Source organism: Lates calcarifer, linkage group LG4 (assembly GCF_001640805.2).
Source record: "Lates calcarifer isolate ASB-BC8 linkage group LG4, TLL_Latcal_v3, whole genome shotgun sequence".
NCBI lineage: Eukaryota > Metazoa > Chordata > Actinopteri > Centropomidae > Lates > Lates calcarifer.
Window position 1 is genome coordinate 6,666,160 of NC_066836.1, and position 262,644 is coordinate 6,928,803.

At 39.5% G+C, this 262,644-nt stretch overlaps 5 protein-coding genes across 9 annotated transcripts; 3 read left to right on the forward strand and 2 right to left on the reverse strand.

Moving 5' to 3' along the window:
* Positions 1–662: 662 nt before the first annotated feature.
* Positions 663–12,895, reverse strand: LOC108884216 (noelin-3). The gene is made up of 7 exons (XM_018677975.2): positions 12,799–12,895; positions 12,047–12,333; positions 8,886–9,029; positions 7,439–7,594; positions 5,893–6,112; positions 4,784–4,890; positions 663–2,421 (listed from the first exon to the last, which is right to left on the reverse strand). The coding sequence occupies exons 2-7, from the start codon at positions 12,113–12,115 to the stop codon at positions 1,744–1,746; spliced, it is 1,374 nt and encodes a 457-aa protein (XP_018533491.1). The 5' UTR covers positions 12,116–12,333; positions 12,799–12,895; the 3' UTR covers positions 663–1,743.
* A 5,503-nt stretch (positions 12,896–18,398) lies between these two features.
* Positions 18,399–108,045, reverse strand: LOC108884211 (collagen alpha-1(XI) chain). 4 transcript variants are annotated; one of them, XM_018677957.2, is made up of 69 exons: positions 107,947–108,045; positions 106,638–106,734; positions 106,073–106,166; positions 93,124–93,288; positions 89,782–89,995; positions 87,972–88,134; positions 78,607–78,735; positions 74,601–74,690; positions 74,075–74,173; positions 71,665–71,967; positions 70,432–70,497; positions 69,308–69,349; positions 68,851–68,913; positions 66,084–66,158; positions 65,536–65,619; positions 64,106–64,162; positions 63,502–63,555; positions 63,242–63,295; positions 62,783–62,836; positions 62,624–62,677; positions 61,803–61,856; positions 61,670–61,714; positions 60,840–60,893; positions 60,694–60,738; positions 59,051–59,104; positions 57,873–57,917; positions 57,407–57,460; positions 57,253–57,297; positions 56,488–56,541; positions 56,339–56,383; positions 55,329–55,382; positions 55,098–55,205; positions 53,822–53,875; positions 51,355–51,408; positions 49,902–49,946; positions 49,502–49,555; positions 48,830–48,874; positions 48,397–48,450; positions 48,195–48,248; positions 47,295–47,348; positions 47,000–47,107; positions 46,023–46,112; positions 43,306–43,359; positions 40,409–40,516; positions 40,160–40,267; positions 39,741–39,794; positions 39,267–39,320; positions 35,607–35,714; positions 32,819–32,872; positions 31,914–31,967; positions 31,732–31,785; positions 31,489–31,542; positions 30,020–30,127; positions 29,767–29,820; positions 29,446–29,499; positions 28,919–28,972; positions 26,761–26,814; positions 24,877–24,984; positions 24,573–24,626; positions 24,114–24,167; positions 23,379–23,486; positions 23,046–23,099; positions 22,919–22,954; positions 22,754–22,807; positions 22,381–22,639; positions 21,591–21,703; positions 21,336–21,404; positions 20,757–20,990; positions 18,399–20,115 (listed from the first exon to the last, which is right to left on the reverse strand). In XM_018677957.2, exons 3-69 carry the CDS (start codon positions 106,080–106,082, stop codon positions 19,969–19,971), a joined length of 5,361 nt encoding a protein of 1,786 aa, XP_018533473.1. In that variant the 5' UTR covers positions 106,083–106,166; positions 106,638–106,734; positions 107,947–108,045; the 3' UTR covers positions 18,399–19,968. The 4 variants fall into 4 exon arrangements, with proteins under 4 accessions (XP_018533473.1, XP_018533472.1, XP_018533471.1 ...); XM_018677956.2 differs by lacking the exons at positions 106,073–106,166; positions 106,638–106,734; positions 107,947–108,045 and adding an exon at positions 98,994–99,415 and having other exon boundaries at positions 18,399–19,836; positions 19,931–20,115; XM_018677955.2 differs by lacking the exons at positions 106,073–106,166; positions 106,638–106,734; positions 107,947–108,045 and adding exons at positions 98,994–99,123; positions 99,232–99,414.
* A 1,005-nt stretch (positions 108,046–109,050) lies between these two features.
* On the forward strand, positions 109,051–126,024 carry LOC108884213 (alpha-amylase). Of its 2 annotated transcripts, none has more exons than XM_018677968.2 (9): positions 109,051–109,127; positions 122,327–122,473; positions 122,741–122,938; positions 123,765–123,995; positions 124,410–124,543; positions 124,738–124,960; positions 125,056–125,177; positions 125,289–125,414; positions 125,791–126,024. In XM_018677968.2, the coding sequence occupies exons 1-9, from the start codon at positions 109,119–109,121 to the stop codon at positions 125,978–125,980; spliced, it is 1,380 nt and encodes a 459-aa protein (XP_018533484.1). In that variant the 5' UTR covers positions 109,051–109,118; the 3' UTR covers positions 125,981–126,024. The 2 variants fall into 2 exon arrangements, with proteins under 2 accessions (XP_018533484.1, XP_018533479.1); XM_018677963.2 differs by lacking the exon at positions 109,051–109,127 and adding an exon at positions 121,937–122,151.
* A 2,309-nt stretch (positions 126,025–128,333) lies between these two features.
* Positions 128,334–133,281, forward strand: LOC108884212 (alpha-amylase). The gene is made up of 9 exons (XM_018677959.2): positions 128,334–128,537; positions 129,557–129,703; positions 130,119–130,316; positions 130,583–130,813; positions 131,609–131,742; positions 132,051–132,273; positions 132,365–132,486; positions 132,727–132,852; positions 133,047–133,281. Exons 1-9 carry the CDS (start codon positions 128,370–128,372, stop codon positions 133,234–133,236), a joined length of 1,539 nt encoding a protein of 512 aa, XP_018533475.2. The 5' UTR covers positions 128,334–128,369; the 3' UTR covers positions 133,237–133,281.
* Positions 133,282–196,134: 62,853 nt separating this feature from the next.
* LOC108884215 (netrin-G1) lies at positions 196,135–252,953 on the forward strand. Its single transcript, XM_018677969.2, has 7 exons — positions 196,135–196,752; positions 201,330–201,982; positions 222,473–223,116; positions 239,251–239,423; positions 242,984–243,010; positions 244,328–244,372; positions 250,174–252,953. Exons 2-7 carry the CDS (start codon positions 201,737–201,739, stop codon positions 250,410–250,412), a joined length of 1,374 nt encoding a protein of 457 aa, XP_018533485.1. The 5' UTR covers positions 196,135–196,752; positions 201,330–201,736; the 3' UTR covers positions 250,413–252,953.
* The last annotated feature ends 9,691 nt before the right edge of the window (positions 252,954–262,644 follow it).

Here is a 262,644-nt window from a genome sequence, read left to right on the forward strand (position 1 = left end):
TTAAGCAAAAACTGTATTTTGCATAACTGCACCAGATCACAAATATTAAGACACAAACCTATGAGTCTGTTTTGTTCACAGTTGCTTAGTGCTTAGTCAGTTTCACATGTTGTGATAGGATAGGATAGATAGATAGATAGATAGATAGATAGATAGATAGATAGATAGATAGATAGATAGATAGATAGATAGATAGATAGATAGATATCAAAGTTGTTTTCTCACTTTCTATTGGTTATTGCATTATGTGATGCATGAATGTTTATTTCTGGTTACAAACCAAAGCATGAAGCATTTAAGAGCTGTCATCAGGTACAAAGCATCAAGGGTGCCTTCCTTTACCATGGGTAAGTAGGAAATAAACAACCATCTTTTGATGTGATAAGAGCTCTGATAAAAAGTTGCAGTGATGTAAAATGGATAATATAGTGCTGGAAATAAGAGAGAAAAATTAAGTCACTTCTTTTAGAGGACAATGAAGTAGCTCTTTTGGCAGAGAAGCATTATTAGCACTTACATTTATAGTTTAAAGTGACGTCACATTAAATTGCAGTGAAGCGTTACCTCACTCCTGACGAGTTTCCTTGAGGTCGCAGAAGAGCCTCCTGAACAAATTAACCAATCATCAATTATCCTGAGAATACAAATACACAGAACACTGCTTTAATGAAAACAATACTTTTATTTTGGTTAATGTATAACTTCTTATTTACACAAACAAATGCTTATTAAAGTTATCTACCGCGGTCTGTATAAATGGATCTTCACTATCACTATCACTAGCTAGGGAGGAGAATGGGATGTTGTGCAAATACAAAATACACAGATATACAGTTACAGTAAAAATGCTATTGGGATAGCCAACATTCATGCACGAGAGCTGTTTTCCTTGGGCTTACAGAACGTACTGCACTGAATAAGGCATACAAACTGTTGCTGAAGTTACAAAAAAGCTAATATCTCAAAGTACTAAGTTAAAGGAAACCAGATTTGCTGTTTGCTGCAGTACTTTGACTTAGTACTTGCAGATATCCTATGACCTGGATGACTGAGAATCTTCATAGACACAAAAAAAGCCAAGTACAATAACTATACAGGTGCATTATGGTTCACCACATTTCTTATTGTCTTGTACAAGGTCAAGTGCAAAAAAAACATCTGAAAGGAAAAGTACAAAGGCAAATTGAAAGCTAAGTGGAGGTAGTGAAAGGCAGGAATAAATTAACAGATGATGAATAAATGGCAGGAAAGAATGGAAATAAAAACGAACAATTAATGAACACTGTCAAAATATGAATAAATTAGGGGCCATGAATAAATGCAATACTGAGTGAGAAAACCATTATAAATATGAGGCCTTCATTTCTGAAAAGCTTTCATTTTGGAGAGAAAAGGAAACTGGAGAAATCACTGGTAGTTCATTGTTCAGTATTTCTGAACCTTGCTGAGTAAAAGTGCCATTTAGTCCAAAATGTTTTACCTGCAGTATGTCCCATGATGCTGCAAATTTGTTTTAATTTGTGCTGTCATTTATTTTTTTTAGAGAAAGTGCCACATTCCTACATGGAGAATATTGTCAATCAACTTTTCATATACCTGGATGTCATTAAATAAATGTGCATAAAATGCACAAAGCTTAGCAGGGGAATGACATAAATAAGCAAAATTTGTCATCAGAACATTCAGGTGAAACCATCCACTTTTTCTCATAACTTCCTTCATGTATACGCTATGTTTCTCCACTTAAGAGTCGTCCTCAGTTTTAATGATGTGGAAAAGTGTAACATTGAACAGGACCTGGTGGCCGTTGTTCCAGCCATAGAGGGTACGGTCCCTGGCGTTGTAGTCCAGCATAGACATGTGGAAGTACTGGTTATGAAAGGGAATGTCTGTATACTCATAAGTGGAGGTTTTAGTGGAATAAGCGTAGTACACCTTGGCGCCGGTAAGGTGGGAGTTAGTGATGTAGAGTGTCCCGCAGATCATAAAAGTCTCACCGGCGTTCCTCTTTGAGTATTCTGTGTTCCATGTGTTGAGGATTTGGAGCGTGTCGGGGTTCAGCTGGCTGATGACGATGTTCCCGGCATTCTGGTTGGTCGCATACACAGCCCACAGGCCCAGCTCATCCGCCATCAGGTCGATGTCTGAAAAGCCCCCCCAGGTGTAGGGGTACACGTTATGGAAGCCTGCCAACTCCAGAGCCCTCTGTGTGACCACGCGGCCCGTCTCAAAGCTGTACCTCACTATGATGTTGCTCTGCATCTTGTTGTAGTACAGAGAGCCATTGTACACCACGTGGTTGGTTCCAGCCCATTTGAAAGGAAGGTTGTATGTTCTTGACTCAACCCCTGCCACAAAATCAGCGACAGATTTATACTCTTTTACTATCTTGTTGTTGGTGTAGCTGTCCATGTACCAGACCTGGGGACAAATGAATACAGACAGAAACCAACCCTGTGATTTTCAGTTACAAGAAACTCCAGGTGGTTGGTCTGAGGTGGCTGTGAATTTACAAGAATCTCTAACATCATTTCTCATTATTCTTATTATGATCTGTATATTATATTTTATTTATACATATATATATATATATACACATACATATATATATATATATATATATATATATATATATATATATATATATATATATATATATATATATATATATATATATATATATATACACATATATATATATATATATATATATATATATATATATATATATATATATATATATATACACATATATATATATATATATATATATATATATATATACACATATATATATATATATATATATATATATATATATATATATATATACACATATATATATATATATATATATACACATATACACATATATATATATATATACACACATATATATATATATATATATATACACACATATATATATATATATATATATATATATATATATATATATATATATATATATATATATATATATAAATATAAATATATAAAAAGGGGATGTACAGTATAACCACCCAGAGACCAGCATTTTAGATTCATAATCTACAGCATCCAAATGGGATGAAGAAGGATTTGGTATTTTAGGGCTTTTCAAGTTACTTAATAAAAATTAGTTTTGTTGTTTTTTCCATTAATTAGTAGATTTTCCAAATATTTCCTACACATTGTTTGACCATCAGAGAGCAGCGTTTTGATGAGATGATCTGTACCATGACACAAGATTAATGGGTTATCCAGCCATCTTCAGGCTTGACTCAGGTTTTCCAGTAACATGAACCTGGCTCACTTTAAAGTGGGCTAGATTGCCATGGGGACCTATACTGCACAGCTAACCTGCATAGGAGCAGAGAATCAAATCAAAACCCGCCAACAGCCTGACTACTGACCAGTCAGATCACTGAAAACAGAATAAGGATTCCTACAGGAGCCTAACATGGACAAAAGAGTACAGTAAGGTGACAAGTAAGACAGAGCAATAGATATTCTTATAGATCAGTAGAATCGTTCTGCTGTTCCAGGCTTTTTATTTGTTGATGTGGTTTTTGAACAAAACCTTTAACTAACAAACACAGGGTGAGTTTGGCACAAAATACAAAATGATTATAGTTGCATTTTATTGGCACAAAGATTACCATCAGAGAACAGTAAGGACAGTGCTGATACTTTTACAGTTGTATTCCATCAGTGCAGCTCAGAATAACACAAGGAAACATTGTGATGATAACTGGAAATAAAAACAATGCCCTCTGTTGTTTTTAGCAGAAAAATAATCCACAGGCTGTTACGTATTTCCTGTGATTATATACAGAACTCATCAGACATGAGCTGCTTTTTTCCTCCTCCTCCTCCTCCTCTCCTCTGTTTTGGCAGCAGACACATCGTCTGTAACTTTTTCATGTGCATGAAGAAGGTGACTGGTAGAGTTAGACAGCACACATGGATGTAAAGAAAAGACCTTTCAAAACATTCAAAAATGTATTAGAAAAAGAAAATGGAAAAGTTGTGTGAGAAGCCTTTACGTAGTCAGGCATATTGTATGTGATGTTATGCCTGACTTAATAAAGGCCTTTTCTTTTCTGTGGCTTGTTCTTTCAACTTCTGGAACAATGTATTCCTGGAATTACTGCTTGTGAAACTGTCACTTGGCCTCTGCTGTATAATATTAAAAAGAATTGGCTTTGCTTTATGGGGAATGCATTTGACGAGTTTGTTAGGCGTTAAGAATTTATGCAGTTTAGTTTGATGAGTAACACAGAATGCACTGCAAACAAAATGTTTTTATTTACAAGAGAACTCCACAGAGCAATGCTCCGCTCATGTCTGTGACTCTAGTCTGCGACTTTTTGTTTGTTAGGTTTTCTTAAGGAACAGTATTTGTGTGCTTTTATTTTGAAACTGCTTTGAACTCTTTGCAGCATCCTTCAAAGCCTGATCGTTAATGTGTCTCAGTCACATTAGTTAAGTTCCAGGTATCTTGTGGTGTACATATTGGCTTTTACCTATTCTGTAAAACATTATGATGAAGGCTCTGTGCCAAGCAGTAAACAAAGTGCAGACTCTTTGTGTTGTTTTCCACATTCAGTTAAAAGACTCCAACCATCTGACTGCTTCACATACATAAAAGGTCCAACAAGTGACATCAGATTTTATGTTTGAGCTCAGCATCTCTCTTCCCCCTGAACAACAGGAGGGAAGCTGTTGTATGTAAATTATTAAACTACTCAGCGTCTTCAGAAAATTGTGAAATCAAGAAAAGAGTTTTGACTGGACTCACCCGGTTGTTTTTGGGAGACGCCAGTGGGTCGGTCATCCAGGCTCCAAATCTGGTCCCCGATGTTTTCACTGTCAGTGGCCCAGTGATCTTCATTAGCTTGCCACATGCTGCGAACACATCACACAGCTGTGGTCACATACAGCACAAACCTCTCCCGCTCCACATGATAAAACTAGAGTCAATGTTATGATGTTAACACTGGAATAAATCTCACAGTGCTGGAATGCTTAAATCTGGTGGTGGCTCATTTTCAATAGAAAAAAAGAGTTTTGGTTCTGGATGTTCAGTGTGTGCAGCATCTGTGCACTGCCACATGCTTTCTCTGCTGTTATAGAAACACGAGAATGACCAGAGAAACCGCCACAAAACAACAACTTGTGAAACTGGTTCTCATGTGTCAAAGCTGGGTGAAAATCTATCCAACATGGTTTAATATTTGAAGCACTTGATTCATCTTGCCAGACACTTTAATTGTGCCAAATGACACTGGGCTATCACTTGCACGTAAGTTTGCAAGTGGCCTATTAAGTATTTAACTGCTATTTTACCTAATCAATCAAAAGCCCGAACACAATGAATGCTTAAGTAATCCTCTCGAGCTCAGACAGATTTCCAGCCACGTCCCATTAGCATTCACATGTTAGTGATTTACGCTGACACTCTGACTGGCCCCATCAATGCCGATAACCTGGCAGTTGGCAAATTGGACCTTTGGTTATGCCAACCTTTATCAGAGGGGAAGCTGCTCTGGACACAGAATTGATCTTATTAGCTGAGTTCAACCTCAGTGGATGAAGCAAAGAAACCACAGCTGCCCAGTGCCCAACTGCAAAAGGCAAAGAAGGAACCAGAGGGAGTCAGAAAGAAAGTTTCATGATGTGACCACCATTTACCTTCAGCTTGGAAACATATTACTTGGCTCTGTAAATAGAGGTTTTCTCAAACTACTATCATTAATATTGCCTCTAGTAGCACTTCTGCTTTGCCCCTTGTTCTGTATTCAAAACACTATTCTGCTGGCAGCTGCAAGACATGTGCCTATGATCCCTTTGCCATTGGCTAATCTAGGGCCACCATGCACAGATGCGATCTTTCAGCAATGGACTTACTGAGTTTGCTCATGCAGTTGCGCAGACGATTTTCCAGGTTTAGGACCCTCTGTTGCAATTCCTCATAGTCATAGGCTCCCATCTCCTCCTGGATGCCCATCAACACACCAGACAGGTTTCTGATCTCTTCTTTGAACTGGGAGATGAGCTTGGCGTCAGTCTTGTACTGCTCCAAGACCGGGATCAGCGGCTGCAGGGACTCCATCTTTCCCTTTAGCTCCTAAAAAAACAAAAAACAAAACACTGCTGCAAAAATACCTGTCTTAACAAATCTCTCAATCTGGCAGAACAATTCAGTTTGTTTTCAATGAAGCAGTCTCAGGATTTATGGTAATAGGACCAACATCTTTAACTGAGGCAGACTATAGCATTTAGGAAAACTGAAGCATACAATCTCCTCCCCTTTGGCACTTGTTTTCGCTTGTGTCAGAAAATTACATTTATAGGACTCAGTGTCTACAGAGATGGACAGATAAATGCCAAATGTATAGATACTGTGAGACCAGCATATTATTATTATTACTTATTGTACTGATAAGAATAAAATATTGTTTTGTACAAATGCAGACTCTTTGTCCACTTTGTACGAACTGTCACAAAAAATATTTGAGGGAAAACAGCACAATGTGGTTTTCTTGCATGTTAATCTTAAAAAAATACTTACCATAGTATTTACAGGAAAAAATGTCCATATCAAAAGTTTCTTAAGAAAGAACAGACAGTGCCCTAATGAAAGAGGAAGTAGGGAGAAGCTCGACTAAGAACCAAGCAAATTTCACTGATGGATGTTAATGGCAATAATTATTGTTGTAAGTGCTCTTACAACAATTATTATATGTTATTATTCTGTAAAGGCAAGGACAATTATAGAATGAATGTCAAATTATGCAGAAGTCCTTTCTCCTCTGTGAAAACACATTCAGAATTCTTCACAATGAAAATTATTAGCATTCTCTTTGTATGAAATCCAAATCAAAATTTCTTGACTTGTCCATCCCTATCAACTTTTAGAACATATTGCTGGCAGAGAACTGCACTTCTTGCAATTATAGTTTTATTGAGGAATACATTAACCTTTTAGCACCCACCTGTATTTTTATAAATAATAACTTGATATTCATGGATGTTACTTTTCTTACTTTGAGCAGTTTTTAGCCATTCTGGCAGCAGAGGTCTAGAGATGACCATGTTGGTGTGTCAGCCCAGCACTTCGTATCCAGACTGCTGTAAAAAAGTATTCCTAATCTTTGTAAGGGTTAAACAAATCAATAATGAATATACTTCATGTGAACCAGGATCTGTTGTCACTCTCACTGATATTGAGTCTTCAGTATCTATGTTGGATCCTGTCTCTGCATCCTGTCGAGCTCTTAAGACAACCTTGTCCTTGGCTGGGTTGGCTGGGCAGTGGTAGACCTGTATTGATCTTATCAGGAATGAAAGTTTATCAGTTCAGATGCTTGTCATGTATCTTCAGAAGAGATCCTTTCCCTTAACTTTCTTGTGATGTTTCTCACAAGCTCAAACATCAAACAAAAAAATATACCTGAAAGTTTTTGTTGACGAGCGTCTTCCTGTCCGATTCGATCTGTCGGAACTTTGACCGCAGTCCTTTGATCTGGCTCTCCATTCTCATGATATACTGAAAGTCCCTCTGCGTCCGCAGGTTCAGCACCTCGATTGACTGCGACATGTTCTGCACCTTTTGAAAAGAATGAAAGAGTGCAGCATTGATTTTTCAGTCCAGCACGAGATTAAAATGTCCTCCGTGTTCAGCCGTTCGCTAGCCTGCCATGCTCCAACTTCCCAAGGAATGAATCAACATTTTGACCTCCAACGTGATTGTCTTTTAACCATCCATGTGTGAGCTGAATAGAGTTTTGAATTAATCTTACATGGGATGCTACGTGGCAATTTTCTTGCTCTGTTTTCTCTCAGCATTTAAACATGGATTTCATCTTTCAGCTAAAATATATAACAAACTGCCTGTTGTTTTAACTACCATGGATAAACTCTTGAATTTGCTGGGTTTGATAAGATGTTTCAGAGAGTTTATCTGACACAGAAACCTTACATTCTCTCTCTCAGGTTTAACAAACACTCACTGGGTTTATAGGGCATCTGAATAAGATGGGATTTCATCTCTTCTCTCTTTGACTTGTTGTAACCAACCAACATTATTGGAGCACATCACTAGCAAAGTGGCACAACACTCACATATTGTGTTCTGCATACTTTTCTGGCTCTGGTAGAGGGATCCTGAAATGGCCTCACTGAAACCCCGAGGCAGCTTAGTACATTAGTGTCAAAGGCCACAATGAATGACAGAACACCCTTTGGCAGACAACATTAAAATGTAGGCTAGAGCAACATTGCCTTATATGGCACACTAATTGGGGAAAGTGACTTCAGTGCCGTGCTGTTTGCTTGTAGATAATGCATTAAAATCACCGTCGTGGTGGGAAAAAGAAAAACATTTGGAATTAAATTTGATGTTTCTACTTCAATTCCCAAAGTTGGCTGCTGTGTTCAGAGCTAATTTTATGAAATCAATTTAAAATGCATGCTTTTATTTAGAGTAATACAGAAATAACATTCCTAACCAAATGTGTAGAGCCACTCCAAACCTCAGCAATAGCCTTGAATGGTTTGTTGCAAAAAGAAAAAAAAAAAAGAAAAAAGAAGTTAAGGTGAGATGGAGAGCGTTCTCATCTTCACAAGCAGCCATTCAGCTGATGTCATCCATGTAATATATGCAGAAGTGGAAAACAGGGTTATGGACCTGGCTGGTGCAATCTCTCTGAGGATTAGGGCAACAAAGAAGCATGAATAATGATAGAAATCGATGTGATATGTCTATATGAATTCAGGTGTGCCGTTGCTTACAGTAAATGTGCGGGTGAGTGTGAGAGAGAGAGAGAGAGTGTGTGTGTGTGTGTGTGTGTGTGTGTTGTCACATAAACAGAAATGTGTGTGGCTGTGTGCTAACACACCTTCTCCAGGAGTTGGCGGAGCTGTCTGCCTTTGGCATCTCTGGAGCACAAATTCTGTTCAGGTGCCACCACTGTGCAGATACAACGCCCATCTGCATCCTGAGCTGAGCTGTACACCTGCCACCCCTCCTTTGGCCTGATGGTCTGCATACAGAAACACAGGCACAGCCGTAAATACGCAACACACACATCTACAGAGACACACACAAAAATAAATTCAACTCTGATGATATCACCATCATGAAATTGCGGCGCACAGCTGTTATGGTTTTCTTATTTTTCCCTCATGAGTCGTCCATTCTTCTGCCTTATGCCCCCAAAGCTTTGACATCAACCAATTCTACTGACTTATAAAAAGTCTGGGCTTTGAAAGAACAAAGTGCTTTTGCTGTAAGATATTCCTCTACTCACAGTATATGGTCTCCAGTGAATTTTCTCTTCAACAATAAATAGTGTTTCCTGGCCTTGATGAATAACCCAAGTGTTGAAATTCTTCTGTTTCTCCTCACTATGCCTTCCAATGTTTAAACTGAAAGTCCTGCTGGGAGACATAGATAAACCTGATTTGTGGGAGCTTTTCCCATTCTTTATTATGTTCAATATGCTCCACAGCTCTACAGCATAAAGCCTACAGAACATAAAGTTATGCATCATAAGCCGATGCAGCAAATTTTAGTGCAACACCATCAACCACTGTCAGAGTGTACACAGTAAAAACTAGTTTTGCTCCAAATATTGATCAAAGTGTCCTGAAGTGCTGGAAAAGTTGATACCTATCAGACACACACAGAATAAGTATTTGAACAATACTACTGTTTACTGTCAGCCTGGGAAATTAACACAAGTCCTCCAGCCAAATTCTGGCAACCTTTTGACTGTGGATGGTAAATTTGTCGGCGCTACCAGCCTCTTTGGCAGACAACCAGCTAACATTTGGATTTTGTTCTGAGTTCTACAACTCAAACTCTAGGGAGCATAACATGCGAAACATGTGAACTTTGGCATCCAACAAGCTTTGAAGCTGGTGGACAGAAAATTGAGGTGCCCTGTTCATAGAGCAGGCGTTCCTTTCCTTTTCCCATTCATCCTTGCCTGTCAGCCTGAGCAGTTTAAAGAGCGTTTGGAATCAGCCATGAAAGATCATGTCCCCTCTGAGCAAGCAAAGACGTCACACCAGAGGAGAAAGAGCAGGCTTTGACTCATCATTCCCACCTGCAGAGAGGCTGCTTTTTGCAGGAAAAATGTAAAGCTATTAGTTTATTTTGCAATATTGTATTTTAAGAATGAAATGGTTGCCCAAACTATTTCTTGGAATTTGGTAATACAGAATTTACTTTATTGCTATGTTGGTTTTAACACTTACATCCTGACTCCTCTGAATCTTGTGTTCACTTTGACATGTTATCTAGAGAGCACATCTCTTATGTGGTCGTTATCAGATTGTCAGAAAATTTTCTCAGGTTATTATCAAAGCACTGCAGCCTTGAGCTCTGTCCATCTTCCTATTGGCTTGTAAAATTTGATGATCTATGAATTAAAGCTTATTCTTCTGATGCCATGATGCAAAGCAGGTTCTGATACGATTATTTGATAAAAGCAATGAAAGTAGAATATAATAATCTCACCTTTACAATTTAATCCTATAGTGTGTCTCTTCTGTGAACTCCACTGCTCAGTGTGCATTACATGAAGAATAAAACCACAGTGAGATGCAGCAGAGGAAAAAGTGATACTGAGCTGAAATATCTGGAGGTCATGTGTGGTACATTGTAGTGTATGAAATTATTAGGGAGACTAGATGGCTTGGTGCACCATAGCTGTAGCTGAAATCAGCCTCTCTCTCATGGCTTCATAGCTGAATGGGATAAAAGAGGGAGGGAGAAAAAAAACATCCCCTCCTTTCCTTACTTTGCTTTGAAAGGCTCCTAAAAAGAAACCAGTTTCACTAATCTGTTAAAACGCTCTTTCTCCTCTGTCTCTTGAGTGACGCACATCCTCTCCCCCTCTTCTCACTTGCACATTTCCTCATATTAAAATGAATCTGTAGCTCAGCCAAGCCAGATGCACTCTCCAGCTAAGCTTTTTTTTTGGGTGAGGAACTCTGCACAAAGAGTTTTTCTGTCATTAAATAATTCAGACAGCTGGCTCCTCTTTTGTTTAGGGCATTCATTTAGACTTTTCTGACAGATCTGAAAACAGTTTTTGAGTACCGACTCCTGCCCGTAAACATTTCCTGCTTTTTTCTCGAACAAATCAACAACATTAATTCCGCACACCACTCTCAATCACGGAAAGGTGATACTATGTGAGGACACCGCTTTGCAATCAAGACACTGGCACAGGGGATTGTACTCTGCATGGGTGGGATGAACCTAATCGACCATTGTTCTTGTCCAAATGGCTTGGTGATCTGCAAGCTGCTCCTCCTAATTTGTGATAATGCTCCCAAATGCATCCCTGTTTTGGAAGCTTAAACTGGCAAGATACATTGCCTATGAAACATTACATTTTAAAAAGCATACAAGGTAGCATGAAAAAGAAAAATGCATCAGAAATTTATCAATAATTTCAGTTAAAGTCAGTTTTACGGAGTGTGAAAGAGAATTTGCCCATATCAAGATGTTTAGAGTTGCTTCTTCCTCTGCCTGGGAGGGGATTTGGATATAATCCACAGCAGCATGTTTTCTTTTTTTTTCCTTTTTTACAATGACTGAACTCTCCCTTAGAAGGGAGTTATATGCCTGGCAATACTCCAGGATCAATATCAGTGCTATGTGGTTGATGTAGGCAATAAACATGAGTGCTGGGTGGATGCCTCTTCCTCCACCACCACTTTTAATTCAGCATGTTTTCTTATTTCTGATTAATTTTTCACATATTTAGTGTCAATTATTGGTTGCATTGGAGTATATATTGGCTATGGTGACAACAGCAAAGAATCAGCCAGATAAGCAATAATGGCAGGAAACTGAAATGACTCATTCTGTGTTTTGGGGCATTCACCAGCCTTTGTGCAATGCTCCACCCTGATTAATTACATCCCCAATGACCTGAACTTTACAGCACTGATATTAAATGTCAGATCAAGCTGGTGGTTAAAGTTAAGTCTGTGCCTTTTTTTTGGAGAGAAAATATAAAGGCAGTGTTAAGGGGGAACTCACCACTGAAGGGCAGTATCCGAACAGCAGCAGGAACAGCAGCGGGTTCAGCACCACGCACAGCGACCACATTCTGCCGGCTGCTTCGCAACGCTTCCCTCCTCCGCCTCCTCCGCCGCGACAGGGAACACAAAAATTTTCACGCAAGTTTCTGCCCCTGGGCTCGCACCGCCACGTCCACTACGCGCTGGTAAAAACCGTGGGTTCCTGGGGAGGAGGGGGGCACATCCATCCACTCGTCCCCGTTACGCATGCCATGTGGGCAGCGGGGAGAAACCGAAACCTCGTCACTGCAAGGAGGAAAAAAGTTTGTGGGCATGCATGCGGCGAAAATCCGAGCTGCGTTAGGGACCCTTCTTCACGGATATGACATCATCCAGATGCCTCTCTTGACTTTTAATGAGTGCAGCCTGTAATGTGTATTATGTGGAACCACCGGCAGCTGTGCGGCGACAAAAGTTGCAGCTGGCTGTATTCACCAGATAATGAGAAGGTAGAGGCGTCAGATCAGAGATGCTGCTGCTGCGTTTTTGTGCGCGAGTGCACGCGCATAACAAGAGAGACAGAGCGCGAGAGGACACTATGATAGTGCAAACTATAACCTTCCCTCTTTACTTTATTTTACAGACGATGAATGAACAAGATTTAGAAAAGTGCTGATTAATTTTAGAGAACTACTTTTATGTTTTAACGCGAACGGTAAACGTTAAAGGGTAAATTCACCCAAAAATACAAAACATTTTTTCCCAGCTTACCTCAGGTGGTATGTATGGAAGCCCATCTATGCCAAGAAAAAAACAGAGAAAAGGTTAGGCAAGATGGAATAAGCCAAAGTAGTAGGTTAGACTCACTAGACTTCAATATTTGAAGTCCAGCCCAAAGAGCAACAGCTAAAGCTCCTATTGGCTCTTTGTCTGGCCAATCAGAGAGAGAGAGTTTTGGGTTCTGCTCTCTTGGATTGAACGTAATTAAATATCAAGGTCTGGTCACACCAAAATTCATTTTCCATTGACATGTCATCACTTTTGAAGTTGATAAATCCAGTGGTAATGGAGCAACATTTACATTCATGTGGAGTCACCAAACCATCTGGCAAATATAAGTGGAATATTCCCTTTCTTTTAGCTCAGTTTTTGGTCTCTACCAACTCTTTAGTAAAACATCTAGCTTTTTAGTTGCTAAATGCTCCACAGTAATGCTCCACTAGTCTCCAAATGCGTCTGTCGGCTGCTGGCTTGGTGCTAAGCAGGTAGTGTACAGTGGGTTTTTTATAGCTATTTTGCTTAACAATGAAGACATTTGCCAAACCAAGGGGGTTAAAATTGGTTAAAGCCACTTAAAAAGACTTATTTTATGAGCCCTTTCATTTTTGTCATTTCGAACATTTAACCTATTTCTTTCATGGGCATTAAAATTCATTTCAAATTTTCTTTCTTTTCCTGGCATAAATGAGGCAATCCAAAGACCTTGCTGTTGGCAGTTTTGATGGGAACATCTTTCTATCAGAAGAAATGGTCCATAATGAAAACTATTCACAGCAACGTCTGGAAAAGTTTAAATGTTGTGACAGCTACAAACAAAATCCTGTTTACGTCCACTGTATTTGTATAGCGGCAGTCTGAAATCTCAAAATCTTGACAAGCAAAAAAAAAACATGACTACATACAATGTGCAGTAAGTGGAGAAAAAAAAGTTAATTTATATTTTGAGTGAACTGACTGACTCCTGATTTCCAAGACCAGAGGAATTAAAAATCTGTCATATTACTGAAATAAATGACACAGCTTTCTGTGGCACAGTGCTTTTATAATGTTCCTCCCAGGCCAAATCCATTAGTCACATACTTACATATGACACAATGTTTTCAGTGCGTAAAATAATTGAAATGAGGTATTAAATAATGTGTGGAGTGCACATTATGCATACAAATAGGGCTCATTGTTTGTGCAGGGGTAAGATACAGCAGTTTATTTGGCTTTTTTGTCCTAACATAAACCTTCATACATTGACTTTGCTATTTTGAAGTAAGACTGGAAATGTTTTAAAAAAAGAAAGTGCTTCAGGCAACCTTTGTTTGTCAGTTATCTAATTTCTCTTTAACAATTCTCCCACAGTTGTTCAAGAACATTTTCTGCAATATTTGAAGAAGTGACTTTGATAATATTACACAACCATTTGGGGGTTCATATTTCATAATAATGATATGACCCAGTTTATGAAAACACTTTCATACCTCATGAACTAAGAACTAAAGGTCTTAACAACATTCCTCATTAGTTTTGTTTAAAGAAAAACGTTTAACATTATATTTCATTGTTCATTTTTCTAACTAACAACAAAAACCTTTATTGGTTGAGATTCCCCCCTTTTACTGAATGAAAACAGGAAATATAATGTTGCTAATAGGGCTCTGGAGTAGGTTAGTCATTTTTGTGTTGCAACTTGAGCCCCGTTTTTAAAAAATATTTGTTTACATTTGGCAAAGGATACCATTAAAAGTACGCCAAATTAACTATTAAATGCTCCTGTTTGCAGTGTATCTATGAAAGCTCTATCGGAGTATTACTGTGATACTGAAGAAAATCTAAAAATGTGATGATTCTCAGGCAAGTTCCAGAATCTACGGAGCATGTTTGAGTTGGCAGAGTTACCACTCAGAGAGGGTGTACAAGGTTCGACGCAAATTGGACATATTGGTTGTTAAGGGGTTTTAAAGTACCTTAACCTGTCTCCATGAGCTATGTGTCACATCCCCTGCTGCTGATGGCATTGAGAAGCAGGACAAATCAACATGTGAAATACAATAACTTACCCTGCAACATGTCACCCCACGCGGTGAAGGCCTCACGTCTCTCCCTCGGTCTCATCTTACAGTCCCTTGACCTGCTGGGGAGCCACAACTCACAGTTTGAAAACCTCTGGGTAGATAGTAATGTTTATCTCAACTCTAATATGGCTGGAGAATTCTTCACCTTAACAGTTCTTGACTTGGATCTCAGCCATGGCTTCTGTACTTGAATTGGTATTCAGACTTCCCCCTAGAGGCTATTCACAGGCTTCAGCCACAGCCAGAGTAATGTCCTTGACAGCAGGAGTCACCTTCACCCTAGTAGGAAGCCATCCACTTTGATATGCCAATCACCCCCTTTTTTCTGTCAGGTTAGGTGGGTTGGGGCGCACACGGTTTCACAGATCAGGTGGGTGGGTGCGGTGGTCAGCTTTTAAGCTTTTTCTGGGCTCTCCAGGCAATGCTAATGTAACAACAAGAATAAACTGGGGACCTGAGAACCAGAGGTGTCTCAAGGCTCTCCTTGGATCAGCAGTCAGCAGCAGGTTAGGGTGAGGTGATGGGCTGGGCAATGGAGCACAGTACTGTTGGAGTGTTTCCCAGTGAAACTGCTTGAATGGGGAATACTTGAAGTCAAGGAGTGTCTTTGAAAGGAGGAGACAGAAGTTTCTTGGCGGACTCCAGCAAAGGGTTTTTGTAAGCCGTGACCTGCATTCCTGATGAGCTTCTCTCCAGCAATAACGGTGGCTCCTGCTTGCTTTGTGGCTCATTCCAGTTCAAATTGGTTATGACACATGATGAGCCCAGGGTATCTTTTGCAGTTCAAATCCACTTGCTACAAGAATGACTGAAGTAGAAGAAAAAAATCAATAGACTAGTGAAAAATGTTAATGCTGTAAACACAGCAGATTTACTGTGTCTGTAGGAATTCTGCCTTTCAAGAAAATATCAAAAGAGAGAACAGGCAATTATCTTGCTACAAAAGAGACACCAGTCAATACGAGCTGTTTCTAGTGTTCCTCTCCAAAAAGCTGATAATTACATTGTGTTGGCTATTTCAAACAAGTCATCATTATCTTCCTTTATCCAGGAAAGTGTACACTTGTTCTTTTTGCTCTTTTGCTTCAGTCACAAACTTCTACACCCATTATCTTTCCAGTACAACAGAAGTTTCTACTCTTGGTCACTAGCCAGTTTTGCTGCTAGCAAAGAAACAAATAGAAAAGGTTTTTGTCTTTGTTTGTTTTTGTGTGGTTGGGAGGGCTCTTTTGGAGATTTCTCAAATTTAAAACCACCCAATTAAGGAGAATCAGAGACTTGAATTGTTCAATGTGATTGTCTGTCTGTTCATGTTAGTCCTCAGACAGATTGGAAACCTTCCAGGGCCTTTCTCGTCCTCTGGCTTAATTCAGGCTGTGATACCGTCCAGCTCTTCATGACCTGGGAGAGGATTAAAATGGGTAGAGAAAATGTGTAAGAATAGTGGAGGGTGAATTTAACACTTCCACACAATAGGCAAAAAAACAAAACAAAACAAAACTCCTCTCCTCTTTTCTCCTTTCTTAGGAAACCGCCTCTCATCAGATGTGACTGTAGCCCACGGTAGCCCTGGAGATTTGACAAAATTTCTTTGGACACATTGACCAAAGTGGGCGTCCGAACAGATCGGCTGTGACTAGCTGGGTTTAGGCCTATGTTTGGAGAGGATAAGTTAGTAAGCAAGCAGCCCCTTACCCCAACAACATCCTCTCATTGGACTGCAGTCTTATTTTCCTTTGCTTGTTTGGACTCCGCAACCATTTTCAGCAAAACATGTTGTTCTGCCTTCAAAGATGAAAAACAGGTGGCTTAGTATTGATTTGAAGATGAGGAGAAAAATGATGACTGGCCATCAGCCCGCGCAAAATTCTCAGGCACACAAACTTAATGATTACTCATCACCATATGTGTTTTCACTGACCAAACATGATGACAGCATTCTGGTTTAAGAAGTACACAGAGACTGCTACTAACAGATGTAATGACTCATGCAGCAGAATGAAAACAGTTTTACAACTCAAATCTTGTATTATATCAAAAAGTGAAATTCCAACCAGGGCTGACTTGAAAGCAGCAGACTCACTAAGTAAAGTTTGTTATTGAAGATGTGTAAAATGGTGGCGTAGCACTGAATAAAATGTCATGAACATGGTTTAAACTTTATGTACTCGTCATACTTCTTTAAAAAAAAAAAAAAAAAGACTCACTGCTTTAAGGATCTTTGTCCTGACAACTTGACATTAGGCAAGGGTACATAAATATTTAATGGTGGGTGACGGTGTGTTGTTGCTTTTGATGCTGTAATAACAGTTTATTAGAGTATAAAGTCTGCCATTGCTCGTTTTATGTGCTTGGCAAGACAGGGAAGCGTGTCAAGTGACATTTTTAATCAAACAGTGGTCAGAAACATTTAGAAATTGTGTGGACACAAAGCTGTTTGTGTTGTCAGCATTGTGTCACTGTTGTCATAGATGTGTCGAAAGCCAAAAGCCTCCGCAGCTAGAAAAATAACTGGCAAGGATAAAAAAAAAAAAAGATAGGCTATTTTGAGTATTTGCCTCTCAAATCCAAACATTTAATGATGAGATCAGGTTTATATTTGCATCTTTGTTGTGATGTAACCCTAACTGAACATGTAGCTTTTAAAGATAAAGCCCTTCACATGTCTTATTGCTTTCAGCACTGCTGCAGGAAAACATGCACAGGAGACACAGACGATTTTTTGTTGTTGTTAGTGCTTTCAATGTGATGGAAAGTCATATTTACTTTTCTGTTGCGCATATTTAGTAGAATCTGATGGTTTGCATGCTTCACTATCATAAGCGTGATCTGTTCCTTCATACTGAGTGCTGCCACTTCTAAAATGACAAACTCAGTGGGAAGAAAAGATAATCACTGTCAATTTGCATTTGCCAGAGACACTTTAGCACAGACAAACACGCTGCAAGCTATTATTATGTCAATGTAATGTAGATTATGTAGTAAAATTACACTTTTTTTCACTGTAAAGACTGGAAAATGTACACACACCATCTCTGCTGTGTGTACTTTACCTGGATAAATGTTACTGAGCTGAACTCTGAAATGACACAGCTTGTTGTTTGATAGAAACTGACTGGTGCTGTCTCAGAAAAGTGAAAGGTTTGGTGGTCATCGTGCTTTGAATTGAACTAAGTGTTGACAGGGTTGTTCACACTCACAGGCTGCACAGAAAGATTTTGAATTGAGTCACTCAAAAACCTTAACAGAATATCAACAACGACTGATAATTGACCTGGAAAATGGCAGGAGTAGCACTTTGGAGTCAGTTTGTCTGAGATGTGGTTTGACTGAAATCAGTGGTGCAATTAGGAAGCTTAAAACAGCCTGGGGAGTGTTGCTGTCATGCAGTGTTAGCACATAAAATTTCAGAGTACATGCATTGTATGACCACCTTTCATCATATTTCAGCTTCGTACTTTGCTTCTATTAATGTAATTCCCTTGCTATTACAGGATAATCTGTAAGTGAATGCAAACCATTGCAATGTGCATTTGGCAAAGCACCAAACATTTATTTCAGTTGTACATAGGTTGTAAACATACTGTAATTACACAGGTTTGAAAGCGGCTCTGAAGTCTATGCTATCATAGCTGTAAGCTAAGGAGGTGGAGATGCAAACAGATCTTGATCAAAGTCAAATCTGAGTCAGAGAAAGAAACTGGAGGAGATCACAGCACCTGGGCTCAGCAGAATCAATCAAACAAGCCCAAACACTTGGAACCACTAATCCTCCTAATCTTAAATTATCATGGCGAAGGAAGGTAATATGTAAAAGGCAGCGCAGAATCACAAAAAGAGCACTAATCATATCGGCACTCAAATAGCCAACAATACAGACATTCAACCCGACATTTTTCAGAATCCAGTTTTAATATTTTTGAATGAACAAGTCAAGGCACATGAAAACATTTTGTTCATTGTTACAAAGAAGAAAATCAACAGGGTTTTTTTTTCTGTGAATTAATAATAATAATAATAATAAAAAAACAACTGGATGAATTTAACTACACAATAATCTTCTCTTTGTAAGTTAGCCACCACAAATAATGTCCAAACTTGATTGTGTTGTCAAGATATAAACATGGTCGAGGAGCCAAATATGTCCACATTTTTAAAAGAAACTGAGGTATAACATCTAGGTGAATAAAGTCTGTCTGGAAGAATAAGCCCTTTCTTACAATATTTATATTACTATCTCATCTTATTATGGCTTAATTTCCCAATGGACATACCAATTGGTATGATATGAAAAAAAGACAAAATGCTTTTTGAGTTAAGTGTCGTGTTCCAGTTTGTTTGTTCTCAAAAAAGTCAAATACTGAAAGTTGTATTATTTACAAAAGGATTATTTTATACTTACAAATTGTAGCTTTTGTCAGATTATGTCATGAATGTTTCCAAAGACATAATATTTCTCATCAAATTTGTTCTTAGCAATCATCAAATATATTTATAGGATTTATTTCTAATGTAGTTAACCAAATATTTATTTAAACTTTAAGAGCTGGGGCACATGCAAGTTTTTAGAGTGGATTCGGAAAGGAACAATATTGTACAAAATAATAATAATAATTACAGTTTTATCAAAAAGCACTTTTTGTAGCACCTTGAGTGTTTTGTGATTCTGCACAAAAGCACATCTGTGGTTGTATTCAGAGCAGCACCTGGAGCATCCAGAGAGGGAGGTGTGGTGGGAGGGGGAAGGACAAGGGAGGATGGGGCTTGGGGTGAGTGGATCCTCTCTCTGTTGCTGAAAGTGCGCCACTGTCCGCCACGGCATCAAATGTCCTTTTCCTGATGTCACTCCCATTACTAAGTTAAAGTCATGTGATTCTGGCCCTACAAGGGCGAGGAGTAGTTTCCCCTGGCCAGCGCTTTCATGACAGGGCCTGGGGGCACCCTTCTTCTCCGGGCTTGAGTGGATCTTCTCGGCAACAAAAGAAAACACAGGTTTTTTGCTTCACGGGGAGAGAAGGTTAAAGGTTGTCAGATCTCAGCGTGTGGGTGTTAATATGTACCCTCTGACCCTGTCCTTCAGCGGGGAGTAGGGGTGTGTCTAGCCGAGGAAACAGACGGGGCCGACCTCGAAGCCAAACCTCTGGTTGGAGTCCCCAAAGTCATTCAGCATGACGTCAATGATGGGCAACTGGTCGATGCGGGGAGTGTTGATCTCCATCACTGTCTTTGAATAGCCCTGCTTCACCTGCAAATGTGAAGGGCAAATGAGTCAACAGGTATTTAGAAAAGTGGTCCAGGTATGTTTCTTACTGTGTTTTATAATCAGTCAGAAAAATATCATCATCAACACTATGACCTTGAGAGAGCAGGTACAGAAAACAGATGGATGGAGACAGGACACAGTTTGTGTTTGTCCTAAAGGAGTAGAGTACTGATTGCATTGTTATTACCTATTAGTGCTGAAGTATTTAGTTAACTGATTAATTAATTAACCAACAATAATTCATATACAATCACAATTTCATATACAACTGATAAAGAGTCAAAAACTGAAACATATTCATTAATGTCATAAAAAAAACTAAGATGCAGCAAATATTCACATTTCAGAAACTGGAAACAGTTTCCTGGTTAATCATCTGATCATTTAATCTCTACTTTACATGTTAATTACAAACCATTAAACACAATAAATTAAAGACGATCAGCCTGTGTGAAATGCCAATCCAAAATCACATTCTACATTTGATCCCTCGATTCTTCGGGTCTTTACCTGTATAAACATTTTCAGTCTCCAGTCTACATATTTGTGAGGATTAATAGGATTTGATGGGATATAGAAAAAAAGTTTAATTGCAAACTGGAAGTTAGAAAATGAGTGTTTACCGAGCAGCCGTCCATCAGTGGCTTAATGAAGGGATTATTGTCGTAAGACATCTCCTCATCATTGGAGCCCAGGAAGCGCAGCGCCTTGTCATAGTTGTCAGCCTTGGCGTCGTACCAGGCCACAGACTGATGGCAAATGTAGGTGAAGTTCTGCCGTGCTGAGGAGCTCAGCAGCTTCAGGAAGGTCATCTGCACTGTGTTGATGGTGTTTTCTGCCACATCAACGTAGTTCAACTAAGGACGGAGAGGTGGAGAGAGAGATAAGGAAAAGTGGAAAGAGGTGAACAGAAAGGTAGAGAAAGCACAGGGCAAGTAAATAAAAGGATGCAATGAGGAAAGGTTGAAAGAAACATAGGAGTGAAGAAAGGAGGAAATTAAGAAATGGAAGGATGAAAGGGATAAGGGAAGGAGATGTATGATGGAGGAAGGCAGGGTGGGGAAGGGAGAGTTTGGTGGGAAAGAGTGCACTGTAAATGAGACAAAGTGATAAAGCAGCAGAATGGAAAAACTTATCTAAAATGGATGAGAATGTCTACTGGGAGGTAATAGAAAATAAGAAGCCGCAGGGGGTTGACTCACAATTTTGCCACGTTTAAATTCACTGAACCATGAACCTGGAGACTCCTTGGGCCAGTTGGATATTCTAACCTGTAATAAACAACAAATAAATCATTACATTTATGACACTTAGCAGAGCTTTTTAAACACTTTGGAGAATTCAGAGAGCAGATCAGATGATTTGCCACGTTTTCAAAATGGTAAATAAAAAAATGCCAGATTTACTTGCTTTTACCATAAAATACCATGCATGATTCAACACTCCCTATTACTTACTCCTGTGGATTTCTTATCTGGGTGAATGCACGTTTCTCCACCTGCTGTGAAATTACAGAACACTTTGATGGAGTCTCCTATGCAGCCCTGGTTTGGATCAATCCAGTATTCACCTGAGAGAGAAACACAGTCATGTGACACAGACAGAGGCAGAGGCATGAAGCACAGCTTTGCCCTTCTGTTTAGACTACTGCTGTTATTTAATGTTCACACATCATCCTTGAGAAGATTGCTTAACAGTCTCAAAATACACTGATGAATTAAGCATACCAGATTTCACTAGGGAGAAAGTCAACAGGGAGATTAAAAATGTTATTTATTCCCACCAAGGCTGTAACTGTGGTTTAGAGCTGTTTAGTCGATTAATCCAATACCAAACATTTTAAGGTTACCAGTTTTAAAATGTGAGAACTGGTTTCTTGATCTTACATTATAGTAAATTGAATATTTTGACAGGGCAGAGGCAAAGCCCTGGATACAAAAAGTACTTTAAATTACTTGCTGCTTGCTGTGAGCTCATGGTAACTGAAGGTCACTCTGATGAGTATATCAACATTTTTATCAACTCCTCATTCTCTGAATTTTGGCAGCTGGGCAGTAAGAGGACACACTTTAGAGAAATATATTTTAGGGGATGGGGTGGATTACATCCTTGTAAATAACACTGAAATCATGCTCTTGGTTCCACCTGGTGCAAAGTGTATAATAAATGTTGCTACCTATACTGTATGTTTACCATTTATTACCAGTACAAATGTAGACCAAATTCTCTAAGACATCTCCATCTTACCATCTGGGAAGTCAGGCTGGCTGAGGTGCAGGTCGTTGCAGGTCCTGGCAGGATTGTCTTGGGTGCCCATGGGGAACTTCATGCGCTCTATGTCCTGTTTGAGGTTGTTGAGGGATCCAAAGACATCCTCCATTCCCTCCATACCCACCCCATCCACGCCGTAGTCTGTCAATGCCTCGTCTCCCTGCATCTCAGCCTGCCGCCTGGTCTTTCTGGAACCTTGGATGGGCAGTGGCTGGATGACATCACCAGGTGGACCCTGACACACAAAGGTTAAAGGTTGATTGTTCATTGAGTAAAGTAACACTTAGAGAATAGTATAGTGTGTATAACCATAATGTCTGTCTTTTAAGACATTGAACAGGTAACTTACAGGAGGTCCAGGTGGTCCAATCAGTCCAGGGTCTCCCTTCTGTCCGGCTGAACCCTGACAAAAAACAAGATATCATTGATATAATAACAAAGGAATTCTTTCTTATAAAATGCATATTGTCAGATAAATGGCATCTAAACACAGAAATGAATGGAAATTACTTACAGATGATCCCTTGGATCCCTTCTGTCCTTGAGGGCCCTGTTGACAAAGCAGTATTCATATATGAACAACATCTCTGATGTAACAGAGTGCAAAAATACATGTTTGTTTGACAAGAAGTGGAACTTACAGAAATACCAGGGGGACCAGGAGGACCAAGAGGACCTTGGGGACCACCAAGACCCTTAAAACAGATAACAGATGACAATCAGAATACAGCAAATGGATATACAATTTTTTTTTTTCAATATTTACTGTATATATAGTACATAACAATATGGCAAATTGATGTTTCAAATTCAAAGTCATATATGTTGTTACTGAATGCTGATAAACCCAGCTCTCTTTATAGTTTTCTATGACTACATATGTTTTTAACATTGGTGGGCTTCTCTATCCTCTAACTCTAGGACCATGTGTTACTTATATATATAAGAAAGCACTGACACAGAGACTGACTTACAGCATCACCCTTGCCACCTGCAGTACCCTGAGGTCCAGGCAGACCTCTGTCTCCCTTCTCTCCGGGCTCACCAGGGGGTCCGATCAGACCAATTAAACCTGGATGACCCTGGAGTAGGAAAAGAAGGAGATACAGAACAAAAGGGGAGACAAAAAAAGCACTGAAATAAATTCAAACATCAAAACAATATTTGTACTAATTATCCATTTGACAAGAAGTAAATTTCCTATCTATCTAAGTTTAATTTCTTTTCATTTAGTACCAGCAGATAGTAAACATTGTTTTTTTTAAGTGAAACAAATATGCAAATCCACCTGCAACTTTATGCACAGTGCCTGGCCAGGCAACCTCAGCACTGTCTTATTTCTGCCTGTAAATAATTAGTATGTTTATAGTGATCGTCATATTTAACAATGGTGGTCTGTCTCGGCGCCTGCTGCTGGGCAGAGTTATGGCCATCTGCTTCTGACTACTGCATGCTGGCATTAAACCAATGACCATTACAAAGATGATATTATTGGACTTATACATATTCATTCAATGTATTAAATCACTGTGTGCAAACTCCTCACAGAGCAGAACCTTTCATCATCTCACTAGGAGAGAGTGAACAAAGAGATAGAGGCAACAGGCCTAGATGTTTGCTTACTTTGGGAGCTTCAGATAAAGCGCATGAGCAGATATGAGAAATACACAGTAAGGCAATTTGAGATTAGCATCATAATAATGTCTTGCCTTTTCTCCCTTGGATCCAGAGTCACCTTTCATACCAGGAAGTCCAGGGGGTCCCTATGGAGGGAAAGAATCAGTTTGTCAAGCATAACTGGCAGCGATATGAATTCACATTATTTTACAGTGACAGTCAGCGCAGAACTCTGCATTCATGGTGCTGATTCTGTATCTATCCTGCAGATGTACTGACACAACTGCTGTAAACAATACAAACAATGTTATCAGAACAAAAACTGGTAGACTGTACCAGAGAAAACACTCTCTCTCAGATCAGTCAGAAGTCATGCAATAGCTAAAAAGCCTGTAAACACATTGATTTTTTTAATAAGGTGTGGGCAGGTAATCCTGCAGTATCATACACTGAATACACTTTTTGACTTCTACAATAACTACATCTGTGCAGTGAGTCGATGCTACAGATTTAACAGGTTTTTAGTGGGACAGTGGAAGGAAACGTCTTACAAGAGGTCCAGGAGGGCCATCCTGACCAGAAGCACCAGGGAGTCCTTGCTCACCCTGAAAAAAGGGAATAAATAATTAAAGTATTTGACTAATAACATAAGAATTATTTAAGTACAAGATTTTAGAATACACTGCACTACACATTTCAGTTAATAGCAGATGTTAAAAATAGTAGAATAGTAGCTTAAATACAGATACAGTTAAACTAGTGATGCTTTCCGTTATACTCCATTTAATTGAATTTATTAATTCATTTGCTGAATCAGTGGCATAAATTTTAAACCAAAAACCAAAATCTACTCACAACAGGGCCAGGGATTCCACGTAGACCCTCAGGACCAGGCTTTCCAGGGGGTCCCTGAGGTCCCACAGGTCCAGTTTTTCCAACAGGGCCCTCTGCTCCTGCTTCTCCCTGTTACACAAAAGGACATCAGCAGAAAATCTGAATTACTTTTTTCATGGTCTTACTCAGACACTTCTAGGCACTTCAGTGTTGTGCTTGGAATTTTTTGAGGAGAACTACTTCTCATCATAACACATTGTGTGTAGCCTTCAGGCCTAACAAACACGTTGAAGGCATTTTTATTCTTTCCTCTTGCATGAGATACAAACAAAATGGGGAGCTGCTCTTAAAGACAAGCTCCACAGGGCTACTAGTGGTCAAAAACTCCACTCCATACCTTTAATACAATGCAGTCCTATGGTCCATGTACCAAATGTGTTTGGATAAAAGTCAAATATGTGACAACAGTGATAACATCTTCATCCAACTAAATAATTACAACAATCCTGTATCTGAAAGTCACATTGTTCCATCCTCTTCCATGAAACCTGTGAGTGGAAGGATTCAAGGAGCATTCACGCAGATCAATTGTCTATTGTCTCTGAGCTGGAACAGTGAGTTTTTTATGTATTGAAGTTCCAGAGATGTCATATTGACTAGGATGATAGGAGGAGGGGATTAAATTGTTCTGACAACCAATTAGGCCTGGATTTGACACTCAAGGATCACCACGCAGGCTTTGTCTTGTCTTCCATCAAATCAACTCTAATCCCTTACCTAAATGTGGATAGAATGTGCACCTTGTATACGTGTGTGTGTCTAGATGGAGTAAAGAGATGGAGAAAGACAAAGAACAAAAGAAAGAGCGAGGCTATGTCTGAGATTTGTCAGGTCTTCTGTGTTTCCATTTCTTTGAATCGTTTGATTTAGAGACAAACAATTTCTTTAAGACTTACAAAGATTGTTCCTATTTGATGCTCTTCGACTGTGTAAACACTGGCATGTTATGGATTTTAACAAAGCAATCAAATCTGCTGGTAGCCTCAAGAAACCCCATCACTGCTTCTGTGAGACTAATTCACCAATAAATATACACCTGAGTGGGTGAGTAGAGGAAAGGGTTTAATTGAGTTTTGCTTTGTTCTTTAGGTTATCATCTCGACATCTATCATTACACACATTTCATTCTGTTTTGTTGTGTATTTATATGTATTTTATAACTTGGCAGCCATTTACAAAGGGAAAACAAGAAATGATAACTTTTATAAGCAACTTAATATTAATTGTGAAATTTATCCACTACTGAATACTTAATGTTGAAACGTAAATTTCAATTCTATCAAGGCTCAATTATTGATTAACCTTGGTAGCTGATGTGTGTGAATTTTTCATTTTGGTGCATGAATTTCATCTTTCTAATTTGAACAACTAAATATTTTATTAACATTTCTTGACATGAATTTTTAGACCTGTGATGACCAACGGAATTTCAGCAACTTGGACATAGCTGTTTGAACCCTAAAAAGCATATTCACTCTTTTAGCTTTGGTCTCTACTCACTCCTGTGGGAAATATGTAGTTTCCTTGTGTACTGTACTCTTTCGCTGAGAACAGCTGCCTGGTGTCCATGAACATGCTATAAGAGTGGTGACATCCACAGTACAGTTGTCGGCCAAATAGCCAAACAATGAGCTGAAACTCACTATTAAGCTCTGTTAAGCTGAGTGGAGCTGCAGTTTCAGGCATTAATTCTCTGTAGGTTCATGACTATGAGAGACCCTTTCATATGCTTTATGGCCTTTCATTGTTTCCATATATTTACCCAACCTTGATCCCAATCAGGTCTACACTTCAATAATTGATTGGAATTTGTAAAACTCAAGTTAATATTGGTTGGCGACTTACCTTGGATCCTTTTTCTCCTTGTCTGCCCTCCTGACCTGCTTTTCCAACAGGTCCCTAAAAAGAACAACAATCAAATGTTATTAGAATTTTCTGCATGAATACCTAAAATAAACAAACATACCATTGTAATAAATACACTAATTCACTTTACCCCTTATGGTCAAAGTCTTTTATAGAAACCCATTCAAAAGAACACAAGACAGGGAAATTATCCAGCTGACAAGCAGCAGTTTCATGTGCATACTAACTGCTCAGTTCAACATTCTCTGACCTTGAATCTTTTCAAAGAGAGAAGGTTATGCAGGGCAACACAACATCAGTGAAAGCAAATTGTCCTACATTTCAACCATACTGAACTAAAAGCACGTCAGAGTTTTCACCAAACAGCCTCTGGTCAAAACCCTGTAAGTGGGCTGTCATTTGCCATTAGAAACCATAATCAAATAGACCAAACAAAAGCCACCGGTCTTCAATGTAGGTTATGAGCCCTGGCAACTGTGTATGTGCATTAGCAGATGTGTGTTCAATGTGTGTGTGTGTGTGTGTGTGTGTGCAGGCATGGTTATGTGCACCCGTGCGTGCATGTGCGCTAATGTAGTCAAGCAGCCACATGCATCAATGAACACCAAACCTGAGTCAATTTCGAAGAGATATTGGGAAAGAGATTAACCCAGAATTACCTTGGTGAAGGATGAAAAATCATATCGCAAAATCCATTAATATGGACATGGAACTGGCTTCTAATTTGTTCTGTAGCCTCTGTCACCTGAATACTACCCTTTGGAATACAAATTCTGGGGCTAAAAAGTGCTTACTATACCAGCATCTTTAAAATGTATTATCAACCGTCCGAGCCTGTATTTTAACTGAAGCTACAGAGTTGCATGAAAAACACGCAAACGAAGAATGTCTGATACTTAACAAAGAACACTTTGGCAGTGAAGCCAATGAAGCCACGGAAGACTATATATAAGAATATTTTAATACATTTTATCTCACATAATGCAACAGTATTGACCCAGTGATCGTCTTCTGTTCATCAACCTGCAGGACTATATTGTCACACAGGAGGTGAGGTTATGACAAGCTTATAGGCCCCATCCACAAGATAAAGATGATTTCTGGAGTACAAAAGAAGAAAAAACAAAGTTCTGCTACTCTAATTTGCATTCAGTTTGTTCCTTAGTCTTTTCTTTTTTTATGATCATTTTTGCCTCATTGAGCAATGATTTAAATGAAACCATTTGAGAGGTTTATATGGAAAATGTTTCTTTAGTGGAACTGCTAACAACTCATACACATCTGAGACATGACAAAGGGCCTCAATTAGATACAGGTTTTTTGTAAGGGGAAACAAATACTGGTTGAACCCTTCAATCAATGCATTCTTTTTTCTAAACATATCATAAAAAAAGTAAAACCATAACAAGTAAAGTGAGAGGTAACTACAGCTTTCAAAAATAAGTGAATGTGTTGCAATATCTTGCTCTGAAATGTGATGTAACATGTAATGTAAATACTCAAAGTACAAATATGTACTTAAGTAGAGTGGTTGAGTGAGTGTACTTAGTTACTTCCCACCACTGCTTAGTCATGATCCCAAGTAATAAATCAGTGTTTATCATAATTCTAATTTTATTACATAATGAGCATCATCTCTGCTGAAGTACACAAAATAGAATCAATTCACGTTAAATAGTAATCTCTTTATTCTTTCTTGCCATATTGCACTAGCCTTTCACACAGTACATTAATGGCATGTTTTATTGCCAACTGTAAAACATTACTACAGTAAATGGAAGGTGTCATAAAAATGCTACGCTAGTAAACTGAAATAATATCAGCTCAAGTTTGATGTGACAGAAGGGGCATCGAGTGCCAGAAATTAAAGTGACAAGTTAATTTCCTGACATTAGCAGCAGCGGCAGTCCTACTGCTTTCACATTACTGCCAGTCAAGCTCACAATATGTCATTATTCTCTTACAGGATGATCTCCATCTGCAATTACAGGCTATTCTAGACACTCAGAAATGTTTATCACCCTGCAGTTGGTAATAGGTTTGGAGCCTTTAAGAGCATTGTGAGTCTAAAAATAGAGAAGATCCTGCAAGCTGAACAGAAGTATCATCTCACGCATCATTTTGGAAATGTACTTACCCTTTTGCCAGGAGGTCCTGGTACTCCAGCTTCACCAGATGGACCTGAAGGACCCTAAAATTGAGCAGATAGAACACTTTTCTCTTCACAAAAACTGCAGAGTTTTGTTACATAATGAGACACTGTATCTCTACATTTGTATAAAGTGATACCGATTTTTACAAAATAGATTCTATTAGGTTTTCCTCCAGACTACATAACCATATTGTTTCAATATTTGCTTCACTGTAAGTAGTATGCATTTAGTAGCACTGAATCTAAAATGTGCAATAAACTGAAAAGTGTAAGTTTAATCTCCTTTTTCCCCTACTGCTAACTTTTTCCTAGATTTAGAATTTGTAAGAAAACCCCAAATTAAATGAATAGCTTGTCAAAATGCAGACTCAGACTATTCTGAGTTGTCAGGTTAGTGAGCACATGGGAAATTGTTCTCAGTAGCAGAATATGACTGGCTGATATCTTTAATATGTTTACTTGGCAAGTTTTTTTTTTTTTTTTTTACAGTTTCAGATCATGTAAAGACTTACAGGTTGACCGGCCTCTCCATCATCTCCCTTGTCACCTGGTAAACCATCAAGACCCTAAACAAAAAGCACAAATGAGCCAAACATGGAATGATTCAAACCAATTCAACTCAACTCAAAGACTTCTAATGGGAATCAGAAACTAGAATGAGGAAAACACAATAAAGACATTTTTATTGCTCTTCATTTCACTTCTAATATTACTGGTATTTTTTAATAGTGATACACAAGCATAGTTGATTCAATTCATATTCACTGAAAGATATAATCCCTAAACATGATGCAACAACATTAGATTGATTGAGGGATAAATGTAGCACTTACAGCAGCACCAGGCTCGCCAGGGGGACCAGGGTCTCCTGGGAACCCGACAGGACCCTGCAGACAGATGGAGACACTGAGGAGACTGATCTTGACTCAGATACTTGACATCGTGTCAACAACAGCTCTGGCAGCAGACAGCTTGACTGAGAAATATGACATAGTGATGCTGTCGCTGACAGCTCTAATAATGCATCAGTCATGGCTGTGTCTATGTATGTGTGTGTGTGTGTGTGTGAGTAGAGCTGAGACATACAGGGTTACCCTTGGGACCATCATCTCCAGGGGGTCCGCGGGCACCAGGGGGTCCAGCAGCTCCTGGTGGGCCAGTTTCTCCCTTCTCTCCAGTCTCTCCTCTGGGGCCCTGGGGGAAAATGCATCATAGGCTTGTCACCATGAGGACCACATAAGGACTACACACGCTACTTTGACAACAACATGCGAAATGAGGCACTAGACAATTGTGGTACCAAATCTGTCACTCCAACTGGCATCAAAATATGCACCAAACTGAGTAAGAACTCACAGAATGACTTTAAGAGCTGAGAGAGGAGACTAAAATGAAGCTTTAAGATCATCATCTGCAGTAGAGTTTCATTTTAAAAAACATATTTCAATCCATTCAATGATTACACTAAATAGCCTTATCATTGAAATATCTAGTAATAGTTGTTGGCTATGACTCAGAGCAGCAGCTGAAGCATAATTACAATCCCTGAATCGTTAGTTGGCCCATTAGAGCTGAGCGCTTCTCTAGTCGATGCCAGCATGGCACCTTTCAAATTGACCTCCATGTGATGTACAACATTGGCTCTATCTGTCACTGTAAACAGATGTGCGACGGCAAATGCATACGTCAATACAACCTGATGAACTCAAGACTCGAGGAGGGCGACCGGCCTATGCCCATAACTAAGGTGAGGCCTCTCTGGTGTACACAGCAGATTTCTACTGCTTAGCTTGGATCGATGGTGCTGCTCTGATCTAAGATATTCAACATCGGGAGGCCTACTGTGAATACTTTATCCTAATTTACACCACTAAAAGTAAAAAAAGTAGAGTAGAGTTTGCAGGAAAACGCAATATGCTGCATCATGGAACAGATTTTGTGCTTGTCATGTGGATTGATGCATATGAAGCCTATGTAAGATCCTGTTATATAAGAAAGCAAACTTCGTGTCATTTAACATTATTTTGGGAGATGTCAAACAGTAACATGTTACTGTGAAGACACTGTATACTGTTGTGGTGCTGCAGTAGGACAGAAAAACTGAACAGAAACAGAAAACAGACAGAAAAAAGGATATTCTGACTTTTGCCTGGTACAGGAGGTCAGATTAATGACACCACCAACAGTGGAGGCGTCCAAATGTGGCTGAGCTAATTATCTGCTGAGAAGCCCTCAGATTGCTAGCTTCTCTGCACATTAGCCTACTCAGAATCAGAGGTAAGAAGAACATCCCCCACAGCTGAAGTGTCAAGTAATAAACATAACTTAATTAGCTGCACTCACAGATATTCACAAGCAGACTCTTTAAACAGTCACACTTGTATACAAGAGGAATTTGTACACAAGGGCATACTGCTGGATTGTGTGTCATGCTTTTTGTCACGCATCCTAACTGCTGTTTACACATGTATAGATCCTCAATTCCCTTGTTTTTGAAGATAAAAAATGCTATCAGAGATGAGATGACGAGTACTTAAGCACGATACTGCACTTACTCCGATACCAGGCTCTCCAGGTGATCCTGGGTTTCCAGCCTCTCCAGTTTCTCCCTGTTGTAGCACAGCAAAAACGTAGATTATCACACTTGCCGTGAACAATCCAGATAGTGTTATCAGCTGACTAGTTCAGTGCTTTTGGTTTGTATCCTCAACTTCCATTTCAAACACACAAACATTTTTAAAGTATTTTTAAAGTACAATATAAGTGCATCAAAAATCACCAGTCACATTAGTTCTTACCTTCTCACCAACACCTCCCATTGCACCAATACCACCGGGAGGACCTTGTGCACCCTGGAGATCAATTAGAGTGGCATTAGTTTATTAGATTATCCAAAGAAAATATATGTAAAATTAGAGTTTTGAAATGAGCATGACTAAGACCTTGTCAGAAAGAAACAAAAGATAACAGTTAAACTTACATTGGCACCGCTGGGACCTTGAGGACCTCTGGGGCCAGGAGGACCAGGAGGACCCTGTCGGCAAAAATACAAGTTAATGTATACTCAATGTAGCAAGATGCCAAAAGCTTTCTTTACGTGTTGCAAACTGAGTGTATACTCTAGCTTACAAATAAATCCAAAACAATTACCAGTTGCTATGTTTTTTTTCCAAATGGGTATGAAAATAAAGAACTTTTCTCAGAAAGAGCTGAACAGACATGTCAATCTCAATATAGTCATTTTTCAATGTTGTATCAGAACACAGCAGCAGAAAACACCTGCTGTATACTAGTATATCATTATAGAATTTGCAGTTGTGAATGACAACCTGTTTGTTTCTTGTCAACACATGACATCTTGGCAGTGACTCTATAAGGCCTGAGACAAGAACATACTGCAATACTCAGATATGGCTCAGCGAAGCAAAGTGAATACAGTCAACACAGATGGGGAGAAAAACAGAAATACAGGCTGTTCTGTGTCTGCGCTTGTTGAGCTTGAGTGCTGGTGGGAAGGTATGTCAGAAAATCAAACCCTCATACAATACCTGTGCATCATAAATGTCTGTTCTGATTGACCCCTTCGTGTTATATTGAGAGTACTTTTATTGGAGTCTAACTGAACTGAAAAACAAATAAATGATGGTAGGGAAAACAGACTACCTTGGAACAGAGGATGCAAAGTTTTCACCAGCTGAATTGTTTGTGTCAAAATATCTTCCACAGAATTCAAAAATATCTGCCAAGTGACTGGTGGAGTTGCCAAACTCAGCCACCAGCCAGAACTTCAGAACAATCAGCAGAATTTCCCACCTCACTGGGTTGTACGTGAAAACAATGCGAATTGCTGTAACAGAGGAAACCAACAGAAAAAGCTCCGCTCACCATTGGTCCGACGTCTCCATTCTCTCCCTTCTCACCAGGAGGGCCGGGCAAACCCTAAGAAAAAGACAAATATTCTTCAGAACAAATAAAAAAAGGTCATGTGAGGCAGCACAGACAGACAAAACCATGCATCAGAAAATCCACATACAAGAGTATAAATACATTTTTGCTGCTCATTAACCGGTATTTGCAGATGATATGTATTGAATAGTGGGCTTTAGGATGCAATGTAATGGAGAATGCATTAATACAAGCAGAGCCCCTGAGTGTAAACACACAATTAGTCAAAAAGGACACCTATTGTAATTAAAGGGTATGGGAGGCTTAGGTATAATCAGCCTGTGTAAATTACAGGGTGGGAGCTCCATCCATCTATGTCCATAGGAAAGTGGAAACAAAAGGGACAGTGCAGGCGGTGCATATTATCCAGTTTTTGGATTTAATCATGCTTGACTAAAACAGTTTGAATACAACTTGGGAAGATGTACCTGCAATGAAAATGAAGGAGCTCTCTCATGCTATTATAACTTATTGTCTATCTGCATGACTGCAAGTATTATTTGTTGTGTTAGTTTAACTCCAATGATGGAGCATGCATAATCAATAGGTGGGTGGAAAGCTGCAGTAATGATAAGTTACTGTAAAACCAGAGTGACATGGATATCGATCACTGAGATCACATATGTGTAGTTTCAGCCCATTTTGTTGATTTACTGTACCTGCAATGGCAGAGAAGGATAATTTATTACAGGTTCTGACTGGGACTTTAGTCACAGTGATAAAGCATGAGGGAAATAAAAATGGAAAATAAAGCATCAACCTATTTCATGTATAATGTTTAGATGTGACAGGCTCTTGATCAGTGCTTGTTTGAAAAATATATGAACAAATGAATTAGAAGGCTGTATTTTGAGTAAAATTAACATAGACCATACTGTATGCACACACATAAAAATACACAACTCCTTTTTACAGCTACACATATCCAAAGAAATCAATAAATGTTTACTCATGACTTGGCATTTCCCTCTATTTTCCACATAAGCCTGAGACTATAAGGAGACTCTGGAGTAATCAAATCTGATCTTTACTCTCCTCTACATTCACATCTTTACCTCGTAATCTAAGGAATTCATCGTCTCAGCGAGGACTCCAATATTCCACAGCAAACACAGCCCCAAATGATGGAAGGCTTTCAAACCAAAGCCATTCATTCCCCATAGTCAAAAATCATTAATGCTACAGATAATTGCATTGAAGAGCTGAGCTCGCAGTGGTTGCTGCCATCTATTGAAGGGCAGCTTAGCCAAACATAATTAAAAGAGTGGAGATGGAGTGCATTATGCCCAATTAAAAGCCAATTGGACTTAATAACAATGTTATCTGGCCCTATTGACCAGTGGGGCTTCGCTCTAATTTCATCCTCAGTGAGTCCTTGGATAATTGACTTTGAGATATTTTAAAGTATGCCATTTCTTTATTCATTGCCACCAAAGCAAGTTTCTTCACCTCCAGCTCATTGGCTTCAATGAGCCAGTGCTCTGGCCTTTTGCTCCTCTTCAACTCTGTTGCAGTTTTGAGAGAGATGCAAAGATACAGTGCAACAGTAGCACAACAAAAGTGATCAAACCAGTGAACTGACTCCATAACTCCAAAACAGCAATATTCCCAAAAATTTTTTTAACATTAGCCACCATCAGCTTCACATCATACCTCATCAAGTAAGGTTGTGTCTGCAAAACCCCTGGTGTATTGAAGTGAGGAAGGTCACATTTTATTGTTCATCATATCAACTTTTTACATGTAAGAAGAAGAAGAATTTCCTTTTTCAGTAACAAAAATAGTGCTATACTCTGCATGAATCCAAAAAAATATTTTCTCTGAATCGCTGAACCACTACCATTAAAAAATAAAAATTAGATAAACAGCCACAAATCAATGTGTGTTGAGGTGGAAAATAAAACTGCAGGTCAATTATTGATAAAAGCCCTAAAAAAAAAATCACTGTTTTTCCACAGCCTTTAATATGCACAGTCCATGTTTCGGTTTACAGGGAGTTTTAGTGGCTTGTCAGAGTACACAGGTTGGCAGATGTGTCCATCTGAGTGTCCATATCATCTCTGAACAAAATCCTGACTGCCTAATTGCTTCAGAAGTGCTGCCCCTTTTCTCTAAATCCCCTAGGCAATGAATACTGTGAGTATATTGTATATATATGTCTAATATAAGACATACTTATAAAAGATATATTAATTTATATTATACACTGATTAAAATATCTGATCAAATATGAGCTGCAAAAGCAGCTGGTCTCTTATTTGGCCCTTAGAGCACTGCAGGGGAGCGGTTTACTGCATGATAATGATGCAGTGTGAGAGGAAAAAACCAACAGCAGTCTCCCCTCCACCATTAACGCAGCGGCAAAATGCCAAATGCAAAATGTTAGCAATGGTGATGGATTTTTAGCACTGTCTATGCTAAGGAAAGTCCTTGAGGGTGAAAAAGCATTATTTGCCCAGGAGCAATACAAAGTGTTATTAAGAGCCGAGGCAGCATTAATAAATTATGCTCTGTTTTGATGTAATGTAAATGATGTAAGGAGAGATGAAATGTTGTTGGTTTAGGGGAATGAAAGAGTTCATTCTGCTTTGGCTGACTCAGGGACAGAGGGAAAATAATATGCATATGTACTAGGCTGTGTTCAACGTGACCCGGCAGTCATGTGTTTGGAGAATAACAAAGAGAATAAACATGTGTGTTTGCCTAGAGGACACAGACTTAGACTTACCTGCAGCCCAATGGGTCCTGGTAGACCTGGGAATCCTCTGGGTCCTTCATCTCCTTTCTGGCCAAACATACCCTGCTGTCCTCTCGGTCCAGATTCACCGTCACTACCCTGTGGGAGGTCAAAAACCACAAAATTCAAATATCTTTACTCTGATCCTCAATTAGCTGGAGCTTTAGCAAATACCAGTCCACAAACACTTGTATCCATGTGTTTTTTCTGTTATGGGATTTCTTTGCCCTCTTTATCCTTTTCAAGGTTATGGAGTACATCCAAGCTCATGTGCTAGTGTGGTTCGATGTCTATATTCAAACTGGATGGACAGTTACCTTTCTGCCTTTTCTGAAGGTCATTTTATGGCAATATCATCCATCCATCAATTCTCTATACTCACACGCTCTTGCTCAGGGGCAGGAGCTTGTCTCACCATGAACTATAGACAGGCCAATAGTCCATTTCTCGCAAAGTCATTCATGTGCACTCATTAAGATTTTAGGCTATTTGGAGTTTAGAGTGAACCTGAAATTTCTTTGAGCAGTGGAAACCTATTTGAGGATTCAGAGGAAAATGCACTGACAGATATTTAAACTCAAAAGAGGACATGGGTGAGGCAACAGTCCTTGCCACTGATCCACTGTGTTGTCCGGCTACCTGGGGAAACAGCAGCCATCCTACCAAAGCTTCCCATCTGGGGATGCAGAGTACAGTATGGTATAGCCACAGGGTTATGGCAAACACTGTATATAAAAGATGCTGACTTCATCTGTGAATTCAGAGGTGTACAGGGCTACAGAGGATAGAAAGGGGAGACTACAGGGAGAGAGTGAAGTGCTGACAAACTGGGACTTTTCGGTTCAAACGCATGTCAGCACTTGAAAGTGCTTGAGGAGCTCTCGCTGAGCCCTGGGACATGTAGGCAGCCTCAGGCGCTAGTACTGAATGCAGAACTGTTTAGAAGGAAATGTTAGGTGATTACAGGTAGCATGAGCACAGCTTTGAACTAAAGAGTCAGAGACAAGTTGGACTAAAGTTTAGGGAGAAAAAAGGCACAAATCTGACTCCTCAGGGAGAGTGGAATCAGAAATGTCAGAGATGCCATTATTTTGACTAACTATGTTTTTTTTCTTTTTTTCTTTTTTTTTGAAGCAATCCCTGATGAAATTGGAATTAAGTTTCCAAAACAACATGGAGGACAGCCTGGAACAGCTAACATAACATCTTCAAAATATGAAGCTTGGTTTGCATGGTTTACTTGTTCATGATTAGTGTAATCGTCCAACAAGTATTTATGTGATCATAAGCAGCAAAGCCCCTCATCATCTGTAATTATAATCACCATTAACATCATCAATCACAATAAACCATAAAATAAGTTAAAATAGTTTTCTTCGTCTAAATAGCACCACAGTATTTTGTTTGCAGTTTCAAAACTGAATTTGGAAAAAATCCAACGTATCCCTCATCTGATGGCTAGCAGGTCTAACGCCTACAACTGGGCACTTGTCCATTACTGTCCATAATTCACCCTCGAACTCATATCTTCTAGTCTGTCTTAATTTGATGCATGTGTCCTGGTAAGACAAGCTGAGAACGAACAGTAAAAATATATTTTCCAGTAAAATGCTTTCCTGGAGGCTTTAATCATTATAAGTCAATTTACAATTACTTGTACTAAAACCTGCCAACTGTGGAGGTTTAGCATGTTAGGTTTTAGTGGTAATGCTCATAATTAATGAAAGAGATATGATTCAGCACACCCACTTGTATCATACCTGTGGCTATAAGAGATGCTCAGGCCTGGAGGAATCACACATGTGCTCAGGCAGGCGTAATTTATGAGTCACCTGCAGTGCATCTAACTCAATTTATGTTTAGTTTGTCCATGAAACAAAATGTGTTTCTTCCAGTCAAACGAAATATCGGAAATTATTCTTATACAACATGTGTGTCTTTTTATTAGATACTGAAAAATAAAAACAGTGTTTACCACATCCTAATAAAGATCACTACTGGCCTGCCATAGACTTTCATTCTAACTGCTTGACCTTAGTCGCATCTTGAAGACAGTAGCAGTGGAGAGTGAGCTGTTGTAAACCTCATTAGGCTTTAGCTGAAAAAGGAAACTGGATCATTCATTTTCCCTACAAACACCAACATTTCCCCTAGATTGAAAGGTGAAGTAAATATAGTCAAAATTGATAGCAGCATTAGGACAGATAATGCTGAAACTACACAGCACGAGTCAGGACTCCGTTATGAAAATATGAATACACATGAGCAGACTGACTCACCAGGACAAACAACTGTCAAATAATTTGTTATTCAGCTTGGGTGCGCTACCTGCTCGCGGCAATCCGTCTCACCAGGTCTATTCTAGCCCCCACAGAGCCCTGCAGATGCTGAATTTTTTGCTAGAATGGTTGTTAAGACCTGATAATTTACAGCAATGAGCTGTTAGTTGCCCTGAGGCCATCAGCTATTGTAGAAACAGTACTTATCCTGTTGTGTTAATGAGATGGATGAGTGGAGGATGTTTTGCAGCACACAAGGCAGTATTTTCAGCTAGGTCTGGTGCCATACGAGGAAATATGTGGAAGTGATTGGCAGGTTGGGGTGCTATTGTGGTTTGTGAGACTGTAAATGGTGGGTCATAAGTTTAATCCTATGTAAGAATCACAAAAAAATACAACATCCAAATTCATAATTGCAGTTTAGTTGGGTGCTTGAAAAACTTTCTACTAAAGGACAAGCTGTTAACAACTGTGATGAGAAAACTCTCTGTGGGGTACCCTGATATTAATATGTTGCCTCAAGTAAAAGCCATGATTAAAATGAAATCTGTGTAACATTCCAATGATAAAAGGATGGGGTTTTTTAAATTAAGGGGGACTGCAGCCAGTGGTTTTTGGACTGCAGGGGCAACAGTAAAAAGCAATACTGCTTGCATGATGTATCCCTGACCTGGCTGGAACAGCGCTAAATGTCTGACCATCTGGGGAGTAAAACATTGTTTTTTTTTACCATGTAGTAACAGGGGTCTCTAACTATGCACCATTAAGCCAAGTGTACAAATGTTTCAGTATATCAAAACAGCTAATTTAACTGGTTAACCATCAGCCAGAAGATAAAAATAAAAACCTGTGTATAGTACACACATAGTCTACTGGATAACAGGGTCTAGTCCTGCAGAGACAGACACAATTCTGTCATTTCGCTATTCGATTCTAAGCCTCAACACAACAAGTTAAAAATCTCTACCAACAGGCTTTTAGTCTGTTTCCTGTTTTGAATCATCACCTTATCTGTGTTCATAAGGCTGTGGATCGAAGTAAATATTTCAAAGTTGATTTGCCATTTCATTGTTATGACTCAGAACCCACCAAAGTAATAACAGCAATTACATTTTTAAGGCATCTAAAATGTCGGACACAAAGGATTTAAAAAAATTCAGTACCCGCCAAACACAGGTTGGGAGATGTTTTAAAAGGAGAAGGTGACATTTGGAGGGAATATTGGTGTGCGCTGGTTACCAAGTAGTGGCACTCCTTTCATTTCATGTTTTATTCCTCAATATGACATCCTTTATTAAAAAAGAGGTATGGGTACAGGATAATATTTCATGAGGAGAAAAGTTGACATCATATGGAAGGAAGTGATACTCACAGCTGGGCCAGGAGCTCCAACCACACCCTGAAGACCACTTGGACCTGGTGGACCCTGAAAACATGATGATCAATGAGATAAAGAATTGCATACTGTGCTGTGTATCCTCATGCAGTCTATCTACCTGAGGGGAATGTCATTTCTCTAGGCTTGTGACTAAAACCAAAGTACCAAAATATATATGTATAAGATGAGGACACAACACACTGGTATTTTTTATTATAAATTACACAACCATTTAGGAAACATAATAGCCCTTTGGTTAATATTTTATATGCTGCAGATTGTTTAGGGCATGATAACCTGGGATGAGTCATTGCCACGTAACGTATGTTTAATTTATTCAGTTCATTTGAGAATTTAGCAGAATTCAAGATTAGTGCTCTTTGCTCACTTAGCATGGATTATCATTCAAAACCTGGTGCCTTATATTAAAAATGTTAAAAGTAATAAAGAAAAAAAACCAAGACTCACAAGTTCTCCCTTGTCTCCTTTGCTTCCCTTCTGTCCAGGTCCACCGACTTCTCCCTGTGGTGCAATACAAACAGCAGAGCTCACATCTCTGCCCTCCATCTAAAAAGGCTCTTGCCTCCCATGTTTAGTCAAAGTCCAATATCTTAAAGTGTCACCTTTACCACGACTGAGCAGTAAATATTTCTCAAGAGATTCTAATTTGATTGGCCCTAAAAGACCTTGGGCAGGTGTTTGCAATTGACTGATTCCTGTCTAATCCCACTGGCACTATGATTGACAAAATGATAGATAGATAGATAGATAGATAGATAGACGTGACTGGTATTATGTATGGTAAATATCTGTAAATATCTAATTCTCTGAGGCAGATATTTAAATTAAGGATTCCTAGTATTCCAATATATACAACTTTATTCCACCTTGTCACCGTCCTCTCCAGGGGGACCCTGAGGACCAGCCGGACCAGGAAGACCAACAGGACCTTGAATGCCATCACGGCCAGCAGGACCCATTGGACCTTTCTCTCCCTGAACATAACATTGATAACAGTCATAAGGCAGTGTCACAATACCAGCAATCAAATCATCACTTTGCTAAACTTTAGAGTGAGAGTGCAGAGTTAAGGAAGAAGTATTTCACTGAGTGAAAGTTGGGACAGAAATACTCACAGGAGCTCCCTTTTCTCCAGCTGGGCCAGGTGGTCCTTGGGGGCCATTGCGTCCTGTCAGACCAATGGGACCTCCAGGACCAGCAGCACCTCTCTCTCCAGGAGAACCCTGTCACCACAGAACAAAGACCCATCAGTCACTGCTGCATTATGTGACAGCTAAGTAGAAAAGTCAATTTCCAGCAGAGAAGGTACAGTATGGAGCAGATGAAAGCCACAGGAAGTGTGCTTGGGCTAACTTGAAGCATGAAAAGTCTGACTTCATTAGGAAGGCTGCCTTAATTAAGAAAATGAAATACCTTTCCAGACTACCACTTGTTTTTTTTGGTAAAGTAATTTTGCAACAAGCATACATTAGAATATGTACAATAGAATATGTGTCTTTTTATTTGATTATTAATTACATTAACAATATTCTAATTTGTTGCTTTAAGGAGCAACAGTAATCTAAATTATGATTTAAGAGAAATAAAATCACAAACATCGCAAGCATATTGACCCTGTTGTCAACCTCAAAGCTTCACTCAGATGAGAACTGTGCTGATGAACAAACTCTTAACTAACAGGATTCAGCTGCTTTCCTCTGCCAAGGCCTCATGGAAGATCTTGCCATTTTCTCCCCCACATTAGTGTGTCTCATTACCCTGCTCTTCTCTCTGCCCTCGTGGGTGCTCATCGCTATGGTGGTGGCTCAAATCATATTACATCATAACTGTGACTCCATCTTTGATCAGCAGGTCATTATGGAATCGACCTACCAAGGGAAGGTCTGAAATTGCTGTCAACTAAAACACATGCATTCACACAGGCCAAAGATTCACCCTGATTCACACACACACAGACACACACACACACACATTCAGCTGCTGATGTGAGCTGCCACCTGGCACTTGTATGCCTGGCCCATTTCATGACAGACATTGCCGGTGACACACACACACAGCTCCAAACTGTCAACCCCAGCCTGCCAACCTGCCCGCCAGGACACAGACACAGACATACACACACACACACACACACACACACACACACACACACACACACACATACAGTTACACACAAGTGTCTCTGACTCACATAACTTAAGATTCTTTCTTTCTACTTCCCTCATTCTCATTTTACTCATGTTTTTCCTCCACACATGTGATTCTGTGGCTAGAAATCAAAACCGCAACACAAAAAAAATGCAGACACACAACAAAAGTTAGTCACTCAACTTGTCACATTCATCCTTTCTGCTCTGTTCTCTCTTGGTCTGTCTCTTTCAAACATATACACACGCAAGCCTCTAAAAAGAAGATGAAACTGCAACACACATGCAGCACTCACAGACCTTCCCAAAGCACAACAGCAGCTCAATCTCTGGCAGGAAATCGATGGAGGAAAATATCAGATCTCTTGTGTGCGTGGGCACTGCACATGGGTCTCTTTTTTAAGGAGTTTTTCAAACATTACCAAAACAGTCCATCCACATGTTTTCAGCCAATGGCTCACTTTCAAGCCAATTTAAGACAACCATCTCATTTCACAGTGGAAATGGTTTCACTCTTTCAGAGAAAGCCCCTCTTCTCACTTTCATCATCTTTTCATCCGTGCTGTGCATATCCGCTGTCATCTAATCTGGTGTTGCTCTGTCGCTGGTGAGCAGGGGCAATTATCGGGAGCCTGTGTTTAACGCTTGAACAAAATGTCAGACGGTTCAAAGCTGCCTGTCAGTCAGCTTTCTGTATAGATTCACCGCCAGAGCTCCCGAGGCTGGGCTCAGAGACAAAGGCAGGAAAAATGCGCCCCACTTATTTATGGATTACCCTGCCACTCCTGCTCCTTTTAAGGACCCTAAACTATTTAAGAGTCAGATTTGACATAGTACAGTATATGGATGCAGCTATAGTATCTAAAAAGATGTCCATCAGTGTGATTAAGGGTGGCGCATTGACGCAGCAGATGTGACATAGGTGCCTGTAACCACAGAGAAAACCTTTAAGTGTAGTATGTGATGATCAATAGAGTGCAAAGTTTCTTTGAAAGTAGTCATCACACAAACAGGAAAAAGGGTTTCAATGAGAAACAACCTTCCTCCATCTGTGTCACACCAGTTGCTATAGTAACTACTAAATTTGAGTGGAAAACTTGACAGACCAATCAGGTTACTGTGATAAAACTAGGTGCTGTTCAATTAGGCAATTAAGTAGTGATTAGGCCATGCTTCAAGGCTCTCTTTAATTTCATACCTAAGAATATCTCTTAACTGTTGTAAATACACTATAACTCAAGCAGGATATTGCTTTTATCAAAATGTGGCACACAGATTTATAAACCTCTTATTTTAAACTGCTAAATTTAATCATTAGGCTATAAAAGTAAAATGTTTATTGTCTGCTGAGCAATACAACACTGAAACAAAGACACAAAAGTAAACACCAGCATGAGAGGTGATCTTAAGTTAGAAATATCTGTGACTGTGTTATCATAAACGTGCATATTGTGTGTCTTACACAGCTTCACACATTCGTAGGATAAGATATAAGATCCAAACTGAACTATCCATTTTATGAGAAAAGAAATATAAGTAAAAGTGTATTTTTTCCCCCAATTTAACTAAGTAACTAAACAACGAAAACAAATTTTAAAAAATGACACTTGACATTTAGTACTGCGATATAAATTCATATTGAACAACATATTTTTAATCATGGTGGTGGTGTTGATTTCAATCATATTGTCCTGCTCTACTCTGCCACCCTCTACACTACAGTTTACAGTACATGTGCTGCTGAATCACTGGAGAACAGAGCTGTGCACAGCATGTGCAACTCCATTCTCCAAAAGCACAAGTCACTTTTCACTGCAATCTGTGTGGCAGGAGAGATGAGGTAACCATAGCAACAGGCTACTTACGATGGGGCCAGGGGGACCCTGAGGCCCTTCTCCTCCCTTTAAGCCAGCTGGACCCTGAAAACAGAGGACAGGAGAGGGTTAGATCTCAGTCACTGCAGGCCACCGCTTAGTGCCATTCAAAGAGCAGTAATCACAGCTGTCTAATGGGCCTTTAAATGTTACTAGGTGTGTGTATGTGTGTGCCTGTGTCTCTGTCTATATGTGTATACCTGTGTATGAGCATGTATATGTGGAGGGCTTGTATCCAGAAGGCACACAGTATCAAAAAGAGAGGAAATAATTCTTGCATTTTCCCTTTTGGCATATTACTGATATTGTTGATGATGTGCTTTCTTTGAATTTGCACGCACAATCAGCACATTATTAGCTCCCAAAGTACTGAGGCAGCAGGTCAATAAAGGGTCAGTTCACCCAAATTAAATAGAAAATAGAATAGATTTCTTCTGCCACCTCAATCACATAGCGGTGAGAGAATTTTTGGTTGTGGCGCTCAGAGTGAGGAAAAATTACATTTAAAATACAGCAAAGATTTTCTTGGAACTACTTTCTTCCAAAGAAATTATTCACAATGAGATCTATGGATTATCCACAGAAAAGCAAGCACTGTTTCTGGAAAGAAATTCTGTTGCTGAATTCTATAAATGTAATATTTCAACACTATGAGCACCAACAAATGAAATTCCACTCACCTCCATTGTATTGGGGCTGACAGAAATCTCAGAGATTGCTGACTATTTTCTTGATTAATCAATTAGTTGTTTTGTCTTTAAAGGTCCAGAAATAATGAAAAATGACCATCAAGGTTTCCCAGAACCCAAGGTGATGTTTTTAAATACTTTTTAATGTCTGGCCAATAGTCTAAAAGAGGATATTCAGTTTAATATAATATACAACAAAGACAAGCATTAAATTACATTTTTGGGAAGTTGGAACCAACAAATGTTTGGCTTTTCTGGCATTTTGCTTAAAAAAAAATGACTGAAACAATTCACTGATTTAAAAATAACAAATTGATTAACCGACTAATTGGTTCAGGTCTAGAATGAGAGGTTTTGGGGAAAATTGGGAGAATCAACCCTTTAAAGCAATCCCAGTTGTGCTTAATGAGCTCAGTGGGTGGGAATTCAGCTGCTGGATTTGTCTACCAAATTCAGAAACACTGAACTAATAATAATAATAATAATAATAATAATTTAGTGCCACTGCACAGAGATAATCATTAAGGAAATAGCAAGATTTCAAAACATTTACTTAGGCTGCAGTTCAACTCAACTGGAGAAAAAATGGCTATATGTTAATAAATTATGATGTAACCTAATGTGCAGGCATATTTATATAATTAATGCAAAAGGAGCCATTAAATTAATTTCAAAGGAAATGAAAAAGAGAGGGGATGAAGCCCGTGGTGGGGCACAAGTTCAGGTATAGTCCATCTATCTCTGGACCCCTGTCACCTCCTCCAGATTCCCATCCTTGAATGGCAATGCATGCCTGTGCTGCTGAATCACAGCACCAGGAGGCTGAGACTGCATATGGAAAACACAGTTCACCAGAGGCAGTAAAGACTTTCATTATAATAACTAATTTACAGGCTCCAACAGAGCCAGGGGGTGCAGAAGCTGCCAAGCAGCCTCTCCACCTCCCTGGCTTCCACATTTTACCATGGTGCATTAGAAGGCTGGAAGAATCTTTCTTTGCTGGACACACAAAAAGTTATTTATTGGCTTGTATATCGCTACTGTGCCTTTCCTCAAGACTGAGAGATGGGATGACGAAAGGGTGTGTGTGTCAAAAAAAACAAACAATTTGTGTGTGAGTACCTTCACTGCACTCTCAGCAAACAGAATGAGACAAACTTTTATGTTCTTACTCATACAACAGGTGTACACATTCATGGATGTATGTTTGCGTCTGTGTGTGACTGGATGGGATCACTTTAAGAGAGAGTGGGAGGATGTGTTTGTTTGAGCAGTGTGTGTGTACTTGTGTGTGTGTGCTGCTGTTGTGAAGAGAGAGCCATTCCTCTGCACACATGGGACAAACATAACGGTGGTAATAAGTCTGGGCAGTGCTGTCGTGTGCTCTCTTAATGGTCAGCCTTGGAATGAGTTTCAGCTTCAGTCCCTCAAGCTGATTCTCAGTCAGCCTCTAACAGCCATCCGCTCTCACCTTGAACTTTTTCTCAACCCACCCTACTCCTTTTGAGAATTAATTTGGGATGCTCAGCAGGCTAGGGTGCACGCTCTCAAAGTCGTGGGTCTGAATCAGAATCAGAGGGCTTTGACTCACTCTTCAATTGAAAGCAAAACAGGAATTAAAGAAAAGGCTTGAAACTAGTGCAGCTTTACATGTAGCATTAAATACCTCTAAAATACTAAGTTACTACTACAGCTGACTACAGAAACATTTACTCATTAAAATGATTTGCCAAAGCCACGTTTATATCAAACTGTAACCTACTTGAACCTTGTTGAGATAAATGTGATGTTAATATTGTTTCTGGATTAGTCCTCTCTATGTTAGCCAGTTCTGCACCTTCTAGTCAGGTCCACTGCCAAGCCTGACATTTGGTTTAACAGCAGGTTGTTAGCTTGGTAATTGGAGTCTGGAGCTAAATTCAACCGGGTGTGTGCTCAGGATGGGGGACGCCACACTTCTATGTGCACGTGTGAGCATGTTTGCATGACTATGTTGATGTGTGGGTGTCTGCGTGTTACCATGGCCCCTGGAAGACCTCTTGCCCCCTGAAAGCCTCTCAGGCCAGGAGGTCCTGACTTGCCACCAGGGCCCTGAGGACCTGGATCACCCTAGAGAAGGAGAGACGGAATAATATCCACTTAACTCTCGTCTGATATACTGTCAGGTAATTATTAAACACAGAATTTCTTTAGATGAAAACAATGATGAGAGCCGATTCTACGAGAATGGCAGAGAAAAAACAAAGTAATCGTTAGGCTTGATAAAAGCTGAAATTATACCTTTCTATGTCTGAAAACAGCAAATGATTAAGAAGTAATGGCAAAAAAGAAGAGATGTGGCAATTTTTAACAGACAATCATCAAAGGAATAATTATACACCACAAGTTACCACATGTACTTTTTAATTCTTGGACCACTGTACTTCAGTTTTCCAAAACACTATTGTACCATCATTCTAGACTATAAAACTGCTAAACTAAGACCTCTTGTTAAGCTCTCAAACAAAAAAAGCTAATTTTTAATCTTTTGAAACCATTAATTTTTGCAATTTGCTACAGTGCAAATAACCACTTCAAAATCTTAAGAGCTCAAAAAAGTGTTTTAATAACAAGTTTCTATCTGATGTGAGTTCTTAAAATAACAATGACAAAAATTACATTTCAGTTACCACAAATGCACTGTTCTCAAGAACTTTGTATGGCTTCTGTTGTTATTATGTTGTTTGATCCTCCAAGGCAATATAACATCATGCAGCTCTAGCTATCACATATTTATCTATTGTTCTGCCTGTAAATAATATTGGAATGAATCTGTTATATTAAAATGCAATGGATAGTTCATGTGTTGGGGTTGGAGTTACATCAAACAATAACAGCAACCTTAATACAAAGACAAGAAGCCAAAAACTAGTTTCCACCATAGTTCACTTGGCATAAATACATCTAAATACTCAGCACTGGTGCACTATAGCATGTATAAGCAAAGTATCATTTACCTTTCCACCCTCTTTTCCAGCAGCTCCGGGTAGACCTTGCTCACCAGGTGGACCAGGAGAGCCTGGGTGTCCTCGCTCTCCGCCGGGTCCCACCTCTCCGGTTGGTCCCTGTCAAGGACAACAGAGATACATCAAGGTCAAAGTGCAGTAAATATTTGTATTTCACCTAAAGGAGTATCCTTTTGCAGGATTCAGCTGTTGTTGCATGTAAATTTCAGTGTGTGTCCAACAGCAGACACAGGATAAGCGAGGATGTAGATTCTAACTATGACTGTAAAGTGTGCAGTATATCTACCTGTGGTCCAACCACCCCCCCAGGTCCTGGAGGTCCTGTCTTTCCTTGGAAGCCCTGAAGGGGAAAACAGAAATATTGTTATTGTTGAGTGTACACAGGTAGGGTTATATGTCATGTATTGTCTACTTTGCGCTTTACAGTATGTTAATGGGTCTGAGTTATACAGAAAAACAGTATGAACTACATATGCTGATAGCCAAACCCCATTTTTTTTTTCTTTTTTTGGTATTTACCTTATGAACAAACAACTTTATTTGTACTGTACAGCATTCTCACCCTATTGGCTAGTATTTTGTTTTAAGGATAGAGAATAGCCAAAATATCTTGTTCAGGAGGAATTTATTTGCAGTAAACAGGTCTTTATAGCTCAGCTGAGTTCAGTAAAACTGAACTGAACTGAAAAATGTTCAAAGTAAATGTAAGAATTACTTGCTCTATTACTTAATACTTAATACTTACTCTATTTTAAGTTTTGCACATGTAATTCAAGACAATGTTGCATGGAAAACATGAAAAACTACAACTGTATATTTACTGCTATAGCACCTAAATCTAAAACCAATTAAACAGGATATGACCCCATGTACAGTGAGACACAGATGACTGGTGGAGTTGTGATCAGTGATCAAACACTTAATAATCTTGGTTGAAATCGGTGACCATCAACTCACTAATTCAGCTCAGCTGTACTCCAGTGTCTATTTTCCATTTTGATTTCTGCTTCACTTTCACCCTGAGAACATATTTTGTATGCTAGTTCTCTTCCTCCATGCTTTATCTTTTATAATAACCTATATGAGAGGGCAAAAGGCTGAGTCGGGAGTGAGTGGGTGCTGATACATGATGTTCAGGGTCAAATGGCACGACATGATGCACTCATGGACGAAACTACCCACTCACCGTCTCTCCCCGCTGTCCAGGGTGACCAGGCAGCCCATCTTTTCCTGGTGGGCCCTGGGGTGAAAAAGGTAGACGGTGTATAAAAATCAAGACATCAGGTTGTAAGTGTGCATTAATATTTGAAAAGCTTATGTGAAAAGTGTCAACACAGACTTGTTGTGGATAGTGCTAACTCGCAGACAGTTTGACAGCAGCTACTTACATTGGGTCCTTTGGGTCCAGGGAAGCCGACAGGTCCCTGTGGTCCTTGAGGTCCCTTAAATGAAAAGCAAAATAATGGAGTGAGCAGAGTGAAGAGATGAGAAACCCAACATGACTTTAACTGGTAATTGGAGTTTAATTGGATTTTAGTTGGGAAATTTAGCTTTCTTGCCATAATAATTGAAAAATAATTTTCACTACCTTTTCATTAAAAATGTTTAAGATTTCAGCCACACAAATTAGGTTTAAAATTAGTTAGCTAACGGAATCAGCAGGTGGAGCACAGAGTTTGATTTTGTTGTGACAAATAGCTGTAATTCACTTTGAGTTAGGATTAAAGTATGATGTACCTGATGTACTTTTGCTGTCACTGACTCAGTGCAGGAAACCTCAAAATTTCAAGAGGCACTGATCAAAGAATATCTGATACTAACCCTCTCTCCTGGTGGGCCGGGAGGTCCATCATTGCCTGAGGTACCCTGAGGAAAAAGAACAGGCACAGAGAAACAGTGTCAGCTTTGTCAAAACTGTCAAAGTATGAAGTGTGAATAAAATTTATGCAAAGCACTGACGCTGAAGTCATTACAGAAAGCGTGTTTGCACATTCATATTTCCACAAGATCTGGAATTCAATAATTAGATTTTATATGATTTACATGTTATTTATCTTTGTTTGTTTTATGTGATACAGAGTAATGTCACTGCCCATTTGCAACACACAGATTGAGATTTTTACTGTGTGGTTCCCTGAATGTTTATTTTTGCCAGTGAGCAAATAAATCTGTTCACTGCCCTTGGCTCTATACATAGTATGTATATGTTTATTTGTTTTGCTTGTTTATTTAGATCCCCGTTAGCTGCAGTAACAAAAGTAGCTAATGCATCATTGTAGAAAAAGGCATAACATGTAAAATCCATACACACCATTAGGTTCAACAAAACTAATAACAAATGGAGACAAAATAACAAAATAATTCAGAACCCTGTCTGGCTTAATGGATAGTGTCTGTGAAAATGTTTTGGTCACTTTAACTCTGTAAAGCATTTAGACACTTCATTATCATCAACTCCACTGTTTTAGTCCAAAAAGTGACCCTTGTTCTCACCTTTGCACCTGGTTTTCCTGTTGGTCCTCTTGCACCACGCCCACCACGTGGACCCTAAATACACAGTATATGGTATGAAGCAATGAAGTAATAGTAGGATAAATAAATGATATGCATATGAAAAATGAAATAAATAATTTTCAGTATTTTGTTCTATGTTCGAAAATATACCAAAACAATAAAAACCAAAACAGAAAATAATTGCATAAAGGACAGGTAATCGATGTCTAGTGCCCCTGCCCCTCTCTACAACTCCCCACCCAGCGCATATTGCCTTCAAAAGAAAAAGAAAATAAAGCCAATATACAACTACACAAAGGAAGAGATTTTCATTTGAACAGAATAAATAATTTATGTGGATGGCTCAGGCTGCGTTGGCACAGACAGCTGAATTACCTACCGTTGGGCCACGCTGCCCTCTGGGGCCAGATTTGCCGGCGATTCCCTGAGAAAGAAAAACAAAAGCTTTGATTTGGGACAAAATCGTTCCTTGTACCATCCGCAAATCTACGTACTTTTTAATCTCTTTTCAGAAGTTTGAGCTAAAGCAATGCTATAACAGCAGATACACTCAAACATGAGACAGACATAAATGCTAAAGGGGGGTGAGTCAAAGATAAAATAGAACCATCTGAGCATCTCTGGACAAAAATAAATAATCAAATTGCTGCGGTAAGTGGGTACCCACAGGCACTTGACAGCTTGAACTACCTGTCAGTTCTAGCACGATGGGGCAAGGGGTGTCTGCCTCTCAGTGTCTGTCTGAGAGTGAAGATGAGCTTGTCTCATCAATAATAACCATCCCCACCATTCAACAACCCTCCCTCTCATCACTTCATCTCTAACCCTTTTCAACTGGACCCACTCTACGGTAACATTCACAGAGCTGAGTATAATTGTCAGCCCTCCATCGAGTGCTAAGTCCTGATTACACCACAAGACCAAGTGTATGTAGACACTGCTGTTCTCTTGTTTTTTGTTTTTTTGTTTTTTGTCTGGGGTTGTGTCTCATGGTCTGAGCTTGGCTCTATGGTTTCAGTTAAGGAAAATATTTACACTACAACATACAATGATAGCTTTTGGACAACGGCCTGCTTCCAACTTCGAGGCAACAGTTTTGGCAAAAGCCCACTTCCTGTTTCAAAATGACAAAGTGAGGTAAATAAACACATGGTTTCTCCAATTTGTTGTTGAACCCTAAACCTCAACTCCATTCAGTGCCTCTGGGAAGAACTGGAACAACAGACCTTATCACTTACCAGACCTCAATGATGCAATTGTGGCAGAATGGGAGAAAATCCCTGCAGCCAATTTCCAAAATCTTGTAGAAAGTCTCACCAAAAGAATGGAGACTGTTAAAGCAGCATAATGTTGCCACTGGTTTTGGAATATGAAGTTCAAGAATCACAAATTTGGGTGTCGACATACTTTGTTTGGGTGTTTAAATCAATACTCTGTAGTGCAGTTCATACACAGTTGGGTTATAAAAACAGTGACATACTGTACATCTACTGTACATTCAAAGTGACATTTTAGGGATTTATGAACAAACGTCAGTGCTGAGTCAGTTAATTCCAACAGTACGCTCAGCACACTGTCTACAGGTCACTTATTGAAAAAAGCCTTTAAGTAGATTTCAGATCAATATCTAACTGTAGTTTCTGCTCCTGAGTGAAACCAGCAATTTCTTTGTTACATTATGGGCGCCTTAAACTGCTAAGAGTCATTGACCACGAGGTGTTTCAGTATTCTACACTATCTTCACTTATTTTCCCTTGCTGAATAGGAAAGCCCTCTGTGACCGAGAGTACATGTCTTTAATAGGAGAGAGGATAATGAATTTTGTGGCTCACCCTCGCTCCCTTCTCGCCATTTGCCCCGGGGAATCCAGGGAAGCCATTGGAGCCCTGCAAGACAAGTAAAGAAAAACTGAGTGAGAGAGAAAGGATTGACAGAAAGGGGAATACATTGGAGAGTTGGAGGGTATAAAAAGATATGCCTGCTGTAGTCTCTGTCTGGGACCTGGCAGAATTCCTTTTGCGCTTTACTGACCAAGGCTAATTAAAGGTCCCAACATAAGTGCTGCCTACCAGCCAGCTGATTGTTATCACTGGGTTATTTGGGAGTTGCCATAGATAAATGAGCACCTTCTTTACATGTTTCAAACGAACTCAAAGGGAAAGTCTCCTCCTTGCCATTTAAAACTTTCTGACACACAGACAGACGTGGTTTGTTAGCACAGTTAGGAGGCAAAATAGGAAGTTTAAAAAAGGAAGGGGAAGCAAATAAAGACAAAGGAAGGGGAAACGGCAGTGCCTCTTTGATACCCATCAGCAATTTAGTTATTGGGCTTTTGCAGGCTGTGCCCTCTGATAGTGGTGATGGTGCCAGTCAAACAAATACTAGGAGGGCAATCACTATTGGATGATTAAAAGGACTACCAAGCAGCTTACCAATGCCTCACTTTATTCAACACTAGGTAGGATAAATGCTGTATATGTTCAGCCTATTTAAGCTTAATATTTCTTGGCTCCACAACATGGTCATGTGCATGTCTGGGTGTTTCGCATTTAAAGCATTCTCTGATGCAAAGCACATCTATAGTGCTCATTACTGCTCACATGCATATGTATACAAGGCATAATACTGTGCCGTATAAGCAAGGGCAACACAAAAGGGTGGCGTGGGCAGAATTGCAAGAGGTAAACAGTCTAACTTTGGGGAGACAGCAGGAAGGGAGATCTATGCTGCTTAATTTGTTTTTCACAGAGGTGCAGTTATGGTAAACTCAAAGGAGAGCTGGAACCGGACAAGCCTGACTTGTGCCACAGAGATAAGACAGTCCACTGAAGCTATTGCAAATGGCATCCAGAATTAACGGTGTGGGAAAGCTGTTAACAGAGAGTGATGGGGTGCAGCAGCCAAAAATACAGCCAGTGGAGGGATTCATGCACGGGCTGATCAAAAGGGATAAAGGCTGCAACCGAGCCAGGACTCTGACCCTGAACCTACTCACGAGGACAATGTGATATTTTATAATACTGATGATACTGTGCACTTGATCTTTTAAATACTTTGAATCCATTCAGGAAAAAAGTCCCTAAGGGAGATTTTAAAGTCTATCTTTAAAATCACAGAGGATTTAGTCTGTAAAAGTATTCTCATGATAAGTTACCTCAGACAGTTTCAAACTTTGTTTTAACTTAAATTAAATGCTGGATATCCCCTTTTCTAGAGCAAAAGAAGTAGAAACTGTGGTGCTGCTTATGCCATGCCAAAGTCAGGATGCCTTTATTCTCTCTCTCTCTCTCTCCAAAAAACATCTTTTTGAAGCCCAGAGAGTCTAAAAAGAAGATCTGATCCTGGGCTCCACTGGGAACCTTTGTGGGCAGCCTTTGATTTAAATTATTTATGGATGCAAACAGAAGAGTATCCTTTGTGTTTTTGCTATCTTTGCTACTACTGCATGTTTTTACTACATATTGATTAGACTGATTCCACCATTACTCAATAGAGACATGTCAAGTAATTAAACAAAGTGAATTAACTGATTTCAAACAAATGGATGGAAACAGTATCATCTCAGTTCCTCTGTGTTTCTCCCACTTTGTGTAATTTGTCCAGGTCTCTTATTAATTTGTGTGCCACGTTCAGCTCAGATCCTGCTGACATTAACAGACAGGGCAGGGCACTTGCCTATCTGGATGTTGTGAGAGTAGGTGTATCTGACCCGTCATATCAGTGCCAAGCTGTCAGTGCTGACAGCAGCAGAGAAGAAGCAGCTGCAGCAGCACATCTTGATAGCAGAGCTGTGGCAGGATGGTCAGTGCTACAGTGCAAAGAAGGCCAGGCTGTTAGATAACGTCTGGAGGAGTTTAAGGAGGGAAGACAGCTGATGACTCCGGCATGTGACCATGCAAGTTAAGCCTCTATAGGAGGTGTACAGTGAGAGTACAGTGGGTGTCTGCTTGGGTTTGTGTTTTGTGTGGATCAGGGTTAGTCAGCAAATCAGCAAGTTTCAGAAAGGCATGTGGGAGCAGATTTAGATATGAGTGAATGCTGATGAGCCAGACCTCTACAAAAGACTATAAAGTCACTGAGGGAATCACATACAATACAGTCTAGTTGGCTAACGTAGACATTGTCCTTCAACCCTTCACATTACTATGGTGGCAAACAGCTCCTCTGCTTAACTGCCCTTGACCAAGACACTGAATATCTCCACAGAGCTGGCCCTGATCTCTGGCCTCCAAGTGGATCAGGGGTATACACAACAAGAATTCATCCATATTGAACAGTAAAGAACTGTTCATCACATACCTTGGGGCCTTGTCTTCCAGGGTACCCAGGCAAACCAGGGACTCCAAGTTTTCCCTAAAAAGGAGCAAAGAAAAAACAAAACATTGAAATCTCACTTTGTCACCAGAGACTGCAGTAAAGTTAACAGAAGCATTGCAAAAAGCAATAAATCTATAACCATAAAGTTTTACCTCTGGTGCGGGAATTTTTTTAAATACCATGTTTATGAACGTGACATCATCTGTGCAGAGGCTTTTTGAGCTTTTCACCCAAATGTGAATTCATTTTGGTCCATCTAGCCCATTTCAGATGGTGTATGGTCATTAAGAGTTACACAGAATCTGATGTAACTGTCCTGTGTGCTTTTAAATAAAGGTCAAGTCACATATTTTTATACAGATCTGAATATGAATCCAAAACTTCTCACTCTGGTACTGGTAATTTGTACTCCTATTTTACTGTTGCACTAATTTTAAAGCTGGGGAGCTGGCAAAATGTGAAATTTATTGATGAATAAATTTTAGTAGCCAAAGCAGCATTGAGAAGGGAATTAAATTAAAGTCTGTATTTGCACCAGGTGGGATTAGCTATGGCAAATGTTGATTTCAATTTTAGCAAAATGACTACAATAACTTGCTGATAAGGTTCAGAGCTGCAAGAGAGCTTCCCTGTTTACACGAGTTCTACTTATTTTTCAGCATTTCATATCTACAGTTGCTGATATGACAATTACTCCTGTTAAGAGTCATTACAGTGTTGTTATGTTTAGTTTTCTAAGTTTGTTTACCACATTAGAAAACAGTTCCATGATCAAAACTCTTCAAAGACATCACTTTTGTCTTTACACTCAAATGTGACCTACAAAGATCTTGTTGTAACCTTTAATAATAATTTGTTAGAGTATAAATACTGCTACACTGCAAAGCAAGATACTATGTGGCGAGATCAAAGCTCGCCACAGAGTATCAAAGATGGAGGAATACTGTCAACATAAGCCAATTAAAATGGGATTTTTTGTAGAGATGAAGGGAGGTGGAGAAAATCTAAACTTTCAATGATCAAAACAGCTACAAAACTATAGCAAACAGTTCTCCCCAGATTATTTATATATGTATGTTTTAACCTTATATTGGTCTTTAAAGCACTTTGAACTGCATTTGCAAGAAATTATACTATGCCATTAAACTTGAACTTGAGCTTGGACTCCAGCAGGTCAATAAAACACATCAGTTAATTACGGAAGTAAAGAATATCCCAGAGTTTTATAATTCAGTCTTAGCAGGTATTGATTATTCACCTTTTCTCCAGCTGATCCAATGGGACCAGCTTCTCCGCTAGGTCCCGACTTGCCCTTGGGGCCCTCGGGACCGTCCTCTCCTCTGGGCCCTTGTACACCAACCTCACCCTGGATACAAAAAAACAAATGCGACCAAAGTGATTTTCTTTACTAGCCGAGCATTTTTTCAGATTTTTTTTTTTTTAATGCAGTCTCTAAGCCTCAGTTTTCTCTTTAGAGATGATGTTTCACCTTGTCACCCTTGAGCCCCATGTCTCCTTTGAAGCCAGGGAATCCATCTTCTCCCTAAAGATGAAAGACATAAAAGTATTGCTGTTTACGGCTGAGCATTTTAGCCAGTATCACAGAGACAAAACTTAAACATTTCAGTAAGATAGTTCAAGTCTAACATACTTCATAAAGGAAAAATGCAGAACCATGATTGGTTCATTAAGTGACAAAACAACAGTGACAGTGATAACACTTTAGAAAAGTTTATCTTTGTTTTACACTAATACTGGGAGAAGTCTACAGGCTCCTGAGGACAGATTAATAGTGACATCTAGTGGTGACTTCAATGAAGCATTCACATAGGTAGCTTCTCTGTTTCCATGTGTTGTTATACTGACATCTGGTGGTTCAAATTGAGAATGCAGTTTTCAATCTTTCCAAGGTGCCTCTAGTCGCATTCTCTAAATAATATTCACATACATATATATTGTATTATTATTACAATTTTCTGACATATTTTTATGCATGAAATCACTAAGATAGCAAGTCGCAAAATAATAACGTTGAAATCTTGGGATAGGTAAAATACCTATCCCACAGGACAGAACATAATATGCCAGACAGAAGTATCAAAGCAGAAGTAGCTTTTAACGGCATATTCAGTATTTTTAGGTAATCTCTGAAGAGCTCCAATTTCCTGACAATTGAGTGGAAAATCTGCACTGTGGCACAGAGGTAGCAACAGGCTACATTCAACCACAGCAATCCAAGAAAACAATGGCAACAGATCAATCTCCACTCAAACTGCCCTACAAACAGCCTCATTCCAGCTTAATGTTCCACACTCCATTACAACTCAGTGGTATGATGACTTAACTGCCAGCCTGATGGACCTTTGAGAGTTTTTCCACTTGCTGGATTCAAAAGAGGCTTCATTTGAGTCAGACTTACAACTCTGTTGGGTCCATTTTTAGAGGAATGACATTTGTCAATGATGTTGAAGAAAAAGAGGAGAGTGGAGAGGTGGTTACCTTTTCTCCTTTGCCACCTTTAAGACCTCTGATGCCCTCAGCACCCTGGAGAGAGAGAAAGAGAGAGAAAAGAAGAGTCAAGATGACATTCTGGGAAAGTGGAAATTTATCATGGCAGGGTGGTACTGCATGACTGAGATAGTGCTTACTTTCACACCACGAGGCCCAGGGTAGCCGATGGATCCCATAGGTCCAGGATGACCCTAAAAGGTTGAAAAAACGGTCATGTGACCATGTGTGTGCATCAGCCTTTACTGTAATTTGTCTCTGCTGGATCAGGTAACATTCACTGAAGAATTTTTCTGATTTCCAATTACTTTCCAATGACTTTATTCCACAGAGAACACTAAGAGACACATGGGACATAGTTACAAGTATTAAAAAGACAAAAAACAAATGTAAATGGACAGTGCCATTTGTATTTGTATTTAATATCAAATACTGGACAAAAGCAAAACAAGAACAAAATTATTCAAAAGAATGAAAAGAAAAATGTAACTCAGAATACTAGCTAGACTGAAATCCCAACTTTCAAAAGCAGATATCTCTGTGGAATATATTTTTAATTATTTGCACCATGTATCTGTTATTGATGATCATCATTTCTGATTTGGAAGGCTTTTGAATGCAATACGAGAACAAATATTTTACAGTAAGATCTCTCATTAAATGCAGGCTATAAAAAAACTTGTCTTCTCTTTCTGGGGCAACTTACCCGATGTTATCAAAATTGTGTTGTTATATTAAGTGGCCCTTTTGGCAAACTATAAAGGTTAAACAAATGCTAAATTTAATTATTTGAAAAAAAAAAAAAACTGCCTTACCCAGCATGTGAACTGACACATTAGATAAATCTTTGAGAACAACTGCAATTGTATACTTTGCTGTAAAATCTGAAACTACATAATACTTACAGCTGCTCCTTTCTCGCCTGGAGGACCTTCCTTTCCTGGGTGACCCTGAAAAAGTAAGAGAGATAATTTATCAGCAGATGAACATGTCGTCAGTTGGTATATTATCTGAATGATGTTAAAACAAAGAAAGTCAGGAGTCAGGTGGGTTACTTACAGGGGGGCCATCGGCACCAGGAAGGCCAGCCAAACCTTGTTTACCTTGAGGTCCCTACAAAGAGAGAAAAATAGGTTAGAGGATGGATGGATGGATGGATGGATGGATGGATGGATGGATAGATAGATAGATAGATAGATTATACCATTTTTTACTGAAGTCCTGTGAACTTACTGAAGTTTAAATATTACAAAATACCCACAAAACCACTAAAAGAATATTTTCTGTCACTCAAAATAAGCACATATGCAGGAGGATTCAGTAAAATGTATACAGTGGAGTGGGTGCATGTGTGTGTGTGTTTTTGCTGTCAGTGCTGTGCAGAGGAGCCAGTAAAGGCCTATAGCTCAGACAGCAGTGAATCTGCAGAATCACTTATGAGGTCTTGACTGAAACATTAACTTATCGGGACAGCAGAGCAGTGGTGGGAGGACTGAGGGGAGGACTGGGTTCCCTCTTTACTTACTTTTTCACCAGGAGGCCCAATTGGACCTTGAGGACCGACAAGACCCTGAAAGGCAATGGAAATAGATCTGTTATTAGAACAGAAACATCTATTTAGTTGTTTCCTGCACCAAGGTTAACATGATATTCAGAATAAAGTGAGGAGAAGAGCACCTGTTTTGTCAGTTTGAGAAGGTCTGAGTGCTGTATTTGTAATTTGCTTACTTTGTAATGTATTCACCTTCTCTCCTTTACACGTCCAACCATTGTTATTGTTGGTTGGCTAACTTCATGCTAAATTCAGTTCTATTCATTCAGCTGTGCAAAGGTAGGTTCATTATTTTCTACAGTTCACTTTAAAGTCACACATCTTAAAGAATTCACCCCATGAAGAATAAAAAAGCTAGTAACACTTAAAATAAGAGAGAGCTCTGTTATTTTTCTATGGTCCAATGCCTTCGCTGGAAGGCATCAATCTGCATCTGGCCAGGTATAACTAAAAGGAACAAGTTATTTATTCAACCTGTATACCATCAGGACAGGTTCCTACTAATACTTTCCAAGGGAATGACGCCATCCTGTCCAGGCTGTGAGCGTCAGCAGGACTGAAAATCTTACCTGGCAATGGTCATTTACCCCTGGCTACAATATTGGGTGTACTGTTTTGTATTAAAGATGACTCCAAAATGGAATATTTTTCACTGTGCCACCAACTGGACAATGTAATCGGGTTAAGCGCTATCAAATGAGTCCAATATGTCTCATCTCAGCAGGACAGAAAGGATGTTTTTCTTCTTTGTGGCAGCAGAGAAACAATGTTAGTGAAGTCTTGTAAGGTCTTTGCTCTATTTTGGCTTGAATTTTGTGGAATGCCTTACAGTGTGGCGGCTATTTAAGGAATGAAAGATAGAGAGGAAGAAGAGAGAGGAAGGAGAGTATAATAAAAATATGTCTCTGAACATCTGATTAAGAAAACAGGAGTGTGAGCGATCATGTGAATTTACAGTACTCCACTGCAAAATGGATATGGCAAAGGAGTATGAAAAGGACAGATTTTAGGCAGGGAAGGAGGAAGAGATGAAAAAATGAGGAGATTGAAGAGAGAGTGGGGGACACAGCAAGAGAAGGAGGGAGTGAGCAGACAGGGTTAGAAAAGACAGCTAGATACATAGAGATTAAGAGAAAAGAAAAGCAACTTACATGTGGGCCAGGCATACCCTGTTGCCCAGGAGGCCCTGGCTCTCCTTGAGGACCCTGCACAAAAAGCAGAGGATGCACTTAACATATTTAATTGCTACAACTGATTCCCTTCTATTGATTATATAGCAATATATATTTACATAACCACTAAACATACAAAGCTGCCTAAAAATTGTGTTAATTAAATAAATACAGTGAAAATGAATGGAGTCTTTTGCCATATCTTTTGCTCTAATTTAAAAAATTGTCTTCATGTGAATTAGATTGCAAACATACTTTTTTAACATTAAAACTGTGGCAGTAGGTTAAGTGAAAACTCTGGGTGACCTTGTTTGGATAGAGTTCAAGTTCAACTTTTTATCCATCACACACGCAATGTCATGACAATAGAAGTGAAATGTTTTCCCGCTGTGCTCCCACTGTGCTGGTTGAATTGGCTTTATCCAATCTGTGTCAAGAATGTGAAACAAAAAGGTGGAAATGGTGGGGAGAAATGTGATACACTGGCTCATGAAGCCGAGCTGTCTCTTTTCTGGCCTTAGCCAAAGTCACATTTAGTTCTTATCAAAGCTAGCTCCAAAATCTGGTGAGAATCTAAGTTTGGTGATGAAATACGTTCTCTAAATGCTGTGGGGTTACAGAGCCATCTGGGTATGGATTAAAGCTAATAAGACTAACTGGAAATGGTGGGCTGTTTGGTATCCCCGCTGAGACTTAGTGTGTCACAAACCAAACATACACAAAAACAGATAAGACCCTTGTGAGACAGCCGGCTCCAGCTGTTACAACAAACACTACATACAAATGCTGAACTCAGAGAATTTTAGGTGGCTTGACTGTGATTGTTGGCAGGGCCTTTAGTGCAAAATTCAAAACTGAGCTTAAATGAAGGATCCAAATGTAGTTAGCAAAAACATTTGGGTTCTACTCTCATAAAAGATGTTTTAAAAACATCCATATGTTAGGGGCTTGTGTGAGTACCATGAGGGATATAAACCCTTTGGGTAGCTCTACTACTTTGGATACTTTCAAATATTCTGCTTTGATTTTTAGAGTATGTCGAGATTAGTACCAAGTTTGGAGAAATTAATGAGAAGCATACCAGCTGTCTATTGTTATGTGTCCTTTCAACAGCTGTTTGTTTCTTTGACTCAGTGACTCAGTGACTCAGTGGCCACAGACAATGTGTGTGCTTGTCCAACTGTCTTGACCAATGATGTGTTACCCTCAGTGAAAACATCCCACTGGGACCCTCCAGGAAGCTGAATGCATGATGGGACCATGAGGAGACAGGCTTTTCTACTTCACTCCTGACTAAACTTTAAGTCCCTGTCATCATGGCCGATCCAAGTCAGCAGACTTTGTTTTAAGGTAATGGTCTGAGAAATTTGATGATACCCTCTCTGCTACCATTCACCATCTCTAATCAGCAAATGAGCCATGACCTCCATTCTTATCATGTTACATGGGGGTTAAAGGTCACTGACCTGCAATCTGCCTCAGGCAGGTCAAATGACATACTAATTGTTTAGGTGGTCTTGAAAAATGTGTGCAAAAAAAAAACAACCTCTCTCTCTGACAATCTGACTGTCTACTTTCCTTAGCCAAATATTAAAAATGAGCAAAACATGAATATTTCTCACCATGTTTCCTTTGGGACCAGCTTGCCCATCAAGTCCAGGAAGACCCTGAAGAGAACAGAATTTGAAAACAGAAGTTGTCATTTCTTTAAACTACAACAGAAATTATAGGTAATGTGAGAATTAAGCGATACAGGAGGTGTACTTACACGTTGTCCTGCCGGACCTGGAGACCCTCTTGGGCCAAGCAAACCTCTAGGACCCTGCAATCAAGACAATTACACGTTTAAGAAAATTACATAAACTAATATCTTAACATTTTTCCATTCATGTTAATCTGACTTAAACTGTATTGTATTGAGAAATACAGTAGCAATAAAAAATGGCTAAATATACAGTACATTAGATGCATTGAAAATCCTTCAAGCGATTGACCTGATTCTGTAAAATACTGACCTCATGAGGTCATGAGTGGTAACTGCAGGTGCAATTCAGGGAACGAGAAAGAAAGTTGTTTCTTATCTCAAACTCTGAAGTCGAACACTTGCAATCAGTGCACTTACTGTTCTTTTTCATCTTATGGACACTGTGTGATGAAATACTGTGCAACTATTTCTTTAAAAGGACAACGTTGTTTTGGGTATGACAGGGAGCAAACCATTTTTCATGCAACTCTATGGTCCATTTAGACTGAACTAGGCAGAATATGCCCGTTTCTAACGGGTAATGACAGAACAACACATTTCCCTGTTCTATTTTCTGATCTATTATTCAGAGTCATTCTGTCTTGGCAAGGTCAAGATTACAAACGCAATGGTCCTTGCAGACAGGAATGTCGTTATAGTTGCAAGAGGAGAGGAGGGAGCTATGAGTGTTAAAATAATTGCCAAAATGAATGTAGGGGAAGGAATGAGGGGATGAGGCCTGTGGTAGCAAAGGGAAGGACTAACATGTTAGTCATATTTTTATCATATTTGTCTCTTTGACATGAGCTGCATTTTAACAATCTTGTCTATTATTAGATAATAATTGTACTTACACTCTCTCCAGCCACACCTCTCTGTCCAACCTGGCCATCTTCACCCTTTGGATAGAAAGAAAAATAGTGGTTTATTGAAGAAAAAGGTTTTGAGAAAAAGGTTAAGCTGTGTGGTGACTGAGGTACTACTTACTCTTGGGCCATCCTCTCCTGGAGGTCCTGGAGGACCTGTAGGACCCTGTTCTCCCTGGGGAAAAAAGATCACAGGAAAAGGAATATCAACAAAGAGTGGGAGTGGCAGGGTCAGAGGAGAGTCCACAATCTTGATCCCTGCAGCTGAGAGATTAAAAAGCTCCTAATTTATATATTATATGGGTCAAAAATTCAGAAAACGTACAGAGACGATGCCGAAAAGAGAGCAACAAAAATGGGCAACAAAACTGCCTTTAATCTACAGTAGGCATGGTCACCACAATTGGCATGGACCTATATGGTTTCCACTATTCATAGTGCTCTATAAGCACTGGTCTACCTCTGGTGGCCCTGTAATTACTCAGTATAGGATAAGGCATGAAAGCCTGTCTAGAAATACCCCTCTGTGATCTCCGTCCTCTCTCTTTTGGCTCTCTATGCAGGCACAAATTCCACAAACACCAAACTCAACACTCCCCTTTCGCCTCCAGGCCTGGTTAAAGGCAGCCCAAGTGGTTCTGGAGTCGGTCCCTCCTCTCATAACTGGGTCAAACGCCCTAATGAGTTCCACTGGTTCAGAATTCATATCTGTCAACACTGGAGTGCGCACGAGACGGATGGGAGGTGCCCTTTGAACTACCAATCAGTCCTGATGCTGCTGTAAGGACAGGATACAGCAACAACTATGATCAATGAGGATTTGGGACTAGAAATAAGAGACTGTAGGATTGTATTTTTGGAGACAGATAGGAGTCTTCGATTATGTTCGTCCTCTGACCTTGTTCATTCGCTACACCCAAAAGCTTCTCTCTTCATACTTACTCTATGTCCTTTCTCTCCAGGAAGACCAGGGAGGCCGTCAAAACCTCGGTCACCCTGAAAAAGCACGGTAACAAGCAGTTAGCACTATCAATCAATACGGCAGGTGTCACTTTTTCCAAAAAAAAGTGTATAACAAGCATAATAGGGTGTGTACTTTACCTTGGGCCCTGCCTCTCCTGGCATTCCTCGAGCACCATCAGCTCCATTACGACCCTGGAGAACACGCAAATATCATGTCAGGCTACATGGAAATCACATTAGAAAAATATTCAATTATCTTGAATGGTCGCAGAGGATAAACATGGGGAAGATGCTATCATCCTTCTAACTAGTTCATAGTTAAATAAACATGACTTTATGAATTTACACAACACGCAGAGTTGATTATTGAGTGCAGCTGACTTATTTGAAATAAGGCCATCCTTGAAACTAGACAGACTCTTCTCTTTGGGCATTGTAGCATTGATCCTTGGACTCCTGCCAGCCAGACATATTAGAAATTTGGGAATTTAAACTTATTCCTCTGTTGCAACACAGTTTTGCCTGGAGGAGATGAATCAATAAATGTAATAAAGTTTAAAAACCTCCTGGTTGAGCCAGGATAAAAAGTATTCTTACTCTCTTTCCTGCTTTTCCTAGAGGCCCAGTTGGACCCTGAAGACCTCTGGGTCCCTATGGAGAATAAATATCAAAGTACAGTAGTACAGGATAAAAGTGGAAAAAAGGAAGTTTGTTGTTCAAAGGAAGCAGATAACCAAAATTAAATAATGATTACAACAAGGGTGTATAATTACACATAAAAACAAAGACTTCAATATTATCATTTTAATCAGTCTACAAGTTGTTGCCTTATGTAAAAAAAAAGATACTCTTCTTACCTGTGGTCCAGGATCACCACTGTCACCTTTAAGTCCAGGAGCACCAGGACCTCCCTATCAAACACAGATATATAAATTTTGTAGATGGATATGTCCTCACTGAAGCCAAATATTTTGTCATCCAAACATCCAATATAATCTAGGTTGGACTAGAACCTAATGCAAATCCAAACACACAAAATGTAAGATTTATACTTGGATTGTGAATATACAACAGAGAGACCTTCTGGAGGAGCATCTCTCCATGTGTACAAAATATTTCCTGTATCCAAGAAATACAGGATTGGTGTAACTCTCATGTTGTTTGATGAAGGCACTGGTTGTGTGGAGGACAGACCCAAGACAAGAAGAAATAGCTCAGCTACTATCAGTCCACAAGACTGTGTATGTGAGATTAAATTTTGCTTATCATAAATAATACGTAAATCACAGCAGATAGAGTGTGTGTGATACATGTATATGTGTTAGGAAGTGACAAATACTTAAATACTGCTGAACCCTTCACATGAGGTAGCTCTAATAACCTAATGTGTTTCTCATCAAGTGTAAAATGAATGGATGGTATGCAGATCAGTGGTGTATGTTTGTGTAAAAAGCTACTCACCACTGGACCAGATCTTCCTGTCATGCCCGCTGGCCCTGGAGGACCTCTCATAGCCAGCTGTGGATCAGACACAAACAGCTCATAAACCACTGTTTAGCAAACAGTGCTAACACTCATGGTTTTATACCTGTCTGTGCCAAACAGCATTTCTCCCTCTAACTCTAGGAATTAGAAAATGTATGTTTTGCATTAGAAGTGCAGTTGTGTCTGCATTTTATTAAGTTCTCTTTGCGGTCAGCTTATTAGCATCCAGTAAATTGATCATCAAAGCATCTGTTTATGTTCTGAATGTTCTGATAGATTAAGGCTTTAATTTTAGTTCTTGTTATTCTCAAAACGAAGACCGTCATTTCCATTGTCTTGTTTGTTTATGGAGTTAATCCCATATTACAAAATGAATTTGGTATGGTTGTTGAAATGCTACATTTAGCCCCTGTGATAAAGCAGAAATACTGAAATCGACTCAACATTCATTCATCTAACTGGACAACAAATGGGGTCTGCAAATAAAAAAGAAAACACAATAAAAAGCTTCCTGTTTAGCCTCTGTATAGCATGGAATCTTACAGTGTGCTAACTTTACTTTGATCTTGTTCACAGTTTACCACTCTGGTCTTTGTTCCTGTTCATGGTTGACCACAGTGTGGTACTGCCAAAAAGATGTCTGGAATGTATTTGCAGCCTGATTACCGAATCACTGAATTTGCTAATTCTGAGGAAAGCGATTCATAACCTATCGCAGTAAGACTGAATCGCACGTTAGCATATGTGCATTATGGTAATTTTTTGCAGGTGTAGAGAAAACAAATGAATCCAGAAGCATTAATGAACATTAGCAGGCTGAAAATACCTTGAAAAGACTTCCCTATAGTTCATTTTCAGTGCATTCCTTCCCTTTTTTCCCCATTTTCCGTCCTTGGACCAAACTTTTGGCATAAAAGACAAATATAGAAAAGTGACAAGTGCTTTCTAGACATTACTAAACACCAGCTCTGGCAGTCCTCCAGCTCCATAGAGTGTTGTGAATGTGTGAATATTTAGTGTTTGTGCTACACTTAATGGTCTCCATGTGTTACCACTATAGATCACACCTAGGTTAAAGCCACATATTTCAACCTGTTTTTCAACACTGCTGTGGTTATCAGGACCCCTGAGTGGGTGTGAACATCTGTTGTAGCTTTATATACTACCTAACCTGACACAGGTCCATATTTTGGAATTTAGAAAATTTATAGGATGAGGGGGACTTATGAATAGTGATTCCTCTGTTCAATATTTACTACACCCCAAAGGTCAAAACCTAAATTTTGTGCCTTAACTACACTCAGGCACAGTGAAATAGCAGCTATTGAGAATAAACTAAGACACAGATAGCAAAAATGCCCTCTAAACTCAGTAGGATTCACTGAGGTCACATTTACCATACTCACCCTAGCCTGAGAAAGGATGGCCTGAGCCTGAGCCTCCTGAGCTGTAACCACAGGTCCCTTGTGTGCCTCACCGCCAGCACGGAACTGTCAACCACAAAACAAAAAAAGAAACACAATTAAAATCAAATTGACTTGTCTCTTTTAACAGAGTAAGACTTCTAATAGCCTCCCCTGGTGAGTGTGTTCAAAACTTTGGAGCATTCTGTTAAACCAGTAAAGCTGTCACCATGCCACACACACACACACACACACACACACACACACACACACACACACACACATAAAATACACACAATTATGTGTCACCAAGCCTTTCAGAGCCTCAGTCACTGGTTCCGCTCCATTGCACTGGCTGACATTTACAAGGTAAGTGATTTGTAACCCAAAGAAAATAAGGTTGTGATCCTTTGGCCTACTGGTGATGCTATGAGGTAAACTTACTAAATGAAGTGAGTTCACGGACTGATGCCTGAGATGAAGGGTGCACAGTATGTGAAGGAAATACGACAGACATACTCAGTGGGTATGTGCAGAGTGGCAGGACTTACTGGAAGCATCAGAATGGTACCTGGAGGCCCAGGGACACCGTCTGATCCAGGAATACCAGGACGCCCTGGAGGACCCTGGAGAGTCAGAGGAAGGAGAAAGAGTTGGCATGCCTCATTTTGAATGTGTAATGCAGTATTGTTTAATGCAAAGTATATAAAATCCCTATTAGCCAGAATAATGCCATACAAAAGGACTTTACAGTATTTGTTGCTAACAAACACATCTTTAAAGAACTGAATTCAAATCAGCTATTGTTTTGTTGACTTGCATACCAGCACATGATGTTGCTAGGAACAATTAATTAGATGTGGTTAATAAGCAAGCCATATATTTTCCCATGAGATAACATAATTATTTTCCCACTCCTCTAATCCCCTGGAAGTGCCCTGTAAATTGAAAATAAGAAAAAAAATGATAACAGTACTAACAGACAACAGAAACAACAGTAACAGCACAGAGACTGAACACCTAATCTATACACAGCAAACCCCTTCTGTATCTACAAAAATTATTTCAACGGGAGAGTCCTTTGCTACAGTCTGCACTGTTGTTGCTTATTCCAGACAGATAATGGACTAATCCTACTGAAAAGAATAAGACAGGGAATTCAATCAAAGACAAAGCATGTATTTTTATTAAGCTGGCCTACGGATATTGCCTGCAGGAGAGCACTGATTTTATAACAAGGCTAAAAATCCACAGCCATTGCCCTGTGAGGATATAATGCTCATTAGATTCCAGAAAACAAAATTGTGTGATGGATGAAAAATGGAGAGAGGGTTTTGCTATTTTTAGATGCTTACCACAAGTGGGGAAGAAAAAATGTTTGGCTTATGTGTGGCACCAGATAAATTCTCTTTATGGCGGCTATTTTTGGAAATTTCAGACTTAGCTAAACTTTCATCAGTCTTAAGCTGTAATTTGTTAGCTTGAGGCTGTGATTTGTGAGACTTCAGTCTGCCTCAGCTTAGGTTCAGATGTGCTTTGAGCTTAATGTTAACATTAGCATGTTAAGATGCAAACTTTAGCACTGCCTGGTTACATGCCTACCTGAGCATATTAACATACTAACAACTATAAGCATGGGAAGTTTGAGCTTTTATTAGTATATTTTAGCATTAACCTCTAAGTACAATTAAGGCTGAGGATTTAGGCATTCCTTTTGAAGGGACACTGTCATGATCTTAAGTGTTGGATGGTTTCAAGAATATGTTTGGTGCCAAATGACAACTCTGGAGATTCCCAATGTAATTAGGATGCATCCTCTGGGGACCATGAATGTGTGTACATGGCAATCTATTCAAAAATTGTTTAAATATTTCACTTATAAACTGATTGACAGTCTTGGAACTATGCCACTAGTGTGAATAAACAATACTTAGAAACAAAATGATCACATAAAAGTTGCTCATATTGAATAATGACAGTAAGGGCAAACAGTAAAATTACACAGTGTCTAGATTTTGATTAAATAAAGACAAAAACTTATCATAAATCAGATCAAGGTTAAGAAGTACCCAGTGTTTCCAGTAAACCAGGAACTATTTAGCAGTCTTGTCATGTGCCACAATCTCAGACTGCTGCCTCAAATTGATGCCATGTGTTCCCATCTGCCTTTCCCCAGAGGTGGTAAATACCCTCCATCCATTGCTGCTACAGTAAGCATAGTGGCATCTAGTGTTAATGACGGTCCTAAATGGCTGGGAAAGTGGTATTTCAGTGGAAAGGAGAGAGACGGTGATCATGAGAGAAATGGGCCGATCAAACGTTGAGCCCAGGCGGATACTGCGCAACGGAAAACCACAAGACTACAGAAAACGAGTCACTTTTAATTCCCCTGTCAATCCTCAGCAAGACTGTTTCTCATGGGAGGAAATGAAGGGAGGGGGAGAGACTTTTGGACCAACAAAATATTTTTTGATCACTTAGACCCTGTGGAACAATAAGCCTTTTGTACTGGTGAGGACTGCTGGTCATACTGGAGGAGGAGTGCTGAGGTATTCTGTAGCTGGCAAAGAAAGGGTTAACCTCCAGAGACAGAATAGATCTGCTAAAAGGGTGATGAAAGAGGGGTGCGGGGCAATCACCACATTTGGGAAAAACAAGCTGAGATCCAGCTTTTTGGAGGGGACAAGCACTTATTCTGTGTCATCCAATCAATCACACAAATGAGTGGAATCCCACAGTGCTGGGGAAAAAAGGTTTTGAGAAAGTTTAGGCGTTTACATATTTTACAGTTAACTCCTTGAACCTCTCACGAGTCCCGTAGCATACCAACACAGCTGTTTCTCAGAACTTGTCTTTGTTGGTATATTGATAGTTTATGGGCATCTCATTTCCCTGCACTGCTCCTTACTAATCCCCCCCCAACTGCTGCAGTAGCAAGCTGCGTCCAATTGTATTATTCATTCCATGGCACTGAAACAGTACTTCACAGCTTTCCAATAAAGAGGAAGACAGCAGGATAACAAACTCAGGGGCGATTATATATATGCCGACTTCCATAATTCCACAAGTAAGATGAATGGCTCGAGTTAAAGATAGTATTTCGGTTTTGTGTCAGTTACATGCCTTAAAAACATGTGTTTTGGTTGATGTACAACTTATCTGGAATCTTAATTGATTGGTGCAAATGTGTTTTATTCTTTTTTAGGCAAAATACAGCTGCTGCTTCATTTTCACACTCATGGTGAGGAGAGAATGGGCGACACAAGTTTCTCAAAAACATCTGTAATCAGCTGTGAAATGGGGCCAACCTTCACTCACCCTCTCACCATGATCTCCTGGGGGACCTGGGGGACCCTGCAATCCTGGGGTACCAGGAAGACCCTGTAACCACACACACACACAGACACACATACACTTAGCATATTATATCCCAAACTGCCACTAACCAGCATTCCCACCACAGTCAGTCTGTCCAATACTTCACATGCATAGGCCAATAAAGACAGAGGAAAAGACATGGGTTCAAAAAGAAATATGCCTCAAAATAAAATAGCCCCCATCCCCCCTTCTTTCCCTCTCTCACACTCACACACAGACACACAGACATACACACATACACACATTCATGCGCAAATTCACATTTTGACTGTCTCTCCCAACTCAAGCTTCACTGGCGATCAGGACTGACGCTCTTTCCATAAAGACATTTTTTCCCTCTTTAGCTGTTCTCCATCTGTAGAAGGCAGACAGGAGTGTGGGAGAACGTGATACTCACTGCTTGGCCAGGGGCTCCTTGGGGTCCTTCTATAAGCATCCCCTGAAAAAGGAAAAAGTAGATACAGTAGCATTACAGGGCAGCCTGTAAATACAAAGGCGATGGAGAAGAGGGGAAGAAATTAGAGCCTGTGGGTGTTTTGGGTTTGAGGTTGAGGGGTTTACTTATAGCTACAAACTCAAGATGTTGACAATGCTTCAGCTATCTGATGCTCTGTTCTATAATGCGTGTGGTCAGAGATTTGGATGGGAACCTGTGGTGGCACAGATGGTATGGGAGGAGAGACATCAACTGCAGCTGCTATTTCAGTCAATGTTTAGGTTGCCGTGGTAAATTGTATAGGATAAACTTATGTACTGTGGTATTTTGTGTAGATAGCGGTAGTTTTGTCTGTGGCCGTTAGACCAAAAACAACAGTTCATCAGAAGAGAAGATTCTCTTGGGTGCAAGTGCCCCAGAAAAATAAGCAGGTTCTAAAGCTGAGTTGCATTGAAATGTGAAATAAATTAACATATGGGCGTAAATCAGATATAAAAAAAGATTATTTGGTCAAGGGATAAAAGAAACCATATTCTTCAGAAAGTATGCAGACAATCTGATTCAGGCATTTATAGACATATAAATCACTGTGTGCAACAGTTGGAAAGTCTCAGTTGATATGAAAGCCAGTCAACACAAATTTTGAAATATGCTATTTATTTGAACAATTGTTGGCTGAAATAACAGCCCAACCAAGCAAAAAACAGAAAGATATAGAGTGACAGCTGATAAGCTAGACAGCTAAGATGGCTTAGATGGATAAATATATCATGTAGAAATATAGTGGTAGTAATAAGATAGACTTATGCTAGAAAATTAACTGGTGTAGGATAAACAACTGCATGTAACTGTATGTAGGAAGTCTGTAGGCTTGCTAGCTATTTAGCAACTCACCAACGTCCTGTAGCTGTAACATTAGCAGGCTAAATACTGTATCGTCTGGTAGTTAAGTAGTGAAGTTAACCCTTTGTGAATGTGACTTTCCAATATGTGCATGGTACTGAAAATTAGCCTGGAAAAGGTTGACACTTCCTCTTCATTTGTGAGGTTTGTTTTCAGAATTGACACACGTGTACTGAACTTACTGGCTCAATGACAGCAGGTTCACCCTTCTCTCCTTTTTCTCCCAGGTAACTTTGACCTCCAGTCACCTACATACATAAGACAGACCAGGTGAGCTTTTAACACAGAAACAGGCCAGACATTTATATGTAAAGTCAGAGCACCCACGGTTTGAAAGCCAAAAATGGAAAATGTGAGACCAATGAGCAGCAGATGCCCTGTCTGATGCCCTGGGTGTCTTCTCTTTTATAGAGGTTAGGCTACTTAAAACTCCAACAAAACTGCTAAGAAAAGCTCAGCAAAATGCTGACTGGTGTTCTGCATACTTAGAAGGATTTAGGTAGTTCTCAAAGCAAAAAAGCAGGTTTTTTTCTGCCTGCTGGAAAAATAAACCTCAAGAATAATTTTGCAAGAAGCTATAATTTAGACTTTGGTCTGACTCCTATTTATTAAGCTTCCTAAAAGCCAGGGAGTGCAAAAAAAAAGACCCCAACTGTGCACAAATGCAGAGTTCGTTACCTGACACTATCCATACAATGACTTCACATGAGAAGAATTCACAAACCACCTACAGCAGGGTGTCCAAAAACCACTAGATTGTACGGTTAAGCCTGAAGATGAAACTCTTTTTGAGAAAGTCATGAAGTAGGGCTGTGGTGTCCTGAGATTGTACAGTTGAGAGCACTAATAGAGCAGTTCGGATTAACCAAAAGCAGACAGATCTCAAGCCAACATTCAGAGAGGGACCGTGTCACTTCCTGCCTCTGAGAATCTGGATTCTGAGGCAGGGAAGAGGGCTGGAAGCAAGCCATGATAGATACTGTCTCAGCAGATCTTTCTGTCTGGTTTTGGATATTGATCTGGATGTGATAAAAAAAAAAAAACATTTGCTAAGACTTAGTTTGTCTTCAGGTAATCCAAACAGATCCTTGGTGTGATAAGGGAGAAGCACATCTTGGATAAACAGCAGAGGTCAATGGGGTCAAGAGGTTAGGGAGGGCGTGTCTGTGCTGACAGCTGGGTCGACATCTGTTTATCTCTAAGAAATTTAGATAGACAAGATGTGCATTTGTGCTTGCTGGTGTATTTGTGTTTGGTGAATGTGCACCCAGAATGCTCCAAGCTATAACCCGATACCGTTAGAAACAACAAACAAAAAGGGCACCACAAACACCCCATCAAACAAACACCACCAGCATCTTCTCCATCTTTCCACATTCCTGACCACCACCATTCCTAACCACTCCAGCACTTACACTGCTTTCTCTGAAGTCCGTCTCCGCTGGAACGCCAGGACCAAACTCTTCATATGTTACAGATGTAGGCTTGGCGTCAGTGGGGCCATAATCACCATAATCACCATAGTCATATGGCTTCTCTACAAGCTCTTTGTTGTCATATTCCTTCAGGTCGTACTCCTTAAATTCATACACGTCAGTGGCGGGGTCCGCCTTCTCTTGGGGGTCCACTGGGGCAGCAGTTTCCACAGCTACCGTGGGGTCCGCCCCAACCTGTTCCACACCGGTGATGTAATCATCCACTATTTCACCATCGTAGCTCTGGGATCAATCCAGGCATTGGAAAGAGGGGGCAGGGGTTGTTATGATGAGAGGGAACATGGAGGTTTGGTTAGTGAAATGAAACCATGTGAACAGCTTCAATGATTCACATGTATTTTCATATCATGATTCACAGTCAAAGTATTAGTGTTTAGCACATCGGTTAACTGTACTAAAATTATTGGACACCAACTAGGTCAAACTCCTTTAAGGAATTTTCAACTTAGTTGTGCACACATCCAAGTGTCTAATTTGGGACTGCATCCAAAATTCAACATATGTGAAAAAAACATATGTTATTAACATGAATATCTATAAACACATTTTATATTCTGAATTATTTGTCTCCAAAGCAAGAGAAATGTGAGATGTCCCAAACTACTGACAGATTGATGTTTGAAGAAAATAAACCCACTAAAATATGGGTAAAAAAAAAAAGGTGTATACTATGAAATATATTCATGCTGTAAAATTACAGCTTATCCCAGTGCAAGACGCTTTAGACAGAATCATTAGAGGATACAAACATTCTCTAAGAGTGCTTCCATGTTCTCAACTGGTAATGAATCATGTATCTTTTTGATTTACAGATTTACATACATGGGGTTTTAACTGACTAGTCCATTTCCCTTTATTGCCAACGTGCTAAACACTCTAATTTTATTTATTGTATATTATAAATCTAAAAAGCTAATTCCTCAACTTGGCATCTAATAAACCACAATCCATGGCTAAAGTTAGACTTAAACAGTAATATTTTAAGCAACATACTGTACCATCACAAAATACAGAATCAAGTAGCAGTAATAAAAAGTGACACCCAGTGCAAAATTCCCCACAAAAGGACAATAAAAGTACAAATGCACGCATGGACTTCAGAGCATACCACTCACTAAAAACACAGTGCTGCAAAGCACTTTTATTAAAGGCATCCATCGATAGTACTTTGGTCTTGGGGCAATTTGACCCTATAACATTGTCTAAAAAGTTGTCCAGTGCATCACAGTACTCAGTAATCAGACAAGTGTTTCAACATGGCACAGCATATGCTTAGTTTCCATGATGAGCCCTGGGGCATGTCATTTTAAATGAATCGTATATCTCAAGTTGAGTGAAGTTACGTTATCCACCTCAAGGTACATCACAATGCAATCGTCAGACATTTGGCTGGCGGAGAACACGGCCGTATTGTTTTAGTTTAACCTCCCAAATGTTCCTCATTATGTTGTGTTTTATGTGATGGTTTAGCACAAATTAGGACAAGATCTGCCAAATTCAGGATATGGCAGAAACAATGGAGATGCATCTGTCTACTCATTTTCCATTGGTTACGGATCATTAAATGACAAAGTTTTCCCGCTTTGGTCTTTATCCAGACTGTATTTGATGGAGGCGGTTTCTTGTGGAAATCAAGGAGTAGAGTAAGCTGTTTGATGTTTGTGAGGCCTTGGTGGGTTTCAACCTCCAAGGGCGATCATAAAAATATGTTTTGTTGTTGGTGATGCTCTACAGCTTTATGGAAATTTCAAAAACAATTTCAAACCAGTAAACTAGGAATTTAAAAACAGGAATCTGAATGTTAATTGTCAAGTGAGTGAGTCACGTCACAGAGAATTTTCCACAATAATCAAAAGCATATTCACTTGGGGCAAGTTTGAACCAAGTATATGTGACAGAAACTTTTCTAATTTCATAAAAATCAAGAATATATTTAATTCTTAATTAAAATACCAAATTGCTTATTATTTACAGCTGTTACCACGTTTTCCTAGAAATTGGGTAAATGGTCCGAGATTTGTCATGGTCTTTTATTATATAAGTTTTCCAAATATCTGCTGAAAATCTGCTGACTGTGTTGTATAAATGGGTTGAGTGCAGCAGTCAGGTTCCAAATCTAATCTACATCTTGTGACATTGCAGTTTGGGTGTAAATAACCCTTAATGTCTCTGTGTCTCTACTGACTGCTGCTGAAATAATCAGATAAACAGTTACACTATAAACTGCTGTGACTGTCAATTCAACATTTTACTGCAGCTTAGTAATCAAATTTGTTACATAGCTCATTGACAACAATGAAATATTTAACTGTTCTTTTTTTCAAGTTACCTGTCCTTGTCCTCCAGTCGCAGTGGGGGTTTCTGGCTGACTTCCATCCACCGTGGTATAGTCATACTCACCCGTGTAGTAGTCTCCACCCACAACCGTCTGAAATCAGCAGGAACAGCACAAAGTAAAGCATTACACATTTTATATGGGTAAATTAAACTCGTTATGGTTGTATTTGAGAACTTCTTTTAATGCAATAAAAGAGACAATGAAAGACTTAGAATCAGGGACAAAAGATGGACAAGCTTGGCAGGAAGAGATTATGTGGTTGTATGAAGGGGCTTCAAAAAGTTCGTGGAAAAAGTACATAGCTAAAAATCACATGCAGGGATTTTGATCTCAATGGACCTGTATGTTCTCATACTAACGTGTTATAACATGTTCTAACATGAACCCTTAAATGCATGTTGCAACGCAAAAATAAACATCATAACTTAAACCGTTTTCTCCACAAACTTTTTGAAGCCCCCTTGTATGTGTGTTATTTATGGCAGAAGCCATGAAAACGGTATTAGTCAAGTGTTACCTCAGTCTTGGGTCCTTCTGTTGGGGGAGCATCAGTGGTTAACTCTCCTTCACTGTAGTCATAGAACTCACCATATTCATAGTTAGTGTACTGTAAGGAGAAAAGGATAGGGGCCAATTGGTTAATTAGTGCGATCATGTAAACAAGACAACACAATGTCACTCAGACATGTTGTACATTATTTACATGGCATGTAGTGTTGGCATGCTATTTCTGAAATAACACGGTCAAATGATGAAAATATCACATCCATATCAGAAAACTGAACTTCTTTTTTCATATGGATGACAGCAGCAATCCTTGATTCCCCCACTCCCCACCCCCCGAGCTTCACATGATCCTACTGAGAGATTCATGCCTGTAATGAAACAAACAGCAATTAAGATTCTTGTTTGCTTCCAACAGGATGTTAGAGGGTTAATGTGATGCCAGTGAAAACTTATCAGCCTGTGCTGCTTAATTCTGTATGCCAACAACGGCCCCAGGGTTTCATTAATGGGCCCTTTATAACAGAAAACGCAGGCTCTCCTGACTCATTGCATGTTGGTAAATTATGGGGAGCACAGAGAATACAGTAGCAGGGGGTAAAACCACTGTTGAAAAATCTTGGGGCATTAAAACAGCCTCTGTGAAGACAACATGTGTTTTGTCTGTTACTAATTATTTCAACAGAACATTCCACAGAATTATAATATGGTCTGTTTTGTGCATTATCTCACTGTTTATTTACACTTGAAAAATTATTTCAACCTGATCCACCAGAGAGGAAACATAATAATAAACATTTAATGACAGAAGACTGAAGTGGCTTGTTACTTTGAGGGAGTCATTCAGCATTTTGGGAAATATGCTTAATGTTCTCCCTGAGAGTTAGCTCAGAAGATCTATGCCACTCTCATGTCTTTATGTTAAATATGAATCTGGAGCCAGGAGACAGTCAGCAGAGAGAAAGCAGAGAGAAACAGCTTGCCTAGCTCTGCCCAAAAAAAGACCACTTTCTGAATATGTTATATATTATATTTTGTTTGTTTAATCTGTACCAAAACCGAAGTTAAAAAAAAAACAAAAAAAAAAAACATCAAGCTGTAGTTTTACAGAGCCAGGCTAGCTGTTTCCCCTGTGCTTTCATTTGTTATGCTAAACTAGGCTAATTGTTTCCTGGCTCATACCAATCATACTGACATGAGAGTAGCATCAGTTCCAGGCTAGAAACCAAATCTGTTTTATTTCCATAACTGTCAAACTATTCCTCTAAATCACCAATATCGATGGGCATTTATTGGTGCGCCTCCCAACCCATATAATATCATTTAATTCTGCCATTTAACCACTTTAGCCCTTCAGTTACTCAATTGACTCCCCAGATCTGCTTTTTACATCTAGCTCTCCTAACACTGTCAGAACAGAGGCAAGGTAGATTAAGTTAACAGACCAACCCCCTATATGCAATGCTCTATCAGCGCAGGGATAAATATTAGTCCCTGGACAACTGCTAAGCTCATAAAAATAATACAAGATCCACGGCCTGCTGCAGTGCTGGCCTGGCCTCCATTCAGTGGCTGAGAGAGAGAGCGAGGGGTCATACAAGAGAGAAGCCGTGGCAAGACCAACTAGACTGACTGAAAGGGGAAACAGAGAGAGGGAGAGGGTCTGAGAGAAATATAGAGAAAGATAGAGAATGAAGGAAGGGTTTATAAAGATTTATGGTGCTGAAGTGCTTGGCTGAGCTGAAGGCCTTCACCACAGGCTTGGATGAAGGGCATAAATGCTGAAGTGTGCTCATAAAAAAAAAGCCTCCTCTTCCTTCTCTTGCATCACCCCCTCTTCCTCTTTTAACCCAGCTGCAGACATGTGGCTCATGACTGCAAAAGCGGCATGCCTCAGGTCAAGGAGCATCTTCAGAGGCTAAGGTCAAAGCCACCCTTCATGCTTTTGTAGAATTGTAGAGGTTTGGTTTAAAAAAGAAATCGCTGAAGGACAGAAGTTCAGACCTCAAAGCAAGCAAACACTTTTTTCATTAACAAAACACTCTGACGAGATATGAACTTCTACAACAGTGATTTGTCCTTTGGAGGAAATATCTTTCAGTTGAGCAGGAGGAAATAAATTCTGTAAAATACTGTGTTGGAATGTAGCAAAAACATTCCTATTATAACTGTACAGAACTCGACAATGAAAAAACCAGATTTACAATGTTCTTGACTCTAAACTGCTCCCTACTGTCTATTTAGAATTGACAAGCTCCTTGTCTTGGCGCTGAAGAGTAACTTGATGATGAAGCAATATTTTCCAGGACATGGTACCAACTGTACAGCCAATATTTTCAAATAGAGTACGGGCTCCTGATTTTTTTTTTCTTTAACTAGGGATCTAAAGTCTACTTTTCCAGGTACTGGGAGTCTAGCTGGGGAAGGAAAAGCTTAAATTTCCCTGGGAGTCTGGGCAGAGCCTGCAGAACTCGTTAGTGATATAAATCACGGGGCCACTCCAAAGTGGGCTCAGACTTCGTGGCAGGGAAAAGGGAAAAGTTTCCAGTCTGAGCTCATCAGTTATTTAGTGAAATACTGAAGGAAAATGTCAGCCGACAGAACAGCTTGAACTAGCAAAATAACAAAAAACGAGGATGAAACAAAGAAAAATGAGGCCCTGACACAATGTACTGTATATCAATTAAGAGATTTGGCTGAGAAAGCTGCAAGTGATGGTTTGGAGCCAGCAGCAATAAAATTTAAATTTCAAACTGAGCTCAAACTCAACACCGTATTTTGATATGTCAGCATGTTTCCACCAGTAAAACAGACTAGAGACAGAGACAGATTAGAGTTGACGTAGAGACTCATACCAGCATGTCTGTCAAAGCATTTATGCCTGGAGCAATGTTTGTAAAGATGTTTAAACCCCATTGTAAGATCATGCAATTTGCAGAGAATATTCTTGTAGTCTGGCAAAATGAAAATGCACTGGCTTAAACGAAGGAAAATGTTATCTTCTATTTACTATTAGCTGTCACAGACAATTGTTTATGGGACTCAAATGTTTTCGGAAAAATGTTCAAAATGGGGTTGAGGAAGGAAGGAAACTTGATGAGTTTCACTGCTCTGTCTCAAACAGCACCAACTGCCCAACCCCCAATCCTTACTTTGTGTATCAAAGCACACTTTTTATCCTTCTAACCATACCATGTGTGGATGACCATTAAAAATGATTTGTAATATCACTTTGCCATCACCATAACTGGACCCATAAAAGAGAGACTCCTCTTTCTATAAAGTGGGACTAACAAAACTAAGAGTGTCCAGGAGGTGCATATGAATCAGTGGGGGTTAAAATAACTTGAACAAAAACTGGGAATGGTGGAAATAAGTGTTGATGTTAGTACCTTAGCCTAACTTTCCTGTATTTTCTGAGTGTACATGGGTTAGCCTAGCATGCTAGCTTCCACTTTCACTGTGGAAACAAAGTTAACAGCAACACATCTTACCAAATGTTGAGTGTTAAGTCTTAAATCATCTAACATAACCAATGTTATATGGGTTTGATGCTTCCACAAATATGTCCAAAGACAGAGACATTTTGACATTGAGAAATTCCACTTGAAAAATTAAAAAAATATTTATAGTGGTTTTAGTATTATTAAGTATACTTCCTTACACAAAAAAGTGGCACATTTCAGTGTGACTTTACATCACCCGATTTTTCATTTTGATCTACTTCATTTTCACCTATCCAAGCCTTATGTTTTATTGTCTTACTTCATCTTTTCCTTTCTAAAACTCCAGCTCCCATTAACTCTTTCTCCCTGCCTCCCTCCTTCTTTTCCTCGCTACAACTACTCCTCCCTCCCCTCCTCTCTGAATCCAACTATCTCTGAAACCCTCCCTACTTCCCCCTCTTTCCTCCAGGCTTTCTCTTCCTTCTTCCCTCCCTTTGGACAACCACTCCTCCCTCCTGACTCCTACTCTAAATCCATCCCACAGCATGCCTTATTCTCCCTACAGATACTGACCTCGTCCTCAGGTTCCTGAGCCTGGGGGGTGTCGTGGTGGTTGGGGGTTTCACAGTCAGGGCTGTAGTGTTCACAGTAGTCATAGGCTGCCCTGGGGTCTGCCACTATCAGCAGCTGCTGGATGTCACCCTGGAAGAGGAGAAGAAGAAAGAAAAAAAAATCAGCATGTCAGAGGAAGTCATGTCAACAAATTTCACAGACTAAAGACTCAGGGACTGCAAAGTATTTATCCCCACTGAAAATTCTCATGTCAGAGTTTTCTTTAATCCTAAACATTACTCAACATAAACAAAGGGAGTCCGCTTATGAATTTACAATGCTAAACGTGTATGTTATGACCACCAGCTGTATTTATTTCAACTTGTTTTCTGAAAAAATCACGTTTTTCCAGTTTAGTTTGGCAAGTGGCTCTAATACCCAGGAGCCAGAGCCACTGTTGCAATGGAAGAGAAGCTTGTCAGAGGCATGAATCAGAGTAAAAAAAGACCACTTCGCCATCGCAGTTGGGAACAAAACACCACAGCGTAGTTGTCATTCATCAGTTCATCCAAAATTAATTCAGAATCCATGTCTGTTCACAGGCTTGACTTTTTAATCAAAGAAACAAACAGATGTTTTATGCCCCTCCAAGCCTTGGAAGTGCTCTTCCTGTCAATCAGTGAAAACTGTACGCAAAAAAAAAAAAAAAAAAGGATCGTGACTTTTTCTTCCTGAGCTCTGACGCCCAAAATAACTCCACCTAACTTACCATATTTTCTCTAGACACCACTCACACACTGTCCTTTTTTCATTCATGATTACAAATAGGAACCAAATGTTAAAGTCCATGAAGAATTCACTGATTCCTCATTGCCTGATTGCCCCAGTTTTGCACCAGTGTGGCAATAATGAAATGTGACAATACAACAACAAGGCAGATGTCGAGTACCAGAGGCAGTAGTTTCTTGACTATTAATTACATATAGTTTTATGGAATAAATCAAGGCTTTAGAGGGGGTATGTAAGCTTTTAAAAAAGAGCCATTGTACAGACCACCACTCAGCCATTAGGGACAGCAAGTCCCCTTACACAGCAGATAAATAACTAAAGTCTGTACTTATCTTAGGCCGTCTGTTTTTCATGAGCTTTTGGAAAAGGAAATTAGATCCCCGCTCCCAACCCTTCCATCAGCCAAAGGCTCTTTTTCCATGATCGTCTATGAAGGAATTTCTAAACCTGAAACTGCTATGCCACTGATGTGGGGAATGTTATCTACAGTATACCTATCAACCATATGGGCACCTCAGCTGACCTTTTTTCAGAATCCACCTGGAGTAAGTAACTAAGAGGACAAATAAACAGGGAAAATAACCTAAGTGCTGTGAGAAGGTGAAGGGAGGCCACGATCAGGGTGGCCTCTAAAGAGGAAGCACATACATACAGATTGCATTAAATTACAGGAGGCAACATCTGTACAAGCTTAGACCTCTGGAACACATTAGATATTCACGGCTGCATGACCCCACTATGTGGGACCAGTAAATCTCAACAGGGTATTGAACAACCCAAACAATAACTATAACAACATAAATAAATTTTACATAAAGAATAATGCATGGGTGCTCAGTAAGCTTCATTCTTTCCGCTGTCATTACCTGTGGCATTAATGCTATTATCAATTACATTTGGTTATCACTGACTTGCAGATCCACATTGTCACAAGAAAACACTTACATAATAGATTTTATATGCATGTGTCACTGGATGTGTTCCTTTACCAGTCACCAGTCTGTGAGGTGTTCAGGGTATGAAACCTTTTCAGTTTACAGGATGTTGGAGCATTATGTAGCATGGGTTTCATTACAGAAGAAAAAAAAAGCATCTACTACTAGGTGGTAATAAAATATGGGGGTAAAAATTAAATGTGTTTCAAACAGTAATACCCACAATCAGAACATCTCAACCCTTGTTTCCATCAGGTTTGTAGCTGGGAAGCTATTCAGATGAGAATAAATACTAATAAAAACTAATTTTAAAAGCAAGCAAAGAAGTACCCGACATCGATTGTGTGCAGCAGTGCGTTGCAAACATGTGACTGAAAGGTTGCCAGTATGATCCCCAGACTGCAGAATAAATCTGGGTGGGGAAAGTGAAAACAGTTCTCACCCCTCCCTTGAGCAAGGCATTTAATGCCCAACTGAGGCCAACAAGATCAGACTGCGGTTGTACTGGGCAGCTTCCAGGTGTGAATGTGTGTGACTGAGAGTGGAGCAGGGTGTTTCTGCGAAAGAAAATTTGTGCTTACTGAACCTACGCTCAGTGAAATATAGGGAAATACCCTTCTCACAGAAGTTCATCCTGCACTTTGTGAACCTCTACTACAATGAACAAAAACTACAATGACAAACAGTTAATGACTACACCGCAGCCATGGCATATTGTATGCTCTTTTTATAATTTAGCACAAATGAATCCAAAGTCAAAGCCAGACAGAGAGAGGACAGTTAAAAACCAGACACACTGCATTTGGCAAGACTTCAGTCTACTTCCTCCTGTCTGTGTCTTCCTGTGTCCATGGACAGTAACATTTAATTTTCATTCTTTCTGACTCATTCATTCTTTAGCTTAGTTTATGTGTGCTTTCAGTAATTAAATAAAGTGTACAAAATAACAATGTATTCAGGAAAACAAGAAAATATGCAGGAGAATCCAAAAACATCATACAGGGCTTGTCAGGAGACCACACACACATGGCCCAGTTATAAAGCCAGTCAGTGATTCAATCACCCCATACTCCCCGATCAACTTCCCCCTTAACCCCCCCCCCCCTTTTTACCCTCCGTGTCTGTATCTCGGTGCTTTTGTTGATGTTATTGTCTGGATCGTACTGCACATCTCTTTGGCATCTGTTGAAGTTTCTCCTCAGAATTCCAGGAATGATCTACAGCAATGCCCTGGCTCTGCTCAGAGCTGGCAAAGGCGCAATGCGATAAATCATCCGTCTAGGCTACACTACAATCGATCTATTAATGGGTCTGTGTACAGTGTGCATGTGTGTAAATACAGTGCGCCTCGACACATGTTAACCTTCATCTCACACTGTAACAACAATCATCCAGTGGAAAAAAAGTACATAAAAGGCCAATCCAGGAAGGCTGAGACTGACTGATCAAAGTAAAGGGAGAAGGCTGGGATCATCCCTCCATCTACATTTCACCCGTAGGCAAACCAATTCAAGACGACGCAAGGGGCTGCATTAGGCTTTTTTTTTTTTTTTTAAGGAAAAGAGAATAAACAGAAGAGTGCTGGAAATGAACACACACCACTGATTTTTCCACAAGTGTTCACATTTTACATCTGATTTTATGCTAAGAGATCAAAAACAGCAGACAGACACCACTGGATTCTCCATGTGATAGGTGACCTTGACATCTGCTGTGAAGGGAACCTCTTCCAATGAACATCCCACACCCACAAGGAACAGAAGTCACTTAAGGAAAATAACTGGCAGATGGATGATCACCTAATAGTGGGCGGTATTACAAGTCTTCAACAGACCATGAAATCTGTCCTTGGCGTTATTTTGTTAGCAGGACGTCAAATACCAGCACCCGACTGCCACTCACAGGGACAGTATAAGGGGATAGTGATCAGACAAGAAGCTGACATCTGATTATGAGCACACATTACCTCATCCATGAGCATCAAATACATGACTGACCTCAAAAATCAACACACAACTTTGATTAGATGCAGATAGCTCCTGCTGGCACCGGATCAGAGATGACAGACGGCACAGGGGTTTTCCCATCCCACATTTGTTGGACTGATTTAGAGGCATAAACAAAGACACAGTCTGTGTTTGACTCTACGAAATGAAGACCATGCTTGATTTAGAAACTTAAGCGACATCAGAGTGTCAGTTTCTGGAGGGATACCAACCTTGATCTGAGCTTTTTTTTTTTTTCAGGGCCTGCAGACATTTTGCCCTGATTCAAGCCTTACAGGCTTCCTCTCAGGCTGCACTCAAATCCTGACTCATCCTGCCAAGGTTGGCAAAACCCCATTCATACTCCCACTTTAAGAACAGTTCTTCTAACATGTGATCCTTTGAGTATCTAAAACTTGCAGTGTATTTCATTGACTGGTAGACCTGGTTTTGAGTAGGTAAGTGCTGCCAGGGAGGTAAAATGCAGCAATACTTTTGCCCTTACTTACAAATTCAGGTTATATCTGCACTCCCTTGAATATATTTCCATATTTGCACTTCTGACTAAAATGGACATCTGAAAATCAGGAGAAACCACAAACTAGAACATGCAGTAATGTGTGAGATGCAAAACTATTTGCACAGTATGAGTTCATGTCAGAATTTTATAGCTGCAATTGTTTTCACTTGAATGTGGCCAAATGCATCCAATTTCCACTTGAGCAGAGCTGAAGGATTAATGAGCAATTGTGATAACTGGAAAATAATTTTCCAAGCAAAAATACCAAACATTCTCCCGTTTCAGCTTTTTAAATGTTAGGATTTGCTTTTCTTTGTTTTATCATTGTATATTGAATATTGTTGGGTTTTGAACTGTTTATCAGACAATAGGATATTTGAAGACACCCCACTGTGCTCTGAGAAATTAACTGGCAGATTAATCTACAATGAAAATAAACCCTGTTTGCTGCCTTATGCACAAACTATACATAGTTTTCACTAATGCTGTCAGAGCAACATGTAAGTACATGATTAGATGTTTGAACGGTTACTGTTTGTGGCCAGGTGCAGCAGGTCAGTTTGCCTCAAGGAACAGCTGGGAGATATCAATGGACCCAGAAAACACAGTTGGAAATATGCTCAGAGCAGCTGCAGGCTGACCCAGTAAAACAGAGAAAAAGGGCTCCACAATCACAAATTCTATGTTTGTGTGATCAATTTGTAGTTTACAGACTTGTTGCTGTTTAAGAGAAAGCATCCTTACACAACTCCAACATTTTTTGAAGGCTATAAAGAGTGAAAGTACAAGCTCTCAACAGGGATGAAAAAAATGTTTTTACTACTGCAACTTCACTATGAGATACAAGATGACATTACAGGTGTATATTAATATCCTGCCTTTCTAGAAACAATGTCCTGAGACCTCATTGTGAACAGCTGTCACTGCAACTACTTTCTGCCAAAGAAAAGGTTAAAACAAAACCTTTAATAGTGACACTGTGACACTGAACCTCCTGGGCACCATCAGCCAGATGTGGCCAGCTTAAAGGACACGCAGATTGTGGCTATTCAAACCAACAGTTTTATACAGTAAGTCTCACTCCAGCAGATGTTTTTGCTTTAAAAATATATACTGTACAAATTTATGTTATCTTCTGTAGCCATAACTTACTTCTGTATTTTCTTTATTTTATCCCTTATGCCCAACTCTGCACAAACTTCTACTTTTCCAAACTCTGGGAGGGGAGCACATCTTGAAAGAACAAATAGACAGATGGAATTTCAAAACTGTACAAGGACAACAATTAACCAAGAAGCAGAGAAGAGGAAAAATGTATAATACTCTCCAGATTTCTCCCAGCGTTTTATCAAATGCAGCCTTTGTGGTCAGTGCAGGGATAAAGTTTCTTTTCAAGCACTGGGGGCATACAAATGTCTTGCACCCTTCGAATATTAAAACATTTTGCTTGCCAGTAGCTCACAAAACTGTTGAACTGTTTGAACCATCTGCTTGCTTGTCTGCCCGCCCTTTCTTCACCTCTCTCTCTTTCTTAGTCTGTCTCTTTTCCCTCACTCTGCTTTTTTCCATCAAAAGGTTTTAAGAAGCACCTTGGGTCCATTACGTCCTAGCTGTGTTGAGACCAGTGGGTGGTGGGGGTAACAGAACATGGGACAAGGAGGTCAAACACAGGTACAACTTGACCAACTATGGTTAGTTTACAGAGGGATAAGATACTTAGTAGTCTAATGTTTGTCATTCCAAGACATTTTGAATACATCACATATGCTCATAACGCTCATACAAATTTGGATTAATTACTATATTCCTATTATGCAACCCTAACCAAAATATTTTGTGACGGGTACTGGAGGGTGAAAAGTGACGGAGACAGATGAGAAACAGTCAGAGCATTTCTCTTCCTGCCAACTCAACCATAAACAATGATTCAGTTTAAGGCTTAGAGCCCATCAGAGCCTTGTTAGATTCCTCTGCCAAAGACTCGTCCTGCTTGAGGGACAGCATTTTGGAACCATCCACTGTGTGGTAATGACAGACACATAAACAAACTATCTTTGCCTCGCTCTCCCACTGCCCACGTCACAGGCACACACACATACACACACTTGTATGCATGCATGCACGTACAGGACAACACACACGTAAACACACGTGCGGACATACAGCACAAACAAAGGATCCCACCCAATCCTTTTAAGTCTAGAGAATGGATTTGCATAAAAAGGAGAAGGGGAGATGATTTTACTTCAAATATCTTGTGGCTTTTATTAAAAAGAAGAAAAGAGAGGAAAAAGGGGAAAAAAGGCATTTGGAGGCCCGGTCAGTGAGCATATCTCTTAAACAGCTGTGCAATCTGAGCCAAGACTAAGCACACACTGATCATATTTTCCCCTAGCCTTCACTCTTCCGTGTGCTTCCAGCTTTGACACCTGCTTATGCAATCTACTGCAGTAAGGTAGCCATGTGCTCACGGCTCAAAGCGGTCTTAGTGAGAAAGCTCACAGCCAGTAATTAAACCAGGGAAATGCTCCAAATTTATGAAGCTCTTAGCAATGCTAAACAGCAACAGTTTCTTTATCTCTTAGGTCTTAGATAGATTTTCATAATTGTAAATTCAGTAAAAAACAATCTCCATAAAATGTTCTGCTTCATCAATTTACAAAGTTTACAAATTATTGCAGATAAAAGTTAAAATTTGGAAAAGACTTTGATCTCTATCCCGGACCAATGATAATGATCAAAGGGACATTTTAACCTTACAGTGTTGTTAGCCGAAGATCAAGGATCAACCTGGACCTACTGCATGCAATAATTTTATATCCAAGCAAAAAAAAAAAGAAAAAAAAAAAAGATATGTATCTGTATCTGTGTATCTGTAAAATATTTACTCATAAATACATTCTTCAAACATACAAGACCTTGGGCCTTAGAGGAACTGGTCTAAAAATTCTGATAGCAGAGATATTTCAGATTTTCACAATATGTTTATCAAGATAATACAGCCAGCAGTGCCCCAAAAGTTTCCATAGCCTCTGAGGTATACTGATTGTTGTATACCTATCACAGCTGTAGAATGGATGCCAAAGTATAATCCTATAAGATTCTATATCCTATAACCCTAAACCAAACACATGGCTTGAATCTACTTTGCAAACTTGTTTTTATGTATAGGAATATTCAATCATCAACAAACACGATCACAGCCAGTAAGATTTTTTCCCATTAGCAGTGCAGTTTGCTTATAAGTAGCCAGTTTGCAATCACCAAATCTAAGATTATTAAACCTGAAGTGGAAATAATTACATCTTAAGATATGGCTGCATTTCTAGCTGGGTCCCCACAGCATTGCTATTGTGTGATACACTGATTAAAACCACCTTGCAACGTGCAAAAAGCCTCAACTCTTGGAACAAAAAGGAACCATTTTCTCTTCTCCAGGTTTTTAAGAAGAGAACAAAACAAATTACTCTGTAATCCAACACCATTTAGTCTAATATATGTTCAAACAAAGAGCACTCACAAAAGCCAAATGGCTGGTCTCAAATCAGCATTAAAAATAGAGAGGGCTTGGTGAATGTGCTGGGCTACTTTTATCCTCTCCACTCAACTCTTAATTGCCTTAATTACAATCCCAACTCTAATCACTGTGGCTTTCACTCCTACATTCTTTATTGTTGTTGATGTTAAAAAAAACTATTTATTATGGTTGTGCGTTAGCTCTAGTAAATGTCAGATATACAAAAATATAAAAATCATACTGACTCCTCTAATAATGACCTCTACCTGTCTATATATATAACCTCTATATTAAGCAATGTAATCTGCCTGCCAAAATCCTATTGGTGAAGAAGAGTGGCACCCTGTTCTCAAGTGGCTCCTCTGTGGAAAGTCATCTCTGACCTGGAGGCAAACATTTTGCAGGCTGTACTACTTAGCAAGCATTCCACATGCAGAAAACATCAAAGAGAGGCTATTGTCTTCTGAGCTAGCATTCTGCTCACAATTTCCACTCAGCGCAAAGCTATCTGTGCTAAACCTAGTAACTTAGGCCTTCATTTCATTATTGCCACCTCAGTAATTATACACTGTGCTGTGAATTCTTATTCTCAGTTGTGACACAATTATTAAGGGAATTATAGGAAAAAATAACTCACAATTAGTAGCAAAAGGCATGCATTTTAAATAATACACTGTCCGGAATGAACAACTGAAGCTTATTAGATCTCAGTCTTTCTTTTATTAAGTTAACTATTCAAACAAATCCAACCAATGTTGGAAGGAAAAAAGAGCACTCTGAACAACACACTGTGCAAGTAGCCTTTCCACAGACACTGCCCATGGCTCTTGCCAAGTACACAAAGCCAATATTGTTGTTCTGGCCAATAAAATTCACCATTTACTGTATGCACAAGTTAATGAAAGACCAATAAAATGTCGGCCTTAAAGCATGTGCACTTAAAGTATTAGACACTAAAATTGACAATTTCTCACAATGGTAAATGATATTCATTGAGAGTAAGATTCACAATATGCTTTCAATTACATCCATGCTTTACCAGAATGCATCTAGGTAAGCTTTCCAAACTCCCTCAGTACATAATCACTTCAATCTAGTGGTGAATGTCTGCATTATATTTGTAAAAGACACCTGTGTAAATGATGGAGACATTTTGAAGCAAACTCTTACCACACATTTCAGAAGTGACTTGTACTGCATCTTCCTCAGAAAATAAATGAAAATAATAATAACGATAACATAGCCACTGCATTGGCTGTATTGAAGTATGCTGCACTGATGCAATCTAGACAAGCATTACAGCAATAGTGCAACATTTTGGGAAATATGCTTATTTGCTATGTCTATGCTATGTCTTGCCAAGAGTCAATTGAGAGTTTTGATACTACTCTCATGTCTGTGCATTTTCTAAGGAGCTAGAGCCAGGGGCAATTATCTTAGCGTAGCAAAAAGACTGCCAGGAGACTTAGCTCTTTCTAAAGTTTAAAACTATCTATCCATCTTCTCATATAACTCTTGACAAAACAGCAAATATGCATATTTCCCAAAACGTCAAGGCATTCCTTTAAATCAAGTCACACCATCACCATCACAATGCAGCTATCATTGATTAGGATTAGGATTAAAGATGGCTGCCTTACCTCAAACACCTCCTCATCCAAGATTCTGGTGCCAAAGACAGTAATGCCGTCTGTGTTGATGACGGCCTGGTCGCTTCTGGCAAGTGGCCTGGTCACCTTCTTCTTACAGTCCACAATGATAGTGACACTCTTCTTCTCCACGCTGATAGCCACACGATGCCATCTGTGCAGCACGAAAGCAAAATGAAATATAAAAATCAGAAAACATATTGCTCTTACTCCTTCTATCCTTTAAATGAAGTTGTTACAGTCTGCGGTTAAAGGAATTTTTTGACATTTTGGTAAAGCTACATCCAGCTCTAAAGTTGACTAATTAACACAATATATCTCATGTAAAAACAAGAAACGAGAAACAAATGAGATGTATGGTATTATTTTTGATCTAATGAGTGTTGGCAAGAAGATTTTCTTTTACCTTGAGCCAGGCTAGCTCCCCCCCAGTCTCCAGTCTTTATGGTAGGCTAAGCTAACCGGCTGCTGGCTATAGCTTTAAATTTAGCACAAATGTGGTATCAATCTTTCCATATAATTCTGGGCAAGAGAGCAAGTTAAGTGTATTTTCCAAAATGTCTAACTACCTTTGACTATGTTGGGAAATTTATGTAGATTAAATGATACAGTATGTCAGAGATAATCAAGAGAAAATCCAACAGTGTTACCTCCACCAAGAAACCAAAGGAAAAGAAAGAAAAAATGAAGAAAACTAAATAGTCTATATATGTTATTTACCTAATTAATGTGCATTTCATAGTAATTTACAGTCGCATTTATCTTATCTCCTCTTGTTTCACATGCGTGTGTTTAATTAGCTCCTCTGCAGACACTCACAGCAGAAGAGCAGAGGAGACAGGTGGACAATTCCTAACACTGAACACAATGGAAGTTCCTATAAGCGTTAAATCTCTTCAACTCAAAGATGGCCAGATGTCAACCCAAAATGTCTGAAAGTCAGGCTAAAATATCAGAGTTGTTTTAAATACAGGCAATCTATTGACAGTGGTCCTGCTGCTGGTGGCAGGGAAGTCCTGGCCAGAACTACTCTGTTATTGTTATTATTAACAGCTGTAAATGCTGAAATTTAAAACTTTCAAAATACGTAAACTGCACACTACTGCAAGCTGCACATTTAGCAAAACTGTATCTGAATGTAATGATTGTACTGAATATTTACACTTCTCTTCCCTGACATATTTCATTACAGACAAACAACCACATATGGAATCATTTAAAGGCATTTCTGTTAACATTTGTCCAAATGATTGATGGCAACTTATAACAATTATTTGTAGCAGCATCATTGGACAGCGATTTATGAAGATCCTGCCCATTATTGTGTATCAGTATAGCACTGCTGTAAATAAACTGGAAAAGAAAAGGCTGTCATCAAATTGCTGCCAGCAATTTATCTGCCATTACCGTCTGACTTGTACCATATGGTATTAATGACTGAACAAACATATGATGATAATAAATCCTCAGGGCTGTGTTTCAGTTTACCAGGCTTGAAGAGTTAAGTATGTTCTGAGTGCTTGAGAAAATACGTTAAGCAGATTGATTTTGTTTAGCATAAAATATAACCTATAAATCTAGATAAAGTGCTCGAGATGAACCTCAAAATATGCTGCTTTGTTTCTGGGTCAATTACACAATTGTCACTACAAACTCAAGATTTTAAATTCATCACTAAAAATGTTTTGTTCATCTGGTTACACAATAGAACACACAGAAAAGCAAAAATCCACCCAAAACTACCACCCACATCAGACCTCCAACATGTTCAAGTCCTCTTGAGAACCAGCCAGTCACTTACTTGCTGTCAGCAAGGTTGATGGAGCGGAACAAGGGGTACTCCTCTGGGGCAGGCTTGCCATGCTGGTCCTCATACAGGAACACGGGGGCACGGCCCACCTCCACGCCGAGCTGCTGGATGCCTTGTTTATTGTACACGGACAGCAGGAAGGACTGGAGGCCGGCCTTAGGCTTGATGGTAAACAGGATGGAGAAATCTTCTGGGAAAACTCCCCCTGATGGTGGAACAAGCAGCATGCATGTAGGTTGGTATGTTGGTGAAGACCAACAGATATGTAGTTAAAAAAAATCTGGTGAGGTGCCCATTTTTGTCAGAGGTTTTCCGGCATTGCTCTGCATCAGATTCATACAATTACACACATGGGAATGTCCAAGTAATACCACAGTATTTCTAATTAAATTTAATTAAATAACCCTTATGGGTCAGGAGTGTTTTCCTCCTTCCTAAGGATGCTGCAGAGAATGTTTAGTACCTGCCTTCCTTCTTTAAGTTAAATGAACGGTTCTGGGGGAAATGCATATTCTTTCTGATCGTTAAACCACTATGTGTTGTTTTTACACTTCAGGTTTTGTACAGGTTGTACAAATCAGATATATCATTATTGAGGTTTAGGGGTGGTGTTTGACAGATTTTGTTATCTTTGGATAGAGACATGCTGGTCATTTCCCCCTGTGTCCAGTCTTTGTGCTAAACTAATCGGCTACTGGTGGTTGTTTCATATTCTAACTCTCAGCAAAAAAATTAATGAGCAAATCTCTCAAAATGTCACACTATAAACATTAAACATTGCTTTTTTTGATCTATATAACTTTTTACATCTAATTTACAGAAATTATGAAGCAATGCGGCCTTGAAAGGGGAACTCTGTACTGGTGTATTAAATGTATAGTAGGCGGCGAATGTTCATTTAACCTTATGCCCTATCTGTTACACATCAATCTTCTACTGATGGCATTACAAAGGCAATTGTATTGTAATGACTAAATTGAATAATGGCATGTTTATTAGTTCACTAATTTTCTCTCCTCACATTAAACCCAAACGTCTAGACAACTGGACCTGTAGCAGTGTTTATTAAGGAAGCTGAGAGAGACCTTGGCATGCCCTGAAAGGACTCAACAGTGGTGATGTAGCCACATTAATTTTACAAGGGCTGTAAATACAACAACTCAAACAAATGTCATATTTTTAAAAACCATAATAGCTCGGTTCAATGGCAAAATAACTAATCCTGATCAAATAAAAGTCCAATTATTCTGAGGACATTTTGACACTTTGCTTCCATGGCACCTCCAACGCCTCGCCTCTCAAGCCTAATTATGTTCTTCAAATTTCCGTTACTGAACATGTAAGGTGTGCTGGCAGTTTAAGCCAAAAATCACAGAAACCTACTTTCTAATTCCTTAAACTATTTTGCACTTTCTTTTTGTTCTCTGAAATCCAGCCAAATTCAAAAAGACCAACATATACTGCACAGACTGGGACAATTTATTTAATAGCACTCAGTTTCTAATAAATTTCTATACACTTTCTTGCCAAGTTGGTGTTGAGTAAGTAAGCTACTGGGGGCTCTTTCCATACTTCACCCCAATAGTGAAGAATTAACAAGTCCCCAATGGATGTGAATGTTATCTATTATTATGTATTGTATTCATGCTTAAATGCAAGTGTGATAATTTAACTGGAAAAATGCAAATGGAAAGACTAGAAATTACCAACAGCAAATTTACATCTGTTAAAGGTTCATTGGTTTTCTACAGCCGTTAGTAATGACAAAGGTTAATTTAATAATATTGGATTAGCTGATCAGTAGCAATGCGTGTAGAAAGGAGTATAAGAAAGTAGCAAACCAAATGGTTACAGTCAAATAACTTTTTTGTTTCTCTTAGTGGACTCTTTCCTAATAAAATAAATATGGCTTTATTTCTCACAGCCAGGCTTCAGACTTTGAGTCAGGCCATGAACATTCAATATGAAAACCTTGCTAGATTTCACTACATCAGCCAAATACGCCATACTTGAGGCTGCCAGCAATCAAAATTGAGGAAAGACACTTCATTGACAAGATCGCTCCACAAAACATCAAGAGAAAGATTTCTCTCATTGATTTGCTGTAATAAATTGTGGGTTTCCCCAAAATATCAAGTAACAAAAATCTGGTGTTGCTCTTCTTACTTGAGTCATATGTTTACATGACATTTCATACACCATGTGCTGAGTGACTCTCATCCCCTATGGGCTCTTGGAGCCTACTGACACACCACTGTATACATGGGCGTCTTCTAGAAAATAACTGCTGAACGTCTGCACTGCATTTTAGAAGACAGGTGCTTGTAGTGAAGGGATTCATTAAAGTTATTCATTACATCATTTTTTGCTATTTCATTGTGAAATAGATATTTCATTAAGATGTTTTTTGTTTGCCATTAAGTGGTACAAGACAGTAAAATAAAACCATCAGTTATATTTTCACCCAAGCAATTGTTTGTTTGAGCAGGCATTAAATTTTTACCCATGCATGTGGCATGGCTTAGGGGTGGCACTGTCGGTCAGTTGGTGGGTGAGCTCACCACTTTGGTCTAGACTGAAACCAACTCTTCCACTACTACCCACTACTGGGTGGATCGCCATGAAGTTTTGTACAGATTAATCTCAGGATGAATTGTAATAACTTTTGTGACCTTTTGACTATTCATCTAGCGCCACCCTCAGGTCAAACTTTCACATGTTAAATACTTTGGTTTATGACCTAACACCTGCAAAATATTGGTGTTTTGTTCAGTTTTTTTGCTATTTAGTGAATGATAGCATGCTAAAATGCTAAAATAAGATAAACGATATACCTGCTTGACATCAGCATGTTAACATTATCGTTGTTAGCATGCTAACACTGGCTTTAAGTTTAAAACACTACTGTGCGTAAGTACAGCATCAAAAAGCTGCTGGCATGGCTGTATACTCACAATCTTGTTTAAAGGCTGGGTAATTTATTTCATTGTGAGATTAAGTGTTTCTGTGTAAAAGTTCTTTGTGCAAGGTGTTATGCAAAAACATACCCAATGTCTCACAAAATACAGTAATAGCCCCCATTTCTGAGATTCTTTCATTTCAAAATTTGCTCAAATAGAATTCAGATGTCAGATTTATTTGAAGTTCTCCACCAGGACATGACAGAGGCAATAAAATAAAAATGCTAACTATGTCCTGAACAGCACTAGGCAAGTGATCTTCAAGAACATGCTGCACTCACCAACATTACAACTTTAGCCTCTTTTCATATCTTAGGTGTTCTTTGGGATAAATCCTGGTAAATGTTGGTATCTGTAGGTGGTGAGGGGTTACCTGGGAAGAGCTGTTTGGTTGGAGCACTGATCTGAGCCTGTTTTCCCACTCTGTAAGCTATGTCAGGTTTGGATCCTCTGCGGACTGTGCAGAAGCCTGGTGTTTTGCGTACTCCTTCAGGAGAGCTCTGGAAGTCTAGCACCTTCAGTACATCCACTGGTTCAGCTGTGGAGGGACAACAAAGAATTGATCAAATTTCTTATTAATTATCATACTTGAGCAGCAAAATTGCATAACATGACTCTAAATAAAAATAATGAATACATCAAAAAAATCTAATATAAATAAATGTAACAAGATGATGTAGAGAGAGATTACAGATTACAGAGATTACAGGAGAAAATGCTTTTTATAACAATGAATTATGAGAGTACATGTTATAAAAGCTACATGTAATTTTACAGTATGCTGTAAACATATTTCAGCAGTGAACAGGAAATCTAATAGGACCTGGCATTTTGATGATAAGTCAACATTTAGACCCATTACACCCCTTGCCTGTTCAGGGATTTGTTGGCCAAATCTGTCAGTTCAACCAGTTGTTTGTTTATGAGCTACCTTGGCAGAGGAACGGTGAAAATGTTAGGAACCATTCAGCAGACATAATTGGCCCCCTCCTCACCTCCAATGCTACCCCCACAGCCAAAAGCCACAGCATCTATGGGATGATAAAACTCATTGCTGCTGATCACTGGGTCTTTGGAATAAGGAGAACACAGAGGGGGGCAGATTTACAAGCTTCTTAATGCTACTAGAGTCTTTTCTATCAATGGGCCTGGAACTCAGGGGTGAAACTACTGCACAGCACAGTCATAAACACTGTTTCTCATTTCGTCTCTCTCCAGCAATTGTCAAAAGTTGCCTTAATTCCTGAGACTTTTAATCATTACTCTAAGAGTCTTTCACCAGCCTGCTTTTGTATCTGTTTTTGCTCTTAAACCCCTATCTCCCATTCCCCAGGCACATCATCAGTTATAGAGTGATTATGGGAATCCAAGAAGCCTAATAGGATATGTCTTGAGGCTAGCGTATAAACGGGAGCACTGACGCCCATCACAACATCATTTGTGATTTAATGTATGTCTGTGTGAGGCTGTATTTGCTTAAGAACATACTGTAAGAGTGGGCTATTAATTCAAGGTCATTATGGGTGCTGTGGTGGATTGAAAAGCAAATGAGCAGATAGAATGAGAACCCATATCAAACCCAAACCTTTAAAGCAAGTGTGTAACTTTTGCTGAACACAAGCAACTGTGTGCAAAAGTTACAACTACAGGTTACTGGTAAATGCTCAAATATTACAGCATTACAGTAACACTAGTTGGCAAAAAATTACTAATTTATGTCAGCAGTATACATTTAAAGTTTGCAAACATTAGCTAACATGAGCTTCCATAACTTACTGGCCCTAAGAAACCAAGTATGGCTTGCTTAAGAACTCAACTTTTCATTTGTAAGAGGAAGAATTTTTAATGTTCTCTTTTAAAAGTGACTCAGTCTCATTCTAAATAAGCGGTCATGATAAAACTATGATTAATTACTTCATAGCCATGTTGGTGAGGGGTCTCTAAATTATATATGGTGTTTGTAACTGCTAATGATTTAATGGCATTTAGGAAGAAAGACATATGAAAGACTTTTCTGACCATAAATATTGTGACATATACATTACTGCCTTGTAATTTAATGACATTCACCACATTCAATAACATCTCTGTACTACAGTACTGTTAATACTCTAAAGTAAGAACAAAGATTTTAAAACTGCACATCAATACAGTAGTATGTACTGGCCCAATGAAAAATTTGATTTACAAACTGGCCAGGAATTATTCTACTCAACTAAGAAGAGAAAAAAGCCAACAGAGGTCCAGTGCAGAAAATAAAATGACTTGCAGTTAAATTTCCACTCTAAACCAAACTCAGTGCAACCCAAAGTAGTAAAAACTACTTGTTTAACTGTTACAAAAACCACAGCAACCAATGCTGCCGTGTCCAGACATCACATTACTCATTTGACTTTTGCACTGAGTCAAGAGGCAGGATGTGTCCTCTTCAAAGGCCCAGCAATGATAAACAATGCCTGAATGGTCAGCTGAAAAATCCCACTGAGACGATAAAGCCTTACGGAATGGCAGATAACAGGCTTAATGTGAAATCTCCCCCAGAAAAAAGACTGGATTCATGTGTTTGATAAGGGCAAGAAAACATTGTGGGAAAAGTATTCAAAGGGATCAGACAGAAGCTTTTCTTGAAGTCCACATTGCAGGAAATCTCCCCATCAGCCTTATAATATTCCATTAAACTGCATGACCCAGGAAGAAAATTTGGAAAGTTGGTGAGTGTTGTATTTAAAAGAATATAATGTAAAGGAATAAAGTGTAATAAACCTTTGTCCCCATCAATGAACGAACCATATGTTTTTTCTCTTCATGCAATACTATCACCATACGTTCCTGTAGTTTCTCCTCTCTAAGCATTTTAACAACTATCTAAAATAAAAGCCAGAGAATTTTATCATAAAAATATACAACTGTTTGCATTTTCCGTTTTTGTAAGTCATGTGGCACGTGAAGCCACGAAGTGCTGATTATGTGGTTCCTGTTCGCTTTCAGTGACCTGAAGGGGGTCTGATGGGTGGAGCTACAAGTCCACATGCTGAACCCATTATGGCACTGGCACCACTCCCCTTACCCCCCCTAACTAAAACATACATGAGACTAAACTGAGAAGGCCCCATCCCTGTAGCTACCTCTCCTGTGACCAGAAAAATAACAGTTTGAGTGGTGAATCAAATTCGCTTGATTCAGGCACATGCTCAGGGGTTTTGTTTTCAAGTTTTCCAAGTTGTGCAGATCTGCTCTTTAAGTGAAAGGACTGGATTCATTTATGCTGATATGGATCCAAATCATCTGATGCTACAGTTCATGAATTAAAATTGCTGAGAGTATAAGAATCAAGCAAGCTGTACGTCTGGGAGAAAGCAGAGTGCCTTTTCTTTTGATTTCCACTGAATTCAGTCCCACGGTAACTTTTATCAACTGAGGGAGAGAAGAAGTAAAAAAGGCTTTATGACTGACACTGAGCAAAGAGCAATTTAACAGACACAGGGCTCATTTTGTCCAGAAGAGTACCAGACTGACTACTGACTCAAACACAGACAGAATAAAATACAAATGTGAAGTACCAAACGCCAAGTTTTAAACCTCACACCAAATGCCTCATAAAAAGGAAAATAGTCTGTGGCTCTTCTGAATATTGTCCCAAGTACAGAGCTACTGGTTCTTGAAAAAAAAAAAAAAAAAGAAAGAAAGTTTGGACTAAAGGTCTCTTTGTGAGTTTCAGAATGCCTTTCTGCATTACTGCATACCTCAAGGCCTCATATATTCCAGATGTGCTGAATTGGCCTGAACCCCCCCCCCCCATCCACTCACCCGCCCGCCCACCCACACCCCCGACTCTTCAGCCCCTCTCCCTCCACAGCCATCGCTTCACAGAAGCCCTGAAAAACAGGCAATATCCCAAAACCATTAAAGACCCCAAATGAGTAGGCAGAGCTTTTAAAAGCTTTTCAGTCTCGCAGGAGTTTGAGCCAGCATGCTATAGCCTCAACACATCCTGAAAAAGACTGCCATCCTTTCCACTCTTAAAAAGAAATAAACTATATTCTAATGATAAGGATGAAAACCACAAGAGAGACAAGACAGCTCCTCTGTCGTGCTAAAGGTATCCTAGCAGTTTCAGACTCTCTCCAGTCTTGTCTGAGGGGTAATTTGTCAGTCTGTCTGATTTTTAATGACACATCTTCCTGACTGCTGTCGGGGACTTGTGATATACTATCTGCCATGTTAACAAGCTACCAACATGACACAGGAGAGTGATTTCCCCTGAGGCGCTGAAGCATGTAGTGACACAAGAAAAACCATTAAAATCATTAAAGTGATTTCACCAGCAGACCCTTGCACATTAAAATACAATTTTCATCTGTATAGGCTATAGGCTAAATTTCCAGCACTCTCCATCTCATAACTCATCAGAGCCATGCAGTTTGATGTTTAAGTTTAGACTTGTGATTAACTTTTAAATCTGTGATATTCTGACTTAATGCCTCTGTGGCTCTGTGGTCGTGCAGCAGCATCTTGGGATGTCTTGTCGGTCTTTTTCGTGTCACTGCCATCTACTGAGAGTTGGCAGCATAGGCACCAATTAAAGTACATTGGAAAGCCTGTAAATGTTTGCTAGCACATCATGCAATTATGGTTAGTTTAAATATCAGTCAGAGTGAAGAAAGATGGGCAATGAGCAAGCCATGCCACTGTGGTATTTGCTTTAATGATCTTTTCATTTTTTGGGGCACTCTCAGCAATTTGCCCTCTGATGAATGATTTCTTTATGTATCATAGGACTTCAAAACAATGGATGGTGATGGTTCAAAATGGGGAGGGACTTAAAACAGGAAATGTCTAGACAGGATGCAATACTTTACACCAATGACCAACGACTGTATAGTGCCCTCTAATTCAATTTTTCATAAAGCCATAAAAACAATTTTAAATAACTTCATTTCTGTCACTATTATGGTTCTGATACAAAGAGGAAAGTATTCAAAAGGTTGCATAATAACTGACCTGATGTCAAAACCACAAATATTTAAAAGTAATATCCACCCAAATAGACACACAACTTGGACACACATAGGTTTATCCTGGCTGAAGCTACAGTACAGTATGGATGTCTGTGTGACTTCACAGACAAAGGAAATATAAAAGAAGCAGTTTTTTTTTTTTGGTTTTTTTTTCCATCAACGCCCCTTCTTGGACTCAGAGGGAGCCCAGATAATGTGGAAAGATGGTGATCCTTGAGGCCAGAATATGAATTTCAGTCCCAGAATTCCTCAAGTGTATTATATTCATTTTCAAAATTCATCACAAAACCTACATTTTTCAGTTACACTGTGCTACTGTAAACTGTTAGATTGTGATAACAATGAGATCAAAATGTCTGCCAATTTTCTGCCTTTTGTAAATTTGATTGCATCATTAGGCTCTTACTCGACTGGTGTTTTGGAAAACCTTAATGTACTATCTGTGAGCTTCTAGTTACATCACCAATCGTCGTGCGTCAAAGTTATGCGTAAAACCTTAACATTTCCAGCAGTACTGCCAAGTGATGAAAATACACAAATGACGTTTTTCTGTGATAATCTTAGCTTATGAAATTGTTCGGCAAAGTCTAAATCACTGTGGCCACCAATGAGTGCCATCATTGCTCACTCATCATTTTTACGCGGACCACCGGATTATGTGCGTCAAGAAGAAATCAACATCGTCAGTCCTCTCCCCGCTGACCACACCTGGACAGTAGACTTTACCTACTTAGATACTCAGATACAAGAGACAATCGTATCTCCGTCGGTTTGGCCAAAAATGAATCTTGTATAACAATCAACATGCATTTGGAAACATTGAACGCTTAAGGTGAGTTTTAAGATAATTTATCAACAAACGGTAGACACTCAACTGTGGTCTCCCCTTTAAGTTACCAGCGACTTGGACGCGGGTGTAGTCATATGATATGGGCACGATTTGCTGTCAATCAGCAATAAACTTTAAAAGACGACGACATTCAGCCATGGTCATAGATGCTCCAATATAAAAAAACGAAAACGGGATGTTGGGTAAGGAGGTGTACAAACTAAGTTAAGGTGAGTTTGATTGCCAGCGACTGGCATTAATTGGAATAAAAGTTGTCAGTCAGTCCTCCTCTACTACCACTTATGAACTGTCTGCCTACAGGACGCTCTCGAGTTGTCCGGGATGCCCTGGAGCTGGCACAGTGACTGAGGTGTGCAGCAACATGCAGCTTCTTACCTGCTCTGACATTGGCAGCTTGTAGAATTAAAATTAACGTGACCAATGCGGTTAGCGTTGAATCCCATAGCCACCTTTTCGTTTTCCACCTGGTTGTCCACCTTTGCATCTCCATGGTGAGCGCCCGCAGCTGTACAGAAAACGGGCGACTTTTAATAAAATTCGGTCCCTTCCACAATCCACAAAAAATGTGCTTATACTACAGCGCCATGTGTGAAAGTATAAAGATGCCTCTCACAGCCAGACTGGGCCCTTCAGATCCGCTCCCCCTTAAGCCCAGCTCTCAGACTGATGGTGAAGGGCTTTCATGAAAAAAGCGCAAAACCACTCCGTTCCCTGAGAGTTGCGCACCGTCAGGAGGCTGGACCAACGCCGCGAAGCTGAACCTGAACCGATTGTAAGATACTGACACTGGAAAATCCTCCGTTCATCAAATCACCAGCCGGGAAAGTTGTCTCGGGACCCGCCCCCTGTGCTTTGAAAGAGGTCTGAACCGCATCAAGCGGAGCATCACTACATCCCAGGGAAACCTAATTACAGGACACAGTGCAGTGTCCCAGACAGATACTAGAAACCGACAATCCTAGAAGCACTCCTCTTTATCAAGTAAAGAGTAAAGATTTAGAGGAAAATAACACTGTAAATAAATGAAATTTGACAGTTTTCTCAACTTTTCCAAAAAGTAATAAGTTTATGAAGAATAGGCATTGAGCAGGAGATACAGGAGGACAGACGCTGAACTAAATGCAACAGACTAAATGCAAATTAAGTGGCGGGGTGGAGCTGTTATTTTAGAGGTTTCCTGAAAGCCTAAGAATGTGAAAAGAGAGCCTGAATAACCCCTACATGGGCAGATGGCTAATATAAAAGCATCAGTGGCCAAAATGAAATGTTTTCCAGACTCTAGGAGTTTCCTCAAGGACATCAGGACTCCTGAGGTCTGAAAATAATTAATGGTTAAAGATGACTGGAATAAAGAATGGAAGCACAGGTGGTAGCCATAGAGTTCTCCCCTTGATTTGGTTTTCCATGTGTGACGATGAAAGACGTATTTAACAGTGTGATGGCAGCCATTGTCACACAAACACAAACTACATTTCGGAAAATTTGTAAGTGTTTATGTGTTTTATCGCAAAGCAGAAATTAAAACCATTCACAGGCTGAGCTGATATTCGGTGTATTGAATTAAAGATTTAGCACAGCATTGTGCATTTGTGACTGATTAAATAATAATAGTTTGGATCATGTATACTGTAATAGGGATTAAATATTTAAAAAATGCAGATCAGTGGCTACATGCCTGGACTTCCTTTTAAAATGTAGCCAAATGCTGTTTGTGTGTGTAAGTGTGGGTTTGATTAGTTGATCTAGACTCCAGGCTTTACAAGACTAGCAGTCTGATTTATTAAGACCACAGATTTTATAAGCATTTATTTACTTGGGGACACTTGCTGAGAATTTGCATATTTAGACACATTCACATCTGGTTGTAGCTTTAAAAACCACAGTTTTCTGTGGGGCCACTGCGCAGCTCCTGCTTAGGAGCACTTTGGTGGCAGCCGCTATGTTGAGGGAAGGGTGTCACTCACTTCCTTTCGAAACTAAGATGACTCTTCTACCTGACTGGGGGTGTGAGATGACAATAACTTTGGTAGCTAATGGATCTGTCTGAGCTGGAGTACTGATCAGGATAACCAGACTAAGCTATGCTAGCGGTTCTGTGAGGCTACAAGTAGTCACAAAGGGGCTTTGAGCTAAATACTAATGTCTTATTGCTACTTTCATAGCGACAATGTTAAAATGCAGCTGTATCTGATGGGGATGTCATTAGTTTTGCAGGTATTTGGTCATAAACCAAAGAACTGGGCAAATAAATTGATCTTGGGAAGTTGCTTCACGGAAATTCAGAGGATCGTCAACATTATAACAATTAATCCTATAAGCTACATGAATGTGTGTGCCAAATTTCATGGCAATCCATCTAACACTTGATAGAACCATTTCACTCAAAAGCACAAATGTAAACCTGATGATGGCACAAGAGGAAAAAACAGGAGATCATCTAAGTCATTAAGACACATCAACATCTGTGCAAAATATGGCCTGTTAATGGTGGAACAGGAAAAGTCAGGCAATCACCAAAGTCATTAGGCTTCATCATCTGGAGAGTATAAATGTTTGCACAAAATTTAATAGCAATCCACTGAATAATATTTTGAGATATTCCAGTGTGGGCCAAAGTGAAGAAATGACTGACCAACTGGAATTGCCATATTAGAACAGAGGTAAAAACTTGTGACCAAGACAATCATACAGTATCAATGGGTTAAAAACTGGCTGTTAGTGTTAAAAAAAGTTACATTTTTACCGTCAGCCATACAACAAAATATGAGCAGAAAGATTCACACTTTACAATGTTTCATGGGATCAGATGAGTTCTGTGGCTAATTTTGTGATATTGGACAATCTGTATTGTTTGCATTATTTATCTATGATCTGATTTTATGGTTTTGTGCTTGCTCAGCAGAAGAACTTTCATGAAAGCAGCCTGGCTGTGCATATTGGCTCTCTAGTAGTGGTTGGCTTTTTTTGTCAGTTGTTTGGCAGAAAATGTCAGAACCTCTTGTTCATGTTGCTTCCTGGGACTGTGGCCCAAAATGTTTGGTTTAATTTGACGAGCCCTCCTGGGCTGGCAGAGAGGAAATCTGAACAACCAAAACTAAAGTCCAAAGTTTTTCTTTCAAACATAACTCGGAGAACAGACAAAATGTAGACAGGCATCCAACAACTCCTTATAGATTCTTGTTTCTGGGACAGTCTACAATTTGCAGGAAGGTTTGACTTCAGAGCTGCCCTCTTTGTAGTTGGAAGCATATGATTACAACTGATGCATTTACTGCCAATGTGTACCAAGATGACATTGTATAATTATTCTATAATAAGTCTCTACTCTATGCACGGTTCTGCCCAGAGCAGCTATAAAAACAAAAATGCCTTGAAAATGTTGCCCGTGGCTTTGTTTTTCTATTGGAGGCAGCTTTTAATCTGAGTGCTTTCAAGTTTCAGAATAAAATTCCTCTTGCTGTGTTCCAGAAGACAGTAGACAAGCACATTTCTCTGCAGACTTACATTTGCTTGAGTTCAGGAGTTCTACTTTTACACAGATATTCAGTATTACACTGTAACTGCTGCTCCTGTCCTTCATTAAAATGCTATAAGCTCTATCAAATGCACAACAGACATTTTTTCTGTATTCACTGTGATTTGTGATGCATATGAAATACTACGCAGTGTCCAGGAAACTTCCTCTAACTACATGTACAGCTGCATTTCCTCTTGACACTCAATATGAAATCTCTTGATGACTATGGAAAAACTTATTTTCACTGGCTTCCTCAACATAGCAGTCAGCAATACTTGGGTAAGTAGAAATTCGGTGAGTGCTCAAAGTTACTTCACTTGGGTGACAGGGATCCCTTGAACCCAGGTCTTCTGGTTGAATGATACTTTCCTTCATCAATACGCCTAAAAAGCTGCAGTAAGAACAAAGTCAGAACCAGGTCTTCTGAACTCAAACGTCCTCTACCAGATCACAGGCCGAACCTAACCTCAAGAGCTCCTCGTTCCTATGAATTATCCAGCTAGGAGGCAGAATGTGGCTGGTTGGGGGTGGAGAGGGATGCATACTAGACACTGCAGACCGCATAACCACTGAGTGGAATGTATGTTTGTCTGGGCATGCTTATTATAGGTGCATGTGGTACCCAGACAGCCTCACCTAGTAGGAGATTGTTAGGATGTGGGAAGGTGTGCTTTCACTTTCAAATTTTGTAAGGTCACCAGGTTTTACATTGCAAAGTCATCACTTACTGTACTACATACTGACACAGAGCAGAGAGAGAAAAGAAACAGCTGATGCAACACTGGGGCATTTGCTAATGAACACCAGACACAAACTATATCTGAGGCTGAGGGGAATGCTATTAGTTCTACAGGTGACCTATTAGACAAACTACGATAAATGATATATCACTCATCTTCTTGGAACCATGGATATGTGTGCCAAGTTTCATGGCTATCCATGCAATAGTTGCTGACATATTTCAGTCAGGACTAAACTGATGGACTGACTTTGCCATCCCTAGAGCCACACATGAAATATGGCTAAAAAATAATCAAAAATGTACACTGATTAGGAGATATTACAGTAAATTTGAATGCTATGAACAGCTCAAGAGAGAACTGTATACATTAGATGAAATGATAAACTCAGTGCTGGGAGGACACTCACAGAATAATCTATATAATCAGAGCTAAACTGCTCAATATAAGGTGCAAGTTTTGGACCGCAGGACAGAGGTTGGTCTGTATAGTTACAAATGTAGAGATCAGATATCACTGTGCTCAACTCCCAACTGTACCAGGAGTGACAGAGATGAAAAGAGGCCATCCTACTTTCATGTTTCTTGTCATATCTGTATGATGAATGCCTTTCCTCTCAGCAGTGAACAGAGTGTTATGGCGAGTTAAGTGGAGAGGTCTGTGATAATCTAAACATGCCCCAAGCATCTCGTATTTCATGAGCCAAAGTCTCCCTGAGCCCTGTCTCCAGCCGTCAGCAGTAAAAACTGATAGCAGAGAGGGACTGGCTGACACTGAATGTGGACGCTGACAAACACAGCTAGGCACAGACAAAACTGATCGCTAAGTCATGTCCTGTTATCATACTTGAGGAAACAAATGTCAAACAGGGAAGTTTACTTAGGAACTACTGACTTTGGAGCTTCATCTCTAAACCAGAATGACAATTAAGAGAGATAAAGTCAAAAGACGACTGAAGCGAGACTACAGCAGATGAGAGGAGACAAGAGGAATTGCAGTAAAATAGACAAAAAGAGCACAAACAAAGACAAGGCAGAGAACTTGGCAGATGAAGGCACATGGCTTGTGCACTGAAGATGCTTGAACTCATGAACTTTATTAGATTTAGAGCACTTTGGGGGTTGCTGTTTTCACAGGCCATGAATGTTCCTCATTACTCTTGTTTGTTGTGGTCAAGCATAAATCTCTGTCATCTTTGATGCGCTGCATAAAAAACTTTTATTTAGAGAATTCAGTTTCAGTCTGACATTTGTACAATAGCAGTTGTTTCGAATGAGGAAATTCTCACAAACATTCTTGTGTGTGCAGAGGAATACAAATCTTTGGAGAGAGATGGGATCTGGGAATTAGGCTAAGTTTGAGGAGGTAAACGGTAAATCAGAAAATCTGTTCAATCACCACATGCGAATGTAGCTCAGAAACAGTAAGTGGTCCATAAAGTTGGATTTATCAATTTTCCTTACATCCAATTAAATGACGACATGCAATATAAACAAAAACCATCTATAAAGGTCCTGTTGAGCCCTTGAATCTCTTCCAGCTTATTGTTGGTTTCTATAGTCAATCTAATAGTTCTCAGCAAGTCTGTACAGTTTCAGCCTGACATTTTCAGCAAACTTTGATCAACCAAACAACCAAACTCATAAGTATAAGTCAAAGGAATAACATGAAAACAGCAGCAGGAAAGTGCATTGCACCGTGCAGGTCCTCCTTTGCATGCATGAGATATAAATAAAATTATGATTCACTTCTTAAAACACTGCCTCACTGCACTACTAATAGTCAAAAAATCCACATGATCGCTTTAAGATAAACTTGTAAAACATTTGAAACTGTCCTGTAAGGCTGTTCAAGGCTGGTGAGGATGTTTTAACACTGAGGCAGAAGGTTTTTCTTTCCACTGATTGACCCGACACTCAGATAGGAGTGAGAGTTTATGCTGGAGTTAAAGGCCATTGCTCACAGTTTAGTGACTAAGCAAATGTCTGCTGGCTAACTTTTTATTGCAACAGGTATATTCCTTCTGACATCTTAATGAGTGGGTAGGCAGGCAGGGGTTTCCAGTCATAAAAGCAGTCACTGGGGAGAGTCCTTTTCCAGCTAGCCATCACCCTTTCAAGATAACAGTTTCATACAAATACATATAGGCATATTTATTGAATGCAGCTGCATGCAGAGCTGCATTTTAGTATTTGGCTAATTTTAGTGTGTTTCTTAGCAGCCCTTGTAGCTGTTTGGACACATACTCTTATGAGCACTTAAAGGGGACTCTAACATTACAGGACTCAGTACTGGGAATGAAACCAGTAACAATTTGAGTTCCAGGTGTCTTCTCAAAATCAGCCTGAAAAACCTGCCATGGCTTGTTATGTTTTTTCTCATGAATGGATAGCCATGCTTTTTATTATGTGAATAAATAAGAGGAAAGTATGATTCAAATGAATCAAACCCAGGATATGAACACTACTGAATCATCAGCTAACTTGGCACAATGTGGACTATTTATCAAACAATTGGAGGATTTGATAACCGCAAATCAAGACACAATTTACTTTGCTCCAAATGTGGAGAAACTTTATAGAGGAAAAAGTGAGAATATGATTGACACTGTGTGACTAGTAACTGAGAAATTATTAATAAGAACTTCTGTGTTCAATCATGTATAATCTGTTAACCTGACTTCTTAAATTTACGGTCATTTAGAGATTTTTTTCCAGTGACCCTTCCTCTAGTGCCACTATGAGGTTGGAATTTCTGGCTTTAAGTGAAATTTCTAGACAGTTTTTGGAAGGATTGCCATTGAATCTGGCACTGATGTCGATGATGCAGAGGGGATGAGTCCTAAAGACTCTGGCTATCCCCTGACTTTTCATCTAGCACCACCAGCAAGTTTAAGTTTTCACACTTTCAACAACTCCAAAATGGATTGGCACAACATTTTCTACAGGCAGTCATTGCTCCAACACAATAAATCATAAATCCTGTGATCAGTTTGGAAAATTTGGTTTGTGACCAAATACCTTCAAAACTAATGACATATCCATCAGCCTCAATCGCACTTTGTGTGAACTTATTAGTATACTGTCATTAGTATTTATTTCAAAGTACCACTGTGCCACAAGTGGGGCTGCAGGCTGTTAGTCTCGTTGATTTACTCAATCACAATGGTGATTATACAGTAATTTAATCACACTTACCTCTGCACATGTTGAGGCATGTTGTTTATACTTTTAAGTCTGTAAGTGATGTTGACATCTTTGCTGGGTCACTCCTCAGTTATCCTCAGAGTAACTACATGTTGAAAAGAATAAGGATAAATTAGAGTAGAAAACAATGTGGGGCACAGTAGAAGCCAAAATTTTGAACTGGCATTAAGTATCAAGAATTTAAATCATGACTTGGCTTCCAAATTACACACCCTAGATCACATGTTTTTCTGCTTACTCACATCTAGAAGAGCAGTCCAACTCTAACTGTGTAAGGAAAATGTTGCAGATCTAGGATCAAATTGCTGAAATAATACTTGCACTTTTTACAATTCTGGCTCAAAGCTGTTCCACTCATCTTAGTGTTGCTGTAATCAGTTGACTGGTGTTCATTTAATCTTAGCTTCTTTGAATGTGGTGTGTCATACATGGATATGGCTAATAAAGGCCATCAAATATACTGGCAATAATGATAAAATGCAGTTCAATCCAGGCCAAAAGATTCTGATTTGTTGCACTGGAAGAGATTTGTGGCCAACACACAATGTCGCCATACCTCAAAGCAAAAAGTGGCGAAAATGCAAACCACATTGGCTTAATTCCTTGATTAGGCCTGTGTGTGCTTCCATGGAGGACCAAAGAGACAACTGTGGCTGGAGATATGGAAAAACAGATGAAATAGATTTTAAAGTACTGCACTCATATCACCCACAACACTGAGAATATGAATGGGCCATTTTGTTCCACTTGCAGTAAGACCATGACTGTCTTCTATTGATGGCACTGCAACAATGCATTGCTTGAGAAAAGAACTATTAAATCTGTCCCATGAGTAATTTTGGAAGATATCCGACATCGGACAGTTTCATCGTTGTGGCCAAAAGTTTTTATACATTCCCTCCATCCTCACTGTTAACAGAATTTAAATGGACAGTTAGAGTGGAAAAGGTAAAAGCTGTAGCAGCAGCACAGTAGCTTGCTATTTTCCATGTTCATCACCTCCCACAGTGTATGGATTGGGTGATTTCCAACATGGTGGTTTTGGGTTACAGTAACCACCGGCTGGATGGAGCGTTGTTTCCACGGTGCCTGTAAGCTGCGGTGCCTTTGCGTCCCTCCACAAACTTCTGCAACAAGCCAATCAAAAGCCATCATTCTTCAAGACAGAACTGGGGTGGAAGAGTCATGGAAAACCATATGAGTTTTGCATTAGTGTTTTATGAGTTTAGTTCTTTCTTTGTCATCTGAGCATTGAGCACTTCTGTGTACCAAACTATTAGTTTTCTATGATAAGAATAAATGATCTCCAATGATCTCCCAACTTAATTTAAACTGAAATAACTGATTTTTGGCGTCATGGATGCAGCTGAGTCAAACAACACGTATTTTCACGTTAAACATGGATGCCTATTCACACACCCACGCACAACATTAGCATTTCTTTTATATACCTGTTTGAGTCGAAGATTCAGTCTCCCAGTCTCCTTTTAGCTCTGTTAATATTTATGGATTTTGTAACTCTATTAGTTCACATTGTGTCAAACTGGCACCATTAGAAGTATGCCGAATTTGTTATTGGTAGTTTCTTTTTACGATGTCCCAATGAATGTCCAGACTCATATCAATGAACTACTCTGACAACGAAAAAAACGTCCTGATTTGTACGCAAGTTCTGGTGTTTTAAAGACCGTCTTTTTTCTGTTTTCAAAGCGGATGTATGGACATTTGTACGGAAATAACGGTACGCTCGGAAAGTGCAAGTCATACCGAATCTAAAAATATGTCTGTGTGTTCAGATTTGACTTAAGAAGGAGTGCTAATTTGACGCATATTGCACCAATCACAAACTACTGTTTTTAAAGTACCTTAATTGCCTCCAAGAGCTGCATGTCACATCCACTGCTGCTGCTCCAACGGCTGACAGCGTTGTTAAGCAAACCAAATCTGCGGGCCAGACTACGACAGCTAACTTCCCATTGTTTTTATAACATCTGCATTCACCTGCGCCTTCCACTTAGTTTTGCATCCTGTATGCGGCCCTTTAACTCTTCTGCGCCCCCTTGCGGCAGGCTGTCTCAGTTTTAAAATCTCTGCACCACACCAGCTCCCAATGGAAATACCGGGCTCATAAACGGCTAAAACTAGTGAGTGTTAATCTGCCTGGTGCCGGGCAGGTATTGTATAGTGGATTTGTCAAAGGTTTTCAGTCTTTGCTGAAAACAGTTGTTGTAATCAAGCTGATGCCAGTGGTGAGAGAGAACCAAGACCGTGAGCTTAAAGGTGCTAAAATGCTCTTAAAAAGCTGAGATGAACTGCAGAGTTATGGGTTTGTAATCATGAGTGGGCCCCTTTCACATATAAGGAGTCATGTAATGCAATGATATAAATATAAAAATATTGACATAGCTGCTTTAAAACATTTAATTTGCATCTTTATTTCAACCAGTCTCAGCTGTTGTAACTCCTAAATTCTGCTCTTAATAAGAGAGGTTGGCACCACCCAGAAGTCTTTCTTCTAGGTCCAGCATTTGGCTGTCAAAGAATGCCAAGTCCTGGCTGTAAGGAAAGGAAGCTGTTGGGTGGACTGCAATAACATAAAAGACCATTATGAACATTTCTGAGTGACGTTGATCTATTGCCTTTTCCAGTGGAGTTACTTACACTTCTTTGAGTAAGACTCAAACACGGAGGTGGCAGAGCAGCTGGATTTACATTTGCAGTAACAACTGTCTCTTGGTCTCTGATACCAAACGCCATAACAAGTCACTGACAAGTGATGCTGCTGCAGATCAGTGGAGCCCCTAGCGCTAAACTATCCAAACGTTGAGTGTGTGACTGTGTAGAATGGAGGGGGTGGGAGGGTGCATTTACTCTCATGCACGTGCATGCTTGCTGGCTGCCCATGCACCCGCGTAAAGCCGATAGGGAGAGCAGTGTGTCTGGAATCATTTAAACAGAGTGAGAACACATTCCCGCATGTGGAATCATTCCTCCCAATAGGAGTGTCATTGTTTCCAAAGACAGCCTTGCTTTCACTATGATTCAGGTAGCATTTTTTCCTATATATTTAATTTTTCCTTTTAGCTATACAGGTCTTAACAAAAATACCGGGATGAGATCCAGGAGGAAGTTATGACTGCTGAGATCTGAGAAATCTGATTGATGACCCAGTTTGGTGAGACTAAAGAAGATATTCACAACAGTGTGATATACCTTCTGTGAAGAGCATACAGTGACACTACATTTAGGAATTATTTAAAGAATGAGGATTTGTTATTTCATATATGTTTTTGTCAACAAATCCTATGAATTCCCTGCTCTGTCTGTGACACTCAGTCCAAAGCTCTCTGGTCCCTAATGAAAATGTAAATCTTTAAAAATGGGTTGCAAATATATTGTTTCTTTCTTTTCTTTTTTAACAAAAGGCTCAATGATTGCCTAAACAGATGGTGAACAGCTGAGTAAACAGAGCATTTGTTGTGGACTATTTACAGGATTAATATACATTTAGTCTTCTACTGACTATTTACAGCAGTAGGATGGTGTGTGTGGGGATGACTCAAAATAGCAGTGCTCACAGTAATGTTTAAAGATGGTTCTCATTGTATTTTTGATGGTTTCTGGACAATAGAGTTCTATAGCAGACAATACTAGTTAGTCCAACAAGTCTAGTCAGATCAATCCATTGTTGGTTTTGGTCTTTTTGTGGGATTTGTTCACAATAAGAAAAGGCTATATTGCAAGCCTGATCTTTTTAGGAGGAAATATTTCATCAGGAGTTCTTAGTTAAAGTGTGAAGCATTGAAGCAAAACTATGCATTTTTAACAGCTATATATATTAAATACAGTTTACACCACACTTAGAGTAATTCATAACATGCTTACTTCTTAACCACAGCATAGAGAGAGGTATATATAAGTATATAAGTATATAAGTATCTTAAAAAAAAACATTACTTCAACAGACACCAAATGTATTATTCAGTAGCATTCAAACTTGTTGTTTTGACTGGTACAACACTTTCAACTCAACCAAATTACAGCATAAAATTCAAGAATTAGCTAAGACTGCTCATAGGACAACAATACAGTCACATTAGCTTGTCCTTGGTGAATCCTATGATGGTCTGTCATGTGCAATTAACATTATATTAACTTATTAATTTTCTTTAAACCTCAACTTAATTAAAAGCCCTAAAATAATTGAAACTCAAAGCTACTTTGAAGCCTGACACATTGATTCATCACTTTGTGGCCCTGGATCTTAGAGCCATAGTAAAGGGCCTGTGACTCATACCAGTCAAATGTATGGCTCCCCTTGTGGTGGCACGGGTGGCCAGCCACATAGTTGCCTGTGGTGAAGTCCGCTGCACAGGCAGCACTGGAATAGAAGTTTATTACTGGCCACCAAGTCAAGCCCTGCTCACCAAATTGATACCCTGGAACAAATATAACGTAGAAAATCACATATATGCATAAACTGTGAAGCAAATGCACACCCATGCAGAGCTACACTCACGGATGGAGACGCGCACACACACACGTACACACAAAGTTAAAGGCTATACTTTTAAAGTTCCTGTTTAGGTGTAAGTGGGTGTGAAATGTGGGCACATTGTTCAGTCTCTAAGAAAAGTTGCAGTTGTTCAGTGAGGAGAGAGGCTTAAAATAAGATTTAAGATTGATGGTTCTCCAAAAGATTGAGAGGAATAAGGAAAAGGTCCTTTGTACACACAACAAAAGAGTTAGAAGTGATATGTGCATGAAGGAATCTTCAACTTTTATATTTATTATATGACATAATTCATCCTGGAGAAACTATTTTCTATTTTTCAGGGAGAAAATTCCAGGCTTTCATAGAAAGCTCTTACTCTTTTGACAAATGTGACAAGTGGCAACGTCAGCCGGCGATCATGTCAGTGTAATTGAAGACATGATGTCACATCAATGCCTTATAGCTGCAGCTATGTTACAGAAACCACTGTTACCCACATTCCCCAATACTGAGTGGTTTTGTCAGACAAGCTCCAGATATGTGCTACACACACACTTAATAATGGTCTGGACTTAGGTTTGGCTCCAGACGTTTGGCTGAAGCTCGATCACACTCAATAAAGAACAAATACGAGTGACTGACAGACCACTTTTATTGCACCGTTCAGCACTCGAACAACACAGGAGTTATAGGTCTAAATCTGATTTGTGATAGAGCATCTGCAAAGTTTTGCTCAAGACAGCCTTGAAAACAACTGCAAATGGTGGGCGATGACATGACTTATAAAAATGTTGTATTAAATTTATTTTGTATTTTTGGCTTGATCCTCTGCAGTGTTGATGAGGTTATAATGCTACCAGCATTTATTTTTGCATCTTTGCAGAAGTTGTCATCAAAAGTAAAGGTACTCACACTAGAGGCTTACTGTCCCTGACTGTCCCAAGTTTTTACTTAATATCTTTTTCTGATTGACGTGAAGCTAATTTTAACTACTTTGAATGCAGTTGGACAGGGCTGTCACTGAGGAAACAGAGGTCATGAGGTCATGATACACACAAATTACACATGGAGAGTTTTGAAATACAAAATATAATAAAGGTATTTATATTTCTCCCAGAGCAGTGTGATACAGACTTTGCATTTAAAGAAGATATAAGTGAATGTCTAAATGACTGAATAAAACAAATCTTTTTGGTTAGGGTTAGAGTCAGGGGGTTAAGGTGTCAAGGCTGAGATGTCAAGGGGATTATCAAAATCCTGGCTGTGGCCCTGCAGTTGAATAGTTTCTTGTTAGGCTAAAATTCCTACCTATAAGAGTAGTCTTAGATTTTGCATATAAAATGTTCTTCTGTAAAGGGACTAGTAAAATTGCAATATTTTAGTCTGACATGTTATGGTGTAAAAGCATAATGTGGGAGAAAATGGAAACACCCAAATAAAGTACACTGAAGTGCATTAAAAACAAAAACCTTGCATTATAAAAACTCAACACTCAAAAGATTTGTTGACCAAAGTGCACAATGGCAATATGCACATAGGGACATTCTACTATAATCACTACTGCTCGTTTTTCTTTTCCCTTACCCCCCATATTCCCTGTCCTATATACTTTGGCAACAAATTTCAGATTTATTTCCAAACTGAAATTGAAACTGAAAGAGATAAAGAGGGAGAGATCCCAGGCAAAATCTCTCTCCTCTGTAAGTTTAAAGAGTCAATAAACCTAGTACCCACTTCCAGAGCACAAGATTACTTACTTGCCCTTCCCCCTGGCTTGATGAGGTGAGCTTAATTTGGGATCCAAGGGTTTTTCTAATTGTCAGTTTGTTTGCTGAGCAATTTGGCTCTCATTCAGCAAATCCTTACAGAGACCCCTTGTGTTGGAAACATACAAGTGCACTCACAGGCCCGGTGCTTGGGTGTTTATGATGTGTGATGGCCCTCTGCGACGACGGTGTGTTTTGGGATGAGCAGATAATAGACAGAACATAGATGCACAGGGACAGGTTGGATGGGAGTGAATTTCATTCAGCTGCAAACCCTCACAACTCTGGGGGCTCTAATTTGATTTGGCTCGAAGTGGGTCTTTCCAGAATGCCGTGTGGAAGTCCTCCAAAATTAACTTCCTGGAAATCCTACAGAGCCTCTGTGTCAACATCCATTCTCATACCTAAATGAGAATGGATATAAGTTGGCATCCTGGCCAAGTTTATGGTGGTGCTGTAAAGGTATTTGTCAGGGTGTTATAGAAATATAGAAAGCCATACAGAAAAAAGGAGGGAGGAAGGAAACAGAAGGGAGAGATGGAAGAAAACATGAGGACCAAGAGCAGAGACAGGGTTTCCATTGCCACATTTTAAGATATGAAGACAACATAATCATATAAGTGTTAGAGGTGGTCAAACAGTGCAAGTGAGGAAAACCTACAGTTATTCTTGTTGCGGTGGCTCCCAGCCTGGGGACCCACATAAAGGGGCAAGAGGTAAATTTTAGGGGTCGGCGGATGTGAGATTAGAGGAAAGCAGAAAACATGTCTCAAGAGTTTCCTCTAAACATTGTTTATGTCATTTCAGTTACTGGATAATTTTACTTCTTCAGGACTCAAAAATAGTTTTCAAATAAAACAAGACAAAAATGGCCAATCTCTTATTGAACTGGTCGCAACTGGCAGGCATATGCCGCTGGTGATGAGGGGTTGCAAGATGACATTTGTTTGTTTTAAGGGATCGCAAGGCAAAAAGCTTGGGAAGCGGTACATCTTATTGCACAGGAACATGCGGTCTCTCAAAACGGTCGACTTTTCATGAACTTGTTTGAGAAAAGCGACTATGTTCTCAGATTTGTGATGGCACATTGTTAAGATAGCATTTTTAAGATAGTCTGCTGGGTTTTTAAATGAAAAATTCTCTGTCCATAAAGGGACAGGAAAAATTCAGGAAAGGAAAAAAGGAAAAAAGCATTAAATGTTCACCAAATTTGGAGATACAGTTTTCTTTAGACAGTGAGGAAATTCTGTATGTGTGGAGTCATACTGGATGACAAGAATTTTGGGATATGAACTATTTTGAAGTCAATTTTCATTACTTTTTTTTTTACTGAAAACTATTTCACAAGAAAATACAAAGTACTAGAAATGACAAATATCCATTTGGGTCAGGCCTTATAATTGCTCCTATAAAACTTCAAGAGACCCACTAAAATATCAAAGACCGAAAATTCAGGAGATCTCTCTTTGAAATACAGACAGGTAACAAATTAAAGGAAAAAACAGCATAAATCAGTGTGAAGGAAAAACAATAAAATGTGTTTTAAAAAGGTGTTGTGCCTGTATAATCCACAAGAGCAGCTTCAGTCCTCCTCATCATAGATTCTTCAATTCTCTGAAAGTCTATTAGAGGCATCAACACCATTCTTCCAAAAGATATTCCCTCATTTTGTGTTTTGATGATGGTGAAAGAGAGCACTGTCTGCTACATCACTCCAAAATTCCCTGTAGGTAGGTTAAGAAATGTTGACAGTGAAGGCCATAGCATCTGATTCATGTCATTTTCTGTTATTCTCTCATGGTTGCATGTAAACATGTTTGAATTTTATACATTCATGACTCTTTACAGCATCATTGTACCACTTTCAGGCAAAGGGCTTTCACTTCTTCTCATGAAAAACTGGGTTAAATATTTTACAATATGAAGCAGGGATGAGTTTTATTACTCCACCCCCTTGTCTCCCCCTAGGTTCCTCCCTTTTTCTCTCTCTGTCTCCGTCTCTCTGAGAAAGAGAGCATTGTTTCTTAATTAATACGTCATGCGCTTGGAGCTCACAGGACTAAAGGAGGTGCAATGTATGAAAGATTAATAGCTGAAGATATCCACCATACAGGCCATCAATTAGGAGTTACAAGTACGGAAACTTGAATAATTCCCTGTCGTGTTTTGTGTGAAGTAGAATCTGAGCTGGTAATAGTCACTTTAGAAGACTTTCTGTGAATAAGACATATGCTGAAAGGGTCTTAAGAGGTAAAATAAGGAAATATGAGACAGCTTTATATTGCTAAAGTCTATTTGGTAAGTCTGATTTAGAGTAGAAGCTTTACAATCTATATACAGTATATATATATATATATATATATATATATATATATATATATATATATATATATATATATATATACACACATAATACCATAAATATGTAACTTTCAGCACCGATAGTTCCAGATTGAAATATTTCTATGTCTATGTCCTGAAAGTCAAGCCCTTGTCTCATAAGACAAGTGTGCATGTCTATGCCAGTGCCTTGCACAGAGGTAGTGTTTGGCTACTGTTATGGCAGCAAGTACAGAGAAGCAGCCAGCTGAAGACAGGAACTTGGACAGATCTGGCAAACCTTGGACTACTCAGTTTACGACTGAAAACAAATAAAGCCTGTAGAGAACAAACGGCGGGTGCTCGGTATGTTTATGCAAAAGCTCATTAGTGTGAGATCAGGTCAGGGTTTACAGCCAACCTCTTCCCTCTCCGTGCCAACTATACAACCTGTGATTATTCCTCTTTAAGTATAAGCCTCAGACCTACAGCACTGCGCCTTTGCCTTTAAAGACTTGTTGCTATTTTTTCTTGAGGGAGAGAATAGGAGTGTTTTAAGAGATGATTTCAGTGCTTGAATACTACCTCCTGTGCCACAGACAGACATCTGTCCCACACATTGCTGCAGTTTAGTGAGGATGTTCATCATCTGGTGAGCATTTTGAGGTGCAGCTTGGTTGCCAATTAAAAGCCTTTTATTTCCATTCACCAAAATATTTTATACTATAATTTTATCATACAATGGTGCCTCACATTCATTTTATGTTTCACAAATTCTGGTGTCTGTTGAAATTACCAATCTAAGAAAAACTAGTGATAACCAGCAGAGTAAGAATGGAGTGATAATGGAAGACATGTTTTGGCTGATGTGGCTGGTGAGCTGAGGCAGGACTCCAGCACATGTCTGATAAAAGCGAGGCTGATACTGTGTTATTTGAAAGATGCCTGCCTGCTCTTCCCCCTCACCAAGCCTGCTCTCATCTTCCTCCCTTCTTGCTCTCGAGGAGCAGAGCACTGCAAAACAAAGGAAACTCTCTATATCACAAAGCCAGCAGTGATATCATGGAAAAGGCTGACAGTCAGTCAGGTGTGGGAGAGACTCAAAGGGATTACTGCTGTTCTCTCAAAATTCACAGATTTTTAGCAAAACTGATTTATCTTAAGCTTGCATTCCTATGGAGTTCATACTGTGATTTCCCTTTTAAGTGTTATATAAATAGTTCAGAAAATCAATAATGTGGTTTCATCATAAGTTCTTCACCTAGCTATTAGTTTCTTAGAAATATCATGAACTAGTCGTTGAAGAAAATCACAGAAAATGAGGCAAAGGTGGATTCGAGTTTTTCCCAAGGGCTACAACTGAAGCTCTGCATCCTTCAGTTCCCTGTTATTGTAGAATAAAAGGGAACAAATGTCTAAGGAGAAGAAACTACAAACATTTCAGAAGCAGTCAGTACAGGGGAGCTCGGGAATTTTCCTCACAGTAAAACTGTTGCTCAGCTTATGACCATGAAAGCAAAGCTCTCATTTCCCGCTGACTACTGTGAAAGAGGATCATAAAATTGACTCCATCTGTAATTTTATGGTGAACTTTCCAGTCACAAGCAGCTCAACAGCATTCTTTCTATTAAGTTGAGTAAAATTCACTTGAAGGCATGTAGTGCATAGCATGTCTTAGCAAATTAGGATTTAGTGGATTGCTGTTTCATGTAAGTCTTGATCAGGCAAGATTGGTTACACAGTGATATTATGATGCCATTAAGGTTATCAAGACTACAAATTTATAACAGAAAAGGCTGTGTTCCAAACTGGAGGTGTAGAGTTTGAAAGATGGGAGCATGTATCAGGAAGAGAGTGTTTAACAAAAAGCAGCTGGTTGTATTATAGAAAATGTCTGATCCACTAGCTTTAAAGCTTGACACATAGTATGGAATAAGAAAATCTCTGTATCTCAGTCTGTGCTGCTTCAATTTTGTGCAAGTACAAGTGTAGTGCCTCTTAAAATAATTTGACAAAGACACATAAAAAACAAAAAAAAGTTGATTACAGCCTTTTCAAAGTGTGCAACTTAACTCTCATTCTCTTTGGCAACATTAGTCAGCTGGTCAGTCCACCATTGGTTAAAATGCTGAACTAAGATGCACTTAACAACATGATGATGATGTTAAGTGATGATATACCTGCTGGGTATCTTCAAGTCAGTACTGTCAGTGTAGCATGTTAACATAAGGTTGTGTCTTGCCATATGTGCTGCGGCAAAAGTTGAGCCTTGTTCAACTTTTTTCCAGATGACACTGTGTTGGAAACCGTGTTGTATAGCTGGGCTGGCCTTTCAAGCGAATAAGGAGGCTGCTTTTTTTCATGCAGAGCTAAAATCTGTTTGAACGTGGCCTAAGGTTTGTTCTTGGTTGTTCAGACAAGGTAGAAGACTGGAAGACAACACTTTGGGCTCTAGTAACTTGTGATGGGTACTTGTTATTTTCTTCAATTAATTCAAAATCCAGTAACGTGTAATCCTTATCATACCAGGTCAAGGTTGTCCCAGTAAAAGATTTAAGATTCTCTAACGTGGACAATTTGAAAAACACTGTAATGTATATGGTCAGGATTACAGTCTACACATGTTCCTTTAATGTCTCAATGTGAGAAGCATGTGTCTCTACAAGAACCTGTGTCTCAGGATGGATGAGGAGCATGTGTGTGAGAGAGGAAGAAAGTGTCTACAACTTGTCTAAAAACATCAAGGTGTTTGAGTTTGTGTTGTGTTGAGTGTGTACACTCACATTTGTGTGTGCACGTGTGTCTGACTGTGTGTGTGTGTGTGTGTGTGTGTGTATTAGTTAAGTTTCAGAGTATGAACCTCTCCTGGGGGACTTCCGCTGCTGCTGTTATTCTTTGCAGTGAGATGGAAAGCTTTTCCCAACATCTGCACAACATATCATGATGGCAAAAAAGGAAGATACTGGGCTGAAACTTTCCATTGGAAGAGCCTGTGGATTTCACTTTATAGGAGTTTTTCCTCCGTGGTATGGCTAGCTTTAGTTGAGGAAACCTGAAAAGTTCCCAAAAAGCGACTCATTTGTTGAAAATTTTAAAACCGTAAAGGGAAAAATGTGGTGACACACTTCTTGTCAGAGTAAGAAACACTTGTTAGTACACTTGATGGAATTACTGGGATCATTAAAAAGCCATGCACAGTTAAGGGCAGTAAATTTTTGCAGTACCCAGTGAAGCAACAAATGCTTTACATCAGACCATTACCGGACTGTAAATGTGGTTGGAGTTTTCATTTGACACCTCTTCATCCAATGTAGTGTGGATTTTTATATTTCCGACACCAATGAGTGATGCAGCCTTGCCCTTTCAGTTCTGTCTTAAAAATAACCTCACTTGCCTTGTATCTGCAATATCATTTACACCAGTTAGACCACTTGAACTCTGCACACTGTGTCAGAGCTTTTATCCAGCATGCCATGTGCTATCTGTTTGCCTGCGGCTCTTAAACCTGAGCTGTTGGGCTGAAAGAGCAACCTGAGGTGGAAGCAGACGAGGCACATACAGCTTCTTATCCTTCTCCCATCTCCTTTTTTTTTCTTAATGGTTTTTACCTCACCCCCTTCTTTTTTCCACTTACTCCCTCTGCATTTTCCCTCATTTGCCCTGAACTACAGCAGCACCCCCTTTGCCATCTGATGCATTCTCACTTCTCTTATTTTGCTCATTTGTCTTCAACTTCATCACCTCACACTCACCTCTCATTCTTTTCTCTTCTTCCTTTTCTCTCCTGACCTGCTGACCACATTCCTCCCCTTTTCTTTGTATCTCTCTCTGCCCCCCCCCCCCCCCCCCAATCTTTAGGCAACCCTCCGACCTCCCACTTCCTTATGACTCTTCCACTTTCCCATGACAGAACCAGGGGCAGGAATCAAATGACCAGCTTCTCTCCCTTCACCTGGTCTCTGAGCTTGGGCTGTGAAAGAAAGCTTTGTCCCCCAAACCCTTCATCGCCTCTGGAGGTATGTCCTGTGTTGTCCATACAGGAAAGGACTTTGGTCTGACTGGAATTTTTGGGGCCCATGGGAAAATGTGAGCAAGTTAGGGCCTTAACTCTCCTTTTAAGATCTCTTCCCAAAGAGCATGCTGCATCATAAGCGAAAAAACCTCCTGCCACTGACTCAAAAGAAGCCTTAATGATACAGTATTAACACACAGTTCCTATTATAACCATGAAAGAGCTAAAAATACATATATATTTGACCTGACATTGAAGGGTGAAAATGACAATAATAAACACTTAAACAAAAAAGTTCCAACATATGAGTAAGTTTCACAATAAAATCATCTGACTTTCATCATCCACAACAAAGTAAACCACTGGGAAAAGCATTTACTATGAAATATTTGAGAATAAATCTAGCCTTATTTTCCAGACTTTTGAGACTGAGCAAATATCAATACATAACTGAACAACCATTGTAGTTTTTTTTTTTTTTTTTTTTTTTTTTTTTTTTTTAAATTTCAGGGTTTTGTCAAGCCATTTCATGAAGAGTTAAGAGTTAAGTCTCAAGTGGGACTCAATTTCCAATTCACTAAAATCATATTATTGTATTCCCTTAAATTCCATTTACATTACATACTTCATAATCAACCCAGCTGTATGGATTTTGCTTTTAGTGCTCAGACAAAGATTAGCAGAGGATACCTTTCAGAGTCCTCTTTTGTTTAGACACTTACTACAGCTACAAACAACACCAGAGAACAGTGCTGCTGCTGTGAACAGGACATCACAACCGGAGAACAAAACCTGCACTGTAAAATTTGATCTTTATCCCTTTAGTCCTTATGTGTCAGCACTCACAGTCTGCACCAAGATGAGTTATTAGCGAGTGTTTCCACCACATACGCGTCTGGGCCCTTTCACTTTCACATGCCTGTGACCCACAAACTCACTGGGAGGAGTGATCCGGAACGAAACCCAGTAAGGCAGGTCAGATGTCCATTTGACACACTCTCGGCAGGGGGGACGGGAGGGGCAGGAGCTGGGTCAGACAGTAAGCAGGTGGGATGAGGCATGACGAGGCGTACCAGGCCTTATTTACAAAATCAATACACACAAAACCACAGACAATGTGGCATTAACTGCCCTTTTTTATGCAGAGCACCCTTAGTGTCATAAGTACATTCATTTCCATGTTGTTAGGCATGTGTACTGAAGCCATATGGCTTTGCTGATGAAATATCCTACTTGTTGAGAAATAATGTGGAATACAATCTAATACAATCAATGATACAGAGGATGTTATTTATAAAATTTGTAGTTTATGATTATTCCCTCTCAATTCCACATATTAATAGCTAATTAATAAATGTGTCTATATTATGAACAAAATAATAATATCTACATACATATATAGGCATTTTACTACAATTACTTAAGGAAGAAATCTTGTTATAGAACATGAGGTGAACACAGAATGATGTATGTATATACTGTATATTTTTTAAGTGAAGCAGTTTCTCTCAAGGACCATTGGAGGAGCTATTGTAATATAAAAGCACATCCCACCATAACTGTTATAACATCCCAGGGCTATGACTGACATGACTTTATCACTGCTGTGGAGTTGTGCAGCACATTCAGGAGTAATGTAATTCCACATTTATACAGGATTTAATGAACTAAATGAATTAAATTTGGAATATTTTTCTTTCCTTCTGACCTTATTAAAAAGACCTTAGAAAAGTGTTGGGGGAAAATTTGCAAAACAATTAGTAAAACAATGTTAAGAATGTTTTTTGAGCTGTTAATGACAGAACTAAGCACACAATACTCTGTGCTCACTATATATACATTCATACTCTATGGCATGAATTCAGCTTTAAAAAGAATGAGTTTGAATTTAGTAGTGCAAAATCCACTGTACTGTGTGGTTATAATTTTATTTAAGTAGTAAGTAATTTAAGTCATTTTGAGGATTAACCTTATGTAATACCACAAATTTCTCTTGAGAGCTGACACACTGGTGGCACGACCCTTGTCCCAAATACAGTACCTATAAGTGGAGGGTCAAACTGAAGCCCCTCATGGGAAAAAGCTTGTGTTTTGTCAGGGCTGGTTTAGTTAACTTGTTTTGCATAACATATTTGACCTCTAACCTTTCTCACTCGAGTGTAGCTTATCTGTATTGGTTTTCCTTCGTGCAAAACGGATAGTAACACCGTGAAGTTATACAAGGCATGTTTTGTAACCGCTGCACATCGAACCTTTTTTTTTTGCATGTGATAACATCAGTAATGTAAAATGGACCACTGTTATGGTAATTTAATATAACAAGCCCAACTGATTGTAAGATCTGATAAATACAAAACCTCAGTTTGTTACTGGGAATTTTGGCACATTTTTGTACACACTGTGATTGATACTTGAATAAACCTATTCAGTTTTTGAAATGCCAATGAAACATAATACATTTTAAAATCTTGGAAGGAATCCAAGGTACACTTCAAATTTCTATACAAAAAAATTCAAAATTCAAGAAAAGCACAACACATCGACATGAGATACATAAATAGTATTATTTCCCTCCTGGGCAGAGTTTGTTCCGTTATTCAAAATTTAATTAACTGCCAAATTCAGGACACAGAAAGTCACTTAAGGAGAAGAGTAGATTTAAGCTACTTGTTACAACATTATCTACTTATTGGACTATGTGAACAAATACTAAAACAGGATAAAACTAAACTGTCATGTTCTGAGTGGAAAGAGCTTTAAAGTACAATTTCATGTCCTCATATCAGAATCAGTGCAAGATAAATCTCATTAATCGATGAATGTAGTAATATTGTAATTAAAAAAAAGCCAGATAATACTATTTTTGAGGGCTAGTGTTGCTGCTGAATCCCTGAATTTCATCTTACTGCCACATAGTGAGAGGCAAGTGTGATCCTCTTCAGCAGAAGTTTCAGTTTGTTTTGACCCCCACAGAGACCCTCCCTAACAGATATGTCACTGACATTTAAGAAAATGCATACAAAAGCCTTAGGATATTTTTAGTCTCTTTAAGCCACTTCTTTATTTATTTTTTATAATGGGGCAAAAACACTATGCACACCTCATGCTTCTAAGTTTCTACGTGCCTTGAAGCTATTTTTCCTTGTGCTGGTTTTGAAACAAGGTAGGAAGCCATGAGAAAGAGGCACCTGTTTAACCTCCATGGTGATGTTTCTGAGCCTCTCATTGGTCCATCAGAGGGAGAAAATGTGTATAAATACCAAGGTAAAGCAGCAGGAGAGTGTGGTTTTCTCGCACATCCAGGGAAAGCATGAAGTTGTTGATTCTGGTGGCTCTGTTCGGGCTCAGCCTTGCCCAGCACAACCCTCACACCAAGCATGGAAGGACAGCCATTGTCCACCTGTTTGAGTGGCGCTGGGCCGACATTGCTGCAGAATGTGAGCGCTTCTTGGGTCCTAATGGCTTTGGTGGAGTTCAGGTACGTATGGCTGAACACAGGTGGATAGCTTCTAAGTCAGATGGACTTAGAAGAAAGAGGATATTTCCCCTTTAATAATTCTTAGACTCACTCTGACACTATGATCTTCTGTATACTGACAGCTCCTGCTGTGTAAGTGGTAATTATTTTAATATGTTTCCTCTGTGTTGCTCAGATCTCCCCTCCAAATGAGCACATTGTGATTAACAATCCTTGGAGGCCCTGGTGGCAGAGATACCAGCCAATCAGCTACAACCTGTGCTCCAGATCTGGCAGCGAGAACGAGCTGAGAGACATGATCACCAGATGCAACAATGTTGGGGTAAACTACATTACAACGCTGATATAAATGAATGCCTCTGTCATGAGGAACCATCATTCACAATTTTATTAGAGGCATTTCCTGTAGCTGTTGCAGCTACATTTGAGTTTCTGGACCACCAACATTGCAGCAAACCAACAGTGATCAGTGCTGCTGACATATTCCTCTGACCTGAGAATGCACTTAATGTGTGAAGAAAAGGAGTGAAAATGACAAGGGAGGTGTTGATTAGTTGTGTTGCACTTACAATCCTGTATCTATTCACAGGTCAACATCTATGTGGACGCTGTCATCAACCACATGTGTGGAGCTGGGGGTGGAGAGGGAACCCACTCCTCATGTGGAAGCTGGTTTAGTGCTGGCAGAAAGGACTTCCCCAGTGTCCCATTTACCCACTGGGACTTCAATGACCACAAATGCAGGACTGGAAGTGGCAATATTGAGAACTATGGTGATGCCAATCAGGTAATGAACAGCTAATATTATCTGTTCTAACCGGCTGTTTTGATAAATGTGTATAAGACATTTGCTACGGTGGCTGGCACTAGTTCTGAAAAGACTGAGTATATCTGCATTAATGGCTCATTAGCTGTCTTCCACAGATGAGCCATGAAATTAGCTAGCTTTGTAAAAGTGAAAAAATTGGAAAGATAGATAAACTGAAAATGATAGCGCTGTTGTTCATTTACTTGTGAGAACTGCCACACTACCTATTCCAAGAATACACATCAATACAAAATCAAGTTCTTCAACAGGCTGTAGCCTACATTCCTCAATTACTACAGCTTTCAGCAACAAAACCAGGCATGGCTGACATGACTACTACCAGGCTTAATTCTCTATAGGTTATACAAAAGGCGAAATGATGGTTTATTGTCATCCAAGAAATGTATTACATATGAAAATAAGCACAAACGTAGACTAAATTCTGCTCTGCAGTGGTCAATTGAGCTGTGATGCGTTTGGTGACCTATTATATTGCCAGCAGTGAAGTCACAGCGCTCTCTGGTGGCCAGACTACACAATCACGACACTGGTATAAAAATAACTTACGCACCTATCTTTTACCAATTTATCTGCAAGTAGCTTATATCGATAAAACCAGTCAGCGGATCTATTGGTCAGGCTGTAGTCTGTTCATTTAAATGGTATGGCCAGTTACCATTACACAAATTATGTTATGAAAAGCCTACACACAAATATGCGCATTGAAATAGATCATTATTAGTGTGAAGTGTTATAAATCATGAATGCTATGAACTGTGATGTAAATGGTAATTTACTGCCCCAGGTTCGTGACTGCCGTCTGGTTGGTCTGCTGGACCTTGCCTTGGAGAAAGATTACGTTAGGGGCAAGGTGGCAGGCTTCATGAACAAGCTGATTGACATGGGTGTGGCTGGATTCAGAGTGGATGCCTGCAAGCACATGTGGCCCGGCGACCTGGCTGCTATCTATGGCCGTCTGCACAATCTCAACACCAAATGGTTCCCTGGTGGCTCCAGACCCTTCATCTTCCAGGAGGTACTCCGCACACAGAAGTACCAGTTCTTTTGTCTGTTCATATTTGGCCAACACTAGATGACAAACACGTGCAGATTGGGAAACGACTCCTAATATCTAAAATATGACTATTAGTTTACAACCGCCTGTATATACAGGCAATACTGATGCTATAAGAGGTTGAAGTCAAAGGTGCTCAACTCAAAAATCAAGTAAGCAACCTACAAAAGCAGCCTGTGATCTAAAAAAAATTAATTCGCTTTGTCTTCACTACAAACATGAATATATAACAACAGAAATATGGTTTCTGTTAGTGCTGGATCAAAATTTGTTGTATCATTTTTTGTCTATTCACAAATCACTGATATGGTACAGTTAATATAAACCATTCCTACGTTACATAGATTTATTAATTATGTGCTGTTTTCCCTCTAGGTTATTGATCTTGGTGGTGAGCCCATTACATCTAGAGAGTACTTCCATCTGGGAAGGGTAACTGAGTTCAAATATGGTGCCAGACTGGGAACTATCTTCAGGAAGTGGAACGGCGAGAAGCTGTCTTACACCAAGTATGAGTGTTTCTGCCTAAATCATATTTCAAACTGATATATTAGTAGAGCTTATTTAAACATATCATTGCTACAATCCCATTTGCTGCCTAAATTGCTGGATTGAACAAATTATTACTTGCAAAGGTCTCTAGGGATCATTGACTTGAACTGGTTCCTCCTCCTCATTAGTGAAATTGTATTCTTGTCTCCAGAAACTGGGGAGAGGGTTGGGGTTTCATGCCCAATGGCAATGCTCTCGTCTTCGTTGACAACCACGACAACCAGAGGGGCCATGGTGCTGGTGGTGCGTCCATTGTTACCTTCTGGGACGCCAGGCTCTACAAGATGGCCGTTGGCTACATGCTGGCACACCCTTACGGAGTAACCAGGGTGATGTCTAGCTTCCGCTGGAACCGCCACATTGTGAACGGAAAGGTACATACTTTTCTTAATTAGGGAAAATGATCAAATACAACATATAGAGTGTATTTGGAACATTTTTTGTTAAGCCCATTAAACCATCATTGTAGGATCAGAATGACTGGATGGGCCCTCCAAGCCATGGTGATGGATCCACCAAGTCTGTTCCCATCAACCCTGACCAGACTTGTGGAGATGGATGGGTGTGTGAGCACAGATGGCGTCAGATCAAGTGAGTTCTCAGGAAGCAAGACAGCACATACCATCTGTTGACTTTACGCATGGAATATTATTAACTTCTACATACACAAGATGATTTTAATTTGTCCTATCTCCCCTTTAGGAACATGGTCGCTTTCCGTAATGTGGTCAATGGACAGCCTCACTCCAACTGGTGGGACAACAGGAGCAACCAGGTTGCATTTGGACGTGGTAATCGTGGTTTCATCATCTTCAACAATGATGACTGGTAAGATCTGAGTACTCTAACTGGTACTGACAAAAACTAATCAATCAGTCTAATAATAACCAGATAAAACAAATGTGTTGGACAAGATGCAGATGCATGTCAGCATCTAACAAATTGTTTGGGCTACTAAAATATAACTTACAAACAAACTAACTAGAGCAGTCAGCCATGAGTTACAACAGTGCATTGGAAGAATTTCTGTTATAAAACTGGTACTTGTACTTTTAATATTTCTTTTTTTTGGTTTCTCTATCCATAATCAACATCTTATTAGTTAGCACATTCATTTGTATTCTGTCTCAAATACAACAAAATTATAAAGCAAGATCCTTTTATTGGGTTTTAAAAACAACATGTACCTTGTCTTCCCCCTCAGGGACCTGGATGTGACCCTGAACACTGGCATGCCCGGTGGCACCTACTGTGACGTCATCTCTGGCCAGAAGGAGGGACACAGGTGCACTGGGAAGCAGATCCATGTTGGAGGTGATGGCCGTGCCCACTTCAGGATCAGCAACAGAGACGAGGACCCCTTCGTTGCTATCCATGCCGAATCCAAGCTGTAAATACATCCATGGGCAACTTTAAATAAAAAAAAAAAAAAAATCAACTTGAATGATGCCCTTCTTTTTTTACTTAAGTGTTGGAGTAAGTACAGCAATAAGTAAAGCCCTTTTTAAGGGCAACTTAGTTCAAATACCTTGCCAAACTGGGAACAGTCTTCAGAAAATTGAATGGTGGGTAGCTGGTGTGTCTAAATCATATATCACACTGACGATGCATGATTATACTTTTCCAGTATAGAAGTCACAGTAAGCTCCAGTTCTCATCACATACAGCCAAGGATCAAATCAGTGTCTATCTATCTATCTATCTATCTATCTATCTATCTATCTATCTATCTATCTATCTATCTATCTATCTATCTATCTATCTATCTGTCAATCTGAACGGAAATGTCAGATATCAGAAAGCCTATTTGGCTGCTGAGGATATAATCTGGTGTTTCATCATAAACTGCCCACTGAAAACAATTGTGTTCACCTTAACCTGGGGAGAATCATCTGTGGTTGAAAAGTTTCATTAACCATGTATACAAAAAATTAAAGAAGCTTTGCACAATGTGCATAAACTGTCTGTCCTCATCGGTTCGTGGTTGATACCATTGCACAACCGCACACAGTCACCCCGTGCGTTTACACGACAGAAAGCAGTAGTAGTGGTAGTTTTGGAGCACGATACACTGTATATTGTGTACCGATAGTGCTACATGTATCCATAACAGACAAACTTACTGCTCTCTGTCAGTTCAGTGCCAGCACGTTTCTCTGATGTTCTGACCTTAGACCAGCCTTTACAGCCGGAGCTCGCTGCACTCTGTGCGGTGGTCAGTCTACTGCGCTGTTTGAAAGTGGACAGTGGAAAAAGTGTGGCGTTGGATATTTTGTTTCATCGAAATCTCCCGCTGTAGTTTAAGGCTTAGCCACATGAACACAACCACGAGGGGCGTGGTAGTAAGATAACCAAGCCCCAGCAGACCACCTGCCTCTTAAAGGGACTTACATTAATGCATGTAGATAAATGAATAAAAGAAGCAATGAATGTAATCAAATCATAAAAGCAGTGATTTGGAACTTACTTAAGCAAGACTACTTTTACTCCAAAAAAAAAAAAGGCACATGTACATGCCATGGAGTAAGTATGTATAGCACTACCAGACATTTCTCTCCTGAGTTGGCACACTGGCAGCATGACCCTTAACCCACATTACTAAGCAGCATGTCAGATTGAAGCCCATAAGAGGGAAATGCTTGTGTTTTGTCAGGGCCCGTTTAGTACATGTAAATACTCTATCTGACCTCCAACCTTGCTCTCTTAAGCATATCTGAATATCTGAATGAAAGTGGATAGTAACACTAGGGACTTGGCATATTTTCTAACTGCCAATGCCTTTTGGATAAAATCAGTAACTGTATCTAAAACTCTTGAGATGAAATCAAGAACTATTAAACAGACCTTAAGTTGCCAAGAATATTATTTCCATACATCTGACTGATGCTTGAATGAAAATATCTTTAAAAACAGTAAAACGTATGAATTCAGGATTAATCCAAAGGGGTGTGAAATAAGGACAGCTTGCTATTTTCCTACTGGACACAGCACAGTCATATGACCTCACTATAGCCAGGGTTACTCAACATTTAAGGGCTAACTGCCAAATTCATGTCAAGGAGAGTCACTCCATTACATAAACGCATTTGAATAAATTTCAAACATGTGGAAAAGTAAATGTTGATGTCTGTGCTTAGTTTCCCACAGCCATAACCCACCACAAAATACACACACACATCACATCAAAAAAGAAAAAAGAAAAACTCACACAGAGTTTACCTGCCTCAGCTCTTTATTTGCTTAGCCCAAAATAGACTCTTGTTCCAAATCAAAGCCTTGGATCTGAGAGTCAGTTCAAACTGCCTGTTGCAACATCATTGAACTAAGTGAATAGATACTGAAGCAGGATAAAACTATACAGTCATGTTCTGTCTGAGTGGTAAGAGCATCTTCATATTTGTACCTGTGCAAGATAATATTAATAGATAGAAAAATGATTTTGTTGGCTGGTGTTGTTGCTGAGTAGTTTGTAGTTTGTTTGTTTTGACCTGTACAAAGGATAAAAGTCAGTGAAAAAATTTGTCACCACCATTTCAAACGATGCATTAGAGAGCATTGGGATCTTTGGCACATCTCTCATTTCTCAGTTGTCTACATGCCTTGGAACTATTTTTTCTTCTGCTTGTTTTGGAAGGTAGATGGTAGGAAACCTTGATAAAGAAGCACCTGTTTAATATCCATGTTGATATTTGCCAGCCTCTGATTGGTCCATGAGAGAAAAAATGGAGTATAAATACTAATGGTGACACTGCAGGAGAGTGGTTTTCTCATTCATCCAGGAAAATGAAGTTGTTGATTCTGGTGGCTCTGTTTGGGCTCAGCCTCGCCCAGCACAACCCTCACATCAGGTACGGAAGGACAACCATTGTCCAACTGTTTGAATGGCGCTGGGCCGACATCGCTGCTGAGTGTGAGCGCTTTTTGGGTCCCAATGGCTTTGGTGGAGTTCAGGTATGTGTGGTGTAACATATTCTAGTTCTAAGGAAGGGGGACAATCCCTTCATTTTCTATTTCACAGTAAATCAGTAAACAGTAATCAGGCTGCATGTTGATGATGCACCAGGCAGTTTGCACAAAGATTGCTACAGAGGGCCATAAAAACAAGGGAGTGAAAATTTAATGTGTAGATATAATGTATTGTATACATTAGAGTAATTACCCACCAGCGATTGTGATTTCTTTTAAGAAATATGTATGAAGCAGAGAAGCAAATATTAAGAGGTAACAGGTGATTCCAGCTGGTTTTACACAGAGAAGTTTTTTATTGCTTTTAATTTGTTTTACTTTCTGTATATGAAGAATGGCTCATTTCAAACATAAATTATTTTAATTTGAAAAAATAAAGGACATAAGTCTTGTCTGTTTAAAAAACCTAAAATAAAAATACAAATTACAAACTTTGTCTTATAAGTAGAGTAATAAAGCCTCAGTATCTTCTCCACTTCCACTGAAACTTAATGGGTTACAGGTTGTAAAAGAATGGTAAAAATTGAAGCATTAGAAAGAAGATATTCTTTTTAGGATAAATAAAGCTCCAAAAACTTGATTCTACATTTTCTATAATACACTGCTGTAGCATCTTTTATTAGACCCCACATGAGTCCTAAATGTCTGTACAGGGTGTACCCTGCCTCTTGCCCAATATCAGCTGGGATAGGCTCCAGCCCCCCCATGACCCTTAACGGATAAGTGGAATAGATAATGGGTGGATGGATGGATCAGTCCTAAATGCCCATGACTTTCAAACCCCACATATCCAGTTTGTAGGTACCTCCATAGCCACTGTTTCCACAGGCTGAGTAGTACTTCTCGTGATGATTAAACCAAATATCATGTGTAAGATTGGTGTAGTAGCCTTTTAACAACTGTTGTACGCTCACTATAACCCTAGTTAGCAACGATCTTCCGTCTGCAGACAATTCTTCTGTTAAAACTGATTATTACTGCAATATTTTTCCTGTGTTGCTCAGATCTCCCCTCCAAGTGAGCACATTGTGCTGAACAGTCCCTGGAGGCCCTGGTGGCAGAGATACCAGCCAATCAGCTACAACCTGTGCTCCAGATCTGGCAGTGAGAACGAGCTGAGAAACATGATCACCAGATGCAACAATGTCGGGGTAAACTACATTACAACAGTGATTTAGTGCAACACATTAGGAGCACTGTTCTTCTGCGTTTGACAGTACCTCGTAAATCTATAGCCCTGTACAAGACAACAAATTCTTACCAGATACAGCACAAAAAAGCCCCAAAAAACAAAAGATATCTTTGGATAAAGACCAACAATTAAACAAACTGATGACTCTGCCTTGGAGAACTATCACTCACATGTTTATGTGAGGCATTTAGCTGCTGCTTTGAACCGTCATATGTTTGAGTTCTTGGGCCACCATTACTGCAAACCAACCATCAGTGCTGCTCTGCCTGCTACGAGCTGAGAATGAACTTAAATGTGCAAAGTAAAGGAGACAAGGACAAGGTGACAATAACAAAGGATAGAAGAGAAATACTGATTTGTCATACTCCCAACAGGTCAACATCTATGTGGATGCTGTCATCAACCACATGTGTGGAGCTGGGGGTGGAGAGGGAACCCACTCCTCATGTGGAAGCTGGTTCAATGCAGGCAAAAGGGACTTCCCCAGTGTCCCCTATTCTGCCTGGGACTTCAATGATCACAAATGCAGGACTGGTAGTGGTGACATTGAGAATTATGGTGATGCCTATCAGGTAATGCATGTCACTGATGAACATTGTCAGAACAATGTCATTTTCCTCACTTAACATTTACAATTCACAGTACCTTTTCGCTCCATTCAAGGATCCATAACACACAGTCAGAGGCTCAGCTCTGAATATAAAGACTATGGGCAATCAGCTTAACACTAGCAACAGTTATGAATAAAAACTATGTATTGATGAGGTACATTTGAATGATTATATTAGTAGAAGGAGCTTTGAAACATGTGTAATTCTATGAATATTCACTGTTTCAGGTTCGTGACTGCCGTCTGGTCAGTCTGTTGGACCTCGCCCTGGAGAAAGATTACGTTAGGGGCAAGGTGGCAGAATACATGAACAAGCTGGTTGACATGGGTGTGGCTGGATTCAGAGTGGATGCCTGCAAGCACATGTGGCCTGGCGACCTGGCAGTTGTCTATGGTCGCCTGCGCAACCTCAGCACCAAGTGGTTCCCTGCTGGCTCCAGACCCTTTATCTACCAAGAGGTGTTTTTAGAAACTCAAGTCTATTTTCACACAGGAATGATTTAATATTTCAAAAAGACAGAAGGAAAAAATATCAGCCAGCTTACAACCATCAACTTCCATTACGTACCTATACTGTAGAACTAATATAGACTGCAGGCATATATGTGATGTGTACCTCTAGATTTGATAGTTGTGTGTTTTGCCGGAATAACTTATGAACCAAAAGCCTGGATGAATGTATTTGTCTTGATTTGAACGATGCCAGAAAAATGAATTTGCATTCAATTGCATGATTGGCCAAACCCCAGCTGTAATCTGCATGGAAGCATGTGATTGGAGAAGTACTAACTGCCCACGTGTCCAATATTCATGACTGATAACACAAAGCAGCCGTCAGCAGAGCCGTGGGAAAACAAGCAAAGAAATCAAGATGGCAAACACAAACACAAGCACTCTGGGAGCAGATGTTGATATAAAACAAGTCATTATTAGCTGACAAGCAAATGAGTAGCACATGTGATACAATGTACCCAAACAGCACATGTGATTCAATGCAATAATATAACTAACTTAAAGGTAGTAAACTACAAAAACAGCCTGTGATCTAAAAAATAATAGTGTGCTCTGTCTTCACTAAAAAGATGTGCGTGTTTAACAGCACAAACATGGTTCTCCATACTACAGAACCAAAAAGCTTATTTGTTTCTACCATTTATTGTCAAATCACAAATCACTGATAAGCTACAATAAATATAAACCATTCCTGCATTACACAGCACAGATGAAATTAAATATGCGCTGTTTTACCTCTAGGTTATTGATCTGGGAGGTGAGCCCATCTCATCCAGAGAGTACGTCCATCTGGGAAGGGTAACTGAGTTCAAATATGGTGCCAAACTGGGAACTGTCTTCAGAAGATGGCATGGTGAGAAACTGTGTTACACCAGGTATGCATGTTTCTGCTGATGTGCCTGAAGCATATTTTAAATAGAAATATCAGAAAAGGTTATTTAACCGTGTCATTGCTACAATCCCATTTGCTGCATAAATTGTAGGATTAGACAAATAGGTTATTACTTGCTGAAGTTTCTAGGGACAAAATGTTAAACAGAATTATTCATAAATGATCATTAACTAGAACTGGTGCATTTTAGAGTTTCTGAATGAAATACTTTGGATCTTTTTAATATTTTGTCCAAACTTGGGGGTTTTAGAAGTGAACTCCTCATTATTAAAACTGTATCCTTGTCTCCAGGAATTGGGGAGAGGGTTGGGGTTTCATGGCCGACCGTGATGCTCTTGTCTTCATTGATAACCATGACAACCAGAGGGGCCACGGTGCTGGTGGTGCATCAATTATTTCCTTCTGGGACTCCAGGCTTCACAAGATGGCCGTTGGCTACATGCTGGCCCACCCTTATGGAGTAGCCAGGGTGATGTCTAGCTACCGCTGGGACCGCCACTTTGTGAATGGAAAGGTATGTTAAGTAGGATTAATCTTAAAATGCAATGTAAAGTAGATATCTGGAACATTTTTATTACAACTGTTTATCCATCATTATCTTGTAGGATCAGAATGACTGGGTGGGTCCTCCCAGCCATGCTGACGGATCCACCAAGTCTGTTCCCATCAACCCTGACCAGACTTGTGGAGATGGATGGGTGTGTGAGCACAGATGGCGTCAGATCAAGTGAGTCCTCAGAAAACAACACATCTTGCTACATCAATTTTCACTGGAATTGTCTTTCATTACTTTCTTTTACAAACGAAAACGTCTTTAAAGATAATGATCTGGAAGTGAGACACACAATGGTCTCTAAGGTGAACTTTCTAGTACGTATAATTTTCTTACGTTCAGTTTCATCATATTTTACAGTCATTACAAGAAACCCAGATCAATCAGTGATACTTTTTATCATCTCCCCTTTAGGAACATGGTCATTTTCCGTAACGTGGTTAACGGACAGCCTCACTCCAACTGGTGGGACAACCAGAGCAACCAGGTTGCCTTTGGACGTGGTAATCGTGGCTTCATCGTCTTCAACAATGATGACTGGTAAGGACTATTTACTTAGTATGGAATACTAAATTCACTCCTTCAAATCAAGTAATATTTCACATTAAACACATGATGAGAACTGGAAGCAGATATATGTATATACTTATATACAACACAACAGAAAGTAAAACCACAAAATAAGAAGAAAAGATAGACACACAAAACAACATGTATCTCGTCTTCCCCCTCAGGGACCTGGATGTGACCCTGAACACTGGCATGCCCGGTGGCACCTACTGTGACGTTATCTCTGGCCAGAAGGAAGGAAACAGATGCACTGGGAAGCAGATCCACGTTGGAGGTGATGGTCGTGCCCACTTCAGGATCAGCAACAGAGATGAGGACCCCTTTGTTGCTATCCATGCCGAATCCAAGTTGTAAACACATTCTCCATGATTTTAAATAAATCTTATCTTTCAACATCAATGAAGAATTTGATCTTTTTGCTGTAAAATATTTTTGCCATTGATTTTTTGTTTACTTTAAACTTGCAGATTGATAGAACTGAAAGCCATTTGTTTCTCAACAGATTTTTTAGAAAAGCTGTGGACTGCTAGAATGCTAGATAAGTATTGTAGGTAGTAAGCAAGTTGGACATGCTAACATTTGCAGAATATGTTAGGGCAGACAACCGACTGTTTAATCCATTCCCTCCTTCCTTCATTCAGCCCAGAGTATTGCTTTTATTAGACATTTATTGGACATCCACACATACCACTTCAACATGTGGAGAAGTCTAAAGGTTCGCTGGCCTTCTGTTCTTAGTTAAGGTTGCTAAGCTGTGATTGGACAGTCATGGGGGTGGGATTGATCAACTAGTCAATTGATGCATGAATGACAATTAAATGGTTTAATTATCTTATTGAGGGTTTTTAAAATTTCTCTTCAACAGCTGTTTTCTCAGACAGCTATACAGGCAGTGAGTGTCCAGAACAAAAACTATGACGCCTGCAAATGTCCTTCATTGCTGCATTGTGTATTCTTCTCCTCCACTGGGATGACTCCTTGCCATCACACTGCAGCCACTTCAGTTTCACCTGAGTGCAGCGCTGGCATCCGTCATTAGGGCATCGTAGGGGCCCAGAGGGCCAATGAGCCGAATCTCCATCTTTACTTTCTCCCTCACTCTGCCCATCTTCCTATCCCGTCACCCTTTCTTTCTCCCTGTCTTGACCTTCACCAGCCCACCTACTGAGCCCCCCATCAGCAGCTCTGGACTGGTGACACTGGAGTGCCAGCCACCAGAGGCGAGATAGCAAAGGTGATGCCTGCCAGAATGCTCATCTCATCTCAGTTGTCATGGCAATGTGACCCACAAGTGGGAGAAAACTTGAGTGTTTCTAAGATGCTTCATTGAAAGAGTAAGGACATAACAATGAATGAAAGAGAGTCTTATTTACTCAGTAAGGATGGTGTAAACACTGGCAGGTCACACGGTTTGTTATGTGAATCACAACAGATAGAGGTATAAACTGCTCTGTGTAAATTAAATCGTCCATGTATAGGTTATACTGTAAACCTGCATTCTTCTCACATCTGGAAGTATCTCAGGCACTGCAGTCCTCTGAAATTGAGAATTGCTGTTTAATTTAAAATAGTACATGGCAGGTGATGAATCTTTGTTCACCACATGTGCAAGAGAACAAGTCAAAATGACAGAGAGTGCAGGAGAAGGATGGAAGGAGACCTTAACGCTGGACTAGCCTCAACATATTGCAACTGCTAAATTATTGACCCTCTCTCCATCTTTTGGTCCGGCAGCTGTGAAGGCCTGTACCTTCCGATTAGCTGCAGAGATGTCAGTGTAGCAGAGCAGGGTCTTTGGTCCTGTCATCCTCACTGATGCTTTGTGACATGGCTGTCAACGGTGTCCCCATCCTGTTTCATATTTCATATGGTGCACCAGACCTGCCTGTCACATCATCCAAGGAGAAAGACAGTCATCAACTTAAAGATGAAGCAACTGAGTTTTGGATCTATTCAGCTCTATCTCACATGGCTCCGTGAAAGTCAAAAAAGACAGCGTAGGTGAGGCTCACACTGTGCTCTGATTAAGACAAGGAAGGGAGATTTTTAACATTGTCAGCTAAATTACAGTGTAAATGTATTCCTCTTTGTTTGACCATAGATTCAACAAGAACAAAGTTGGCTTAAGATGGCTTTATTACATTTGAATAATGTTATCTAGGGTGCTGAATCCTAAACTTACAACTTTGTGTGGATGACTTTTGCAGCACTTATGACCACAACCTCTTATAATTCCTTTCAGTAGTTTGGTACCTGGGTAATGTTCAGCTTCTTATCACATGGGGGCAGTATTGAAGCAAGAACTATGAAACATAGGTTTATACCAAACCAGATTAGAAAGGTCTGAGACACTTTACTCTCTGTGAAATTTATTTCATAACTGCTTGAAATTCAATGCAGAATTACTCCAGATGCTAAAAGAATTACCGGCTGATATTTAATTTGAATTAAAATTTGAACTTGAATTATATGTAATGTCAATGACAGTGTAAAAGAGGTTCCCAGTTGATACAGACCCTGCATTAGTATTCATTAATGTAAGCAGTCCATTTTTACCTCTATGATATAAACATCAAATTTGTTTAACTGATCATTCTAGAAAAGTCCTCAGTGCAGAGGGGTATTGATCCCAAGCTCTTGACCGGTCACTGGTCACTGGGAAATCCTGTCAAGCTTCCAGCTTCCTCACCTTAGAGCTGTCAGTTCACATCGCTGTGTAGTGGCACCTTCACCATGACAACATGCTATGGCAACTTGTATATTATACATACAAGTAGGCTGAATATGAGCACTTTGAAAGATAATTTAGAACATTTTGTGAATTCACATTCAACATGTCTAGATGATTGTAGCAGAGAAAAAATGTTTCTAGGTCTGTGTTTGTATATGTATTAGAGTCAGCCACATTTTATTCGCTATCCATAAAGACAATTCTCTAATATTGTTCAGACATACAACAGCAAGTTGTGTGACGCAGAGGGTTCCAGGTGGATTTATTTGATTTCATGACTAAATGTGTCTGTTGCATATTGATAATGTGTATTGTTGATGATTGAAACATGGTATTAACATTGGACATGAATAAGATTAAGATATCCTAATCATTAGGACAAGCACTTCTGAGATATTCTGTTTTCAGAAAGTGAAGGCGGAGGCTTCTCATATAATGTTTTTTAAAACTTAATTTTAGATAGTTTTGGAAACTGATGCCTTTGTATGCATCTTAACGGGATATAATTCCTATTCTTTTTGTGTGTGACAGTTGTCTTAGCTTATTTCTATTGTTTGAATTATATTTATTATTATTTGTAAGGTGTCTCACAGTTAGTCACATATTCATGCATCTTGCATACATTTGCACATGGTTCTGCAAATGGCGTATAACACAAAAACCCAGGCAGGCACAAGGAGAACAGGCAAACTCCACACAGAAAAGCCCTGGGTTTGAACCTTCTTGCTCTCTTTACATACAGTACAGTATAGTCATTATACCAAATTAAATGTGCAATTTACCCGTATTACAGAGAATAGAAAATAGCATGAAATTGCGTTGACATATTAATACATTGGTCTGTGTCACAGTTACCCTTTTCCAACACCTTTGCTGTCCTTGCAGTGAGCTTATTCATACCCCCCACTAACAGATTATACAGCAGCACACAGAGCTACGTGAAGGTTGGCCTTTTGTGTCCTCATACATTTCTCTGCTTAGTCTTTAATGGTATCATTGCCTGGCTAAGTCATCTTTTATGGCTGACACCCCACAGGGTGGCCAATATTTAGTCTGGTGTGTGCATGTGTGTATGTGTGGTCTGTACTCCAGGCATCCTAAATGTAGAGTATGAAAAGCCCCTACTTAGCTCTGAATCTTATACCCAGACTAATATGAAGCTAAAATACCACTATGTGAAACAGGCGCCCTGCAAAACTTTGAAATAATTGAGACAAACTCATTCAGTCGCGGCTCATTTAATATAATGAGCAAAGTGAGCTGTTCAATTTGCATACTGATAAGATGCCTCCATCAGATTACAAACCCCCCTCTCATAGATATTCACCATGGATATTACATTTAATCAGAGCATGGATTTACTTTACAAACACACTCAGAGAAGTGCAAACTAAGGCTTTCAATTAGGCCATTGCCAGGTCTTGATCACCTCAAAGACAAATTGGGCAGTGGGTCAACAGTCTCCTGAGTCATGTTGCCAATAGAAGTGTCTTAACATAGGATGTAACACCAGTCGAAAAGACTGAAAACATAATACACATTTGGTCTTTGAAAATTTGTTCCAAACAGAAATCCTCTCTATTTCAGCAGCATCTATATTTCATGTGTTGGCTTTGGGATCTTATGTGATGACCCCTTTCAGCCGTCACCCTTGTGCTTTCTTTATTGATCTCTGTTATTGCTGTGGAAGTCCCCTGCTGCTTATGTTTGCTCCCTTACATTCTCTCCCCCATTCCAACAGATTTTCAATTGCACAGGTGCTCTGCCTAGATGTTTGTATTGTGCATGGTGGTATAGCTGAGACCAAAACAGTGAGGGCAGCAGCCCTGGCTGGTTTAAATCACATGTTTGTGCAGTGGCTCCAAGCACTGCTGGAGGAATTGGACCAGGGATGCAGCCCACGGCCTGGTTCCAGAGCCTGCAGGCCTGTGGAGCAAGACTTTCTGAAAGGGAGCAGATGGTAACATGAATAGTGCAGCAGGTCCTGTCCACCCCTGCCCATTGCCTTGCGTGCAGCACATTACCTCAACAAACGCTTCTCATAATTGATGTGCTGGAATGGCCCCATCATCACTGGATTTTGCCGAGTGGCAGAATCATCAAGGTCATTACTGCTACTCTGACATACTTACTATACTATAGTGCAGGGTCTGACACTTGACGAAGAGTGTACTTCTTGAAACTACTACTATACACACACTGGATTGATCTGTCTGTGTGTATGTATGCTGTATCTGTAGCACTGGTGTAGGGGATGAAGGTGATAAATTGCATACCTGGCCAAGCCTGTATACAAACTTTAGCTGTAGCAGTTGGATTTTATTTCACATCTCATAAGGGATCCATTTTCATAACACATTTAGTCTTCATATTAGCACATATTTTCATCTTTGAGAGTGATTCAAAAACACTTTTCTCACCTAATTCCCTATCTGTCTACCAGGCGTTGCAGGGGGGAAAGCCCACAGAAACCCTTTAATTATACATGGCAGCCCTGGGCAACACATAACATTAAACTTGTATGGCTTGGTTTAGACAGAGTATGTCAAAATCTCTTTTGTGACCCAGCCAGCCCAGTGCTCTGCCACAGTATTCCCAGTTTAATTTATAAAAACATGAAGTCTAGCAGTTCCAAAGTCATTTGGAGAAGATGAACCTGTTTCTTAAATCAATTCTTATATTTTCTACATCAATATTTAACAGTCAGCCTGATTAACAGTCAGTTTACAACTGTCTGTGCAGCCCACATCCACCACTACTGTATACACTGCATGTGTTCACTGGAAAACAAAAGCTTGATGATTTGAAGAAAATAAAAGCTCAGAGAATGCTGACAGTAACTTAAAGAATGTAAATTATCTGTGTTTTTAGAATATTGAAAGTGGATACCAAATGTTTAACAGTTTTCATTCAGAAAAAAATATTGTAGAGACACCGCACATACCAAACTATTATCCAGATGGCACTGGCTTAAACTGTAAATGTGTGTTGACTGGCATTCCCCAGGTCCAGCCACTACTGATGCCTGATTGGTCTAATAGTAACTTGTACGGCTCCTGTACTTCACAACTTCAGTCCAGACTGAAATATCTCAAAAACTACTGGATTGCTTGCCATGAAATATTCAAGGACTCCAGAGGATAAAGCCAATTGACCTTTGTGATCCCCTTCATTGTCCTCAAACATCACAGGTTACTAGTTTTTAAAAAAAGTCTTGACATTGGATAGACATGTCCAATGCTTTACCACTAAATACCTGCAGAACTAATGACAGCGGTTAGGTATTTCATGCTAAGCCTTCTGCTGAGGTAAGGTAAGACTGTTCTAGCTGTAAGTTCATATTTACTGTGCAGAGGTAGTGGTATCAGTCTTCTCATCTAACTCTCTGCAAGAAAGCACGTTTATTTCCCAGAACATTGTATCTCCTTTTTACTCACAGCCTACTTCACCTTTTGGTTCAATTTGCAAGGTGCAATGTATTGTATCCATTGGTTACCAAATGTCCTCTGTTTACTGTATGCTTTCCATGGAAATTGAATTAGCAAGCTTCCCTGCCAGCCGTGAAAAATATTGCAAATCACAAGTACTTCATTGTAAGTTGCCAATAACTTGTCACTCACAATGCAGCACTCCCAAACAATGACCAAACCATGGGCTGAAGACATGTAAACCCAAGGGAAGATGCCACATTTCCCAGGATTATTCATGAGCGTTTCTGGATTCAAATCTGCATAGACGAGAACAACAACAGGCAACCAGCCTCTCCAAGGTGAAACACAAGTGTTATTTTATTTATGCCCTACCCATCTCCCACCGTGCCCCCACCCCCCCTTTTGTATCCTCTCCCTGGGGAGCCAGGCCGCTGTGCCCCAGAAAGCTGACATGCCCAGGCTGAGGGGAACAGGAGAGATAGGCAGCTTCGTGGTCACCCAGACAGAGCTGGCACTGAACACATGCAGCAGTTCTCCTCCGCTGCACCAACACACACTTTCCCCAAGCACGCGCTTGACCTTCAGAGACAACATAAGGGTTTGGTGGGTGAATACAAAGAGAGAAAAAAGTCAACTTTTTATTTGAGAAATTAATGGCGTGGCAAAAGCCATTTTGAAGTTCAGATATGGTAATAATTATGGCAAGTGAAATGGTCTGAAGTTCAGTTTCTTTTTCTTCTTTAAAAGTGAAGCTAAATAGTATGACATTATAAAATGATTATTATTTTAAATAAATATGTGATAAGTGACAGGTATCCCCCAATTCTCTTTCTGTTAGCTGCCCCCCTTTCTGCTAAAGATTGATTGGCTGAGAGCAAGACTGACATGTCAACGACAGCTGCCCAGCAAACTAGCCCTGTTAGGTCAATGCACTCTGACAGCTAGCTGACACCCCAATTTCCTGATGAGCTGCCTGCTGTGTGCTGTCTTTTAGGGGAAGCTAAAGACATCTTCTCCACCACCCTCCCCGTTCCTCCTGCTTAATTTCTTTCCATCACTTGTCATCTGATTATACAGTTGTTCACTTTGTTGTGTCAGCAGATGGAGAGGGGGTTAATGACTGGGGGCTGAGAGTGCTTTGGTACATCCCCGCTTCACAGGACATGTAACTTCAGAGTGTGTAATGGATTAAAAGAAGAGGGATGGAGAGAGTGGTACATGTATGTGCATGTGTGAAAGCCAACTTGCTTACATATGTGTTTTCTGTATTTTCATTCATTTCATTTTAATTTCCTTCAGAATACTGCAGTTTGTCTAAAATGAAAATGTAAATACATTTGTACCTGTAGAAGAAATGCATTCAAAATTTCTTTTCAAATATACATTTTCAAGTGTATTCAAATATACTTTCAATTATTAGATATTTTTTTATAATGGTAAAACATGTCTGATATATTTTGTGTTTTATGGGTTTGGGGTCAGACTTTTAACAAACATTTAGCCTCATACTGTAACTAATAGTGGATGTAAATACAGTGTATAATGAAATATTCCTCAGGTCCTTTTCCTTCACTATGCTTTCAGGTGCACAGCTACTATATGCAGCAAGCTAAACACATTACCAATAAAGGTTGAAGTCAGCTGTTGGACCTTAGGAATTTTTGCTAAAAACAATAGTGAAACTTTTTTGTAAGAATGAATTAGTGCAGTAACAAGAAAACTAAATTCACAAAAAAAGTATAGACTAGCTGTCAGCTTAGTAACATGGTTCCTGTGGTAGGAAGGATGTTGTATTAGTAACACATTAGCCTCAGGCAACAAGCCCTGTCTCCTAGAAATTATGATTAGCATTATTAAACTGTTTTATGGGTATCTTTGCAGACTCTAATGATTAGTACAAAATATAATCAATAAATTATGATATATTATCATAGATTAAGCTACCTGACAGTATGTAAAATAATTAGAATTTGCTCATCTTTACCAGCTGCAACATTAAAGTGACTTAAATGCACCATTGATTATAATCCAGTAATATAATATAATATATATATCATTTTGACAGGGACCATTCTGCATAATGAGTACTTTTTGTACTTTTGGTACCTTAAGTACATTTTGATGTTAATATTTATTTAAATGCAGGACTTTTACTTGTAATGGAGTAAATTTACATAGTGGTATTGTTACTTTTACTGATCTGTTGAACACTGATTACCTAATCCAAGTAAGGAAGGAAGGAAGACTGTTGAAGATAGATTTAGTGAAAAAAAGAAAAATAGACGTAAAAAAAAAAAAAAAGCTAAACTGGCAGAACTGTCAATTGTGATAGGTTGATTTGCTCTATAGTTTCAGTCAAAAATAAGCAGCAAGTAAGGAGATGTTGTCTGCATGTGTTGCTAGAATTTCCGCCTTAAAAACTCCCACTACAGAATATTGTAACAGACTTAGTAAATGAATTAACCCTGGGATAGCATTCATTCAGTCATTACTGTATGTGGCTCTACTGCCAGGGAATAGAAAACCTTTCACATTTGTGATAAGAAATATTATCCCCTTATCATACATGATATAATGAGTCAGCATAACAGCCTTTTCCACCCCCAGATTTGGATCTGATTATAAACATGCCACCCTGAACAAGCAAACACTTCTGGGCCTTCCTTGTCTTCCCGGGAATAAATTCACTTCATGCTGTATAATGAGAGTCGGTATGGGGTCCATATGGTTACAGCAGGGTTGGGTAGGAATGGAGATAGGGAGACAGGAAGGGGGTAATGCACGTTTTAATGAGATGTGAGTCTCTGTGGCACACCTGCACTCCAGCAATCTGTGAGGATTGCTCACTAGAGCCTAGAGAGGCATAAGACCTGAGTAAAGTGCAACAGAAAAGCCTTAGAGTGCCTAAAATGCGGCACTTACTTAATCAACAACTGTATTAAATGCACTAACCCGGCAGATTTGGACAAGACTCCTGATTTGCAGCACTACAGGATCTTTCCTTTGTTGACAATGAGCAACACAGAATACTAATCAGGTATTACTTCTAATTCTTTTTAGCATGTGTTTGATGGTCATTTGGCTTTCTGTAGGTTGCCATGCAGATTGGATATGGCCCCGAGTGGATTGTGACTCACAGTGTCTGTGACTCAGCCTATGTTATCTCTCTCTGTAGCAGCTCGTTGAGCATTTGCCCGCCACATGGCTGACTCTGAGCGATTCATTTCTGCCATGTGCTTGCAGCTTGGCATAGCTGACTTTGTAGCTTCTGTGTCTCATGACAGTGATGTGATTGTGAGGCTGAGCCAGCGGAGATGATAGCCATATTTCAGGTACTGTAGAAACCTAGCAGAGATGCTGCACGGCACTTCGGATGGAAGTGTAATCTGTAACTCATCTTTGTTCAATCAAAGGGAACAATTTGTCCAGTCAGTAAAGATGAACACATACATGCATACACACACAGCATAGTATTGTATCTGTTATTGTTTTGACCTTAACAGAAAAAGAAAAGGAATAGGATCAAAGTTTCTCTGTGACATGGCCACCAGTGCACAATACAGTTACTGTAGTAGCATTTATTGCCATTCAAAAAAGCTCTGATTTCATATGGCAGTCCAACTGGGCTAAATTATCATGGATTGACTGAAAAATAGCCTCCCAAGGTCAAACTAAGACAAACAGCATGTTATCCTGAGCCAGAGGGGGACTGAGTTGACTGATCTCGCACAAGAAGACCACACCAAGACCACCGGGGGCCTATTAGGGGCTACAGATTGTAGGGGCCTTGTCATGCATTCACTCTATTTATGCCTCTCAGTTGTCTTTTAAATAATGCATCTCTGTTTAAGCAGAGTCCTGCTTTTTTAAACACAGCACCTGGCATGCTTTGGTATTCCGCAGTTTGCTCCCTCCCGGGGCACAGATTTTTATAAGGCTTTGTGAGGGGGCTTTGGTTCGGAGATGTGAGGGGAGAATATGACTGAACTGGGAGCTGCTGCATGACAATGATGTTAGTTGGAGGAATGGTTGGTTTGTATTGTGTAGTCGTTGGAACGCGTAATGCATAATGAAATAGGAGAGGAGAGGATAGAGAAATAAAAGCACTGCAATCTAACAGTCATGATTCAGTGAGGATTTCGATCAGTCTAAATATAGCAAATCAAATTCATTTAAGAATGTTCACATATGCTAGATTTAATGTTTATCAGTATTCTGCAGTTATTAAATTGTTTGTATTGTATCTGTTCACAATAGAAACATGGCATTAATATCTTAGTGTGCTTGAGAATATTTGTACCAGCAGGAGAGTAAGAGCTTGTATATAAGTGTGTGTATGTGTGCATTTCTTCAGAATATGTGTATGTATGTGCGAGATTGTAATTCTTTGCACGTTCATACCCATTTCTTGTTTGTGTGCATTCTAAGTTGGGTATTTCACAACTTGAAGTCTGCTACGTGTTGCAGGTCTGAGTCCAAATGTATGCGGCTAATGAGGCCTCTCAAAGGCCTATTAGAGAAAGTGCTCTGGCCACTCTGATGCGGGTGGTTAGCACTCTTTCCCCAATGGACCTTTGATTCTGACCCAGTTTGTAAGAAAAGCATAATGAGCTGAATGCCACTAGGTTTATTCTCTCATTAGATCTGACCTGTGCTCAACAGTACTCTAGTGTCCTCTGCAATAGAATTCAAATCTCATATATTTGTTCTCTGTTAACTCTGTAACTTCCTAACAGCAGGGGTAATGGGGAATTTGGTGTTGGCATTGTGAGGTTTATTCACCTGAATGTTGTTGGTGTAAGGTGAAAATCCAACTAGGTCACGTTACAGTAAAAATGAAACAGCAGCTACTGTTTATTTTGCAGGAGTGCATTACTTAATAGTGTAAGGGATTACAGTTTGAAAGTTAGTAATTACATCATAGTTACTAATCCCAGTGATTACTTCAACAATTTAGGAGTGAATTTGTTTGCTGTGTTAACAGGAGTTTGATGAAGGGTTGATACCAGTTTCCCCTCTGTGAGCTTAGGGGACAAACTTCTGCAAAACACATCAGTTTGTCACAGGGGTGGTTAGTGACTCCTACAGCTACTCACAAACTAATTATCAGTGCAGGTTTATTTGATAGGTAGGGTTACAGTCACCTTAAATCACATTTTATTAGATTTATGTATAAGTTCAAGATGAGTCACTAAAATATTAGAATGTTTCACAGGATGAGAAAAGAGAGTGGTTTTGATGTAAAACCACTTTTTTTTTTTAACCATAGATTTGGCTTTACCAAGAGATAATGGCACAATTAAGACTATGCTAAACACATATTGCTCGTTTAACATGGGTATGTTATTTAGTGTAGTATTAATATTAGGGGCATTTGCATTAGCAAATCTTTATTTCTTATTTCTTAATAGTAGAGTATGGAGAGCAATTTTAATGGGGAACTGAATTTACATGTCAATTTAATAGAACCAGGAAGTACAATGCAGTCACCAATGCACCAATGCAGACTTGACTGCACCAATGCAGTCATTACTCATCACCCAGTAAGGATCTTGGTCTAGGCTTGGCCAGCACAAACATCTGACAGAAAGCCTGTGTTAGAAGCTGGGTATGTGTAATTTGATAGAAGTTTGGGAATCGTAGGATCCAGGGTTTTTGGAGCTTGGAACACCAAGGATGTAAAAGTAAGGAAGTCTCCACCTCCACCTCAACAACTTTGACGATTCATTTTTTAAATCATTGCAGTACTAAATCTCTGGGATACCACTTTGATCACAGTAATGCACTGTGCCACACGTCTATATGCAGAATATACATCATAATAATTTATGAATTGAAAAACACTCTAAAAAAGGTATTGGAAAGTTTACAGGTGATAAGTGATCAGATGTTATTTGCTGGAAGGTGCTTGTCATAACGTGCACCACTGTGTCAGTAATTCCTATTTGACATTGAAGCAAACAGTGGGGAGTTAATGATTAAAATTCCAGATCTGAAATCCAACATTTCATGATTCCCACAGCATTGGTATGACTGGTTATCAAAAGCATGTCTTCTCAATCACAGAAGGCCGCACAGTGTGGGGGCATCTAACTCCGCAGTGGAACACAAGTCCTGAGACAGGCCTTGAACAGAATTAGAGGTAATTAAATAGGTTCTACAGTCATTTCATTTCACACTGATAGAACCTGATGCACATTTTCACTCAGACTTCATACAAGTGACAGACTGTAGACTCCAGTGGGCACTCAGGTCATCGGGATAAAGTTCAACATCAAATATGGACAAGGTATCCTGCAGGGTCTGTGGCTTTTGGAAACAATCTGGTATGTTGAATCACAAGGTTGATTGTCTAAAACCAAACACAAATATTCACTGTCAAAGGTATTTTGACGTGGTATGTATGACAGGATGGACAGGTTGGCACACATCAGCTGGAGCCAAACTTTTGCAAGATGGGATAATCTGTATGTCTAACCACCCAGTCCCTTTTGTACTCTCTGAAGTTTTCCCCAAACTCAACACCAGCAGATGTCACCAGAAGCAAAAGTGTAGCTGAAAAGTTAGTTAAGGAGAAGAACCTTGTGAATAAAAAAGATGCCTTGACTCATAAATTCTACCTTTAAAAAAAATACACACATTAAAGACCACATATTCATGAGATTTCTAGGTTTTTAGACAGAGTACTTAACACTTATAAAACAGTATACACACACAGGCATATTTGAGAAGAGAATGTGTGCACACACAGCTTCATAATAATGAAATTACATGTCTTAGCTGGAAGCGCAGCTTTGAAATCTGCTCAATACAAAAGCAAACATCAATAACAGAGGTATTAAGAATTTTAATCATGGACTTATTTAACATGGTAATTGCTGGTGACAAAAGCGCAGGACCAAATGATTAAACACTCGATGACAACAGTTCTGCATTCTTTATTTCAGTCTGTCCCCTCACTGTGACTACCTGCAGCTTCACTCCTAGTATTCTGGGGAGGTAGTATCACTGATTTTCAAAGCACCTCTGTCAGACAAATGTTTAGCATATTCAACATCCCAGGATCAATATGTTGTCCGGGAATCTGTCTCTCGCGCTCCACAATTAATTCACTGATGATGACCTCTGGCTTGAGTTTTAGTGAAGCCAACATCATCCGCCTGCTGATGGGACAGAGAGGAACATAAAGCAAATGACCTGTTTTAATACTCCTCATCAAAGCCCACAATAAAGGATCAAATAGGGCAGGAACAACTAGGATCTCTTACAATGACCTTAAAGTAAGATGCTAAACATCGTGTAGGTTGTGACAAAGGTCAGCCTGCTATTGATCTGTTCACAGCAAGTCTCAGCAACATTTCCCTTCATGCTTTGATAGGTGACTATGTAGGCATCTGGGGGGAGTAATAGCATACCACATCACTGCAATAGTATATTAATGTAGTCTATTAAGGGTGGACTGAAGTAATAAATTTGACTGAAGAATAATTCTGCATTTGATAATCTCAATAACAAAATGGACGAAATCAAACTACTGTTTCAAAGCAGCTCTTAAAATTTAGAAATTGATGGATCTCAGAGATGCTAGTGAGGAAATGTATCATGCGTTAATGATTTTATTTCCTGAAAATTGAGTTACATTGAGAATTTGTCTTATTATTTATTATGTGAATTTCATTTATTAAAGTTGTTATCAAGGCTCCTCCATCAGCAGTCAAGATGACACCAAAGACTGTACACCTATCACAATGTCATTATAATATATACACTCATCAGTCACAATATTAAAACCACTAGCTAATATCATGTAAGTCTATCTTGTGCTTCAAAACCTGCTCTGACCGGGCAGGGCATGGACACAGGACCTCTGAGGGTGTCCTGTGGTGTCTGGCACCAGGACATTGGCAGCGGATCCTTTGGGCCCTGTGGCTTCTTACAGTGAATCCCACAGATGCCTGATCGAATTGGGATCTGGGGAATTTGAAGGCCGGGTCAGCGCCTTCGGCTCTTTGTTGTGTCCTGATGGGGGAGGCCACTGCTTGTGGGGAGTGCTGTTGCCATGGACACATACCACCCACCTAAACACTGTCTGGAACAATGTTTAGGTGGGTGGTATGTATTAAAGTAAGGTCAGGATGAATGCCAGGGCCCAAGGTTTCCCAGCAGGACCTTGTATTGTAATGAGATGATCAGTGTTATTCACTTCACCTATCAGTGGTTTTAATGTTGTGGCTGATCAGTGTATATCACAATATGACTGAAACCAATTTACCAATATCAGAGCCCATGACCATGAACTTTTTCTTGCTATTATTTACAACCACATCCTAATCACTACAATATGTTTCTGTATATCTCAAATAAATAAATAAATAAAATTAAAAATAGAAATAATCTGTTTTCCTTTTCAATATTAACATAACATCTGGACTCTTTGTCCATCCCTAAACATTACTGTCATCCCTGCAACTTTGACATCAAAGAAAAGTCTGAGTCACCCACTATTAAACTCCATCATAACAATGTTTGCCAGACACATTCACTAATTTGTTTGTGCTCTATTTGTAATTACAATATTTCCAGCACCAATTTGAAGCACAGCAGTTGAATACTAAGTAGTGACATTATGCATGTTGATGTAAGACTTGTTGCACTTGTTTTAAGCTCTTGCATTATCAAATGAATGATTCATTTATTTTTTCACCTCTGCTTCATTTGTCATTTCATAAAGTTTTTAGCCCCAGCTTTAGGTTTGGATCTGTCACTTTTCTTTCAAAATTCTCTTATATACACAAACAGTTAGTCTGCCACCATCAAAGTGTAGGGAAAATGGATGAATAATCTCTGAGCACATCTCTTTCAATAGAACAAGGGATTGTTTGACATGTCAAACACTCCTTCCTGGGCTCATTTCCTGCCCACAGGTTTTTCAGAAAATCATCAGTTGGCACTATGCTGTGACTAGCTGGCATTTGCTTTAGAGCTGAAATCATGTTGAAAGCCAATTTAGAATAGTTTGTGAGACTTTGTAATTTCTTAATGTTTTGTTCTGACCATAGGCTAGAAAAAGCTATGTTTATGCAGCTGCAGAATGGTTAAAAATGCTTTAATATGTTCATCAGCTAATTTCTAACCCTTTTTTTTTTTTTTTTTTTTTTGGTGCTGAGTAGACAGTATACAATGGGTTTTTGGAGACTATAATTATGTTTTAAGGCCACAACTACAAAACGTTTTTTCCCCCATTAACGCTGGAGAGAAAGACCCGCCAGTAGTAAGCCCACATCACTCACCACCTCTAGTCATCAATGATCCAGGGATTAGCCTCTACTGGTTATCTGAAGTCACTGATGACAAAGATAGAGAGAACTAGGCAGATTAGATGAGAGTGGTATATTTTTGTACTCTCTGATCGGGTGAAGGAAATGATGGATGGACTAATACCTGCCTGCGTCTTCCTCCTCTCCTGGCTCAGGCTTTATTGAGGTCTTTAGATTCACTTATCTGCAGGCCCCCAGGTTATCACTCTCTACTCCTTCAATGACAAGTGCCACCTCAGAGAAGCCCTGCAGACTCTTTTTCCCTAAACAAAAGAATTCACTCTCATGCTTTCTCTGTATTTTGTGATTGTGATGCAGATCAAGCATGAAGTGGATGTTTTGCTCAGTCTCACAAATAACAGATTCATTTTGTTGTTTTAGGGGGAGTAATAATTGATCCTAGTGTAACCTGGTTAACACAGAGTTGATTACACCTTCTACACAGGGATGTTTTGCAAGTAGAAAACTCGCCTCATTTTGTGAGAGCCTGTTGAAAATTCCACTCTTTTGTTCTGACCATATGACTGACAGACACTGGTTTCATTTTTAGTTTTCTTATCTAATTCTGCACATTGGACTGCAACCAAATAAGCAGCAATACCTTTGCATGGGTTTGAACATCTGTGTTTGATGACTGTAAATATTTTGCCAGTTGTCCTTGTTTCCTGCTGCCAGCGCAAACACACAAAGGGTGGAAAGTGAGGTGGCAATTCAGTTCAGTTTGATTTGAGTTTATCCTTTTGACCAGGCTGTATTTGAACAAATGGTGTAATCTCACTGACTGGCATCTGTAAGGGGTGACCCAATACAATTACTGGTGCTTACATTCCAGCTGTACTTCAGCTAGAATTAGTGTTAGATTTTGAGGAGCCTTTGTTTACCCTGTTTTTGTTTACAACATTCTTTTGTTTGAGTTAAAAGACACGCTTTTTGCAAATCTTATCTGCATATCCATGTTAATTTTATGTTAATTTTGCAGGCACAGAAGAAGTAAGTTTGAATATTTTTCAAAAATATTCTTGCACACAAATATCAGATTCCTGGTGTTTTAGTGTCTCTGTTTGTATCAAACAAAACAAAACCCCACAATTTCCTTTGCCATGGTCATGCAGTTCAGTCAGATGGGAGGCACACAGAGGATGCTTATCTACCTCCCCTCCTACTGCCCCGAGGGAAAGTAGCTCCACTTTTCCCCATATGAGTCTGGATGGTGTCATTATCCAGGATCAAGTCCAGATCCCTGCCACCACCACCAGGCATGACTCGATTGAGTATTGACAGCATGGACTGCTGTCTCTCCCTGCCAGTGATAAACCAACTGTTCAGTGCCACCTGGTGATAGATCCATTCAGTAACTAAATATGCCCCAGCATGCCACACTCATACAAACCTTAACACAATACACATTCTCTATTTTCATCTATTTACCCAGTAGAAATACAAACAGTTGTCATTTCGAATAATTAGTGTGGTCGTACAGAGATATTATTTACTGCTGTGTGGGTTGTACAGAATAAATATGAGCACAAATTATAAAACCACAGGTAAGAATTCATACCAAGAAGTGTTACAGCTAAGCCTTCCACTTCAGCACACTTTTACCTCAGGAGTAACATTTATATAAGAAACCATGTCAAGAAGTTGCAGGAAAGTTTGCCAGACAGTTGGCAAGTGTGACACTTTGCAAGGAGAAGACAGGAACACCATGATGTCACCTGGCGCGCTCGCTTCAGATGTCCCGGCTTCTCTGCCTCAGATGGGAAATTGTTTCAAGGGACGCCCCAGGGCTACGGCGCCTCAAAGAACTCCGAGAAGTACCCTTGACCGTCTCAAGAGCACTTCCTCTTCAAAGTGCAGGTGCATTCAAACAAAGAACAATTACCTAGCTGACTGTGCAGCATCTACAGTAATGTCAAAGATCTCTATAGGATTTTTACAGCTGTATATTGACAAATGTGACTTTAAATTTAAAGAGGTAAATGCTTGAAAATCACAAATACAGCATTAAGGTTTTTACAAAACTGAGCTTAACTGTGAATTTTAATACTGTTTTTCTAGTAACATAACACAACAAGGTGTAGCTATTATTTCCATATTATTTCATATCTGAATGTTTAAGTCAGACATATTTTTATTTTTAAGCTGCACTTATGACTACATTAACAATGGATTAAATTACTATGTGTTATGTGAAAAGTTTAAAGGGTACGTGTGAAAAAACATATCTACGTATCTGTGCTGCACAGATGTCCACATTTTCCAGACTCAAATCTAAAGGCAGCGCGTAATAATATCCTTCCTGCTGTTTTTGTTTTATTTGTTTACTAGGACCTCCATTACCTTTAACATACAATAGAGTAAGAAGAAATATCAACTTTTCCTACACAACAAATGCATCACAGTAATGAAAAATAAAGCCACTGATGCAATGCTCAAGGTGGAGAGGGAGGAGTAGGAGGTTACACTTTGTAGTTTACCACAATGTTTGAAAGATATCTAGGTATAAATATACAGTATAAGAGATGAATGTAATGCAAGTCTCATTGAGTAAGTTGATAGTTTTGAGAGTTAGACAACAGTGAAAAATATTTGTCTAAAAGTAAGAGAGAAGTGCTGGATCAGCACTGTCATGCATTTTGAAGATTAAACTCTCAAAGAGGAGGCTTTTTTTAAAAGTATCTGCCAACTTACATCAATGCATTCCCTGAATCCAATCTAGTGCTAGCAGCCATGGTGACAGTCACTGAGCAAGGGAGAAACAATCGGCTTAAACCCAGGGAAGAATGCAGCCTTATTCTGCCAAAATGGATGTGATTCATTTAGCAGAACAGGTGTTAGACAAAACAATTATTACTTAAGGATGTTTTTGACAGTAAATACACATTAAGTAATGATATCCATGTAATTACCATGTGACACTGCTCCTTTAAGCCTTCTTTAAAAACAAATCCCCCCATCTGCAAATTTCAACCTTAAATTCATCATAAGTTGAAGGACAACGGCAGATGAAACATTATCCATCTGTTCTCTGTCCACTTGCACTTCTCCCTCTGCCTCTCTCCTTCCCTCCCCTGGTGAGGCTGAGGCGACCTGCGCATTACAAGTAGAGGGCTGATGATTACATTGTTGGACTGAGAGCGATGCTCATGGTGCTGTAATCCCAGCAGTAATCAATATCTCTGGCCGCTTCCCTGTCCCATTCCTTCTACTGCATGTAAAATATCCCCAAGCAACACTTAGCCCACACTTTAATTATTCTCTCAAAGTCATCAGTGGCTGGAACCAATACTGGTCTCAAGCATACTACAAATGACTCACAGTTTTTGTTTAGGGTCGGTTTACAACGCCAGGGAGTGTGACGATAAATGATAACTGCTGTGGAGGTTTTTATGTTGGAAACATTTAGTGGAAATTAGAAAATCATTGTGCATTAGGAGGAAAACAGGCTTCAATTATGATAAACATGTTTAAGTCCAAATTAAATTAAACAGCATTTGCATTTTTTTCCATTTTTACTTCCGCATAGATATCTGCTCTGTATGTGTCATTGTATGTGCTCTCACCAAATGAAAATGAGTATACGAACTGGAAAGATATATTTTTCTGGTTTCATGCATAGTGTAGTGAGACTGTTGCCAGTTTGGCAGTCACTATGACAATAATTTTTGGCTGCAAAGGGGGGGATCATTTTTTGATTTCAGTTGGACTTTAGAGATATGTCAACTATATGTCCATTGTTTTGTTTTATGTTTTTTTCTTACAGTTGTTGACCATGTTTTATGACCTCAAATGTCTCCTTTTCAGGCCAAAGTCTATAACGACATATCTGTCTTACACAGTAGCCGTTATCCTGTAATATACTCGGGAGATGGTGATGAGTCCAGACCTTTTTTAAGCACAAAACTTAGAAAGTGATGATAGAAGAGCTGGAAGCTAAAATTAGACGACTGCCTGCTACATATTTTATATCTGCTCATCATGTAAAGGCAAAGCTAGTGAGAGGTCAGCAGTCCAGCACCGAGGAAACGTTTCTGCCTCCATGTTCTGCTGTAGTCACTAGGAACGAGGACGAGTTAGCACTTCTGTTCACTTTGCACCTGACTGCCTATATTGAATGAGTTGCTTCTCTTTGTTTTTGTTGTTGCAGTTGTGCCTTTGCATTAAACGAATTAATTATCAGGACCGACTTGTTAAGATAATCTACCACAAAACATTACGCAAGACAGCGTTAGACGAAACTTACAAACGTTGAATATCTTATTGTTTGTTTTATCTATTTTGCCTTCTGTATTGTTATTTTGTTTTGTTTTCCCCATATGCACTCTGTAAGTCATTTCCATGAAAATATTAAGAGAGAAAACCAATTTGTGAGACAGGTGAAAAAAAAGCTATTACTTAAGTTTTTGGCCTCGGTGCCCGAGCTAAACAAAACTTCTTTTCTTCCAGCATTTATTTATGTTGATGCAGCTATTGATCAAGCTCACAAGGAAATTATGTCTCTAGGCTTCAATGCTAGTAGGTGGGCAAGGACATTAATCAGGAAATCAATTGTGCTGTCGATTGGCCTGGCTGTGTTTGGAAAAGGATTGCAATCTGAAGACTCAGTTGGATTGGAGTAAGAAGCTACTTATTCTGCAATTACGCAGCAATATTACAGTTTGTAAGGAATTTGAAGTGTTATCAGTTTAAGTGCTGAAGTGCTTTGTTGCCTAATACTATCTTTCTGCTTAAATCACAGCACTGGACTGGAGAATAATTGGGTATCTGTTAGACAACATTTATTGGCTGTCTGTAGTGTATGGATTCACATTTTTTAAAGGATGGGGCAGGCAATAATCTATATTTTTCTTGTTGTCAACAAATCCCATTTAAAGACCTAAAGTGAGAATGAAATGATCCTACTCACAGGTAGTGTTTGTGTAGCCAAAGCCTGGTATTGCTTATTCTTCTGTGCCATAAACTTTCAGTGTGGCCTAAAAACTTTTAAAAACATACTGGTGAGCCACACTGTTGCACTGGATGACATGTTCCTTGACACCGGAGTTTATTATAAGTCAGTGTCATAAACTGTCCTCCTGCTACAAATACAAACTAGACCGCCAAATGCTGAAAATAATCCTCCATAAATGCTGTTTGGGTAGCATTTGTTGAAAATTACAGTGCCCCGGTTTTAGGAAAATTTTTTTAACTTTTTTAAAAGATGAAACTATATATTCAACTACCCACTTAGCATCTTTAGTGGGGTGAATGGGCTTGGGGTAGAGTGGCACAGACAAGGTAGGAAAGTTGAAAAATACTGAGAGTCAGACTAAGGCCACGTTCCAACCAGCACTAGCCTTGCATGAAAAAACACGAGTCCATTGACACAGTGGAAGTGAAACACAGAAGGCTCCAGAAGCTCAGGTCAACTCAAGTTGAACCTGGCTCAACTTTTGCTGGAAGGCAATGCAACATCATCTGACAAGGCACATGGATGGCCTTTAAAATAAGTGCAAGGACACATTCCTGGTAGGTTACTTTATCTTTTGTTACATGAATCATAAGGTAAAAGAAAAGAGAATATGGCTTTCTCTTTTTTGTTGATAAAACTGACAATAAAATGGCTGTCAGTCACTATTAAAATCTAAGATTTTGACAGTGTAGAAAAATCCCTTCTGTTATAATATGTTATTATCTCATGTAATCAACCAGTGTGCAGTGTTTGGGCATCTGATAAGCCTCAAACTAGTTTTCCCTGTCTCACCAGCACCTGAACCAACATTCCCACACCACTGCAGCTCCTTGCTTTTTTTATGCAGGATTGTTTCACACTACAAATGCAATATTGGCTTTTTCTTTCTTTTTTTTTTTGGACAATGAGATAAATGCAACATAACATATGATTCATTATTTCATTTGTTTGAGTGTCTCTGTTTTATCATGGAACAGCTGACAACCAGAACTTAGAACTTGAACGTAGAACTTGAAGTTCTTTCTTTACTGTATTTATTATTTGCACCATGTATTGCATACATGGCTCAGCAGCCATCTGTATTTTTAGAATGTTATTACTGCAATATAATGCCACAATAACCTCAACATGCACTCGGCAAACATAGTTGCCTTTTCCCCACAGTTATTTGCTTGACAATCAAATATATCCAGTGTAATTTTATGCCACTACCCTTTGTTGCTACAAATTGAGATGTAAGGTGCACCAGTTCAAACATTAACACCACAGCGCATCAACATGCAGACCACATGTGGTTGGAATAATGATCAAGAGAACAACAATGCCACTGTTCTTGGGGTGAGGTTGAGGTTCTTTTTTTTCCTCCCCCCCACCCCCCTCACTATCACAAGGCTCTTTGACATGCTATGAATCACTGGCTCCTCTCATTCCATCTGTCAATCTGTCTCTGTTTCTGTCTTCCCCTGCCTGGTTTTCTCTCTTCCTTTGGACAACTTTAGATATACCGAGTCCTGTTGAGAGCTGCATCTGTCCCTTAGGGCTGGTCATCGGAAAATCATCAAGGTAAACTTAATTTAAAAACTGGACACATTTCAATCCTTAACCATAACATAGGTCTCCCCACTGGGTTACTTGTGACATAGTCAGACATTCCAGTGCTGCCTCTTTTAGGAGCTGCTCAGTGATTTCACAAACTCCTGGCAATCCCACCCCTTGGACACACAAGTTTTTTGCTATTTGCACACCTTCTCACTTCCTAGCTTTGAAAATGTCCTTGTTGGGGTGGAGTGTGCACAATGAAAGGAACCTGCAGAAACAAGTTTGATTGCACCAAATCTGTCAGGGAGGATCATTATCTCTAGAAAGTTTCCCACAGTGAGCAGCTGGGAAATTGTCAAAAACCATCTTGTTGTGGATGCAAATGAACCCCTTTGAACTCCACTTTATGTATGTAGGTGTTTATGGCTGTCAATCACCATTAAGATTTTGAGAGTCTAGCAAATAGTGCACCAATTCTCATTTCTAGTCACCTTCTGTTGTTTGGATGCTGCAATGCTGTAGAAGGATTTTGCCATATTTCCTTTAAACCCAGTTAAATATTATGATAAGAAGATTTATGCACATGGATTCAAATGTTGAACCATTTTACCCAGAGAAGTCTATCACTATCTTGTTTGTCATTATGTGATTTTTTTTTTTAACTAACTAACTATCAAACTAATTATCAAATATGGAGTAAAGAGTTGAGTATATTTGAAATTTTACAGCAATGTACAATTCAAGTAGTAAACATATCTGAAATCTTAGCTTAAGTTTTAAAAGAGAGAAAAATGTCATGCACTTGCCAGTTAAATTTGACAACAAGTTAGAAGAAGAAAGAAATTTCATATGGGGCTTTATGTAGGTTGTGGCTTTATAGGTACAGTAGCACCAAATCAGAGCTTGGTTGATGCTGTTTCTAAACAGTTTGTATTGTGTGAAAATGCTTGGCACATGTCAAATTTCAGGGGAAGACATCATGAAACAACACACTATAAAATAAATGAATAAATAAATAAATATAAACAGGACCTTGATTCTTGATTGTTATTGTTCAGTTCTAAGATCCCACGGAGCAATCAAATTTATCCAAACTACCTTTTGGTACTGTTAATTATTGAGTGAGAGGGTAGTTATTTCTATCTGTAGCAGTATCTAACTTTAGTTGAGCACCTCATCTTTGCATTCTTAGTGCATTCTCATAAAACTCATTTCAGCTTCAAGAGCAAAACATTTTCAGGGAAGGCCATTTCCATTCTTGAGACCAATTACAGGAAATGTGAGGTGATTCAGAGCCAGCAGGTGAACATATGCACCAAGCACAGTTTTTTTAGGTTTCTTTTATGTACTCTCTAAACTCAGAAGATATTTCCAAATGTTATCTCTCAAGTGTAAAGGTCAACAAGGCTTAAAATATAGAGGCGACTTGGTACTAACCTGTAACATAATATAACATCCACCCTCCATATGATTCACTGTGACTAGACATGAAATCTGTAACTGCTTCTTCATATCTTAATCCTACCAGTCTACGTCTCTCCACAATGTGTATATGGCATATTTTCCCCTGGAAGATAATTTACTGCGAGACAAATCTATGATTCTTGCTATATAAATAAACCTGAGGTCAAATATATACTATTTTCCAGCTTCCACATTTGGATATTCCCTCAAACTAAATAACAGTGAAATGTATATTAACACACCCTAATACACCCAGACAAACATATACAAATATATAGTTCTCATATTGACATATATAGTATAACATACATAGTAGTTGAGCAGTTTCATATGAAATCTTGTTTGTAAGCTCTATCTTGTTCCATCAAACATGTTGTGCCACTTTAAATGTTTTGTTGTTGTTTGTTCTGTCTACTTAAGTGTCCATGTGTTGTATTCCTTTGCATCAAAAAAGCAAAGAAAAGATTATGTCTCTTGCTCATATTGCTCTTTGTTAAACACCCACAACTACTAACACTCTTTGGTGCATATCTATTTTGCAGTATCTTTGTATTATAACTACAAGCCTCATTTCACAGCTGCGTGGCTGACTCCATCTGAGTGTATTGGGTATTTTATTTGAGAACCTCACAGGTTTTAGAGTAAGCACATGGGCACAAATGTTTTCTGCTAAAGCCCAAATTGACAGTTTTCAGTTTTCAAGGCTATCTTTTTTCACACAAACCTCTTAGATTCTTTCATGAAAGATGGTTTATCTTTCGTACAATCATTTATCATCATGTAGTCTTCCAGTGAAAAATCCTGTTTCTGTCTCTCACACACTGACAATTTTACAAAGTCTCCCTGTAGTTTGGATGACTCCTGTGTGGGAGATGGATGTGACGAAGGCTCCCTGATGTTTTGGTCGTGACATATTTGGAGCGCAAGAGATGAGGAGATTGGTGAACTCTGAATTTATACATTTTAGCATCCTGATAGTGACTCTACTGCTCAGGTCACAGAGTCAAAGAGGAAGAGCACTTTTAAACTTGATTTAGGAAGCTAAAGCTAAAGCTGTAGCTAAATAGAAAGAACACACTTGTCACAGCATTATGCTTAAATGTGCATGCTCATTTACAAAAATCACTCAAGGAAGACAGATTACAATCATTTTAAATACTTGTGTAAATAGATGACAAATAAAATAAAAAATAGGAAAATAAAGTATGTCTGAGATTGACCCAGATGAGAGATAACTGAAGGTAGTGGTTGAATGCAGAATATGCATCTTTTTATGTCCTGTTTATTTCTAGTGATAATTATAGCCTCCTATGAGTTGTGTGTAGAGTGTAACTATGCAAGTCAACAGAAGTTGTTCCACCACTGGTCCACACTTCCACTCCACTCACTCCCTGAAGAGTTGGTTTACTCTCTGCATCATTGCTGCCTCAAGAAAGTCCAACAAATTTACAATTCTCACTCTGATTGTCAAGTTGCAACATTATTTACTATGTTTTTGTGCAACAATGAATAATGTTTATATCTGACTATTTTGCATTAGCAATTTATATTTTGGACAGAAACAGCAAAAAGAAAGTACAAACTTAAGAAACTGTGCTGCAGCTTTCCTCAAAAGTGTTTTCATTTAGTTTTTCAAAATTCTCTTGTGGCCACTAAAGCCACAAAAAAAACAACAAAAAACCACCATAGAGTCAAAGGGACAAGCTATAAACACACTGATGTGTTATTTTCTTATATAGTTAATTGGAAAGAAAAGGCAACATTAGCATCTAATTGGAGTCTTCTGCCTTCTGACAAAAAGTCCAATATGTGATATATGTCATTGTTTGGTTTTATCAGAGCTTTTTTGTTCAAATTAGCTGAATGCTTTTGCTGGAAACAGTGTTGATGAGAGCCTTGAAATGGAACCAAAACAGCAAAGGTGCAGGCAGTAAAGCCAAAACATTTAGCTGAAAGACACTAAAACACTCCACAGAACAGAGAAATCTAGGATGCATACTAGGCTGATGATTTAATGTGGGTTTGTCAGTACAAGAAACCTACACACATTACACAAATCAAAAATTCTAATTAGTGCAGCTTTAAATTTGGGAAAGATCATAGTCATATATCAGTGTTCTTGTAAAAGACTGTATGGAAACCTGAGCCACCAGAAAATACATTATATACCAATCCACTGCTATGATCTCTGCACCCTTACTTTTTAAGTGTTACTTCTTCAAACCTTGCTGCCAGGAAATAACAATTAATTTGTATAAACTTTGGTTTCAGCTGCTTTCATTTTATTTGTCAATGCAATTTACAGTCTTTTTCAAAAGAGAGACATATTTTCTTTGTCACCTTGAATAATAAGGTGGATATGAAGCTGGATCAGCTTAGTGTCATCACACAGAAATACAAGCTTTTTGTTCACACTCAGGCTCTCAGGTAATTATCCAAGATGTCTAGTCAATTCAGAAAGTAAATTTCTTCATATCATCATATGTTTGATCATATATTTGCCTACGGTAATGGAGTTTAACCTACTGGGATAGAAGCTCTACAAAGGGATTTCTTTAGAGTTTTGTGAATGAGGCTGGTTCGCTTTATAAGTTTCACCAAAGTAGAAAATGTGTGTTCCTGGTGACCTCTCTACTACATTTCTCCTTTTCTAACCTGTCAAACCATTGCAACATCAAATTTTAGTTAAATTGTTTTTGTCATTGCACTGTTTACATTTCTTCTCCAACATATCGCATCAAACATTGCCTACACCCTCTAGAAATACACTTTGTTTTTAGCAGGTGTAGGTTCTGGCTGACAGCTCTCCATAGCAGATAAATAAGTAAGTAAACAAATAAACAAATCTGGAATCCAGGGTACCTCTCCTAGCAGATGCAGACTAATAAACACATGTAAACAAAGTTGGAGGTAATTGGTGCAGGTCCCTGTGACCCCCACTGTAAATACAATCTATCTTGAGCTACCTGTTGCTCTGTTCAAATTGTACTTGAGCAAACAATTTACAGTACATGTGCCTTTACTCTGTTGGTTTGGATGTTCAGTGTACATAAGTGAATTAATTGAGGCATGTATATAATCGTTTGTACATGTCATCTAGAATTGCTCCACCAGGCCTCTCCCTATCCACATTAACTCTACTAACTTCCTAGTTATCGTTAGCAACAGCTATGCTAGCCCGATTTAGCTATGAATATTCAAGATAACTGGCAATATATAACAAAATATTGGTTTACAGGAACATTAGTTTACACTCTTTATTTGGGAGTACAGATATTACCAGACTTATATCTGTCACCACCCAGCAGCTCTATCTTCATCATCATAGCTAGATATTTAATTGCTGTTCACAGATTTCAACCCAGAAGCAGAATCGTGACGCTAAACAGGTGTGGTAATAACAGTCTTTACCAGGTTGTTAGGCAGGCATACAGCTGGTAAAAGAAAGGCAAAGAACTCCAAAGAGATGAGGCTGGCTCAGATGTTCATGAGAACAGGTGTGTGGGAGCAAAATAGAGCTAGGCTGAAAGTTAAAACAACACAGACAAGCACCAGCAGCAACTGGCAGTAACTGAGCTCTCCTCTCAGTATTTGTTCCAATACTAATTGCTGATGAGTAGCAGCTGGGTGAGCAGGTGACTGGGTCAGATAATGAGTAGGAGTGGGAAACTCAGTGGTGGTAGATGGTGGACAGGTGAGGAACTACATGTCAAAAACAATAGTTGAGGTAAGTGTACAGGACACTGGAATTACTGCAAGGAGCTACAAGCAGAGGAGGGGGGAAAAGAAGAAACAAGAGAAATGGCATCAAGAGCAAGAAGCAGCAACAAAATGCCATGATGGAGATTAATTATATCATCTTGTTACATTCACATGAATATATTGACATGATGAAACCTGCTCTGATTCCAATTTTATTATGACAACACTTGAGAAAATTGCTTAAAACAATGCCTCTGTTCTATTAAGTGTCTGTGTAAGCTGTTACATTAAGCTAATATACACAGGAACCTGAAATTAGACACCTAAATTGAATCTGGCAGTTATTAATGTAAGTAATTACACTGGTCTTTTTCCTGCTGGATTTTAAAATGTGTCACAAAAAGGACTACGGTAGACTGCTTACTAATGTTTCCAACAGGAAAGGATGAGACCATTGTTAACCAAACTGACAGTGTAGTTTTTCCATGATCTACTGATGTCAGAACATGTTAGATAAAAAGTTGACAGCCAGCTATTGTGATAAAGGATAACTGCTTGTTTACCCAGGTGTGTATTTGGCGTATTTATTCTTTTGTAGTGCAGAGCAGTAACAAGCACAAATGTTATGGCTAATAAAAAAATTTCTCAGTGTGCAGGCTTGTCATTTCAACCCTCTTCTAACAGTGATACAAAATACACCAGCATGTGTTGTGGAATTTAAGACATGCCTCTACAACTGACAGGTCAATAACTGGTGAAGTGTTCCTTTAAGGCTGTGTAATTGGAAGTTAGATGGCCTGGAACAGAGACAATCAGCCAGAGGCATTTTGGGATTTTGGAAATTATAAAATTAATGTTTTTTTTTTCTTTACAAGAATTAATTCAGCACAGTTAGAAAATTGGCTTATGAGAATAATTACTGTAGCATTTCAGCATATTGTGCCAGGCTTTTAAATGCCTGGAAATGGATTTGGATTTAAAATATTTAAGTTATTAATCTCTTTGCTGGTTTGATCCACCTAAATAAATAATATACAGACGTGTATGTAGATCGCGATCCGTAATGTCAAACAAAGGTAAGAATTCTAAGCTTTTTCCATTGCACTTGTGGAATCTTAGAGAGGTTAATCCCTGTTGTTTAAGAAAATATCAATTTGTGACTCATATTGTGCATTGTGTGAAAACCAGAATGCATAAAACAATATTTGTCACCATATAACACAGGGCTGTATATCTCAGCAGGGTGTTCCCCCATTCATCCGAGGAGCAATGGCCACCACAGGAAATTGTTTCTTCACCCCCTAATGTGTAACATCATTTTTTAAATTTAAATATCCCATTACAATTCAATAGATGGAGGGAAAAGGGATGAGCATCTGAAGGAAATGCACCAGACCTGCCTGGGAATACTAAACAGATTATACATATGCGCAGGGGCCAGCACACCTCGATGAATAGAGAGCTATGGATTTGTCCAGACTCTCTCTGGCATTTTAATCCAGTATGGAGATTAAAGCAGTAATCCTCCTTCATTTCAAATGATTTGACACATACTGTACAACATATCCTCATCACTGCATTGGTCTTAATATCATTTGGAGAGTTTTAATAAATATTGTGTAGATATTGAAGGACAAATGCAAAGTACAATGTACTGTAAATCTATTTCAAAACAAAATTGTTAATAAATTTTTTTTCTGCATGTTGATTAAAAAATGTCATCTTGATGTGCTCAGTCTGCATTTTTAACAGTTAGGTTTTTTTTTTTCAAACCAATATTTAATCCAAGATATATGTTCTGCTAATTATCCACAAAGGCTAAGCATATAAATCTAAGGCATAGATGTTAATTTCAGTGCTTACTAGTGTCACCGTTGTGCCCAAGTTCAGATTCAACTCAAAATTCCCAGCTGCATAGAGGAGGATGACACCAAATGTTTTAGAGTGAAGCATTTTGGATTTTTTGATTTGAGGTTTTCTTTGAGCTCCAATCTTCAGTCCCTGAGGGCAAAACACAGACCTGTCTTTCAGCTGTTACTTTGAATGTACATACAACTGCTCGAAATATTGTGACACAGATAGTTACTAAACTTTATGTTATAACATTGTTTGCTGCTGGTGGTACTGCCTTCAAGCTTTTTTCCACTTGCTTGTGGGTGTCCACCCAAGTGCCTGCTACTCTCTTCATACTTCACCAGGTGGATTTACAAATGCGTACAGATTAAATATCTCTTTGCTTAAATCCTTTCTTAATCTCACTTGCTTTTGGCTTTGACTGTGGTAATGAATGAAGGAATACAATTTTGACATTATAATAGGAAATGTACTGTCATGAGACAGTTCTGCAGCACACAACATAGGTCCAGTGTCGGTGTTTAGTGCCAGTGCAGGAAGCACTATGAAAATCTTCTGATGGCTCAACAATATGTGAAAGTACACCCCATATATAAATGAGTATCACACCTTGCCTTTCAGATGTGGTTGAACAAGAAGTCGTATGAACTACATGTACTAGCATAGCCTGGCCCATATCTTCACCATGCACCTTGGGCTCAGTCAATCACAGTTTGTCATTTCCTATTTCTAAATGTTGTTGCTGCACAAAATGTGATGTGTAGGACAGCATTGGAGTCATTATGGGGCTAGATAATAAACAAGTCCTGTCTTGTCTAACTCTGGCTAGGTAAGCACATTTCTTAAAATGCTGTAGTATTCCTTTAAAAATTCAACATATACCCAGAACAATATCCTCTTGTGGGTACATGAAAAACAACTCCCAACACCCCAGGTTAACACAGCTGGCAGGTTACTTGGCCGTGGCCTCTGAGACAAAACAGTTTATTTGTGGACATGTCAACCATAACTCCCCATGGTGATAATGGCACTGCCTGTAGGATATAAACCAGAAAATATGATACTATATTGATCACTGTAGAGAAATTCTCTTTTCACTTGACCCTCTCACAGTGAAGGGAGGGCTCGAGGTCAGTTACAGTACAATATGCTTTACTTGGGAGGGAGTTTTGAAGTCACTCAAAACACACCAGCAGGAACATGACATGGGCTGCAACATGATGCTATCTGTCTACCTATCTATCAATATATAAAAAGGCATTATATTATGGAAAGAAGGTATTATTTTTTGCATTCCCTGTCAGAAAGGACACTATGGGGTAAATCTTTTCTCTGCAATAGCCTCAGGCAGTCAGCATCACTGTGCTATCAGCATGCTCCATCTTTATAATCCTGCCTTATTCAAATGTTGATATGTTTTATTAAATCCTCATGTCTCTGGATCCACTTGGTTGGATCATGGAGTTGGATGAGACACCGCCATGTAAAAAAAAAAAAAAACCAAACAAAAAAACAATCACATTTTTAGACAGGAATTGAAATTAGACTGGAATCAGACTCAAACCAATTTCAGCTAATCTTTTGATTTTCAGAGTTTAAGCTCTAATGCCACTGAATATATCTTTAATAGTCGATGTGTTAAAGTGTTTGGGAGGAATTACAAAAAAGTGCCCTTGCTAAAATATTCATGCCTAAATGATTCAGGAAAGCAAAGCGTGAGTGCTTTTAGCAATATCCAAACTATTCATGTATGAATTAAACATTCATTTAATAATAATCATCACCGAAATGGAATGATCTGCATTGTTTCATGGCCTCCTTATATAAAATACCCAAGTGCAGTTGTGCATATATTGTAGTCTCTATGTAGACTGTTGCACTTATCATTACTTTTAAGAGTAACAAATTGCTGTGCATAAAATGAGCTGGCTTTTCTATTCCAAGTTAATGACTTGTTATCAGCAGCTACAGAACAATGAGGATGATACATTTCATCCACGCTTCAGTATTTTTATTATATTCTTCCTATATAGTTAATGAATTAATTTAACCAGCCTTTAATCCAATAAATCACTGTAGAAGTAAAGCCAGTGGTGGGCAACAGTGAACTGGCCAACAAAAAGAAGTGAAGCTTTAAAATTTAGGTCACACTCCATTTTTCAACTGATACTGATAATACATTGACATATTGGGGAAAAAAAAAGCCTCTACAATTTTTGTGTGTGTGACTTTGATCACTTTAACTCAAACAGTAAGTGGTGGACATATTTTTTCTCTTTTTTTTGCTCTGTGTGCCATCTTCAGCTCAGAGAAAAGCCAATGGTCAGGAAAAGCCAAGACGGCAAAGTTTTCAAGAGGATTACAGGCAGACTTTGTCAAACAACCCAGGACAAGGAAATCACTTTCACTAATCCCACTCTCTGATGTACGCCCCACAAAATGTCCCTTTCATCAGCAATAATTGAACATTGAGCAGACTACTATTGTGCTGGAGTCATTTCCTATGCCCTTAGCCTTTTGACTTTCAAAGTATCTTGTCTCTCTGTCCTGTCTCAGATTTGGAAAATGTTCTGTCAGTGCCCTGATGCTGTATCTTGAGTGATTCCCTTACATGCTGCAGGATGTACCTTGCAATTGTCTGTATCTGTCCATTTCAACTTCTGTAAAGGACTTTGCTAGGCCTACCTCCCTTAGTCACCATTGCTACACCCACACATCAAGCTCTTTGTTCTTGAATGGCACATAATAAAGTACAAAATAATCGAAGAAGCAGAAATTGAAATTCATACTTATAAATACTTTTAAAACAATGGGTTCTCGATTTCAGGCGTAGGGACACAAAAGCAGACTTCTCATTTCTGGCTGGCAACTGATTTTGCTGCCTGAAATGACAACTGGTGCTGGCAGTTTTTATCAGCTGTAGCCAGCAAGCCAATTAAACTAACGTTAGCTCCATGTGTTGGTTGAAAATACTGTCTCTGGCTGCCTTTTAGTGTCTCCGGCTGAGTCTTTTTAAAAAGGAGAGCCTGTGAAAGGTATATTAAACATGCACTTGATGGCTACATACGTGATATTTTGCTACATGTCCCAGAAAGTCAACATCCTTATCAGCTGATGATCCATGAAGACTTGGATAAACAGATTTGTTCTTATTACATTATTGGAATATAGAGCCAGTTAGCTCTAGTATGACACATCTTTGCCTGCTCAGCTTCCTTGTTCATACTTTTCAAATAGTTTTTAATATTACGGGAGAAAAATCTTTTCGGATAAAGGCTCTACTGTGTTTGTTTAGTAAACATAACACTAAATTGGCTGGGGTTGTTGGAGTGTAACATTGCCAAATACAACAAAAGCAGGTTACTACTGTAGGTGAGTCAGTGAGCTTTGGGTGCTAACGATTACAGTTTACATTAATGTCAGTTCCATACACTTTTGCTCTTGTGCTTTTGGTTTTGGAGAAGCAAAAGCCCCAACCACTTTCCAAACTCTTTAAATGGTGAGTGTGGCTCTTAGAACAGCCCTGTGCACATTGCTTTGACCTGTGCAGAAATCCAAAGCTTGACAGACCTGCCATGCCTAATAACAGCTGCTAAACTATGAATGGACAATTACTGTTTGAGGAGGAGATTTAGCCGTCAGTTCCTTAAAAAATGTCATGCTAAAAGTCTCATTCATGTGGCTTATCTCCAAAAGTATCCCTTAATTGTGGGAAGATAGTGTATTTAATGATAAAAAATGACCCCCACCAATCCTAACTGTAAGTTGTTAGTAGCAAACTCACATACTGCGCATCTAATCCTCTGTGAATCCACTGACCTTGTGCTTCCAGACTTTACCTCTGACTAAAATTCAGCAAGATATTTCAGTTTAACCTAGCATAGCTCAATTCAGCAGTACATGGATGGAAACCACAATTTCAAAGTGCTCCATCCCAAACTGAGTTAGTGAAATGTCAAAGTGGGCTTTGGGTATTGCTCATGCATTTACAAGGAAGGACAGGGTGTTAAAGTTTATACATTTGGGCTTGTTGTTTTGTCTTGTTTCCCCAGCAGCAGGGAGTTCTCAGACCCTGCCATCTTCACACGTGGTTTAGCCCGGGGCACTTTAAACCCCCTCCACGTCACACACTCACACACACACACACACACACACACGTATACACACTCTCGCTTCCCTGTTCCTCTCCCTCTCGGTCTCTCTTTTTCTGTGTCTGTCACTCTCTCTCTGTCTTTGTCTGTCTCTCCTTCTCTCTCTCACCTTCTTTCTTCCCCTGTTCAGTGTTCAGTTAGTGAATCCCTCAAGTCTATACCGGACCACTTCCTTTGACACACACACAGCAAAAGCCTGTCTGTCAGCTCTTGCACTGACAGGATGAGGCCAAGCTTGCCCAAAAGTTGTGTGGGTGTACGTGAGTATATGTAAGATTGTGCTATGTGAATACAGTGCTTCCTTGCATGCTTTTGCTTGCATGTAATGTCATGTAAGTGAAGGTGGCCATATGGAGAGAGTCCAAAGCACATGCAGTGGTTGAAACACCTTTTGCATATGAACTAGCTGAATTGTTTCAATAGCTACTACTGTGGTTTTTTCTTCCCTATGTTTTGCCTATGTATTTCTGTGTTAAATTAACCCTGATGCAGGACAATAATTTTATGTATCACAGGCCTTGGTGGGACTAGCAGATGTAACCACAACATTTTAGTCACTCAAGATATTCATAAAGTATGCTACGTTGAAGAAATAGATGATCTCCTTAAAGTTTTGTTATATAGCTTCTGGCCACCAGAGGCAGCACTGAGCACACTGATATTGAGCAGTCAGGAGGATAAGCAAGGATGAAATCCTGTGCTCAATTTTACAAGGTTTTATTGACTTCAAGGGTAGCCATCCTTCTCTGCTGGAGTCTGTTACATTCTTGTCATTTTACAGCAGCCTGACACTGAGGTTTCCACCCTATTTAATCCACTTATAAGTTACTGAGGATACTGCTTGTGGTGAGTTTGTATTTTCAACATCCTTCCCATAACAAATTTTATGAATGTCTGAATGACTAAAACATTTAGGTTCCATCTGTTAGTTCTTAAGGAGTGTGACTCAGTATGACAGACGGACATGGCAGCGAGATGACACAACAGGAAAACAAGCTGGAAAACCCTCATTTTTACCTCTGTTTGTGATATAATTATGTTATATGTTGTGGTATGTTGTTTGTTACATTTTACATTTACAACATTTTTTTTTTATCTGTAGTATGTGTCTAACTAAAGAACAAAGCTGTAGTTTGCCAGGTTATACTTTATATATACACAGTTTGAACCTCAGCAGGTTGCCTTGACCATGTCTGCATGCCTAAATGCATTGAGTTGCTGCCATGTGATTGGCTGATTAGACAATCATGTTGATGAGCAGTTGAACAGTTGTGCCTTATCAGGTGGCCAGTGAGTGTAAACACATTTGCAACACTGAATGTGAGTGGCCTGAGTGAGTGGTAGCATTTAAATATGAGTAACATATACAAATGTGTTTACAGTGGTATTCTTTCAGCAATTTGAGTCAAATGGTGCAGTCAAGGACATAATTATGCAGATGATGGACTAATTATTTATCAAAGTAGAAAGTAGATCAAAGCATTAACTTCAGTCTGCCAGGGGTGGGCATTTTCAAAGGCAACTGAGATATTTTCTCTAAAGACAGAAATCACATTTATTCTCCTCACTCTCTTTTGCAATGCACTGTGTGATCATATTGTTGAAGGACAGAGAGGATAAACAAATGCCATTGCACCTTCACGACAAAATACTTGAGAAAAGAGGTGAGCATGGACAAATTGCCTGGTTGACTTTGCTATTCTCTTCAAGGACATTTGCTCCATCCTTACCTCTTCGTCTCTACAGGCTTGACTGGTGCAATGGAACAAAAACGTTGACACCTTGTTTCAACAAATGAGAAATGACAAATGCATAAATCATTCAGGCTCTGCTGCATAGAGATATCAGTTTGACACAGTCTCCAGCTGTTTGATGCTCCACTGATGAAAACTTCCACGGAAGCCCACGGACGGCTCATGTCACCACTGATGTGCTAAAATGGTCGGTGTTGTTCAAGCCACAAACCAAATTGTCAGTAGACCCATGATGATGTAAAATGCCCGAGTGTGCCTGTATGTTGTTGCAACTTTGACCACACAATTTTACAAACTGAATCATTCATGCATCTCACTTAAGGATATTATTAGTCTGGTCAATATAATTTAAAAATAAATATACAAATATTATTGCACTAGCCTGGGAATAAGTGAGTAATTCAATTTCTATCCCATTAGAGCCTCATTGCAACTATATTGCTACTGATATTGTGCTTGACCTCAATAGTGAAAGACTCATTTCTGTGTCAAAGGTCAGTATTCCTTTGTGAACTGAAACAATATGTGAGATTTCCAGAGAGAATTTATCTTATTGAATGAAGATATATAATGGTGCTGCAGCTTAGATATTGTAAACACCAGCCCAAAGTGCCTCAGTATTTACTCTTTTGCTAACAAGATGAAGATACACAATATTTCACTAAACCCAAAAAATATACTGTTTAATTTGTTCAAAAAAGCAATTTCTTCCAGTTTAATAAACTTGCAAATCAAGCAAGTATGGAACACGGTTACTATAAATTCACTGGCTTGCGTTTCTTCAGAAATCACTGTATAAGACCAATATTCCACAGATGCTCTAATTTATCTTCAAGCCTATCCAATTATCTATTTAGCCAAACGTATAATTACTCGTCTGTGTGCCAAGAGTGTTTATTAGGATTCCTTACACACAAATTAAATTGCCCCATAAACAATTTAGGAGCCATTAGAGCATCTCAAGAAATGATTCACTTAATGAGGGGGCGGGATGGGAATGTTGAGATGAGGAGACAGGGGGTTGTAGCGAATAAGCAGCATCCACTGACATTGGGGAAATAGACAATTAGATCTTGGCAAGCTAAACTGCTATACACTATCATGATGGCTTGTTTGAAATCAATATAATGAGATACATGTAGAGCATTGTAACATTTTTTTTAAAAATAGAAACAGATGGGGCAAAAACCCTCCCTTATGCTGTTTGTGAACAAGTGTCTGTACAGAAAGCTAAATGGGGTTTTAAAGTAAAACAGGGAATGAGAATACACTGTATCCCACCAGTGTTATCAAGCGGGCATCTTCCTGTCACCGACGTCTTGTTGAAGTCGGTTCACGACGCCCCCAGAAGGGTAAACAGTGGGTGTGTGATTGGAATAATTAATCTGTGTAGCAGCTGTCCCTCATTTATGATGATTGATTTACCAACTCACTACCCTACAGTTGTAGATGTGCAACACAGAGTTTATATTTGGACAGAAAAATACCTGTGGAAAAACACAGTCAGTGCTGGATTATTTGGATTCTTACTGTATTAAAACTCCTAATTACGTAAAAGAAGTATCAGCAAAATGTACTCATTATACAGAAAAATTGATAGAGTGGAGCTAGTTTTAACCTTTTTATATAAAGTCAGATAGTTTATCCCAGCGGTTCTAAACCTGGTGCACTTCAAAGGGTCACAACATAAATCTGAGGGGTTGAGATGAAAAGAGAGAAAAAACAGGTTATGTTGTGAAGATGTTTGATAATTTTACATTGAACAGTTATTCAAATGAAATCATCTGAGATGTTTAGAGATGAAAATCTATCTCAGTGCTGCTAGAAGTCATGACAAGAGAAAATACTCAAGTACTTGAGAAAATGCATTTAGCTACTTTCAACCACTGAGACCGATGAAAACTTGGTTGAGTATGTTTAGTTTATTTGGCAAAGAATGCAATTCCCTGCTAGCCTTGAGCAAGTATATTATAATAATTCTAATGTTGAAATTGTATGCTATCATACACTGTAGTTTCTTAGGGGAAAAAACACAACTGTACATAACAGTATGTTTTGAACTTCCAAACAAACCTTGAAGAATGAAACTTTGACCACAAGAGGTACTGTCATAACTTATTCACTAGCAAGTGAGGACTCATGTTTTGACACCTAACTTCAAAGTATCTGGATTCTATTTCATGTTGGCATTGGAGGAAAGTCAAAAGGATGCCAAATGCAAAATCCGTCACAGAGGTCAAAGCTACTTCCCAAGATGACAGAGGGGTCGACAGATTCATTGTCAGTGCAAAGATACAATGCCACCTGTCCCTGAAATCCTGTTCTAAGCATTAGCTTTGTCTTTTCTATCCAGCGTGACCAGCTCTCTTTTCTCTTTAGCTGCTCTTTCATCTGTTATTTAATGGAGGGATTGCCAACATGAAAGACACGACCCCTTTTCCTTTCATCACAGTGACATCATCCCTCTGGCTACACCTGAGAACTTGTCTGGTTAAAAGTGGAATGCTGCATATTAAGAAAAAGAAGATCCTATATATCATTCCTGTTGTGGAGAGGAGTTTAATCAAAACCCTGTTTATACATAAGGGTTTGGGATATCATCAGGGAATCTGAAGCTGCTGACTCCCTGATGAACAGCTGCTGCTGTTGAGAATGAATTGGCAACAGGATGTTTGTTTATATATTTCCAAATGGAGTTTTATTTGATTTTGCACCACCACATTGTTTTACTGATGACATTATATTAAATCTTGAAGAGAACGTCTGCTTTATTACAACTTGGGCCTTATTTTCCTACTTTTGTTTGTGTCTTTGTCAGCATGATTACACAAAAAGTACAGAACTGACTTGCACCAAACTTGATGGAGGTATGTGGTATGAGTCAGGGAAGAACCCATTAAAGTTTGGTAGAGATGCAATTAAAGGGGCAGATAAACTTCCTTTTATTTTTATATTATAAGAGCTAGACAGAAGGTAAGTGCTCTAGTGGCTGCCATTCTAGTTGAGGGGTAGGTACACACATTTCTCTTAATGTGCCCTTATTACTGGTCATCAGAATGTGTTTAGCAGTGAATTTTGGCCCTCATCTTTTACATGTTCAGTATAGACAAGAGGAATGACCACAGTGACCAGGAGTATTGCATTAAAATAGACTTGGAACAAAAGAACCCTTTCAGTAATCATATTGTTATTTAACTTGAATAGAGAGCATTTTTATTTATGCCCTTATGTGAGTGTTGACTGCATCTTCCTCAGCTCCCCTGCTGTTCCCTCAGTATCGCTGCAGTATCAGTTTCAGTACCAAGCAGGATCATTTTTACCAGATGATTATCTATAAACTCTGCAGTTTCCTCCCCTTATCTGGATCCTGATAAAACCCTTAGGAGCTGTGTACTTTTAATGGTACTTGCAAGGTAAGGCATCTGTGAGCAACAAAATCTGAAGAGATTCACATTTTTATCTTGAGCTCCTGTGTACTCAAGAAAGAGAAGGAGAGGGTGCTTCTGAGGGCATCATTGGAAAAGAAGCATCCTCTGAATATTAGCATTAATTACAAGTCTCACACATGCAGTGACATCTTTCTTTCTTTTTTTTAGCCAAACATATTAAGGAGAACCTCTTGAACTGCTGCACTGATTTCTCTCTTTTTTTATTGAAGTCGTAATGTTTTGCAGTACTTTTGTCCCCCGGGGACTGTAGAGACATCTTCAAAAGAACACCTGCCCTTATCAGTGTGCTTGACCTATTTCCCCAGCTTCTTTGCTCCATCCCTCCCTCTTTACAGCTCGGGCTACAGAGGACAGGTAATCCCATTGACACCTGCAGAGACTGATGTAGTGCACCTGTGATCTGGTTATCTTGCCCTATCTCGAATGTGGATAAAGCTGGCAACAGACGAGCCAGATTCTTTTAAGAGTTATAGGGTTGTCATAGATCACTGACTCGCATTCAGCTAAGTGAGCATTAAACTGGCCGTTATTAGGGGGTAAAATTGCATGGCAGAGTTTAATGATGCTGTTGATAAGGGCTACAGCCATGCTAAGTGTGCATGTTGTTTGGAAACTGACAGAAATTCAAGGGAGACGAATGCTGCTGGTATCTGTGAAATCACAGGCACAGATGCAGAAAAGACCTTGATTATATACTTAAACAACACAGTATGGATCATTGTATACTATATAATTTATAGCTTATGCACATAGATCAAACTTATTTTGGAAATAACGTCTTGATTTCTAAGACAAGTTTCTGAACCTGTGAATTAACTAATGAGAGGTCTGCACCAAACAGTGCACCAATCTGGTGAGGACTGCTGTGTTATAAAAAACAAAGATAGGAAAAGAAAATATAAAAGCACCCTGAGCATGGCCAATAAAGTGAAACAGCTAAACATAAACAAACTTAAATATTGATGGAGGATGTGAATCTCCTGGGAGGGAAAAGCAAAGGCGTCTTCTGGTGCCTCAGCGTCTGCCTGAGCTGCAGCGAAGCACAGGGAGCCTCTGCAGCTCTAACAGATGTAAGCTACTGAATGCAGTCCCTATCGTTTCTGGGCTTCCAGGTGCTTAACTCATTTTTTTTTTTACTCATTTTAAAACATAATGTGCACTTTGTTTTATCACAGTACTGCAACTCAATCCGTGCAAGAGTTGTCCACTCATTCAATTAATCGATTTACTGTCATCAGCCACTCTCTCCCGCGCGCTCTCTCTATCTTGTGCAGTCTCTCTTCCTCTCCGACCTCTCTGCGGGCTCTTGATGGCAGCTGAATGGTCATAGTGAGGCCCGGCAGGTATTTAGGCTTTCAGCAGCTCAGGATAATGTGCATCTAGTGCATGAAGCTAAAAATGTAGTTACTCAGGCCTCCCTAATTCATTTAGCGAGGCCCAAGGAGGCTGTGCACTGGATCTGCAAAATCCATCAGCTAGCGGAGGAGAGTTCAGACGGGAGTACAGCAAACAAAAGTGCCTCCAAGAAGCTGAGACGAGAATTTGGAAGAGTTTTAATCCTCTGTCACAATGGCTGCTTCCCATTAGATGAGGACTGATAAGTTACATAGCCTGTTTTCTTGTGAGGTAATATGAACATGAAAAGGCAGAGGTGTTGATTAGTCTCCACACTACACTGATCTATTTTGTCTGGCTTTGGTGGTGAATTTCACTGGTTCAGGAGCTTTTTTTTCTAATGGTTATTTTTTTCTCTGCTACAGTCAAGCAGGTTGCCTCTTTGTTCTGGGGTTGTGCAGGAGATGCTCATCCTTCTTGCTAAGGAAACCAGGGCAACCACCTTCTGACAACTCCCTCGACTCCCCTGGCTTATAGAGTCAGACAGCGAACACATGCATACACACAGGCACACGCCAACACATACTGTAGGTGGTGATAGACAACTTAGAGGAGGAACACATTCACACACATACTGTATGAGGCGAGAGACACAAACACATGCATAGAGATGCTGGCAGAAGGATGGATAGGGAGTTGGCAAGACACAGACAAATGTGCTGTAAGGGCAATTCTGGTTTTACTGTTTGGTGTTATTAATCACACAATCCTATTACCTTTAAAGAATGCGTCTCTGTCAATGTGACAAAAACCTCTGTACCATTTAAAAAGTAACAAATATTTTCAAACTTCTCCTAAAAAGATATTTTATACCCAACTTGCTGTTATCCAATTCACAACTTCTAGCATGGTTGGGGTTTATTAAAAATTGATTGTGGCTTGTCTACCCAGATGTATTTGCTCTGTGTTAAAGAAAATGTCATCCGCAAACTTTCTTTATGCATTCACACACTCACACCAAATTTTCTCTCATGGCGACAGAGGTATTGAGGCCTATCTCTGACTGATGTGCTGTGGCACGAGTTGTCTTCGGCTGAGATGAGGACTGCAGAGGGTTTTGACAGTGTTCACTCCAAATATCCTGCTCCAAGTGGAGCTGATCAGAATAGACGCTTCTCTCAGCACTGCTAGGCGAGCTCCAAATCACAGTCTGTCACCACTGTCAAAAAGTGGGGACTGCAGTTGGATGCTCACTTTACAACATGGCGATGGCCTGTAACATCTTGTTAAACTCTCAAATATATCAGTTTTTTTTTTCTTGTGGGGGCCACGCTTTAAGTATAGGTCCAGACCAGTTATACATAAAATCCATCTTCATTTCAGGGGAAAATGTCCATCCTGATGTCCATCAGAAGCAAACTATACAAATGTATGTTACTTCATTACTCACCCAGACAAAATATTACAAATTACTTCTCTACCTATTGTGAAGTTGATAGCTGTGATCAGTAAACCTGGAGGTATAAAGTTAAAGTTATTTAAAGAATTCCCCGCAACACAGAATACTGCTCTTACTTAAAGCAAAATTATGTAACTACAGTATTTTACCTTAAAAGGACAGCTTCAAAATCATTTTTAAGGTACAGTGATGTGTAATAGGGAGAATGGTGCCTCTGTCATTCCCACTCCACACCCAAAACACCCGTTCTTGCACCATGTAACGCTGGTGAATAGTACGATCTCCTCTAAACTGCCAGAATCAGACCCAGCAAGTACAAGAGTAATGCTGAACTGTAGATCAGTTAACAAGAGAGAGAGAGAATCAAGAATTCTAAACAGAGTTTGGCATGTTTTCTTACCACGACAGCACTTCTGGCTTAGGAAGCCAGGATCATACATCTTTCAGCCGTGTTTCAGTTCACTGAGTGGGAGTCAGAACAGTCAGAGCTCCGGTCAAGCAATAGATTTGCTTTATTTTCTACCAGGCTGAAAAGCAGTGTTTTTTTAACATAGTGTACTTAAAGACGCATTTCTTTTTGTCATATTCTGAAAAAAACATCTCTGTGGTTTTGTTTACAACATCATCATGAAAATGCAAGGTGTGCTTTTTGATTGCATCAAGTACAGAATGCTGCTGCTAAACTTTTAACAGAGACCTGGAAGACTGAGGGACTGATTCTAAGATTGATTTTATTGACTACTTTTAAGTCTCCAAAGGCCCAGAAGACCTCAAGAAGAAAAAAGATTTACATGGTGCCAGTAAAGATGAAATCTGTATAGTGAAATGTTTACAAGGAGCTGTTTATCATTTGTCAATAGCAGAGTAAGAGAGTTGTCAGCCAAAGTGGGTGAGCTAGTTTGTGTGTCTTATAATATTCTACCATACAAATGGAAATAAAAACATTATTTAAAAACCGTTACCAGTTTGATGCTACCTTAGAGGAGGATTGTTACAATTTAAGAACAATGATGAAATGCATCATTACCTGTCATTCTGATTTTTTTGTCTTTTTTGTTTTTTCTTTGTTCACTTTTTTCTTTTGTTTGATTTAGTTAAACTATCGAAAATTCACATCAGTCATAACAACCTTTAAAGTCTCCTCTCTCTGAAGACAGCCAGAAGGTAACTCACAAAGTACATGCTGCATTTCTGCTGAGCCCTCTGGTGATAATTGCCTCCCAACTTTCAGGAACTAACAATAGACGGTGTGAATTAGTAAAAGTTGAGGAAGGACAGAACAAGTCATTTGGGTAATAGGACCTTGTAATAATCTCATTAAAAGGAGGGAGATGAGCACAGGGACGAGACCATTATGCTAGTCTTTTCCCCACATTAGAGGTATTTATTACTTTAGGTTTCTGTGCTTTTTTCATCAGCACCTTGATTGGGATTCTGCCTCCGCATTTGGCTGCTGCGCAGGATGGCCGGAGAGAGCTCCCATCAACACTCAGGTGAAGTGAAATCTCAGACTGACGGAGCTTTCCCTGGTGACTTGGCAACATGGCTAATGGCCTTGCTCAGGGCCTGCCCAGGCATAGCTTGTCAATACAATTCTCTTCCGCTTTTCCCACTTGCCAGTTCCCATCTGGAGCCAATTCATGAACTGAGATGGTGTGTACCTTTCCCACGAGGTCACCGCCTGTCTTCGCATAACACTTAGCCCCAGTCCTCCCTTCCACATCCCCTCTGGTCCTCTCTCCTCTCGCTCCACTGAGCTTCTGTTCATTGTGACAGGCTGTACAGTGCAGTGCATTACAGTGAGTCAACTTCCTCTTTACTGTAAGGGCTTTACTTCTAAGTCAGTGATAAAAGTGCTACTGTGGGCCAATGAAGACAGCTAAAGCACTACTTCACAGTATATGATTTATGCAGAACGTGAACAAACATGAACACAATTTCTAAGATGTGCTATAAAGACTCAGTGAAATGAAAAATACATTTTACAAATCAAATTCTTATTTTGTGTTCTTGCATTCATGAAAATCCCTGTAAACTTTTTAAATTTTTCAATGGTTTCAGGTGCAGATGGACCACTGTCATTTTTATTAAGAATGAGGGGAAGCATATTTACATCCAATTCGATCAGCTCTTTCGTTTCATGCAGATTTCAATTTGATTTGATTAAACATTGATATGTGAAATCACAAGGATCTCCAATGTTCAGTCAGTTTTAGCGAGGAAGTGGGATTGATCTGTCAGGAAATGTATAGAATAGTAAATATAAAGTATAAAGTGATACTGATTGGTAGCTCCTACAATTTATACATTCAAGTATAGGTATAATTATAACATCATATGACTGTGTTGTGCTTGGTATAACCCTTTCAAAAATAATTCTGACAAGGTGGCTTTTCATTATTTTTCATATTATTATGCATTGCAGCTGCACACATATTGGTTGGCAGATCACAAGGACCTAGTATTCTGCTGGCTTCCCTTTACCAGTTCAAGCAGTTCAATGACTGCATTCACCTGCTTCTTCAAGTGAGAAGAGAGCGAGCAAGGTTCTGGAGCACAATTTAGTATAAACAGGTGAAACAACTTGTTTTAAAGATATCCGAACACTATTTGACCAGTGTAGAAACAAATAGCTCCCCTGTCAGTTATCCAGATAATAAAGCCGGAAGGGAGGCTGAGCCAGTCTAACAACTTCATTTAAAATAAAATAATAATTATATAATAAGAAAATAAAGTTTTGCTCATTTCACAGTGGCTCAGCTTGTGATCTTCCAAAACACACCATCCATAATAAAAACAAAAACTTTGTAAGCTGCCACAAGTCAAGTGCTGAACAGCAGGAGGCTGTCAGACAGCCCGGCTGAGGGGGTTATGGTTTCCACTCACCCAGTCGAAGTGCATATTCATTCACGCTGCTCCGCTCTGGTTCAGCGCTGAACTGTTCAACTGTGTCTCAAGGGTGAGCATCAGACAGGCATAATTTCAAGGCCATGCACTGTTGGTCTCATTACTATTCTGAGCCATATTTACCTGTTTAGCTGAGGAAACAAAGAGTGAACAGGTAAGGCTGGAGTAAGTGTTTGATCAATTTAAACAACAGGGACTTGTTTTACATTTTGTATTAGAACCTGAAAATAATGGTCAGTCATTTTGAGAGCAAAATAAATAATTTATGGAGAACAGATTTTTTCAGCCAACTCTGTAACCTTTTCAGTGTCCAGAGGCCTGAGCATATGACAGCATACAATGAGAGGAATCTTGGACAGACTGCCAGTTCATCACAAGGCTAAAAGACACACATGTTCACACCTATGAGTCTCCACTTGACTGAATAAATATACCTTCAGAAAGTAGAGGAAAAGCAGTAGATACAGTGAAAACACATGCAAATACAGGAGAAACACACAAAAAGATTGACGGCTACATTTTGTAATCCCAGTTCTTTGAACTCGAGTGGAGCCATAATGTTGCTCTGTCTGTTCAGCTTCTCATCTTCACTGCTCAGTGTTCTGAAAATTTGGATGTACTTGCTCAGCCAGTGAAGATGAGCTCAAACATATGGGAACTGGCTCAGTATAAGGGTTGTGCATGCCTGAATTGTGTCATTTGTCTTGAGCTAGTGGAGTAGTGGGATGGCAAGCTTTAGAGGGCTCTGCCTCTAGAATGTGGGTTACAATGCACAATAATTATCCTGTTTTCACACTGTTTTACAGTGGCGCAATTGTGCAAGTGTACCCTGTGCTGTAATACTGACGCAGAAACCCACCTTGTACAGTGGTCACATAAGGCTGTCACTGTCAAAAAAGGTCAAATTAACCAAATTCACAAGAAAAAAAAATATTGGAAAGCAAAGCAAAAACAAAATAAAAAGCCCATTGAGTTAATCATCATTCTTGCAACCAGATTTGTATTGTGAGCCCCAGGTTTGAAACCACTGCTCTAGATCATAGATGAAATGTAGATGCATAGATTTATGAAGTACTAAATATCAGACATCATTGCACCCATTCATTCTAATGAAAGCTTCTCTCCCAGTGCACATGCCAAAGATGTTTTTTCTCCTCCACATTTTGTGCTGTGCAGCTCAAGATATATGTGCGTTAGTGTTTTCTCTGGCCTTGCCTGCTTATTCATACATTTTTATGGTGAAAGTTTCATAATAACAAGAGTAATTACTGACCATGTACATATCATGTCAACAGTTTATATGTCTCTGTTGTCTTGTTTTTTTCTGCTCTCTTTATACAGCCATGCTGTAGATCCAAAGAGCTACTCAGCAGTGGACAAGAGGACAGCAAAGTTTTGTTTTAAAGCACATAACGCAGTAACTGTCACTTTATAGGAACTTGACCAGAATAATCATCACACCTCACATATTCCTTCTGCCACGCAGAAAATAGGCAGCCCAGATGACACAGTGCTGGTGTCAGTGCGCTGCATCACATGAGACAAAAGCGCCAGTCATCCATAGCCACAGGTCTGTCCCCAGAGCAGAGCATACTGTGCCTGACACACACCAACCATCAGGGTGATATGCCACTTCCCACGTAGTTTCGCTCTCTCGGTAAAGGTGGTGAAAAACATGCAGTATATCACACAAAGCTTGATACAGTGTGCAGCACTGTAGACCCAGGCATCTGTCCCTCACACCCACAGGTCTCCTCTTGGTCCACAGGTCTCTTCCACATCACCCTCACTCAGGCAACAAATGCCACCCACCAGCTATCCCAGCTGCCAAACAGTAGGTGGTGAGAAGTAAAATAGGCAGGTGTATGAAATACAGCAGCACCTGAAAACATAAACCACAGTCTCACATACACAGACCAGGCCTACTCCTAGTGCTGAGTATAGACTCACGGAGAGACCACAAGTGTCACTTGTAAACATTACTTGTAACATGTATCTGCAAAATTAGTATAACGTAAAACAAGCTCACTGTAATTGAGTAATGTGCACATCTCCATGCAAATTCTGGCCCATTCAAAGTTTTTGGAAGCCAAGAAAAATGACATTACTCTTTGCAAAGTAGGAAAAATTTCACTCATCTAAACAAATTGCACAGCCTTCTAATAAATACCATGCCAAAGTGGACTTGCAGACCAGTGTAAACAGTGTCTTTTCTCAAATTTTAGCATATTACAGTCCACATATGAAATAGCAACTGCCTATGAACTGTTTGGAGCACTCTTGGCACACAAGAACAGAATGGCCTATTAATATCATCCGCAGGCAAATCCTTTGCCAGATCTGTCTCTCCTTTCTTCTGGGGAACAACACCATTTATGATGCAGGATCCAATTATAGGAGGCAGAAGCTTGTCAAGGGCAATGAGCTCCACTGACCCCTGACCCCGCAGTCGGTTTGCCAGTGCCTACGTCTTAATTTTCCAGAACGTTGCAGCTGATCACTGTTGCTGTGACATTCTGTCATTCAAATCATTTTCTCACACTGGTCACGCAAAGGAAAATGCTGGTTTCCTGCACACTCTCAGCACTTTCAGAATCTAGAGACAATGTTTCGGCCAAGGACTCTTTGTAGTCTGTGGATCTTTACATATATAATTTTTACCAAGTTTAGGAGGTTTTTATCGATTGTTGATTCTACAGTTTTCTCAAGTATTTCACTTCCCTTTTGACTGCGTATTGTAGCCTGTGGGTCTAATATAAAGGTGTTGTTTTTTAATTTATGAATTTGATGCCCAATGAATGTCAATGATTGAAATTGTATTTTTCATAAACTCAGTGCTTACTGAGTGTGGGAAGTCAAATTTTTGTTTTGCAGGCAATTATTTCATTTTCCTAGGCACCTGTTTATCAAATGTGCCATAAACAACACACCAACAACAATTTGATGCTTAGTTCATGCCAGAATTATGACCCCTCTGTTACTTTTGTATTTTACTGGATGTTTTGGTAATTTGCTATTTTTATTACCAATCTGCAGTCCCGCTTTACCAATATGCAGATACCAACACTAAAGACTAAAGATTCTAATCACAAACCACTCTGTCATCCATGGAGGAAGAAAGAAACAGTAGTGGGTCTTCAGTGAGTTACTGCTGTTCTCCTGGTCAGTGTTCATGCAGCTCACTGGAGGCACAGCAGCCAAATATTTAGACTGCTGCCAAAACACCGGAACGGTGGTCGGTCCTTTATGCCAGAGGTGACGTGCTTAGCACCAAGTCAAACAGACATAGTGGATGATCCACTCTGAAAGAAGAGTAGGGTGCATAGAGTCTGGAAATGTGATCTTTTATTTTCAAGACCTTCATCTTCTGGTGTCACTAAATAAAATTAGAATAGCTAAATGCCCAATCATTTGAAAACAACAACAACTGATTAGGCCCTGATACCTTGTTGAAATCAGCACAATATTGTGGAATCACAACATTGTTATGGCATAGTATACAAGTCTGCATGTGAATATTGTAATTTCTGATCCTCACAAACAAAAGCTATCCACAGTTGCAAGCCTATCATGCCATTCAAACATACACCCTGGCTTTTCATGTGAAATGAAAAGGGTGCATCCTCATATCCCTCCATACCTGGAACTGCTGCTTCTCTCTACCTGCCACCGTCTCTGAGGTAGGGGGGAATATTACATGGCTCCTTTTTTAATGTTCTCTGTAAATCCTGTGGGGAAATTACCCAAGCCCGGTCACCACCGTTTGTGACAGATGGAAAACCTTTCCAAAGGGATTATGATGCCCTAGACTTGCTCTCGTTCTCATTTCTTTTAAAGCCCAGGTATCAGTTATCTGTCAGCTGGGCTCTGGATTGCCTTGACAGAGATGCACGTGTCTCAGCTCGCCCCTTTGCCAGAGAGCGGATGAAATTCCCCGTTATGACCTCTCTGTCTCTGCCATTCACTGCTGTCAGGCAACACAATGACATGGTGGTGACATTTGAAATGCACTCTAATAGTGCCCTGTTGGGCCTTGTTACCACTATCACCCCTACCCAAGAAAAGGGTTTATAGTCTATCACTAGTATGCCACATTCACAATTGCCCCTCAGAATGGGATTAACTTTTAAGTACACATCTGGGATGACACGGTTTGAGTGGAAATTGATGGACTGCTCCATTTAAGTGGATATTGTTGACTTTTCTTTTATTGAGATGTAATGTACTATTGGGAAAAGGTTGTTCTAGCCTGTGAATTCAGGCTGTCGTCAGCATGTCAAGGGTGTTTGTTCATTGGCCTGTAAGGAATTTCGGAAAAAACAACAGCATTCTCGGAAAAACAAATGTAACAGCAAGTTAAGTTTTTAGGGTTTTGCTCGAACATCATTCACATTTGTTTTGGTTTGGTTTTATTTTGTCAAAAATATGCATCATACAAAAAACTATGAAGATTTAATGTATAGTACTGTCCTTAAGCTACAGCTGCCTACATACAAATACAAATATTAGCAATCCAATACTTATATATACAATAATCTAGGAGTTTTTATGCAGGTTATTTACTATAAAGGAATGTTACACATACACACACACAAACTGGAAATTTGATAAAAAATTAACAAAACATAACTGAAGCATTGCACAGAGTTAACATAATCTATTTCTATTGTCCTCTCAGAGTAGTCTGAATCAGGAAGTATTTGCTTTCTGTTTTTCCAGGTGGAATTGCTGTTGACAGTTAATCAATATACAAGTGTCCCTGCCCACTGAAAATATTTTCTTGCTTTTGTACTACTTCATGTCTTTTTTTTCCTCATACTGTACACCCACACTGTTGCACTGTATACATACTGTGGCTTACCATATACTATCCCCAAAGACTATCATACTTATTAAATGTAGGAAACAGAAAATAAAATATGTTCTATGGTGCTGAAATCTAATCTCTTTGCCTACCAGGAAGGGGAATGTACAGTTAGTAAAAGTCACATGGAGAAAAAGCATTTCATAACATTTTTATGGAATGCTAACCACACTCCCTTTGGACAAGAATTCATAATATGAGCTGTATGTGTTTACTCTACATAACTTTTAAACATATATGCACATAAGTAAAGTATTCAAAACCCTGCAAGAAGACTTGATTGACACATTATCAGTCCTTTAAAGAGCATAATATATTGTGTCTCTATTCTTGAATGGTGCCATAAACATGACTATAGCCACGTTAGCAGCTCTGTGGGGATGTTCTTCGGAAAAGCAGCGCTCTTAGACTTTGACTTAGACTAGACTTTATTGATCCCTTTTGGATGACTCCCTCAGGGAAATTAAGTACAATGAACGTGTACCTAAACATTGAGCTAAATGCTAATATCAGCTAACAGTGTAAATGCTGGGATGGTTTAGCACGCTAGCTTGTATATATTTCTCGCAGCTTAGAGCAGATTGGAATATCAGTTTTTGCAGGTGTTTGGTCATAGACCAATGTAACCAAGCCCAGTTAAAATTCTAAACTTGATGAAGGTGCTAGACAAAAAGTAAAATTCATCAGCAAACTTATTACAACTAATCCTGAGGGGGACATGAATATCTGTACCAAATTTCATGACAATCCAAGTAGTAGCTGTTGAAACTTCATGGTGGCACTAGGGGAAAGGTCAGAGAATCACCAACAACTGTAGGTTCCATCCTGTGAGGACGGTGAATATCTGTAAAAACCTACACAACAATCTGTCCAAATGTTTATGAGATATTTTAGTCTGGACCAATGTGGTAGACCCACCAAAAGACAGATAGATATTTCCATCCAAAGATATGATAGCTTATAACATCTAAGGACTGTGCTGCACAAAAAAGCAGTGTTTCCCTTTTTAAAGAGTTTAAAATTATCCAAGGATATAAAGAAAAAATCCATTATTTAACTTGCTGTGACACAATAGTGGATACCCAAGGCCCAGGAGGTTAAGAGACACAATTCAATCTGTGATTGAAAAGAACTGAAATCTTTAATGGAAGCCTATATTTTCTGTTCTTGTAAGCACTCACTTTTTGTGAAATGGGATATTCCCAGTTGTTGCTAGAGACTAATTCTAGACCACCCACAATATTAGAAAGAAATAAAGCCTGAAGGAAGCTCATTTCCATGTGTTGGCCCCCCTCGTCCCTGCACTGACTGAGAGTGGAGACTACTTGCTATATATATTCATTGTCCACAGCTTCACCAGGGGTATGGATATGCTCCCTTACATCGTTGACATTCATTTAAATGACATTCACTGTTTCAGTTGCATCAAATCTCCCAGGTCCATTACTTCCTGCTCTCCCGTTAGCTCCCAAGTAAGACAAAGAGAAGTATCCATGAGGAACTGTTTAAATAACTCATTTGAAGAAAGAGAAATGACTCGGTGCACAGGACATCGCTTACTAGTTTGTTGAACGCAATGCTCTAGTTTAAGGAAAAAACAGAAACAGCAAACCATATCCCTTCGCTCCTGAGGAGACACTAAAGCATCGTATTTGCCCAAATAAAAGGGAACAGTTTGACATTTTGGGAAATACATTTTGCCACCGGTGAGATGAGAACATCAACAACAGTCTTGAATGTCCAAGCACTGTGCTGTTTGTTTTCAATATAGATTGAAGCATACCCAGCCCGTGAACACTCATAACATCACCTCACTCATCAATATTTCATCACTATATTCCTAACCATAACTATTCATAATTGTCTTAAACAAAGTGGATCATGCAAAAATTTACTGAGATTGGTTGCCTTATTTCTGGCTCTGCATGTTACATTAAGAGCCAATGAGTAAGTTTCAAAGGGATAGTTCTAGTATCTACTGTAGCCTGGCTCTGTCCAGAGCTCAAAAATATTCCTGCCAACATCTCTAAAGCTCACTAAATAACATGTTCTATCTAATTTATTTAATTTGTACAAAGACAGAAGTGTAAAAACAACAGTTTAGGGTATTAGGGGGAGTTATCTGCAGTTACTGTCTTGACAAACAACATCATCCTGGAAACATTATGGTGAAGACAAGACTCCTAGAAATCACTATGCCAAGTTGTTGTTTGCCAAGAGATAATTACAGCACTTAAATCTTTGAAAAACCACAAATTGTCACTTTTATAGTTTTGTTTCTGTATGGATTAAACAAAATACAACCACTTATTTAAGGAGCTTTGGTAGGCATATATTTTTTTTTAAATTTTGGACAGAGTCAGGCTGGCTGCTTCCCTGTGTTTCTAATCTTTATGCTTAGCTAAGATAATCATCTGATATCCTTGTCTCACTCTTACCAAGAAAGTGAACGAGCACATTTCACAAAATGTCAAACTATTCCTTTAAATTTGGGTTTTAAGGTTTGGTCTCCCTTTCCCTTCTCAAGAGAAACACAGACCTGCTCAAACTGAAAGTTTGAATCTGGAATCACTAGAACTTACTCCTCCTTCGGCCCTTCTGGGTATTGAAGTCTTAAATATTTAAATAGTTAACTCTTGCCTTCATTTGAAGCCGCCATCAAGGGAAAAATTTGCTATACATGTTTAATTTATTTTCATAACAGGTCATAGCCAGATATAACCAACATATATGTCTGAATATGCTCCTAGGAAGAGGAATATATTCCTCAAGAAATGGAAGCACATTTTTCCATTTTTTCCTAGATGTCACCATCTAATTGAAGCACAATGATCAAGATTTCAAAAAAACATAAAAGTCTGATTATCTCATGAGTACACCAAAAAAGCTCTGATTTTAAGTTGACATCTAAAAATGAAGTCTTTTAACTGACCAAACCTCAGAAATAGAGGGAAAAAAAGGAAGCAGCGGGGAGGGTAATCTTTGGAGACAGGGTTGTAATTTTGCTAAGTGAGTCATCAAAGATAGCCATTTAATCCCAGATCTGTCCCAGACAGGAACAGAGAACTCTTTTGATCAGGAAATGAGGCCAACACTGGGCCTCGAGAGAAATACCCAAATCCATTTTGGGGATTGAAGTCAATTCAGGGAATGAAAAGATCACAAACTATCTATTTGTCAAATGCAAAGCCTGTGGTTATCTAATTAGGTAAAATATATACACAAAAGAGACTATTGCTGCACAGTGGCCATGTGTCCAGGAGGAATTTTTAGAAATTTAAATTTTATTCACTTTTTTGCCAACAAAAGATAAAAAGAACAACCTGCCAGCTAGTTCTCAAGAGGCAGTAGGGAAATGTGGTCATTCAGTAGAAGTGCAAATTGTGTTCATTATTCAACCATTAAAATCTATGTACTGGCATAAATGCATAGAAACAATTGTCTGTTTATGTTTTTGTGTTGTTGTAAACATGTTTTATGCCATTCATTGTTACGCAACCATCACTCTCACGCACACAGAAATATCACAGCTTCGACCGCTGTTCTCCATTATTGAACAGAAAGAGAGAAAAACTGCAGGTGGTTGGCGTTTAATATTTAAGAGGTTTCACTGGATCCCAGCACCTGCCTTGCATACTGAGGAAGGATTTCTCAGTAGACCTGGCCTGTGGACCCTGTGGCCTCCATGCCGCCCTCCATCCCACAACACCCCCTGCCCACCCTCCCAGCCACCCAACATATATTCTCAACCCATCCCTGCCTCTAACACAAAGCCCAGTCTGCACCCAAACACTTCACCTTCATGCTTTATTCATTTTCCATAACATGAACATCACAAGTAAGTCTCTGTTTGTCAGCCACTCTTCCGATTCTGAGATTAATGTAAATCCTGACAAACAAAGAGGATTCAGTAGTGGATGATAATGGATAGGTGCTATTTGCATTGTAATATGAATTCATTAGATCTGCCTATATCCAGGAGACGGCTGCCTATTTCAGCACTGATGTGACGTTTTGTTTCTGCGGAAAACAATGCTTCCTCCAGATGAGGGGTGGAGATAGAGGTGTCCTTGTTCATCCGGGGGAATGTTTATCATGATTCCTATGCACTCCTTTCTTTTCTGACAAATCAGCCACAACACTTTTACACCAACATTTGAGGGAAGATATACCGGCACGCTCCCTCAGGACTCCCAATTCTGAAGCTTCTCAGTATTTGTCCTCTCCAAGGCTCTCAGCAGGGAAGGATGCAACGTTTTATGTTTAAAATGAAAAGAGGTGTCACGAGGCGTCACTAAATGCACGGGGACTGTGTTTGATTGCTTTGCTCTGGTATGAGGGGCTGTTTCTCGTGTCTGTTTGGTGCCTATCACTTGCTGCCGGTTTGCCTCATCATAAATAATGCAGTCTCCACCCTGCCCACCCAACAAACACCTAAATGAAGACAGCCTGCATTGCAGATTCTCAGAATGAGAAAGGTTACTTCAAGGAGCATGCCAAACCTGAATGAGAAAACAACAGGAACCGTTTGACGAGGATGCCTCCGTTTGAGGGCGGTGTTTACAAATTTGTGTATTCTTGTTGGAATGATGTGTGTGTGTGTGTGTGTGTGTGTGTGTTGGTGTCAGCGTGCTTGTGTGCACATGTATCTGCTCGTGTGGGTGGAATAAATAAAAAGTACCATACATATCAGGGGTGGTATAGAGAGAGAACAGAGAACGCGATGGGTGAATACGTAAGCCTGTAAAATACAGTAGCTCTATCTCCCAAAATATCATGTTTTTGGGGGAGATGAGATTGGCAGAAAAAAATATGTGATGACAGTTATCTTCCACATAAAAGTCAGCTCAAGCAAGGCTCCAAAAAAACTTGTGGCTGAGACATTCCAACAATCGAAAATCTGCTTTCCCTCTACTTTTAATCACCTGAGTTTCTGATGAAATATCTTAGCTGGAGGCATGTCAATGCCTCTTAATACTGGGAGTAAAGACAAACCAACTGTTCTCTGACTGCAGCATACCAATGAATGGCTGAATGTATAAATGGATGCCGTAATAAGTGTTGGTAATCCTTTATTGAATACACGTGTTTCTAAAACTGTAATAAGTCATCAAGTCTGCATCTAACTATCTAATTAACCCTCAATATAGCAAGTCATAGAGTCATTAATAAAAGGTCACAGGTCATTTGCAAATATTAGACAGTCATCTGCACTTTTGATTGTAAATACGTCATAAATAAAACATTTTTACATCAGTGAATCACGTCTGTTGATGTAAATGTTGATAAAATGATAATAAATGTGGTTCAGAACCAATGCAGCCCATTTCTACAAGGTACAATAATTGGTCAATAAACTATAGACCCTGCAGACAGATACAAAGCAAGTAGAAAACTGGAGGAACCCAAAAATCAGTAAACGATTCATCAACCATTATTACAGCCATTAGTTACAACCCAAAAAACCTTTAAATTCTGCCATAGTACATGCAGATGAAGTATACTGAAGGGTAGGAGTTGGCCATATGGATGAATCTCCTGTCATGGTTTATTTAATTTTATATTAAGGTATCAATATATATTAAGATTTAGTACATTTTCTGGAAAATCAATTTAAAGAAAGTGTTTGAAGATAGATCAACCACATAATAATGTTTTTGATCACTCCATCGAATTAAGGTATTTCATCACACTGATGCTAAAGTCATTTAAAAATCTAATTTTCCCATAAAGGAGACCTGCTCAGTCATTTGCATTGCCTTACAATGGCCTCATACACCTTGATATATATAGAGAGATATTAAAGTGATAGGCAGTATAGCAAAACCTCTTTTTATATCATCTCACGGTGCACTAAATATTGTAATATTGCCCAACCCTACAACAGAGTGAAACGGATATGAACACAGCATTCTGCTACTTAAAGTCTTGACTTGCTGTTGCTCTCAATTTTTCAGATTTTGTGACAAAAAGATGAAAGTTGACTTGACTAAAAAACCTTTCCCCTATGATACATTTCATACCTAGAAACATTTAGATTTTATTGACATCCAAATCCATTTAATTGATTGTTCAGTTCCTCAGCATTGATTAGCTGGAGGTTGACGAAAACAAGTTAGATAGACAGAAAGTGGAGCCCTGTTTGTCATTAGGAAACTCCAAAAGAGGTGATTTCACATAATAAAAGAGATTAATGTTTTGAAATAACATGAACTGTAGTGGCCTTTAGACCTGGTCTCACCTCAGACCAAACCGGATTTGTTCAGAGAATTGACTTGACATCTAAGGTTGTCTGGACTCCATCCCTGCGGCCACACGAGCCATGCTGGGTAATCTGTGACTATTATATAATGCAGGAGGTAATGTTTTCTTTCAGATTTATTCAGAAATAATAATATCTTGCCATGTTTGGTGGCTAAAGACATGCAGGATAATAATCTCTGAAACAGTAGTAAGCCAATTTTTCAACTGTTGTAATTTCAAAGTGAAATGAGAGCAGTTTAGGGGAGGTACTGGGAGCAGGGGGTTTGTTATTCCTTGAGCTGGCTGGGGTTTTAGAAGGTGTGATCTCTTTCCTCCTGATACTACAGCAGCTTCAACAACTGAGTTCAGTTTATGAGCAGCAGGAGTCCCTGTGGTTTTTACCATCCCAATATGTTAACCTCAATGAAAAGTAGATTAGACATGGGTGAGTGAATGCTTAGTTGAGCATTTACACTCACAAATCAAGATAGTGGACTTTATTTTACAGTCTGTGCCAATCTACCGAATCAATATTCTCTAAGTGCACCTAAACATTAACAAGCAGTCTCCACATCAAAATATGTTACCCTCAATCAAAAGTAGATTAGGTAGAGGTCAATGACTACCTTGTCGGCTGCCAATGGTCCATGTTGGAAATAATGAACCGCTCAGAACATGACAGACACAAATAGCATGATATATGAGAGTAACATGCTCAGCACAGACTGTGCGGGCTTAATTGATAGTCAGGTGATTAATAAGGCAGAACGCAAGAAAACTCCAATCAATTAATAGTTTCATGTTTGTGGGACAACAGCCACACGGCAAAGCCTGTAAAATAGAGAGATGCATGTAGTAGGTAACAAAGAATAATGAATGGCTGCTTGGAATTTTAATTAATGACAGTGGCAACGTTTGTCTGTGCTAAACCGTGTTAACATGCGCCCGGCATTGGTTGGTTACACTCTGTTGACTGTCTCCTGAGTGCCTCCACGAGACATATTCAGCACTACTGTTCTCTGTAATACAATCCAATTTATAGATAATTGATTCTGGGATATATTCCATCTATGTCTGCCTTCTGGGAAGAAGGCTAGTGGTCACACAACTACTGAAAATCTTCAAGACATGAATTTCAAGCCAAGAAACAGTATCTTGGCCTGATTCACCCTATTGATTTTCCTTTTTATTCCCCCTGACAAAAAGATGTGATTTAATAAACTTTACAATCTGCTCCAACAACTGACACCACTGTTTCCCAGAAATCAGGCTTTAAACCTCACCAAATGTCATCCTGGCAAAGATCAGGCCACAGAGCAATTAAAGTGTTATGGTCAGCTCGTACACATTAGTATAAACCCGCCGTATTGTTGGCTGCAGACCGTTTATCAGCACGTCAATCCACCAGAAATCTTGCAAGGAAATCTCAGCTCTCGTCTGCGCCACATAAAAAGTCTAAACCTTGTCAAGACACAGCAAAAGAACCCCAGGGAATATGTGGACTTTTTTGGCATGCCATACCTAATAAATGTCAAGAAGCTCACATGGCTTTGTAGACATGTGAATCAAAACTTAGAGCTATCAGAATCAATGCTTTGCAGTTTTAAAAAAATAGCAAAAGGAAAAACCATGCAAAGGCTCCCTTGGTCTACTAGCTAGTGGATTGTTCTTTTTAACCTACAAAGCCAGCACTGTTCTTTTTCTCTTACTTTCAAGCTTGTTTTGTGATACCTCAAGCACTTTGATTCTACCATCATGAATACAGTTTATATTCAAGGTCATCTTGTCATGAACATCTGAATAAGCCTGTGGCGAGTATGAGCTATCCACAGTACATATAGCCACAATTAAAAACTTAGTAGCATCATCTCATCTGTCTATTGAAATAGGAGGGCAGGAGATAATCTGAATGTGTCAATTGGTCTATCATTCAGATGGGAATAGTTCACAGTTATCACCTCATTAGAGTTTAAATTCTAGCCTTGATCCTAAAAAGAGCGCTTTTATCTCCTCTCAAATATTAAGGAGGGCTGTTGATGAACTGATTTGTTGTTACGGTTAAAAATGACTCGTGCCATCCATCATGTTGTGAAATGTAGCACAGCTCCCAGAGAGGTTGGCGTGTTGCCCACCGCTCTCAAGGCAAGAGATGCTGGGCTCCAGCTGCTTATATGCCCTGGTTTTGGTGCAGCTGAGGTGCCACCCGCTTGCTCGCATACCTGGCAAAGGAAGGAAGTGTGCTGCCCACGCAATAAGACTTTTGATTCCAGATTCCAGGAGTGCAAAGAGGACAGTCTTAGATATCTATCTGTGTATCTATCTATCTGTTTAGAAAGTAATTCTACCTCGATGACGTGTATAAATAAAACCATTCATCACTATGTATAATTTAAATGGCTTCAGTGGTGAATACTCTACCCAAAATTCCATATTACTTTATTCTCAAATTAGATTTGATCCTGTCAGAGGTTTTCCGTTGCCAATCTTGCTACTGAAGACGGTGTGTATAGATTGGAAATGTGGTGAGCTCTCACGCACAAGGTTGGTTGTTTCACATATAGATTGACCCACATATGGTGCTTAAGACTTAAACATACTTTTACATAATGACCCTCCTGTCACTGTTTAGTAAAACCAAATCATTTTAATAATATATCTTTGTATGTAATTATGTTGAATAGAGTAAAACATTACTGAGATTGCCAGCCTTTTACAATTAAAATTTAATAGGAATACTTTACCACACAAAACAGGAAGTGAGCAACCTTCCGGTGGTAAAGAAGATATACACAGAGGCTTTGAAAGGTCCAGTGGTACCTTTGAAAGACCTATGAAAAGATCCAGAGAGATGCCAGTAATGACAGAGAAATAAAAAGTAGAGGCATCCTCTTAGCAACAGAACAGGTTTCATGGGTAATGTTGTCTAAGCTTAAAGAAACAGGTCACATTGTGACTGCTCTTTGAGGCAGCTGCATGAGCCATGGTGGCATGAACTATCCTGATTTTTCACAGCTTTGCTGCCACGTTCCAGTAAATTGAACTTCAACCTCAAATGCAATGACTTCTACATCACACATCTAATTTTAGAATTGATGGGACAAAGAAGTTGTGATGGCAGCAACTTTATTGGACAGAACAACTAAAGAAAAACAACAAGGTTTTCTTTAAAATTGTTGTTTTGCCCGAAGCTGTAGCCACGGTTGATAGGAGAAGCTAACTTAATATTGTCAAGTCAAACAAATATGCAGATTTAAAGGTTGTCAGTCTTATCCATGCGGCCATTTAACTGTTGCTGTTTTTCATATTTACTTAGCTAACTAGCTATGTAGGAAGATTGCATCACTATTGTTAATACAGAATACAAAGCTCTGATTGGTTGCCTATTTCGCCAACCTGTGGAAACTACCGTAAATAAGACACCAGACTAGTTTGAATCATTGAAAAATCACAGATGTAAGCAGCGCAGGTGCTGGTGTTGCACCAGATTACCAATCACCATCACTATGGTTTGATAGTTGCGCTTACTCACTGTATTGGTAACTAATAAAAGAAAGTAGTAATTTTAGTAAGTTTTATCTGTTCCATTTCACCACAGAAGTAAATAAGGATGTTTACAAACTTAAAAGGCCCAAATGAGCATTACTTTCCCCAGTACACGCACCCACAGACACACTGCAGTGCTTGAACTAATTCCAAAGTGTGTTTCCTGACTCTCCCAACTCCTTCCTTACCCTGATCACTTCCTGTTCTAAGCTGCACTGCAGTGGCTTTGGCATACTCTCCAGAAAAGTGTCACATATTCCTTGTACACAGAGACTTTTATGTGTGGTAACAACCCACTCAAATTCACAACTATGTCTCACTTGGTGAAAAGATACACTGTCATATGCCACCACACGGTCTCTCAACTTGTCACTTTAAAGGTGAAGTTTCTCTCCAATTATCAGCAGGCTTTTGGTGACGCAATCAGCAAAGGTAAACAGTTATAACAACCCTCTCAGCTAAACTCAACAATAGATGAGTGATGTTTGTAGTGGTATGTGAATTTTGCTTTAATTATAGCCAGGAGCACTCAGAGATCTTTATGTAAATCACCAATACCTGAAAAAAAAAACAACTTTTGGGTTAACTTTCACAGGGAATTGGGAAGTTATCTAATATTTATATCCCCTCTAATTGCATGCCATAATTACAACCTTGGCCTTAAGAAAGGCTTTGGAATAAATTGAATTAATTTGGCAGCCATAAGTTGTGCCTGCATGCTGATTCACTCTGCTCCACCTCTGGAGAAAAATCTGATTAAATAGACTAATAATACATTTAAACCAGACAGAAACGCTTCACAGGAAAAAGAAACCCAAAGCTGGATATAATCAAAAAAGTGTTATTTCAAAATCTCAACCCACACAAGGTTTGATGACAACAGGGTTGAAAAGTGGCTCGACAGACTCATTCTTTCTCCCTATCTTATCTCTGCAGGTCTGAATGTTTCTTTATTCTCTCTCTACACCATCTCTCCTTCTTCTTTTTCCCTTTCTCTTGACTGCTCACACACAAACACACACACGTACGGGGCTGCTGATCCCGTCCCCCTCTGCGGTCTTCCAACATGCAGGTGGGGTCATGGATGATTAAAGCAGTGGCAGGTGGACTCCACTTTGAAACTATCAATAGACCCCCGGGAGCTGAATCAAACAGCAAACCCTCCATCTCTGTCAACCCAGGCTCTCGGTGGCACCGAGGGAGAGGACATGCAGAGGGTGAGAGGGCAGGCTCCACCTCTGCATCCTCGTCGTCCACTGAAGTACGCTGCTGAAAAATCGTGAAGCAGCTACGGAGGGATTCCTGACACTCTGATGTGATTTCCAGCAGGCTTTGTGGATTCATTCAGCTGACCCTGCAGCCTTTGACCAGAGGGGGCTGGGAGGAGAGTAGGGAGAGCGGTCTTCTCCATTTTTTATTCCCATAACCCTGAACTATTGTAGTTTGCAAACACTGATATTCAATGAGCTATGGTCTAGCTGTTGCTGTACTACTATTTATGCAATCAAAATAGAGAAAGCAAAGGCAGAAACCTACAAGGTCACTTTTCACAGACACACTGGGGCAAAGGTGACTTTGTGTTTGTTGAAATTTCTCATTTGGATTGTTTTTTTTTTTTTAACTCTTTTGTGAGTTTGGACTTTTCTGTTAGCTAAGCAGTGTGGCTCAAGGAATGGTAATGACAACAGACTGGTTGGTCAGTCAGTCCACCATTTTGCTCCAGACAGAAATAACTTGACAACTACCAAGTAGATAGCCATTACATTTTCTTAAGACATTCATAGCCCCCAGAGAACTGATCTTAACAACTGTGGTTTTCTTCCTCCAGCGCCACCATGAGGCTGACACTCATGATCTTAAGAGATATTCATCCACAAAATCTAGTGCCACCATCAGTTCAAACTTTTAACTCTGCAATACTTGGTTTATGACCAAATACCTGCTAAAGTAATAACATTCCTGAGGCGGTGAACTTGGCAAACATCATACCTGCTTTACACCAGCATGTTAGCGTTGTCACTGTGAGCATTGTAGCGTGCTAATGTTAACATTTAGCTCAGAGATGTGCCACCTCACAGAGCTGCTACCACGGCTGTCAACTCTAACTCACTTCATCTCTAAAAAGAGAAATAAAATGATGCAAAGGTGTCTTTATTACTGTCACTGATCATCTGGATAGTTTTTATTTGGTATAATTTCAACTTTTATTTTTGTAGCATTATTCTCATGGTTCAATAAATTATTAGAGAAATTATCTATCTATCTATCTATCTATCTATCTATTTTTCTATCTATCTACACTGCCAAGAATCAAAACGAGGGAGCACAGTCATGTGTGTGACTGTCAGGGTGGTATGGTAGTATTTCCAGGAGGAATGATTTAATGGAAATGTCAAGAGCAGCAGTCGCTCCAAGCAAAGGCTGAACCCTCTGATACAATGTGAGCCACTTACCTCAGTGGGGATGAGAGACTCGTTGTCATTCAGCCCCGGTCCCGACCAAAATCTGCCTTTATCAGAACAGAAATGGCATTGTCACTTTTTAATGGGATTACAGGTCTTTCTTTGCATATTAATTTGCCAGGAATCAATACCGGCTGTGGTGCTATTTGGGGGCGTTTTAAACACTTAGATGCTTGGCTTACATTCTGAAAGAGGAATGGTGAAGAGCAAGGAAAAGAAGACTGAAAATGAGACTATTATGTATTGATGTATGGGTTCTGTAACTGTGGAGTAGAATAAAGGAAATATAGGAGGTCAAATTGACCCTTTGAAAATAAGATGCCTCATTCCAATGGGTTTATTCTTAAATTCTGACAATTGGATTTGGATAAAGGAAGAAAGAAGGGCAACTGCCTGCCTGACTAAAAGTAAGAAAAAAGGGAGGAAGGAAAGAGCCAACTGGAAGCCCCAAATTAGTTTTACTGTAATAAACTGCATTCATCGCAAACTGTTAAAAAGTGTTCTAAAGCATCATTTTAATGAGTAACATTTTACTCTCTTTGCTGAAAATCCACGCGAGCAGGTGGTGAAGTTGCCTACGGGGCGCAGGAGCTGTCAAGGGTGCTGAAAACGAGCAGCTTTCACAAGACAGTAAAAGCAGTTTAATGTGAGAAAACCGAACAGCCTTCCAGAGCAGTTTGCACCTTTGCATTCCTTGTTAAACGATTTACAAACAGCAGCAACAGAAGGAGAAAAAAAGGGGCGCGCTGCGTCTTTGAAAGAACACAATCCCCTTTGCACGCCCATAGAAACATGAATGAAGAATAAAGGGCTAGAGTTACTGATTCTACAACTCAGTAGTTTTGAGGCTTTATTGCGCTGACATGGGATACAGTCTACTCAATTACTGTGGTGACCTTCAGCTGGGCGCGGTTGTTCTTATCGTGCAATCCCCACCAGTTGGCATTACACCACAATTAAAATGCGTGTTCAAAGCGACCTGTCACCGCGGTTGTTTGCCGTGCTGCTTGGCACCCTGTAGTGGAGAGGGTGACATCTATGACTCCTCGCCAAGGGAGCCCGCTACACGCACCTAACTGTAGTTATTCAGTTTTTAGCTCTGCCTTCAAAATTCGCCGAATAATTACACCAACAACTCCAACCAGAGGAGCGTTTTTTTTCTTTCTATTTTGCAAGCGCATTTTCCATCTCCCACATTCTTAGATGGAAGGTAAGATCTTTTTTTTTGTTTGTTTTCCGAAAGCACTGCACTCCTGAAGCGGTGTTGTAGTGGTAATAATCTGTGTCTATGACCTCCGGTTATCAGCGTACAACCAAACAACCAAATTATATTGTATTTTCAGACAGAGAGTTTTTTTCCCCCGGCGATCCTATTCTTGCAACTTAGACTGCATCCTAATTGTGTTGTACTGTGAATTTCTGCCCTGAGGACTCGTCTCTGTTAACTTCGGTGGATTTTCTCTCCACATGCATCCCTGTCCCTTTTTCCCTTTATGGCTCCTGAAATGTGGTAATAAGAACTCTCTGAGTTTGGTTATAGGTCAGATTTGCCTTCATGTACGCGATGTGCCTTATTGCAAGTGTAACACTGTTATTCCGATTTTAGTATGCCGAAGCATTTTTGACAGCTGTGTTTTCCAAATGACATCAGTGCGTTTGGGCTTCAGACTTAGATGCTGTTGTGGAGAGCGATGCAGCCCACCGCTGAGTAATTATCGAGTAACTTTAAATAGAATATTCCACTTAAGTGCCACTGCAAATATGTCTCCGTTTACGAGTCAACCATGAACGGGTTTAGACTTGTGTCCTTCATATAAAAAATGAGAAAACAGATATAGATTTATTTTTTTTTTAGAAATTTCCAAAAGGTAAAATCACTTGCTTTGTTTAATCCTCGAGTTACATTTTAAACACAATATCAGTCCCTGTGGCAAAAACAAGCTCCAGAGGTCCACTCACCTATTAGAATAAACGACTATACAGGAAAGCTAAATATAGCCTATTTGGCGCAGTAACTGGGATTCAACAGCCGCGTAAAAGCAACGGCTGAAGTTGAGATTTACCAACCAGTCAGTATTATCTTTAGGACCCGGCGGAGCGCTCATATGTAACTGGACACAGTGACTCCGTTTGAGGAAGATTGCTTATCTCTCTCCTCCTCTCCCGTCCACAACTCGGCTGAGCTGAGAAATCTATCCAACCTATCCAAACGACCCCCAAGAGTTACTCTCCGCCGGGATGTGTTTTAATACGCGTTGATGGACTTAAATGAATCTGAGACCACTGCGAATCCCCTTAACGGTTACTTGAAGTATTTGTCGTGCGCCATTCCGATGAATGCTGCGCCAAGAGCAGCGCTGCGTAAAGTCGAACAGCTCGTGTGGACACCAGACGATACCTACTCGGCGGCGTCTGTAAGAGCGATAGAAAAGGACTGAATGTGAAAGAGTCCCGGAGTGTTATTTGGAAAAGAAACCTGCTTTAGTGAAACGCAAAAGTTTAAAGAAAAGTTGGGACGAAGAGAAAACGTCGTGCTCTCCAAACGAATGCGCGCTTTCTGCGCATACATCGCTTTAATTAATCCATCTGGTGGGAAATTAGAAGAAATTAGAGAGAAGAAGAATCAGTCAAAGGCATGTGAATATCTTTCTGCAACTACTCTCTTGGTAAATAACTTGTTGAATGAACAGTTCGTCCCAGGAGCACATTTAAATGTGAGTATTGTTGTGTTTCGAGCATTCCGATTGTGCATTTTCCTTTTTGCATATCGTCACCTGTATGATGATGACAATCGTGACTAAATGGACAATAATAGGGTAATAGAGTGGGCTGTTTCATGGGCGGATCGTTAACAGTAATCAGGTTTGAAGTAGATTAAATGAATAAGGAATGAGCGGCTGATATGAAGTAGAATAAAAACACTGCAGTTAATACCCACAGCGTTTGACCATTTCCCTCTTTAATGAGTTTTACTCTGTTGAGGAGACTCTTCTATGATTTGTGAGATGGGAGCTTATAAATCTGAATGTGCATCATATACACTTTATCTAAACCTGCTGTTATTTTCAATGTGCCCCTAGTAGCACCAGACGCTTAATAAACGATATAATGTCACTTTAACCTGTTGCGCAGCAGGTCAGCAAAGTCAGATCTAGGTGTGCCTCGCCTCTGCGCAAAATGTGACCCAGAACATAACGGACAAAGCCTCTCTTAATTATCTAAACTACCGCAAGCTCTGTCAAATTGATTGGTTGCTTTCGCTGTATGACCAGAGGAAATGTAAAATTGTTGGACTTGTGCTTTGGTCTCTGTCCTGGGATTCTGATTGCATGAATGTTACATGTCCTGGATTTTAAATGTTTGCAACATGCTCTGCATTTTTGCATGTTAGTCGTTCAGGAGAAGAACTTTGAATAATGCATGGCGGCAGATTTATGTGGCAGCAGTGTAAGGCTCGCTGGCTGGACTCTACACTGAGGGACCCTCGCGTTGTCACCACATCAACCACATCCTCTCAAGGAAAAAGCTCTTTGCAGGAAAGCACAGCCTGTCTTTGTTGTAAATAGAAAGCTGGGTAATGTGACTTCAGTTGCAGAGGTTAAAGGTGCAGCCCTGGGACATTAATTTCTTGTTTTATGTGCTTACCTATCAAGTGCAGGAAGGCTGCTATTTGAGAAAGAGTGAGACAAAGAAATGGAGAGGGGAGGAAGGGAGAAAGAGCGGGACCGAGAGAATGAATGAGGGACCCAGAGAGAGAGGGAACGAAGGAAAGACAATCAGAAGACAAATATGTGCCAGTACAGACATGGCTCTGTTTGCCAGTTGATCCCACTGTGACTCATATGGAAGGGTTGGTTCTTGGCTCAGAGAACATTGGAAGCATTAACCCATTTATTGTTGCACTCATCAGCCAGCCACAAAGCATCAGTCTGCTCAAACTGGCCATGGATCAGAAGTTATTGGTTGGAAGTCAGCAAAATCAATAAACACAACCAGGCGGTATTGTATGTGTGCACGTCCAAAATCCTGACCAGGTGCTCCACACAGAAAGGCAAGAAAACAAAATAGCAATTGTAGCAGGATAAACCACAGCGGGAGCACCAGTCTCTCCTGTCAGTGCCTCTTTTTGTTTTTATCTTAAAACCAATTAAAGAGTCATGTTGTAATCAGTGATGTCAGTCCATACAGACAGTGTGGAGCATAGTCCTCTATTTCAGCACCATGGACAGCTCCCCTCCACACTGGCCCTGTATGGGAGCCAAGAGGCGATCAGAAAGCCACACTCGGAGACAGAGAGCAAAGCCACACTTTAGCAGGATTACTATAAAATGAATGGAAAACATCCGCCATGGTTTTTAAGAGTCTGGCTGGGATTTTGTAACCAATATAAGCCACAGGCCATGGGCTGCCTGCTGACTTTTAAAACACTCTGCCATGCATGAGCTGCCCAGGGGATGGAATGCAAGCGGACACAAGGGGGTGTTTCAGAGGCTTCAAAAACAAGTGGTGGGAAAGAGACAGAGAGAGAGATAGAGCAAGGAAGAGAGAGGGAGAGAGAGGTGAGGTGAGGTGGTCACCCTAAGCTCGCTCTCTCCCTGCATACGGAAAGCTGCTCAAATATTGATGACTTTTAATATAGAATCTGACCTCATATTTTTCTCAGTGAAATTATGACATTCCCGAGTTTCTCCTTGCATTCTGAGTGCGTATGAGGTGGAGATGCAGGGATAGGGGAAACAAGGGTAGAAGATTATAATTTTGCTGTATATTGCATTTTTAGCTGTGTGTAAAAATCTGATGTTATGAGATATGAACTGGTAACCAGGACAGCACAGAAGAAGATTATGAATCACAGTTAACATAATACAATCATACATGGGATACCTCCTTCAGTGATGTTTAAGAATAAAAGCAGATGACCTGGCTTTCTAAATGGTGTCAGAGCACTTTGTACATGTAAATAATCTCTTCAGGATAACAGAAATTTGAGACATTTTATATTTTAAGCTTTTTTCCTTTTACTGCCACCTTAGCAGTGCTCTGATGCTGAATGATATCTGTCCCCTGAGGTTCACAGAGCATCCCGACACCTTCCTTTCATCTGTGTAGATTTCACTACTCCAGGTGTCCGTGAATTAAAACCAATATTCCCATGCTTAGCTCCATTTGCTGTCGCTTATTAGCTTTGAATGTTCCCTATTAAATAAAAATAAGATAGGCGACCTCCACCACCCTGCCGCTGGTACCTAATTTGACTGCCTTTATAATGAAAGTCAACCTCACTATTATGAAATAGGGTTTTATCTAGCAGGTGTGTGTGTGACTGCATGTGAGCATGTGAGATGAGTGTCCCATCTCACAACGCATTTCTGATCAGGGACTGACATATATATATATTTATGACATTTCATGCACACATGCCCATGAAAGAAATGGCTTATTCGTCACTCAGTGCTCCAGCCCTGTTATCAAATTTGTAATTGGCCTCTTCTCAGGAGTCTTGTTGATTGACATGAGCACATTTAAAGAGCCAAAATTCTTCCCTCTCACTTTTTCTTCCCCGCTAGTTTCTTCCCTTCTCCCACTAGAGGTCTGTCAAATGAAGCCTGCCATCCATACCTCCTGACACGGCTCACTTTGAAGGGTCTGGCGAGTCTGAATAGCAGCGCAGATAATTTCTCTGGCTGAGATGAACATCTTTCATTACAGTTTTGATGTATTCAGGCCTGGAGTCATTTTGTAAAAAAGGGCATTAGGTTGAGAGAGGGAAAGCAGTAATTGCCTTACATGTGGTCAAAACCTATTCAATTTTCAGTCCAAGACAAGATAGCCAAGTTAAAATACTAAATGCTAATGCTTCAACATGTCACCAGGGAGCACAGAAAACTGCCTGCATGTGTGCACACACATGGAGCCACGGCAACTCATTAAGACAAGTTTATGTTTTCCAAATTTTGATCCAAACCTTTGCTGTGTCATACACTAACACTTTTCAGAAAAATCCCTTCATTAATTAATTTGATTTGACTTGATAGCTCCTTGATAAAAATTGTAATCTTTTGCACAAATCCAAAAAATCTCTCTTTCCTCTGAACATAAAAGACTCAATGACTCAAAAGACATGCTTCAAACCCCAGGTTACCTGAAAATTTTTATTTCAGCAGCGACTGTCAGTCACTGGGGGGCAGCTGTAGTCTGAAGGGTAGAGAATAAAGCTGCTGACCGGAAAGTTACCAGTTCAGCTGCATGTATCAGCCGAGGGAATCTAAGCAGAGAAATTGAATGAGTAACACTTTTCCCCCCTAACAAGTGCTGCTGAAGTGCCCTTGAGCAGGGCATTTAACCTCCCGCTGCTTGAGTAGACATTCTGTGTGACCATGATGGTTTTAGATTTTAAAGACTGGGACTGGCGTTAGAATAAATTGAATGTTACACTGCAAACGTGTGGGGGGAAATAGGAACTGGAACTGTACGTTTGTAAAAATTGTGCCGTAAAAAGGCAAAAGGTTAAATTCAAATGTAAGCACATCTCTCTGAACAGCGACTCCTGGGAACACAAACTTCTTTTCACCACGGCAAAACCTCAGGCCATCTGAGCACAGCGACAGTCAACAGTAACTTAACTCCTATTTACAGTGTCATTACTCTGCGTGAGGCAGCTGTATATAGCTGCTCTGTTTTATTTTCCCTCACTACATACAATTTTTACCTGAGACACTGAGATTGTGCGGGTCTCCACTGACTGCTGCCAGGCACCATTACCTGATGAGTTAGGCCATTTGACTGATAGCTTGTGATAGCTCCGAGAAACACACAATCCCTCAAATAGACCATTCCTGTCTCCCAATTTTACTTTAATGTTTCCCAAATGCCTCTGAAGGCATTGGGACAAACACAGCTCCACATTCGGCTATAAAGGAGCAAGAGTCGGAAAAAGCAATAACTTAAATGCAGTGACTTGACACATGGAAATAAGCCTTTTTGTATGAAAATCAAATGGAGATTAGGCTTTGCAGAACAAGCTTGATTTGAATTGTATACAGTGATTTTGGCAGGGTTATTATTGAGGGATACATATAAACAGTGGAATATTGCATTGTGTTTTGTGTGCACATTATATATGTGTGTGTGTGTGTGTGTGGGGTAATAGGCAGTGAGACCCTCTATTTATCCACCTCAATGCCCTTAAACCATGTTACGCCTCTGTTAATATTTTAATACAGTGTTTCAAATGTTTTTGTGTGTGTGATTTGTTTTATTCACCTACTCGTCTTTTTCTCCTGTCCTTTAGGATGCTGCTCTTGGCAAAAAAACACAACTGACAGGAGATCAAGCAAAGGCATCTGACAGCCACTGACTTATGAGGAGTGTCACTCCTCTCTGCTCATCATATCTGACCGTTACTTGACCCTTTCATCAGCGTTCAACACTTGTGAGGGAGCTCACTTGTTGACACACCTCATCAGCCAGGCAGAAGTGGTGGCAATCGAAGATAAAATAACTGAATGGGGGCTAATCGTTACCCGAAGCCGCTGACACAAAAGTAGCAACATGTTGCCACAGTTCCCAAATCCTCCACTACAAAGCTGCAGTTAAGTTAGAAAATTCTCTGTCTTATCATCATTTCTGTGACGAAGCAGCAAAAGACAAAAAAAGAAAAGAAAAATTCCGCAGAAACCATACAAAACAAGATCAACAATGCTTTGGCCCATACTGTTCACTCTGCAAGCTGTCTGCGCCAGTGTGGCACATGCTATGCAACATTACCCGGCGGCCTGGGGACACTATGACGTGTGCAAGTCCCAGATCTATACAGAGGAGGGCCTGGCATGGGACTACATGGCCTGTCAGCCTGAAGCAACCGACATGACAAAGTACCTGCGAGTGGCCCTCGACCCCCCAAATATCACGTGTGGAGATCCGCCAGAAACGTACTGCGCTTTGGTGAGTCGTAACCTCGCCTGTCCCCTGATGGAGATGAATGAGGCTGTAGGCAGGATCTCACAGTATACTGGGTCAGGGATAGAGAGCAGTACATACAAGGCAACACGCTGCTGCTGCAGCAGAGATTAATGTACACACAGGCCCAGTGTGTATTAGGATACAAGTACTAACATGCCGCAGCACACGCATGCTTGACATACACACACAAATGGATACTGACATACATTAATATGCTCAGATCTTAGAGATGCATTTAGAGGATTTAGAGGCAGGTGTGGAGACAGGCAAACACACACATACACAGTGAAAATAATACTACCTAAGACAAAGTCTTGTACTGTATGTGTAGGTGCACATTCACACAGGTATGCAAAAGCATATGTGAAGATGTGCGTGTTGGTCATAGAGACTGACTTACAGTGAACTGACAAATTTATGACCATATCTGACCGGTCTGCTTGAGTCAAATAAAAAGTGTCATCTTTTTCAAAGTATAATATTAATATGAATATATTTCATTCCCTTAAAAGATTTTTGTGTTCTCTTGCAAAAAGCTGCACATAATTGTTGAAATTTAACCTTATTTTTATTCCTCCTGCCCAAAAAGTTCCCACACTCATCTCCTCTGGGGCTCTGTAGAAGAGCAGCCACAGTCAATCTGTGAATTTTTATGAAAATATAGTGATACTGAGATACTAGGTCAGAAATATTGAAATGTTAGATTTCATCACCAAATCCAAACATTCAAAGTACATGAAAATGCACACAGACACATATACAGTACAGTTGTTCAGATAACTGCAGACACACACTCAAACCGCACAAGTAACTGTACACACTCTCACACAGAGAAAGGATCAGTGTTAACAGTGACAAGGTACAGGCACAGTTATTATGCTCTGCATGCTCACTGCAGTGTTCAGCGTCGTGTTTCATTGGCCCTTATCAACTATTATCAACAGTTCAACCCCAGGTTGCATTTGTTTAGAATCACACTCAAAGTAAGAAGCAAGAACCCATAGGCTTTAAAGTGCTTCATTAGAAGTCGTGTGCGTGCCCGCTGAGAGCTCCTGGAAGTAAATATTTACCAATTAAAATGGGCATCTTTAAAAGGAGAGTTTTTATTCTCGCAGCTCCAGATGGCATTGAGACATTTAATGCCACTGTAGGATGAAAAAAGAGCCAGTCTCCAATCGTGTGTGACGTTCTGTGAAGCTTTATATCAAAACAAACTGTGAAACCTTTATCAGCCCAGTAGATTATCCTGAACGCACAACATTAACATAACACAAGGGGCATAAAGAGCCAAATAGAGACAAAAGCGCCAAAGTGGTTGGATGGATATTTCATTTCACTGCAGTAATCGCTGGTACTTAAAGATGCCTTGTCACTATCTTGTCCACGTTTCCCTTTTTATTTGGAGATATCATTTCATAAACAGTACACTGTATACATATTGCTTTAATTATTTTTCATATTTTAACACATTCTCTTTATGGTATTATTTTTCTTTTTCAAAGTATGTTGTGTAATTATTATTACACTTCTGTACAGTATATTTTAAATCATTAGGTAAATTGGTGAATTACTTATCAGTTTTAGGTCAGCTGTCTAAGAAGACTGGTCACTTACTAATCACGTCTCACTGAGTAATGCTTGCTTACCCAGTACTTGTATCACTCTGTGTGGAATTTAATACAGGGGCTAGACACAAAAGATTTGGTCTAACTTTAAAATATTTAGCAATGGTTATAATGCATTAAAGCTGTGATGTTTTGGGAGAGCTAATATACTGGGGCACAATAATGTATCTGTTCTTCTTGATATGGGTGGATGACATATTTATCCTTATTATTCCAGCACTGGGATAATGCCACAATAATAGCTGATGCTGCACAGCCAGTTAAGTGTTGCAGGACTATTCAGCATCTGAGTTTGCTAGAACGTTTGTTTCCATCTTAACAATCAGAACTAATATGGAATTTTTTAACTATGATAGCAGCAGGTTCTAAGGATATTGGTCTGTTGCTTGGTCAGTTCGTCATCAGTTGGTCAGTCCACTACCATGGTACAGACTGAAATATCTCAACAACTACTGGATGGATTTTCATGAAAAAGACATTCATATTCCCCGGACCCCTTCAGTGAACCACTGGATTTCTTTTAGTGCCATTTTTCACTTGTATCCAGTGAAATATATCTACAAAATGCATTGGCACAAAATTTTGCACAGACATTCATGGTTCCCAGACAATGAATCTTAATGACTTTGGTGATCCTTGCACTTTTCATCTAGCATCTCCTTAAGGTTGACATTTGTAATTTTGATTGAAGTGTCTTGATTGGATGGACTGCCATGACATTTGATGAACACATTCATGTTCCCCTCAGGCTAAATTGTAATAACTTTGATGATGCCTTGACATTCTCATCAGCCTCAGCTGTACTTACTATTTAGTGCTAATTAGCAAATGTTAGTATGCTGAGATAAGATCTGGTAAACATTACCTGAGGAACATTAACATTGCCTCTGTGACCATGTTAGCATGTTAACTTCAGGTTGGTTGGCCAAAATCCTCCTCACTGAATCATAAAATGCAGTTTTGTAAATTAAAAAAACAATTCCTTCACCTCACCCCCTGAAAAGTTTTTATAGGTAAGTGTACACAAAGACAGTGATGTAATTCAAAAACTGGTCAAGAATGGAACACTTGACTAATGACTCATATAGCTTCATGGTCAATAAAAAAAAAAAATCCAGTTCCAATTTCATTTAATTAACTAAATGGACAATTTGTATTTCAGACATTGGCATAATCCCTGCAGGTTGAGGAGGTAGAAGAATATTGGCCTGCAATAACAGAACATAATTGATCCTTTTTACCTCATGGGTAGAATCTAGCATTTACAATCTCCATGCCTCCAAACGTTTACAATCAAGCTGTGAATTGACTAGAGTAAAAGATTAGGTGACTTTTCAGATGTCCCTACATCTGACTGCCAGGATGTCTATCACCTCTGACATGAATCTGAGGTCATCATTGTCCAGATGATCAAGAACACAGGCTCCTCCTGCACTCACTTAAATGGCTGTCGTGCATTTGATCTGTTTACGTTCTCAGCTGGCACACAGGCAGACTGACACCAGTGACCTTATCCACCGGTGCTTCCTGAGAGTTTGTTGGAGATGAGAGGAGCATGCAAATGAGCTCTTTTAGCCAATCGCTAAGTTGCCTGCAGTTGTGAGCCCGGTCTAATCAGTTTCCCCAGGAGTTGGTTTGCCTCAAAGTGAATGGTCAAAAAATCCTGGATGGCTCACCCTCCCCCCTCCCTTCCTTTTGCCTTGTGCTTATGATTCCCATCTCTGTCGCTCAAGGGTGTTTTTTTGTCCACACTAAGCTCTGCCAAATATAGTTATGACAGAGTCTGTGCTCATGAAAAAAGCCATTAATCATTCAAGAGTGGATATTTTACATCCTTAAGTTTTGAGGTTGTTTCCTCTTTGGAAGAAATGATTTAGATATCCTTTTGGTTTTGGTCCACATTTCAGGTCTGTTTTCTCTTGAATGTTTAGGACATGTGATAAAGACAGTCCAGGATAAACAGTGTCTAGGACAGGTGTTCTGCATCAGGGAGTTAGCCCTGTTTTTATTTTTAGCTGCAGACCTTCAGGGGTTCTTCAAAATGTGTTGGTATTAAGGCTGTTCTCCTGTGGTGCACTGTGGCACTGTCACTCACTATTATTCGACACCAGTTTAGGGTCTCTAGCAGGCAGTCTGCTAGCTAAAACTGGTTTTATTGTGTATAATTGCATAGTTGTAATGCATATACTATAATTTAAGAGAGTAATGACAAGGTTGTATTAATTCATACATTGAGTCTTGTTATTACTTTTCCACATTTGTATAAAATTTCTTAGTTATGCTTCCTGTTTTAATTAATGGAGAAAAGACATTTTTAATATTCAGCATTAACACAAATTATCTAATTAGACCCATTTGAATGGTCGTAGGCGAGAAAATTATTACACTATTGCACCACATGGACCCTAATGAACAAGAGCTGTTAATGCAGAAGAATGCCCTGCTGAAAGACATCTGCATCTAAAACCTCTCATAATCATTTTTGATATGGTTAACAGACACAAGAGTGTTTTTAATTACGGCACTTCTCTCCGTCTCTAAAGTCCAAATCAGGTTGGCTTTGGTGGATTTAATGGCAAAAGTGGCAGGCCGTTACATCGTCTTCATTGAGAGGTTTAATTTTCATGCAGTTCAGACTTAAACCAAATCGTTTATAGTTGCCAAGTAATGGGCATGGACATGTTTATTCCACAAAAAATAAATAAGCATGTAGCAGATGGCTGCCATGAGGTCTCAAAATGTTCAGAATCTGAATATGCTGGGTAAATAAATTCTGTTTTGTAAAACAGACCACCCTGTCAAACATTTCTAACTGCGACTCTCATGGTGGAGTAGTGTTTGGATTAGTGCCCTACTGATTAGAGAACTTTTCACCCAGTGGTTTGGTGGTTTGGAACATAGAAGGGAAAATCTTGGAGGAAGAAGTTGAGAGACTCTCTGTTCTCCCACAGCATCTTCACTGATCTGGCTCTTGATCTAAATGAATGAATGTGAGCTTTGAGTCAGGTGTCATTGCTGCCACCATGCTTGTTCATCTGCATCATGTTGCCAATTGTATAAACATTTGTGAGACTGATTCAGTAATGGCGTTTATTCCAGTTACTCTGAGTCTAACTGGGTAGATTTTTGTAATTCCTCTGAACTTTATTCAGTTCTCTCAGAATGGATGAAAGGAGCTGTGGCTGCCAGTTCACCACACGGCCCCCTTGGAGGCTTAGGGAGGAAAGACGAGACGAGAGCTCCCACTAAGCTGCTCGGAGACTGCCACGTTATTGACAGTCAATGCAGCAGAGTTATCTTTGCTGGCAATGACGGGAGCCATTGTGAACTTTCAATCTGTGTCTTACATGCCCACAAGAACTGACATAATAGACTTTAGAAAGAGAAATAGATTATAGACTAGAGCGTAACCTTTGCTGCATAGGCTGCGAGGTCATGAACAGAAATAGTGAATCTGCAGAATGGCAAGTGCTTCAACTCTGTTGCCTACAAAATATGTTTAGAAACTACTAACTTGCTTTGCTAGTTATATTTTGGAGAAAATGTAATTGCTACCTGGGCTAAGGTCACTGGCAAAATTTCTTTCCAGTCTCAGAAAGTTCTGGAAATGTAACATAACACAGAGTTTTGTGTCCTGTGTCCCACATTGTCGCTGGGTTAAAGCTGTAACACCTGGCTGAAGTCAGGGAAAGGTTGCAGTCAGGTTTTCAGCATTCAACTGAGACAACCATCCATAGGTATCTTAAAGCTGCACTAATCAATATTGTCAGCAAAGGAAAAATAGATATATTTCCAATATTTTTTCTCAGGAGTGGAGGAGACCAAACCAGAATTGAAAGGAGAGGAAATATGAGACCAAAGCATGACTCCAATTAAATTCTAACATTACTCTGTCTCTGCTGAACGTGCAAAAAGGCATCTATTAGCTAACGTGTTTAAGTGTAACGTAATGCTTTGTCAGTGCTGTGATTACAGCTAGTTTCCCTGCCCCAAAATGGCCCCAAAAAAATCAGTTAATACAGGTTTACGCTTTAAATTCTTCAAGCTGCTTACACAAACATACAAACCTGCTGAATCATTTTATGCAAAATGGGAGTGACAATGAATTGACAGTGAGAAACTTGCAGATGCATTTGATGTAAAATGTCTGCAGTCTGCATGACATTTCCTACAAAATGTATAGAATATTTGCATAAGAACATAACAGGGTTGAGTGATTAGCCCTGAAAAGACTAAAACTGAGGATTGATCACCTCTTCATCCAACTGCCTAACCTCTCCTTGTGAGCCTATGGCTATGTTCAGAATCACTCTCTTGTTCAACCATTCTATTATACTTCTGGTATAATACACACTCAGTAGTTATCTGCATAGAGGGCAGTAAATTGAGATAATTTTTGCATCCACATCATAGAATTTGGCATATTATAACTTGAGATTGTTAGCAGAGAGTACTTTTTTGTTATTTTTTTTACACTGTTTAGTGCATACATTTCAGACTTCACTACTCAAAAAAATATATAAAAATAGTTATCTCGCTATGAGTGCACTATCTAGTAAACAGGACACAGTTTATGTCTGTGCTCAAACAGATTTTAGCATCAATATCATGAAGAGGGTGTCAATTTCTAGTTGCTGAAATAACAAAGCAGTTCAGAGGTCAAACCTGAACTGCCATTGCCCCTCTTTGATCTCTGTACCCTTCTTTCTTTGGGGGGAAATTCACTCATCCATATATTTGTTTGGAGACAGGGAACAGTTGGAGCGTTTAGCTTCCCGTCACCCCAGTGCCCTTGACTCTGTTCTGAACTGGCCCTGCCCAGCACATCATCACTGCACCACTGCGTACTAAGACACCGAGATGACATGCAACATGTCCCCTGACTCCAGGAGAGGGGGGGAGTCATCATTTATTCTTTCACTTGCCTGCCACCTCTTTTGTCTCCTGGCTTTTTAATTTCCCTGTCCCTTGTTTTCTGTCAGCTGATGATGCATAATATCCATGCCTTGTTTGAACATGTGGAGCTTGGATGCTCCATATAAGATGAACGTTTGACAGATAGAGATATGTCTGCATTATTCCCTGGGATCTGTGACAGGTTAATTCTTAGAGGGTTGTAAATACAAAGACAGATGAATAATGCATGGAGATATAAAAGAAAGTGATGGGCTTGGTGGTTCGACTAGACAGAATCTTTCCGGACAGCTTAACATTTGAATGCATGTTTGCTGTCTGAAATGGAGCGCATATAACTGTATGCGTAAGTGCTTCATTCTTTTTATATTTTTTTCCAAAGCAGACATAATACTTGAAAAGCCAGTTTTGAATGTTTTTACGTAGGTATATGTAGGACTATTGCTTTCTCAGCAAAATGATAATAATTGCAGTTTTCCTTTTGTTGCCCATAAGCTAAAATTACAAGAGCATCAGACTGTCTTGTACTAATGCTAATGCTGTTTGAAACCCACATGCATTCTCTCACCCATTCAAGTTCCCTGTTATCTGTACTGGAAACAGAAAGCTTTATAAACAGTTCTAATTCTGTAAAGTTCTCATTTTGCATTCTATACTTGTCTACTTTCACTGACATATGATGGAACCAAGCTGCTTGGCATGGCAGACTGTCAAACCTTGATGTTCTTTCATATCATGTTTGCCCACTGTGTTTGATATGAAGTGAAAATGTGACACTTTTCCACTTAACACAGCTGGCATCATGGCACATTTGATTTAGAAAAACGCAGGGAGTAGATTTTCTCAGAACAATCTGAAGACATGGTATAATCATTATTACATGGTCAAGTAATGCCACAGCCCACAGAATTTTATTGTAAGTCAGTATGATCATAAGTGTGTCAGGATGAACTGCGTGGAATCATGTATTTCACAGTACAGGACATCTATAGTACTCAGGGTCTCCCATTCAGTTTTTATGAAATGTAATATCACGATTTTAGTCATGCTAGGTCAGTCCATCACTTTGGTCCAGGCTGAAATATTATCAAGCAATAGATTTGAAATCCTGTTAAACCGGTTGCTCAGTGACAATGGTAAACGTATCCTGGGTTGACTGCACATGCATCTGCCTTATGTCTTTGTCCGTTTTCACTCTGATGAAGACGCAGTAGTGTTGAAAAGGTCTGTTTACACTATCAGAAGCAGCAAATTAATCAGTGTGCTCCAGTGCCTATGTTTGCTGTCCTTGACCTGGGAAACACCTGAATCAGAGAATCATTTTGCATTATGTCAACAACTATTTGATGCATTTGCAATTTTGTACAGCTATTCATAGTCCCCAGAGAATGAATCCTACCGATGTTGATAGTGCCACCATGAAGCTGACATTTGTGATTCAGAGATTAATATCTCAACAGCTATCATATGTACTGCCAAAACAGATATTTTTGGTCCCCAGAGGATAGTTTCTATTAATTTTGGTTCTTCATTGAAATATCTGGACACCCATCACATGGACTGCTGTGAAATCAGTTCATACATTCAAGGTCTCCAGAAGATGAACTGTAATAACTTTGACCTCCTGACTTTTCATCTTGTGCCATTATCTGGTCACAATTTAATTTTATCCAATACTTTGGTTTATGAACAGATACCTGCCAAACTAATGACATCCCCATCAGCCTCAGATGTACTTTCTGTTTAGCACCAACTAGAAAATGCTCACATGCTAACACACTAAACCAACAGCTAGCATGGTAAAAAAAAAATTATAGCTGCTAGCATTATTATTAGGATCTGTCTGACTCAGCTCAGTAGGTAATTGACTGAGCCCCTTGCCTGTTCCCCTTCACAGTAGTTAATGAGAGTATCTTATCACAGTATCAGAAAATCTTTTTTACAGGTTGGGAAAAGAAGTAATTACCTTATGGACATGCTTTACCCAAAGCATTGAGTCAAGAGTAGCTAGTTTAAAGTTCGTGTTAACCAGCTGGACTTGTCTCATCAATGGCTGTGATTGGACTGATCCATTAGATATATGGGTGCAACGAAGACAAACACATGGCATCTTGTGGATATTATATATTGAATTAAATATTGTGAAATACAGTTTTGTAGATTTCAGAATTGTATTTGTGAGCCCAGCCTTATCATTAGAGCATGCTATTACATGCTATTCAAGAGTCAGCTTAGCTCAGTTAGTTAGTAATGAAAAGCTGCATGTGGCACAAAGAATTGTAATTAACGTATAGATTAAATCTTACAGTACAGAAAATTGGGACACATTTGGACAGCTGCAATTTTGCACAAAAAGTTTGCCTAACCTACCACATTTACATTTGAAATAAAATCCCTACTTCTTATCTCCTTTCAGATTCAACATCAACAAACTTTACATAAGATATTAAATCTTCTTTGTTCCCTTTAGGTTTGAAATTTAAAGCAGGGTGACAAAGACGAATCTCGTTAGCATTTACTGGGCCATGCTTGAGGACCCAAATTGCAGGAGATAAGATGGTATTTTGGAATGATTCAAAGGAAATCCTCTTACCTCTTGATATGACTCAGCTTCCTTTCGTCCCATAGTTCAGCCTCATTTAACTAATTTGCTGCAGACTTACATGCCAACGCATTTTTGCCGCTTCCCTGGCAATGGCATAGTGCAAGATTTAATGTTTCATTGGTGAATCACCGTGTTTGTCTTACACCTCACTACGCAGGAAACAATGTTATTTCAATGTGTGTGGTGCCTGTCAATACCAACAAGACCAGTAGTTCTTAGAGAGCAACAATCATTCAGAGCTTTCAGAGCTTTAGTAGTGATGCCATTGTTGTGGTGACCCTGAACTTGAGCTACTTTTTCTGGTCCATCTCAGCCCTTCTAGTTTTTCAATAAAGAAATAAGAGGGTAACTGGACTGTCCGCATTGTAATTGTAATCAAAAATAATAGGAATACCTTGACCATTAAATTGAATTATTTTCACTCTCACAGCCTTCAGTGCTTGTATACCCATTCAGCCTCGTTTTATGCTTGACAAGCTGAATGGGATTCTTGTAAAAGATACAGTAATTGAATTACTCAAAAGCTATTTGGCAGGCTGGCTCTCCGTTGCTGCCCAAAAAATTCAACTTGGCTCACCCATCAGCCAAAGGTTTTTTTTGTTTTGTTTTTTTTCCCTTCAGCAGGGAAGTGCATGTGCGTGTGAAGGACTTCCCCTCCCTCAAGACACTGTCTATAATTTTGGCCAGACTGAGGAGTGTCAAGCAATCAAACCATGCTCTCATGAGAGGGGAGCACTTTGAAAGGCTCTAACCTGAAAAGTCTGTGTTGGTGGGAATACAGCTGTGTCACACACAGCCATTTTCAAAAGGCCTTTTTTGTCCTTTTAACGTAATACCACAGCAGATAATCTCTTTATGAATATAATACAATTAGAATATTTTAGATTAACACAAATCTGTAGTTTCTATTATGGCCTTGTGTAGAATAACAAATAATTTATTTTGCGTACAGCTCTAACGTGCAGTAGTATCAGCAGGTATGATGATAAATTTTTCTCCAAGAGTCAGATAAGAAAATTGATATCATTTTCTTGTCTTTGCGTTGAGTACAGAGCTACAGTAAAAAATTGGTTAGCCTTTATCTCCTCATCCAACTCTCTGCAAGAAAGCAAGAGTATTTATCAAAATGTCAAAAGAATCCTTTGTAGGAATACGCTACAATGTGTTGATCACCTTCGATTACAGATGCTAGTGGGGCGTTTTTTAACTTTGGACAGAGTCAGACTGTTTCCCCTTGCTTACACTCATTATGCTAAGCTAGGCTGAAGACATCCGACTCTTCGAGAAAGAAACCAAATAGTTCAAATAATGTTGAACTATTCCTTTAACGTGTTGATACTGTATCAGCTTTGCATTGTGTTACCTCTCAAATCCCAAAGAAGTCAAAATGCAGGCTGATTTTTGAAAAGGTCAAGCCTTGCAGGGTAGAGTTTTATGTTTTTTGTATTCATTTTTATTTTTTATTTTTGAAAAATCATGAACTACGTCAAAGGGGCAAGACTTGAAATAGAGAAATAGTGGTGAGATGACAGGCAACTGTTGCGACCCACATCCCCTTAGGAAACCTAGCCATCATGTTGTCAGGCCATATCGATCTCTGAGAGAGAGTGAAAGAGACTGTGCTGTATAGAGAGAGGGAGGGGGGAGAGGTAGGGATGAAAGTACAGAAGGGAAGAATGTTCGTTTCCAAAAGTGGCTGGTGTGATTTTATCATGCTCAGTGAAAGGGTGACATTTCAGTAATGTTTTATTCCTCACTTTGGCATTTCAAATTAATAAAAGCCTCTAATAACTATGCAGATTGAAAAGATGGAGGAGGAGTTGACACACTATGAGCTAACACACTGATGAACAATGCAGCAATTTCACTCTCGCTCTATCTCATTCTTTCTTTCACTCCCTCAATTTCATCCCAGTTTCTATCAATTTCTCTGCGATGACCCCTGCATCTCATTTTAAATGGCTGAGAACCAAGTCTGTGTCCTTAGAACACTTGGAATCCCTCAGCAGCAGATTTTAATGTGTTTTAAAGCCGCTTATATGAAACCAACAAGAGTCAAAATCGATAATGCAATGAATTTAGGATAGTTTATCAGTGTGTTGTTAGGGTGGAGATATTCTGAGGTAACACATGGATTGCACTTTCATTTTCATCTTGTTTTAAATTGTTTAAAACTATATGGATCAATAGGAATGAAATAGAGCTTATCAGTTAAAAATTGGGTTTTGCAAACAGTTCCACATCACGTGGCAAACTGTGAGGCTTTATGTGACAAATGACAATCAAGATTCAAAGTACACAGGAGTCTAATGGCTCAGTTACAACAACATTCATTAACAGCAAAATGTCAAAGTATAGCTTTACTGTTGAGGGGAAAGATGTCATTTTAGCTGTATATAAAGACAATATGCAGCTCCTAATACATTGCAACATGTTATTTGGACATTATGATAACTGTTGGATGGTAAGTAGTAGGGGTAAATTGATAAATAGCCTAATAATATCTAATCCATAAACTATATGTAGTTTAGTATTTTGTCATTATTATAACTAAATGTATTACCCCTTGTATAAAACTATGTGTACTGTAACAAGTTTAGTATCTCATATTTCATGGGTATAGGACATAAACACATGACATACTGAACATAAAGGAGAGACTAGGCTGGCATAAATAAAAAGCAAACATACTGTGCACTCTAAGTACCCTTTAAACATTTTACAACATATTAATCTTGTCAGATGGGTTATACCAACTTTATCCAAGGTGTCTCTCCTAATGATGAGTGTAGATATTTTTAGTGCAGCTAAAACCAATGAGAGTCAAGCCTACCTGTGTTAAATATTCTGTCTAAAGTATCTTGAGAAGAGACACATCAATTTTTACCACACAAGCAGGGTGTGTTTTATCCATTGGCTGCTTTGGAACAGAGAGTGCCGCAAAGAGAGCAGGATCTAGCAAAGAGAATTAAACATCCTCTCATTATGGCAATGTTAAAGCTTTTTATTGAATCTTGACATCAGAGGGAATCTAATCCCCCACACAGCCAAGCTCTCTCTCACACACACACACTAATACCCAGAAAATATACAGGTATAAACAGAAAAATAAACATACAAAAACACACAAAAGTAACAAATACAAATGTACAAATCACTCTGATGCAGTACATACATACACACACAGATTCACACACTAAACTACACATGAAAGCTCAACACCACCGTCACCACCAACCCCATGATAATAAGGCGGTGTTAAATTTACCCCAGTGGGACTCTGCCACATGGGACAGATAATGAGGCCAGGTGTTAATTAATGTGGAGTACGTTTCCCCTCATCTGCCGACACCCCATGAATCCAAATCAAGGCTGCGGCCCTGGATCACGGTGCGGTTGATTTGCCAAGCAGTGTACTTCAAAAGGCCAGACTGGCTGTACTGCAGTCCTCAAAGGGACTGCTTTGGCGAGGGCTACATTCCAAAGGGCGGAGTGCTTGGCATGTGGCAAATCGAAACATGAGCGCCGGGAGAAGTTTGTGTCTTTGTTTTGATCAGACATCTGCGCCAATAGCAAGTTACAGCCATCACCTCTGCACCCTCTGATGTGCCGTTTACTTAACCACTTGATGCACATGATTTCATTTTGTTTGCTGTGTGCAGCCTCACACATGACACTGTTTATAGGGCCACTTCCCTAATTTTACATATATTTTCAGCACAGCTAAAGCCAATAAGACAAAAATCCTAGCATTATTGGTATTGTGATCCATCTCCACAGGATCAAAGTTTGATCTATATAAACATCAGGATATCTCAGCTTCTACAGCACAAACTTGGTTCTCAAATGTTGTTTTTAATTTTCCTTTGAAAGGGATTGATTTGAAATGTCTGCACTGAATTAACTTATAAAATTGATTTTCGACAAAGCATCGCAACAGGTTTATGAGCAGTTGAACTAGTGTTTTTGTATTCCCTGATCATTTTTATAAACATGAAGAGCTGAATACCTAACATTTTTTTTAATGAAAAAAAAGAGTCAGAAAAAAGAAACATAATTTTGTGAGAGAGATTATTTTTCTCTATACACCCTTTAAAATTATCCTGGGACCCCAGGTTGGTAATCACTGGATTATATTACTCATGCACATTTTGGCACATTTCAAAATTTGTATTTTAAATTTCCAAAAATGCAACGGTATGTTCTGCAGAATGTTTAGCAGCAATGTAAGGTGTATGCAATTTGTAGAAAATGGGCTAAAACCACAGATAGAATCTTTAAATTGCATAGCTGTCAATTATTTTGCAGCTACTGCTCACGTCCTGACCATTTAGGTTATCAAGATATCATGTAAGATGGTGTTTCTTGCAGATGTATGATATTGAATTGCCATCATCGGTTGTCAGGTCGCTGACATTCATAACCCTCAAACCTCAGATATGATATGATGGAGCACTCACAGGTCAGATGTGCAATCCTCCTGTCCTTCATTCCTCTGAAGGTCAGAAGAATGAAAAGCCTGGCTCTGTTGTGAGCCACTGCTGGCCCTGACTGCAGGTCATTAAAGCTCTATTGAGTTTCTGCCAAAGCTCTGACTCTCCCAATATCTCACCATGGCTCATCTCAGCTGTCTCTTCCGTCAGGGTTTATTCCAAGCCCTGAAAGGATCAACACCCAGTCTCTGTGTTCACTATACACTTGAGCATTCCCTCTTCTAAAAAGCCGACCTAGATCTACTTCGATACCATCCTTTTTGGCCTGTCTTCTGTGTATCATCACAAACACATCATCCTCAGTTATATCGAGGTACTGTGTGAGTGCAGGCCAAAGAGAGGTTGCCTTTCTGAGTGAAAGTTGGGAATTTATTGTGGTCTCTGATGGGCATCTTGTGATTCTGTCAAGTGGTGCTTCAGCTCAAATCATCGTCATTTTTGTTGCCCTGGATCAACTCCCTGAACACTGAATCACAGCCGAGTGATATCACCAAGCTGTCATTTGTCAAATTTCTCTTCCTCTGCTGCACCCCATGAATGAGGATGGGCATCCGGAGGTGTGATAAAGGGGGTTTGGGCCAGCGACAGGTCTGCAGGTGTCATGCGGCAGGTTAGGAGGTGTAAGGCTGAGCAGGACGAGGGGCTGATTAATCCAGCAACACCTCAGGTCCAGTGGGAGAGACTTCTCTCACAGCCAAGAGGCTCTGTAGTGATGAAGTTACTGAGGGCTCAGCATAAAACCAGCAAAATACACACAGGCCACAGACACATTAACGTTATTTTACTGTATTTGTTATTTATACTGTAGCATAATGTAAAGGTAATAATAACATTATACTTCCCAAATTAATGGCTGAATTGCTTACTAAATCCAAAGGACCAAGAAGTCACACGACCATGTAACCAACAGGTTAACTAATCTTAATTAGAAGAGAAAATGGAGGCGAATGGTAAAATAAACTGTCTGTTGTAAACATCCATCTCATTTAACAGACCAAGTTTCTAATAACTTTGACCAGTGAAATGACTTGAGTTTCTTTGACTTAGGGGACTGTTAGACATTTCAGGTGTGAATCACATTTGCTTATACGTCCATATAAAGTGCTTTAGATAATCTGGATAAACTGATGGCTTGTTTATAACCATCTTACAATCATGATTTTTGCCCCCTCCAATCCACAATCTTCACCATCTTCATCATCCTCAGATTCCCACAAACACGTCTGGTCTTGACATGAACTGCCATTATTTCTAATCTTAAACAAAATCTCATCCATCTACACAGCATTTATTGTATGTATTGTGTATTAATGTAGGTGGAAACTCCATAAAATAAATAAAAAAAACAAATCAAAAGCATAACTGCTGCAACTAGCTGACAAACTGTGTTTTTCTAAATATCATTATTACACCCTTCCAGTCTTGTGGCTTCTGACTGAACTGTGCAATTTACGCACTGAATGATCTTTTTATATGCTGTGGGTCTCTGTTTATACCCAAAATAAAACAAAATAAATTTCCCCCAGGACTGTTTGGTAACTGATAGCACTACATTTCTTCTTTTTCTCCTGAACAGAGTCATCACTCAAATAAAGTCAAGCAAAATTAATTTTGTAAGCATTTAGTAAGCCAAGATGTCTCAAGGCAAGCCTGTCTCCTAGAAAGTACATTCATATACAACTAAATTGCAGCATTAATACATTTTGCATGAAACGTAATTGCGACCAGATTCTGTTTTTTATTAACTTAATTAGAAAGAATAACAAGCTTGAATTAAAGGAGATGGCTGGAGTGGGAAGGTGTGGTGAGTTTCATCTGTGATCTGAGCTTCAAGTCCAGAAATCTGTCAGGTAAACTGATTGGTTGGATTGCCTGCACCCATCTTTCAACAGCAGCTGTCATTGGCCCCAGAATATATCTGCCGAGCCACATCTCGTGTCAAAAGGCGCATCAACAGGAGGTTGCGCTTTGTCAGTCTCATAGGCCATATGTCACTCATTTAAACATCTGCCTCACATCACATTATGTGACAGTGTTTGTGTGGGTGAGCGTGTGTGTGTATGCAATGTTAGTGTGTTTAGTGTTTGCATGGATTTTTATATGATGTGTATTTCTAAATTTCTATTTAGAGGAGAGAACATCAATTACTATATTTTGTGTGTATTTTTGAGATTTTATTGAATTAATTGGTGTGGAACAGATATATTCAGTGTTATTTGTTCTGTCATGGCTCATTGATTCCTATAATTGAAACAATAGAAACTACTGAACACAACCATGAATTTACATACAAATATCCACTGTGCCTTCCTGATGATTTGACGAGCTAAATTCCAAGATTACTTTATATTCCAGAGAATGACATTTGGATTCACATTCCAAGCTCAAGTCTCTCTCTGTCTCTGTCTTCCTTGTTCTCTTGCTCTCCTACTGTGTGTGACACCCTGATATTGGATTGACCTTATAGGCTGTAGAGATCGGGACATCATTAGCTGCGACCAGGCACAGACTTGCTGCTCAGGCCTCCTGCACTAAGCCACTGCCCCCGGATGGATCATATAGCACTGATAGAAACCAGCTGGGCTTGGTTACACAGCAGCCATGGCGGCAAAATAGATGTCAGCAATGCCAAAAAGAGACAGGCCATTAGAAGCTCACACAGCACTGTACTGTATGTACTGAAATTGTAAATAGGTGTGAGATTAGGAAGACTATCTTACTGTAATGGGGATGTGAATCTAAACATACAAGCAAAACACCACCAAAAAAATTCTGTAAAAATGTTGAATGAAGGTTATAAAAAGTGTGTGATGTGTGATCTACATAACACTTTTGATCCTTGGAGTGTAGGATATAGATAAGAACATGGCAAGTCTTGGCAACATGGCAACAAAAAAAATATTTCAGAATAATTTCCTGTTAATTTCTGTTAATTTCTTGAAAGTTTCCTGGAAATAACTATGCAAACTAGTGCTAATTACAGTAAAAACTCTAAGACTGATATTTTAATCATGTAGCTGTGTTAAATCTATTCTTGACTACAACTACTTCATACCACATAAATATTACTGGAGACTTTGTCATTCACATAGATTTAACTGGGACAAATGTCACATTGCTGAATATTTAGCTGACCTGCTGTGCACTTGCCAAAAGTCTCAAGGTTACATCAGTTTAGTATTGGAATTGGACATGAACTAATAAAACAATTGATCTAATTGGACATTAGAGTTCATGTGAGAAAATGGCTTATTTGTAAAACTGTTAGAGCGCCCCTTTTATATTTGACATATTTCATTCATTTTCTCAATAATCCAGTTACATCATCTGTTACATTTCAGATAGGAGTGACATCACAGTAACCTGTAACTAATACTTTCATGGTAGCAAATCTTTTTTAAGGACGGGTTACATTTATCGGTCGATATCTCATTTTGGTACAAAATTCTCTCTAATTCTCTGCTGACTATTTCCCTCTCCCACAGCCATGATCACAGGTAAAGGATCAAGCTGAGAGGGCTTATTGTTTTTCAATAGCTTCCCCCTGGCATAGTGCTGAAGCCCTGGGTCTTAAATGACCACAGAAGGTATTGATCTTCATAAGGCACTGTTTTTGTTGTTAAATAACCACCACAGGAAATCCGATGAAAGGTCCTGACCTTTCTCCATCATTTCACCTTCACTGGGCTGCATGAAAGCATTCCAGTATGGTGGGGTTTACTATGCGAAAGTAAATACTGTACATGTCACTTAATGTTCAATTGGAAAAGTGCCTTCGCATTATTGAGTGTTATTAACGATGGAAGGGTCAGCCAGCCAGCTTCCATATGTGAAAGGGCTCCTCGGTTAGAATGATCACTTCCCTGAAGGCCTGAAGTCGAGGCAGGCAGCGAAAGAATGATTATGGATTGAATTTATGACCGCTTTCCGCTGGTCTCTGAACACTTCTTGTGCTGGCAGGATAAAGAAAATTTCTCTCTCTTTAAAGCTTCTATTTACTCTGCTTCTCACTGTTCAGCAGGGAAATTGTTTTTCTCATTAGCCATGGATGCTGCGGCCTGAGTTCTTTATATTGTCTGTAAATAAGGCTGCCATTTCGGAGGATGCAAAGGCAGCCACCCTGCTACTCCCCTGAACCTAACCGTGAAAACAAATGAAACAAATATAAGTGAAAATTCATGCTCTTGAATGACAACAGGGAAATCACTCTCTTTCAATGTCTGTGTGTCTCTCCCTCCCTCTCTCTCCATGTAATGTCAAGGTCTGAGCTCTGAGCAGACCTCCAAGGCTGTTCAAGCACAAGTAGGGAATATAACGAGCTACAGCACACATCATTGGTAAACAGTTGACACAAGTAGAATTTATTGTCCCTGTGGCCAAACTCAGGCAGCCACCATCCTCCCCATTACCCCTTAACTCCCTCTTTCACATCTCTCTTTCTCAGTGTTTCTGTTTTCAGGCTACATTGTGGCCTTTCAAGCTTCGTGTTGGCTCTGCATGTGTGTGTGTGTGGGTGTGCATGGGAGTGAGAGGAGAATACTGCAACTGAGACCTTACTTTAAAAAACACTGCAAAAAAAGATCTACTTCTTTTACATTCTTTCTTCCCTCCCACTCTCTCTTATTCTCTCACTCTCTGTCTTAGCAGCATAACCCTTATTACCCTCCTAATTGGATCATGCAATGTTCCTTTGAGTCAGCTGAGCAGGCCTAGTGACCCACAATCCCTCAGTCTTGTTCTACCTCATCGCATAGTTATCGCTTCTAGCTGAGGAGCAGGTTGCTGATAGCATATCGCAGTCCCACAGGAAATAAAATGGACTGAGGAGATCTGTATCTAAAAACAGGGAAGTCATACATACATCTTAACGTGAAGAAGATAAAGCATCAAATGAAATTTTTCTTTGGGTGAATAAAATTTAGTGTCTTCACTTAAAGACAAAAAGCAGCTATTGGTCTTTTCAAATAAAATTTAATGGCGTCTGCTTATCAGTATTCCTGCCAGTGATCTTCCCTCGACAAAGTGGCAGTCTGGGTTGAATGCACTGCAATACTGGGGAGATAAGCGGGTAATGTTGCAGATAGCACTGTTCTCACCTTTAGATAATTTTGCGTGTAGAGTGTCGGATGATTGCTGATTATCGAACCGCTTTACAGTTGATCTGAATCTCATCAGCACTTAACCTCATTGTTCCTGGAGCAGAGGTGAGAGGAATGTCAATTGGAGTGTGTCTTGTGCTTTCTGGCTCTGTTTCAGCTCGCTCTCTCTCTCTCTCTCTCTCTCTCCCCCTCTCTGTCTCTCTCTCTCTCTCTTTTCCATTCACTCACACGAGGATACATACAGCGTGTGCACACACAGGCAAACACATTCAGAGCTCTCTACCCTTTCTCCCTCTCACAAATAAACACAAACACATCAAGAGCTCCTCTTCTCCCCACAAACATGCTCACACAAATATCCAGACTCAGTGGATGTCTATGGTACAGAGCAGACACAGGCCCATGAAAAATGCATGTCCCTTTGCGTGTTTCATAAGAAGCACTCATCGGGATTCCATTCCCATCTCTGCTGAAATACCACACAGGAATATCAATTACACTGGCAATTTGGGTGGCAGTGTAGGCAGGGATGGCACTAAACGAGAATATGGGATCCACAGTGTCATCTTAATGAGAGGGTCACTGTCTCCTGCAGCTCTAGGGTCAACGTTGCTTGCGCAGATTATAAAATACACATTGGCCTGAATGTGATAGAAATCCCATTGAGTACGGTGGTAGAATCACGATAGGATAGCAAGCCAACAAGGCACTGGAAAAGTAAATAACCTCCTGAGGCAAAATGGACCAACAGCCAACCTGAGAGATGCTTTAGGGTTTGGAATAGTGAGGGTGGGACTCTCACAGCGAGCTGCTTTATGACTAACAAGTGTTCTAGGATCCCACTTTTTCTCTGAATATTTTACTCAAAACTAAATATTTAACCACCTTTTTGACATTTCAATTGCTTAACTTCTCTTCCTCAAACTACAGAGTGCAGCTTATCCCTAGTTTTATTGTACAAAACTCTAAAGGTACAGAGGTAAACTCACAAGTTAAAATTTCACATATTTTAAGAGCTTTCATCACCACTATTTGGATCAAACTTTATCAGTTTGCTGTAGGGTTACCTATTCCTCAGTTAGCAGGGGGATCTGCTCCGATACAATCCAAAGGAGCTAACAAGAAACTCAAGCAGTTTAACACAAAAAGCAATTAAATCATGCCCTAACACACTTGTCAGCAATTTCTGAGAGTTTAATTTAATGACCCGGCTCTAAGGTATAATTACTGCATGTGTTACTTTTAATTTTTTTTTTACTTTTTTATCCTCAGTAGGTCTGCCTTTTGTGCATTTCTTGATTCATTACAGATGCTGCCATCATATTTGCTTAAACATTACAGTGTACACATGCACATCACACATTTAAGTAAGTAAAAATAATTCCACTTAAAACGTCATCTGTTGATCATATGAAAAAGAATAGTAAAATAAATGTTTTTTTCTCATAATATATTAAGGAGATGACATTTGTCTTTGATGGTATGATACAGTACTGCTTATTTCATATAAAAATGTATCACCGGGTACATACTTCTTCTTATAGAGACCAGTATCCCCAAATTTAACAATAAACAAACAATAAACAGTAAAACTACTCAGATTTTGATTTAGGGCATAGCACTTTGAAAATACCGTATTTTGTAACAAATTACTCAAATTAGATGCTAAATTAGTCATTTATATACCCTGATTACAATGTGCACTTACATGCGTGTATCTGTTTGTGTTTTGATAGGAAAATCCTTATATGTGCAACAATGAATGTGATGCCACCACCGAGGAGCTGGCTCATCCTCCTGAGTTGATGTTTGACTTTGAAGGTCGTAACCCCACAACTTTTTGGCAATCCACCTCATGGAAGAAATACCCAAAACCCCTGCAGGTCAACATCACACTGTCGTGGAACAAGACCATTGAGCTGACTGACGACATCGTGCTGACCTTTGAGTCAGGCCGACCAGAGCAGATGGTCCTGGAGAAGTCGCTCGACTATGGCCGAACCTGGACCCCATACCAGTTCTATGCCACCGATTGCCTGGACGCCTTCACCATGGAACCCAAGACAGTGAATGATCTCACCCAGCGCACCCTGCTGGATATCATCTGCACTGAGGACTACTCCAGAGGCTATGTGTGGAAGAACGACAAGACAGTACGTTTTGAGATAAAGGACCGCTTTGCCCTGTTTGCCGGGCCTCGACTACACAACATGGCCTCGCTGTATGGCCAGCTGGATACCACCAAGAACTTAAGGGACTTCTTCACCATCACTGATCTGAGGATTAGGTTGCTGAAGCCAGCCACTGGAGCCACCATGGTGGATGAGAACAACCTGTCCAGATATTTCTACGCTATCTCCGACATCAAGGTGCAGGGCAGGTAAAAGCCATTTACATTTGTTGGCGGCTTTTGTGAATAGTAATTTCTTATGTTCTTAGACAACCAAGAGGGAGCTAGCATGCTGCTGGTTTCAAGTTAATGAACTGTATAAACTGCCAATTTATGGGCCCACAATGCATGCTTGTGTTTCTCCAGTTTTTTAATGTTGCACCAGTATTTTAACGGCCCACTTGTGTCTTTTTCACTGACTGCAAAGCTGTTAAAACTGGCCTTTGTCCAGAAAACAAAACCCAAACCCCTAAATCCCTCTTCAAACAATCTGTTGTGAGGCAGCAACACACCTCAACATCCATCCTTGTCTTTAACATTGAATAAAGCCATTCAAATTTGATATTCATATAATAATAGATTGATAGAATTTTCTGTGGCATTATAATTATCTCGCAACATCAGTATAAACCACAATTGGCCAACTGTGTGCTATGGAGAGCCAGTCTGCAGGTTTTTATTTCAAACAAAGGCACCACACACTGATTAGCACTCCTTCAAGTAGAGAGGAAGAACTCAGTGAAATCACATGCTGAGGTGATCAGTAGGAATGAAAACCTACAAACTGTTGCCTCTCCATAGCATATGGTTAGCCACTCCTGTATAAACCAACTTTCTCTTTGCTATGAAAAACATTCATGAATACCTTCTTTTTTTAATTAGTAATTTTATTGATTTTTGTTTAAATGTAGTTGTTGCTGATGTTTCAGTAATAGTACTAATCTATCATCGTCTATGCCTATCACCGTCAGTGCCACAAGAAGACATCAAAAATGTTGGCGATCATGAGTTTAGAAAGCAGTAGATAGACCAGTAGATTTTACTTCCACAGATCAAACATGAAGAAATTAATAAAAGGAAGTTTATGGTTGCATTTTGAGTGTCTAAGTGGCAGCCATGATAATAACTTGCTGAATTTTAAAAAAGCAAATGAAATTAGCTTGAATGTTGCCCTTCAGTCTAAGCAGACAGTTTGGTTGTGTTTATAACTGCAAAGTGTTTAGGTGGCCTACACTAAGTTCAACCCAGCCCAAAATTCTATTTCTAAAATAAGTCTGAATTGGGAAGGGGGCAGCCTGAGCAGAGACTGAACTCTCATCTCCTAAATTACTTATTATAACCCTAACTTGACAAGGACAGAGGCCTGAGATTGCCTCCTGTGAGCTGTGGTTTTAATACATGTCTCTCTACATTTTTTATTGCAGACACACATCAAAATTCCACAGACATCTCATCACACATTATGATATCACGATCACAGGCTCAGGTAGCACATAAATTCTGTACAGCTGAACTTAATTTCATTAAATGTTTTTGCTTTATATCTTTGTTGTCAGTTCAACTAAAAACACAGAGCTTTTAACTTTGACTTATGATATGTTATTACAAAACTTTGTATGAGTACACATGGTTTATTTTATAAAAACTATTAGACCTACACCTACCATTAAGAAACATTTTTATTAGCCCTTAACACTGGTTTCAGAGGCCAATAGACAGCAGAGAATGTTTAAGTGAAAGTACCCGTTATATCATTTTAGTTTAATTAAAGCTGCATTAGTGATTTTTTGGCCACCTGAGGGCAGCAGAACACACATGGACGCATTAACATCCAATAGATTCCTTCTGGCACGCTTGTTAGGAAACGCTTGTTCCACCGGACATGTAGCAACATTAGCTTTTAGAGGTGTGTCTCTGGCAACCTGATTAAAATGAATCCGAATTTTCACTTTCCTTTTAGCTCTTGTTTCTAACTCTCTGGCTCTTTAGCAGCTAATTCTTCACTGTGTTCACCAGTTAGCTTCTAATTTTGTCTGTCTGCCATTTGGTACTGACCAGGTACTGTGTAGTGGGTTTATCAGAGATTATTTTGGTGGAAACAATGATGAAAGCATGCATTTTCAGGCCAGAAAACCAAAACAATCAGAGCAGCTCTAAAGAGAGCCACCTGTCAAATTAGAATTTTCTCTTACCTGTTTGACATTCCTCCCTTTTCCACTTAGGGTAAAAGTTCATGATTCACTAATTTTCCCATTTTAAAACCTACATTTTCAGTAAAATTAAGAAGATTTCTAGTGCATGTATCATCAACACAGCTTGCAATGTTGCAGTGCATAATATTTTCACCAGTGAGTCATCACAATGCCTCTGCGATTTTCAGGGAATGGAAACATTGTCGTTTCATGACGCATGGAAATAGCCCACATGATGGTCGTAAAGCCTCTACAGCTGCTCTCCAAATGGGACCTGTGTTGCTTGCTGCAGTTGGTTTATATGAGGATAACTAGGTTGGTAATGACCCATCAGATGGGCCCCAGGTGAATTGGAACAGTTAGTCCCTAATTAGAATTCAGTCGACTTCAATGGCAGATTAGAACCATTAGCATGTTGGCTAATTGGTAGGAGACTAATCTTGTAATTAAGAGCATTTGCAGCTGATTAAATGGTAATCATCAGGGAGACATCAGTGAAACATGGAGACATTCAGAATTGCCAGGCTGTGGTTCCAAATTTAGCCTTGCCCTGTTTAATAATGAGCAGATTTGTAGTTTAATCTATGAGGATTCCTTTCTGAGCAAGCTACAGTTTTTGCTTTAAATAATTCACATTTTCATAGATATCTACTATTTTTTAATCCTCTTTGACTGCTGGCTGCAAAAACCTAAACAAATCAGTCACTGAACATGAGCTGCCATAACTGGCAAAAATCTTGACATCATCTCATGATGTTTGATGTCTTTGATCAGATGCCACAACAAGTTTTTCATAATGGTGGTGATATTCGCAATTCAGCCCTATCAGAGAGATATACATGTTCTGCAGTCAGACACACTCCTCCAATATTCGCACTCCTACTGTTAACATGAATTGATGCGTTCTAAATTGCAAGACCTGCTACCCAGCACAGACTAGCATCTCCCACAGATATCTTATTTTGCCATTCATTAGAAAGAGCAGCAAAAGGTTGGATGGGGGGAAAATAAGCTATTTTGCCCAATTTTCCATCCTGCCCCTGGGCATCAAATTCAATTTTCCACCAAAAGTTTGCAGTGAGAAAGAAAAGAAAATAAACATACGATTTCTGTCCAGAGGTGGATCAGTAACTCACTTGAAAGAGGGTGATGGAGGTGGTTGGGGAGAAACTGATTGGAGCTCCCACCAGCCTCAGCAGCCTCCTGGCTACAACCAAATGTGAAAGCCTTATCACAGAATGGCCATCCTGTCCGAGAATTCCCAGAATACTCCATAAAAGCTGATAAACTTTCACTCACACACACACACAGCTGAATATTTGCAGGTAACCCGGGGATATGTTCATGAATGTCAGGGCTCTGAATGGAGACTGGCATGCTACATAAATGTCAAATTACATTTTCACAATGATCTGTGAATGGTTTTGCCTCATTTCATATTCATATTTTCGAAATACAATTGAAAAATAATGTGAAGTCACTCTATTTGCATGACCATATTTTCACAAACAGGTGCCATAGTGTGTTTGAAGTGCTAAGATGATCAGTAATTTCTAACAAAATTATATAAAAACTACTAACAAATAAGTTTATGTGGGAGAAAAACTCCATTGTCTAAAAGAAATAAAAAAACAAAACACAGGCTGCTTGTTGTCACATTTCCAGATACAATAAAGCTGGAAAACAGAAAATCTGCAGCAACTTAAAATCAGCAGGAGCAGGGACACTAGTTTGTCCAATATTTCAGCCCAGTTTCCAACTTACTTCATACTGGATGATTTTGTGCCTCAAGTAGTAATGTGCCCAATGTGTAGTGAGGCAGAAAGGGTGTGGAGATGTAGGTGGTAGATGGGGTGTAGCGAGTCTGAATTCCACTCAGTAAAGTTTGCCTATTTATGTATCATACGGGCTACAGTGGCTATGGAGATACCACATGGGTACCACATGAACTGCAAATGGTCAGCGTGGGCTCTTTGTGTTATCCTGCATGTCTCTGTTGCCGGCAGAGAGCAATTAGTGTAAAGACAACAAGAAGCATGTTGAAAAAAGCCTCATTTATCTTCTCCTTTTGAGTAACACACTGCAAACCTTCTGCTCACTGCAACCCTAGCTCTCGATCACAGTTAATGAAGCAACATAAATATGTTGAATGATGTTACAGCCATCGAGTGTTGCAATAGTGGCCATCACTGAGAAAAATCAGACCCTGAGCAACAACTACCACCACTACCACTACTAGGTGAGTTTGTGTGTACAAATCTTTAATGAATGAGGCTCATTATCTGTAGACTCTTGGAAGCTGTTGTGAGAAATCCCAAACTTAAGTGCCTGAGGCAAGTTGAAGCAAAGCCGGAACACCAATAAAAGTTAATAACATTTCATTCAGGAATAAATCCTGGGAAGCTTCAGATGCTGCACAAGACAATATAAAAGAGCTAGGATACATTTCTCTTTGAATAATCCAAGAATTGTCACAGAACACAAGTTTATAAAACTGGTTTTCCTAGGCTAAGAATCACATTGCACTGAAAATGCTGTGACAAATCTTCCTGTACAATATTGTATGATTAGAAAAGTGGTGGGTAAAAGAAGACATAAGGAAAAAGGTAGAGAGGGGGATTATTTTTTTCTCCTGTCCTGAGAAGAGGAGTGTGTGGTGGGGGGTAGCCATACTATTGATTTCTAATGTTATTCCACATCAACGGAAAACAAAAACCTTGAACCGTGCAGGCTGTCCCACCTTTCACGTCTCCCTTTCCATCGTTTCTCACTTATTGATCAGATGTCTGCTCGTTAATTAAGACATGACCGCTACCGGCTTGCTGCACGGTCAGAGCTACACATCTGCAGGGCCGCGGTAGGGCCTGGGAATCAGAGGCAGCTAATCCATAAGTGCTAATGTGCTGTTTCTCTCATCTCCCATGTCATTCTCTATTTTTCCCTAACCTTTTCTCTTGTTTCTCTCTTTTTTTTCTTACCTCAGTTTTTCACTTCCCCTTTTACCCAGTATTCAAGCATAATGTCAAAGTAACCTTAAAACTAATTACTGTCCAACATGGCTGGGTCCTTCATGGTGGGCACTGGGTAATTCAAGATCTCCATTTGTCCATTATAATCTCCTCTTTTTAATTCAGACACAGAACTCATAGCACAGTATAAAAGAATTCACAAGTAAACGAAAAATATATATTCTCAGAGAAGTAATCTACAAATGATAAATCACTGGGTTGGTGGTTTGATCACTGGCTGTTCCCGTCCTCGTATCTAAGTGTCCTTGAGCAAAACACTGAACCCCTATGGCTCATAATGGCCAGTGGCATCTCCATTGTCATGTTTGTGTGTATGGGAGAATACAAAACTGTATAAATGAAGTCTATTTATTTAAGGTAAATTAATTTCATATGTTTATTGTATCCATGTGAATATGTAAAAGGAATCCAACTCCCCTTATCACCCTGTGATACAAATGTCTCAACAGACCTCTATTTTTCATGCAAGAGAAATTCTGTTTCATTTTGGCATGTGTTGGATTAATCCAGTCCAGAGAGATGCTCAAGGACACTTTGACAGACATCAGAGTCAGACTTTACATTATGGTGTCTCTAACCACTTAGGTGTTCTGCTGTATGGGTTCATTTGTGAGTGTTTTCCTGTAAATGCACCATTTATGGAATTATGTAATTTAACATCTATATAATAAGGTAGTCTAACAAATTGCACCCCGACAAGAAGCAGGCTTCTTATTATTGATCACAAAAACAAGAACATTTAATCATTATGCCATTTTGTTATAAGGAAGTCTGGTGCAATTCTGTACTCACTGAAACACACACACTGCTTTATAACACATAAAGAAAGAGTATCTAACATTAACATGACTGCAGGCTTATGGAAATTAAAGAGAGATGTCTTATTCCCTACTGACTGGCTATGCTGACAAATGTTAAACAAAAGCAAATTTCAAAGACAAAACATATTTTATACCAAACCTTCCCTCTGAGGTATACATGAGAATTATTCAAAGACAATTTGGATACAAAAGAATAATAGTTTTAGATAAAGTATGAAACATTTTTACTGTTATTTTATGCTCCCCAGTGTTCCCCTGGAGCCACAGACAAACTCTCTTTCCCCCTCTCCCGGTGGGAATCCTGAGCTCATAGAAAAAGTGTCATATCATACACTTCAACTGTGTCTTGTACTTTATAAAGGAGTCTAAATTTGTAGGTCCTCCACATCGCATTCACATTGCGGGCATTGCACCCCGCTGAACCAGATACACAAGATCTAAACCCCGAGGATATCTACAGCGTGTGCTCTCCAATGGCCGCACATAGAAATTCAAGAAAAAGTAATGATGATGTTACACCATATCATCTGCTGTGTAATGTGCCAGGACATTTCCCCTCCCTCATTTAAACTACTGACATTTGAATATCTCTCTACCCTGAAGAGATAGCCGTCTCACTATTTTTGTGTCTCTCTCCCTCTTTCTCTCTAGCCTGTAACTTTATAAAGGCAGGGTAGAATGTCGAAGGAAGAAATAAAATCAATATTCCTCTTGAGTCTTTGAGTAAAGGATGTTGGGTAGCTTGATGGAATTTGTTGTTGATTTGTAGTTCAGTGGTTACGAAAGTCAAATCATTTCCAAAGCAAAATGTTCAAAAACCAACAAACTTCAGAGTCATTTCCTTTTTTACCTTCGTTCAATCTCGCCTTGCAAATTTACACCTTCTTCCAACAGTGACACTGACTGTCATAGAAGATGTAAGAGTCATTATTCTAGCAGTGTGCCATCATCTCATTTTGTACACAATTACCATACCACTCTCATACACCATTTACGGTCTATGATCACTCTGCAAACAAAAATCAAACCTGTTAAATCACATACTTTCATCAGTCTTGATTGCAGGCTACTTTTATTCTGTTGATAGCTGATTTGAACGTACCTCAAGACAGTAATTTGTGCAAATACTACAGTTTACTGTGGGTACTGTCGGCTCCTACAGGGGTGAATTGTATGAAGCGCTAACTACCACTCAAACAGCACAGCATCCAGAGTCAGACACTGTAATAAACAGCTGTCTAGCTGGGTCAAAGTGTTCCTGACCACGTTTTTATACTTTCTCACTCAAATTCACCTTCATCTTTGAGCAATTTCTGTTTCTCTCGCTTTTAAGACATTTGTTGCCTCAGGTGGATGCTTTTTTTTGTGTCAAAACCTACTGTTTGTCTGAAATCAACCATCAGTGTTTTACTAGTTGATCTGCTGCTTGCATTTTAAAAATCATATCATACAGTTTTCTAGTATATATTCTACATGGTCAAGTAGTGCAGAGTCTGGGTTTAATGACCTGAGGAATTTAAAAGTACATCGCTCAAACATTTAGACTAAATCTCTCCAAGTCTCAAAAAAGGATTTTGCATTTCTTGGACATCTCTTAAACAGCTTTCAGACCACCATTTTGTGAAATAAGATTAACAGAAAATGTAATTTTAGCATTTCTAAAATCCTGGCTAAACTGCTGCCAATGAAGAGAATTGTTAACTGTAAAGGGTGTAAAGGGTCAATTTTTATGCAGTCTAAAATATTACTTTTTGGGAAGAGATATATTCATATGGCAAAAAGCCAAAGTAAACACTGAGTCAAGTCCAGTATTTTTTTTTTAAGTACAGGACTGGTATCTTTCTGGTTGCCCCTTTAAATGGCTACACTGCAGTCTTGCCCTTCACATAAGCACACAAGCCAACACCAAATGCACACAAACTGCCTGGCTCTTATCCAGTCTCTCACATACAGTACACACACACTTCCAATCCACCAGGCCCGTGCCCTGTGAACCATGACAGCTGTAGCCAGCTTGATTGACAGAGTTTGAAAGTCAGGTTCAAGTGCAGGTTCACACGACCCCCAGCGTTACTCTGCTACCACCGTAAGGTTCTCTGTGGCTCTGCCAACAACCTGCTCACTTATCTTCCACCAGATGTCTGTCACATGCTGCGATGTTTTCTGCCAGTCATCTCCCAGTCTCCAGCGTTTAATTAGTGCTCATTAAGGCCCAGGCTTTCTCTGTAAATAATATATGGGTGCCAGAGAAAGTACATCAACATAAGCTGTCTCTGGAGGGGCAGCAGCCATGAATAGTAAAATCATCAAAATGTCCTTTTGCTACACCTCTTGTATGATCAAGCTTCACTAGCTCTGGAGCAGACAAGGTTGTTGTGGTTTTATGCTTTCAGATATGTGTGTGTATAGCTTTATGTGCGTGTCTCCTCATCTGAGTAATGCAGTGGCAAAGCATGTTTTCTTCTCATTACGTTAAAGTGTTAATACTTTTCTGAAAATAGATTTTTGTTTTTTTATTTGTACATTCACCCTTCATACTGTAGTAGGTGAGTGCCTGCAGTGACTAACACTTGGATGCTTGTGCGCGCACACACACACAGCAGAGCATGCAGCCGGCCTCTGATTTCCATATTAATATGTCTTCCCATTGCCGATTTCTTCACAGCTTCCTCCTTGTCTCAGCGGCTTACATCACATGAATGAGACGGCCCTCCACCATGAGGGCTGAGGTGGGACGAGGGGGGTAGACATTACCATACTGTATGCCTACATCAATGCACAACCTCAATAATAGGCCCTGTCATTGAAACAAATCACAGGCTTTCAGTGGCAGTGGTCCAAGCCACGCAAATTCAAATTTCATTTCGCCTCGGCAGAAAATTGGAGCAGGGGGAATTAACTTGTGATCCGTTCCTAATATTTCTCCAACAATTTGGGGAGCCCTGGCGGGGCAGCTTTATATTTCGATGGGGGACGCAAACAATTTGCTTGAGATGTATTACATTACACCCCGAAGAATGACAAAATTGGCCACAGCACAGAGCGACGAAAACAAGCCTAATCGGACTCTTCAATTTCACGGTGACACAGCCTGGTGTAATGAGGTGACTCTGTGACTCTCCCCTCTCCTCGTGGAAAAGTTCAATGCCATCCAAAACGTAAAAAAGGAGTCAATGTAAAGAAGCTCTGTCAAACTCATATGAGCTGGATTTGCCCTGCTTAAATGACTGTTGTTGAAGTAGGAAACCTTTGTATTTTTTTCCCTCTTTCCCTGCAGCTGCACTTTAGCCTTTGCATTATAGTAGTTTATGAAATATAGAACCTGTCTTTGCTGTTCTGAACGCAAAAATTCTCATCCACTCAGGATGCACATTACAGCCAACTTCACTTTTTAATTTTAGGGCTTTTCAAGGCTTTAGCTGCATTAACTCTTTATTTTTAGATCACATTATGCAGGCTATTTTATTAATTTGATATACATGAATAATTTAGGTTTTTTCCTAAACAGTAAACAAAGTTAAGCAAACTAGATAGCACTGAATGTTTTCCCACATGAAAGCTTCCAGAAGGCAAGGCAAGGCCAGGCAAGTTGTATGGTGCCTTTAAAAAAAATTTAGAGGATTTTAGAAATAGTGAGGAGTCTAAGTCCCCACCAACCTTCATATTACATTTATTCAGTTCCATTGTATTTTCTATAAATTTTATTGCTCAAAATTAATGTCCACTGCCGTTTCAAAGCCTTATCTTCACTGTCAGGAATAAAAAAAAAAAAGTTTTAAACTTCAATTTAGAACCAAATGTGAGTTGGAGGTTGTTCCAGATATTTGGCACATAAAAACTGAATGTTGCCTCTTTATGTTTAGTTTTTACTTTGTGAACAGCAATCATACAACCTGAGAGGTCTGGACTATTCATAACACAGCAGCATATAAAATGCAATTTGACCCAAAAGCACTCGCTGCTTTATAAACCAAAAGTATCATTTTTCTTTTGGTGAGGGCTCTAGCAGCAGAGTTCTGACTAAGCTGCTACTGTCAACTGTTTCAACTTTGTAGAAACACCAGATCTATCCAGATGCAGTAGACCCGTAAAGAAACAATTATAAGCCTGCTAAACATCAATAAGTTTTTTTCTAAGCACTGCTGACACATAAGACCTTTCATTCTTGATAGACTCTTAATGTGATAGCAGGTTGATTTTGTAAATTAATTTGGATGTTGAATTCTATTCTTCCATCTTTGACTACACCAAGGTTTCTGGTTTCATTTGTGGTCTTTGAACATAAGGAAATCAAGCTGATGTTTAGCTCCAAAAACAATTATTTGTGTTTTATTTTCAGGATATTTTGGACCACCACAAGGGGTCACTTTTTTGCACAGTGTTTCACTGAAAGGCAGTACAGTAAGGGATGGGATTGCATGATGGAAGCAGGACCAACATCCTGATTTATAAATGATATTGTCTTATTTCAGTTCTCCAGTAGCTTACACACATCATAGCAGTCCTTCCTCTCATGTAAAAACAATCAAACGGCCTCTCCTTCCCTGCATGGTGTTGGCAGGATCTTCTGGTTTGTCCAGGTAGCACATTCATTGACATTCATCTGAAATTTTCAGCAAGGCCAAAGTTTCTCTCAACAGCCTTGATCTCTCCATATCTGTCAGAGCTATCACTAGTCAGGATATGTGAGCCTCTCCAAGTGTCTTGTCAGGGAAAGTTTCAGGAAACCTCAGTATGTATTTATACAGCATGGAGGCACATTACAGGTTCTGACCATGGCCAGCTTGCGTGAGGAACAGGTGAGATATAGGGCTGAGGGAGACTCGTTTGCTCAGTCAGTCTTATCTTTCAGAGTGGTGGTCGAGGGTTAAATCTCAAATGGAAAAAAAAAGAGAGAAAAAGGTTTTCCATTTTAAACTAGCATTTAGCCATTTTCTAAGATTTTCAAGGAGTAAGGTCTGCATAAACATTTGCAGGTTTAGGCAATCATCTGAGGAGAAGTTACATTTTCATTTCCAAATCCATTGTGTCCAAGTTGCTATCTTTAGTTTGCTTATCTTCATAGTAGCAGACTAATACACAGACAAACATTTTAGCAACCAGCCCTCTGACAGTAAGCAGCCTGGCCCTGTGGGATTCTTGGCATTTATACTCTGACACAGGTGCAAACAATTAGGTCAATCACATTGTTGCCTCCACGAAGAGGAGGAGGACTTAAGTTGAACTGCAGGGGCTAATGTGACATACCAGGCACATATAGCGTTGTTTGGTACACAGCACCAGCAACTGTTGACTCTTCATAATCTGAGATTTATAGAAGAAAAGGGAAAAAAAAGAGTGCAAAAATGCTAAGATCATAAGCACTGGTGTGGTCATTTGCAGGCCACTAAATCTTGGGTAACGTTGGTTGAAATGTAATCTTTCTAGAGGGAATCTAGGTAACATTTACCCATTGATTCTGCAGCATATCATGGATTAGATTTCACTGCATTGTTAGGACCCGTTGAAATATTGTCACAGAAATGCTGTTGCACCAAGGATTTCAAAACAACATCTAAACTCAGCACTGTTTTAACTGAAGATTTTGTAAATACATTCCTCTTTAATGCCAGTGGACTGCACACGTATTAAAGGTCCTGCACACCCACCCCGGTGTTCTCAGTTCTGATTGATTGGACCTCAGGTCAGGCTGAAGTTGGGCAAAGTTATGCTTGGAATTACGAAAGGTCACCAAACTGAAACGCACAAATAGTCTTTTGTTCTCAGCAGACATTTTAAATTCTCATAGTAGCAAAAATATGTTTGTTACAATTTAACCATTCCTGTTGACAAGTTTCTATCCAGACACGATACCCACTTTTACTGTATTTCCAACCTATCATCAAAACAAATTGTGAATTAATGCACATTTCCATCTACTACGATATGCAAATATTAGGAGTTGGTTCAGTAAAATCGATTAGTAAAACCTAAAACAGTGGTAAAGTGTGGTGTGTGCAAAATGGGATGGAAATATTGTACAAATCTATTTTATGTATGACTTTGACAAACATTAAAGTAGCAAAGCAAAAAAAGCACAACAGACATTTTCTGACCCTCTGATCAGACCCACAGGAGCATTTCCCCCCCAACGAGCATCCCTATGACAGCAAGAGATATGCTTATGATTTGACAATGCTATAGTAAAGGCTTTATTATGTTTATGTTTAGGATTAGGATTAGGGTTTGTTGGGTACCCAAAAAGATCACAGTTTGGGGTAGAATATGTACTTTGGAAAGGTTAGAGGATGTCATAATGGTTACAATAATAAACCTGTGGTTAAGATTAAAACAAACAACACTGATTGGTTGGAAGCACACACAGCCATTACAGCCATTAACAACTCCCTCACTTAACACTCACTTAACAGTAAATCTACAAGTAATAATGAATGACCAATGGGGTAATTTTTTATGGGAGGACAGTGCTAAAAATAGGTCCATGTAAGACGTTTATTGTGACTGAGTCAGCATGCACAATACTGGGACCCTGAAACTAAAGAAGCTAAATGGAATTATAATTTTTACTTATGCGTGTGGTAATCAAAATATTTTCCATGAAAAAGGGTGAAAACAGTGTCATTTGTTCAACCTCACAACCAGAGAGTAAGCAACATGTCTGTGCACACCCCCAACATCTTGATAAGGCTAATTAAGGCAAAGTGAAAACACCTGTGGGTGGATTTGCAGGATATTTAATAACAACATCCTGTTAAATTCTTTATCTGCTCTTTAGATGATTAGACTCATTATGGCTTTCATAACCATAATTTCTCACTATTCAAACATTTATACTGCTTGACATTAAGTTCACTGTAATTTAACGGTTGTGAATTTGTCTGAGAGGTATTGCAACAAATGAGTTATATCAGACTCTTTAGTCTTCCACAGTTATCTCAGGGATATAGGCTTTGCAGTGACAAAGATTATTACACTGCAAAAATGTAGTTTATTCATTAACAGTTTATGGTTTGATAGATGGGGCCAAAACCATCAACACTGATGACTGAGTCATTTATCTTAAGCAAAACATACATTTTATCAAATCAGTGATTTTAATGTTCTTTTTCTTGGAAGTCACAGTAAAGTTCAACTTGAAAATTAGAAAATGAAAGTTTCCTGTGAATGAAAGTTTCCCTAACCTGTCAGTCCACGCTCCTCTGCTTTGAGGTTCTTATTTAACGAGTTCTGTGCACCTCTCTTGTCTTGAATCAGAGTTGCTGGGAGCTGTCACAAGGAAGAAAAGCTGTGTTAGACATAGTGAGCCTGTCGACACAGTGCCAAGAAGCCAGGAGAAGCCAAGGTTAAGGCAGCAGCCAGAGGAGAAGACACCGGGCACTGCGGCTGTCTACCCCAGAATATCAACATAAACTAGACCCGGACTTCATCCTCCTTTACTGTGGGGATACGTTCTTTGTTACATTTGTAGCAATGTACATTCACAGGCCGCAATATGTCCAGAATCAAAACCAGTATTTGTATCACATTACTAACCAGGTGCAGCAAAAATCAGATACAGGAGCTGACTGTATAATGTCTTTTTTCACTGTGAAGGTTAAAAGAGACATATAACTAAGGACGTCACGATATCACATTAAGGATTGATTTAGCTCTATTGAATGTGAAAGGGTTGGTCCATCGAAATTATAAAATAGACATATATTTTTAAATTACTTAAAATGGGATTAAGCTTGCAGAGACTTTTAGTTTTATTTGCTCAGGATTTGTGAGCTTCCTGTCTCCACACCAGTACAAAGAAGATAAAGGGAGTTACATTTGTGGTGTTCATGGCATTGAAAAATGTCATTTTCAAAATTCAGTAGCAATATGCCTTTCCATAAGCAATGTCCCAGTTACTCTGGACAATTCACAGACCATGGGTTTTTTGTAATATGGGTTAACTGAGCTTTTGAGTCCAGTAATAATTCCCAATAACCCTTTTCTTGGACACAAAAACACAACTACACCTATACCATGACAGCCTTTATTTCATTGTCTTCAAGAGCATTTTTATCCCCAGCTGAAGGAGTGCAGTTGATGGGAAGGACAGAGTAGCTAGATGATTTCTATGGTCTCCTAAGGGGGGGTCACTTGTTTGGATAATGGATAATACCAATTGCTATTTGGCTGAACACGGGATAAAAGGTCATTAAAACTTTATGAAATGTGTCTTTGTAATGGTGCCAGTTCAAAAGGCTGGACATACAGGGGATCTCTTCCCTCTCGTGACCAAAACCAGGGACAGAGAAACTCTCTGATTTCAATATGACAATGCCAACGGCAAAAGCATCACATCCAGGAGCTCCCCTGAGTCCACATCCTCTACTCTATCAGCGTGCTACCCGTACCGGTTGGGCCCGATGATCCAGATTTTGCTGGTTTTTAATTAAGTGGAAGGTCAAATCTCATCGCTCTTGACTTCAGGGAGCTGCTGCTGTCTGCATGGCAGAAGAGCTACACCCAGTCATTAATTTTATGGAGCAGGGACTTTAATTGATTAAAAAGTTAAGGACTATGGGGAATGTGTGGTAAGAGGCTCTAGCATTTAGTTGCTGTGATGTGGGCTGGTATTCAGATGCATCCACTATGGATGCTAATATTGTGAGACAGCACTTAACCTGAGGAAAGATGGTGATTTTCTTTCACAGATAGACATTAGGGAGTTGTTTTCAGCTTTAATGTTGCTGTTGCTATGGAAAACCATGGATTCGCAGCTGACAATTACTCTTTTCTGGCTTGAACTTAAAGGTTTACCTGATCGTTTAAGGTTTTTGTATTCCTGTGTGATCATTTCAGATTTTAGTGTGTTTTATGTACTTTGAGATATTGAAAATTATCAAAATTCTAAAATGAACAGGCAGCATCCATCTATCTGTGTATCTATCCATATTCTTTTATTCAGTTTTTAGAAAGAAGTAACTGTATGAATCACTGCTAAATAGGGATTAAAATAAAGGGTTATCTACAGAGAGATGGCACTAGACATCCACATTACTTTAGACCTTATTCACTGACACTCTACAGCTGCTTATCGGCTATACAGAACAAGGTATAGTTTCCCTTGTTTCCCGCAGTTATCTATCATTAATGTGAGATGTGACTGTAAGGCCAGGAAGTCAATTAGAATGGATGTATTTCTGACTGCTGCTGTCATTTCTCTGTCTCATGTTCACTGGTGATTGTAGGCAACAGATACCCAGCTCCTCGGTCTCAAATGGGAGAAATCTTCCCTCGGAAGCACTTTGTAAAAACAAACATAGGCATGATGTGAAACCATGAGCCGCCCAAACCCCACGGGAAGTCTACTGTGTCAGATCCTCTCAATGGCTCCATCCCCAACTGTTTCTGTATCAACCCCCCAAGAAGCTGAGGTCACTGGTTGTAACCTTTTACCCTCTTAGGAGTAAAATCAAATACGGAAAATTATATTTGGAATACAACTGGAATATGAAACTGTAATATCTCATGTGACAATAAACACAGCCTGTTCTTCCTCTGATAGAACCCCTCAATGGGGGTAAACACAAGTCTGACTGAAATCAAAAAGGCTATATTCTATGAACATGCAATTCACTGTCTACTCATTCAGGTTGTTAGACCCACACAAGTGAGACTCAAACTGCAAGCAATTTGTTATTTTTCCACAGGTTTGAAAATACAAGCACGTTTGTTCCATGTGGTCAAAAGGGGGGTGGGTTTGGCTGAGTGTTGAAAGCCGTCAGGCCTTCTCTCCTCTCCTGTCAGGAGCATCTGTCAACTCTGCCACAGTTCTGTCTAATAAACCAGCTCCGTCAACCGGTAGGGTTTCCGTGCCCGAAGGCTCTCTTGCCAAATAACACAGTAACTTTGAAGAAAAAGAAAAAAGAGAATTCTCAGGCTGCGCTGCTTCTCTTTATGCTATCATCTCTCTATCAGATCCCTGTTTTGTGCTCAATTAGCAAATCTTACAGAGTGCCTTTCATTTAGCTCTCTCAGAGAGGCAAAAGTGACCTTATTCGCATCGCTGTTCTCTCTGCAGGGGCAGCGACAAATGAGGCCTTGTTTTTTTTTAAAGGAGAGCATAATGAATCTTTGTGGAGGCATGATCCAAGTCAGATAACCCACCAGGATTTCAATTTACCCCTGTCAAAAAATTTAAAAGGCACAAATAAACGTTGCAGCAAGGGCAGACTTTGTGTATTCCCTGCAGAAAGCATTGATACAATGGGTGCAGAATGATGCCTATTCATGTCTCCGTCTTTTGTTGTTATCTTTCTGTCTCAGGTGCAAGTGCAACCTGCATGCCAACAGCTGTGTGTTTGACAAGGGAAAGCTGGGCTGTGAGTGTGAACACAACACCACAGGGCCAGACTGCAGTCGCTGTAAGAGGCACTACCATGGAAGAGCCTGGAGTGTGGGCTCCTACCTCCCGATACCCAAAGGAACTGCAAATATATGTAAGTATATCAGCATTTCTACTGGTCAGTAGATATAGACTGGACATGCAGCTAATTTTCTAGTGATACCATTGATGCTATAGCAACACACCATTCTATTTCCAGTCTGGTCACAGCACTCACTGGTACCTAATGAAGGGTGCAATACTGAAACACCATTCCTTGAATTTTTTCCTCATTCCCTCTTTGCCTCGGGGCTGCATCTCTCCCAAACGTAGCTCTGACCACTGACTTTGGTTTGGTAAAGCCAGATTGGCTAGCATGTAATATAAATAGATCTGACATGGACATTAAAGAACATTTAAGTATACAGTATGACATCTGTCCAATCCCAGGTGACATTGGGCAATAGGCGGGGTACACCCTGGACAGATTGCCAGTCTATCCCAGGGCTGACATATAGGGACAAAAAAACATCCACACCTAAGGGAGATTTAGAGTTGCCAGTTAACCTAACCTCCATGGCTTTTGACTGTGGGAGGAAGTTGCGGTAACCAGAGAAATCCCACACTGGCACAGGGAGAATATGCAAGCTCTGCACAGAAAAGCCCCAACCAGGGTTTGGACCCAGAACCCAATGCACCACTGTGCTGCTAAGCTATTGAGCAGATTGTGCTTCTTAGCTGTTATGTAGCTGCTAGTTGTTATCACATGACCTAAGGATTGAATTTCAGTGAATGCTTTGGAAACAGTAATTAAGTTGGACCTGTTAAGAATTGTTACATCAGCTCAATAATAAACCTTCAAGCTTAGCCAAGTTGTTTTAGCTGCTTAATCTTTTTTTTAACCATAAAGTTTAGAAAACAGTTTTTGAGCAGTCAAAAAGGACAAATTACCTATTTTGTTGTTTAGATTTAAGGACTTGTTACATATATCCACTGTTTGTTTTATAGACTTTGTATCATGGGTTAGCTGTTTTGTTTCATTCACTCAGTATTAAATAAATGTGAATAGTACTCCTTCCAACACTAATACTGAATTTAGCATTCCTGTCTCAACTCCATGACAAGTGCGAACTAATGCTGGATATTTTTCTGCCTGTTCACATGGTATCTCTGAGGCAGAAGGTGCTCTTTTGCATTATCCCCATTATAATCTTGGACGGGAGTTGAGTCACATTTATCAAATCCCATGCCTGAGGCAGGGGGCTCATTGCCTCAATAAATCTAATACAGCCACTCAGGGATGTGGTGGTGGACAGCCAGGCGAGGCCAGATGGTGGAAGATCTAGCCCTCTGGTCCTCCGTTCACACTGATTCAGCCTTACAGTCAGACACTCTCATGGCAGCAGTCTGCTGGGATTGACAGCAGGTTTTTCAGATGCTCAGTTTGATTGTCTGACTTGAATTCTCAGACATGGTGCTCTGATTAGATTTGTACAGAGATATGATATTGCTATCGATCCACTGGTTTAGTGTGAGTAAATTTGTGCAGTAACAGTGCTTTTCCTTGCTTTTCTCTGGGCTGTTTGTTGGTGATGAATTGGAGGATTACACTGTCATTGGTATGAGTATGTGTCTTGTGAGTCTGTGTCTGTGTATGCATGTATGTGCACAAAACAGCATGTGTGTGCCTCTATGCACATGCAACACGTGTGAATGTGTGTGGGAGTTTGTTGTGGGAATGTTTGTGAACTCTAAGGAGATATTGCTGGATTTACCCCTGCACCTCTTCTGTGTTATGAGTCTCTGTGTAATGTGGTGCTCAATGTCAGATTGACAGGCCGTTATTAAAAAATCCCAACACTTGGCCGCATCTGCACTGAACTGATGAAACCAAGGTCTAGCCATATCAAAAGCAATATTAGCAGTTGTTTGGCTGTGGCATAAAATGCAATAATGTTGCACATGGAAGTGACGTAACAATATTGGTCCCCCAGGTGTTGAATGAACACACTTTTTTCTTGAATTATTCTTATTTCTCTCACAAGTAAAACCCAGGCCCCGTAACATGCCTTTATCCATTATGTGAAGCTCATATTTCCTATGAAGGTATTAAACATACAGCCCTCGTATCAAGACAAATATGCTGAACGTGCAAAATGTAATTATGGTTTAATAGCTTTCATCTGTCATCAAGTCTTCCTCTTTAATCATGGAAGTCATTTATCTCACAGGTAGAAACAAGGCGAGGTCTATTACATATTCAAATCCCTGCACATGTAGATATATGGACATACGTGACCCATCATCTAATAAATTAGACTTCAAAATGGAGCCCCGTGTTGCTATGGACCATAGCTGTCGGCAGCAGAGAGTGAGTGAGAGTGATTCAAATCCAAGGTTTCCCTAAAAAAAAGGGAGGTCTGTAATAAAAATCTGTAAGTTGGCTGTAGAGCAGAAGAGGAATCACTTCGAGAATTATGTTGACAGTCCACTTTGCAGGGAGCGTCAACTCATCTTGTGTTCCAAAGCAGGTTCACAGGTTAAGAGGGGTTAGGGCTGAGAGTTTGATCAGACTGTAGAATGTGTTTTGGCTTCAAAGGCCAATATTGTTTGCCCTCCATTTCTCACACAGAACAGCTATTGGTTAGGAACTGTAGCTTGCTTGCTTTCTTGCAAATTGGAGCTTAAAATCTGTGCTTTTCCTCCCACTGCAGTGTTGTGCTCTTGCCAGCAGTTGTGACAGACCCAAACTGGTAATGAAGTGATGAATGGGGTGCAAACAATATGAAAACCCCACAGAAATATAAGCACAGAAGGACAAAGCGCTAAAACCTGAGAAAAAGATCATATATTGCACTAATTGTGGGGTGGGATTTGTCCGCTGATGGCATTAACATTGCACAAAGATGGTGGATCAACAGCCAGATATTGATTACGCATATGGTTCAGACAAAGGCTGCATGAGGGTTGCCAAAGTCAGCTCTGGACCACAGACAAGACATGCTTCAGCGCTTCTCTTATTCAATATAAATTTTTCTTCAGACCTGCTGTCTTTAAAGACAGGTGAGGTTCTTCTTGGAGTGTCAGGATTCTTGACAATCATAGATGATCTTTTGAAAGTATTTTGTTATTCTTCAGTTTTTTTGATCAGCTTTACTGGAAATTTGACTAACCTGACAGTCTGAGTTGATTACAACAAACACTAAATTATCTGCAGATGCTGTTTGACTCATTCAGTACAGAGATCCATTTATTCAAAGATGATACAGAAAAATGACCATTATCCACCTTTTGAGAGACGCCAATAGCAAATAAAGAAAAACAAACTGTTGACAATATGTTTATTCCACACAATGAAAACGCTGATGAAAATACTTTTTTTGTATTTATAGTTTTGATTCTTCTGACATTTTGTCACTGGCAGACCTGTTATTATCATCAGAGGAAGGCGGGTGCTGGACCAAGAGTTGGTCAGGTTCCCTGGAAAGCCATGGCTGCTACTAATCAGTGCACACAGTGAAGACCAATTGAATAAGTGTTGGTGGGCTTCAATTATTCAAGGCAAACAACACAAACAAAGATGTTTTCTCTTGCAGTTTCATGACTAAACTTTCAAGAATACAATTAAATAAGTCCACATTTTAATGAAATATTGTTTCTTTGCTCTTTCTGCAGGTATCCCCAGTAATCACGGACCAGTGCGTAAGTTGATCAGGCCTTTTTAAATTGGCATGTTGACTAATGGTTTCCTCCCTCAGTGATGACTAACTCTTGTTTGAGTGATGATGTTGGTGTGAGAAATTGTGCCCTACATTACCATTATCATTCATCAGTATGTCTTACACATTGGACAAAATGAATCCTAACAAGGCATTAATGTAGAATTCTATCTTAATATCCAACTTTTATGAATGGAAGCAAAAATGCATGGTGTGAAATAACTTTTCCAGTGAATTTCATTAGTGAGAAAATTCTTGAAAGAAATTGAATTTTTCACACCACTGACAACATTTCTATCCAGTTTTGAGAGACGAAATACAACTTTTAAAAAAGATAGCAGATTTTTCATGTTTTAGCCAATTATTACAAATCACATATACTTCAGATTCCTGCTAACAGCTTTGCAAACCATGTGGTACTGTTTCATATTTTGGAGATGTTGTTGTCCTGCCTTTCTGAGAGATATACGGAAACCAATGGCTGATTTCCATTAACTTCAATACAGCATTAAAATTAAGGGACAGTTAACTTGATGACAATGGAGCTTTGAAACCTCAGTATTTAAACACACACTATGAGCAGGTTTTAAGAAGCTTTTTGATCCTCATATTGTATAAAAATAAATGGAAATCAATGGATGCCCCGAGAGCAGGAAACCTTCCAGGTGTCCATTGTTTTTAAGGTAGGAAAAATGTGTTAAAACTCTGTAGTATGGTTTGTAAAATGATCAGCAGTAATTTTAAGTATAGATGATTTGCACTTAATGAGGTAAAAATTCCAAAACCCCTTGTATAGTTTAAGATTAAATGACTTACTAGTTCATAAAATACAGTCCTGCATACTTGAGCCAGTGTATGAGCAGGCATTACTGAGAATGAGTTCTCCCCTCCACACTAGAATATACTCTAAGCGCACAGACAGATATTTGCCCTAAGCCAGAGAAAAGAAAACCATCTTTTATGAAGACGTGGTTCCCACCATGCATCCATACGCATGTTGATGCCTGAAGGTGACTCCTCATACTGGATAACAAAAGCAGCCACCATATGTACATGTCTCTACCTTTGTCTTGTGGAAAATTCACTCATTTAAGCTGCATGCACACTATTCTACATTAGCCCATTTAGTACTCCGAACACATGTCCAAAATTCTTTACTAATTCTGAGATAAATCAGCCCAGATAGCAAACTTATTTTTGTAAGAGAGCATCTATGCATGCTGTCCCTGTGCTTTAACTACTTAACAGCATGAATTATATGACAACTCAGTGTAATATAACCTTTCCCATTTTTACACAGATCGAGCAAATGCCTCATCTCTTGGTGTTGCAAATCGTAACCAAGGTAGGCGTATAGGCTTTGTAACTTCAGCATGACATTAACAATACAAAGAAAAAACTGACTGCTTATTGATTGGCAATTTGGGAAAAAGAGTGTAATGTAGGATATGCAAATAGCAGTATGCAGTAGGTTGTTTTCCCAAAGCCCAGATGCTTTCATCCTGCATGCACACAAACACGCTGGTCCTTACAAGGTAGACCTTTTGTTGTGAGTACACTGTAGCGAATGGACCACATGCCTCGTGATCACCGAGTCCACAGCCTCCTAACCTCTTTGATCATGCCCTCTTTTTAATTACCCAGAATGCTCTCTGGGGGCGCACCCTTTCTGCCATGTTCACAAGGAAAAAAAGAAAGAGGAGAAGGAGAGGGAAGGAGAGAAGAGGCTCCGGGGGGTGGGGGGTGGGGGGGTGTAGATTGATCTCCAGCTATCTCCAGCTAATCCTCAAACCCAGATATCCTGTGTAGTGAGTGTTAAGTCGCAAAAAGAGGACTTTCAGGATTTCCACAATCAAGGGAGGGTGTTTCCTACTCTGTTCTGGATACATAAAGCTGGTGATGAGCTGCATCTAGGAAAATAATTCAGTGTTTTCTGAAGTCAGAGGTGAAAAGAAACCAGGTACTGATCGATCTCACCTATGGCAGTCTCATGAAGAATTCTACATGTACTACATTTTACATGATACTTCATTACCAATGAAGCAATGAAGAAAAACTTTATTATTACATATGATACAATATGTCTCTTGCAGTAACACGTTTTTAAGTAAACCAGTATGAACTCCAATAATTGATAGGCTGAAAATATTTTTGAAATAATCTTTAAAAATAACAGTAGTTTAAAGGAGTAGTGAGACATTCTGGCAAATACCTTTATTAGCTTCCTAACCTAGCTTATCTTAGCATAAAGACTGGAAGCAGGTGGAAACCAACTGTAATTTTTAAATCTTCCATTTCTGACTTGATACACATTTACCAACACAGGACTTGTTATCATTGAGAGAAAAATCTGGCACTTTCTGTCTTTAGATGCAGTAGTATCCCCCACCACTGTCAAGTGCTACTATGCAGCTGGCAATTTATACTGAACTTCAGAGCTTTGAGTCATGACTAATGATGAAGCCTTCATGTTAATATGATAACAGGAGGCACGGTTTCAGCTTACCCTGACATCATGGCAAAAGATATTGATCCAGTGTAATTGAAGCAACACTATTCTGTCTCAGAGCATATAATTAGCAGATCCTGTATCTGACAACTGTCTCCAGTTATATTTAATTGCACTGGTGAATCTATAGCTATAAAAGCCTTTTAACAGTATTAAATAAATCACTGTAAACATTTTTTCCTGAATGTAATTGTAGGTTTCACATGACTGCAACAAAACTCTGTGATTTCTGTAATATCATGTATTTAAAAAGGTTGGCTAGTCAATAGACTCTTTTTTCTACCTCATAAAATCTAGATCTTTCTCAGAAAGGAGTGACAAGTGCTATGGTCCAGGACATTGATTTGTGACTTGTTATCATGCTGTAATTTTCTGTATCTCAGAGACTTCAGTATCGGAGGACATCAAGAGACGTCAGAGTATTTGAGGACATTCTCTCATCTATGATGAGAGGGTTAGAGAACTGCCTGAGTATGTTTAGGACATAAACAGACTGCTAGATCCTCTACAAAAGTCACAATAGAAGGAACAGTATGCCCAATATGTCAGAATTGTAGTAGATAAAATGTGCACTAATTGACACAATAATCAAATCAACAGTATGTTAGAAATTGTTGTGCAGTATGTCAAGACAAAACCACATTTAAAATACATAGGTTTAGGAAACAAAGGCTTAAAAAAAAACACCTTTCAGTTGCATCATACAAGCTGCAATCTGAAATTTAATTCAGGTCTTTGTCTTTACTGTCTGTCACTGTGATGCTGTTGCTGTGGTGAATTCTCTCCATGTTCCTTCGTGCAACACCAAGGCACAGGGATGGGTCTGTCAAAACAGTTATACTGCTAAAATGTCACACATCTGACAAAGGTGTGAGGTGCACATATGTCTCAGAGAAAGTAAGCTGGTGCTTAGCCAGGACTTGAATTGCTGTGTTCTCACTTGCTACCAGCACAAGTCTGAGAATGAGTGATGTCACACAGGGCAATTTTGTCGAAATCCCATTATAAGATAAAGTTTTATGTGGAAAGTAATTCAAAATGATATGCATGATACTGTATTTTATTATGTATTATTAAAAGAACACTTCACCAATTTTACACATCAAGTTTAGTTAGTGTACTATTCAGTCTGTGAAATTGTCATATAATATTCTCTGTGGCTCTTTGGAGCTTTGCAAAATCTGAAAAAGTAACCCCTAATGATGTCATCAAGGTCATTTCAGCTTGTGCTTGGAGACTACATAGTTTTTGCAGAAAGCCTTGTTAGAAAACCTGGAGGCATTGAGTTTGAAGAACATGCATATTTTCCAGAAGAAAGCTTAACAAAACACATTTTGTGTTACATTATGGGAAATGGAAGATTCAGTGTTTTGAGGGCTTGATCTATAGTATGAGACCAAATGTAAGTATATTTGAGGCTCTGTTGCTTTAATTTTGTTGATTTTGTTGATTTGATTTGAGAACTCTATTTAGTTTATGTAGTCCAAAAGTTTTATTGACATGTCAGCTTTGTCCACAATAGGTGACAATTAAAGATACTGACAAACTTTTGTTATTTCAAGCATGCCCAGTGACTATGAGAGATTTTGTCTGACTGACACAGAATAATTGCGTTATTTTACACTGTATTTTGTCATGACAGCAGGCCCCGTGGCTCCACTAAGACACCCCAGGCTTAAGCCTCTGCATAAGCAAACTAATTGGGCTACAGATGCTTTTAGAAAGACAGTGGTCCTGAGGGTCTGCTGGAGGACATACAGATTATCCTTTGGCCACAGGCAACAAATTTAATGCGTAGGCTAGACAACTGAGACTCAGTTGATCCCATGGAAATTTTTACCAAAACACACAGCACAGGTGTTTTCCATTAGCTGTAAAATGAGCAAACCTGATTTGGCCAGGAGGCCATTAATGTTTGAACCCACTGAGGACAGGGCAGCAGTGATTCAGGAGTCTATTTTCATGCATGCAGAGTTCAAGTACAGACAATTTTGCACTAAAGTGGTCATTTTGTGGGGCATGAGAGGACTGAGAGGTCTTGGTCTAATCTCAAAAGACTGGGGAGTGAGAGCGGCCGATATTTGGGCTGGGCTTTAAGCCTGTATTGCATGCAGTGTATTGGGACAGCTTTTAGTCAGGTCAGGGTTCGCTTGATGACAAACATTACAATTAGAGTATAATTAAAACTACAATAACAGATTTTTTTAGCCGCTTGGGAAACCAGCTGTGAACATAAAACTCACATATTATCACCTTTTAAGTTGACACAGGGGACAGTTGTTTATTTACACATTCAGTAGTTAGTATAACATTAGCATTTACAGTATTTGGAGTTGTGTTTCTGGCCATCTAACAACATCCAATATTCACTCTCCTTTTAGTTTGTTTTTAGTCCTGAATATCTCCTAAGCTGCTAAAATGCTCCACTATTTGTTGATCTACTGTTGCAGGTAGCAGGTAGTGTACAGTGGGCGTTCAAAGCTTCTTTGCTGCTGGCTGCTGCCACCGAAAACAACACCATAAGAGCAGTAAAGTTGCCAGCCACAAAACCAACTGAAACAACACTCTATAGAGCTGACGGCAACTGCAGAGTTGCACTTTAATTTCACTTGTTACTGTACGTCACCAGACAACTGCAAAACATGTATGCTAAATGTGCTTTTCTGCAAACCTGCAAAATATCTGTACTGTACAGTGAATGTACAGATCACGGCATGGAGGACACTGCATTCTAAGAGAATGACAGATTGACTTTTTCAGCATTGACCAGTCTCTTACACAGCCAATAATAAGATAGTCATTCTAATCCAACCCTTCTCACAGCTGCACCACTGCCTCTCATTATAAAAATTATCAAAAATCTGTTCCTCACGCTCAAATACATCTGCACCATAATTCTGTTTCTGGTTCGGTATTGATTTGCCCTTTAAATGAAAATGAATGTAAACAAAGAGCTTATTCATGATATGATTTGCATTGCAGGATCTATTGTGTGTGTGTGTATATATATATATATATATATATATATATATATATGTGTGTGTGTTTGTGTGTGTGTTTCAGCTAAATATAATCATCACAATATCTTATTCCCAGCATCGATTCAAAGAAGTTTCGTGGCAGAAAATTTTTAATCCATCTAAAACATCAATGGAAAATGTCAGGTTTCTATGTCAGTCTCTGAATCAAAGAGCAGTGGCGTCTTGCCAGACTCATTATTTTGCACCAGTGTTCAACAATCATACAGAGAGAAATCTATCATGCAACACAGCCACAAAACCTGCTGCATTTTAAGTAAGGAGTTTGAGTGACTGTGATATTTTCTTGTATAATTCTATCATTATCGATCTTTCCATAAACACATAAAAATAGCTGAACACAACAAAGTCATCACACCAAATCACTCAGAGTGGTTAGAAGCAGTGGCAGATGAGGCCTGGAAAAAGGATCCACCAAAAGAGTAACTTACAGTACAACACTTAGACATTAATTAACATAAATTGTTGAAAATCCCAAATTGATGATAAAACCCTGTATCCACAGGTGGTATTTCCATTTAAAGTACATAACAGCACTGGTGTCTGTGTGAAGAGCCAAACTGGTTATGAAGTTAAATGCAATGCCAATGGCTTTTTAATCATTTTTGGCAGCAGCAATGATTATTTGTTGAGTTTATTCTGATGCATGAGCCACATTACTGAAAACCAAAAATGTGATTAGTATTTATGCAGGGAGAGATATCCAATTACACTGAAATCTCTTGGCAAATATTACCTCTTCCAGGATTTCACCTCTGCCAGCAGAGAGGCTTCTTGGGATAATTGAGTCGTGCGTTTTTGTCTGGAAATGTGAATATTAGCTTACGTAGTCCCGATCAGTCTATATCAAACCAAAGAAAAGTTCCATGGACACTAGAACAATTCAGTTCTGGATATTACATCCATTTCTTCTAACAGTGTCATATTGTTTGTTGCAATGTAAACAGCACAGACGAAAATAACAGCAATTGGTGAATTACCTGGAAATGCTTATTTGCATATCAAAGGTTGTGGTGGTGGTGTGGTGGAGCCAGGTATCCATCCCACGTCTTCTCCTCTCTCTGTTCTTTGAGTGTCATTGTGCCAGAGGCAAACAAAATTTAATTCTACTGTCCTGCACAGAGGGACTGTTTCACAATACTCCTGCATCCTTTGATTTGCTAATCATTAATTTCACCTCATCATTGCCATGGTTTGTTTGCTCTTTTGTTTCGCCAGGATTATTTGCCCTGAAGTCCCTTTGGTGCTCCTAAAAATAACCATAAATCCATAAAATGCTTGTCTGTGTTCTTTTGTTATTTTGTCAATCATTCATGGAAAGGGTCTTCACAGGCTGTGGGCTGCATTCTAGTATTCATACAGTATCTGCCCTGGTTATTTGTCTCGTCTTCCTCTTGCACTCCTTTACAGAAGTCCTTGGATTCACCCTCCCTAATGTGTCAGCTGTGCTCTAAGGACACAGAGCGATGCAGACAGGACAAGAAGAGGCAGCTTGTGCCCTGTGAACCTGCCTGTTGATGTTCTCTGCCGCCCTATCGCTGAGTGATCTATTAATCACCCCCTCCTGTCTCCCCTGCCCTTTTTGCTTTGTCTCTGCAGCTCGGGTGTGTGACAACGCGATGCTGCGCTGTCAGAACGGTGGCACGTGCCATCACCATCAGCGGTGCCATTGTTCCCCTGGCTTCACGGGCGTCCTGTGCGAGAGAGCTCGCTGCCAGGGCCCCGGGGAGTGTGATGACCAATTGTCTGGACGGGCCTCCGTCCATCATCCCCCGATCGGCTGCCAGCTTGCTCTTGCCCTCGTAGTGCTCCAGCTATTGATTGTTTCCCTTTGCTGAGAGACCTGAACAGCCTCCCATCCTCAACCAAACCCTAAGACCACATATGATGAGACTGAACTCTCAACCTTAAGGAAATGAAGGACAAAGAACGTGTGGACAATGTGCTCAGCATACAAATATAAGCAACACTTTTGTATATCCAAGGCCACAGTAATGGGTGACTAACAGGTTGTGCGCTGATCTGCTATACTGAATGGTAGAAGGATTTATGAAAGGCTTGGTGAAGTCACTGCTGTCTTATAATGGCACAGAGGAAACGGTTGGAGTCCTGGCTTTGTGAGTATGTCATTGGCTGATACTTCATTAAAGGCAGACTGGAGACTCAGATAGAGCTACCCACACTCTGAGAGCAAACTGTACAAAACTAGACACATGATTTCTAAGTATCATCTGAAGTTATTAAAAAATAATAATGTGGACGGGGACATCTTGAAACATCTTGCCTCACTGCCTCCTTCCTTACTCATTACCTTCGTCCTCTCTCCTCTCTCCCTTTTCCCTCACTCCTCCCTTTTCCACCTCACTTTCTCCTTCCTGTGCTTTGGTGACTCTGGTGATTTTTCTTTGCTGAAGGGTGTCTGTTGTTTTGCCAAAAGCTGCACATGTATTATTATCAAGCCCCTTGACAAGTACAAATCTAGTCCTTTTTTTTTCCTTTCTCAGAGGCTTTGTAGTCATGCTTGAGCTCACCTGTACGGGAAAAAAAAGTTGTAACATACTGTAACTGTATTTAATTTTTGTATAAAACAGATATTTTCATGACTACGCAAAAGAAAAAGATGTATTACTTGTTTTCTATTGCTGCCGACCTGTCCTAGATGTGGACTATGAGTGCGTAAGGAGTTTGGTTGTATTATTTCTTTGCTTGTGTGGCACATGGTTCTCTTCATCTGAGAGCTGCTGTCAAAACTATGTTTACATACACACTTACACAATACACTTCCACCAAAGGGAAAAAGAAAAACATGTCTTTGTCTTGTTGTTGAACAGTAGTAATTTTATTTAGTAGTAACCTGACATTTGAGACAAGATGTGTAGAGTAAAACATTGTATTGTTTGTAGATACAAGCCAATGACAATAGCTGAATGTCATTTTAAAGGATTTTTGAAAGCTATCAATGCCAACCTTTGACCAACTCACTGAAGCAACAGTTGCTGGTAACAATATATCAGTCAACAAATAACTTCCTGGTTCTATGACTAAGGTTGTTTTTATCGATGTGCTGTGACCCGTCCCTCTTGTGCTCATGAAATGTGGGAGAATCAGAAGAATCTCAAGCCAAAATCCCATCAGCTTTATGTAAATTTAACAAGAAGACTTGGGGGAAAAAAGGAGATTGCACGGCTGTCACAGAGGTTGTCCAGCTCAAATCTGTAATCAGATCTAATCCCTGAATCAAATGGGTAGAGGGGAAGGTTTTCTGAGCTGGTACGGTTGAAAGCCTGCATCCTGCTGCGGGAGCCTCCGTGAAGCGACACGTTCAGGAAATGAGCTTTAATTCATGGAGGGTCAATGATTAGAAATGAAGTCGCATCCCACTGGGTGACATATTGAGCACTGAGACCAATTTCATTTGAGAGATTAATTTTCCTCCCAAGGTTGTAATAAAACAACTAATTGTGTTAGAGTCTACTGTAAGTGCCTCTAATTAAATGACACTGTCAATTAAAAGAGTAGCAAATGCCTTTTTTGAGAGAGACTCTTGCCTTGGAAAGCAACTTTTGGAGGCGAGAGGTATTTGAACTGGGTTATTAAACTGTGAAAAATAACTGGAGAGGAATAGATATTATTTATTCAGCAAATAATACATTTTGGGAAGAAAAAACAACAGCTCATGGTCAGAATAAATCTGCTGGAGGAAACACAAGAAGCAACTATATGACTGTCAATTTCAGCCACAAAATAAATCAACAACATGAGTGAATTCTTGAAAAACTGACCATTTACTTAACTTGTCCCCTTAACAGGGGTTGTCCAATCATAACAGTGTGAGCATTGGGCTATTATAAGAGTAATAACTGGAGGATGTCTTTTTAATGACCTTCAGAAGACCAAAAACACGAGAGCAAAAGTCTAAGTAATGGATTAATACTGTGTTATCTGCTCTGACATAGTGAACATTAGCATGTCCAGCTAACTCACTTAGTACAAACTGTAGCAGTAAAGTGTTACTTTCAAGGCCAAGGAATATTTCATATTTGGATGGGTTTTAAAAAATGTTCTCAATAGCACATCCACTGTATCATTTTCCATTCCCTAATGTGTAAAGCCAGTCCTTGCTTAAAAATACATACAATAAATCTTCTGACCTCTGTCTTGCTTGTCCAAGTACGTAGCTAATAAGTAATAAGCAAATCAGCTAAACAGGGTTAGTTTTTGTTAGAATTCAAGTGTCTGATCTTACATGTGTCCTTATCATACTAGGAAAACTACAGCTACACTGCAATACAATGGTGTTTATTTTCATGATTCATTTTCATCTCTTGGCACAATATCATGTCATCAACTTTATATTAATATTAAATATTTCAAGTTTATATTTAAGGCTCTCTGACATTGTCCTTGTTTCAAAACAACTCAGCTGGAAACAGCATAAAGTCAGCTGAAGACAGTGTTTTCAATCAGCTAATGTGACTAACTAATAGTATAAATAGCTTTCCAGCAACAACTGATGACTGACATTTTTACAGGTGGCAAAATAGGCAGCCTCTGGTTAAAAATGAGATGCCTGTTTTTGTCTATCTCTGTCTGAAAGCGAGAGGCCACTGTTTAAAAATGAAAAAATTTAAATGGTAAATTTGTCCCAGTTATTATTAAAAACTACATATGTTCCTTTCATTAAGAGGGACGAAAGGTCAGTTGCTCTTTCAAGCTTACGGATGTGACTAAAACTGTCAAATAACTACACTCTTACCCCAAATACAGTAACAACATCATATCTATCCAGCTTTACAACTGTACCACTTTCTGTGATTTAATAGTTTTGTTCAAGGTTTCTCTCTCTGAACTGGCTCTGCAGAATGTGAAGTGGCACACTTGAGACTATTTGTAGTGACAGTTGGAGGAAAAGAAGTTTTAGGGCCAGTGTGTGTGTGTGTGTGTGTGTGTGTGTGTGTGTGTGTGTGAAAGACAACTACCTTTATGACATGTTAGTGCAATAAAATTGGTGTTTTATGACACTTGCTCCTGGCTTTGGGCTGTATTTAGCTATTAGCAAAAAAAGTTTTAAGGTTAAATCCAAGTCTTTTGCACTTAAACGCAGATTATGGCACAAAAGGTTGATGAACAACTGGATGGAGACCATTGTTCTGCCTCAAGAGCAGGTGCAAAACACTGCCAACATTGACATTCTTAGCCATGGGGGGAAAATGAACACCATAATTCCTCTACATGGCCTGCTTACAGTGGGAGTATAGGCTTGGGGATATTTAACTTCTCTTTTTCCCTACACCAGAATTAGAGACAGAATAAGTTAACAGTTTCAATTACAACATACACATTGGTACAGAACACACGCATGAATACATTTTCCAGTACATAAAAAACTAAATTAAAGTGCTGATATTTAAACTGACATATGGCAGCAGTGGAACATTTTAGGATAATGATTTTTTGGTATTATGTTGAGGTGCAGCGTGAGGCTTTTTTCAGGGGTCAGAACTGAGTGCACAAAGAAAAGACCTGAGGATTTTTTTCGCTAGTTATGTTCCCTACTGTTCCGTGTTACAGCAATGCCTTGTCCTTCCTCCTTTCACTTCTAAGACTCAGGAGGGGGTATTAGGAGGACATTTTTAGACATGAGCAGTCCTTGTGTTCTGCCACTGTCAGCACTGGTGGCACCAACAGAAAGTTATATAACATAAGACAGGGGGTATTCAGTATCTAGGAAAGAAGAGGCTCAGCAACATGACTGGAGCACTCAGCTTATTAGCAATCCAATATCCATATTCAGCTCATCAATGACACTCTTTGAAATGCCCAGCAGTAGGACTCAAAGCACAACTTGGTGGTGCTCGGGGACAGAAAGCTAAACTTTCCTGTCAGTCAACAGTAATACTAGTGCAGTGCATATATGATGAGCATTGCTATATATACAATCCCCAGCTACACATTATTTTCCACACCCTTTGAATATTAATAATCCTTATTCTAAAAATGGCGACATAAAGCCTGGTTCATTTTTCTTCCTCTGGCTGTTTTCAAATCAAGGGTTAGAGAGAAAGTATAGCTTCTATTTAAATCATAAAATTCAGGGATGTTTTGAATATATACAATTATTTACAGCAAAGAATCTATGTTGGAGGTTGCAGGTCCTCAGACTCTTCACAAGTCTAATTTATGTCTGTGTTTGTAACAGTTAGTCTGCTGGCTCAACTGTCAGTGTAACGAAAGAAAAGAAACTACAAGTGTGGTTCCATATGGAGAAATGCAGTTTCCAAAAAGGCCTCTTCCTTTGAGCAGCAGCACTATTCTCATAGAGCGAAAGCTGCCTGCTGGCTGACAGCAGAGAATATTTTATTTATTTATTTGCTTGTCAGTCTGTTTGTTTGTTTGCTCAGAAAGTTTTGTTGCAAAAGATATCCACTGTTAAAGAAAAAGTTACAACTGGTCCTACAAAATAACTGCAAGAGATACTTAAGACAGTTTTTGAGATGTTGGATTGAATTTTAGTTATTATTATAGACTCTATAAGCTCATTTAATTCAAAATACAAAATCCTATTTTTCAATAGTAGATACAAATTTTAAAAAATAAAAAAAGACATAGAAATAGAAATATTGGTATTAAAGGTGCCATGTAGAGCAGTGCTTGCAAGTTTGTTCAGGCAGGCAACCATACTATACGCCAGTGGCGGGCTGTGCATTTCACACCTAGGCCTTCACTGGTGTCTAACCTGAATTAACCCACCTCTTAATACCATCATTATAATGTCACAGCTATAGAAACCATCAACAATAAATAGAAGCACAGTATAACAGAACTTTGCATCACAGACAGGCATGTCATGTAGCCACAATAAATGCCATTACTAAAGCAATGCTATAAAAACCCAATTCACACAATTCAATGGGTCTCCAAACACTGCAGCCACAGCTGCCCCACACACAAAGAGGTAAACAATAGAATATAGGTAGAATGCATTTTACTCACAGAAACTGCTGATTACTTGTCCACACACTTCTGTTAAGCAGACATTCTCAGCAAACTAAAGCAAATTAAAACTTATGCGAGAAATACAACTGGGCAGACTCAATTTTCAGCATTAGCCTCCATAGCGACAGAAAAGGACTCATGTTGGAACTGAGACGCACAAATAACCTCTACAACAGTCGTTGAACTCTTCCTCGTCCTTCAGCCATTGTGGTTTATAAGAACAGCTATTAAACCCACACTAATGTATTCTAGCTTGCGCTAGTGGCTATTGATGCAGTTTGCTAGCTCTGACCCGTACACTCTCTAACCATCCAATCAAATGACGTCAGTAGGCCACCTGGATGGCCCCTGATCTCGCCAACTCGAAATCTGATTGGTTAAAGGATCTACGAGGCAACAGCCATTTATTTTATACTACAGGGGCCTGCACTGTTGATTCTGAGGGTCCCAAAGTAGATTTCCTTTAACTTGGTAACACGGGGCTGAAATCTGATTGGATAAAAAGCTCTAACAAAAACTGATTGTATTGGAAGCAGTGCAACCAAGAGGAAAGCTATGAGATGAAGAGAATAGACTATTGAGAACAAGTTAATACATATAGTATTAATGGAAAAAAAACATATATAAAAATATAATTCCGTCATTTTGACTAGGCCAGCAGAGGGGGTCTCGCTGGCCCTGACAGCCCAGCATTGCCATACACAACACCCAATCAATTTGGCGGTCTATTTAAACTTCACAAACACTCTCTTAGCTCCTTTAGCCTTTCAGTAACACTGCTCCCCTGCAACTACCGTGGCTCATGCAATTGTCATCTTACCTTCTGCCTCTGTCGATCGCTGTGTCAGAGAATGAATCAGACGTCCACGCCGTCTCTTCCGCGGGTGGCCTATGCACCGCATCCAAGAAGAGTTATACGTCCGCAACTTTTCAGGTCCATCAGGCCTTAATCACGAGGAGCTCTTAGATTGCCTTCTCATCCAAGAAAACACTGCCGATGCCCCATAATTAAATTCGAAACAAAAAAAATCTAAACATCGCTCCACCCAAAGGTAAAGGTAAAACTGGAGCAACGAGGTCTTCCAGACCCGCGGACAGTATTCCCTCCAAAAGACAGAAGTAGTCCGAGTCTGGCTCCTGTGCTGAAGCATCCATCCTGTCCTCTCCTCTCGAAAGGAAATCAGTACTCAGTGTTATTAATGCCAGGATTTATTGTTTATGGGGGAAAAACGTGATTTCATTTGCCTGTAACTTCGACAACCCGGGCCCATCTTCGGCGATCCTCGACACAATTCAAGCCGACCCGCTTCCTGCTGACGTCACTCCCCAAAGGATTCTAGGAAGTGCAGTCCCAGTTTCCTTCCTCCTGCAGCAGCCATGCCTGATTCCCCTTAGCAGATATTCTATTCTCTCATTTAAATAAGATTAAAAAAGAATTACAATATTTATACACAAACGTGTATGAATATATAAACATATGTGTGGATTGTGGTTATTTCTCTGTTGTTCTCAAAGACAGCGATCCCAGACTGTTACAAACTTTGACCTTTGGTGTTTTTAGAGACACCATATGTGAAGTTTATCCACAACACAGGGAGGAGCTTGACACCCAGCTGGCTATTATCTCAGACTTCGTTCTATCATACGATTACTTGTTCTTTTATGAATACCATAAATCCTTCTCTACCAAAGCTGCCATTCAGAAATTCAATCAGAGACCAGACCTGCCCATAATCACCCAACATTTTAGCGGCCACAGAACTCTAACCTGCTCCGTCTGTGTCATCCAGTCACCCAGTCACACATGTTCTGTGTGAGCCAGAGGGCTCCATCTTGCAAAATCGGGGAAATAAACATGAAACATCCTTTGACTCCAGTGAATGTCCCAGTTCCCTCCAAAGCTCTGTCGAAATATCCTATTTTGTTAATTACCTTATCACCAATTGAGTGGGGCTATGCTGGCTCCCAAAGGTAACCCACATCTGCAAAAACCTAAAGTCTGTGCATGAAGAGCAAGAAGTAGTATCAAAAGAGGTTAAAAAGGGATATATGATAGTTCCATTGTCAAAATCACCCTTCTCCATTTTCAGAGTAAACCCCATAGTTGTCGCTACCAGGAAATATTCAAGCAAAAAATGACTCATCAGTGATCTCTCAGCTCCTCATGATTCTTGCATTCAAAGTATAAATAACCTAATCCCTCAAGAGCCTTTTTCCCTTTTCTGTGCTTCTGTAGATAATACTGTGCAGATGAGTTAGGTGTACCCCTCTCAGAAGAGAAAACCATAGACCTCTACATGTTTAGAATTTCTCGGCATAACCCTCAATAGTGTGCTTATGCAAGCATCATTACCACAAGACAAGCTGTCTCACATCGGAGCAGCTATCAACACCTGGCCCACTGCAGGCATTCTCAGTTAAAGAAATCTTTTATCTCTGTTAGGCCACCTCAACTTTGCTCTTTGTAACTCCCCCATGGTTTTTCATTCGTATCACACTTGCTGGAATTGGCTAATTCTCTTCCAAATCTAAAAGATACTGTGGTCTTAGATGAGAGCTGTTGCTAAGATCTGCGGTTCTGGTCTTTGCTATGTGATGAATGGACTGCTATATCTTTCTTTTATAATGATTTTGTGGAGTCCTCTGATTCCCTCCAGTTTTTTACTGATGTGGCCCCTTCTGTTGGTTTTGGGGGATTCTACAATAATGAGTGGTTGGCAGATGCTTGGTAACTAAAATTCATCCCCTAAAGAACTATACCTAATCCACTGCCCTTTATGAGCTTTGCTCAGTAGTTGGTGGACTAGGTAATTATGGTGTTTTACGACAGTGCTGCTACAGTAGAAATAATCAAGAAAGGTTGCTCAAAAATACTAATAATTAATGGTCTCAAGTGGGTGTTTAACTCGGTCGTATGTCTTAAATAATATTCTGCATGATACATTTCTGGTCATGACAATCGTGTAGCTCATGCTCTCTCTCATTTTGAATTTCAGGAGTTCAAAACTATATGCCCCCAGTGGTGAAGATACAACCACATCTCTCTCTTTTAACCCCCAGCATAAGGTCTTCTCTGATTTAACCTTTGAAGAGCACATGTTGGACATGTTGGACTGAGGTTAGACTGGACTATCACAAAGTAGTAATATGAGATGGGGCAGGCCAGGGCTAGCTTGTTAACACGCTAACCTCAGTGGAAGAAAAGTGATAGAAATAAAAGCAAAACAAGAATTAACAACAGTGTTGCTTTTGGACACAGGATTTGGCAAATAAAGGAATAAGGCGTTTGCTTAACTCATAACATTTCTTCTAGACTGAATTATACTTTTAAACAAATAAAAAATCAATTAAACAGCTGTTAATGCTAATGTTGGCTATGTAACAATAGCAAAAACTTACATATAGCATCTTTAATGCTGCTTTTCAGAGAGAAGTAAGAACTGTGATTCTATTTTTATTAGATGCGTATTTAAGTGTTCTTTGGACCAGTAAAAAGAGTTTGAACATGGTATGAGACAGCCTGAGACACACACACATTTAAAAGTGCACCTCATGTGCTTTTATATGTACAATATATACTGTATACTCAGCCAGGAACACTGACTCACCAACATCCATACGACCTCCCGCCCTCTCCATCCTAATCAATTTCTCAGCTCCAGCTGTAAAAATTGTATCGACTCCATTTATGTGGCAACACATCAGGAATGGCACTTATGGAGGGGTGGGAGCAGCATGCCATCTGTGGCTTTATCAAACTCCTTTTCACATCCCTGACATCGCAAGGACAGCTGGTGGGTGGTTCAGTGGCTTGGCACACAGAGACAGAGTACGCTAGAATCAATAGACAGAACAAAGAGGAAGTTAAGCTGCCTCGGCTGGAACATAATGGAAATACCTTTGTCCCTACTGCTCTTTCAGAGTTCTTGGAACTCAGGAAACAGGAGGCAAGATTTCCACTCTACCCTCATCCATTAGCCAGAGAAACATCTGAATAATGATTTTCTGAGATCTTGAGGTACAAGTCACCTGTTTCATCTGTAATATTCATGTTGCTGAGGACACCTACTGTAAACATTTGTGAGATGTGATGGAATTGATGGGGTGGAATGTTCTGCACAATTATTGGGAAAAAATATGTAATTAAAAATAAATATATGAAATGCAAAGGCAGCTTTAAGCTGGGCAGTTTTCATTCTGGCACTAAACGAAAGCCATAAAGGAAAAAAAAAATCTGCTTTCTTGTCACGACCACAAACCAATCTGATGTCCCCTCATTTCAATACAATCTAGGGCAGCAATCGGCTCTTCGGCTACAGATGGTAATCCTATTCAGTGTCACACACGATCACAGCTCTTGTCTATTTTTTTCTCAATGCCAAATCCAGCACTTCTGGCCTTCAGTGCCACACCTAAATTGCAAATCAGCCCCAGCTGGGATTGGCACTGCAAGCCCCCGACACCCTGTTGAAGAAATTATTTATGTATCAAACCGACACCGTCCATAAATAAAAGATACCATTCACAGTCTGTTCCAGAGTTCCCGGAGCTTGGGAGAAAACGGTTTATCCTCATTTTTTCACGTGCTGGTAGGGATGTGGGGGTTTAAGTTCTCTGGGTCTCATTATGAACACCACTGAGTGGGAAAAGAAAAATAACATACCTGTAGAATGTGCAAAAGATTATTGCCTGTTCTGAGGCACACATAGACTGCTGTTAATTTCTAAATGTGTCCTATAATCACACTTAGGCAAATTTTAACAATTGATATTTTTGCTCAACAATTCTTAGAGACGGCACCAGATGGGTTGGGTTTACTTGATAGGACAGCATAAGTATTAGAAAGGACACTGTTTAAGAATTTCAGCTCAGGCTCAAACCAGTAAAGTGTACTTTCTTTTGATTGAGTAAAATGTTATGGGATGACCTGCGCTAAAGCTATAAGCGACACTGAAAAAACAAAAAAGAATAGAGAGGTTGTTACGCTCTAAGCATGGCCGTGGAAGGTTTTGGTTTTATTTGTCCAAGGTTTTGAGATATCTGTGAGTTCCATGGGATTTCTCTGCCCTGATACAGTGGAGGTGAAATGAATTTTGTTTGTGGTGCTCACAAAATTGAAAAATTCAGGGCAATGAACACATCACACAAACAGAAGAAGTTGTCACAGTGCAGTTGCCCAGATGTGCTGATTTAGGGAGGGAATGTGACTCAATTGTTGCTTTTCAGAAGAGTTGATGCATAGCGAGCTTTAGTGAAACAGGACAGTGGTCTATCCTGATGTGTTGACTAACATCAGCTCAAGCTGACTTGCATCAAGATGCCACCACTGAGCAGATGTACTGTGCATATGTAGATAACAATGTGTGCAGGTGTTTGGATGCATGTCATATGGTGCCAGTGTGTGCTGCCCTTTACACATACAAAATACAAAAACAACTCTCTGAAGAAATAATGTTCCAGTTTGGGCAAACAACTTAACAGCTTGTTGACAACTTGTGTAAAATATACACACTGTATGCAGTTGCTGTTATTTGCCTCTAGCAACATCTGACATTATTATAACAAGCATGTTATTTTAACCAAAAGTATGTGTTCCAAATTTGTTTCAAACAAATGTTGACTGTGACACTACTTAATCCAAGGTTTGTTGTCTCATGTATTGGAGGAAAGAGAGGCACAGGTGGCAATGGTGGCCTGAAATCCCAAAACAAAGAGCCGGTACAAAGAAGCAGTTAGAGAAGAAACAGACACACAGTCAGAGAGACAGACTGACAGGGACACGAGAAGAGGTAGTTTAGAGGCAGACAACAGGCACACAGAAAGAAAGAGATTCAAGTTACAGTGGGGAGAAATAAAAGAGGAAAGACAGAGGCTTTCATCACAAACATCCACCATGAAACAATGGTTCCCTGATGGAAAGGAGCAGCACTAAACACGAACACCCCTGTTTGGCAGACCTGGAGGAAGGGACTGGTGGAAAAGAAGGAAACAACGCGGGAGGAAGATGGAGCGGGAGGGGTGAGAGACAGACAGGCCCTGCCAAAGCGGCCCCCATGACGAGCAGCGCCACCTCGTTAAACCTGTCCCTGGGAGTCACAGGCAGATGCTCTGCTTTTTCTATGATAATGACTGACCTGCTAAGTAGCTAGCAGCGTCACGCTCCTTTGAACAACTATTGACCTCAAAGCTGTCACTCGCTTTCATGCCAGTGCTGGTTCCGACTCACCACGCTCAGAAGGGGTTTGTTGCACCATAAGTTTTAATGCAGGCCTAGATGTATTAATATTGCTTGTTATCAAACGTTGTACAAAAAGCCTGTCTGCTGATATGGTCTTCATAAGTTTGTGTTGGGCTTCTGTGCTCAGCTGCGCTGCATGTGGGCCTCAGATAGAGTAGCTACAGAGTCATGATCACAAATTATGTCTTAAGACCTTTGAAAATATGCTCCCCAGCCTGTGCAAATTGGCATTAAGGATATGAAAGTGTAACCCATTAATGCACATTTATTCACCATTTTACATTTAGGGGACCCACCGCTGTCAAGCATCAAAGCGTAGTCAGCACATGGAGCCATGAGTCAAGAGGAAGTAACGAGGGTGAGGGAGAGACAGAGAGGAAAAGAGAGGGATAGACAGAGGAGGAGAGAGCAGCGGTTCTCTGAGGATTAGCTCATTTAGACTGCTTTGATCTGTGAGATCTTAATTGCTGGGTAGCACTGATAGAGTCCTCACAGAGACTTAGCAACACTATCCAGGCGAGGAGGGAGGGTGGTCATGTCCTTGCCTTCTCTTCCTCCTCTGGATGAACTCATTGCAATTCTTGGACATTACTGGTTGATTGTGTTTCTGTTAATGATAATGCAGTGTCATTACATCCAGAAAGTAACAAAATGAAGAGCAGCCATACTTAGGCATAGTTATGCTTTGAGTGAGGCTCTAAATTTGACCTATTGGTTGAGCTAAATAACACGTCAAGGGATCTTTACATTTCATCCTGTGGGAACCTTGAATATTTACCACATTTTCATGACAGTCCATTCAACATTCATGCTCCCTCCAGAGTATGAATGTTTTT

What these genes read in the sequence shown, in the direction of transcription:
- LOC108884216 (XM_018677975.2), bottom strand. Translation starts at nt 12,115, where the DNA reads ATGTGGTCGCTGTGCGTGGTGCTGAACCCGCTGCTGTTCCTGCTGCTG. An exon ending in TCGTCAACAAAAACTTTCAG is followed by an intron (nt 6,113 to 7,438) that starts GTATATTTTTTT and finishes TTGTTTTTTTAG; the next exon opens with GAGCTAAAGGGAAAGATGGA. An exon ending in CGTCTCCCAAAAACAACCGG is followed by an intron (nt 2,422 to 4,783) that starts GTGAGTCCAGTC and finishes ATTTGTCCCCAG; the next exon opens with GTCTGGTACATGGACAGCTA.
- LOC108884211 (XM_018677956.2), bottom strand. Translation starts at nt 99,108, where the DNA reads ATGGAGATGCAAAGGTGGACAACCAGGTGGAAAACGAAAAGGTGGCTA. An exon ending in CAGGCGAGAAAGGAGCAGCT is followed by an intron (nt 56,542 to 57,252) that starts GTAAGTATTATG and finishes TCAACCTTTTAG; the next exon opens with GGTCATCCTGGACCTATGGG. An exon ending in CAGGACCCATTGGGCTGCAG is followed by an intron (nt 32,873 to 35,606) that starts GTAAGTCTAAGT and finishes TCTTTTTCTTAG; the next exon opens with GGTTTGCCCGGCCCTCCTGG.
- LOC108884213 (XM_018677963.2), top strand. Translation starts at nt 121,984, where the DNA reads ATGAAGTTGTTGATTCTGGTGGCTCTGTTCGGGCTCAGCCTTGCCCAG. An exon ending in ATGGCTTTGGTGGAGTTCAG is followed by an intron (nt 122,152 to 122,326) that starts GTACGTATGGCT and finishes TGTGTTGCTCAG; the next exon opens with ATCTCCCCTCCAAATGAGCA. An exon ending in ACTATGGTGATGCCAATCAG is followed by an intron (nt 122,939 to 123,764) that starts GTAATGAACAGC and finishes TTACTGCCCCAG; the next exon opens with GTTCGTGACTGCCGTCTGGT.
- LOC108884212 (XM_018677959.2), top strand. Translation starts at nt 128,370, where the DNA reads ATGAAGTTGTTGATTCTGGTGGCTCTGTTTGGGCTCAGCCTCGCCCAG. An exon ending in ATGGCTTTGGTGGAGTTCAG is followed by an intron (nt 128,538 to 129,556) that starts GTATGTGTGGTG and finishes TGTGTTGCTCAG; the next exon opens with ATCTCCCCTCCAAGTGAGCA. An exon ending in GAGAAACTGTGTTACACCAG is followed by an intron (nt 131,743 to 132,050) that starts GTATGCATGTTT and finishes CCTTGTCTCCAG; the next exon opens with GAATTGGGGAGAGGGTTGGG.
- LOC108884215 (XM_018677969.2), top strand. Translation starts at nt 201,737, where the DNA reads ATGCTTTGGCCCATACTGTTCACTCTGCAAGCTGTCTGCGCCAGTGTG. An exon ending in GACATCAAGGTGCAGGGCAG is followed by an intron (nt 223,117 to 239,250) that starts GTAAAAGCCATT and finishes TTTCTGTCTCAG; the next exon opens with GTGCAAGTGCAACCTGCATG. An exon ending in CAGTAATCACGGACCAGTGC is followed by an intron (nt 243,011 to 244,327) that starts GTAAGTTGATCA and finishes ATTTTTACACAG; the next exon opens with ATCGAGCAAATGCCTCATCT.